General features: G+C 45.0%; 6 protein-coding genes across 6 annotated transcripts; 4 read left to right on the top strand and 2 right to left on the bottom strand.

Annotated features, from left to right (window-relative positions):
* The first annotated feature begins 40,604 nt into the window (after positions 1 to 40,604).
* LOC131282800 (ion transport peptide) lies at positions 40,605 to 43,570 on the top strand. The gene is made up of 2 exons (XM_058312342.1): positions 40,605 to 40,822; positions 43,462 to 43,570. Exons 1-2 carry the CDS (start codon positions 40,605 to 40,607, stop codon positions 43,568 to 43,570), a joined length of 327 nt encoding a protein of 108 aa, XP_058168325.1.
* Positions 43,571 to 47,526: 3,956 nt separating this feature from the next.
* On the bottom strand, positions 47,527 to 48,978 carry LOC131294870 (cyclin-Q). The gene is made up of 4 exons (XM_058322924.1): positions 48,750 to 48,978; positions 48,527 to 48,671; positions 47,753 to 48,205; positions 47,527 to 47,665 (listed from the first exon to the last, which is right to left on the bottom strand). The coding sequence occupies exons 1-4, from the start codon at positions 48,845 to 48,847 to the stop codon at positions 47,570 to 47,572; spliced, it is 792 nt and encodes a 263-aa protein (XP_058178907.1). The 5' UTR covers positions 48,848 to 48,978; the 3' UTR covers positions 47,527 to 47,569.
* A 3,683-nt stretch (positions 48,979 to 52,661) lies between these two features.
* On the top strand, positions 52,662 to 71,170 carry LOC131294528 (titin). Its single transcript, XM_058322575.1, has 10 exons — positions 52,662 to 52,839; positions 54,296 to 54,451; positions 54,751 to 54,893; positions 60,870 to 61,007; positions 61,192 to 61,318; positions 63,955 to 67,664; positions 70,124 to 70,459; positions 70,523 to 70,669; positions 70,897 to 70,981; positions 71,067 to 71,170. Exons 1-10 carry the CDS (start codon positions 52,662 to 52,664, stop codon positions 71,132 to 71,134), a joined length of 5,088 nt encoding a protein of 1,695 aa, XP_058178558.1. The 3' UTR covers positions 71,135 to 71,170.
* An 8,780-nt stretch (positions 71,171 to 79,950) lies between these two features.
* On the bottom strand, positions 79,951 to 163,621 carry LOC131281645 (protein rhomboid). Its single transcript, XM_058310992.1, has 9 exons — positions 163,397 to 163,621; positions 163,255 to 163,278; positions 162,939 to 163,112; positions 94,729 to 94,841; positions 94,035 to 94,152; positions 80,782 to 80,924; positions 80,587 to 80,708; positions 80,340 to 80,486; positions 79,951 to 80,261 (listed from the first exon to the last, which is right to left on the bottom strand). Exons 1-9 carry the CDS (start codon positions 163,619 to 163,621, stop codon positions 79,951 to 79,953), a joined length of 1,377 nt encoding a protein of 458 aa, XP_058166975.1.
* LOC131281647 (NADH-quinone oxidoreductase subunit B-like) lies at positions 136,499 to 137,119 on the top strand. The gene has a single exon (XM_058310994.1). The coding sequence runs from the start codon at positions 136,499 to 136,501 to the stop codon at positions 137,117 to 137,119; it is 621 nt and encodes a 206-aa protein (XP_058166977.1).
* On the top strand, positions 137,760 to 138,383 carry LOC131281646 (NADH-quinone oxidoreductase subunit B 2-like). Its single transcript, XM_058310993.1, has one exon. The coding sequence runs from the start codon at positions 137,760 to 137,762 to the stop codon at positions 138,381 to 138,383; it is 624 nt and encodes a 207-aa protein (XP_058166976.1).
* Positions 163,622 to 238,756: the final 75,135 nt, after the last annotated feature.

Genomic DNA, 238,756 nt, shown 5'->3' with positions numbered 1-238,756 from the left:
TTCGACTTACAGCAAAGGTTTTTCAACAAAGCTATGCTCTTCATGTAAAGCTTGCTTGGTTCCATCAACCTTGGAAAGAGAAATAGTTGTGTCTCGACTAAGCGATCTTTATTAATTTGAAAAAATAGAAAAAACGCTATTCTTCAATCATAAATCGCGTTTCACGCTTACTTTTATTTAATAGCCTTTCTTATCTTGTTTTTGCTGGAAATGTTATTTGAACCACGAGTATTGATGTTGCACCTTCGGTCGTTTTCACTTTCAGATGCAGTAATTTGTTATTATATTATTAGAGGCATATTCTCAGGCAAAGTTATGAAAATATGCTTTCACAAATTTTCCTATTTAAGATTCCTTATTTGCTAATCTAATTTTAGGTTTTAATGTCTTCATAAACACAAGCTTTAAAAGTTGAAAACCATGGAAGTACAGTTGGGCTTTCAATCGAACGTAGCACGTGGCTGCGACTTGTTTCCGTTTAAAAAATAATTGGAACTAGAGTTGTGTAATTCAGATTCAGATTCATGAATCTGAATGGTTCTTTGCGTTTTAGAGATTCATAAATCTTTTAATAAGAGATTCATAAATTCCAAAGATTCAGCAACTGGTGAAACGTGATGTACACAAAATGAGCGACTCCCCCTTTTTTGGTCGCATGATCCACGGCAATGAAAGAATCATGGGGATTCGTGAAAGATTCATGAAAGATTTATGAAGATTCATTCAGGTTTCGAAAGATTCATAAGAGGATTCAAATCTCAAAAGATTCATGAATCCATCTGAATGAATCTTTGGCGAAAGAATCGTATGAATCAATCCCGCCAAAAGATTCATAGGGCACAACACTAATTGGAACATTTCCCTTGAATGTATCCCTTTCTTAAAACCAATTGGTTACGGTGTTAATTTCAACCAAATATTGTTTCTAATCAATGTGTCCGGGGGCTCTGCGACAACCGAGCGGTAGCGCCGGTTAGAAAATCGGCCCATGAGCGCTGGGGCTCACCACCTTGACGGCGTGGGTTCGAATTCGAAATTTATTAATTAATAATATTGTAATAATCTATTATATACAAGCTGACCCAACGAACTTCGCCTCGTCCAATATTAATAATTCTAAAATTCCAGTGAAGTTTTTATTTTCATACGATTAATCAATTCATATTAGAGCAACGATCCAGTCGCTGCTGCAAGTTGGAATCATGTATCTTATGTTTTTTCTTGCTTGCTGTACTCCTGACTCAAGAGTTCTTGGAGAATTCCTTAACCATTTTTCAAATAAACTAAACATTTAAATAAAAAACAAAACCTGTGGAATGCACAACACCGTATCGGCTTATTTGATACTTATTTCATCTCCTTCAACACCATATTCCAACCGCCATATTCCTTCCGGCGATGTACTTGCAAACTTGTTTGATAGATTTCCCTGAACTTAAGTATTTAAATACTTAATATTCATATGTGTTTAGCATGCGTTACACAATAAAGGCCAATATGGTATGAAGTTGGTGTTTTCGAAACGAAGTGGGATTGTAAAGTCCGCAGGCTCAATGCACCGTTGGATCAAAAATGTTCGCTATTTGATCTGACGGAATCTTGTTCACCTTCCATAGAAAAATGTGTACGTGCAACAAAGCTATTTTCTGCCACTCAACAAAATACATTCAACACCTATCAAAACCAAATACACGTGATCTAGGCGATCGCTTGTTTGATTAACCGAGATGAAATATTTCGATTATCTGTGAATTTGGACTCGGTGAATTTTAATCGCTGGGTAAGGAAGAAAAAATCATCCCAAAACTTCGTTACGGTTGGCCAAGCGGTTTCTTAGTTTTAGTTATAAATCGTATATTTGATTTGATTGTATGAGAAATTTTCCGACTTTTCCTTAGGGAATTTAAAAGTTTTATTTTCGTTGAACCTTCCATGAATAAAAACGAACAAATACCGATTACATTATCAAGATTGGCACAGCCGATTTTGAGTTTCAGCGTTCACAAACACAAACACTCATTTTTTAAGTTTCCATTGTTGTATGGAAAAAATCTTTTATCGAGTTTTCTGGTTTTCTGGCTTTTCCTGGGGAATTTTCTAACTTTTCATTGTTTTTATTGGGAAAAAAAAGAAACAAATCATCAGAAAACTTTGTGGAGATGAGCTCAACCGTTTTTTAGTTTTCGTTAGAGAAGGTAAATTTTAGTTGTTAATATAAAAAAGCCATTTTTACCGAATTTTAGAATTTTACGGCTTTTCCTTGAGAATTTTGACGTTCTCTTTTTTCCTAAACCTTCCTTGGGTAAAAAGGAACAAACCATACGAAGACGTCATCAAGATTGGTCCAGCCGATTTTGAGTTTTAGCATCACGAACATACAAACATCCATTTTTATAGATATAGAGAAGAAGAGAAGAAGAGATTGTAGCTTTTTAGTGTACGGAGTTTTTTTGGAGTAAAAACCATAACACTTTTCTCAACCCCTTCTTCACCAAGCATCACCGGGCGTCAAGCTAGTCTTCTATAACACGTTGACTGCCATGGCTATCATTTTTGATAGCCAGTGATGTTTCCTGGGGGGCCATGGCTATCATTTTTGATAGCCACCTACCATGATTTTTGAAGTACTATATCTTCTAAATGACAACTCTTACCTACAAATCCTTTGGTAGTTACATAGTTTCATCTCCTGTCTAGCTTAATTTGTGGTTGGTTTTACAATAACTGTGGTATGAAAAAAGTTTCAAGCTGTTTTAGTGGAAGGTTTTTGTTTATTGAATCACATGTAAATCGCTTTGTCTCTTTCGCTTAATGTCGTTGCGTGTCTATTGGGTGAACGAGACGGATGCAGTCACGCTGCTAATACGTAAGCCGTTTATTGGAGAAATCTTGAGGCGCTATATATTTAATAATAACGCCAATAGAAATAAACAATAAGGTGTTAAAGGCAAAAAACCAGAAAAATATCAATTGCCGAGCTGTGTGTGTGCGCTTCGAGCACCTGTGCACTTCCCAGCAGGCCATGGCTATCAAAAATGATAGCCAGCGATATTGTATGAAGAAAAAGTTTGGCCTGCAGGGAAACATGACCAAAATAAGCGTGGCAGTCAACGTGATAAAGTGACTCGTCCAGAGCAACGTACCGGACTGTCCTAGCAACTGGTCTTGTGTGGTAGCTGACACGCGCGATTTATTCTCATTGATTGCAATCGCGGTCTGGTGGTAGCCGCATATTAATTGCTCCCGAACCGACGGTGGCACACTTGCCGCCATACTGATCAACCGGGGTACGATAAACTGCGTCGCACGATCAGACAGCATGGCGCACATTCTCGTACGGGCAAGAGGGGCCGGTTTGGAGCAGTGAAGATGGTTTCCTTCTCGGAGCGAAAAGGCTGTGAAAAATCATACACTTGAAAGACCTGCGTCTGGCATTCTGGACCAGTAAGTGAAACACTGCAAAGTTACGACTACATCGCAGCGAATGCATTCCGAAGAGCATTCGCAAGAGCAAGAGCGTGGTAAAAAATGATGCTGCAAGAGGCATCACGCACGGACAACGGTGGTCAACCATTTACGTGCGCGTGGGTTTTGATCGACCACCGGCCAACAACCAGTTTGGTGGCATCATTCATTGACAATGAATTTCACACGATGGGAGGTCCAGAGCGTACCGTAGGGATAAATATTTTTCAATATCGCGTATGCTACCTACAAATCGATAGCTGCTGATATGCAATTCGTTTGAACGCTTGTCACTCGGCGCTGCTGCTTTATTAAATTGTCAGGGCAGTGGGAAGTGCCAATTATAGCGGATGCGCTTTCAGCTCAAATTGATCATGAAACGTAAATTAATATCACTTGCCAATTCCGACCGTCGGCATGGTTTGATCATTGCCGGAGGTCCTGCAACCTTAATCTAGAAGGTCAATTGTGGGGATCGTAAACTCCCGATTTCGCGAACCTATCGATACAATGTCAAAAATTTAATTGGAACATCATCAGACCGCTATGTTGTTTGTGACTCTTTTTAGAGGGATGTTCTGTTGGTTTGCTTGCTTTGAAATAAAATCCCATGAGTACAACAGTATGTTTCATGAGCAGTTTTCAGAACGTTGAATGCAAAGTTACTAAAGTCCTTTAAATTTACTTTTATGTGTGGTATAACAGAGCAATGCATATTTTCGGTTTGATTTGAGAGCTCCATTAAAATAAACATGGTAGGAACAATTTATGACGCTAACAGACGTAATTCATGCTATTAAAATATTGAATGGTAAGAAAAAGATTATAACTTCGATTATAACTTGCATGAAGCTTACACAAAGTAAAGAAAGAGGTAAATAAAATGAAGATATTTATAATGGGCTCTGGCGTGTCATTAATATTCAGCGCTTTCATTAGCCGGACGAAAATCCACGCTCAATCTACGTCGGCGGCAGAATCCAAAAGGCGTCTTTGCACACAACTGTATTGATGCTATAATTTGGACATCAACGTGTCTCTCGGCACAGTAAAATCAATTCGAACATAATTTATGTGCAGCCTGCCGTCCGACTTCCCACCGTCCGGCAGATCGACCGGCTAGGATAGCAGGTGGGATCATCTAGAACGCTGTAGAATTCCGATTCTATCCAATTTCGCGCGGCCAGTTCCCTGGCGGACCACTTCCAAAGGATGCAAATGAGTCAATCTAAATGCCGGTGTGATCCTTCTTGTTCAACTCATCGTTCGGCTGGCCGAACTGGCCGAACCGGTTTCCGCTAACGGCGGCCACTCGGGGTAAATTGTTTTTTGATTAATGATTTCTTGTTTTACCTGTTTAAACGGGTCCGATTAACATATAAGTTACGGCGATGGTACGTGCGCACACATGAAATCAATGTATATTTGGCAGTGACTCATGTCATCTCTTTAGTGCAATCCTGATGCTTTTTCTTGCTTATGATGCTTTTTTCATTTTTTTAAACACATTGTTAAACATTTCCTTTACCCTGACAGTTTACTTAATCGACGCAAGCGGTCATTTCTTATATTGTTTTCATCTTTTTGTATCCTCTCGTTGGCTCGTTACCGCTGGTTTAGTTTTTGTTGTTTTACAAGCTCTGGTCCGCGCCGCTCAAGAGGCGTTTGAAGTGAAGTTGACTTTTGACAGTGGCCTCCGGCGAAACGGCGCAAGACCCCTCGAATCCCGATCGTCCGTGTCGAACGCGCTACGTCCATCGCTGCAAAAAAAAAAAAAACAGCCGACCCGCGGTCATTTGTGACCCCAATGGGCGCAGCTTTCGCGAAAATGTGTGTAGCGTGGAGGGAAGCTGAGAAGAAAACAGGGCCAGGGGTTCGAAGAAAAACACCAGAATCGCACCAAAAAGCTTTGTAAACTTTGTTCGGCAATCGGCCAGGTGTCATCCGCCCGGGATCAGGGTAGGTTGCAGGTGCGTGTGGAGACTGCGACGGGGCCGCCGGGACCGGTTTCGATGCGCGCCTGTGGCCCGCTGGCCCGGCAGACAACTTGGCACCGGTTTCCCGATCGCTCGCCCGATCGAATCCAATCGTGCCCATAAATAGCGAAACGTCAAATCTGTATGCTAATCGAATGTTAATGAATGGCGAGGGGTTTAGTTTTATCAATGATACCCCGTGTGAGGTTGCTCGTATGTTTTCGTTCCTGGTTCCACCAGAAAATCAGTCCAAGGAAGTTCGAGGTATCGGAGCCGAACACTAGAATGACCGGGCCAGGCTTATCGACCAGTGGAATAGTTTAAAGGGGATTGTAATATATCGTGGAGAAGAATGCTTCAAACGATGTAAAGATGTGACTTTTATGGTATAATTTCAATTGGTCCATTGAGGAGAAAGTAGATGTACACAATTGAAACCTTGCTGAAAACGGTATATTTTTTCTGCAGCGTTATAACAATTCTATAACAACATCTTCCCTCTGCAGTATACGATGAAACGAGAAAGGATTACCAAACTCGGAAATTATTACATTGCATAAGAAAACCCTTTTTGATATTTTCTATCAAAATGAAACAGAAAATTGTAAAATGAAACAATATAAATCCATGAGATTTCTTTCAATAGATCAAGGGCTTCACTACTTTCTAGTAAACGGTCCTTGTTACTAGCACAACGATTCTCGATGGCATTTAACATGGCAGAAACATGAAGTCATGGGTCATTGCAGTAAATAGTTCATAATTTTTTTAAATAATTTATTCAAGCAAATTTTGTTTTAATAAAGTTTTGCTATGTCTTGTGTGACTGATACAATCCAAATCATAAAAACTTAAATACTCAGTGTAAACGCGAGTGATATATTATATTCAGAAGTTTTCGAGATATTAAAATCGAAAATTGCGTCGCGGTCAAAACGACCCCTGTTTGGATTCTAGTGTTAAAAGGATGTTGTAGAAGCAAACATTCAGAAAGGACTCTTGAGAAACATAACGTGATACATTTTCTACGCCAAAATGAGCATGAAATTCATTATTTATGATTGTTTTGTAATTTATTGATACTCTTGAGAAAAATAACGTGATACATTTTCTACGCCAAAATGAGCGTGAAATTCATTATTGATGATGGTTTGGTATTTATTTTTTGTTTGTTTAGTAACTTCAGTTTAGTAACCTTCAACTTCAGTTTGACTCGTTGCGATAAATCTGCGAGCGGTAAAATGATGGCCTTTCTAGTGTTAAGTTGTGCCCAGTATCAGTAAAATCGGGTTTAACTAGATATCGCCGGCGGATATCGGCACCACCCCAATCCTTTCCCTCTGCAGGGCACTCACCGTCACTGACGCTCAGCCGATCGCGTCATCCCGTCTGCCCTTTTTCGGAACTAATTGGCAGATTCCGCAGTTGATTGCTTTTCATGAGTCATAAAATCCTGGTGTGTTCGTGTCTAAATGTTACGCTGGTTACCTTAAAACTATAGTAAAAAAAATCCCCCATCTCCCCAAAACAACGCATATCAATTAGCCCCGAGGAATTTGATTAAAATTCCTTTGAACCATTTCACAGACGTCGTGGCACCACAATGTCCACCACGATCTCTGGCAAGCAGCACCGCCCCGCACCCATACTTCAGGGTGACCCGGGATCGTTGGCTTCCCAAATGGCGACTGTTGGTGACTGCTTGACCTCTAGTGTGCAGAAACATAACGCATGCAGTAAACATTGATCGCCACCATCCAGCAAGGGGATGACTCCGAAGCGTCTTTCTAACGTCAGCGGGGCACGCGTTTGACAGCTAATTGAAAAGGCGAAACCAGCGGGTTGGCTGCCCATAAAAACTATATCCTTGAACAAGATGCGTGTAGTGCTAGAGGACGCTGAGACAAAAATATAGAAAAGAAAACATAGTCAAAGGATCCCTCGATGAGCTACCTCGGAAGCCAATCATCCTTGAAGGAGCGTAATTTAGTTCGTCGTTTGTTGGGATAAAATGAAAAGGTTATAAAACTGTAATTGAGTACACAACCATGCGATTACCGTTACACGTTACGATTCTGTTGAAAACATATATTTATATCTTCACTGTAGAAGACTAGGAACGCATGACCGTTGACATTCGTTGCGCCAGCGGCGAAGCAAAAGGGTTTGGCACTCGTGGCGTTTTTTTTCTAAATCTAACTGCTAAAGGATAGTTCACCAGAATGGAAATTGTATAAAATTAAACTTAAATTGCACGTGCAGATACAGTGTACGATAATGATGCGACTCCCCTTGAAGGACACGTCTGATCAACAAGTTGATGTGGAATTGAAACGTACGCTATTCCGTGTGACATTAGGGCATTTCACAGCGGTGGTCTCTATAGTGGTGAAAAATAGACAATCGTCCCTTCTGGGAGGAATAATCCCAAGGTACAAAACTGGGTTACAAGCACGAAGATGTCATGACGTGTTTCACATTACGTACTATTTCTATCCAGCACACATACAAAAGTCTAAATTATAGGTTGTTTTCTTTTTGGAAGGATATGCGTACTTCGGTTCTATTGCATACTAACTAAAGCAACATTAGCTATAATGTGTAAAAAATATTCTTATTTAATATAAGCCCTTAGTAAAATTAATAACTCTGTATGCCAAAACATATCTTTCGAATTTTTCACTTCATTGTCTAAGCTACTAACAGAAGGATACAGTGTTAACAGATCGTTAAATCTCCACTTTGTTGTTACTAATAACGAGCGGCTTAAAATAAACCTTATCTGTGCCATCTTTTTACCATTTAGCTGCTTTGCTAATATTATATTAACACAATCACATGGATGCAGTATCGGTGCCGTGTGTAACGTGTTTTCCAAGAATAATGCTATTAATGTTTAGTTACATTCTTTCAAATTATGATTTTAAGTAATAAGTTGTAGCAAATACATTTTTTTAAATTCTACAGTTTTGATTAACCTTTGGTCGGTAAATAAAAATCCCGTTATTATTTAAAAATTGTCAAATAAAAATTATGGTTAACTTCGAAAAGCTAGTAGCTGCAAGCCCGGGGCTTTCCGATTGATACCGCGAATGTGCCTGGCATTCATTTCGTTTTCAACTCCTTCTTTTGAAGTTTCTTGTTTACCGGTTTCTTGTGTGCAAAATCTTTATATTGCCTTTTTTTATAACTCATGTTTTAGTTCGTCTTCTGTCTTTCTCGGTACTTCTCCAGCTCGCTTCCACTGTATTGAATCTCTTTCTTTTTTGTCGTTTTCGTTCGTTTATATTAGTTTCTCCCTTCTTTAGTTCTTTTTTAGATCTTTTCTCCCTGCATTTTGCTGCTGGCTGCTCTCTTACAATATCTCCATTTCATATCTCTTTGTCGATATCTCTTCCTCTCGCGTTCAACTTCGGCACGCGGAAGCGCACTCCCTCCCGCGTATCTAGCTGCGACGGGATTCGAAGGCTCCTTTCGGCAGATTGATACGGATGCTGTGAGTGTTCAAGCTCGCTCCGTTATCCTCCTCTATATAAATGAGAAAACAATTTTGCCGCCACAAGTATTTCACTGGTGCTCCTAACCGCAGCAGCGTTGCGGGACCTCAGCCTGATCGTTCGTCCGTCGAACATCGCATGGTCGCAGTTTTGGGTGGGATTTTATTCAAATTTTCAAAAGTGTGTCTCGTTTGGCTATTTCCTTCGTGTGCGGAGGTACGTTGTAGAGAGGTGCATTTATAAGGAAAACATTGTTCGCTCCTGCTCACCAGTGACCAGTGAAAACTCGTGCTTTTTTAACCATCGGCGCAACGTCAACGGTCCAGGAGCCGATCTTACCGAGAATTAGCAACATCATCAAGGTAAACAATATCATTGCAATGGCCAATTTCCGATACGTCCCGCGCGGACTTGTGTAAACTCTGATTTAATAACTTTCATACCGTGCTATTAGTTGCAAGCCAGTTTCGCGCGTTCAACCCTGGTATCGTACGATCGGAACCTTCAAACGTACAATTATCAGTTAAACTACTACTGGAGAGAACATTAGAGGTGCCATTGTGACATGGTGGTTGAAACTATTATTTCTGTCGCAATTTGTTTGTGATTGTACAGATAATAATCGAACAAACTCTCCTACTACCTTTTGAGCAACTTGCTCACAGCCACAAGTTAAACCCAGATAAGTAGATGGCGTTACTATTTGTTTCACGTGTGTTATTGAAACTTCGTGCTTTGAGTTTGGGTTTTCAGGTTGTACCTAGTTTTCCACAAGTTATGGGCAGTTTTGCTACAGTAATTTTACATATGATAATTCCAGAATAATTTTCTGTTATCTATGATTATTGAAATTGAATCAATGTAAGTGATAGGAGAAAGCATTTCAACAAGTGTAACGATAATACAATACAGATGTATCTTTCAAAGATTCTGTTACTGTTTCAAATCGGAATTGATGAACCGGCAAAGTAGAACAGATTCTTTGAAAGCTTACTAGTTCTTGGTTTTTTAATGGTTTGAGTGAAAAGATTTTATTTATTTTTACAATTTTTAACTTGATACTTTCTTTTGCTCAGTTTTTCCTATTACATAAGGTTCTCTCGTCTCGTCAACCAAGACGTAGCTGGATCTTCGCCATTGATTTCAGTAAGCTACAAATAGGATGTTAATTATTGTAACGGAAAGTTTTCGATTTCGCATCGACTAGGTAAACGGGAAACAACAATCCAATGTGCGCCAAGTATTTATCGGCGATGAATGGATAATAGATGGATGGATGAATAGATCGATCGTTGTTTGCCGTTGACAGGGGTTGGATTTCTATTGTCATGCATTAGTCGCGCTTCGCTCGAAGAACCTGTTGCCGTACCGCCGGCACTCTAGAACACGGCGTTCGACGGCAAATGCAACGTTTTCCGAATGAGCGACAAATCGACGGACCTGTTATTTGTGCCCTTTGTGGTCCTTCTATTATCGCTCCTTTTCTCGTCGGATTGGCAGGAGATACATCTTACGACTTGTAAAGACATAATCGAAGAAATGAATATTAGGTTTATTTTCCGACTACTCAAGACGTTAGCAGAGGAGAAATGCGCAGACAACCAGGAGAGCTTACGTCACGTGAAAACTATTGTTGCGAAAATTTGAACTATCTGTTACCGAAGCGTCAATGGAAATGAATGGCAAATGGCATGGATGTATCAATAATGTATTTGTATTTATTACTAACAAAATGTCTATGGAGCATAGCCTATCTTACTTTCTTATAGAAGAGTTTCTCTTCAATTATTGTTTGAAGTAGTCATTACTTGGCTGGAAATTTATTCATTTACTTGTATTAAAAAATTGAAACTTAAAAATGTTTCCATTGTGTGTCTGGGGTATTACACTATTGAATTTTACCATTTTTGAAATCAGTAAAAATGCAAGTTTAGTAGGACAGTTGAGTCTCCGTACAATTCATAAGACTCTGTAATATAATGGGATCTCTAAATTAAGCACTTACTTTACTTGATCGCTTAGAATTTTGTTTTTACATTGTAGAATATGTAAAGAAGGGTGATGATATAAACAAAATTGAGTTGATGATATCTGATAACAAAAAAATTAGCCACCCATAATTCTCCTTTGATGCACAACAGAAGGAAAAGTGTGCGTGATACAGTTGTATCTACGGCTTTAGAATCAATGCTTTTTAAGCCATTCAACACCATTATTTTGTAATAAAAGAGGAGAAGGAACCACTTCATAAAATGTACGGTTTAAAGTAGCAAATATGAGTTTTTCGTTTTTTGTTTTTAATTTTCACAGAATCATAACGTATCATTGGTGATCGGAAGTTATAAGGAAAAAAGGGAGGCATAAGGATGTGGCACATTTCAATCTTGAAAATAAGCTTTCTAGCATAGCTATATTTGATGCAAGCTGGATAGCCGAGCGATTCGATGTCTTACATTTTTGTCATAGGTATTGCCATTGTTTTTGTACGGAGGAGAAAAAGAGGAAGTCTGAGAAAATATTGAGCACTAAAATTGTGACCATTCAATTGAGTGAAGCCAAATACTACTAAAATTATACCCATATTGCGTTTTAACGATTGTTGAGCTAAGGGTAGGATGGAATCCCCTCTTACCCCTGCCCCTAGATGTATGAAATTATATCAAATTATGGCTACATATTTAAGTAGCATGTGCTCCAAATTTTGCAAAAATCCTTTTCATAACTGTTCACTGATTTTTTTTCTTCATTTCAAAGAGTAGGATTAACCTATGCTAATAGTATTTCCGTGTACCAATTTTTGTGAAAATCCGTTCAATAACCGTATAGCTATAATTGTTTTTCTTTAATTACACAGGGTAGATGCTCGGGAGGGTTAGGAAGGTATGGGGGTATTAACAAACAAAGTTCAGATCATTCATTCTTATAAAATTAACTACCTTCCAGCCAAGTTTAATGCAGATCGGCCCGGAAGATTTTGTGTGATGCGATTACATACATATATAGATACATATTTATATACGGAGAACGTTGACTTTTATATATATAGATGACAATATTGTCCCTTGAATTTGTAATCAAAATTACTTCTATACCGTGTTTGCGACAGACTTTTTGCTCACTGTTCTAAAACTGTTGCAGCATTGCTTCTATGTTCATGTACTAAATTGTACTAAAAGTGAGTTGCTTAACACGTTGCGTACCAAGCGTTTTATCACAATTTTTAGTACAATATTTTTAAATAAAATTTGTTCATAACATTTATTAAACCGACGGTTCTTGAAGGCTAAGCAAAAACTTAGCTTCCCTAATAACTTATTTTTAATATAACTATAAATTTTATGTTGCATTTGCATTAATTTATGGGTCAAAAACTTTTTAGAACAAGAACTGCTGTCACCCATATTTGGGTGACGCGGTACGGAACGTGTTAAACCCAAAAATTGCGCACAACTTTTGCCGTTGGCGATAGACACAACATGTGGACTGCACTGTTTCGCTACAGAGCGCACTTAATTCAATTACCCAATGATCCTCTTACTCTGGTGTTAGTGAGCATATCCATTAGGGACCGTGCCGACAGACAGACGGCCCATCTATTCCAAAATAAGTCACTTGCTCGCCGTATCGTGAGACCATTTCTACCGCTAACCTACGTGAGCTGTGCTCCAGTCGATATAGCAGCGACACTGCTCGCCGGAACCAGTGGCCCCCCGGGAGTATCGAAGGATCGTTTTTAAAGCTTTCTTAGAAAGTCCTTGTGCAAGGTTTTTTATACCCAGCGGCTTTCATTTTCGCTCGCCCTAAGTGAACTCGATCGGTGTGCTGTTTAAACGTGCCAAAACTGGCGGAACAGGAACCCGTGACCGAATTTCGAAATCGAAAACGCGCAGCCAACCCTCAGTAGATCGCAGTAATTCCATCTTCCTGGGCCAACGATTACGGCACGATCCGGGTGATCGGTGGCGCAATTGCTCTTGTGGTCGCCGTTCGCAGCCGTTTTGGGCGGTACCGACCGAGGAAAAGTGATTTGTTTGTCGGGTAGTCGGAATTGCTTCGGCGCACCGGAGCAGTGGAAGTGTTAATCAAACGGTGGCAGGGCCCTTTTACGAGCCACTTCCACCATTTCGCTTGGGTGGAGCACGGTTCTGGTGCAGTTTCGTAATCTGGAATTAAACGTCGGCGGGGAACGAAAATGGAAGCTCACATCCGGTCGTCAAGGGAAATGAAACCAGTGGCCAGGGAGGCAGAGTTTTGCAAAACATGAGTCCACCTGTGATGGGATCCGCTTCTGATCGAGGCACGGATGCTGCGGCACGTTCGCTCGATGCTGGGTGTGATGGAATTGCGCGCGGGCGTACAGAAGTTGTTCAACCGTAGTCTAAACATCCAAAACCCCGAAAACATCCGTTGGCAAAAGCGTGCCAGCAAATTTCACGACTGTCTGCCAGTGAGGAAAAAGTGCACTTCCGGTGGAAATAGCGCTCGATCGCGTGTGCCTGTTACGGGTCCCAGTTGTCTGGAGCCATCGGTGATAAAGTGATCGCGATTACTAATTTGCGACTATTGAGTGTTTTTTTTTCTTCCTTCGGGGGGTCTATCACACCGACAAAGGCAATCCGTGTGCGTGAGAGTCTTTGTGTCTGACAGTGTGTCCGTTGCTATTGACCATCGACCTTCCCTACACTAATACCTGCCCGAAGCAAGCGTTAGTACAAGCGACGGGCCGGAAGATCGGACGCACTAAGGTGACCACTGGAAAATCGCTGCACGGCTGCCGTAGTAACTGCATGTACCGTAGAGAATCGAGACTGCTACTATCAATAGTAAAAGTGAGTATTAAATACAAGGTAACGTTAGGTTCTTAGTGCACCTGATGTTCTAAATCTTTCCTAGTTCGCCGTTGCATCAAAAATATCATGAATCATGAGGAATTTATATTCTAGATTTTTCTAGAGACGACTGTTTCATCAATAATCCGAACGAAGTATCAACATTCAAACTTTTTGATGTTCGTTTTGGTACTTTGGCGACTTTTAATGTAGTTTCATAGCAAATGAAGCTGTATGATTTTTTTATCACTTCGTTTTTGTTGTTGCATGCTATTTTTTATCATCCTTAGACGAGTTCCCTGCACAGTACTCTATAAAAAATAAGACGGCATGTGACAAAATATGTTATTGCTTATAATGAAAATAACTTTATATATTCGTTGATCAAAATAATTTGTTATAATTACGATGAACCACGTAATTTTGAAGATTTTATTATGTGAAAAAATTCAATAATTGCATAAAACGGTCTATTTTTCCGTGTAACGAAGCATCGAAAATAGATCATGGTTACAAACCCACAAACACTTATACTAACGGCGATTTAAAGAGAAACACGTGTGAGCTTTTATTCAGAATCGAATCCCACGATTGGCAATTTTCTCGCAAATTGGGTAATTTGCAACACGTGTTAGCCCAAAACCCGATAGGCAAATTATAAATAACCATTCTAGTATAACAACATTGAAAGCAAAGTCGCACGTGGTTGGAGGGAAAATAATAAAACTTTTAACTTTCGCTAAAACAAAGTGTGATTTCACGTGTCGCTATGAGCAGCTGTTTTAGCTCACCCAGTGTACAGTGAGGGTGATCTAAGCGGAAATAACCAGCTAGATCATTAACCAAATGGGACAATCTGGGGAAAATACCCTTACCCAGTTACCTGCGCATGATACTTATTTAATGGGCAATCAGTGAAAACTTGATAGTTGTTAGTGATCCCTGTCCAGTCGACTAGCTATACAATTATCTTTTAAGCCCCATCATCGCACGTAATCACGACCTCCACTAGAACGCCTACTTGTACCTCCAATCTCTTCACTACTATCGGAAATTTACAGTGAGTCACTTGTACAGAACGACTCACTGGAGGTCGTAGAAGGTCGTGGGAAAGTTGCTTCCAGAAGTCATCGTTTTGCGTTTCCTGCCGGAGTAGGTGGCGTTACAGGGGCTTTTTTATCGAATTCTAAAAATAACTACACGGTCGACGTCAGAATAGCTGACATCCAATGCTTTCAGGTCTTTTATGAAGACTTACTAGGTGCTTTTGAGCCGGTAAATTGATTCGTTCTCCTAACTCCGTTTTCGGTGTTTGTTGCTCACCGATGTCCGACTATTTTCACTTGAATGCACTTTTGCACATGCATGCAACTCGACTCCTGTCTGGCTGCGATCGAAACCCCCGGGGTGCCACCGAACTGCAGCTAGTCCGCCAACCCTTCGCCCGATCGACGCGATCGCCGATCGTGGACCGATCATGTTTCCCAACTCCGCAGCCTGTACGCTTCGGAACGGCGCACCAAATGGCGGGCCACCAGAAAAGAAAGGGCCCGCGGGTAGCGCTACGGGCAAGTAATTGCATCAGACTCGATAAAATGAGCAATTTGATCATTATCATCAATTAGCCTGGTGTGTAAACAGTGCGCTAGATTGTTCTACCGCACAGGGAAGGCCAACGCGTAAACGCTGCGAGGATGATGGAACTAGTGGCCACTGTGTCGTGTGCCGATCGGTGGCACCTTGCAGCAATTTGCTTCTCACAAACGCTGTCGGAAACGATTAGTAGCTAGAATTCCAATGCAGACAGTTTCCCCCGCCCGAGCTACGGCACTGGAAAGCTATTCGAGGTTTAACACTTATCGATACCCTGTTTTACTTCTCTTTATGGTTTACTATCGGAGCTCACACCGTGGTATACCTATGTCACGTCAAGATCTGTTCCTGATATCAAGTTTTCCACAAAATATTTGTAATGCAGCTCATTGATCTTTTCTTTGACGAGGGTGACCCTCCTTCAGGTAAAAACTTAACTTTCCTTTGAATACTTTATTTTCAGGACATAAGAAATATTGTGATAATTGGGACGAAATGTTTGCAGATCATTTTACATTGGAGGATTGTGTCTCTTATCACTAACTATTATCAAAGCTTATGAGTTATATTAATATGCTTTGGTATAGTAATTGATCGTACACGATTTAAACAAAATCTAAAATACACTCTGATAGTCTGTATTTGAGTTTGTTTAATTTATGGTAAAATTTTGGTAAATCATTTAGTTAATTATTTTATGCGAACTACTCCATCCTTTCCCGACACAAGTTCTTGTAATGACTTGTCGTAAATGAAATGATTTTATGGCAAACTTTACTAACCTTCGATGGTGGTATCGGTGCTTACTGGCTATCGTTGCATATAAAATAAAGGCCCAAAAAAATATACCATTCTTGGTATCTTACTCTGGCGGTTTTGCCATAAAGTAATAAATAAATAAAGTAATATTTTTTACCGTTGCTAGGTTCAAAATTGACCTAAAAAAATAGCAAGGTTTATGTTGAGGTGTGGATGATCTTCTTGTATTTTAAGTTTCTGCTGATTTTTACATCTTGCCTGTTGGCTTCGATGATCGAGCCGGGGACGTTCACGCGGTCAAATTCATTTCACCGCTCGTTCATCCGCGTGTCGTGAAGTCCGCGTCATCTTCAGATCGCTTCGATGTCCAGAGTGCATCGGGCTGCAACGAGATAGCGGTGCAAGTGCACTTGCCTCTCTGCTGCGCTGGTAGTGGTGTGACGGTGGCCCCGTCCACACTGTCCCAGTAAAGGCTACGGAAAGAAAGAAAGAAAGTGCAGGGTGAAATGCAGCATTTCCCCTTTCCTCACGCACACACACACTCCCGGGGCGGTATGTGTGCGGCCATGCAGGTGCATAATGCCGTCCGAGCGTGTGCGTGCCTGTCTTGCTCTTCTCCCTGCGAGTGATCGTTTGCGCTGCACTGGGCAAGACGCGGCCATTCCACCGACGGCACAGTGTTCCTTGCAAGCATCGGTGCAACAGGTTCAATTCAGTGTTACCTGAGCAACAGGGGTTGGCTTGCTTTGCCCTCACCCAAATCCCAACCGGAGTTCCGTGTGCATTGTCATCCAATGCAGATCCGCTCGAGTGCAGGTGTGTAAAAGATGGTGTGGTGTTGAATGGATTGGTTTTCATTTTCACTTGCCGCATTTATTATCTGGCCCTGCAATCTTGGCGTTCCCGAAAGAGAGAGAGAGAGAGAGATAGATAGATAGAGAGAGTGGGACTTTTGGGCAACTGCCGTCGACGGGCAGACCTCGTGTGTCGGATGCAATTTTGGGCCAGTGACAATTGGCTTCCGGTGAAGGTGCGATTCGTTTTGCAGAAGTGCATACCATGTGCGATGCATCGGGGCCATCGCCATCTGTTTCGTGCGACAAAAATGAATCCGAACCGACAGCCGAGACCCACCGAGATGGAAATCGAGTGAGAGTGTGTCCCGAGGGGGAAAGCGACACGAGAAAAGCGAAGCCGTCGGCGGAGGAAAAGCCCCGAGCGGGCCACAGTCGGTACCGAGCGATGCAAGTACGTTGGCTCTGGCACCATTTGCATCGTGCCTGGGAGGCTGCGCTGAAGACGTTCATCTCAGAGCGAATGGCCACTCGGCTGATTCATCTCGGCGAAAGGCAAGAAGCGAAACTCCGTCGGGCGGATAGCGAAAGCAAGCTGGAGAAAGGGAGACAGCACTCACAACAACACTCACGAGTGTCGGGCATGCGGGAAAACGCGATCGTGCGCGTGTTCGCGCGGTATAAGTGGAGAAAAGATAAACCCGCCTTCAGTTGTATCTGAGAAGTCTACCGCGGTAGGACCCGAATCCGACCGACTCTACACCGTGCCTGGAACGATATATAGCAAGCGCCCTACCTCGAAACCCTTTCGCAGCGACGGGCATCAACACAACAACGACGCTTCACGTGTGTGTCGCCAGTTGTCACTCTTTACGCATTGTGTGTTTTCCCTACGGAAAAGCGCGCGTCGCAAAGCCCTGCCGTCCGTCGGTGGCTCGACACCTTGTGGTGGGATCAGTCGCTGGTGACGGAAAATCGCACCGCCACCGTGATTGCAACGGCGCACTAATTCGCGCACGGGTCGCACGTACGATCTTTTAGTACCCGCAAGTACAGCGAAGCACACGCACCAAGCGTGCGCCGGTGTGGGTGTGACTGTTGTTTGGGTGTGTGTTAGCCGATCTTGCCTGCAGCAGCAGCAGCATTTACAACCTCTCTGTGAAGATCCGGTGCACCGGAAAAACCGTTTTTACTTTGCCTCCCAAATTGCCATTGTGCCGGTGGCGTGTGTGCCCTCGCAGTGTGTGAGTGTTTGTGTGTGTATGTGTGTGCGCTTGATTTTCCGGCAGTTTGTTTAATTTGCGAAAAATTATTCTCACGACGCGTCTGGAGTTTTCGTTTTCCATTACATTTTTGTTTTTCTTCATGTTGTTTTTGGTTTTCGTTCTTCGTGCCGTTCGTGGATAGGGACGGAATTGCGTCTCGATCTCTCGAGCCGTCTGATCGCGTGGTGCAATTTTCATTCGCCTCGACCTAAAGCAAACAGGGCAAGTACATAATTTGAAAAATACACACAACACCGAAGCCGGCAAAACGAATTGAAAAAAAACGTTGAATAAAAAAAACACATATTCCAATCCACATCCGCCCCGCAGGCGGCGGCTGCGGTTGTTCGGTTTGGCTAACCTTCTACAAAGTGCAAAAATCGTGCCCGAGCGAGCGCGCGTCCGCTCCCGAAAGCGTGTTGCAAACTGGTTCTGTTTACACTAAAGGCAGCCAGCCTTCTTAACCTACCAACCCCTGGAAGCCACCGCTCGGTTGCACGTTCCGGCGGGAACGGAGATTAAAGTGTGGCGCGCCGTGCGGTTAAATATCGCTCTCATAACAAACCGTTAACGACTTCGCGATAAAGTAGCCGAGTGTAGCGCCCTGGTGGAGCTCCGGGCCAGCCGACAGCGTGTTGGGGTGTGCTGCCCCTAGGAACGCTCTTCCTGCTCCGATTTTTTTTTCGTGCAAAATCGGCCGTCCATTGATTAATTCAGTTGGCAGAAGAAGAAAACAAAGATCCGCGAGCGAAAAGAGTGCCGCATGTGAACCGGTTGTGTTTGTGTGTGTCCAACTGAAGCCCCAAGGAAAAGGGTCTTTACTTAAAACTTTAACCATCAACCAGTGGACAAGGTGGCTGAGAGAAACGGTAGGGTCGATCCTGCCTGGAGAGCCCGAGGAGGAAAAGCATTTCGTTGGAGTTACCGTGACTATCGCGTATGAAACAGAAGCAAAGAGGGCTTGTAGAACCTAGACAAAACAAAAGGTAACTGGGGTGTTAATCCTTCAGCTTTCACTAACTTAGCAATCAAATCAAATGAGTCACACTTTTCCGAAACGATCTTATAGCACAAGGATCGTATATAAACATGGATAGTATGATTTTGGGGGTCCGCGACAGCCGAGCGGTAGCGCCGGTTAGAAAATCGGCCCATGAGCGCCGGGGCTCACCACCTCGACGGCGTGGGTTCGAATCCCAACCGAGATCGGACCCTCCCCTGTACGAGAGGACTGACTATCCTCTCAACAACAGGGTACAACAGGGAAACAAGTCTCGTAAGCCCTTAACGGGCAGGCATGACCAAGCGGCCGTTACGCCAAGAAGAAGTATGATTTTGGGAAGGGATCTAGCGCTTCATATGAAAGCTCATAAACATACAATTTATTTGTCAGAAAGAACGGACCAATACAATACTATTTTTATTAGACTTATTTATGCTACACATGCCTAATGCTTATTTTGTTATTTTGGATAAATGGCCATACTTTGCAACAATGTTAAACCACCTTACGTTTGTCCCCTTGGACTGGTGTCAGGGCTTTGTTGCACGATATTTTATCGAACGTCAGGTTCGCAATTTCTGGTATTTTTTAAATTTTAAGAAAATTAAAATAATTTTATTATTTTTTCTATAGGAAAGCCTCAATTCCGGGTCAATAAAATTCAATGTTTTTGACAGATAACAAACATCCGATAAAAACATGCGATTTTGATTTCATCGTACAATAAAATCGGACGGTCGACTTCATCTGTCAAATCCCATACATTTTCAGGCAAAAAGGCAGACAAAACTCAAAAACCAAAAAGGAAAAAATGGAAAAAAACAACAAGCAACATAAACGGAAGAAATGCGACATTTAAAACAACCTTATGATGGCACTAATACAAGTCACAAAACAAGAAATGAAAAATGTGTGTCGAAAAAACACCCCAACAAGCAGCAACTAAAATCCGAATGAAAAACCAAAATTCACTTGCATTTGGCAGACGCTTGGAAATGCATAACGATGCAAAGGGAACCATCTTCGCTGTTTCTTGGAAGTTTGCGGCGAAACGCACTGAGGAAGCGATCATGTGTGAGATCACATAGAGATATTAACGCACCAACGAGTCTCAAACCGAGCGCACCCGCGCTCGACCGAGTGTTTGTGTGTGTGTGTCTGTGTGATTTGGCGGGTGATCTTAATCGCGACCAAACCAACAGGACAGGAAATAAAATGCCGTACGATCGCCTCCCAACCCCACACCCCCTGCCGATGCGATTTAACCCGCCCTTCCGCCAGCGCTATCGCGAAAACCCGGTGGAGGGTAAAAGATACGACGCGGAACGGAAATGGGAAGCAACTGCGGCTGAGCGGGCTGAGCCGAGGCTGCGCCTCCCGGTTACTCGTACAGCAAATACCGACGGTGCCGTTTCGTAGTGGCTTTCCCTCGTATACCACGCCGTGCCATATTGCGGTATGCACGCATTCACATTCGATACGGGTCCGATACAGGGTGACTGCGCGATATCCGCGATCGTTTAATCGGCATCTTTGTCGTCGTAGGCGTCGTCGGTGGTGTATGAACGGCGGGGAAGACCACTAATGACAGTTGGTGGGCAAAGGTGAAATGGTTCCATATGTGAGGGATTGTGTGTGAATCCTTCCTAATGCCCTTCTATTCATGGAAGCGTATGACAACTTAATTACTTCCATGGAATTTTCAGTTCGATTGTTGCTAACTTTGTAATGATCTTGGGATGACTACTGAGTCTTAGCTTAGTCAACCGATTTCTTAAATAGTTTGCATTATGTATTCAAATGTGATCTTTATATCCTAAAGCCCCTTCTGAGGTATGTTACTTTGGGTTTTAAGGTCCATTGTCTGTACAACAGCCAAAGCTTTTCACTTTCACCGTTTTTGGGCTGCGACATTTCTGACGGATACGACAGCAAGTTATCACAAGATATTGCTCGGGGATATTCGGACCTAAGCATCGGACTGCACTAAATGCATGCTTTACTTTTACTTTCGCATCTTTGTCCACTGCCCCCTCCTCTGCATCGTGTGTCTATTGCTCGAAACAAACCAACTACTTTCGTTAGTAGTCGCACGGCGCACTAACACTATCCTAGTTGGTAGCAGTCTCCTGCCCCGTCGCTTACGCACCACCCAGAGCCAGATTGACTGGGCAGAGTTGCGGGGTGGACGTGGACGCCGGCGACGATCGTCGCTTAAATCGTGTCGATCTGACGTAACACCCTAAGCCCACTTTCATCAAACACACTACCACGCGAAGGGTGCACCCGAACGCGGCGACACCACACACGCTGTGCTCGTCATATGACGATGCACGGCCCGCTGATGATGGTGGATCGCGATGATGGCGATGATAATAGTCGACGGTCGGTGCGGGGACACATGCCGAGATCCAACAACACTCTGCACCACTCGCTGGCTCCCCGACCCGGTCGACACACTAACACACCGCCCTTACCGGTTTCGAGCGGCTCCAACTCCAAGCCACGACATCAAAAAACTTTGCGCGCAGCTTTCGGCTCTCGGCAGTGCGTTGCATACATTTTTGGAAGGTCAGAAGGGTTTTACGAGCTGCAGCCAACGGTGCAATCGTGCAAGGGGAAAAGATAAAAAATTTAACTCACACAAACATGTACATACACCCAGTGCAGCAAGAATTTTCGAGTAATCGGTGCTGGAGAAAAGGGGCACGTCTAATTGCAACAACGCGGACCAGTGGCGCAAGTTACCCTGCAGTAACCATAAACGTCCGCACCGCACACACGGAAAACCCTCCCCAAATTGATCTCCGCTGGAGATCACTTAGTTGCATCGATCTCGGACCTCGCGGAGGATGGTGAAGGAACGGGAAGCCGGTGGACGGTACCCGGCACTCGGCTGCCCCGTGGTGTCATCGCGAAAAGGACGCGCGCTAATGGCGTTGGAAAGGGTAAGGAGGAGAGGGGGTAAGAGTGTAGGGATTCGCGATGTGTTTACGTCATTCGCGCCTTTCCAGTGGATACCATGATTTTTTTTTTGCTTCTGGTTTTAATTTCTTTTTTCTCCTCCGCACCGCACCGCGATTTCGCCAAGTGGACCAGTTCTCGGAGCTGGTCTCCGTAAGTGTTGGAATGGTGGTCACATTCTTTTTCAATTAAGGAGGCAACAAAATGAAGCAAGAAAAAGACAAGAAAGACGGCTTGCAGTCAACTAAGAATGATTAACAGCAGTGGCAGCAGCTCCAGCGGCAATGGCAGCCGCCACGAACATTAATACTCTGCTCGGGGAGCGCACGAGTAAGACCAAAAAAAAATATGTATACAAAATAATTATCAAGAAACTGACAAGACGCAACGTTTGGACAGATGCGTTCCTGCTACCAGCCGCCTTACGACTAAGCATAGTGCCAGTATGTGTGCGCTCGATGCCCGTTTGACGAGTTTAGCCACGGCTAAGGCTAGAGGCAGATCAGGTTTGGCTTACCTTACAGACTACACAGGCTTACTGTTAGACATATTGGCGACTCCTGCGTTAGATGATCTTCTACCCCCATCCAAGCTGACGAGAGTTGACTACATACGTGAACAAAAACTTGCCTAATTCAGCATGGTAGACGCTACAGGTTGTTGGAATTATTACAACGCAGATAAGATAGAGTAGTTGATGCTTAGTCATATGATTCAACATAATTTGTTTTTGTAATCATCTGTCTTGAATACTAAGCATTTCCAGACTATTCTGCATTCCATCAGACGTTTTCTGGATGTAACATTTTCGATCCTTCGTGTTGTGTTCGTGTTCAGAATATCTTAGACTTTCTTAGTCCCCAAAAAACCATGAGGTAATGGGATAAATTTGCGACGCTTGAATCATATCGCCCGGACCGTAAGCGTACAGATGTCACCGGAGTTGGTTTGGTGAATGATCAAAGACCAGACACTCTTGGATGAGCCAAAGTGCCAAAGCAAAAGTTGTCCACAACGTCGTGACGGACGGATGGTGTGGACTACTATATGAGGGAAAGTTCCTGAAGCGTTTCATGGAATGCTGCACGCCGTGTTCGCATTGTTGCGGTACAACACCGTGGCCACGGTGTTGCGTGCTGACAGTGACTGACAGCATTTTGTCCGCCGACCACGGCCTACCGACAGCCACAAAAATATCGAATAATTGGCCATCCCCGACAACCGCGCGGCCAAAAATACGTACTGATCCGCACAGGATGTCCCTTCTGCATTTTTCTTCTGTCAATTTCCAAGAGACTCGCGAAGAACTCTGCTTTTCGCGAAGAGTAGACGGCACAGATGTCGGTCGCCGAATGCTCTGGAGAACCCTACTACCACGGGCATTCGCCATTCCGTTGTTCTGCCTAATAATATGTTTTGCTGACTTGCTTGTTAACGTCGATGGCGGATCCCGATCCCGGGTCGCATTCCTGAGGAATGGCGAAGCCGGCCTCTTGCGCTGGCTTCGGTGACTTTATGCTTGTCGACATAAAAGTGACAGTTTGTTTTTCCGCCGAATTGGGGACAGTCGCGCCGTCGGGCCATCGCTTTGATGCTCGCCTGAGCGACAATTCGGTCAACATTCCTCGATCCTGTTGGCGCCCCTCTTGGAAAAAGGGTATGAAGATTGGCATCGGCTGAACGTTCGGCATTGTTGGCTGAACGTTTGGGTTCGTTCTTCGGCGCCAATTCTAACCAACCAAACAATGCCTCCGCAAACCCTGCTCAAGGCCAGACGCACAAACACGTGTCGGTAACCCTTGCAGCTCGAGCAAAAAAGGCCCTTCGAAAGTGAAACGCGTTACGCAGGTTCGTTCGGCACAAAGGGTTACGAGTCGTGTCTGGGTCGTAACACTAGCCGCGCTTATCCCCCGAACCCTGTGAAGACGTGCTCAAGGGAAGATTCCCGTGCTATCGGAAGCCTCCCTCCCGCTTAGCAACGGGTCCATCCTCGTGCCCGACGGAACCGCGATCTTGCGCCAAATGCGTATGTGGAGCCTTTTGCGCAATCGGTCACGGAAAGTGTTTCCGATACGGACGCCGACACGTTTCCCACCGACCGGCACTGGGCATTGATGCCTAGCGCCTAGCCGTATTATTCAATGGCGGATCGTGTCGCGCGCAGGAACATGAGCCATAGTACGCTTTATTTGTCATGTGTCACCCACACGTGTCTAATTGTTCACTTTCTCTAGAAGTCTTCTTTACAACGAGTTCGCCTCTAAAGAAAAGTGAACCTTTCCAATAAAAATTGATCATTGGACTTTTGTCATCGGTTAACCATGGTAACGCTTCTTGATCGTGAACACGTCACTATTGTTAAGCCGAGGATGTAACGCTACTCTGTTTGTTGTATGCTGCGCTTGTTTCTGTACGGTCGACCGCAGCTGGATTACCACCTGAGATTCCGATCGATCTGCGAATTTTATATCATTGATGACGTTTTACAGAGTATTTATATATTAAATGTATTATTGTTGTTTAACTTTTTCTTCAACTTCCAAACCTATCTTGACTTTTATAAATCTTAGTTGCCATTATGATATTGTTAGAAATTGTGAGGAAATATCGCTAGTATCCAAAAAACGCACTAACTTCACTCAGAATATGTCTGTGCACCTTACGGAGCAAGAACAATTTGTGTTGCACGCGTCTTCCAATGCATAAGTCATCGACAATTATTTACATTTACTACTGTGTCCAAAAAGTAAGGTGCAATTGGTGCTCAAACTGTGCGCGTCAAAGGTATTGGCTGATTGTTATTTTTTTATTGTTAATATATGTGTTTTTGATTTTTACAGCAAGTTTCATGTAAAAATATTCATCCGGATAGGAGATACGATTTATTTTGTGCGCTACTACACGTATGGCCCTCGTTTTCCTAGTTTTTTGGTCATGGCTTATTCCTGGCACGGTATTTATTCGATTGATTGATTGTTTTACAGTCTTAAGCATAGTTACAGGTCTCGTCCACAGTAATAATGCACTTCGTCTTGTCAATTTAGTCGGATAGCGTTGTTTCACCCACTTCAACGCGACGCCTTTTTTCAAAAAAATTCAACGATTTTGGTACCAGTCGAGTTCCAGGCCCAAAACCTCGTCTAAAATGGTATTTACTGATACTTTCGATAATTTAATATTATCGGTGAAGTCTCTAATAATCAATCGACGATTATTTAACATTGATACCTTAATATTTTGAACGTGAGCTTCGTCAAATGAGGAACCGTTGAGGATGATGTGGTCCATGACGCCCTTTTGGCCATAGTGGCCATGGGGGCCATTTTGGAATTCACAAAACCCCTCGCAAACATTTTTTTTTCGACATTACTGCATCACCAAAAGCTATTTCAACGAATCCGCAGCTAAAAATTAGTTACGCATACTAAATTTTAAGCAAATTCTTTGCTCCCCAAATGAGGCTAGGGACGAAAATCGAGGGTCAAACGTGTAGTAGGCCACAAAAAAAACCATATCTCCTATCCGGATGAATATTTTTACATGAAATTTTCTGGAGAAGACAAAAACACATATATTGATAATAAAAAAATAACAATCCGCCAATACCTTTAACGCGCACAGTTTGAGCACCAATTGCACCTTACTTTTTGGACACAGTAGTATGTTTAAAGTCGCTTGGCGTTCTTGGAAAAGATGTAATGCGCCCCAACCTAGTCTGCGATGACGTTTGCCGACCAGCCACACAATTTCTTATCGCGGCGCCTGTGTTGCCAAATATTAGACCAGGGATATCTGCTTCTACTCGTACTGGCTCGCGTCACAATCGCATATGAATCCGAAATGACTCCATTTTATCAAATGTTGGCTTTTTAAGCGTGACATCATGGTTGCGGCCAATTTTTAAGTATGCTGCTCGCGTGGTAGACCCCCGAAGGATGAGTCGAATCAATTTGAACAAGTTTCTAAGAATGTACGCAATAATCGCTTGGGCAGGGTGAAATTTCGCTGTGTGACACATTCGCATGTTTATTCATTGATCAATTGTTACGCTTGTGTTTGACGCTTATCGGCTCTGTTACATTCGCTTCTTTCCTACTTCATTCTATCCTTTCTACCTTTGTCAGTGAAGAAAACTAGGCAACAAATGCCCCCCTCCGGGCTATTGCCTTTCCATTGTGGAATTGCAATCGTGAAACCACTTGTGGGTTGCGATTGGGAGTAACTGTGACCCTATCGCAGATCGCCTACACCTAGTCCTTTCTCCCGCTCGGCTTATGTTTTATGCTCCGCACGCGGGTCGTGGCCGCATCGCGTTCGTGCACCCCGCCGATGCAGCGCTGTAATCAACACTTTGACATTTAAATTGTCCGCATTCCTTTCGGCACACGAATTTAAATACAATGCTCCAGCCAGCTCGGTGCCTGCACCATTCACCGGTCGGTGGCCGGCCGGGTTGGAAAGTGGCAACGCCCTCTAGGCCGTAGAGTAACGCCGTCGCAAGACGAAAACCGGCACCGCGGTGCATGGCCCGGTTCCGTTGCGTGTGGTTTTTCCCCGCAGCAGCCAACCGGGAGCCGACGCACGACGACGGCGTACGGTTGCTGCCAGCGTACCGACATAACGCAGAACTGCTCAGTATTCCGCGCCAGGGCTCGCGGTGCGTGGTGCGCGCGAAACATATATTAAAACATTAAACGAAGAAAAGGCATAAGAAAAGCACCACGCCAGAAGGAGCAGCAACGGAGAGAAAAAGTGCAGTACCCTGCGTTTGTAGGACGCATTCCTTTGCAATCTGCACCCGTGGCCCGACAAACGACGACGACAACGACGAGGTCCACCACGGCAACACCCTCGGGAACACACAGCGCGAGCCGTGCGTCGTCGGCAAGGCGAAGGTGAGCAACCGACCGCGGTGATCGAGTCCTCCGACCCAAACCTCCGCGCCGGGGCGAGGGACCACCGTCATTATTGTTGCAACCGCCCAACCACCCTACCAGCACCAGCATCCTATCCGCTGCGCCATCGCACGTCGACGTCACGTTATGAAATGCGCCATCAGAAAAGGGGTGTGTCACGGCACATGCACGCACATCTTAAACTGTCGTTGACACCGCCACCGGTCGCCGGCCGCGGATCGAACGAGCAAGAAAAGGTTCTATGCACCTCCCCGGTGGGACGGTTCCCCCCCGAACTGCCGGTTGTCCAACCGCCAACCCCTGCGAGCAGGACGAACGATGATAAAAGTGTATAATTATAAATAATTGATTTATTTATCTGCCCAACCACCTTGCGATACCGCTTGCGAACATGGGCTACTCCGATCTAGTATGGGTGTGGTGGTTTTTGTTGTTGTTGTTGTTATCTGCTCTCCATCCTGGGAATGTACGCGCATTAGCAGGAATGACGGTGCGCCTGGATATCCCTCGGGCCTCGGGAAAATCACAACTCACTTTTTCCCCAGTTGCGCCCCTCTTGGCGACTGGCCGATGCGTACAAGTGACGAACTGGAAGTCACGGCGAGTCTCCACAGGAGTCCACCCTAATGAATGGACCAGTTTGCGGCCCGATCCGCTGCCCACATCCGGTGGAAATCTCCGGAGTAAGCCTAATTACTGGGGAGGTCTGCGACGGCCGAGCGGTAGCGCCGGTTAGAAAATCGACCCATGCTCGGCGCTCACCACCTTGACGGCATGGGTTCGAGTCCCAACCGAGACCGGACCCTCACCTGTAAGGAGAGGGGACTGACTATCCAAGTACTCAAAGGGAAAAAGCCTTGTAAGCCTAATTACTGCATCCATGCAAATTCGCTTCTATTTATACCTCAGATGTATCGCGTGGTATTCTGACGTTTCTGGAAAAGTTACAGTTTAGTCATCAGAGATTCTGGCAATTCTCCCTCCCACCCGAGAACTATTCGTGCAGTTGTGGGAAATTTCCCAACCACTACGGAAAGTAATACTAACAATCAGTAAGTGATCTCTTTAGTCGATCGGTGATACACTCCTAGTAGTCTAAGCGTGGGGTAAAAACGCTGTCATGAATGAAACAGAACCGGACCGATTATCACATCAGGTCACGTAAATGCACTGCTGCTGCATTCTTGATGCACTAGTAATATGGTTGAGTTGTTTATTTTACTCCCCCCAGTTAATTACGTCCTAAACTGATTTTCTATAAACGGTGCCGACAACTCTATGATTCATTTGGGTGGAATTTTCAGAACCAATTTTCAATGCGTTCGGGCGAAAATCCCCCCTTCCTCCCACGGCTATTGACGCTTGTATTTCGCTAACGTAAGTGAAGCTATTTTCGAAAAATATTACTTACTCAGTTATGGATAGTCCATGGTATCTAGGTCACTCTGTCTATAATTTTGCTACCCGTCTAAAGTTGAAGTTGAAGGAAAATATCCTTTCCTTTCTTTTTCCCCAAAACAAGAGAGAAGGATCGGATAGTTTAATGGAAACAAGACGCTCCATGGATGGATGATGGATGGACATGGTAGTCCGTTTGGTTGCAAATCGAACGATTTCCCTCGAGGATGGAAAACGCCTACACGCCCGGCTATATAGTCCTACGCGCGCCCGAATGTCTAGGCTGAGAGCTAGGAGCTGTTTGGAGTTTCCATCAAATCGGAACGTGCACACGCGCTCGGGACGGGTTGGTAGCTGCTGCGGCACCACCACCACCACCACCACCACGTGCACACGCACACACGCGGATCACGCGGGGCCACGATGACGAGGGGGAGCGGATGATGATTGGATTAAGATCACCGATCGATCGACGCGATCGACTAGTCTTGTCCGAGACGGCGATCAACGAACATATAACCACCGACCGAAACCCGAACCAATCGAAAGGCAATTCCCACCCGTGTCCGCGAACGTCGAACGAGTTGAGTGTGAACGCGCGAGATTGAAGCGTGAACATAGGCAGAATAAGCGAATTGTTGGCCACTAGAAGGGGCCAGTGAAAGCGAGCTTTTGGCTTTTTCCAGGAGCTCTAGGAGCGATTGTTCAATTTGGTGCAGCGTGTGCGTGCGAGGAAAATTCGGCAACAAAATCTATTGCGTAGTAGGGGTAACACACCCACCTTGTCACGTGATACAGTGAAAAGTCCTGCAGTTGCAGTTGTCCTGTCGGTTAAGCAGGCACCAGAGTGTATTTGAACACAAGTAGTGGTGCGATAGAGCGACTAAGTAGGCTTGTGCCTGTCGGAAGGAGTGAGAGTCTAGAAGTTTTGACGCCCCTTTTCCTCGTTTGTCAATCAAAGTAAGTGCTACTTGGTGTCCTGTGTGGCGAGCAGAGGAATTTAAGTAATTTCTTTACATCATGCGGGAATAAGCGTCCACCTTTCCCCCCGAAGAAAGCGAAGAAAGCAGCCACATCATCCGCATCATCATCGTCATCACCATCCACTCACTGAACGCTCGCTAGGGCTAGGACTAAAATGACTGCTCGAAAGACTGCTGCCAAACTCGAACAGGTGTTACCGTACGGTCGTTTCGGTGCCTGGCAAACCGTCTCTGCTCTCTGGGCCGCAGCCGCTCAGCCTGCTCTGGTCGCCTAGCGAGCGAGGAATCTCGGTGCGATCGTGTCGCGGCGACGATGTGGACGTGCACGGGATGACAGTTTGCGAAATCGCTCCCGTCGGTCGCGGATCAGTATGCGGCGCACAAGCACGCACGTCGGTCCGAAAGTCCTCGGTTCGTCAAGAAAAAAAAAAGCGCAATATTTACCCGTCGGCAGCACCGCCGCCACCGGAGGATTCACGCCACAGTGGATTGGATCGCGCGATAACGCGTCAACGAAATGCTGATGAAATGTCCGCGCGATCAACTGCGAACATAAATGTAAATCGGTGAGGTTTTACCTCCAGTCCGCTCCTCCTCCACGCTGGCGTTCGCTCGACGACCACTTCGACCGGATTCGAGGAGACAGTGCGGTGCCGAACCCCTTGGGACTGCACTCTCTCCGTTCTCTTTCTTTCTCCTTATCGCGTGCTCGTGCCCTGTCCCTTTCCGTTCGGTGGGCCTTCATGTGCCGACGTCGATCGCCGACGACGATCAAGCGTTGCCCCGGGTAACAGCGCGGCAATAGCTGCATACTTACGGTGTAAGTGGGTTGGAAGGACATGGCGCGCTGCTTTGCTGACCAAAACGTGCACTGAAAACACAAAACGGATTAACATTCGTATTTACATTTTTATTTAGTTATATATAAATACGCCGAGGCGGGTGGTAAAAAGGAAACGGAATCGGTGCGGAGGCAGCAGGCCAACATGCGGTCGACTCTCTACCTACCCCTTTCCGGTGTCTACCAAAGCCACCCCGCGGCGTGGCTGCTCTATTTAATGTTCAGCAAAAATAAACGATACAAAATGTACACCTCGTTCACGCTTTGCAGACCGTGTACAACCACCACCCGTTCATTACGGTGGCCAGACTTGGAGTAGTTTGTCACACTAGTGTTGGTTCACATTTGATTTGGTGGAGGGTTGTTTTTTTTCACTCTGTAGTATTTTTATTCATTTCTGGTTGCGGTTTACTCCAACCTGGTACCATACTGTCTGTCACGATTGGATCGGTGTCTGCTCGTACAGCTGCGTGCATCGCCGTTAAGCCCGCGGTCGAGTAGCATGAGCTCGTTGGATGGTTGGTTGGGACGATAGCATCGGTTAAATGTTAATTTCATCTTCCGAGCGGGCCGTTATCGATCAAAATTAAAGAGCAAACTTTATTTTATTCAAAAATACCCAATTTTATCCGTACGCAAAATTCATTCTAAAGTCGAATGCTAGAAATTTCCAAAGCTTTGTGTTACAAAGGAATAATCAAGAGATTGTTATTCAACAACCATGGAAACTGGCCAATGGAACGTGTTCAGGCCAGATGTAAATTATTTGCGCCTCAGTCATCGTGTGTACGTTGGGTGTACATAGGAATTAAGCTCTGACTAATGCTAATTGTTTTATTTATCATTCCATCGTTTAGTATAACGATCAAAACAACTAATAACGATTAGCACAACGGTTAATCAAAGCAGACCGGGGCGGCGAAGCTCGTAACGCTCCTAATGGGCTATGCCATTAGAAAAAGTTACGTAGCGATCACGCGTCTTGCCACCCCTCTCCCGCTATCTGCCACCCCGGCTGGATGTGCATACCTTGGAAGGTGGTGGTGGAAGACGGCAGTCGGGAGAAGGACGAAAAATGAAATTCCATTCGCCAAACGCTCCTCACACGGCCCACATGCGCGTGAATGCTATATATGCCCATCATCCCAGTGCCTCACACTATCATACCGGATCCATTTCTTCGATTCGGCAGATCCGTCCGTCTGTCCACCCAATCGCACGCCGCCCTCCCCAATGGGTTTATATAAACAATTCAGCGGAGTATTTACCAAAAACAGTAAACAAACACTCGCCTCACTTGATCCTCCACCGTCCAAGTACGCCGATAATGAATCACGAAGCTGTTTGTCGATCGTCAATTTGTTAGTATGAATGTACCGAACAAATATTTTGCAAACAGTCGCAGCCTTCAAGTCGATCATTCGTTAAGGAGGATCTCCGATTACGAAAAAAGAGCTGCAACCCATGGAGTACAGAATGCATGATTGAGCGGCCATAAGCACGTGCTGGGCAATGTGGAGAATTTGATATTTGCCGTCAAGCAAGGCGTAAAGAGTTTGGCGCAATCATGCGTTGTACACGGTCTGAATCGATCGATGAAGCCGATCCTACTGACTGACAATCTTTCCAGCAGCTATTATGCTCTGATGACCCACGTGGACTTAGACATGGATATGTTCAAGAACGAGATGGGTTGATACACTCTTCAATGAATTCCGAATTGGTTACTTCTGTTTCACGTGCGGCTATATCCTTGTATCCTTCACTGGTTCCATCTCCCACCCCATGCATGAGCTATTATTACGGACGTTAGCGGTGAGCGTCAGCTCGTTCGTTCCGTTTCGATACGTTCACCTGACGTCCATCTTTCGATCTGATCGGAAATAGTATCCACACACAAGCGTGGCTCGTACAGCGCTTTCTGGCGGCTCTCTGGTTCATCTATTTATGGCTTGCCGACAACCGATGATGGCAATGTGTAAACAATTGAGACTATTAATAGCTGGATGTGTACCGGTCTGTCTGGCTGGTGGCTGTGCAGGTATCACGGCTCCAATGGGGGCCCCCGCCGTTCGTCTTCCGATGTGCTGCTGATCTTTGCAGGATCTAGCGACACGGATGACACTGAAGCTATGAATGCTTTTATGAATGTTTTTGCGTGTGCCAGTGATTGATGGGTTCTAATGGGCGGGTGGCTAGGGAGCGTGTGAACGGCGAGACCTTCCCAGCGACGGTCGGTTGACAGGGTTAAGGTGGGCCGCCGGTTTCCCATCCCCCCGGGTATGCCTAGGCCAATGTTTGGTTGTTTGAAGTTGTTGAAATGTTTATTCTCGCGCATCGCCTGTCCGGTAGCTTCATCGAGCTTCAATTGGGTGCCGATGCAAACTTCACCGCGCAATTGGGCGGCAAATGAAAGCGACACACACAAACACCAACCGACTCCGACTCCGGTTCACTATCAAGTTAATTGATGACATCATAGGCCTCCGCGGTGATAGTGGACGGTCTCCGAAGTGGACGAGACATTCGTAATCGAAGTCAACTTAAATCGGTCACCACTCGGGTTCGCCTTGATTCGCTGCAGTGAAACTTTCCTACCGCACCCTTCGTGTGCAGGTCTCACAAGGTCCGCGTTGGTCCGAGACCCGTCAATTTCTGGCGGTGATGGCACACCCAGTTATCCGTCAATCTTCTCCGGGTGTCGACCCTTCAGACCGTTGGGCGTGTGATTGCGGACCTGGTGGACGTTGTACCCCCGCGTTGTAGCCTGGCTGGATGCTATAAATCACAATCGACACCGCCTGCCGATTGCTCTCCGGGACATTCTTTTGCGGCCCCGAGCAATGGCCTTAATGTGGCGTCCGCTCCATGGTGGACTCCGCTTTACAACGATGTGCACCGACACATTCTAATCGACTCCAATTGAACGGCAAAGTTTCAATCTACCGCCGAGGCGAGGGGAAACAAATCAATCGATATTGTTAAAGCAGATGCATCAATTTGCCGCTAGGTTAGCGACGAGGCAAAAGTATTAGATTTTCTGAAGACGAACGATTCGTTCCAGAAGATACTAAGGAAAACCTAATACAAGGGACCGAAAGCGATATGGCTGGAGTGTAGAATTGCACTGCGCATGGAACCGGGTACAACACTGCTTCTGCACTCTCCAGTGCCATCTGTCTGCCCGTGGATGGTAAGCTAAAAATAAATCCAACCACTAAGCGTTACCACTTGTCACCGCCGGCAACTACGATCGTTATGTCTCTCTCGTACATTACTCCACTCTCTCTTTCCGTATGATCCTGCGGTGTTTCCTTGCGCCGCGTGAGTTCGCTGGTCGGTTGATTTTATAGCAAAATAATTGGTTTCCAATTACAAGGAAAAGGAAGCGCCGATAATCCACCGGTTGGAGTTTCCAAAGGAAGAAGGCCCATGCTCCGGTCGCGATAGCGACTGGGAGACATTCGGTTTTTTTTACATTCTCTGCGACGTCTTTATGTCATCACTACCTTTGCGTAAGCATTAACGGTTTATGGTTATTGGCAATTGGTGCGCGCTACATTGGAGACCATCCTTCACATCTCACAGCTACGGGTGGTCCATCCAGAAGCTTGATGAGCAAAAGAAGTAAGTTGTGGCGATGTACAGCTAATGCCTCTCGAAATAATATTTGTTCACTCCGCGTTCGGTCCCATTATCTGAAGTTTGCACAGCGTTCCAATGCGCCTAGTACAGCATCTGTTAGCAAACGCTTCTTCCATGGGCCAGTTTCAGTTATATATCTCAGGCATGCAAAGCCCTAGACGAGATGCATTTTCTGGAACTTACGCCAGGTTCGTGGCACCCATGCCCAAGCACGGAACCAATGGACGGAGGCGTTTGCCTGGGGCTTCAAACTCGTTGTGCTAAAAATAGATGTACCCTTAATGGAGTGAGGCGTCAAATGAAAAAGAAAACAGGGCCTCGCAACCGCGTAGGCCTGGCCATCATAATCTTACGGAGGGGAGCAACAAGGTGTACGTGTGTGTGTTTGAGGACCATTCGCACAAAAGGGCCACGATTAACGGTGGGCTGTAAATTGTCTTGCAGTTCTCTGTCCACCTCTGACCATTCCCTGCCGCAGCGGCGAGGCAAACCCACCGCGTCCGTTTGTGGTCAGCTTCTGTAAATTGTAGCTGTACTCCTACCTTCCATCGTACGCGACAGCTGCTAATCACCGATCGTACGCTACTTGAAAGTGAGACTTTTGCTACTGGCTCTAGCTACTTCCAAGCGGCCAGCTATTTGACCATTTCCGATTCGATCCGGCTGCGATCCGATGTGATCGACCTTGAGATGTGTATCGACCGCACCACGGCCTGTCCGCGCAAGGTAATGATAATACACTGTAAGATCGACATGAGCAGACCCTTGGCGGTGCTGCTAATACGAGTGTGATGCTCGCACGCAACACCTCCTTCACCTGATGTGTGTGTGTGTGTGTGTGTGTGTGTGAGTGTCTGTACGTGTTCTGCAGTGATTTGTGTGCTTTTGTTACCCGCTCGTGCTTCTACTTCCCGCTGCGGCCTGCTGGAGAACCGGTACCAGATGGTTTCCTTTCGAGAAAGCATTGCCACCGACTGCATTGCAGAGGTGCATGCCTGCAAACCCTCCTCCATTGAAGGTTGCCTATTGAACGCCTTTTCCCTTCGTGTGCCCGATCGCCGGGCCGCCATTCTTGTCGTCGCACTTGGAGATTGCGGCAGATCGTGCAATCGGCAGCCACGATTCTTACCCCTGGTAGCTGTTTATTTATAGTAAAAACCAGTCCGCAAGGATCACAAGGGCCATGACATGGTTCGTGGAATGCTTGACCGGAGGCGAGTGCGGCGATCCGGCTGACCTAACCTCTTTCCATTCCGTTGCCATCAAACAGCAGTGCGGTGCAGAACTGCAGACTGTTGGAATGCAAACTTTAGATGTTTCCAAATCCTATCCAAACGCTAAATGCTGCGTTGATCGAGCAAAACAAACGCTCATGTCTCAAAATGGTAGATCCATTACGGGTACCCGTGGGAAAATCTAGCTCCATAAACTCCACAAAGTACTCAACGCGCTCGCACAAACGAGCAACTAATTTCGGCCAGTTGTCTGCAGTCTTGAAAGAAGCAAAGTAGAAGCCGGGGGAAAAGTAAGCGATTCAGATATCACACATCACCTGAGCATCCGGCAACATCATCCATCCCACCACCACCACCGCCACCTGATTGACGTCAATTCTCGGCTCACGTCAATTGAGGTACACCTGACTTACGCCATCTGGCCGGCGTAGTTTCGCTGGGAAAGGAGTGGGCCTTTGTAAATACCAATTTCCGACATTACACGGTATTAATCGCATCACATTACGCTCAGTTCATTAGAAAAGGGGGTTTTGGATTTTACGCCAAAAAGATCGTCCGACATTCGATGGAAGGAATCGCTTCGTTCCGTTCAGTCAAAAATGTTAGCCTAAGTATGTAGTATTTTAATATCTCGATTACAGTTGTGTCATTCAGATTCAGATTCATGAATCTGAACGGTTCTTTGCGTTTTAGAGAATCTTTTAATTAGTGATTCATGATTCTCAAAGATTCATCAATTGATGCAAAGTTATGAGTTAAAAATGTTAAATGGAACCCCTTTTATTTTTTGGTCGCATGTACATATTTACGCCAATGAAAGAAAGATCATGGAGATTAGTGAGTGATTCATATGAATGAATCTCGCCAAAAGATTCATAAGGCTCAGTCTCGATCGTACGAGACAGTTCAGTTGAGTGAGAACGAGTGTCTTTATTAATTCTATCTCAACGGTTAACACAATGCCATACATCCTTGATCTATTAATCGGTAAGATTTGTCCTTGCATTTATGCCTTTTTTTGTTAAGAAAGACATCTTCGCGGATGCATTTGAAATCATTGTTCCAATTATAATTTCTTCCCCGACATTGCTTCTTGTGTTGTAAAAAAAGAAAATGTTTTGTCAATTTCTACCCCCAATCATCTCATTAATTCTTTACGCTTCGTAGAAGATCTTGATGGGCATTTATTTCCATACGACGGCTAATGAGTCGGGTGCATTGATGTGGCGCATCCCCACATCACGCCGTGTGGCCTTCCCATGTGGCTGATTGATGGGGAGTGGATTTTTCTAGCGAAAAGAACCGACCGGCGCGGGTTAACCTTATCCATTTCCTATTCGCAAACCGTGTGGCGCGCATTTTATTTCCATCGCACGCATACAAAAAAGTGTTCCACCGGATCAGGGTAAAAAATTAAATAAGAAAAAAAAACTTCGGCAATCGAATCGATCACGTGCGATGGTGAAAGATCAAGGACTACCGGAATCGGCAAATTGCGTTGCGCAGCGAGTTAACGGTCTCCACCTTGTTTTAGTATCTTTTTTTTGTCGTTTAGGGGATATTTGTTGATTACGTTTTTGCTTTCGATTGGTTCACTAACCTACCGAAAAAAAAAGGAAAAAACGTTTGGCTGTCAAGGGCGGGCGAATGCGTGAGCCCCCGGAAGTAGTACTATGCGCGCGCGCTACCGGCATCCAAATCCACCAACACCACCAACACTGCCTCGAGTGGGTCCATTTGGTAGGAAAACTGAAAACTCCACCGGTACCGCGATCGGCGATCCTTTGAGACCGATGAATAACGGTGTCATGGGTGGGTGATTAATGTGAGATCGGTTTATTTATTGCCACCAATAGCAAGATGTGACACCGGCGTGCCCGCATGTATGTTTGTGTGTGTGTGTGTGTATGTTGTGTCTGTGGCCGCGTGCTCGGCAAGATCAAAGCGAGACTGTTTTTTTTTTTCATGATCCACGCACGCGATCTGTGTCGTGCGTCGTCTGAGTCGCAAGGTGATGCTATGAAGTCTTTTCTCTCTCTCTCTACCTCTCTCTGTCTATATCTTTTGCTCCTTTTTCCTGCACCCTTTTACGCAGCCGGTGAATATCAGGATGCGTGGGTTTGCGTGTGTCGTTTAGATTAAATAATTAAGTAAACATTAAATCCCTCCACCTTTCCCTAGTTCATTTCCTTTCTCTCTCTCTCCCTCTTTCATCCTGTAAACGTTCCAAGAAACGCGTGCTTCGTACCCTGCCGTTTTATGACCCATCCTTTGGATTCTCCCCGGGCAAGGGAGGGTTTTGGAAAGCGAGTAGGGTAGGTTTTTATGAATGAGTCTACAGCTCACCGGACACTATGTGGATGATTTATGTGTGGATGATTGTGTAGCGGTGGTGATGGCCTCTCGGGCAGACAGATTCGTACCGTACACACCACTATCGTCATCAACATCATCATCATCGGTGTTGCTGGCGACCCGTTACATTTCGATTCGTTTCGTGGCATAAGCTGTCGTTAATTTCCATAAATCCACCGTGGGAGCTACCCGGAGAAGGAGGAAATAAAAAAAAACAACCCATACCGCTTCGGGAACACCTGCAACGGCCGAACCTCACGTTCTAGTCCACGTTTTGCTAATACAGATGTCGGAAAAGTTGTTTACGACGGCTGGGTGACTTGCGAGGCGATAGGGTTTTTTAGCCGTAAGGCACGGAAAACGACGGGAAATAAATCGAAGAACAAGCGAACCGCGAGCCGGTTCATTTAGAATTCGGCGAACAAAACAAAACCAAACTGGTAGCGTCCGCAAAGCACCCACTTTGTAAGGATTAACTTTGCGTTGGAAAAAAAGGCAGGGGTGGGCAACTCAAACCAAGCTTCAGAAATCTTTCGATCAGGCGCACAAGAAATAATATTCAAAGCATAAAGCGTAGTTAAGTTTTTTGATACAAGTTTACATTATTACTAGATTAACTAGTAAGCATGTTTTCATTCACACTCAATCACAGTTATATTTACGCAATTTCGTCAATAAATTCGATTCATTTTTTACAAATTAACTTTCTTGTAACAGTCCTATAATATTTTTGATAGCTACAATTTAGGGTATTTTTGGGAATATCCATGGCGTATCGAGGAAACACCACGCCAGAGGTTTGAATTTCGAGTCAGGTCGCCCGCTGATTTTACCGTCTTCCGGTCACAGTAACTTTCTTCGGAGAGAGAACATCCCCACTTTGAGATGTTGTGCTCCAAAAAAAAACTTTACGTATACATTTTTCATCTTTTACGTGACCTTTGATCTTGACGAACGAACATTTTTAATTACTTGTTGAAAACGTTTGCCAACTCCTGAAAAAAAACGAACAAAATTAAATTCAAACAAAAACTCACCGCAATCCCAATCCAAACCATGCGGTTGTGTTGAGAATTAATGAGCCCAAGACAAATCCGATTTCGCACTACAGAAAAAAAGAACAAACAGAAATCAAAATCTCACGGTGTGTGAAGTCTCTTTGTGTGACTTTCGGTTTTTATCTCCATAATATAGTATTTTTTTGTTGTTCGTGGCCCCTCTAGCGGAGTATTGGTTTGCGTTGCGGTGGGTATCACCTTTATTGCTAACGGCGTCCCATATATCAGTGCGGCTCCCCCACATTGGTGGCATTTTAAGCCGATTTTATAATATCTTTCCACGAACCCCCGAGCACAGCTGGACTCAACAGGTGGGAAGGAAATCCCCGATCGGGGCAAAATAGAAAAAAAAACAACAACAATCCCAAAACCGGTTAACGGCTGGTCCCTGGGGTATCAGCGATCGGGCTCGCAGAGGAAAAAAAAAGCCACTGAAAGGCACGGGCAAGCGGATAAATCAATGTATACGGGTATGACCACACCAGGCCCGCAAAACCTGATACACTTCCGTCCACTTCGGTGGGACATTCTCCGGAGGCGGTTTCTGTTTTTGTGCGCTTACATGTGCGCGCGGGTTTTATTTGTATTTTTTTTATTATCGCTTAAGAGCGCATACATAAGCGCGTCCTGCGATTTACAGCTTCATCGGGACAGAATTGCAACAGCAAAGTTTTGAAAAGGAAAAAAAACTACAAAAAGGTTGCCAATATTCACTCTGGCTTCGGTGGTGGTCCCAGGGTCTCTGTGGGAGGCGGAAACATCTGTTTCACCCTTTCTCGAGCCGACCAAAGTCATCCAATGTTCGCGTATCTTCTCTTTCGACGTTTCCACGACGAACTTGGAGAAGAGAATTGTTTTCTCATGCCCAACCGCTCGTTTGCTGTTGTTTTTTATTCATTTTCATTTTATATGGATCTTTTTATACATTTTTTTCACATCCCCGTCTCAACTTGTATCATTGAAGATTGTCCCCATAAGTCTGCGGTTTCGCTTTTTTTTTTGCTTTGCTCCGACTGCACTGGGCGAAGGCGTCGAGTGTCGGTTTCCTTTTGAAAATTCGCGTTGTCCAAATCGCCGCCGTCCCCCGTCTTATGACATTATTTATGAGTCGACCACCGGACCACCCCGTTTGGAAACCAACAGGTCGTCAGTTCTGCGTGACACGCGGCGCTTCTTCCTGTTTTGTCCACGGCAATGTTTATTTTTCCTTGCGAAGCAACGCTTCTGCGAGTGGTTAAGTAACTTTTTCCTCCTAGTGAGTTGCTTTAATAAAGCGAAAATCCCGCAGTTTGATAGAGTGATTTATTATTTAATGTTTTTTTTACGTACATGTTACGAAGTTGTTTTTTTTATTTTTCCCGCCCGTGGGTGACGGCGGCACCGAACCATTACCCGCCGATGGAGGCGCATGGTACTGCGTAGAAATCGACGTGCTAACTGCTTTCGTACATTCCGCCCAAATGAACCATGAAGTCATGAGTGTAAAAAGAAACCGGTGTGATATTCAAAAATACCTCCGCTAAACGATGATCATCGCAAACCGTCAAATAGGTGATAACTTTGAGCGTTTGCTCAAATAGTTACCACCAAACAACATCAAATGTCTTTCTCAACGTCATGTTTTACCACGCGGAATTGTTTTGCGTAAATTTGGCATCATTCGCCCCGAAACGACCCTGTAGAAGATGAATACCAATCAAAAACTGTGTGGACCCCCTTCAATCCACTCTGCGTCAGCAACATCTGGGAAAGTCCCCGGTGACGGGGTTTACCTTAAAAACTCTGAAGATACCATTTAACCTATATGTGGGAAGTGAAGAAGTGGGTTGCTAAAAAAAACCCATCAAGCAGCAAACAGTTTTACGAGACAACTTTCCAGCAAACGACCTTCGAGCCATGGACACAGTGGGTGGTTTTGTTTGAGCTTTTCATTTCGTTTCGTCTTTACTCCGCGTTGCCATTGTTGGAACGATTTACTCATCCGGTTTTTTTTTCTCCCCCGCTTTTCTGCATCCTTCTACTTCGCAGATGTGTTCCCGCAATCTAGTGATTTCGTTGGCATTGATTATCGCACTGGTACCACTGTCGACCGTAGCCTTACCTCACCACAGCATCGCCAAGCGCAGCTCCTTCTTCGACATAGAATGTAAGGGACAGTTCAACAAACAGATCTTCTACCGGTTGGATCGGATATGCGAAGACTGCTACTCGCTGTTCCGGGAGCCCCAGATTCTGTCGTTCTGCAAGTAAGTTCCAAGCTCGGCTCGGTTTCGAGCGCTAGAGCAACAGCAACAGAGCGTGCTGCAATTATCTTCGCCCCTTCCTAATAACACCATCCTGCATAATAACCTATTCCACTAACTGCATCCGAACCGGTTGGTGATGTGAAAGGTCCCGGGCGGAACGTTGTAAGCCGGAGCAGAGAAAAACTGTTGTGAATGTTGAATAAAATAGTTACGACAGTTCGTGAGCTGTTCAAAAAATTAGTTCAAACACTCTGTTATACTTAAACCTTGCATGTTACAATCTCTACAAACTGTACTAAATCATGTACTTGTATGATAGTTGCGAATCGTTCCACATAATCAATGATCTATCTGGTCCTGTATGGAAATCTCTAGAATAAATATGAGTTGCGAACACTAATTTACACTTCGCAAACATCCAGTCCTTTGATTGGCAGTAATCTTAGTTCTAGTTTGACGTTCAGAAGAAACAAACAGCATCAGATTATAATCATGCAGTGATCATGCCTTATATTTAACGGCAATTAAACCTTCGATCGGAATAATAATCTAAATATAGTTTGATGATCAGGTTTCAAGTTGCCACGCGGGCCGAGCAGATCTTATCGGACGGTCAGAGTAACGATGTTTCAAAACTTAGTACGGCAGACAGTCAGGCTCCCCGTTAGCTGCTTCGGGGCAAGTTTGTCGAATTGGTCGAGCTCGGGAGGGTAACGAAAGGTAATTCATGCGCCTTTACGGTACTTGCCCGCGATCGTTAGTTCGCTACGGTGGAGCATCGCTCGGTACGATCATAAGAAACGGGGATAGTGGTAGCATGGGCTCGTGTACCGTTGACCTCGTACGCAACATATACTGGCTAGCTGGCTGCTGGTGCTGTTGCGGAACTTGGAAAATACATACACACACACACACTCATACGATTTCGAGAAGCTGGCAGACATGATGGCGTCGATCGGTGAGACGATCGACGCTTGCAGCTTAACGCGTAATCAGATGCAATTGGATGAATCTGGTTTCGATCTTAGAACTGCCTTCGTGTAAAAACTGTCACAGCAGTTTAAAAAATAAATTCTTCAGACGTTTCATTTTTTTGGTTCAACATTTAGTACAAATAAATAATGAAAATCTTAAAAATAATCATCACTTGCACTTGGGATTGTATGAATAATTAAATTAATCCCAGTTATTTTAGCTCAAAATTTACACTCAATAAGAAAAGGTAATAAAACTGTCTTAGAGGTGTTTTACATATAAATAGTAGCACTAATGTTTTGTCCTCATTTTCGGTTTGGACTTGATGAACACTAATGTGACATAGCTCCAGTTGTTTCTTTAAAACTAAAATTATAAATAATCAATCAATAACGAAACTAATTTGCAACGAACGAGTACGTCGGCATGAATCGGGTTACTATAAACAAAACTACCATTGACTGTACTAAAACTGTCAGATGTTGCTACTGTTGCATACATTCAGGTGCATATAACGATTATGGCAACATTGAAAATCGATATTGAATATCCGTCGCATACAAAATACGTTAACAATGTTCCCTATGTACAAAATGTTTTTTCAGTTTAACTTTGGTAAAATTGTTTGATTTGCTTAAACTTTCTCATAAAACAAATTATATAAAATGATATCTAGGAACAATACCTTGTGTAATTACTTTCTAGAACCTTCTATTTCTGACATAATGGCATGGAGCACTTACTACTTACAAAACTACTAACAGTGGATGGCTAACCAACGCATCACACCAGCAGTCCCGATATCTAAACCATAACGGTTGGCGCCGTGCGTTTCTCTCGTCTTCGCAGGAAGCAGTGTTTCACGACAGATTACTTCAAAGGGTGCATAGACGCGTTACAGCTGACGGATGAGATCGAAAAGTTCAAACCACTGATCAAGGTACTGAACGGTGCTGATCCGAACACGTTATAAAACCGCCGTACACTGCGAGGGTCCCGTGGCAGCCGACCTTCCTCCTAGACTTCCAGCGCTCGGCCATAAAGATTTCGGGATGCGAAACCGCGCCACGCCACGATGCCAATGCAGGAGAACTGTGTGGAGCGCTGGAACAGGTCGCTGGGCCCAGCTGCTATCGGACAGACGTAGAGCCGAATCATTGAGAATTTCCCAGTATCAGGATGTTGGAGTGAACCCCTTAATTTCCGCTCCGGCAGAAAGGACGAAGGAGGAGTACCAGTGGAACGATTGACGATCAGCACCAGTACCAAATATGTACCAACGACACCTACACCGTTTATTTATGTTTTATGCATTTGAGTTCTCTTGACTTAATGGTACGTTTTATTTGTATTTTACTTATTTTGTTTCACATTTTGAGCACTTCTACGTTTTTGGTTTTGTATTTTGGCATTTTTATACAAATTTTCTGTTCAGACTGAAAAATTTAAAACAAAAATCTACGTGTATTTTTAACTGAAAAAGGTTCATTTTTTACCGTCGCCGATCAAAGCCAGTGGGATACATGTTTTGCATCAGTCGGAAGAACAAGATATTTTTGAAACGAAACTCGTTGCAATTGCTTTTTGAGACATAAGTTATCATGTGTTTATTTCCACCTGCCTTACAAATGCACTTTCTTTTCTTCCCTTTCCTACCATCACAGGGAGGGCTGTTTCGGAACGGATTACTTCCTGGCGTGCGTCGAGGCGCTGTTTCTCGAGGAGGAGAAGGAAAAGTTCATGAAATGGCGCGAGATGCTGGGTAAGAAGTAAGCAGGAGCGCCGTTCACTACTGCAATGGTTGCACGCCGGTGAAGCGGCAGTGGATTGATGTGTGTGGAACTTTTTGCTTCTTGTTTGTGAAAAAACGAAACATATAAAAAACCTCACATAAAATATGGCCATCTCCTGACTCTTCGCTCTCTACGCGGGTTTTTGGTGTCGACGAAGGACGACGTCAACGAACGAATGCTAAACCTACAACCGAATATCATCCGAAAAGGAACTAAGTTGCATCCGATCAGTACCAGAGAGGCACTATCAATGCTTTAGGTATTGCTCTGTAAAGTAGACTCTGCAGGTTTACATACTTGTAGGCATATATACATATATTTTTAAATTTGCCATTATGTTTTAAGAGGGAAATTTGATTATTTTTTCATTTAATTTGAAAAAATGAAGGATGAAACAGAATTCAATGATTGATGGAAACAAAATGTGTACATAATTATGTTGCCTCAAAACCTACGAGTAAAGTGCTAGTTAAAAGATTACGGTAATGCGCGTGCAAATGAATGTATGTATGGTACAAGAATGGAAAAGGTATATAAAGAGAGAGAAAGTAAGAAAGAGAGAGAAATAGAGAGAGAGAGATAGAGAGAGAGACTAGGATGTGTCGAGTGTTGAAGGATAAGTAAGAAGAATGACTAAAAATGGTATTTATTTTAACTTTTAACGCAAGGAATAAGAAGAATCTATAATTTTATTTTACACCTACGACAAAGTACATCGAAAAACGACAAAATACATATAATAAAGTAAAACCGTTTAAAGTTCGAACATGGTTAAGTGAGCAGATTTAACTTATTTAGTTTTTCAGTGCCCCGCTTTTAAGGATGCGCAAGCGTAAAACAATGCTGTGACGAACTACTACTGAACGAAGGTCGAGATCCGGAAGGACGTGCGTGAAGCTTAAGGGACACAGTCAGCTCAGGCAATCGGAAGGAAGAAGGACAGCATAGGGAACGTAGGGGTGAGGTTGGTGCTAAGAGTGGTAATCTGGAGAAGGGAAGGTCATGTCATCCACCCCGATTGGTCTCCTTTCGAACACCCACGTCTGAAGCCCGTTGGAGGTAAACGAACGATCGGGAACTGAATGTTATATAGACGAGTTTAATGTAATGTTGGCCACATGTCCGGAAAGGCAGCTTACGCTTCCACGTTTCTTTCTTTGTTTAATGCTCGAGCGAACCCGTTTTCCTTTACTAGCAAAAGCCAAGCTTCTGTTAAAGCAAAACCAGTAACCTTTACCCGCTAGAAGTGATCGCATCCTATGTAAAATGTGTATTTATATTTTTTAATTTCAAACGAATGGAGGTAAAACTGAATAATGAATGAAAAAGAGAAATATATATTCTGTTTTGAAATCTAGTCCAGAAAGCAAGAACACATAAGCAAACATAAACACACACACACACACACATACACCCAACGGTTAGTTAATTTGTAATGATATGTAACGGAGCGGTAACGGTGGGTGAAGCGATCGTGCTGATTAGATCACCACCGGAAAAGGATGAGAGTGAAAGTATAAAAAGAAGAAGAAAAAAAAACGAAAACAATTAAAAAACTACGTATGTGACCATAGTTTCCAGGCTAAGCTCGATCCACAAGTACCATGTGCCAAGTAACGGAATTAATCAAAGATTATGTTATAACACATGTTTTCCGCTTCCGGAACCACCAATATTTGCAGACGGATTACGGAGGTCCCTTTACGAGCCCTCGTACTCGCCCTTCAAAACGACACATTAGTCTGATTTTCTGGCGAAGTTTATTTTTCACGTACGAGCATTGAGCGGAAAAGCACAAAAAGGAAATCATTTGCGACATTCCTTGTTAGACAGTATTTTTTCTACTCCCCCCCCCCCCCCCCCCCCCTACGCAAACACACAAACATCATGTTAAGGCAATAAATTTGGTTACGCTAAGCTTTATAGTTTATGTTTTAGTTTTTTACGTTCGTTTTTACCGCCTTAATAATCTATTGAGTTGCAAAATAAAACGCTACCGTCTGTTGCTGATACGCAAAATGGCTTAAGCAATTTAATCGTTTCATCACTTATTATTTCTTTAATTTTCAATTCTACCTTCCCACCCTGTGCCCCTTGTGTCCCATCCCATTTAAGTTATTTTGTAGTGAAGGCAGTGTATTACACAAAAATGAATAAAAATTGAAAACAACATGAAAACAACCGACTACAATGCCGGCAGTTTATGTGTGAAACCCGTATCTAAAAGATACCCCAAACCTAGCAAGCGGTAGGAAAAAAGCAAAGCCACGCCAGATGAACCAGTTGAATAGTAGTACACACTTCTAGAGGAGCACAATTCTTCGTATGATTGTACAAGTCCGGAGCAGCAGATCGCAGCTTGTGGTAAGGGAGTTTAAAGCGAGCGAGCAAACACAGAAAATAATGCAAAAATAAAGCAAAAAAAAATGGTTTAATGTTAACACATTGTATCGCTCGCGCGTGCAGCTAGCCGTAGCCGTTGTAAAAGATGGAAAGAAATTTAATGTAAATTTACCGCTAATAAGCTAAAGCATCGGGTTGGAGGAAAACTGTTTGAAACGCAAAAACCTAAAAAGTCTCTCATTTAAACATGCGCTAACCAGCAAGAAAAATGATTGTGTCTAGGGCAATCCCATACATATTAAATTACCGCACAAAGGACGAAATAATAAAAAAAATAGATCGTGACGATCACGAATATAATTGTTAAAAAAAACAATGTGTGTTGCAATGTTTTTGAATATGTGGTGGAACACTTGTTTATCACAGCGTTGGTTGAATGGTATCCGATAGGAATGGAGTTAATTGGAGTATGTTTTCTCTATTTTTGCTATATTAAGAATGTCAGATAACTCGTTTATTCGACTTCCCTTTAGGTTTTTAGGAGTTTAAAACGGAAATAAAAAAGAGCTTATTTCCATCGGCAATAGGAACAAAACTAAGCAAGATAGTTATGGAATATATTTTGGAGAAATGTGGTTATACAGTTTTACGACTGTAGCTCATTTAGTAGCTACTCATTTACTCTATCACCAAAATGCTAAGATAACAATTTTTTCTAAGGTTTTTATAAAATGTATTTTTTGGTAGAATTCAATTTCGACGATTTGTTCTAAATACAAAAGGAATGCCACTCTTTGCGTTTTTTATTGAGAATATTCTTGGTTTTACATGAAAATCTGTAATCAGTTACTTTTTTTTATTAGATTTATGTTTCTCTGATCTTGAAATTGAGTGTCATTAGAATTTCGATTCGTCACTATTTTCGATATTTTTATCTGCTACCAGTTACTAATTGCCGTTACCAAAATACAAAAGCGGAAAGTAAGATTAAGTATCGATCATTCTTCGATATACAGGTTTATCTTATCCATTTTTAAAGTTGCAGCAACAAATTAAATAACCAGACCATAATCTTTTCGGAAGAAATCATACTTCTTCACCGTGGAATACAGATTATCCTTTTATTAACGTTCATGTAAAAAAAAGACCGCTCACAGGCCATTTTCGGCAAGCAAAACCACTGCTCGGAGAGATTAGGTGCCTTCTCAGTTAAGTGTTTGTCATTCGAGGCTGCTGGGCGCTGTGTACTAGAACTCGCTGGCTATTCCTTTTTCCCATAGGCTTACAAAACTAACTCTTCCAACCGAATGCTTTTCGGTTTTCACCCTTACCCTCCTCCACGGAAAAATTTGGCTTCCGGAAGACGGGGTTTCAGGTTTAAGACGAGGAAGTTCGGTGTTCACAGAGGGGCATCACTTTCGGTTATTTTCCTATCACGCAGTAATTTGATGGAGATGATTTCCATGAGATGGCAATAACGATGAGGGTGGATGATGGGGGACTGGAAGAATAGTTCTTCCACAATACTTTCTGTTGACATTCGCACGAAACACTGACAACAACGTATCAGAAATCAGCGGTATGCATAGTCGGTTGGATGAGGATGGACGGAGCTGCTTCAAGACTACCCGTCCGTTTACTTTTCGTTGCCGGCAGATTCAATAGCATATGCTTCCATAATACTTTCCACAATTTCCCAATGCTTTTCGCGTGTCAAATCGTTGCAGAATACCTGGCGGAAAAGGAAGAAAGGATAATGTTTTAATGCTTTTTACGGGAGTAACGAGATGGAATGTTAACAAAGGAGGATTCTTCTTACAGTATACCACTGAACCGAATCTTCTGCTTCGTCGGACAGTGGCACCTCGATCCCGTACACCTGGAATGCCAGCGCTAGGCAGCAGACGGCAATGTGCGCAGGTTTGTAGTCCAACACCTTCGGGCTATGGTGGAAGTCTTGCAGAAACGAAGCCGCGGTACGGGCGACCGGCATCGAGTGCCATTCTTTCGCACCGAACAGATCCTGCAGCGACTTCATGTAGTGCAGCATGTACTTGTGTGGATGCACTATCGTCATGTCAAACTTAAGGACGCGCGCTATGAACAGTTCCGCCTGCACGATCGAGTCCCACATCGCCCAGTACTCGTCGCACGGATCAAGCGGTTGAGCACCGCGGTTGATGGTATTGTGGGCCACATTGATGATGTCTCGCTTGCGCACTTTGTCCTCTTTTATTTTACCGGCCAGATAGAGACACGAGCAGGCAATCATCTGGAGGGAGCGAAAAAAAAGTGATAAATATGAATTCGAGGGCATTAACATTGATTGTTTAGAGTGGAAAAGGGTAAACATAAAAGAACCAAAACCAGTTATAAGAAGATTTTTACGATGTAAACGGGCATCGGGATTTGCAAAAGTTCATGGCGATTATTGTTTGTTAAACAACTTTCCGTGAAGGGTTCCGTTCTGTATAGGGCGTTAAGCGTGAGAAGAAATAAACACACTTCAAAGATGATGCTGATAACACCTTCCCACGAGCCCACCCCATTTCTTAATCCGTCGGCGTCCGGTTAAGGACTTAAGGGCACTTACGTAGGGATCATATTCGGTGTCGCTTATTTCACGGAAAAATCGATGAAACAGAATTGCGGCCGTGGCCGACGTCAGTGGTTTCATTTCGAGCTTTTGAGCGCACTCAAACAGGAACCTAGTGGACAATCCTTTCTGCGACTGTGTCCTGAAGAGAAACAGGGAAATGAAAATTAGTCGAGTCTGGGGACGGAGGATAAACGATTCCAAATGGCCGTTGACTTACTTGTTCGCTTGCCGGTAGTCTACGGGAGCATGACGCTGTTGCGAGGCAAATGCTTCCCGCCGGGCGGCAACGATTAGACCGGCATTATCTCGCATCATTTTCGAAGGACGTGGGATCAACAAAACTGGATGAAACTATATTTCAGAACCGGTGTGTCCGCTATGCAACAAGCTTTACTATACCGCGTCCAAGGACAATCTCGCACACGTATGCACCTCAATTATGCTCGCTCTACCTGCGGGTCGAAGGAGACAACAAAATGCGGAGAACAAGAAAACAAAAGGTATTGGAAAATGTGGCATCTATCTTTTCCACTTCTGTACTTCTTTCGCAAAGAATCTCCATCATGGTTTTCCGACAGGAAAACTTACGATTTCTTCAATAGCATGAATGGTTGACACGGAAATAAAATTAATTTTTTCACGAAAACATAAAACTATAGCTATTTCCTACGATTTAATTTCGCCCCCTCCATCTAATCTAGTGGGATTTTAGAAAACTTGTATCCACGTAGTGAAAGTTATGTCGCACCGAAGAACCTCCTAGTAGCTTCGGTAGGCATGGACTTCCCAGTTTCCGTAATTAATCGCGTAAATAATAGAATTTACTTACAGTGGTCCAACGTGTTGTCGGTTGCCGGATAAACAATATTATACAAATACAAATTGGGATGAAGCAAACAATCAAATTAGTTGAGAACAGCTGTAAACTTCGGAAATCGTGGTCACTGATCCCACACCACTTCTCTCTGCTGCAGAACGAGAAATGCACAGTCTAGTATGCTAGACCTGTGGTCGTCTCATTTGGTACATTTTGACAAGTCGTCGGAAGAAATAGACAGTTTAGTTTCCTGGTCGAATCATGTGGTACACATTGACAGATCGTCGAAGACAAGCGAAGAAAATAAAAAAAAAAGATTAGTTCAATGCGCATGACGTTTGAATCACTTCAATTCGAAAATAAACTAAATTCTCGTTGTTGTTGTCCTTTTGCAGTAAAAAGATTATCTCAACAAACATGATTGTCAAAAATCCGATGGCTACCGCAACAACGCTATGAACCTACCTTTTCATCCATGTTCGTCTTTAGAAACATCGATCTTTTGACAGTTGGGTATTCTTTGTTTATTTTTGAACGAAAGCATGGATTGTATTGCATTGCTGTTTCGCGATACCGGATGTTTTAGCCGTAAACACTGAAAGAAAGCATAAACATGCATATTTCTTCCGTCGAACCACACTTTTGAAACGAATGAGCTCAATTGGTCTGCATTTGTTGAAAGCATTGTGATATTTGATGGCTTTTTCCAGAGGCTAAAAATACCCACACTTTAAAAAAAAATAGTGCGTTCACTAGCCAAGTTGATTTGTACAAATTCGAAAAATGACAAAAACCGGTAAATTGAGATCAATAGATGTCCTCGTCAGAGTGGTTGTTGTTTACATACAAAAACCATATGACCGCTTCGCCGTTCTTTACGGAAATGCGATGAAACAATGCTGGCACATGCGTCGAAACGTGTTTTGGTATTTCTCTTCTGATAAACTGGAACGCTGCAATGCGCATGTTTCATATGCACGTTTCTTCCTTTTGCTCGTCGAGTGACAGAATAATTCGGTCCGTCTCGCCGAACCAGTGAAAATCTGCAATATTTTGTGTATTGTAATTAAAGAAAAGGGCAATAAATATTATAAAAATAACATCGAAACATTCTATATTGCTCTATATTAGAGCATTCGACGTTCGATGGTGTTTTCGTCTTGGTTTGAGCAAGAAACGGTTTGTACTGAAAACTGTGCAGTGCGGGTGGGGTTCATAGAATTGTAGTTTCACAGTTCACCGGGAAGATTTGTTATCTTAAAACTCTAGAATCAAAAGTTATTATAAGTTTCCAGCATAATGCTTTTCCGCTTGTTCATCAAATGTGGGACGATTTACTGTGAATGTGACTTAGCATAAGGTAACGTGTAATGTGCGTCTTTTGATTTGTGTGTTTTTCACGTCTACGTGAAAGAAGTTAGTTGATTAAACTATTGGCAAACTAATGTTCGTTATAAGAAATAAACGAAAGTTACTTCAATCAACTAATTGGATTACAATAAAACATGCCATTCGATTAAAATTATCATACAGTACTGTTATCCTTGTAGATCCTTACAGAGTTATTCCGTCAGTGTCAAAATTTTGTCGATTTTGAATGAGAGAGAGAAACCTTTCGCGGAGAAAATTCCGCAAGTAGCACTTTCTGAGAAAAAGGGCACCTCGCGAGAATGTTAGAAAATTCAAACTCACCCTCTTTGCGTATACTTAGCCGTTATACTCCCCGTGCGACCCCTTTGCGCATCACGATCGCTAGAGAGGGGCCGAGGTGTTTGCAGCACGCATATTAGAGAATTTTAAATATGTACGTGGAAAATAAAATTAGTCTGTCGGTGTAGCTTGACCGGTCCGATCACTTGTTCGTCCGCTGCGAGGAGCGTTTTACTTTTCAGTTCTTCCATTTCGTTTCGTTTTTTCTTTTCCGTTCGTTTGGTCCTAGTTTAGGTTACGACATTTTGCAACAAATCGAAATTACAAGCACCTTTGCCGCTCGAAATCGAAATCTGTATTCAGATAAATTAAGTAAGTGAAAGTCGTCACAAAGAGACGGAGCTCGTTAGTTGTACCTCTTCAATCATCAGATCCGTGCGAGATCGTACCAGATTTAAATAATAATGGTGATAATTTGTGTCCACCGCTCAATTTCGCTCTTTCGCACATTGTTTTCGCGCAAAACTAGAGCATGCTCCCGGTACGGAAATAGAAATGTTTGGCAAAGTTTGCAAAATTAATAAATAAAAATGTTTGTGCGCTGGACGGTGGAAAAACGATTTTAACTACAACCGGTGGTATAAATTGTGCGTTATGATCCCTCGGGATGATAATTTGACTGCGGTTTGCCTCTGATCTGTGTGTGTGTGTCTGTGTTGTGTCAGCGACAGTGTACGTGTGGTGTTGCGAGAACACTAGTGTGCTACAGTGTGGCGGTCACAAGGCGAAGGATGGCTTAAGGAAGAATAGAAAGAAAGAAAACCACATGCATAAGATATTCCACCTATAAATAGGTGCTCACAGTCCAAAAATACGGAGATGTAACCTCACCGACATTTTTACTTGACTTTGAACGTCTGTAAACCACGCTTTTCGGGGATCCGGCTGTGTGCTGGGAATGTTCGATCCATCGAAACGCCATCTTTGACGGGGGTGGAGTTACGTACGACGCCGGACGGCAGATCGGGACGATAGCACGATCGGATGGGATTGATTCGGTGGGAAAACGTGGCGGAAGTTGAAGAGTAATTGAAATTGCGCCGAAAGGGGTTACGTTGTTGTCACACTGAATGAAAGTAAAAACCCGAAACCCCCTTCGGGCCACAGTACTGAGATCATAATCGCTTTTGTTTCTATTTTTATCAAGGTTTATTAAGATTAGTGAAAAGAAAAAAGATACCAGTGTGCCGGTTTGCTTGAGAGTGGTGTGCATTAGTGCGAAAAATCAGTCACCACCCGAAACGTTAAGGGTAGCGCCAACCGTGAAGTGATTTTTCCTCCAAGTTTTTCCAAGCAATCCAAGTGCTTTGGTGCAGCGGTGTGCATGGGCCTGAAAATAGCGACCACCGTCGCCGTAGAGTGAGTGAGTGAGTGTGTTGCGTAATATAAAGTGTCAACGCATCGAAAGCATCCTCGTCCCAGATTTGGTTGGCCCCGGAAAAGGGAAAAGTAATTCGCGCAGTGGTGTGGAAAACACACACGAAAGAGAGAAAAAAGTACATAATCTAACAGAAGGACGCTGCCACAGAAAAGCGAGTGGGGGTGTGAGTGGGACGTGACGTCAGTGTAGACACAGGAGGTGGGAATTGAAGTCCATTCAACATGGCCACCGCACCCGGGCACAGGATGGAGCCGAGCAGCGGGATGGGCCCGCGGAAAACCATGATCATCATGGTGACGGTCGTCGGGTGCGTCGCTATTTTGTGGCCCAAGGTTTTCTACCCCATGATGGTTGGCAATGGCCAGAACAAGAACGTCATCAAGGATCATCGAGGAGCCGGTAAGATCCCAGACGTTGTTTACAGTATCGATGGGAGTTTTAAATATTTCAGGGACTTGGATTTATACTACAGACTGCACGCCAGACTGGATATTCTGTTGTAATGAATATTTAATTCAAGCTTAAAACATATTTAAGGGACTTCATAATGTCATTATAAACTGAATATCTGCCATAAGACGAGCTAAATATATAGAAACTTAGGAACTGGTGGAGCATTTGTACCCTTTGAATAAACCCAAGCAATGGGAATTTAATATTCTTTACATGCCACCAAAGGAGCGATCGCTGAAAACCCTTGTTGCTGACTTAAAGACATTTAGAACGTGTTGACAATCTGTAACTTTTGTTGAGGAAGATCACGGGATTTGAAACACGCATAAATTTGTATTTCGCACTGGTATATTATATATTTAACTCATGATTTACACAGTTGCTCAACTTATACTAAGCTTATTAAAGCAGAAGATTAAAGAAGGTTATGTGTAAAGTATCATTTCCACAGGTGTTCAAATTATCTTCCCATATGAAATGCGTGATTATAGATACAATCTAAACCTATACAGGAATATTCGTAAGTTAAGATCAGCTATTTTATTTTTTATTTGTGGATTTAATTGGGCTTTAAAATGCATAACATAATCACAGATTGAAATTATTATAAGTCAAACAAGTTACGAAATCAAACAAAATACAAATTGTATTTTTGAGCTTGTGAATGCACTTCTCAGTGTTTTCGGCATTTTCTTTTTTCGTGTAAAACAAGTCTTGGTTCTGTGAAGTTATGTATTCTAATTAAAATAGATGTTTCTCAGTTATAGCCAAAGTATCTCAGAACTTTTGTAAACAAAGGTTTCACATTTTTACAATATTTAGAAGAAAAAACCATTTTATTTTCATTTCATGTTCTTGATTGGTAACAGTTCAGTTAATCGTTGTTTACATTTCCAAGATATTGGGAAAAACAGGGTTGAACCCTCTGAAAAAACCCTTTCCTGTAGAGAAACCCGATAATGATGTCGTTAAAAACGACATTTCGTAATCCCAGTACAAGTAAGTGAAAATCCTGACGCTTTCAACCGGTCCGTCCGGTAGGCCGTTAATAAATACCTTCAGGCAATAAAGCCTGCACCGGGTCCGGTGCATCCAAGTGCAAGAAGATCCACTCCGTTGCCTTAAAAGATCCATTACTCAACGAAAACGATCACGTACAGAGCACTTGTCTCGACAGTAGCCGGGTGCTCTTACACAAGAGCAAAGCAACAAAACATCTTTCTCGCATTATCAAATTTCCTACACAACCAGCGCTTTCCGGGGTGCTTGGCAAAACACGGCGCAATACCGTTTTGCTGTGCGTAATGGGCAGCTTTCGGGCGCCTGAACGAGGTCGGTTAGGCCGGCCATTACCGTACCGTGGAGATCAATATCATGTATCGCCACCCCGTATTGTACACAGGTTGTTGCGGTGTCGTCTTGGACCAGGAAACGTTCGCAAATGCATCGATCAGCTTTGGCAGCCCGCAATCGAGCCAGCAGCAGCAACAACAACAGCAGGACCTACAGCCGAATCTGTTCCGGCAGCGGAGCTTTGCGCCATACGTCGAGATTGAGAGTAGGTTCTACAGGCTTGGAAGTTGTCCAGCGCGAGAAATAACCTTTCTAACCGAGTGGGTGATGCACTACTAACTACGCCGTGGCAAACTAACCTATAAAACACTAACGCCCTCCGTTCAGCGTAACTCGAACTCGAGCTACCGATGACACAGTTCGCTTGCTGCAGCAAAAGATCAGATTTATTTGCTCGCGAAATTTAACCCATAAAGCGTGTTTTATCTGTGTTTGTTCGTTTACATGTACGCCATTGCGTTGGCGCCGGAAAATGATTTCTTACCGCGATTGCACTTGTTGCAGGTATACGACAGGAACGTCCGCCCCATCTGCGGCCAGAGGCGATGCATCCGGCGATGCGGGAACGTGGCCGGGCCATTCCCCACTCCGGCTCCATTCACGGTGGGGAGCGTCCCCAGACCCCGCCCAGGATCGTGGAAGGCAGAGTAAGTATGGTAGCTGCTTCTAGTAGATCACTTGCTTCCTAGACTAGAACGGAATTTATTTACGTAAGCCCGTGGCACGATGCTTGCCTTTCCACATTCCGCACGCATTTTGGCAAAGAGCATCGCAATATTTCATAGACTCTTTTATAAGTGTATATCCTAAAATAGTCGCAGGAAGGATAGTTGTAAGTGTTTAAACTTATAATTCCAATGAATTTGAAGAGTTTGTTACAATAATTCTACTTGTTAGGAGTTTCTTTCAACGAGTAAAGTCACCACGATTACGCAGTTTGATCGTTTGCCAATTTTCGCTGGCTGGATCAAGTCCAAGAACGAATTAAAAACAATTTTTACAGCCACGAATCGCAACAGTTTATGGTATATTATTGGTTTTATTTATCTCTAGTCGTTAGGTTTGAAGAAATGATACCATTTAAATTATTTATTAATTTTTACACCATATTATCAGCAACTAGTAATCGCTCAAACTTTCCAAAACGTGACTTGACCCGAGACATTTGCTAATGTGCTCGAACCACAGAACCTGTCGTCATTTTTATCACGTGTGAAGTGAAATGGTTTTGTTCGCGTCCACACAAACACGAATGATTATCCCCTAACATGTTTGAAAAAGGGGTTCTGCTTTCGGTGGCGTAGTTATTTTTAAAATATTCAAATGTCAACATTAATTACGCACGTTGCAGCTTCCCGGCGTGCAAAAGCCACCCTGACAAGCTGGGGAATAATTTGAATTGTATAAATTGGGCAGGTGGCAAACGCGTCGGCTTACGTCGTTGTGGGTTAATTATGCTGGGTAGGACTCATTTTTGCATTGGGTAGATTAGTTCCCAATTCTAAAGTAGCAAGAAGAGTAAATTTTAAATGTATAATTTATTAAGACGCAGAAAGAAATTCCGTTCGAAACCATTACAAACAGTTGTATAGTATGAGAATCAGCATCCATTTCCAACAGAAGCTTACCACCTGTCTCAATCGTTTCCAAATATATTTCAATCTTGTATTGAACACGGAGTTCCCCCTTGTAATTAGCGCCAGCAGAATAAACGAGTATACGTGTATTTTTGAGCCCAGCATATACATATATTGTACGCATTAGGTGGTAGTCGATAAATTTCTCTGTCCACCACAGAGAAATCTAGAGATACGAACGTTAAGTCGGCCGTATGCAGCCCCAAGCGAGCAAACGCTTGAACGAGCAGACAAAGTATAGCGTAGACGTTCTATTTATACAACCAGCGAACCACCCCACCGTGATAGGGATCATAGTTCGAACGACCACTCTTGACTGTGACCTTCAACATTGTGCTCTCAATCATCGTTCGGTCGGCGCTGCAATTATGCAACCAGAACCAAACAGATGCTGTTTTGGTGTAGGGATCATTGGTTTCTCCATTATGGAAGCCGAGCTACGCCGGTTCGGAAGAAAAATATAGAAAGCTTCTGTAAGAGTCAATCCGTTAGGTTTAGAAAATTACATAGAAACTGCTGTACAAACAAAATGGAAAGTAAAATAAACACAAACACACCATTTCGAAAAATGATGTACCATATAATTCAAAGACAATTGAAAAGTAACATATGACATGGATTGATAATGTATACTAACATGTTAATGATAGTATGTTTTGTTTCGGTTCTCTGTGCGTTGGTTTAATTTACAAAAAGATTAATACTAAAAATAATCTGGTAGTTTAAACCACTTGATTGTTAGAATTAATCTTTCCCAAAGTAAAAATACATTAAGGCACATGTTTTGAAGGTCTTTGAGATGTATTTTACATAACTAGTTACGTTGCTTCACAGAACAAGTATTCAATAAAACTCCATTGATAAATCGAACTGTTACCCATCAATCCCATCTAGCTTTGATGGAATTCAAAAAAAAAAAACAAATTACTACGCAAAACATATTTAAAGATGAAAGCTTTTCCTTTCTTGCCACATGTGAACTCCACCGACCGCCGTAAATTATGAAACCATTTATGATTTTCGGCATTGATAGACAGTTAAATAAAGGCACTTAGAAATAATAGGTATGATTACCATGCGTTTTTAGAAAAAAAAAAGCCGTTCATAAATTTATAATCGACTCAATACATCATATAAGTTAAATTTATTAACCGTTCCACGCTCGACTGCCACTTTCGCTATCATATCTGTCCCAATTAAAATGAAAATAACAGCCAATGACTATTTCTAACGACGCATGAGATTTACCGTTTCATATTCATTGCTCGAAGTGGTCGAAAGATCGTTTCACCGGGGGCCGATTCGGATGGAAATGCAATTGACACAGCCGCACCTCGGCACTGATAAGCCGGGCAGGAAATTACCGAAATTTCACCCAACCATGTGTGACCGCCTCTGCGGGGTGGTTTTCCATTTTCGCTTTCGGTGGAGGTGAATAAGGAAAATAAAACTGAAACCATGCTCCATTTTTCACCGTCCGTTCACCTTTCTCCTTGCAAGTGGTCAGCGTGGAAGCTGGCCGACAACAGGCAGAGAGGGAGCAAAATGGGTTTGAAATGGGACACAAACTTACGAGGAAAATCGCCACACTAATCGGTGGCATTCGATCCCGCCCTGTTGTGATTCCACGTCGCGTCGTAAAAACCACTCATCGATGTGCAACGACGAATGGCCGCCATCCTGCATGCGTAATGCATTTTCTGCAGTGACCTCCAGCTTTATGGAGTGTGTGTCAGCGGGTTCCTTTCAGTGAGGTTCCACCGAACCGGGTGGAAAATGCGTAGTTGTAGTTTTGTCTGAACTGTTACTTTGCAATACGTCAGCAAACCAATTGATACCAAATAACCGCCCACCAATCGGGTGGAAAATAACGCCCCGCTAAGCACGGTGTAGGTTTTTCGGTTTTTCAGTTTCCTTGTTTCTTTTCCTTCGATTTTTCCTTTTTTGAAAGTGGTGTCGAAACCGAAACTGAATTAAAACGAGAGTAAATTGGATTTTTCTTTTATTTCAATAAAAATTGGAAGAAAAGTTAACCGGCATGTGGTCTGTGGAAGAAACGACGGTTGCCGATGCCCTCTGATGCTGCAGAGAAGTGTGGAAATAGGCCTAGCGGAAAAATAAAGCACACGGAGAAACCCACCAAAATCCGATCCGACCGGGAGCAATATGGTATCGATCGAATACCGAACGCACCTAGTTTACTTAGTTTTCTACAGCTTCCTGCGAAGTTTTCCGGGCAGAAAGTTGCACCAAATGTGCTCGATGTATTCATTCATTGCTAATTTATTTCCGAGGCAAGTCTGAGACTGCCCGTCGACACTCTGAAATAATTAGTGCAATGAAGTTGTTAGTTTTACATTTGTCTTGAAACAGTTATTCATCCATTTGTGTAAAAGCTTTTTGATTGAAGTTCTTACATATAGTTTGATGTATGTTTTATTTAATTTTATTTTTTTCACTGCAGTAAAAACTGAACTACTTTCCTTTGCAAAGCCAACAGACACAATAAAGTTAAAGTGAATTTTCATTTTACAACTCTTTGTCAAATTACAAATAGAAGAGCAATGTTGGAGAACTACATTTAGTTTTATAAAACAATGTTGCACTATAGCTAACAACAATTCAATCGGTCGTAAACATTTTAATCAGCGCCTGTTTTCGTACTTTCCAAAACCCCATCCGGCCGATTTCGCGATGGACTTTGCATACACAAAGCTTCCAATTAAATTTGACCACGCAAAACATTCGCCAACGGCTTCGGCATAAACAGCCGGAATCGTGCGAAAGATTTCTGCCACTCGCCAGCAGCCGCATCAAAAATAACTCCGGCGGCAGGAAAAATAACTCCGCGATGGCGCCACGATGGACGACTGTTCATATTTTTACCTATCTTTCCGCACGAAAAATGGCAAACGCAGCTCAGGCACTATTGCGCCGGTGGCGAAGAAACCTACCCCGCGGAAGGACGGCCCGTTTCGATCGCCGGCCGATGGGAAATTCGGTTATTTTTCGTGGCCACCAATCCGTCCCCATGCTGGCCGAACGCATTGCCCTGCTCGCTCGCTCTCTCTATCTCTCTCTCCAGATGGCTTCTGTCGGATCTGGACCGCGCGATCTGGTGCGTTTGTGTGTGATGCCGGGTGAACGGTTTTCTTAGGCCGCCCGGTTCCATATTTTCCCACCTCCTCCCCCTCCACCGAATCTCGTTCCAAATGTTTCGTTCGGGCAGGCAAACACTCACGCAAACCACCATCGAACGAACGGAAAGCTGCACCGCGAGCGAATAAGCGCCTCACCCCGGAAAACCAGCGCTTCAATCGTGCGCGATCTTTTCCAAGCGACGGAACCACGGAACGTGCTCGTCGATCGTTGCAGACTTTGGAGTGAATGTGAACGAATCAGCAGCAGCATTTTGCGCCAGTAGTAGCGGGGAAAGTGCCTATCGAGAGAAGTTTAGTTTTGTGCCCCGAAGGAACTATCCTTGTTACCGTGCGGTGTGACCTGTGACGAAGTTTATTATTGTGTTGACTGAAGGGGAAAAATCTGTCGTACAGAGAGCAGACGAAGGCAGCCCACCGTTTCGATCGGAAACAGTAAGTGTCGACGATTTGGTTCCATTTTCACCTGCGCCGACGGCCTGAAGGCAACTTTGTGTGCTTGCCCGATGACAGAACATCCGGACACGGTTTTTGTACAGCTGAATGATCTGTACACAAGCTGAACGAGTGTTTTCCTTCACGCCCTAATGATTCACTTTCTTGGCGCGGCCGAGCAGAAGACGAGTCTGCAAACGGCGCTCGGATGAATGCTGTTCGAGGTCTGTTAATGATTGCTCGAACAAATCGGTCGAAATCGGATGGTTTGGAGGGAAGCTTAAGCTTCCGTTGCATTTTATCGACGTGTTCGGCTGGTTTTGGGTTGGGTTTGTGCAAGCAAAAGGAAACAGTTAAAGTGATGTCTGATAATGTTCGTATGGTTTTACACATTGTATGCGCTGTTAAGTGAACAACAAAGACAAATAGTTGATGAAAAAATAAGTCATTTTTACATGGTGCCACATTCTTATTTTTTCTTATGTTCTAAAACTAAAGATGCTATTACATTTTTGTCCTAACAATTTTCAATGCTAACAATGAGTTCGAAAAATATGGATAATTGGTTAAAACATACTGTGAAACATTTATTTCAGAACTAAAAAACGATAAAAAGAGAACTTATCTCTCCTGAATCTTATAAGATCCAGAATAACAATTCCTAATAACTTCGTTTTGGTCGTATAGATCCATGCACATCAAACAATCATGAAGACTAAAGAAACATTCATAAAAGATGGATTAAGATTCATAAAAGATTCAAAAGATTCATCAATATTTTGAGATTCTAATCTTCAAAGATTCATGATTCATATCGAATAAAAGGAATAAAGTGAAGGATTCATATATTTTTAAATAAATTTTTAAATAATTTCATACGCCTTCTATAAACATTGTCAATGATAATGTTTCTTTTCTGTTTCATTTATCGAAAATTATTTACTTGTTCAAGTCTTTTGAAGTTGAACTAACATTGAAATTCTATTTTAAAATGTTTTCCTTGTTTGGTATTTTAATCAAAATGTTACTGAATCAGTTTTAAAAGTAACGTTAGTCTCTTTGTTAGTAAGTAAGTTTATTTTTGGAATTTTTTGTTTTTTTTATAAAGTCACCTAAATAATATTATTTAATAAATCAATAAATTTCTACCAACAAGTTGAACAAAACAGAACAAACAGGATCGTTACTAAAAGTAACGCTTCTAACCACGCATAAATTATTCCATCGAATCACTTAGTTATACAGCTTGATGCATGCAAATAATTAAAATAATCTGCACAACCTGCCGCTACCCGGCGTTAGAATAAAGAAAAACCCGCTTGCCGATACCGGAAGTACGCACGCGCTCATAATTGCATACGGTTTCTCGTTTCTACTCTCTTTCCCTTTGCAGCCCGGTCCCATACCTGGTATGCGCCCACCTATGGGAGCTGGATCACATCAAGCGACAAAATCAGCCAACTCAATGGGTTTCATAATGCCACTCTATACCATCGGTATAGTTTCATTCTTCATCTACACCATCATGAAAGTAAGCACCCTCTCGGGATTGGAGCCGGAACTGGAAGAATGCATGAAGAAAACGGCGCACTGACTACCGAAGTTCACCGCCCGTTTCTGCCCGACTGAACGGTTTAAGTAATCGTCCTTACCTCTCTCTCTCTTCCTTTCCCTCCCATCACCCCCCCTGCAATGGCCAATGTGTTTGCCAACAGCTAATCTTCAAAAAGTCACCGGCCACACCGTACACGGAGGTGAAGCCCGATCCGGCCTTCCGCAGCGAAGTGTTCACCACGGATCAAGCGTACATCAAGCGACCGGAGGACGGCACGACGAAGCTTGGTAAGTTCCACGTTCTTAGCTTTCGATGGCACCTTCTGGCCACCAAACGCACACGTATTCGATCGTCACTAGCCCCACCGAGGGTTGACTTGATGTACCAGAGCTTCTTAAAGTGACCGGATTTACGATCACGTGCTCACGAACTCCGTTTATAACCGATCTTTTAATCGAAACATAAATAGAGCCATTTCAACATTGCTTGTTTTTATAAGTTAAAAACAAGGCTAATAGCTAATTTTGGTTTCTAATAGAACAATTTATTCTTCAAAAGAAACAAGACAAACGAAATAATTTAAATTAAATAAATATACATAAGTATTGTAAGAAAAGGGATTGAATTGATTAATGCCATATCTATCAGTTTAAGAAGTTCTAGGAGCCAACAACAGAAGTCTAAAATCGCTTATCAAAACAGTCCCATAAATCATGATCGCACAGTTATCACCATCCCCCCGTTTGCATCGTGCATTGATCTCCTCGATCATCTCTACCCCTCTGTTCCATCGAAAACAGTTTAATTTTATTTCACAACATAACATTTTCTCGTCAATTTATGGGTAGCACCATTTCCGTGCTACCTTTGGCCGGGGGAAAACTACTCCGTTTGGCAATTTGTTTTACCATTTCGATCGTGCAATTTTTCACCCTCTCATGCATTATCTTATCCAACACAATAACTCTCTCCTTTCTCTGCATTCATGCATCTTTCGTGGGTTTCCATTTTACATCTTCCTTCCGTCGTGCCTTACGAATCATTCTCATATCGTATCTCTACCGACCTCTTCTTCTTTTTCTTCTTCTTCCCGTAACATGCTACCAAGCCTGGAAAGATCATAGCGCAAGTAAGAGTCCTCCCATTGAACCCCAAGAAACACTCGCTTTTACCCTTCAGTACCTTCGCACCATTCAGTAGAAAAACGGTAGCATTAGTCACGCTGTCCTTTGCTGGGACAGCATTTTTAGGATCGATCCCTGTTTCGTTTTGTCAAAGGATGCGATTTTTTGTCGTAAATGATACAAGTACACTCTTTCGTTACCTGCAAACACACCAACACACACACGCGCCTCCACACGAGCTACTGTGCTTTCGAAAGTGCCTTAGATCGTTGAAATATCTAACAGACCCTGTATTTCGTAGGATGCAAATTATCTAGAAATATGTCCTTTTTGCTAAAGTGATCTACTCCAAATTTGTTCACGGTAGTGCCACGGTTGTAAAGTGTTGTTACAACCATTACCCTGCACATGCAGCATTTTCATGCACCTTATGGGCTTCGACTTCACTCTCCACTGTTCTCCATTCGCTTGAGCCCGAAGAAACGGAAAAGTAAGATTGTCGGTTTGGTTGTGGCGTTCGTTTGCAATCCCGCGTGTGTAATTCCCTGTTGTGTATCATCCATTTTGGAAGTCGGTGAAACAAAAGTGTTTTCAGCTCACTACTAATCGTAGCAAGAAGAGATCAAATGTTGCCCATTCCATCCTACGGTCAGTTGGCCCCCGCTCCGGAGTGTTCCAGTCGGTTAAATCCACGGAAACCGAACCGTTTAACTTTGGGGTTTTCGGTTGCTAACGATTCCCTCCGCGCCACGTGTTGTTGTCGGTAGTGAGTTTAACTTGTGTTGTTGTGTACCCTCCGAGTGAATGTGTGTGTGTGTGTTTTTTTTAGTGTGTTCCTAGTAGCCCTCCCACCACGTACACCTTTCAAATGTTCGCTAATTGGAAATTTAATTGCACCCACCGTAAAGTGGATCAATCTGGGCGGTTTTCCTTTTATTATTTGCACACAAACGGACCTAATGGGTACGTGGGAAGGCGCACAAATGTGAGTTCAAGGTCACTGCACAGGAATCCGGAAGTGCATGGACCCGATTTAAACGATAATAAAATTCATTCGTTCGTTGGGACGATTTCCGCAAATTGGTACATTTTAATGTGCATTTTCAAAACACACTTTGTTTGTTTAAGTATTGACTGAAAGTTAACGTCAACTGTCTGTCGGAATCAATTACAAACCGACCTGGACTAATAAATACGACCGATTCGGGTTTTTGATTCGGTTCGCAAAAGCGTCGTACCTTTCGAAAAATGGATATGGATTTACATTCACCATCTGCCCGGGACCGGCCGCTGGTCAATTAGAAGCAGCTTGTGTTTACCGGCAAATTCCCGGCTCGGATGATTAGTGAAAGGTAAGCTAGGTTTTTGGGCGAAATAAAAGCTAAAACCTCGAACCCGGCTTACCCGTGCGATTCCTTCCAATTAGCTTAGAAAGTGCCCGTTACGGCTCATTGGATCGGACGGTGCGTGTCCGATTTCCCATGCGCACATTAGTCGATTGAACTAACTCCGGCGCTCGAAACGGCTCGAACCTCCTCCCCTCGAACGTTGGTACAGGGACGCTGGTGGAAGATGCCAGCGCCGCTTGGTCCACATCTCTTCCTCTTTCTTGGATGCAGTTTAGTCTAGTTTTGGATTTCCGTTTGTCCACCGTTCTCTACCTGTGATGATCATTAGTTTTATACTACTTTCCGTACCGTTGTTTCTTTTTATTTTATGTTTATGTTCCCTTAGTTCCGTTGTTTGCGTTTGTTTGTTTGTTTTGTGTTTGCTATTTTTCTTTACGATTTTATTTCTAGGACAAACCGCTGCTAACGGTGAGCTAGTAGCACCGGCAGCAGCCGCCGACGTCGTTGCCGTTGAGCCGCAGCAGCAACATGCGTCTTCGGTGCAGGCCGAGCTCACCGTTGACTATGAGCAGCTGTCGAAGCAGAAAGAAGCAACCTCACAGCACGCCGATGTCACCGAGCACACGGTGGCGTCAGAGGCGAAAGCACTTGAAGAAACGATCGTCCAGGAGGAGCAGGAGATTACGGCACGCACCGGGGAAGACTCCGGCGAGGAACAACCGGCTCACGATCCTACTACCGAGAAGGTAGTCGATGGAATCGTTGTGAAAAAGGTTGTGTCCTCCGAGGAGACCTCGGTCGTGTCCACGGGCCCTGCGGTTGAGACGAAGCTGGAGGCTGAACTTACCGAAGTTGTCGAGCAGACGGTTGACGCCGACGTTCAGCAGGAGATTCCAGTGGTCGATATTGTGGTCGAAGAAATTGTTCTGAAGCAACACGCAACACTGAAGAGTGCGCCCGTTTCGAACGAGCAGGAAAGTAATATTGACGAACCGATTGAAAAGGTCCCAGAGGAAATCGTGGTCGAGGAAATCGTTCAGGAGGTACACATCACGCAACAGAGTGTCCCGAGCGTCGCATTGGAAAAGGTTGAAGAATCGATTGAGGAGGTGCCAGAAAAAGTGGAAAATAATATTGACGAACCGATTGAAAAGGTCCCAGAGGAAATCGTGGTCGAGGAAATCGTTCAGGAGGTACACATCACGCAACAGAGTGTCCCGAGCGTCGCATTGGGAAAGGTTGAAGAATCGATTGAGGAGGTTCCAGCGAAAGTTGTCCTTGAAGAAATTATTGAACAGCAACAATTTGCAACTCCGAGTGCACCCTTGGCGAACGAATTGGTAGAAAAAGTTGAACAAGCGAGTCCAGTGGAAGCTGTCATCGAGGAAGTCTCCCAAGAACAATTTACAACGGAAAATAAAGTTGAAGAAGTTATTGCGGAGGTTACCACAGAGGAAACTGCTCTCGTCTCAGAAGAGAATGTAACGAAAGCCGAAGAAACAATTGAAGAGGTTCCAGTGCAAAGTGTAATCGAGGAAGTTGTGCAAGAACAACAATTATCGGCTCCGTCAACTGCTCCCGTTACCGTAGAATTGAACACGCAGGAAACTACCACTGAAGAACCCACACAGGAGTCTCTGCAGGTTGAAGAAAAAACTCTGATCGCTAAGGCAGAGGAAGAGGTTGTTGTAGAACCTGTTGTACTAGTCGAGGATAATGTACCTGAAGAGCAGGTTACCGAGCCAGAGCAATTGACCAACGTTGAGAAAACTCTTGTCAAAACTGAGCCGGACACTAAGGCACCTCAAGAAGTAGTTGAAGTTGTTGAGGTTGTTGAGGTTGTAACCGTGGTCACCAGAGAAGTCGTCCACGAACCGGTAGTAGAAGTTCAACACATTGAAAGTGTTTTGAGTGAACCTTCAGCAGTTGTTGAAATTGAGGAGCAAACTCTAGAAACGAAGTCCACTGTGGAGCAGGCAAGCGTTCCTGCAACGAGCGAAGAAACCGAGTCAAAAACTGTTGCTTCTGAAGAGGTAGATCAACTTGAAGTTACCAACGATGCACCAATCGTTGCTGAAAACGATGAAATCCAACCTGAGGCTACCGAAGTCGTGTCGAAGGAAAATTTCGTCAACGAAAAACAAACGCTATCAGAAGCAAACCAAGAACCTCTTGAAACCAATGAGGAACCGAAAGACAGTGCCGACGCCGCCACCGAAGTGGACAGCACTAAACATGTAAAAATGATGACGGTGCTAGATGCCAGGACATCCTCTCTGGCGGCCCAGTTAGCCGAGAAAATTGCGTCCACAGCGGAACAGCTCGTCCAGGAGGTGCTCGAGGAAGCGGAAGAGTTTGTGGCCCAAGAGCGAGAACTGCCCGCATTCGATCCCGCTACGCAGAAGCTTGTCGACGGTGTCGTCATCGAGCGGTTCGCTCCTGAGGAAGTCGTCCCAGTAGAGGCTCAGCAAGTTGAAGTCACCCCTGAAGCACTGGTGGTTGATGAGGCAGAAAAAGGAAAGTCAGAAGTGGTCGAAGTGGAGCCTGCTCAGGCTGTACAAGTAGGTGCGGTTGAGGAAGACGGAGCCGAGATCGACGAAGTAAGTGAGGACACATCGCTAAGTGTGGCGTCGGTGATCGAAAACGAACAGCCGGCCGCGATCGAAGAAACCTTCCCGGAGGCACTGATCACGACGGAGGTGATGACCACCAGTACCTCCAGCGAGCCCGTGTTTGTCGAGGGAAGCGAAGAAAATCAACGCTCGACGGTGGAAGCCGAAACGGTGGTAGAAGAAAGTGAACCGGTGGCGGGAAACCAATCTGGTGCAGCTGCAGCTGAGGACACCGATCAAGCAGAGAAAGGTGTCCTGATCGAGGAGGTGCACGATGACGGGATCATTGTGGACCAGGCTGAAGGCAAGGTAATTGAGGAGCACATCGTGCCGATGACGATCGAGACTGCGGACACGACGACAATCACTGAGGTTATTGCTGACGACGAGGGGACTATCGAGTCGCCAAAAATTTCTAAAACCGCCAGCAATCTGCCCAGTCCGCTCGTGACGGTAGTGCCGGTTATGAGTGCGATCGATGAGCAGGCCGAGCTTGCTGAGCAGCCTGATGAGGGTAGTCGACCCGTTGCAATGCCGTCGCAGGAAACGCTTGCGCACGTTTCGAAGGAAGCTTTAGTGGAGCGTACGCTGAGTGAAGCTGCTGCCGTTGTGAACGAAATCGAGTCGATCGTCGATCATATCATTACCGAAAAGCTCATCCAAAGCGGAGCATCGGAGGGAAGCGACTCGAAGGCGGCGGCACTTGAGGGCAACAACGGTAGTGCTCCGCCACGATTGGCCGCTTCTGCCGCGCTCGTAGTGGAAGCCATCGAGTCTAAGGCATCCGGTGTGCACAGCATGGTGGATCCCAGTAGCGCTAGCGCCACACAGGGTACTAACGGGCTTTCCACTGCCTCTACCACTACTAACCGGGTGGAGTCGATACCGATTGGCGATACTAACATCCCCGCTAGCGATCCCCTGCCGGTCGCCGAATCATCCGCAACGATCCTCTCATCATCTGCTGCATTTTCCACCCCGGTCCCGACCGCGGCAAGCATACCATCCGCATCCCCCGCACCACAACACGATGCACCACCTGCACCTCATCATGCCGGACGCGAGACCAGTGAGACACAAACTCTCAATCTTCACACCGTAGATGCAGCCGTGGCCGTGGCCAGCGTCAACGGAGCAGGCGGTGTCGCCACCAGCAGCGAGGAGTCACCGGAGGACGGTTCTACCAAGTCCGTGCGAACCACAACAGTGACGACGACCACCACCATCATCAACCGACACATTGGCCAAGTACCGACCGGCGGCGTCAGCAGCACTGTTACTAATCCCAAGTTTCTCACCTTGAATCTAGCTAACTATAGCACTAGCGACAGTAGTGGTAACAATAGCAAAAGCTCTGCGTCCTCCTACGCGATTGCTAACCGCGCGCAGGCGCAACCGGGCTCGAACTCGATCCTCCTGGCGGGCACCGGCGGTGACGGCACCGGTGACCAGCTGATGGAGCTCGAGCTGTTGCGTAAGAAATTGGACGAAACGGAACGCGCCATGACTAAAATTATCGCCAATATGGGCAGCATCCCCAAGGGCCAGGTTAGCTAAACTATTTTTTTTTTGTTTCGTTGATTTCATTCTTTAGTTCCCTGATTTAGTTTTCTTCAAACACAGTTTTGTTTGTTCCGTTGTTGTTCGGTTTGATTTCGTGTTCGCGTTAGTATCGTGCCGCTTCGTGATTTGTTTTATGCCACTTTCGGGGGTTTTCTCCTAGTTTCACTTCATTTTTCACCACTAGGTAGATGATGATGAAGGTCCAGCTGGTTCATCTTTCACCCGGATCTTTTCTGTGTTGGTTGGGCGAGTTGGTTGCGTTTCAAGCGTTATCAACTTTTTAAAGCGCATTGCGTATATAGCATTGACATTACGTATAGTATTTTTAAATTTTTTAACTTTTCTTAAATTAGTTTATTTTAACAACCAACTTGTATTTTCAAGTTTACCATTAATCGATATTTTCTCGTTTTATTCTTTGTGTCTAAGAATTTTTACTATCGAAGAAAAACTACATTTTTAAGTTTTAGCACAATTTTACAAAATTTCTAACAGGTTCGAGCTACAATTGATGTATATATTTAACGAAAGCAAAACAAATGGGTGTTAGTGTCCCTGTATGGTTGCAAAAATTGTATACATTTTATAATAAATAGAGCCAATTGAAACTGTAACTCTTATTGAAAGCGCTTTACCTTACACCGAGTAGTAAAAAAAAACTGGGCAGTTTTGCTTCCACTCGTCCAATCAACCGGATTTGAAATCGGCATTTTCAAATAATCGCGACATAATGCGCCTCACTGTTTCGCTCCTAATCCGAGACAGTTTCATACAGCACACGAGCAATGAATTGGATGTTGAGCATAAAGCACAATCATAAAAGGGCATATTCGAGATAGTTTGCTTTCATTTTTGTAGCCAAAAGCAATTCAGTCCAGATCGTGTTTGTATTCGGTTATCACAATTATGCTATTTGCTGCAGGGCACGTAGTGATATTAGGTAGCTGCCTATTTGAGTTTTTTCAAGCAGGTGCTTAAGGTCAGCAAATTTCCCGTTTTTATACCCTCTCCCGCCATCCCCCTCAATGATCGAGTGTAACCGCAGAGCGCTAAACTAATCGATATTAAACTATCTCTCATTTCACGTTTTCTACCGACCTTCTGGAAAACAAATAAAAAATCAATCTTCATCACAAAACAACAAAAAACAAAAAACCTCTCAACCTCCGACACACGATCCTTTTCTACTTTCGTTACTGATGTAATGCCTCTCCTCGAACCAACATCTTGGTATTAATGTTAATGTTTACTTATCCCACACCAAATGACCATTCATCATCGAAAATGAACTGAAACGCGTTTTACATGCAAACAACAACACATCAACCCCACCAAAAAAAAAAAAAAACACCCGGCATACGTGTACGTTTTACTCTTCGAAAAATCTCTTCGCACAAAATATCCCTTATTAACAGTCGTCACGGCTATTCAAGGTCTAATTACCGCAGCAGACGAACAGTTACTGAAGATAGATAACATTAAGAAACAAACGGTGAACAACTTAAGCAAGGTTAGAGTGCAACTTCTTTGTGTCTGTGTATTTTGGCTATCCTTTTTTTTAATTTACACCCCAAATAGCAATGATATGTATCTCCCCCCGTGTGTCCTAGCTGCCCCAACCCGAACCGTTCCGTTTGCTCTTGCGTTGAAGTGATCCCTTCTGACACACTTGGTTTTTCTTTTCCTTTAACGTTTGTTTTACGTAGTCGCGCAACTCCCAAACAATTACCCGAAAGCCTCCTGTTTAGTACCACGTGGTCTTATATTTTACAGTTTTTAAAAATTGTACTTAAAATCAACTAAGAATGAAGTACAACATATTTTGTTTTCTAAGAGTAAAAATGAAAAGAAACCTTTGATTGGAATTTATGTACTTCTTTACTGCGTCGTAGTTTAATATCTTTTCTATTCCAGTTTCGAATCAGTTCATGGCTGGTTATCCAGGAGGCTTTTTTAATGGGTATTTTACAGACTTTGTCGCTAACACGACACACTATAATTTTCGTCAAAGCAACATAAAAAACAACCCAAAACCAATTACTTTTCATTACCACAGCAAAGAGTGATTTGCCTTTTTGTTACCACTACTCCAAGTTTTTCATGTAACACCGTTGCTACCTTGTTTCCTGTGTTTTGCTATACCTACTTACGTGTTTTGTTTCTGGATTTTACGGTTTTGTTTCTCTATCGCCTGTGTAAGTTTGTTTAAAAAAAAAGACAAAATTTCTTTTCAGAAGTCGTTTGCTAACGATAAAAACATGTCCTGGCATATTATTTCGGCCAATCCTTCCGATTATTAACAACACTGTGTTTTGCTTCCGATTCCTATCTGCCGTTTCCTGTTCTTCGTTCTTTTGTGAATGCCCGTTTTCTCAGTACGTTTACTAACTTTTTGTACATTGTCCGCCGAATTTCGCCCGGATTCCGACGGATCGCGGCGGCAGGAATCGAACGTAACCGCGGATGAAGCCGAATCCGTCACGGAGGTGACAACAACGGAAATCACGACCATCAGCAGCGAGGAATCGGCAAAGGCCACCAACGGGCATGCGGTCCAGCCGGTCGATACCACCGGAAGCGAGCAGGCGGAAAAACGTACCTCGGACGAATCGTCATCCTCCGCCAGCGGCACTCCCGAGAAGCGATCGAAGAAACGTGACACCAGCACGGAACGGGGCACGGTTAAGGTGATGGCCATGGAGGTGACGACCCAGCGTGAAAATGGAAAACGGCTCAGCCGACCGACGACTCCGTTGCTGCCGATGGGACACCAGGAAGGGGTAAGAAGTTGGCAGTCGTGGCCAGTTTGCCGGTTGGTTATACATACATTTTCCAATTCGCAGTCAAGCGCTACGGCCGAGGAAAAGGAAACACGATCAATCGTCCTGGATGGTCGGTTACCGCACGACTCGAAGATCCTGGTGGCCGATTCCGAAACGGCCATCGAGAAACTGGAGCCGGAAAACTCAGAGGAAGAGGATGATGCTCCGGTAAGCAGAAATATAGTGTTGTTAGATGATTTAGTAAAATTTGAATAATTTTGAGTATTTTCTTTCGTTGTATTATGAACTTGCATTTGTGGTTAGCTTTTTCAAATGAATTTCTAAATGAACTCTTCTGTGTTTGTAAATTACTATTTTTAACATTCTAAAACCCCCAAATTAATTGCCTTTTTATCATTACATCATTACATAATTGATATAATTATATATTTTAGGTAATACTCAGCGGAAAAATGACATTGTCCCTGATCAATATGGATTTCATTGAGAAGGATGCTACCGGAACCGTCGCAGTCGGAGGTGTGTGTTTAGAAACCCAAAAACTCATTTTCCGCCTAGAAGAACATTCTACTAAAACGTCTTCGCCTTGACTTTGTTTTCCCAGAAATTGTTACGGAACTGCACAAGCCTCAGGAAGAAATAACGACAGCACCGGAAAAGAACGGTGAATAGACAACTCGCAGACTGAGGGAACCAATTTACGACCGAAGTTGTGCCGTTTGAACGTTTCGTTCGAGAAACTGCGCAAACGTACATGCATAGTTATATTTTTCTATCGCAGAATTACATTAGCTCTCAACACTCTCCGCCGCATCGGAAATGGCACAGCACGCGAAACTGTCCCACGGGTGGCAGGAAAGAGTCAGTCCAAGTCAATCCAACTTTTGCTCCAAAACTCTGATAGAAATGATGAAAGCTAACGCATTATTGCTCATCGCCGAAGCACATTCATTTGATGTTTGATCGGAAAAGACTACACAAATGCCAAATTTTATGGAACACCCTTACCAAAGGATGATCACTCCTCTTTTACCACTGCTATTTTGTGCAACGGTAACATACTTTTAACGGCACGTAAGGTATTGTACGGTAGCGAATTGTGTGTTCTTGTGTTTCGATGAGGATAATGTTTATAATGACTATGTTGCTCGAAAGCTTTCAGTTGTTGGTGTTCCGTGCAGAAAAACGGAAAACTCTTATCGCGCATTACGTTCGTTATCTTGCTTAGGTTTTTACCGTTTAAAGTTATGAAGTAACACAACAAGTTTAATCCAAGGTAATCGCATACATATTTATTGCTCCTATAATTTAGTCTCCGTATTCTGGCTCCCGTAGAACATGCAAACCGGTAATAGTTAAGTAGAAAAGTAGTGTATACCGATATAACCGGAGCATATATTTGACGTTTTATTTCGCCCGTTTCTACGTCATGGTCTAGAAACGTGTAAGGAACTCTGCTGTACGTACGCACATATGACAGTGAATGTATGAACTTATCATGAAGAAGATTAAAATAACATAGTTTATTAAATACAACATTCATATTGTTAATGTTTTGTGTTTTACTTCAAACGCATTTCCTCTTTGATGATTCAACTTTAATGTACAAAGTAAGTATAGTAAGTTGAGTTAACATAAAACAAACGTTTGAATTATACCTTTTTAACATATTTTGATATTATTCTAATGGTTTTCGTGTTCCATTGGTTTATTTAACACGTTAAACACGTCCCATGGGGCCGACAGTGTTCTTTCCCGTAAGCCGGCGTCAGTCTGCTCGGACCGACAAAGCCCGTTAGGTAGGTCGGCGTTTCTACGAATTGCTGGCAGAATGGAAAGCGGTGCAATTTTCGCATAGCGCTTAACGTGTTAAGAATAATTTTCGGGTCATGTTGCTTATAATAGCTGAGACTTTCTCGCAATTTAATTTTGTTTTGCTTATGAATACATTCAAAAAATAGTTTAAATTATCTACCATCATTTTTAATTTGATTTAATATTTTTAATTTAGTAAAATGCAACAATATGTTTTGGTTATTTTTACGGTTTTGTTAATTTTGGTAAATATGGTATTCTTTTTTCTTTGAGAGAAGAAGGTTCAGCTGAATAAAGTGTAATAAAAATTTAAAAACTCTTATTTTCCCTAGATCTGCAAAAAATTAACTCTCTTGAGGTAAAATTGTAAACCCTTTTGATCAGTCTCTGTAAGGAAAGGCTATCCCTGGAAGGATGGAAAAAATCGGAAGGTATCTCTAGATCTACTATAATTTGCAATCCATCACTAACTCTGGATTCTTATTTTAAAATATTTACAAACACTTTGCAAAAACGAACCACTTCTGAATTCAATTTAAACGATGTTTTCAATTGGGATAACACATTTTAAACCAACACTAATTGTCTGCATCAGTCGGGGCTGTCCCGTTTTTTTTAAATTCTATTTGCTGGCTAATGCAAAAGGAAAGGTGCCAAGGTGGTTCACTTTAATTCCATTGAACAAACGGTTTCGTTAGTGTACATCAATTCTTGCCTTCAAGTACATGTACCCAATAGCTGGAGAAGGAAGGCACTTTTTTATTCTCTCTGCACCCATATTCGGTGTGAAATTTGTTCTCTCAAATGCGCTAGACAAAGCGGTCTTGGGCATAAAAAATGAACAATCAATGCCGCAACAATCCGTGGAACAAATTTGACTCCTACACCAGCAAACTGACCAGATAGAACCGTTTTTAAAGTGGCCCTTACCTTGCTGTCGATAAGAGAACCTGTTCAGTTATCAGCTATCCGTGGAGTGTACAGAAGGTTGGATCGTTAGTGGAGCTTCCATTTCGTTGTGAAATTAAATTGTGCTTAAAGTTTTTCGATAGTGAAATGATACTTTTTCTTACCAAATTGTACTTCAAAGTGACGCGTTGCGTAGTGTATATTTTACTGAAAGTACACGGGGATTAGAACGCGGACGGTTTGAAATTCGCTTCTACCCGTTTCTGATTGTTCTTTCAAAATGGCGCACAATGAAAGTGCCCCAATGATGGTGGCTGAAAAGTTAAACCAGAATGTGTTGGCTTCGCCCGCACCTAAAACGGCCAGTAAAAGGAGCGTCGCTACGAGTGAGGGTCAGTGGCCAGCAAGTTCTTCCACACCGACGAGCAGCAGGAAGAAACCGTTCCTGGAACCGGGTGGCGGGACGCCGTTGTCCGTTGCGAGTTTGAATGTCTCCAACCTGGACCATTCGGGTAGCTCCTCTTCCCGCTATCGCAACGAACGAAGTTTGACGATGCGAATCACCCGTGGTATACAAACGATCGCACCACAAACGGCTAACCGCTACTGTACCGCACGTATTCCTACGCGGACAGCTACCGTTCCGGTACAAACGGACAGTGTGTTTGTACTTTCGTCACCACCTAAGAAAATCCACCTTGCCGATGCCACGTGCCAAACGGCTGAACCTGCGCTTCAGGAAGCCTGCGTTGGCACAAGCCAGCAGGTGGTGCAATCGTCCAAGCACAGCGTAGACGGCTGGTGCCAGACGATGCCGCCCCCGGAAGACCAATCGATAACCGTGCCCACCACCAGCACACCGAATCATTCGACAACGGAACAATCGAACGCAAATTCGGAATCCGCATCGTCGTTCAAGACTGGACTAAGCAATCTCATCCAAACGTATGACTCCGACGACGATAAGCAGACAGAGGATAACAGGAAGAAAAAGAAAAGCAAAAGAAAACAAACGGCTAGTGACCAGCAGCATCTCCTTCAGGAGAGTTTTGTGAAGGAAACGAGTAAAACGGTCGCGACGAAGCTCGATAAAAAAATGTCCACCATACTGGAGCGGCATCTAGCTACCTATAACCGTAGTATGGCGAACAATAGAATTAAATTTATGAAGTGGATGAAAAGCTATCACACCCGCCAGCGCCAGCTCGAAGCGAAGGCGGCACGCTCGCAGATGGCACGGCGTGTTATTGTGGTACGCAAACGGGCACCGCCGGTTGTGGTGCCGCGTCCGGCGGTAACGGAACAGTCGATCCAGTGCGAACTTCCCATCGTTCTCCCTCCGAAACCACCGAAGGCAGCGGTGACCGTCGGCACACAGTGGACGCGTCAAAAGCAAACGGTAACGAACGCAAAGCGGAAACCCGCGAAAACGCGATCCACTGGTACGCAATTTTCATCTAAAATTTCCACAGATCCTCTGCCTGCGACTGGTAAGACCTCCTCCACCAGCACCACACGCAAAGGACCCATGCGGCAAACCAAACTTCACAGCTACGCTGAAGGAGGAAAAGATCGTACCCAGCAGCAACCGAGGCGACAGCAGCAACAAAGAAAATGTTCCCCCAAATTGCCAATAAAAGAAGCATCTCCACCTGTGGCACCGGCATCCAAAAATCCTCCCGCTAAAAAGAAACCACCACCACCACCACCACCTAAGCGGCAAGCTGATTCCAAAAACACCAAGCAGAGGAAAGAACCAAGCCCGGAAATACACATCGAAGAAACGCCATCGGAACCATCGGATACTGAAGCGGTGGAAAAGAAACACTATCCCTACCGAACGCAGAAACTCTATCCATCGCAGTGTTCCAAATCGACCGAAACATCCTTTCTTACCCCAACGAAAGTACGCGATATTCTTCCGGAACCGTTGGATGGAATGGGGGGACAGCAACCGAGACACATGCACTGCGAAACGATGCCACCGCAACCGAATCAATCGCAGCTCCTCAGTCCAATGGATAGGATGTACGTTGGACGACCGGAACCACCGCATTCTCGAACAGTTGAACGGTCAAATTATGGCCCCTTTCTGGTGCCATTGAGAGCGACCGGGCAAGAAGAAGCGATATCTCCAACACCACCTAACATGATATACGTAAATCGCCCGGAGTGTCGAATGTTGGTACGATCGAATGTACCTTCAACGAGCAACAACACTACCGTCCGGGGGACAGGATTGGTGAGAGAAAAATATCCTGAAGTAAGCATCATCAGCAGCCAACAGTTGTGCTCGCAAATAGGACTAGCCGTCGAGAAAGCCTTGAAGAACAAAACGATCCCCCCACTGGAGAGTATGTACGGAAAACCGTTTATCGAAGTGTTTAATGGGGTCGATTTCGCGGTGGAGGATAACGATACCGAGGAGGATAAACGCGTTACCGATGATAGTGAACGAAGAGCTGGCATAGTTTGTAGCAGTGCGAATGATGATTTTGGACAGCAGCAAGCGAACCGACCCGTGCCACCACCGTTCCGCAACGATCGATCACCGAGTCTCTCCCCGATCGTCTACCGGGACGACGATAGTGAGGACGACTTTTTCTAGTGCCAGAAAAACTCTCACCTGGAAGAGTGAACAGCTCATCTTGTGCACGTTTTTACCTCATGAAAATATGCAACAACGAAGAGGATGCGACGTGGCCCGCTGGTTGAGGTTAGTTCGTTTATTTACGCTACTTTTGCTATTTTCATTCGTTTATTCATTAATTGTAAATCACATTCGTAATGATGAATTTTATTGGGGTTGGTTAACTTTTTTAAATTCCTTTGTTGCACCAATATTGAAATAAACTAATTATATACATGATCCAAATCCGTTTCCTTTTTCACTCTTTCGTCGGGGAAATGCATTTTTTTGTGAAAAGTTTTGTTTTAGTTTTGAACGTAAATGTAGGACGCCGTGAAGTATGCAATCCACATACCACCTATGTTACTCAGCTTCGTTGTAGTTATCTTGAGTAGCATGGGGTGGTTAGATAGCAAATACATAATCCTTTTCGTTAAGTAAAAGTAATTTCGTTAAAATTTGATTTTTATACGCGAGTATTAAGTAAATTTTTTGTTGGGATTCATAATTGTGTATTTTCAAAGCATTTATGAATTGCTCAACATTTCCCCACAGCGTTAATTTTTCTATTAACTTTTTCCGACATTATTTGGGTACGTATCATATGGCTTGAAAGTATTTTCTTCGCCGTGACATCATGTAGTCTGTAATGTTCATACGAATTTAACTCAAATTCTTTTCGGATTTCTCAAAAAATGAATACAGAATCATTATGTTTTTTGACATATCGGTTTGTTTTTTGTTTATTATAATTTTCTTGAAAAAAGAAAACATCTCCTACCGGGGGTTCCCATTGGTATAGTTCAATTTATGCTGTTTGCTGAATTCCCACGTGTGACTAATTTCAATATTCCACTATCCTAGGTTTCGCCGTTATTTGTACAAACAAGAAAACAAACAATATACAGTTCCGATTTTGTGTGATTAGTTTGTGGGGTCTGTTTGGGAGTAAGTAGTTACAAATTTGGTTTACTTCTTTGTTCACCTTTTCCTTTATCATATCTGCGCGCGCGCGGCTAGTTGTATTGTGTGTTGCTAGAAACATTTGTAATTTTTCTTGTTTACTGTACGAGAAGGCCATTCTGGTATGGAGGGAAATTGTGGTTTCGTTTCAATATCCTAGCGGTCGAATTTAGGACCCTGCTTGTTACAATATACGGACGGGCGGAATGATTATCGGAGTGACTTTTTTGTGTGAGCGTGTATGAAGTTGAAAACGATGATGAGAGAAAATACTATCTGCTGCTAAACGTTGGTTTGGTTGAACTACCTCCAGTGGATCCAAAAAAGAAAAAAATAAATATCGTTCAAGTCGTTTCTTCAGCTTCTTTACATTCACCCATTTTTCCTTCATTGCCATAACTACTTCCACTGCCCATTGCTAGCTCTTCCTACTGCTCTCTTTCTCGCGTTCACGTTCATCTTTGGTGTTTTCGTTGAAGGCAAAAAACCCTAGGTAGCGTTATAGGAGAAAATGAATATTACTGTGAACACGACTTAAGCCCTGGTGGTTTCACAACGGTTGAGAATTGTTACACTATCTGTGACGTGAGCGTATCATTCCTTTACCATTTTCTACCTAAATCGCATACCGGAAAAATCTTGCACCTTTTAAAAGTTGACGCTGGGAAAAACGAGGCGTTAGAGTTTTGTGAGATCGTTCGATGGTTGCTGCCAAAAAGTTGCTGTTCTTAAACCTTACAGTCATGCTCGGTTGGATCCGATTAAAAAGCTTTCAGTTGATGAGAACGAAATCCAAACAAAAAAATTATTGATCGACTGATGTGGGTATAAACAATATTTCTGTTATTGATTTGGAGTTTTGTTCCATTTTTTGAGACTATGACTGACTATGAGTTTTTCTTTGCCCTTGTTTGTTTTGTCTGATGTTTCGTGTCGTTTTATTCGTTTGGTTACTAAATTTCCGTTGCTTTTCTAGCGGAGAGTCGTTATTGTTTCTTCTCGATTTATTACTGTTATTCTATACACATTTTTTCTTTTGCTTCGCTTCTTTTACTAGAGACAAATGAATCAGTTTAAGTTAATTGGATGCTTTTAATAATAATAATAATATATAATAATAATAATAATAATTAGAATAATATAATAATTAGAATATTTCCGTAGAGATTTGACTAGACTTGGTGATTTCCGTATTATTGAATATTATCTTTACTGCTTTTTTTTTCTTTCGTGCTTTTTTTCCTAACGCCGATATCGGTCTCCGTTCATCTCGCCTCCTTCGCTTCGCGGCGTATTCCCGTTTAGTCTTTAGTCCTTTTACCTAACGCACTAGGTAGAGTTCCGGGAGACAGGATGCGTTCTTCTATTGAAAAATAGTTCCTGCTTTGCTTCTCATGTCGTCCTCCACTCTTCACTTTCATTTTCACCTGAATAACATTTACAGCTTCATCGCAAAACCTGCCGCAGCCGCTGCTGCTGCATGCTATCCTTGTGTGCACTTAACGCACTGTCTATGCTTGGGAGGGGATGTGTTTCTTCGTTCGTGTCCTTTCGTTTGCAACTTCGTATGTTCGCTTCTAGCAGGTTCGTAGTTTCAGTACCCGTAGTAGCAGAAGGGGTTTAGAAGGAGAAAAAAACAGATGGTGCAAGATTGGTCCAACACAATAATCCTCTTCGTAAGTCATTTTTTAGCGGCATCATCCTTTGGAGTACATTTCTTTGCTTTCTTAGTTTCAGTTTTTCATCATTTCCCTTGTGTTTGGATGCAGAGAACCACTTCTTCAATGCAAATCCCTTCTTAGTCTTTCGCTGTCCACGCCGGAACACACGCGTTTCCTAGCTACAGTTTATTCAAAAAAAAAAAAAATTACAAACAAATTACTTTGTTTTACTCCTACGTGCTAGCGAAAAAAAAGTTATCGCATTTTTATGTTTTACCCTCCCATTTGGCTTTATTTTATCTACCTTCGCATCTCTCTCCCTGAGGTGTTAAGATTACTTTTTCCATCTACTATTTTGGGAGATTGATTAAAAACGTTATGATCGGCAGTTTCGTGTTCTACTTGTAGTGTGTATTTTCCTCGTCAATGCTTTTTTCCCGGGGCATCGCTTCACTTATTTTAGGCAGGACATTACTCACTCCGCTGGGTGAGTCACTGCTGCTGGATGGATGAATGGTGCCGTTTGTGGACTTGTTCTCGTCAATGCTGGCTCAGTTGATTTGTTACTATTTTTCTCCTCCTCCTCCTCCTCCTCCGCGATGCAGCAGTCTTTGGTATTCTGATTGTGTTGGACATCCTCGAACTCGAACCACATTTTCTCTTCGCTAGCCTCCAAGCCCACCACAACGAGTGCGCGTTTTTAAGGCTTTCGACTCGGTTTCGGTTCTCACGAAGTACTCTGGGACGAACTTCCTGCGTTTCACACCCCGCGTGTCGTGTCGTCAGCGGTCCCCCGCAGCCGGCCCCGCAGCAGGTTGTATAGATTTAATAATAAAATATAAAGTCTATGTACAATCACATTTCAATTTGCTTCATCTCCTTTCTTCCTTCTTCTGTCGAGGTTAATTGCCGGGGGTCCCACTGGTGGGCCCGGGTGTCCTGTCTGTGTTTCTTCCGGGAAAGAAGATGAGATGTTTGTCCTCGCACGCACGATTCGAGTGTGCGTGTGTGTGTGTGTGTGTGTTTGTGTACAATTGGTTTTCGATCAACGAACTTTGGACTGGGCGTAAACGACGACACCGCAAAACTACTACTAACCGGACGATGGTGGTAGTGTTTTCTTCTTTGATCCGAGGACGAGGAAGCTGTTTCGCACACGCACTTTGGTCAGGTCCACTCTCTCCCCCTTTCCTTGGCTAGGAACATGTTTCGTCCTATAGACCGCTGGATAATTCTTCTGTACGATGATTCTATCCCCTCGCCGAAGATCGAAGAGAATAAGCACCCTTGGGCAGAAGAGTTGATGGAGACGAGGAACTGTTTGCGTTTAGAACGCATCCTTCGGCCACCACCTTCTCCTCGTAGATCCACCCCTCGTGGCAGTCGTCTAAGGGACAAGGAAGACGGACGGTGTGTGGCTCTCAACCACAACAGCGCGCTCGTTTCTCCCCCTTCCCTGATCCGGTTCGATTCCGGAAGGAGAAGGGGATGTTCTGATTTGGTTCGCGCGCTTAGAAGCCAAAGCTGGTTAACAGGTGCTGCTTGAGGACCTCCTCGCTTTCCTCCTCGAGCCGCTGCACGGTGACGGTGTTGAGCAGGTTGAAGACGATCGCAAAGATCGTGCAGGCCGCGTACACACCGAGCGCCACCCACCAGAGCAGCTGCTCGTGCAGCTTCTGCTCGAAGTTTTTCAGCACCAGCAGCCCGATGGTGAGGCCGGCCAGCGCACCGGTAAGATGCGCCACGTACGACACCGAGGGCGCCCCGCTGGCCGGTTCCACCGCGTACCGGGAGTAGATGGCGAACCCAACGTCACACGATGCTGTAATGTGAAACACGGAAAGGGTGTGTTAATAAAGTGTTTACTCAGCGCATGGGGAATGTATTCTGTGGAACTTACCGAAAAGAAATATCGCAAGTAACCGGAGGATGCCGTACTGCATATTGCGGTAGTTTAGCATCACATTCGCTAGGTGGGCGGCGAGCAGGGCGTACACACCGCCACTCGCCCCTACAAGGTACACTTCTGGGTCGAACACACTCGTCCCTGTTTTTGGAGGAGAAAGAGAAACAATTCATATTTAATATCCCATTGCAAACACACACCAAATCGTTCGTTTTAGCTTCCTACTCGCAGTAAAACCTACCTAACGATCCGGCCAGGACCCCCGCCAGGTACACGCAGCCTATCCTCGCCGATCCGTGTACCATCTCCAATGGTAGCCCGACGAGCAGCTGAATGATCAGATTGAACCCTAAGTGGAACCACCTAAAGCGAAACGAAAACGTTGGAGGTTTAGTAAAAGGAAGGACATTGAAGAGTTGCTGCTGCCCGTACTTACCCGGCGTGTAGGACCATGTAGAATAGAAACCGCCACACTTCCTGCCGTTTGTCTGGTCGGTAGATGAACATCGAGTCGATCGGAACCGGACCGGCCGGATCCGCCGGCCCGAGCGTCAGTGAGTGATAGACGAAAAATCCGAGCTGGAAACGGAGCAGAGCGGGGGGAAAAAGATTATTAAACAAATTCGCTTGGAATGTTTGTTCCGTTGGAAGAAGGGATTATTGCTGGAGTGACATTAGGGAAAGAGAAGTTTGCGCGCGGCGGTTTTTAGTACCGATCGGCACAGGAAATCTCGCAATCGATTTGACGTGGCACATCCGCCCAAGGCGCCTCTTCCTCCTCCTCCCCGTGCTCCTTGCTCCTCTTTGTGGATGAATGAAAATCGAAAGTTGAAAGGGAATCGAAACGGAAATCGACTCCGGGGGTGCTAAAATTAGGATTGCATAAATTCTCCTCCTCTTCGGTTGTTGCATGATACATAAACACGCGCACACACACACACACACGCGTGTATCGAGACGGGGCTGGAGAAAATCGTGAAAATAGATTCGCATCCGCGTTAGTCAGCACGGCAGAGTGTGTTGATCTTCTGCAACCCCTCTTTCGCTGGTCATTTACGATCACACAACGTCAGAAAACCAGGCGCGCACCTAAATGGGTGGAATTCGATTCGAAAACCAGACGCCCTCTCCGGGGTTCGATATAAAAGTTGCACACAACCGGCCGCCGGTGGTGGGCGGTTATTTAACCCGTGGTTCGTGTGGTGCGTGGGTCTTATAAGCCAACGAATTTGCGCAAATGGTCATGCTCATCGTCGGGGTAACGGGGGGGGTTTTATCAATGAACATTCCACAGGACTCGTGAATGAACGCAAAGGAGGTCGGGGGATTTGCTGATGGAGAAATATGCTATCCCCGGGTGCAATTCGAGGGAAAAAGTGCTGCTTCGACCCCGGGGGAACCGGGTGTGTCGTCCTTGACATGGTTCTGGTTCTGGTGGTGTGTTATGGTTTTGGAAAACCGAGCACTTTGGAAAACAAGCATAGAAAAAAAAAGGCTACTATGATGATAACGGCAAGCGTTCTGGCAAGGAGGAAACATTCCTACTTCGAAACGCTTGACGGCGGTTCGACGGCTGGCGCTAGCTAAGTGACATCCTACCCCTTTCCCAACTTCCCCCTGTCCTCCCTTATGCCATCAGGGGAAAAAAGGAAGGCGAGCGAACCGACGAAGTAAATTGATTTTTAACTTTTCCTCAAATTAGAACCGTCGTAAATCATTTAACCTTCACTTCATATCTCTTCTTCGACACTTCCCCCCTCTGCGTGCACACTATTTCCGACCGTCCCTGGTTCTTCCGACGTCCCCTTTGCCACTTCTTCTTCCTCGCCAAATGGCAGCGTGAAATGTCACGGGCACTACCCTGTCACATTCCTTTCCCCGTCCCTCTGCGCTTCGTAGCTTTTCCTGTTTTTCCACTCACAAAACAAGGATCTTTTCCGGTTTCGCGTCCCTCGCAAGGTGATTTTATTTTTTTCTTTTTCCATCTTTTTCCAGTCTGCGGGCTGTTGTCGCACAGATTTAAAGTGGCGGAAGACGAGGGAAAAACAAAACCGTGTTGTCATTTCACTTAGCGAGAGGCGCGCGCGCAGATGAATTGTTAAGAGGCAAATTACAAGAAAAATAAAGCATGGACACCTTCTTTCGGTGAACCGGGAAGTATTTAAAACCAGCAGAAGACAGCCATACCGTTTTCCGCATCCGGCGAACGGAAAAAATTGAGAGCACACCCGCAATTCATCTATCTTTTTTTTATCACGGATGAGGATCGTGAAAATATGGTTCCGGATAGTGTTGTTTTGTTTGGGTGTTTCTTTTTTCTCTTAATCACAATATAGCTAACTTGTTCCGACATGGCATTTTTTCAATAAATTCGGCGTATTTTGTTTTTTTGTTGTTGTTCTGTTTCGTGGTTTGTGGTGACATAAAGGATCGCAGCTTTTGCTCTTTCGACCTTTTGCATTACCTGTTTTTCTTCTTGTTTTTTTTTCGGGAAAACTCGTTTTTTTCCTTCGCCTGTCTCGTATTGTTGATAGGAAAATTCCTTCGCTCCAACCTATTGAACCTTGAAAGCGTAGCGAAGGGCAAATTGTTTATGGCCTTCACGGTTCACAGAGGGTAACAGGCGTATTGTCAACTATTTCACATCGGGTCAGAATGTGATAAACGACTTAAAAAAGCTACGTGTAAAGCATATGGAAATATTTTCTCTTACAATGTAATATTTTGTGACTCGCAACGATGACTCATCGCTGTACATGAGCTGTACAAGAGTTTGGCAAGGCGTTGGGAGGTCTACTGCTCTAACGGGACACACAAATAGGAAACGTTGATTGCTGTTTCGATAAATGGGGTTCCCCTTCTTCGCCACGATCGTGTAAGGGACCGATTGATTGAATGGTATATGGATGATTTGAATATTTCTTTATAGTTTATGCGAATTTGCAATTCGCACACGCGCCGCTTCTTCTTCCCGTTGTTGCAAATAGTTCCCGGGTTGCGTTCTATCTAGAAAGACCGGAATTATGGGCGGCTTCTCACCCACCGGGAGTGGGGAACGAGTTCCGGAGGCATTAGAACCTCCCCGCCGTCGCCGGCATCCGGTGTCCGTCGGTGGAATGTCAAACAGAGGGACATAAACACACGTCGTAATTATTTGTTCCACCGATCACCGGGGTTCAACAATATGTTTTGCCTTGAATCATCATCATCCGGTCTATTCCTATGCTCCAAACATACTCCTCCCCTCTTCCCTCTTGCGATTGATCATGATCATGACAAACAGAAGCGCGTGCCGATCGAGCATTGAATTTTAATTGACATTGGGCTGCAAGGAAAGCGCGATTCCAATAGCATGACCTCTCCTCCAGCTTATTTGCATTGCTGCTAATTGCCGCCATCCGCCAATTTATCAACGCCGTAAGCGAGGAGAAGGCCATCGTAGGGACCGGCGTGCGGTTTGACGGTGAATCTCTTACCCAAAACACCTTTTACACCTTTTTCCCAACTCGCAACCACCAAAGTTGCCATTTTCCCACACACCGTACGGGAATGGAAGGAAAAATAGCAGGCAACCGGGAATTTGTTTTCTATAACGGCTGACCCACCCTCTTCGCTGTCTTTTCTCACCCCAGTTTTTTTTCCGGGCTGGGGGGGAATCGCGCGATGTGTCATAAACTTTACAGATAAAACTATCTTTCGAGAATTACAAGATTGGAGCGATGTTGTTTTTCCGTTTTTCATTCAGCTCTACTTTATGCGCCTTCCCCGCGTGACGTGCTAGAACATTAGTACCAGGGAGCAGGCAACATAATGCCGAGCACCTTCCATTTGACAGGTTCCACCCTCGCGCGGCACCAGAGGCAGGCGATCTTACGGGGTTGGTTTCGTGTTTCCGAATTATGGTTTTCTTTTCCCTCCTCCAAACAACCCGTGGAAATCTTCTCACCAGCCCAAAAAGCCCTGTGTGTTGTATGTTTTGTGCGCATGAGAGAATTTTTTCTGTTCCCGTCGATCTGTGCGAACTAACTTTTCGGAAGCTTAGCTTGGTAAAAAAAAAAACAGGGAGGGATGTTTTGCTTTCGTGGGAGAAAATCCGTCCCCATGTTTTGTCGTCGTTAATAATAATTCGTTCGAGTGGCAATGGGACCAACCGATTTTTTTTTTTATTTATCCCCGCGCAAACTTCAAAACTGTTCTTCGAAGTGTGTTGCTCACTTCTAATTTTAATCGAATTATAAAGCGTACCGAATGAAGCCCCATTAAGGTGGCGGGAGACTTTGTCGAACATATTACTGACGCGTTTGGTCTCACACTTACCCGAAACCCGGGCGGTTGAGGTAAAAAGATGGTTTACCACGGTGCTGATGGCACGGTGATTTATGGTCTTTTGGGGAAGAATCCACCAATGGGGATTACAACCAGTGGGTACAAAAAGGCTTATTTTGTTTTGTAAGGGTGTGGTAGAAAACCGCGACTCTCTAGCAGATGAAGGCGGGTGGTAACTATTATTTTTTCCCCCCGAAAGAGGAAGGGATTATTAATAAAATCAATAAACTCGCCACACCGGCCGACTCTTTTCTTATTATCCTCATTATCCTTGCATTAGCCACCAAACCCCCCCACAGAGCCAGGCGGCAACAAAGGTTGGCGATCTCTGATTTGCTCCACTTAAACATAACCCTTCCGCGGGCTTTATGAGCCCGTTTTTGAAGACGTGCGCGGTTGGTTCCGCAATATTCTACTATGTACGAGAGGAATTTTCTTTAGATTTCTGTTTTAATCCTCCTCTATCAACACCAAATGGCCATTCTCTTCCCACAAGAAGACGCGCGAACGAAGAATAGATTAGAGAAACTATACTCTAGAGGTCCCAGACACACACACAAGCTGCACACATGCGCTAAAAATCAACCCCCACAAAGAGGATGATGCGGAGGGGGGTGGGGGGGGGGGGGGGGGAACTATCCCGGGTAATGGAAAGAGAATCGGTGGTTTTGGTCTAATTACTCCAGAAGTGTCTGATCCCGATTTCTGAACCGTTTCTTTTCCAGCGAAGGTGTGTGCGCGGCGGTGGTGTTGGATGTTCCGTTCGTATGTGGCGCCATGTGTAATGGATAAATAGAGTAAACCGTGGAACAGGAGGGGGGGAAGCAATAGAGGAAAAAAGGGGAGAGGGGGGAGGCACTCTGCACGTAACACTAGTATAGTAGCCAGGGTTTAGAAGGCAGTGAAAAGGGGGTAGTAATGAGTTCCTTTTCGGTTCCTTCTGGGTGCCGCCTTCTTATACTGCTTGCTTGATATATTTCCGAAATCAAAACAATCGCAATCATCGATAATACGTATATATTACAAACAATAATTGCAATCAATTATTTGCCCGCCACACGGAAAGTGTTGTGATGCTCCGGGCGTATCTCGCGGGGAGGGGGAAAGAAAATTGGGCTAAGAACTTGGGTGGGGGAGGGGGTGTGCAGAAGTGTGGTGAATTATTAAATTCGAGCAACAGTACCTACACGGGATTGATGATGCCTGCGCGGGTCGAACACCGTACGGTACCACACACCAAATGTCCGAAAATGTACTTACGTCGACCGGCGCGCCCGCTTTTCTTTCCGTTCGGTCGGGCGGGGAGGGGGGGGGAGAAGAAAACAGAAGAGTTGTTGTTCTTCACGTTCCGTTCCCACCAGAGGCGCTCTTCCCGAAAAAAAAGGTGGACAAACAAGGCAGCGAAGAAAAAGGGAACGTGGGTGGATGAATTCAATCTCTCCCAACACCTACTGTGTGTTGTGTTGTTTCTGTGGCCAGCAACCACTTCCCACCCCCGTGTTTAGGAGGGTGGAAGGGGGAGGGTGTGTTCCGTCGATGCAACGGTTGATGATGATTTCAATCCGAACGGAACTAATTGCCTGGCTCGCGCGCGCGCGCGCGCCTCGCGATCGCGAATGTACGCGTAATCTGTGGTGCGCAGCTCATAAGAGAGGTGATGTACTCTGGAGTCTATTGTGCCTCTCTCTCTCGCTTTGTCGTTGTTCTTCTACCTCCCGGTTTCGCTCCGGAACACCGTGGTAAAATAATTGTTTTTAATCCATCCATCCATCCATCCATCCATCCAGCGCTATCCACCTTCCAAAAGCCAAGCAGGCACTCACACCACGCGGGTTCACCAGAACCTCCGACGGTAACGGTTTACTCTTCCTCCCCGCGTCAAGTGATAGAGAACACAATTGAAGGAACAGCTGTGGGTGGGTGGGTGGTGGTTGTGCTGATCCATTTGTCACGGTCCACCTAGCGTCGTCGTCTTGTGGGTCCCGCCGAGGGTAAGGGTCCATAAGCGGAACCAACTCCCAAGGTAGCAGCACCCGCACGAAACACCAGGGAGCGAGGTGGGTGAAATGTCTCTCACAATGTTAGGCAAGGTGGTTTCCCCGGTGGCCAAATTTGCCAAGAATTGCCAGCCGTAAAGACATCGGAAGAAGCGGGACCTATAGATCAACTCCGAGGAGCTGATTTGTGGTGTTGTGAGTGTGTGGGAACGCAAGGTGTCCGCTGGATGTCAGAAGTCCCCACTTCAAATCAGCACAGGTTACTAATCCGAGATGGAGCTTGAGCTAGGTGGACTTAAGAGAAAGTACAAGTGTTGAAGTCATGAACTTTGCAGACGTTGAGCCGCTTCCAAAATATCCCAGAAGAACTCCATACGCTGGGACTTTGGGCGAATTCTAGCTGACTGAACAGATTCTCGATAAGATACTTTGGAGTCCATGATTGCCAAAGCGTTTCCGGATGTCTACAGTCTACACCTCTTGGAAGTGTGCCTATCTGTCCTTCCAAGAACGAAGAAGAAAGATGTCTGCCATCCTTAGCTCTATATCGGCTCGGTATATTTCCACGGAAGTATAGAACTCCACGCTCCAAGTTTACTGCCCGTCTGGCCGATCGTCGATGTTCCGTAAGATCGAACACACTAATAACGTCTGATGGTGCGCCCAGCAAGACGCCCGGGGAATTGGCATCATTAAATTCCGTCTGCTGCAGCAGAAGCGACGTAGAAAACAGGCGTACGTCGGTGAGCGCGCGCGCGAGCTCTCACTAAATTCCGGATCATATAATAAGTAATTAAAAATAATTAATATTCCATGCCTTCCCCATATCGCAGCGTGATTCTTCGTCGAGGGCGGGAGCCTCGCGCGATCGCGCTGAAACGATGATAAACCGCTCAACCATCCCTTCCTTCCCTCGCGAGATCCTCACATGGGATGGGATTTTTCTTTCAAAAATTGAACACACAAGGAGGGTTAGAAATAGAAAGCTTCTCACTATTCGGTTGCCTTTTAATTACCCCCTCCCTTGCTCACACGTTTTTCCAACCTGCCCAAATCGAGCTTGAAACTAAAACCACCACCACCCAACATTACTATCTATTGTTGTCTCTCGCCCTTCTTCCCCGGTGCCCTTAGGGGTTTGGGTGTTCATGAGAGATCTGCTCATGAGCTGTAAAAAATCATTAATAACAATTCATAACGTGCTCGGGCACAGCACCCACTATCACCAAACACGTTTGGGGGCGGTCGCGTGGAACCGTCGAACGTTTGGGGTCCACCCAGTACACCCTCCCCTCCTCTCCTAACCGAGTTCTTGTGCTGCATTATTCCTTTTTCTTGTGCTACCGATATCTTCAATATTTCAACCTAAAAACTCGACCCCCTTCCTGCGTTCTTCGGGGGGAAGAAAAAGTGAGAAAATTTTCTAAACACATTGTGTTCCGGGGTGCCAGTGTTCTTTCCCAGACAAACCTTTCCGGGTGGAACGCAACCCATTAGACGTCTCTGTTTCGGCTTTGCGTTTCTGTTTATTTTTGTTTAATATTTTCATCAGGTGAGAAAATTCTGGCGGGTTTGAATTGAACTGACAGTGGTGTATTTTTTTTTGTGGAGGAAAAGAACCTTTTGATTTAGTTATTTGATGAAGGAATTTTTGGAAACTTACTTTATTATCACGTAATAATTCGTTCCTACCTATTTAATGCACTTGTTTCCACTCGGAACGCATCAGATGCGACCGTGCAATAAAAAAAGGAGAGCTAAAGAACCGGAGAAAGGAGAGAGAACAACCCTTGTCTCCGTAGGTGGCATTCCTTCGCTGTTCGTGATCGCATTTTCAATGAATTTCCGTAGCACCGCCGTTGTGTGCCGCAACCATAATTTTTTCTTTTTTATACACACATAAGCGACCGATTTCCGTCGCTTCCGAATCCTAGGATCCGGCCATCCGGCATCCGGCCTAGGCGTATAACACAACAAGCAACACGATGGTGGTGTATCCTGTGACCATCCTCCTCCTCCTGGATGGTGTGTTTTTATGGTGCTTTCCCGATCGTCGGAACGGAAACGAAGGTGAACCGGCGCGTCCGCTTTCCACGCTTCCGAGAAAAGCGGCCAGCAGAGTGTGTAACCACCGGGGTTGTTGATTATAAAATTTATTTACCTGCACACTTGCATCGCCAATGTCTTTTTTCCGGTGTGGATTTTATTTGATAATCTCTTCCCCTCCCTTCCCCGTACTCTCTCTCGGGAAAGGTGTTTTTTTTTGGTTTAAATCCCATTGACATAAAAAAAGGGATCAAAGGGAAGAGTTGCATCGCCTTTCCATTTCTTTTCGGTACTTTTTGGTTGACATTTTTTAAACTTCACAAGTGTAACATGGTTCACCCGATTATGAAGCAAAAGAAACTCCTTTCCTCTCTCGAACCACCACGGGTTTGGCCACGTACAAGCCTGTTCGAACATGTTCCGGATTGTTTGCAGGGCGACCGAAACGGGAAAAGGACATAACGACGAACCGCTCGCGAATGAAAAAGGATCATCGCCGAAACAAAACAAAAAAAAAGAAAAGAAAAATGCACACAACTTCGCAGAGAGAGTTTGTCGCCTTTCCACCCCGAGAGGGACAGGAAATGAAACGAACGGCGAGAACGTGAAACGAACCTTCCGACGAAAAAAAAAGGTTCACCAAACGGTTCGACAAGGAAGTGGAACGGAAATAGACCGCAATGGCGAAACAACAAGCGAGCAAACTTCCGAAGCGAGGGGAAATTTGAGCCGCCGGTGAAGGAAAGCAGAAGCAACAGAAGATCACATAAAGTGACATATGGTACACCGTCGTCCCTTTGCGATCGGAGGGAGAGAAGGTCCACACTAATTATAGATGAGATCGTATTAAAAATAAAAATGATCAATTTTGTCTTCCTACGGGCCGAAGAGGGGAAAGTTTGCTTGCAGTGAATTTGCAGTTGCTTTTCCACACGTTTGTCCTTTGAGTTCACCGTCAATCAACACATACACACACACAGGCAGTCAGTCAGACAGAAAACACGTGCATTCTGTGTAATGTCAAATAATTGTCCACGAATTGCTTCTGCTCGGGACCGTAGCTATTTGTCGTCCTCGGAAGGTTTTGTCCCTCCGCTGACCACCGTCGTCCAAAACCCCCTCCTCTAGGAAAGACGTCGCGCAAAGCATTCCGGAATGAAACCTGAATGGGCAACAACAGAAGCAACAGATGTTTCCCTTTCCTATTTCAGTGGCACACGTGTTTGTCCCCCGGGGGTCGAGGGGGTTGCCACGGTAATAAGGGCACACAATTCCCTTTTCCGGTAAACAGGACGAGAGGACACATGGACACACACGTGTGTGCGGAAACCTACTTAGCGAGTTCATTTATTCATGACCGAGAAGTAGTGTCTTTTATTCGTTCGGGAAATTGATATATTTTCCGCTTGCCAAATTATCCTTCGCTCGTGTGCTCATTTTTGGGAATCCACAAAGTGATTTTTCCCGACCGCTGCACCTGTTTATTTCACCGATAATTCACGGCTCTTGTGCCCTGAAAATTGAGGGTTTAATTTGGTTAACCTTCGGCCCCGTCGTAAACCACGACGGAGCGTGCTACCTCCTCCGTTTCGATGGCACGTGGCGCGTCCATTAGCCGCAGAATCGTGCAGAATTAACGCAATTTGCAACCCCCCGAAGCGGCTCCAGCTTGAGCATGATGATGCTGTGAAAAAGCAACAACACAGCCTGCAGCGGGGAACCAGCAAAGAAAAGAAACACATCTTCAACGATCGAACGTGCCGGCGCCTTCCCGAACGTGATCGAAATGTGCGCACCAGCGCCGAACCAGTTAATCCGTGGGGCAATATTTGCTCATGGAAAAGGCAGGAAACAATCCGTACCATGCAGGGAGGTTAAACGGGCTTGAGAATCGATGAACCGCAACCAAAGACGCTCTTGTTGCGGTCGCGTGCGCATCATAATTTGAACGCAAGTGCATCTGCACAGCACACGTCCGCTTCGTTTGGTCGCGAGAAACTCCACACGAAGGGAAGATCCATACCGATCGGACCACGACGAGACCCCACACCGCCTCACCCTCCCCCTTTCCGATCCTTGGGGTTTTATGATTGGTAAATCACGATTCTTCACTTATCCGGCCTTATGTGTTTATATCCTTTCTTGTGCCACGCTCTTTACGGTCTTTGGTTTTCAACAAAAAAAAAAAAACAAAAAAAGCAGATCGCTTAAAGACACTGAGAGGGAAGGGATTAACGGAGTTCCCTTTCCGGAGACTTCGAACCGAAACGTGTGGTGAGGTGAGTGTTTTTTGGCAACGAAAGGCTGTACCTTGCATCCGCAGCAGCTGTCTTTTAATACGTCGTCGTGCCTTTTTTTCCTTTCAATAAAGTGCGAATGAAGGGCCTCCACGGTGGGAAGGATAAGGGGGTACTGGATCAGGTGTGTGTGTGTGTGTGCCAATGGGCTGATGAATCAATCAAAGCATATATGCTTTCGGCCGAAACCGGAAAGGAAGTGTGGCCCCTTTTTCATCGGACAAAAATCCAACACAGCACGCACGGTGGTGCGGTATTAAAAATTCCTTGCCAGTTGTGCATGTGCATGTATGTGCGAGGCAGGTGTGTATTTATGCTGGGATCATAACGTTTCGGGAGGGCGAGCGCGCGCCATCGACGACGACGATCAGCTGCTGCCTTCTGTCTTCTATTTGGTTGTTGTTCGTCTTCGTTGAAGGTGTGTATCTCCCCCGTTGTGCCGGTGGTATTCCGATGAGTCAGCAAGTACCACCAGCCACCAGCGGGGCTCCACATCATCCCTTACACTCCTCTCTCCCGCGTGTGGTGTGTGCATTATTGTTCCGGAGCCACCGGGAAAAGAGTCGAGCAGACAGAACAAAAAAGGAAAGAGAGGTGGAATTTGTCGGAACGTGCACAGGAAGTGCAGCCAGCCACACACCAACACACGAAATAACGATGCCCGTGTGTCGATCATCAATGCTGCAAACGAAGAAGCAACACGGACGCAAACCAATTCCACGCGCAATCGTTCGCTCCTACGCGACGAGGAAGATGATGAATGGGACTCGCGAAGGAAGGCGAACGATGGGGTGGACGGGGGTGGGGGGAACGAGTGACAACATCCGCTTCCGCGTAACCGAATGCGCTGAATCTCTCTCTCTCTCTCTATCTCTCTGCCTCCCTATCCTAAGGAAAGAATAAGGGAAGCACAGATTGAAGAACGAACGCTGAATGACGATTGATGCATCGCGATGAGCGCAATATGAAATCGAGCCGGCGGTTCCCCTCTTCGTGAGGTGACCTCCCCCTACCCTCGCGAGAGCATAAATTAAAATAAACAAATTTTTAAACGCCATCATAGTCGACCGAACGGGTCGACATTCCACCGGACAGACGGACGAGACGGGTCGTAGTAAAACGAAAGGAGTGGAGAAGCGAAGGTTTCGGGAGACGGTCTATTGCATTTCCGCAGGGCGGTGTGGGGAGGGAACTGTGCAAAGTCTATACGACGTTTGCATGTTAAGAAGAGGCCACGGAATCAGGAATCTGGGAGTTTCCTTTAGGGATTTTTTCATCTCTTTATTCCGAATTCAAACAGGCGACTTTTAGGTAGATTAGATTATCAAAATCTTCCACTTCGCACTAAATAAAATTAGACACCATTTGGTTTCGATCAATTAATCATCTTAACGCAAAGACGAACAAAAGCCGACCGCGACTTGTTTATATACTTTTCGTAGTTTCCCACAGGTGGCTAAAAGAGGATAATGATTTTGACCGTTGACTTGACACAAGAAACAACATGTGCATGAAGAGGGGGGTGTGGGGTTTGTGGTTTGAAGGGACAACCAACCCTATATCTTCCGAAAAGGAAGAAGATACGTTTTCCCTCTGTAATCGCGTCCTGTTCCAGAGAGAGCACATGAATGGAAGCGATTGTCGATTGTGATGTTAAAATTTCCGCGGAAGGTATTTTTTAAACCCATCGCATCATTTGCTTTTGCCCCTCGCACCCCGTTTCCCCCTCGTGTTTTGAGAGCAACCATTACTATTACTACCACTACTATGTTGCACTCGGTGCAGCCTCGGCAGGGCGTGAAAGACGTGAGAAAAGCAAACAGGACTGCTGTCACCTCCCTTTTGCTTGCTTGGTTGAAGCGAGAAGTCGGAAAGAAGTTCCCAGCGTCCGGATGTCGCAGGAAGGTAATCTGTCAACCCGGCGATCGTCGGAGGAGGTGCGGTGAGGTGTGTGGCAAACGTATTTTGCGTTTGTTTGTTCGTTCGGGCGTTTAAAGAAGGGCCACATTTCATTGCCCCGATCATATCGTTGGCTCCATTAGATGGGAAGCTACTATCCCGTAAACTTTAGCAACATTTTAGTTACGATCAGTTAAATTGACCTCTTGTCCGTGGGGTGTAATTACTCATAGGTGGAATAACTCTTTCCCTGGCAACTTACTTATTAATACGAGCTGAGTAATCTTTCGGCCGCCGACGGAGAAGGCGACGGAAAGTCCATTCCAACCCTGTCGTCACCAGTTGACATTGAATCGGCGAAGTTGCATTTCCTGTCCTCACGGACTTCCACAACCACCGAGAGACTCGCGTCTGCCCACACACAGAAGAAGAAAACGCGCGCGGCGTGTGGCACTCGAACGAAAGACTCCAACGCCGGCAACAAGCGACGAACGGGGCGACATTCAGCAGCGCGCGTTACATGGAACCCTACCTCGAGGTGGTGGGTTTTCCACGCTTCGCATACCAGGAGACAGTTCGATTATCAGTTCTTCAAAACCACGCACCCCCGTTTTGCCACCCCTCTGCTTCACCTTTCGGAACCAAATAGACCACACGTCGAGGAGGCTTCGGGAGGCCAAGAAACGAACCAGGAAACAACGACAACCGATCTTGCTCGGGTTCTACACCATGGGAGAATGGCCCTAGAAGAACGGGAACAATAGACCATACGATGCACGCGTACGCACTGTAACTCCAGCGTCGTGATCTACCCATCGGTTGTTGCGAGCGTTTCGGGGACACAACACTCCATCTATATAAAACCAACATGCGGGGTGGGCACAGGCAGACAAACTCGTTTAGCACAATCGTTCCCCCGGTTGCGACGTAATTTCACCGCCCCGTGTCCCCTTCAAGGGAAAGCCGTTCTAGGTCTACGAAAGGGTGGTGTTTAAAAACTGACAAACTTCGACGATCATCCCCACACCAGAGAACGCCGATCGAGACACACACGCCGCACGCGAAACGCGTATTTGAGGGAAAGAATAAAAAAAAAAGAAGCGTGCTAAGAAAATGATACATACCTCGACAAATGTAACTAATATCACAAATAACGGAGGCGGACAGCATGAATAATTGTCTGCATAATATTTTCGATCCCGCTCTTCGGGGAGCACTTCCATTGCAATTACGTGCACCATCCTGGAATGAGAACAGAGAAGGAAAAGAAGTAAAAGGGTCAATAAAAACAAGCACACATATATAGATTTGAGTCTGTGAGCCTCGACTTTAGGAAGGATGCGTGTGTAGAAGAATAGACAATTTCGCTCACTATAATGGGGAAGAGGGCAAAAAGGGGAGGTGGAAGTGATGACGATCTAAGGTGAAAGGGTGCCTTCCGCCTCGAGACCAGATACAAAATCGAAAACAACAACTAAATACATCGCTGTGGTGTACGTTCTGAGGGAGGGCTGAGCTTCACAAGGGGTGAGATGGAATTAAGAAGTTTTTTTAAAGGAGATCTCCAATAAAGACACGGAGTATGGCAAGGAGAAAGGATGCTTGGGAGAAGGGAGAGGGGAGTCTGAATCAGTGTGGGGAATTGTTCGAATTAGCATAGGTCGCGGAAAGGAACACGATCAAGGGAGTTGCTGTTTTCTATCGGAAAAATAAATAAATAAATAAATCTGCAGTGAATAAGAGGCAAATCCCACTCACACACACACGCGTGCACGCGCTCAAACGCAAGGGTGGCCTCCACGGACCGCTTTCGCTTACCTGCGGAACAGTGGTGGATCTTCAAATATCAGATGAAAATCGTTCTCGGAACAAACCTCACGATCGCGATGATGTACCGCACACTTGAAGCTACGCGAACGCTTGCCGCTCATCTGGAAGTAGAAAAAAACAGAAACAAAACTAAAATGAGCAAAAGCGACATATGCAAGAGCGGAGTATGTGTGTAGGTATTTAAATTTTCCACCCCATCAACAAAACAAACCCCCACCCAGGGAGGAGGAATGGCATGTCGAACGGGGGAGGCGTAAAAAGGAACCGATGGAATCAAGCAACGACAGAGCTCAGCGAAGGAACAGCATTTAGCGCATTTCGCCGCCAATCGGATGGTTGTGATTTCTCGCCCCAACCGAACGCAAATATGCTGCAAACAAAATGGAAAGAATGGCACCCTCCGCCCGTGTCCTTCTCCTGCGGCGTGATTGAGCGGGAGATGGCACACAATTAGGGAGAAAGTATTAATTAAAGCAATTAAAATATTAACCATTGTTGCACCGAGCGGTGCTGGTTGGGGTGTGGTGCATTGTCGCACGGAACGGGGGATGATTGTGCAAAGTAATCCCCCGACAGGGGGAAAACGAAAATAAGTGCAGTGCAGGGCGGAAAAATGCACTCCAGTAGAAAGGAAGGAGAAAATATATATGGCACAACAACAGACGGGGGTTGCATTTTCCCCATTGTGTGCCCCCCCCCCCCCCCCCCCCCCCCACCAGTTTGCCGCTGTGGGAAGCATAACATTTTATTTATGCTATAAAATAGTAAATATATATAAATCCCCCACGCGGAGGCACAAACAAAATTCGTAATGAGCTCGATTGTCGAGAGTTGATCGAGAATAAATTATAAAACTTACGAAACCAAAAGAATCGTCTCACTCGTTAACCGGCCCGGTTAAGAGAGGTTGTTTCCTTCTGTTTTTTCTTTTCTATTCGGGGTTTGAAACACTTCCAAAAACACTTGTGAGATGATTCCCACGGGGGTTCACTTGTTACGTCGTGTCTGCGCGGTGGATACAACAATTGGTTCATTAGTTTCGAAATGAAAACAACTATAATAAAAGACAAGGCTGTGCTGCGCATTCCACGGTTGCACTCGGTGGAGCTTCCGGAAAGCTTCCGGCCCTGTTTTTCTACCTCTTCACCCCCCCTTAGATGGTGCAATAGTGTGTTTGCTTGCTGACCAAGGAACGCACAACACCAACACACCTTCGGTGCATCTGTATCCGACAACAGCTTTGCTCCCAATTCACTTGCTTAAAAAAAAACGGCGATATATCTTGGGTCGCGCAAAGTGTCTCATTTTCATAACCGTTTCCTAGGGCTCGTGCTCGCGTTTGACACCACTATCGTCGGTTTGGGTGGAGGAGAAGGCAAAGGGGTGGGGCGGGAGGAGGAGGGAGGATAATCCCATTCGGGAGCGCCGAGGGTATTCACCCCCAAGGGGAAATGTTGTTCGACCCCTACGCGCTCGCGCAAACGCCAACCCCCCCTCCCTCCCCCCCCACCCCTTCACACCCTTCCGTCACCGCTTGCTTTCACACTAGATTCGCGAATGTCAGGATCGCAACAACGATCGCAGTAGCGCCCAAAATTGTTGTTCGGCCCGAAAATATTGGCTCCATTTATTCACATTCTTGTTTTTGCACCACCGGACGCGGATTGTACTTCTCGCACACCCTCCTGACGCCTTCCCTCCGCTAGACAACAATCATCAGGCGGGGGTGGGGGACGAGACGCCAAACCACAACAACACTGGAGCGGGGGCCGCCCCGTGTGACATCATCATTCAAATGTCAATCACCAAACGAGTTCCACGGGTTGTCGCCGTTCTTCTACTCTCTCGCTGCGGGAGGGTTTAAAAAATCCCGACCCCCAAAAAACAAAAAGGAATCTACCAAACGAGAGTACGACGTAAGTGACTAAATGACACACCGTACAGCAGAACAAAAATGGGAGGAAAAATAACTCAGCACAAAACACACACACACACACACACAATTTCCAAATATCGTGGTACTGCTCGTGGTTGGACTATGCCGCCTTTACCCCCCACAATATCACACGCCTTGCGAGTTCAAGAAACACTCCAAATGGCGTCAGCTCCAACACCTTTTCCCGAACAGTTGGCTATTCTCGCTCCTTTGGTAAACTACCTTCGAGAGCTAGTTTTGACGGGGGTTTTGGGTACAAAACAAGCTAAACACAAAAAAAAGGTCAAACCGTAGGATCGCAAAGATCAGCGAAGGCGCGCGAGTACGCGCAAAAAGCTACCCCCCAACAAAAGAACCAAGTAGTTGTGGGTGTCAAATTATTATTACAAATATATCAAGCGAATAATAACCGGGCAAGAGAATAGAAAAACAAACACACACGCACAAGGTGGTCTTGTGGTGATTTGATTTGGAATGAAAAAAGAAACATTAGAAAGACAGAGGGTGGGTCTCCAGGAGGAGGAGGAGAAGGTGGGGGAGGAGGCGTGTGCCCAAATCGGGAGAGATCATCAACGCCAGTGGGACATTTTTCAACGGTTCATTTAAAATTCGTTAAAACCGAAGTTAAGGAGGGAGGCGAAAATAAACCAGCAGAAAAGGTACGTTTTGAATTGACTCGCATTCGTTTTTTTTGTGAGAGTTTCAACTTGTTGCACATTGGTAAGATTAGTAACAATTGTATGGGAGGGAGGATAGGAATAAAACCGAATTTCATTACCGTGAAAATTAAAAGGTTTTTCCCATTTTTTCCACCGTCGCACTGTGCGACAAGCGGGGCAAACCCAATAATGACAAGGCGGCGTCATCTTGGGGAGGAATGTAGCTTAAAATATATGGGCCGCAAAAAGCGAGAAATGGATGGAAAAGCGAGCAGAAAATGAGGAGTATTTATTTTCACTTAAAATTTACATTCATCTTACAAGCCGTTGAAAATTGACCTGAACCTCCTCCCCGTTTGGGTGAACGCACACATTTTCCTTTCGGCTGTCGCCCAAGGCCTGCTTACAATCAATGCCCCTTTCTCTGGGGGAGGAAGGTGGTGGGGGTGCTGCATTTCGGGGGTCACTCAATTATGTGGAGCGGAGGAGCTCATCCTTGCTGCATAACTTACGGAAAGGCCACCGGTGGTCGCCTCGGGACAAATTCGTTTCAAACGAAACGAGCTCGCCGGAGAAAAGCGCAACCGACGGATGATGGTCGCAAGGTGGAGGACACCACCACCGACATGTCATAACGAGCTGCCACCACCTTTTCCCTGCCTTCTCGTTTCTTCCAAATCTTGAAATCATCTCATCTTGTCCTTCATCGATCTCATTTATAACCGAAATGGCTCTCAAGTCTGTTCGGCACTGAATCGATATCCATAAATCCGCGATCCGAATTTCGATCACTTGGAGTCACCGTTTTACGCCATTTTGTGTGTCGCAAAGGGTCGGAAAATGGGGTAAATAATAAAGTCAATCAAACCGGTGGCGGTCAACCGTGGCAAGAAAACGAATATCGTTTCGATGGATTTTAATTAAGAACGAAATCACCTTCTCTTCGCGGGCATCGTCCATTTTCTCCCGGTTTTCCAACCCATCGGAGAGCCCGACTTTTCCCATTCGCGACGTCCAGAAAATCGGTCACTTTGCTACGATCAAGATCGCTTTGCATTATCTTGTGTTTTCCTTTTTATCTTATGCTGTCTCGCAGCAAGGAGATCATCATGTGATCAGCCATCGCATATTGTTTGCAACTCGACTGCCTTCTACCACCGCTGGAAATGCATCATCATCAGGAGTCGTTATCATAATCGTCGACGTTCTTGCCCTACATCGAGAAGACCCAGGGGGGAAGGGAAGGGAAATGCGGAAGATTCCGCCGACGCCAACGTTGACGCCAGGTAGCAACAAAAAAAAAGGAGGCAGCGCCAACGCTCAGATCAAAGGCAAGAGGTACCACACTTTCCTTGCGACCACCTCCCCCCGGCTTTGCGGGAGGGAGAATGAAAAATGTAACCAAACATACGGAGGTTTATAAGGGCAGAGAAAGAGAGAGGGAGAGAGTTCACCCATCGAAGGGCCGCCGATGCAGGCCGCTTTGCGAAATGCAAAACGTTTAACGTCAACGGCTGTACACAGCCACCCTTCGCAGGGTGGAGGGGGAGGGGAGTGGGGGGACGTCTCATCTCCTCGCCAGGGCAAAGTCGCGGCACGAGTCTGAAGTGGTCTTCCTCCTGAAGTCTTCAAGCACCCATCTCTCCTCCCGCGGCCCGCAGGGTATAAAGTTTTATTACATTGCGCGCGCATCTCACATGCATATTTGGAGTGCGCCGACCGCAAACCCACCGATGCTCCCAAAAGGAAACGGTGGAACACCGGAGTCTTCTGGAGGGATCTCACCTGCGCAAATAGCTTCCAACATAACCCGCACGAACCAAAACGTTAAGCAGGCGGAAAAACGGCTGTTCTCGACTCGAGAAAGAGATGAGGGAAGGGGGGGCACGGGGAAGCGAACGGGAACCAGGGACGAAGAAAATGGGGAAACGAAGATCGAGGCTATAATAACCACATATCACGGAACAGAGGACCCGACCCGACTCCTGGACGCTCCTCGGAGATGCGTCACGATAATCGAGATAATGATTGATGAAGCGCGAGTGGACCGCGATCCCTTTAATTTTCCATTCGCTAACTGATGCCTACCCGATGACGAGAGTTCCCCCCCGCCAGGTTCTTGCCACGGTGAGGAGGAAAAAAGGGCGTACGATCCTCGAACGAGACACTGCTCATTTGCGACTCACTGGAAACACCACGAGAGATATCGCGCGGCGAGTGCTAAGCCATCGTCGTCATCGATTTTCCCTGTCGGCGGATAAATTGTAACGACCAGTAATGCTACGGCACTGACGAGGAGCACACGGCTCATACTAGACGGGTGTACTTCTCACCATCGCCGCCAAGCAGAACGGGACCTCATTTCACTCTCTAATAGGATTTAAGGGCGCGACATGCTACTTGTTCGCCGACCGAACCGGCTACTGCCCGGGTGTCGACCATTTTGCACAATCGATCTCAAAAAAAAAAACGGGAACCCTTCTCTAGTGAAAACCAAAAGCTGGGCAGGTGTCTGAAGCCCTAAACGCCACCCGGTAAACACGGTAGACGCCCCCTCTCTGTCGAGCCTTGACTCATCGATAGATATGGGAGCGATGGGGGAGCGAAGACACGAAGACATATCGAGACCTGGGGGACTATAGTCTATAGTCTCGTGTCTAGGAGCTTCCGAAGGGAGGAGAGAGGATTAAATACCTGATGGTCGTTAGTCGTTTTTCAGTCGCCGGAAGCAAACCTTCCACCAGCTCTTAAAGGGCAAGGAATTAGAGACCACCGAGTTCCCGAGCTGTAAGTATGAAGTTCCAGCGACGGTAGACATCTTACTTCCACGAGCGAACTAAGGCGCACATACAAGGGTTGTGCAGGGAAAGCAAAAAAAAAAAGCAGCAAGGTGCTCCTACCATAATTAAATAATCACGTGACGCGGTTGTGCAATTCACCTTTTCCGTTCCATTCCCGAGGAATGCCGCCGAGTCCTTGGCGTTTGGCGAATGAGGAGACTCCACAAACCACGGGAGAGAGTGCCAGGAATGTCGTCCACTTCCACGGTGTGGCGCTTCCATTTCGGCCAGGTAAGCCGCCGTACAGAGTGCGAGCGCTAAGCATGCAAAACGGTCATTAGCGAGACGGACACCACCACATACCTCCCCCTCCTTCCTGCTCCCCACGTGGTGTGCCAAAGGGAGCAGCCGTACAACAACACACCAACCAACCAAGTGACCCCTGTGGGTGTGTGTTGACGCCTGCAGACACGTGTGGGACCGGGAGAGATCCCAAAGCCAAAGCACATGCAGTCGGGCGCCCTCCTCCTCCCGTGTCCGCAAGGTCGAGTCTTATTTTATTACTGAATGTTATTAAGGGGTTATCGACACCGACCCGACGACGACGACGACGTGTGACGAGGACTCGCGAACTCGCGCGATCTCTTCTTCTGCTATCAAACTGCAATAACTCAAAATTTCGCGAATCGAAAGAATTCGAAGACAAGATAGACCGCCACACGTGTGGGATGAGAGGGTTCGACAGATTCCAGACGTTGGGTGTATACATCGGGTCCGGGGAACACTTCACGGTCAAGCGGAGGAGGAGCAGATCCTGCGAAATCCAAGGAACAGTTCTTGCTTGCCCCCTCCCCGAAACACATCTGACAGTTGAGAGGCTGCCGATTTTTATTTTCCGTTGCCTTCTCTCACCTCAACCATGTCGTCTCTCCTCCGGGTTGCCGCGCGGCTATATCATATGTCCATTGTCTCCTCGCTCCTTGCTTTCTTTGCTTCCCGAAGCGATTCACTTTGCACATTCGTAACAAGCGAATCGTGGTGGCGGCGGCGCCTTCAAAAACACGCAAGACAGCCGCAGAAGAGATGGTCCCCGGGTGTCGTGGGCTTTGCTTTAGGTACCTTCTCCTCCTGCTCGGTCCCTACTCTTCCTTTGCTTTTACATTGCGCGCCAACCCCGCGGGCAGCACACACGTAATATGCATGCAGCATGTCAGTGAGGAGTTCAGACCTTCACATCCCCTGCGCCACAACAAGTCCTGTTTGCGGTGGCTGCTGCTGCTGTTTCCTTTCTCGCGCGAATCCTCGCGCGATTGTTCACATTTGCATTCTTCCAATCCCTTAGAGGTCTCCTCTCCCTAGGCATGGGAAGCCCGAATGGAGGAATTAGGGTGATGGGGGCACCGGCGGACACACGACGCTCTCGTTGTCATCGTCTCGCATTGCTGTGGGGCGCCAGCATCCCTTCAGGTACCCCCTCTCTCCCTCCTCTATTCCTCCCCACCCACAGCAAGGAAGGACAAGAGATCTTCTCCCTCTCGTGGTTTGTGCGCATTCATAAATTTTATAATATTAAATTTAAATATTGTCCTGTTAATCTTTTCCGTGTGTCGATCTGCGGCTGCGTTTTCTTCTGCTGGGTGCGATTTCGCACCTATAGCCACACTTCTCTTCCCGCTCCACTCGCCTCCTTAATCTTAACATCGTGCGAATAATTCGACAAATGTTGCCCACGAGAAAACGGGGAAATGGGCGCGCCCTTGGCATTCCCAACTTTGGGGGACACCCTCCCCGCACGGCTCTGTTCCTTTCGGGAAGAAGGCGTGTGACTCTCACGCGCGTCAACATACAAACACACACACACACACACACACACACACACACACTCACGCGCACATTCCATTGGCGCAAGGGAAAGCTGGAAGGGCATTTTGCTCGTTCGCCGCACCGCAAGAACACATTTGCATGTTCTGTTCTGCCGGAATACCAGGCCCAAAGGAGAGAAGGGAAAGGGGGATTTGTACCGTCACTCCTCAACGAGTGAGGAACGAAAGAAGAGAAGAGAAAAAAAACATACAACCACACACCATTTTCGGTGCCGCCGACGCCAAGGCACGGGGAGATCCTCGCGCGCCGAGAAGGACCTCCGAAAATGGAATTCGTAAAATTAATTGCAAATTGGGTTATCTGCACCGGGTTATACACGCACCAGCAGTAAGGCGGCGGCACCAGACGCGCGTACAGGAATTGCACGTACCTTGCACACACACACACAAACATGCATGCGAAAAGCAGGCGAGACATGCGAGACCAGGAGAGGAGTTTAATGGAAAATAAAACAAGTTTGGTAGTCCAGACAAGTTTGGAGGTACGCAAAAAAAACACACACACGAAGTCAATAGAGGATCCCCACACGCCCATCAGGGATGGTTAGCCACCATCCAGTCCGTTCCAAGATCACCTTTTTGGGGGCCACGAAACGACCGGTAAGAACAACCAGAGCACACCCGAACGATGACACGATACGGGGTTTGCAGTTTTCTATGCAACCGAGCCGAATGTAATCCGATTTGTAAACTTTGGTTTACTGTTGACCTAAACAAATTTGAGTTTGAGACCAAAATTGCATGGAAAATTTCTTGGAAGTTGTTCCACGAATGTCCTCTTCACTGTTGACACACAATTGTTTCACTTTGTATTTCAAGTTTTGGAGATTGAGTCAAACTGCCAATCATCCAAAATGAGGTCTAAGGATCAGCGATAGAAACCCGCGGGATTTAGACAGAAGTTGCGCCATTGCAATGTCCAATGCATTGGTGAAGGTTGAGGACAGCTTGCCAGCTATGGTAAGAAGCCACCACAAACAATTGCACAAGAGTAGCTTGGGGTGTAGGTTAAGAGGAACCTGAACTCCTAAAGGGTGTGGGTTAAAGACGCTCGCTCCTCGAGGTGAGATGGCGCACATCCAAATAATAATAACAAACATAAAGAATTCCTGCAAAATACATCCCAAAACCCGGGCTAAGTTCCTCCCGATGTCGGTACGTTTGAGGTAAAAGAAGGTGAATGAAAAATGCGAATGCCACTTGCAACGTAAGAGAAAGGATGGCGATCGCGATCTTGCGCATTCCTAGACGATCTGGGAGGGAGGATGATACCGACAGACATAAATAAGAAACAACTGATGCGACCTAGTCCACAAGGGACCAGAAGACCAGCAAGAAGGGCATCGGAAGAGGAATCGGTGAATCTCGGCTATATGGGGGAGTCGTCGGTCGCACCTCCCCCCCCTTGGTGGAAAAAAAGAGTTCAGAAAGAAAACAAGGTAATCTAAATCGAGCCTGCACGCCTGGGCCTCCTGCTCCCAGACATTGCGCCCCTCTGGATCAAACAGAGACAATTGCAGTTAGAGGCAACGACTTCATCTATGTGAGATCCACATTCGCGTCCCCGGGTTTTGTTGTTGTTGTTGTTGTTGTACCCACAAAATAAACCCTCCCGCGTGCGAAAAGAAGGAAGATTGCGGCTTGTCGCGATTATAATTGTAAATATTGTGAGAGCCATACACAAAGACACACACCCAATAGATAGGGGGGGAAAGCAGGCTACCTTAGTTCCACGTGGGGCCTACAACTGACTGGGCCGGACATACGACTAGGGAGGGCCTAGGGAGATCGCGAAAACTCATGGAACTAGGCCTAACACACACACACACACCCGGAGACGACGACCTGTCGCATTGTTCTTGGCAAGTCGTCGACGGCAAGCTAAACGTTGACATATGAAGGGGTCGCGTGAAGCTCGAGAAAAAGAGACCTCGTTTAATTAAAACAATGTTGGGACCATTCCTGGACATTCCACGTGTCAAGTACCCAGACGCAACCGTTTAAGATCGACATTCAATGAACTTCTGGATGTACCAGGAACCGAACAAAGTGTATCCGAGGACTATCCCCTCCAAATTCTCCGTTGGTTCCCCCGCGTGCGAATGAACCGTACAAATGTCCAGATGAAAGATCCATTCCACAGAGGCCAAAAATATTTACATGGTTCCTATCATCTCGCACCTCATCGTCCTTCGCCCACTCCACCGACGGACGGTCCTCCACGCCTCGAACCTTGATTGATGATAGCTTTACACACTATTGAGAACCTGCTCCGTACGCTAGGCCAATCTCCCACCAGATACCCCCAGACTAACCGCGGTAGCAGCGCATCGATACTTACTGCCCTTTTTTGTTTCATCTGCTACCAACCAGCTGATCATCTCTGCTGGAAGTGAGCGGCCTCCTCCTCAACCACAAATGGAGATGTACGATCTTCTTGGCGCACCACCTCTCGCGCGTGTTTGGAAGAGCGCGATCGTGCGTGTTTTTATTTTCTTCTATTCCCGATACCCTTTTCCGCCCTTTTCTCGGAGGAGGCGGCCACAGATTCACCCGTGTGGCTCCACTTTCTCTCTCACACACGGTGGGGATAGTTTATTTTCATTACTGGCTATTATTAACTACCGCAATCGACGGAGATGTAAACATCGGGGCTATAATTGAGCCCTGTAGCAAGTAATCGGGAGGCATTTTCACACTTAATAATTCTCCCATGCACCGGCCCGCTTCCTCCCCCGTTCGGAGGATGGGGAGTGGGCAAGCACACACCACTTGCAGCGTCCTATTCCACCACTTCACCGAACCTGTGTGTCGTCATGACACTCCTAACAAGACGGTCTCTGTTGAGTCTGGATTCTCCACAACGGAACGGAGGATCATCGATTTTTGGAGAATGAAGGAAGTGTGGGTTGGTTTTCCAACACAAAGCGGGCGAATAACGACCTGTATCGACAAGACATCTAAACTCAGACCGATCACCAGTGATTAGTCCTTTTCGGTAGAACACACACACACACCATTAGGAGCTAGTTATGCAAGAAGATTCCATTCGCATTGCACTACGCTCCGGAGTGAACGGGTGGCGTTGGGCGGGGAGGAACACACTTCACACGATGCAACCCCCTCAGAGATGTTCCCGAACGCCACACCAGCAACTGTAAACAATCAATCGCATCCATCAATCGGTGCTGTGTGCATCTGAGCTTGGGGAGTTGTACTATTAAATCGGCACAATGTAGAGCGCGCTAAACGAGGTTAACACCGGCCCGCACCGGAAGGAAAGGGTCACTACTGGACGAGGCGCGGGGTGGTGGTGAAGTTAATCAGGTGGGAGATTCCCGAACTCGGTCGACGTTTGCAAGACTCCCTCCTCTTTTATTTTAATGGCGACCTGTGAGTGAGTGTTTTATTTTTCCAATCTTGAGTGTCTGAGCGAGCACGTGCTTCAACTCAATCGCACTCCTTTTTTTGTTGCAGCAATTTTCCTTCGGTTCGTTTGCATAAAATGTAGGCTACGGATATAATAGACACACCCCTTTTGCACCCCGCGCGAGCGTACTCCCCCGGACATAAGGCACACACAGCAGACCGGAGCGAAAAGATGTAAAAGGTACATTATTGCTGCACTGCGCGCCTGGTTTATGGTTGGGCAGCGGTGCCTAAACGATTCAACCCAGTAAAAGATGCCGGAGGATCTTCTTGTACGCGATGAATCACCCCCACACACCCGGTGGTAGGTGGTTACTCTGTTTGGGCCTCTCGGACCTGAGGATCGCCAAGCGCATTTTTGGGGAACTCTTCTTGACGCTTCGTTCGCTTCGCGCGTTTGATGAGTGGAAAAAATTATGCACTTCGCAGGGGAGTGTCTGCACACACACACATGTCGGTGGGTGTTTTGTGCTCCAACTGTGATTCCCTTTTATTTTCTAGGTTTATTTCCTTCCGAAACATCCCGTTTTCCCCAAAACATTTTCGGGGCACGATAGAATTTCCCTATCTGTTTCACTAGGCTAAAGTCATTTCCGATGCGGAAAGTACCGCTTCGGGAGCTGTAACCGGGGGAGGGGTGGGGGGTTAGTGTGTGAAAGGGTGATGGGCACCTAAATGCAACCCCTACGCCCTCCACCCCTCACCTCCCATGGGCAGGAAGAAGCGCAGTTGCTTGATGATGATGATGAGTCCCGCCGCCGCGCGTATGAGTGGGGAAAGAAATTTTTGTTTCCTTCGCTTTTCCGCCATTTTTTGGTTGTTGTTGTGGAAACCCTCTCAATTCATACCCCCTCCCCCCCCTCCCCCCCCTCTCCTAAAACTACTCCAAAAAATCTGCCGTTTTTCAACCGGTTAACCTCCACACACCCAGAGCGCGCGGGTGGTTGTGGTGTCTTTAAGCGATCGGTGTGTGTGTTGGCCCATCATCATCATCATTCCCCACAAAGCACACTCCTTTTCTCCCACCGCCCGCCGCGAATGAATGTAGAACAGGAAATCGGCATTTTAACCCGGCACCAGTTATCTAGATCAAACAGTGTGTGTGTGTGCTCTCGAGTCCCATTTCTTCAAGGGGGCCACTGGGCGGATGGTGGAATAAAAACTGTCAAAAGCCAAAGAACGTTCAAGTTGCTCGTGGCCAAATTAGAGCACAACAACCAACGAACCCGAAAGGATCCGAAAAAAGAGAATGAAATGGAAGAGGTTTGTGTCGTTCGCCATCATCATTACCCCCAACTGATGAGCTGTGCGCTGTAATGACAAATTCCTCCTCAGGAGGGCTTTTCCGAACTACCGAAAATTGTCCATTTGCTAATGAAAACCATTTGCTTCCATTCGTTCTCGGGCAGCTCACAGGTTAACTAATTCTTATGTCAAACCAAAGGTTATGTCGACGAGAAACGTTCTAAAAACTTGTGCATTGCAAGTCCCGTTTTTTCATCAAAGTTTAAGTGTTTTATAAAATGTATATTTTCCTTCCTAAACAACAAGAAACAAACCAAAAAAAAACGCGACCTACGAGGGCAGGTGCCATTCCACGCCGTCGGCACGCATCATCGAACACCACACCACCAAAACATTACTCTATCGATCAGCGAATGAACAGATCGAACGGGAAGCACGAAACCGAACCCACGACCCTCGATGATGACACCACCGGAGGTGGAGAAAACGGTGGCAATAAATTCAACATAATTTGGTAATATTATCATCACACCACGTGCCGGGGTCTGTCAGCCCTCTCCACGGAGGGTCATTGATCATACCCTTCTTCTGCGTGTGTGCCGGTGCAGGAGAAGATGATGATGATTGGAATTTACCAAATTTCAAGGATAGGACAGGTGCTACTTGAAGTCTAGAGGTTCCAGGAGAGATGAGAACGTTAGTGATATATACCACACACACACACATCTTTTCTCTTATGCTGGATGGACGCTTCTTCCCTACCACTCTTCCCCTCCCTGTTTTCTCCGTCACGGTTGGTCAGATATCAGCTGGTTTGTTCTTCCCGCGTTCGTTGTTCTCGTTAGGGGCCGCCTTTGATAACGCCCTTTGAAGTGAGTGAACACCCGCTCCCCGAAGGCGCTTTCAGGGGGTGTTGTTTTTGGGTGTATCCTAGAAACCTTCACACCCGAAGCATCGGAAAGCAAATGAATTATGTAGCAGGATTTAGACCTCAACAACCGGTTGGTCGAGAGGGGAGAGAAGATACGGGAGGCAGCAACATCGAGCATAAGTGTTTCCACTCGTTTGACTATCTATTCAATTAGGCTCACACCATTGCGCACACAGCGAACGGACAGCGGGAAAAGTGTGTGTTAAAAAAAGGAAGAGCTCTCAAAACGAAGCAAGATAGACTTGCATTTTACGAAAAGTAGAATTTCTTCGCGGGAGGACAACTGTGGCACTTTCCCGAATTCAAGGGCACAACGCACAACGGAAGCCCAAGCGGTCGTCCTCCTTCAGTCGTTGCAACCGTTGCAGCCGGCGTATGGTAACATTCCGAAGGGAGCACTAATTTATGCCATCCTTAAAGAACCCTGGCGCGCAAAAACGACCTTCGTGTGGGGTTCAAGATTTTCCCCAAAGGAGGATTGTGAACGTGCAAGGGCACACACTTGGACGACTTTACCAACCCGGGAAGCAGCTCCTCCAAGCTCCGGTTGCGAAGGGTTCGAGAATAGGAAAAATGCAGCACAAAACTAAACCATTGTTGTGACCATCGAAGTGTAACAATTCAGTCGTTCGGTACTAATATTTTTTCCTCCGTTTTCTTGTACTCTTCTACGACTGAACTGTAGACAGAATAAGAGAAAATCATGCCTATTACTTTCTGTTCTGCAAGTTCACCGGAAGGCGGATTAGCTTTAGTCTATTTTTTGTCGTCGACTTTTTCCACACACAATTCCTTTTCATCCCAACGTAGCATAATATTTTATGCACTTGCATACCATGGGTGTGTTTGTATGTCGAAAGGGGGGCTAGAGCGCGGGTTTTTATTAAGCGATCATCTGGTCCCTTTAAGAACTTTCCTTCGGGGGAGATGGACCCCTCCGCTTGTAACTCCAAACACAGCACCACATGCGCCTCCGCCCCGTATATTATTTGCACGTGGTTGTTGCAGGAGGTTAGGAAAACAAAAAAAAAAATAAACACCAAAGAACCTCGAACCCTTTTCTTTTGCCACGCGGGGAAATTTGCAATACAAACGGAAAGGAAAAAAAAACGAACACTTCGAAACGAGGGAGGAAAAAAGCGGAGCAAAATGCAAATTCAACTTGTTGCATAAAAGGGCGGCTGGAGTAGAATAAAAAAAAAAACCCGAGGGGAGAAGGCGAAGCTCGGCTCGAGACAGGTTCAAGGAACTCGTGGAGTTAAACACACACACATGCAAACGAAGGGAGGAGTGTGCCCTGCTGGTGCACACACGTTGGTGAAAGAAAAAAAGGATGGCCGAGGGTCATTTCTCCACCGCTTGGTCTTTTCCACCCATCGTAAAGAAGTTTGTCCCGAGGGGATGGGGGGAGTTCAGAGGCGGAGAGGGGGAGGTGACGAGACGTCGGCCATCCGTAGACACACGTTTTTTTCCCTTCTCCTCACGTTAGAATCGATTCGATTAAATGACAGGAACCTCTCCTTTTCCAAACCGTGGAAGATCCTTTCCCATATGCTTCTAAAACCTGGCGATCGTATTAGATTACAAACTGCTCCGGTTTGGGGTCCGTGGAGGGGGGGGCCTTCGCCACATTTTGTTTCTCTCCAGTTCCAGACACGGTGAAAACCCGGCACACACCTGTTGCCTAACGTCGGTGTGCGGCGGCTCGCGGCTCATCGTCGTCGGTGAACGTTTTACAACACGAAAATAGGACATTAAAAGCGATCCACGAAACGCGCCACGAACGACGGTGGACGATGGAAGGAACCACCAACACATGCTGGAAATCTCTTGTACCCTTTTCCCCGTCCGACACTTCCGACGACCATTGCTCGACCGTTTAAAACCGTGCTTCTTTTTCCGTGCCCAATCCTTTTCCGGCTCTCGAAGAGAGTCGTCCTTTTTCTTCCGTTCGATTCAACACTATCTCGCGTCCTTTCGCGGAGGCGCGCGCCCATGCAGGTCGTTGGACTTCCTTTCCGGAAAAGTTAATTACTTTCGTAATCGTCACGCCATCAAGCAGACGCGTACGTGGCATTCGATGGCTGGCTTACTGACCGGCTGATAGTGACCTACAAGTCCTGAACACATTCGATGAACTTTTCTCGTTTCGTCCTTTACTTTATATCCTCGCCGCTTTGCCAACAGTGAAGGAGGAAAATGTCAATTTTACCAACAGTTCAAAAGAGTGTTTTAGAGGCAATTCTTCTTGATGCATATTGTAGAACTTTACACTGCTTTAACATATTTAGCTACGAGGAGTTGGCATGAGAGTTTTCAACTAAAATAGAAAAAAGTTAACCAACGCTCGGTCGCCGTTTTAAATTTTTTCTCGTGCGTTCCTCACCCTTCTTCTGCTGGGATAATATGCCAATTTGGAGAGAAATTGGAAGTATTATTCCGGTTAGTTAGGCCCGGGCTTGTAGCCGTTGCATTTTATTTGGGACTTCTATCCTTACGTCGTCCACACTTCCGAGGATGAGATGGCAAAGATTCGACGCCGGCAAAATAATTTCACGCCTTGCTGAGCCACCACCACTAGGAAAAGGAAGGCAGGAAAAGTTTCAACCAAATGGTGAGTGAGGGAGGGGGGAAACAACAACACCAACAACAGCCAGCCTCAGTCGTTTATATTTAAAGGAAAAACATAACTAACTATCTAACTATCAGAAAAACGAGCCTTGTTTTTGTTATTTTTTCCGTTGTATTTTTTTTTCCACCGAAAGAGACGAACCGGCCACGTCATCTATCTATTGTTTGCCATCAAACTGCCGCCTCCACCCCCACCATATCCGCACGGCGGTGGAAAACTTGGTTTGTCATCATCCGCCGGGGCCAGAAAGGGGGCCGTGTGTGTTGTGGAAGTGCAGGTTGTGGTTCGACGTTTTTTTCCGAACGGCAAACGGGAACCATATCACATTGTTTGACACTTTAATCGGGCCTTCTCTCTGTCGTTCGAAACCGAATAATAAGCTCCGGGTCAAAGGCGAAAGGAAAAGAAAAGCGGAAACCAACGACGACGATGATGATGATGATGAGTCGTGGTATTTATTTCCCCCTTTAAGATTTCCCTTTTGGATGTCTAATTTTGTTTCGTCGCTTCTAACGAATTCGGGATCGGGTGGGAGAAGTGAGGAGATTGTTTTTATCCATCGGTATCTGCTTTTTTTTCCTTTTCCTCTTCAGCACCTGCATCTCCAAAGGGGTGGTGTTTTTACCTTCGCTTGTGTTTTGGGGGGAAAATTGGCGCAACACACGCGCCACAAAAGTAGTGACAACTGTCAAAATTGTGTCCCGTCTAGCTCTTTTGTTCCCGCGGTGTGTTCCAAAGATGATGGGAATTTCTCAAAAAATTGAAAAGGCCGAGAGGATAGGTTAAATTATTCTGGCGCTTTGGTTTTGAGCCCTTATTTTTTTTTGGTTCCGCTAAACGCAATGGGGCAAAGGGGGCGGGCGGTGTGATATTTGAGCGAAAATTGTTTACATCATAATTGCTAGTCATTACGTCGGAGGGTCGGGATAAAAAAAAACAGAATCTCCCACACAGGGAACGAAACCAACAAATGAAAAAAACAAAGTCGTACACAAACAAACTCCACCGTAAGAACTATTTCTCCCCTTAACGACGATGGAGTGGAAAGCGGTGGGGTTGGAGAGGGGGAAATAAAAACCAAGGGAACTCAGCACAAAAAACCGCGATGTCGCGCGTTTAGGGACCCTCCACGACCACCACACCTAACCTCTACTCCTCCTCCTAGCATCTCCATGGAACGACGGAAGGCAGATGGATCTTATCGCGATTCTGGAACGCGTTCGAATTACTCGACCGAGGAGGAGGTAGAAAAAAAACAGTGGGACGTGTGACGTTCGGGTGCCGTTTTTCCAGTGGTTTTCTTGTCTTGCTTTAATTTTTCTCCCCAACCAAAGGGGTCGCCCGCGGTCGACGACGGATGAAAAACAATGTAACGCCGCCGCGCTTGTGCCTGATCTGTCAAAAGGTTTCGCTTTAAAGTACGGGGGGTGAAATTATGAACCGAAGCCACTCCGGAACATGACACGACATGATTCCCTGACAGCGTTTTTGGACGGGCCGGCAACCCCGAAAGGGGTTGTGTCTCCCTGTGTTGGCTTCTGCTTCTGGGGTGATTAAGGTTGTCCAACGATTTAAGGATAAAAAAGAGTAGCAAGATCAAGAGATCGTGCGGGAAAAGAAGGGTTTGCGTGGTTCAAAGCAATACGCCACACAACACTGACCACCGTAATAATTTTTGTTGGCTCCTTTTCCTGGAGAAAAAAAGATCTTACACACAAACCGCAAAACCGAAAACGAAAACAAACAAACCGAATTTTTCCAACTTTCCTCCAACGAACCCCGGCGTTGTGCTGGACAGAAAGTGTTCCCGTTTTCCGTTCCGTGGTGGAAGTTGGTCAGCATAAATCATCCTACAATTAATTATCCATTTACGGCCTCCCTCCTTCCCCTCGTTATCCTGGGTGATATGCAAAACCCCCCGGCCGTCGTTTACCACCCGTTACACCGCGCGTGAAAAATGAACGAAAAGAATCTCACCGCGTGTGAAAAATGCTAGACGACGAACCTGCTCACATTTCACAGTTCCACAACAACAAGTTCGAAGGGCTTTAAAGACAAGAAAAAGATCACCCGAAATCGAGCTTAAAGGAAACGAAACATACACACATCAAAAGAGCGACCAGCCTGCAAGCAAACGCATTACCTTCAGCTCTAAGATATGCGCGTGATCTTGAGTCGAACAGGCGGAGAGAGTGAAAAAACAGAACTTTTACCCTTTTTTCTCTCGTTTCTATTCTTCACGTGTGCTTAAGGGTTGTTGGTTTTTAGTGATTTGTTTCCGTTAATTTTTAACCTCCTTTAAAAGTCCACCTCCCTCCCTCCACGTTGTGTGTGACACTATTGGCTTATTTAAGGTCAAACGAGACGAAAATAAAAATAAAAAACGAACTAACACACCGCACGTTAAGAGGCAAGTAATTAATGTCTATAAATTAATCAATGCCGGGACAAATGCGACACGCGGTTTAGGCTGGTGGTGGCTGGCTTTCTGCTTTCGTTTTGGGGTGGAAAGTTCCCGCGCGCCGTTTGTTGGGTGGGGTTTTTAATTATTGGTAATTTTTTACCCTTCCATGAGAAACCGGAGGCCTGGGCCTAGGAGGAGCTCACACCACCGGGCGGGAAAGTTCAGGTGACGCTCGGAAACAGAGTTGAAAGAAAGTTGAACGTTTTTCAAAAGTGTGTCTTTTGAATTTAATACTGGATGAAAATAGAACAATACGTTTGCAGCAAATGACACAACAACAAGAACACGAATGTGATTTAAAATTCCCCATAAAAAGAGCGTTTAAATGCAGATCAAACTTTGAGTTGTTTCCACTCTTTAAGCAAAAAGGATTCTTTCGTGACAAAGAACAGTATTATGACAACACACAACTTCATTTGGCACAAAAACCCAGGCTGGGGAAAAGTCCTCCGAGCCACACGCGGGGAACGGCAATGAACAATCATCATCACCCTCTCTCACACACACACATTCACACCAAGAGCGTCTGTATTTCTTAATTAGCACCTTCTGCCTTTTTTTTGTTTGATTCCTCGGAAACACAAGTGTGTCCTTTTCCTCTCTTTTTTTCGATTATTTTTTGACGATCTCCAAAACTCGCGGGAGTTACTTTTTTCCTTCCGTGTTTTTTTTTTTTTAATTTTGTTGTGCTCCTGTGTGTGATGATGATCGTGGAGTAGTTTTCATTTGTCTTTTGTGTCTTTTTTTCCTTTAATTTTTTTTGTTAGTCTGGAGCGACCACCTACCTGTCGGCTCCGAGGCAGCAACAACACACACACATGCTGCAGAAAGCACGTGGAATGAGGTTCCGCTTGGGAGAAAAAGCAAACGACAAGTGGCGCAGGACATTTATGCTTGGGCCGCAGGAGGGAAAAGGCTAAAGCATCCGTGTGTGTTTGTGTTCGAAAGGGAGGCCAGACCCTTACAGGGAGAACACGAGACGAGGAGAAGGAGGAGACGTGTATATGGTGGTCTCCTCCTGGCGCGGCAGCTGTTCGGGTTGAAAATCAGGTTTTTCCTTCCTAAACCCCTCCTCATTCACCCACCCCTCTCTTTCTCTCTCTCTCGTTTGGAATTGTGCTCCGCTTCCGATGTTGCGTGCGGCAGACATCAACATTCCAGCCTCCACTTCCCTCCCACAACAACCGCGCGCGCACACACACCCTCCCCCCTCTCACTAACTCCTTTCCACCCGGGCAAACCCTCCCATTGTCTTACATCATCATCAGCATCATCATCAACAACCCAGGGCCGGTGATCTTCAAAAACTTGTTCTTCCTCCTCTCGAGCTCTTCCATGTTTTTTTCTTCCCCCCCCCCCCCCCCGCCCCCACGCTTCATTCCTTCGGGGAGAGTTCGGGAAAGAGTAATGAGTTTCACCTGGTGGTCTCGCGAATTCGCGAACCGATCTCTCTCGTCCCCGCGCGCGCGTTCCTTTCTTCGGCACGTGAACTTACACACAAATGAGGGGAAGAAAATTAAAAAAAAAGTTGCAAAAAACCGAGGCAAACACGACGATGCAACAACAAGATGCAGATGCCAGTATGCATCTCCAGCACAAGCACACATGCATCTCCAGCATGCAAGTAAAAGTGCATACCGTACGATCACAACACCGGCACAAATGACTCCCCGTTTTTTTTCCTATCTCTCTGTCTCTCGCACCCCGATGGGAGGTTTTCGCACATATTTTTAATCGCGTGGTAGGTCGCGGACATTCCGAGGGGTCCAATTACCACCCCTCGGCGGGGCGAGGGAGGGGGTGGGAGGGTGAAAGTGCGTGCCACAGAACTGGTCAAACCAAAGGAAACCTTAAAGGACGAACACATCTACGGAGCCTAATGCTATGAGTGATTGAAAGGGGTGATCTTGGTATGGAAATAAATGTCGAAGGAACAGATCCTTCCAAAAAATTGTTGATCAAATTTATGAGAAATTTGATTTTTTTGTTTTGTCCTTTCGAAAACGATGTTATCGAGTATGAAATGAACATTTTTACTAATTACAGAAGAAAATGATCAAATAACATATTTCCGTTTCTCTTTAGTGCGTCTTCTCAACATCATGTTCCGGTATGATCCACCCTTCGCTAGGGACAAGAACCATCACACCGGGTTCTCGTCGGGGTACACTATTTGTTGACTTGTGCACACACACACACACGCACTGGCGCGGGGTTACGATTGTTACCGAAAGACAATAGCCAGACGCGCGCGCTCACTTTCACTTCATCCCCGAACCCTTAAAAGGGGGACGTGATAATCCCATCCCATCCTCCCGACCTTCTGCTGCAGCATATCTCCCCCCACCACATTATCCCCAAATCATCGGCGGCATATGAGATGTTGTGTTGCATTTATGTACTGGCACATACCGCGTCCCAACCGAACGAGAAGACTCCAGACGCAAGTTGCAGCTCTCGTCGTTCTTTTATTTTGGTTTTCCGATATGTGATGCGCCCCCGCGCCGCTTCCCTGTGGACGATTTGTTTGTGTTTATAAAAGTTCACACTCCCCCCGCACTTGCCACCCCCAATAATCAGCGTTTCCTTTTTTCGCTCGTCCATCGCAGCACGGCCGGGATAAAGAGATCGGTAGTTGTTTTAAATAAACAAAATTATGAAGGCCTCATCTCGGGGCGGTTGTGTTTTGGAGAAGATAACCTCTTTGCCTTTTCTAACCGAACAACAACACGAAGTTGCGAACCCACAAAAGAACGACGTAAGGAAGCCTTTCCAGCTTCACGACAAATTATCACACAACCCTCGAACACCCCAAAAAACTATAACATTACACCTATTCGAAAAAGCGTGTTTTTTGTAATGATGGTGACGAAGGAGGTTTTCTAGGACGGTAATAGATCAATCGCGCGTGGTTGTTGGATAAGAGAAGCACGATACAATACCGGTAGCGAAGAGGAAAGGCGATCGCGAGAACAACCAAATCCTGAAGGCGCGATTTGAAGGCGAAGACGCCTCCGAAACACACGGTTTCGTTACGCTTATCAGAACAGAACGGAGGGACGGTTGGAAAGCAGCCACTTGGAAGCGCTGCCTTTTGTACTTCCATTTCTTCTCAAGAGACGCCCGCCGCCGACGCCAAGAAACGGTCGTGTTCTTTCTTCTCCAGGTTGCCTTTTCACGCGTTCTTCGCGGAGCGCTGCTGAATAATTTAAGGGAGCGGGAGAAAGCGATTCACCGTTTTGTTGTGGTTTTTTAGTTCTGCTTCCGTGTTCTTTTTTCGTGCCATTTTCCACCCACAATGCTTTGCTGAAAAAGTGCCTGCGTTTATTGTGATGCGCGCGTTCTGGGGATTGTTCTTTTGTAAAACTGTTTGTTATCCATTTCACAAGCGCGACTTACAATGTGTTGTCTTTTGACACAGTGGAACGCGAAAAATGGTCTAATATGGTTTACTAATTGCCTCGAAGCGGTACAACCCAGCTTCTCGAAACGATGGGTCAAGGAACTGGAGGCAACCTCGCGGAAAATACATACTCGCCTAAAATATCTCTCATCCTACCCTCCTCCCTCCCGCTCCGCCCACAGCCAAGGAAAAAAGCTAATACACACAAAAGCTCGACCCGAAGCTAATCAGCGGAGGATTTGATTAAGGCAAGGAAATTGCAATTGATGATGATTGGACACTGATTGATCCGAAGAAAAAAAAAAACCGCCGATACACCGAGGCAGGAGGAGAGTTAAAACAAAAGCGTGCGATCGCTGGATGGATGAAGATGATTCCAAACGATACACGGATGAGTGTACGGATCCCGTCTTAGGTGGGCTTGTGTTTCGTGTGTTTAATGTATCGAAAGGCTTCGTGTGTTTGATTTTGGCTACAGATTTTACCGGCTAAAAATAGCCACATACAAACGCCATAATTGCCATCGCGAATGGTCTCTCCCGCGCGATGTGGTGTAATTATAAATAGAAAAGAAGAAGGAGGCCCATGTGTTTTGCACTTCTTTGGTGTTTTTTTTGCTTCATTCTGCTCTTATTCTTAAAGAAAACTTCTTGAGCAGCGGAGGGGGGATGGTTGTTTTATCACCATCAAGCTTCCGCAAATGTTCATCGCTGCCTTTGCGATTGTTTGATCAGGTGCGACCGCAGGAGAGTCCATCGCTCGTTTTTTAAAAGAAATCTATCATTATCGATAGTTCCACATTCTACCTCTGAGGAGTTCTTAAGTCTTCCTTCTCCTAATGCAGCTTTTCCAAACTGCGGAAGATGTTTAGCTTTTGCAGACTTCTGTGAGTGTGTTATCGACGCTCCATTAATCACGGCCAAGACGAACCCACCGGCGGAGGATGATCTCGTCATTTCCGTTAGAAGAAGGTAGTACACGGGTCTTGCACCGCAAGAAGAAGCCGCTACTTTTCCCACTTTTGGGCCGCCCTTCGTCAACGACGATCACCGAAAGCTAGTTCTCACGCGGCACACCACACACAAACACACACACCCCGCCAATAGCGGGTGGAAAAAAAACCCAAAGGAAACCGATGATGATCACGCTTGATCTTTTTTACACGCGGTTTTATTACAGATCGCCCTTGTTTTTCGCTTTGTGGCCCACCACCTTGTTTGTGGGAGAGACGAAGCTCGGCTCGTCCCTAACTCGCATCATTTTCATCATCATTGCCCACTGATTTACCTTCCCTTCTGTTTTCTTTCTATCCTAACTCTCCTCTCCTCTCCCTTACCCTTCGCGGTGCGGCGGTTCGGTATTTTATTTTCGTCAGCTTTCCCCGTGTTCCCCGCGGAACCAAAACGCCGAGATGATCTTTACGAAAATTGATTTAATTAATCGATTGGCCATGGGGAGAATCTAATTCCGACACGCGGGTCGCGCGGTTCGCGGTTCGGGTTCTCGTTCGGGAGGGAAGAGTAGAAAGGCTTGTGGGGAGGGGTGTGCACCCGTTAGTGGAAAACAGGCTAAGCCCTTAAACCACCCGCGTGCACAGTGTAAAAAGCAACCCTGGATGGAATTCCCGTTTTTTCCTTGGAGGCCTCTCTCTGTGTCTTTTCGGTTCGTCACACGCCGCCAGAGGAAAAGCCTCGGGGGAGGAGGTGGTTGCGTTTTGAAGAGGACATTTTCTCATAGGTTTCCCTCCGCCGAAACCGTGTGCGCACTTTACTTTATTTGGTTTGGTTCCGATTTGCTAACGGGAATGAACGGAGATTGTTCTAATTTTCCGTTTTGAATTTCTTCCCACTTCAACTTCGGTTGTTTCATTAGTGTAAGCGGAAAATTGACTCAATTATGACTAAGTCCCCCCGTCCACCTATCCCCCACCCTCTCCCGGGCTCTTTTCCCTTTTGGCCCGTGGGAGATGAGAGTGTCTGTGACAGATCTTGTGACCTCGTTTCTTTTCGATCTGAGAAAAGAGGCGAGGAATAAAACAAACTTATGGCTGTGGGATTATAAAATAAATAAAGTATCTGCAGTACGTATGGGGTGGTGTTTATTTGTTTAGGGGACCTCCCACCGGGGAGGGAATTGAGTATGGGGGATTTTATCATTTTGCATACGGAAAAAACAGCAGATATAAAATGAGTCGATTTCTGCATCGGTTTACAACACAACCTCAAAAAACGTTCGCGATGCGAGTGACGTATTTTTAAATATTATTAAGAACATTTTACTTGTTTTCTACACCCCTTTCATTGCCTTTTTTTATGGCTCAACAGAAGAAAAAAAGCTCCACCTTTATGCTCATTCAATTGCAAGAGGCTTCTTTCGCTCAGACGGCGATGATGATTCATCCATTCATGCCACAATTGTCGGCCGCACACACAACATGTAGGCCACCAATTCGCCAGACCAGACGCAGGAATGGGTGGTAGAATCTTGCCCTCCCATCATGTCTGTCTCCCACCTCTCGCGGACACCGCCCTCGAACCCACTCACTTCGTCACGCGGTGTGGCGTATGTTTCTGGTGTGCGCGCTTTACTTGTGGCACAGTCATTTATTTACTTATGTCTCTCGCACGGCCCGGAAGGAAGGTGTGGGCCGGACGACAGGACGACCCAACAACACCCCAGAACTTTGCGCAGACGCCTTCGGATGCGTGACTCCCCCTCCCCACGGGGGGGTGTGGGTGTTGGGGGAACTTGCAGACAGGAAGTTGGTGCCAGTTTTGCAACCACCTACACACGCCGGAGACATATCTTTGCTTCCATCTTGTCCTCGTGTGTGTGTGTGTGTGGTTTTGGACGATCTCCTCTTCGGGTGAGTGTGCGGCGCCACTCAATAATTAATACCGCGAGGTCGCCTTTGCTTGAACCTTCCCTTCCGGTTGGGAATATTTTTCAACAATTGCATTTTCTAGCCCTTAAAAAAAACACTTCTCCTCTGGTCGGTGTAACGTTTTCAATTGAGTGGAGTGACCGTTCGGGAGCAAAAAAAGAACAAACAGCAAAACAACAAATAACGAGGGAGAGAGAGAGAGAAAATAAGAAACAAATGAAACATCATTAACTAGCTGGTAGCATAAATTATAACAAACAAAACAAAAAAACACAACCGAGCGAGAGTGTTTATCATAACGAACGCGATTAACGATGATCGTTTTCCACCCGCTCTCCACACCTTTTCCCCCCATTGGCCGTCGCCTGGAATGCACAATGGAAAACCAGCGGAACGCAAATGCATCACACCACCGCAAAACAATGCACAGTCCGTGTTTTCGGTGTGCGTGTATGTGTGTGTGTGGTAAATGGAGTGCATCCTACTGTTTGTGAGATACAAAAAAAAACAGCCCCGTGAAGTGGTTTCAAAAGCGTGCACAAAGTTGCACCGCGGATTTATTCATTTATTGTATAGTTTGTTGCTGGCTTTTGTTTTTCATTATTTTTCCCCCTTTTGCGTGTTTTTTCGGGGACGGCAAATTAAAGTTTATGCAAGTGGCGCACAAACGGCGAAAAGTGCATCGAGGAGATGCACCGAAAAATGGAGAGAAAAAAAAACACACACTTTGGCATTGTCATCTGACTCCCGGCCGTGTGAAAAATCACACAATCGGTGTCATTCCATTTTCAGCTTTTCACACAACAAATGCAAATTCACTGGGCATGTTCATAAACGCATACACACAAAACAATAACAGCATAAAACACAATACAAAAAGGCCTCCTTTCGGAAATACGGAGGAGGTCAACCGTGCGCTTTTGCGGGGCAGAAAAATATAGTTCAGATTGTTTCAAACCCCTTCCGTGGCCTTCCCTTCGATCGTTCCCGCGAGTGTTTTTCCTCTTCGATCTGACACATTTTTTTGTGTTTGTGTAGGACGGGGTGGATTTATTCCGGCGCTTCCGATGCGTGCGCGAAATTTTACCCTGGGACAGCGCAGTTCCATCCCTCGGACATTTGCATTTTCGGTTAGTGAAACACACAAACAAAACAGAGAGATGCACTTAAGGGAAGCGAGCGCAACACGGAGTAGCTGGGGGAGTGTGGTGATCGCGGAGTTGTTAAGCTTCTGGGGCGGCAGCACAACACAATCTTCACACCACCACCACCACCCCCTCTTGCAGCTCGGGTTTTGTTGTTGATGTTGCGGCGGATGCCAAACGCAAACCGCGCAACTATGCGCATCAATCAACGCAAGCGCGAGTGCGCGCGCGCGCGAAAGCTGTTGCTTTATGTGTGTGTGTGTGTGTGTGTGTGTGTTGTTTTTTATTTCAATCTTCAACGAAAAAAGGTTTTTATTTTCCCGTTTTTCCCTTCCTTCGACCTTCCCGCCCGCTTCTTTCCTCACTGCACACACGGAATGCATTTTAATGAACGATCGAAACGAAATCCTGTGCTTGCCAAAAAGATAGCGCGAGAGAGAGAAAATATAGCAGCGTGAATCAGAGCGCAAAATAGTACAAACTACCCCCAAACCACCCTATTTCTAAAAAAAAACACACACACACACACAGCGCAGAGGAAACTAAACGAGCGGGACGAGCGCGAAAGTTATGCTCACGCGCGAACTGCGAGGCCCCAGAGGGGGAGGAGGGGTTGGGGGGAGGAATTCAGGTGGAGGTTCTGGTCCAAATAAAACAAGATAGAAAATTAAAAACAAAAACAGCACGGTGAACCGACGGAGGAAAGCGACACACCACACCGGTGGAAAGCTGGAGGAAATCGAAGCTACTAAAAGCTTGTGAGAGTTGGCTCTTTTACGGAATTCAACTGCCAACACACTTTCGGTGCGTTAGCCATTTCTCCCCTAGATCAATTAATAAAAGCTTCCGATGGTGGTTAAGGTTCGTAGCTTAACCGCTTCACGAAGTCTTTCGATAGAGTTCGACACCAAAAAAAAACGCCATTTCTTGAAGGAGCTAACTACTGATGAGAGCTGCTGAATAGGTCATAAAAGTGGAGTTATAGACCACCAGAAGATGCAGTCCTCCCTCCTCGGGGGCATGGAAGGTGTGAAGTAATGCCCGTAAATCGGTGTGACTAACGACGGAAGCTGTGTGGACGAAAAGTTCCGCCGAGCTAACGGTAAACAGCGCCACCCTACCCAGAGGGACCCCCACACAATACAGATACCGCAGGCGCCGCCGCGCACTGTTGACACCTTCGCGCGTGGGGACCTCCTAAACAGGTTCTAGGAGAGTTGTACCACCACCACGTACGGTCATCAAAACGACCCACCAGACTAGACGTGACGGCGTGTGGCGTCAGTCGTCGTCTCTGTAGGGTCAAACAACTGCCCCATGAGTCCCAGAAACCTGCCCACGATGGAGACCGAAGGGGTCGTCGTCGTCGTCGTCGTCGTGGGGTCTCGAGTCCAGCAGGGGAGTTGTTCAGTTTTCATTCATAAAACCAAACCGCATGCCCATATACACCATGGGACGTGGAATAACCACAGACATTGGGGAGTTCGAGGAGTTGGCCACCAAACGGTCAGACTCTAATTCATTGAGTGGAGAGAGAGACACCCCTATAGCGTGGCGTAGAAAGAGGCATAGAAAACGTGAAGAACCAGAGTCGATGCGTCAGCAAACACCTCCACACACACACACCGCCGCCTGTTACCTGGCGGGCGGGCGGGCGGGAGGCCACACATGATCATGGGGGATCATGTGATTGAGTGATTTGATTGAGTAGGCTGGCTGCTGCCGCTAGCGTCCAACACCTTCCTCCAAAACTCCTTCGTTGGATAAAAATGGGCGTACAATGGGGCATGGTCGAACTCGCTGGAGTTGCCCTCGGACACTTTGGAGGGAAGGTCCGCTCACTTAGGATCGGACGATAGCACAGGGCTCGAACTCCTCCTCCTCTCCTCCAGCTTAACCGAGGGGTGGGTGAGCCTTTGGTAGACACACGATCCGTTTAGAGCCGCGGCTTTTGGAGGTCTTAATTTTAAATCCAACCTCTCTTTTTATTACCTGACCTGACCTGCCCCCTCAAGGAATGGATGGAGGGAAAGGGGGGGGGTTTGTGTTTTCTCACTTCCCACTTGTTCGGCACCCTCCCTTCCATCTTTACAACCCCGAGAGCGCCACGCGATGATCCGCGGGTGAGAAAACGATCAGCGATCGCCGATCGAATATCAGAAGGCTCGAAACGCCGAGATGATAGACGATGATCATGAGGCAGCACACCCCGTTGGACCCTTTCTCTATCTCTCTCCACCTTCCGTTCCTATCTCCCCGTAGCTATTAGAGACTCCAACCAGAGGCTGAAACCCTATCCTTTCCCCCAAAGGGAAAGTGTGTGTAAGTGGGTAGCGAAAGGTAGAAATTAAAAGTTGGCGCTAGACGCATCTCTCTGCCTTGAAACGAATGTTGGGAGGGGGCGAGGAAGTGTTTTGGTTTGCTATTTCATTCCGCATCGTTTGCTTAACGCCGGCGCGCGCCGAGTTTGTTGTAGTAGGTCAAGAACGGAAGGGATTCCCCTTTTTTTTTTGCTTGGCTCTGAGTCATCTCTCTTTCGTAATTGCTATTACTGGCGGCGTCAACTTGACACCCCGCTTGGGTGACACCTTCCAATTGATTGAACGATCAGCCGACACGTCATCGATTGGTGTTGAGAAACCCCTCTCCCGGGTTGGTTTGTCATCAACATCCTCCTCGTGGTTCGCTTTTGACGTCGAGTCCGTGACGAACATGCACACACGCGTGTCGTTGAGGCGAGATTCCCCAAGGTTGCCACACATTCGCAACCGTGTGTGTCTTATTACCCGGCGCACCGGAATTTAACCCACCCCCCCCTACCTAACCTCCCCACCCCACGCTAGACCGAAGGGGGAGGAAAAGAATAACATGATGTAATGGAACTCCCGCGTGTGTTGCGCGCGATGAATCGTGCGCCGTCGTCGCGTGTTCCGTTCATGAATCGACAAGATTTCTTTTGACCAGACGACCACCTCCCCCCCCCCCCCCCAACCAACCCCCAATCCCCCTCGTTCTTGAGGGTGCGCGCTCGCGTTTAGATGTTGTGCTATGGGGGTTTTTGAGGTGGTGTCCGATTGCGCAAAAGGTGCGAAATTGATAAGCATTAGGGCGCACTCCCACGTACCACACATTCGTAACTGAACCTGTTTGTTTGTAGCTCGCTTCACCCTTTCCCTTCGTGCCCCCTGAGGCGTGCGGGCAGAAGAAGATAATGCGTGGCTTGAAGAAGAGAAGCGGGCGGATGTGCACGGTTCACACGATCGTGTTTCTTCTTGTTTTCCGGACGGTGCTGCTGCTGCTGTCGGGTAATAGTCCCCGACCCCCCGACACGGGGTTGGTTTGGGGCGCCGCGCTTTTTTTTTGATAACGGTCGCCGCCAGTTGAATTGCATTCCAATCGGTCGTGTCGCGCATTTTTGGAGCCGAAATGATTCAATCACTGCGCGGCCCGTAACAAAAGATTGAGATGGTGTGCGTAATTTCCAGCACTTTCCTTCGAGTCATTCATGAGAGTTGGCGAAGATACCACACTTTTCTTCGCCAATAGTAAAAGGGGGTTAGTTATTCGGTTTGGTGACGCGGGGTTATTAAGTGATTCACGCGTAACCGATGTTTTCCTTTGAAAGTGACAGCGGTTAATAAAAAAAACCCGAATCCGGCCTCTCTGCACGGACGTGACAACACCTGCTGGAATGCAGCCGAAAGGTATTTCATCCGGGTGACGTGTTCTTTGGTGGGTGAACATGATTCCGCAACAACGCTTATTCATGGTTGTTTTAGCGTGCATTGTTTTCTTTTACCGTTCGAAAAATTATAGATTTAACGTATTAAATAAAAACACCGACAGGGGTATCTGCAAGTTAAACCAAAATTTTAAACACAATTTAACTGCTGAATTTCTCATAAATTTTTTAATTAATACAGAGGTCCAAAAACATGCAATTAGTTGCCCAAAATTATACACGAAGCAATTTGTGCAAATAAGATGTTATTGGCACGTTATCGCTGCTCAACTCACACCTCGGAGGTCATGGGGGAACAATTTCGCGCACCTTCTAAAGGCACGAAACGTCGTCGAATGTACCTTTAGGAAAAAAGGCAGGGAAATAAAAATTAAACTGAAAAAGGGCGCCCTTCACCAGAGCAGATGAAAAATAGACACGGCTCGCCAAATCGGAAAATTTCTCATGGGAATTAGCACCGGCAATGGCACCATCTGCACACAGAGAGAGAGCGAGCCCCAAACACGCACGCACGCACGCCTATTTACCTTCACCTTGCCCGAGACACAAACGCCCATCATGGCCGCGGATCGCGTTTTTCCCATTTCCCACCTTGCGCGCTCGAGGGACGGAAGGTTCAGACAGAGTTAATAATGCTGCCACCGGGCGGAAATAGGAAAGGTTTTCGGATATGTTGGGGGACTTACCCCTCCACCACCTCCACCATTGGCCCACTCCTTCACCCGAGTTTTTGTTGTGTGCTGTTGTGAGAAGGCCCTTTGCATTTTAAAAACGCATGTGTGTTTCACACGAACACACACACACACGTGTGATGTGTTGTGCAGTTGTGCAACGGACCGGAACCGGGAATGCGTGTGAGAGAGCAATGGCTTGTCCCTTGGGTTTTCCTCCCTTCACCGTTCGCGTTCATTTCCTCGTTTCGGTGCGATCAGAGTTTTTCCTTCCTCAACCCACAGCGACGCTCAACGCGCGGGGGGGTGGAAGGGAAAATGGTTGTGCTGCCCGGTCGTGCATTGTGATTTGTTCTCGTTTATTCCGTTTAATTTACCGGAGTTCTCCACGCAACGAAAGAGGGGGCTGCAATTCCGGAAAACTCTACCCATAAACGAGTGGGCCAAAATTGCAATCGGAAAAGTGGCGACGACGGTGATAATAAACAAACCCGGAGCGGGTGGGTGGGCAGAAAATGAGCGATAAAAACAAATGCGCCCAACTTATGCAACCGCTCCCCCTTCTCTTCGTCCAAAGGCTTTGTTTTATGGGTGAGAAAACGCAACACGATATATTTAAAAAACAGGAGGAGGAATTGGGAGGGTTTTCACTGGAGGTGGGGGGAGGGTTACAAAAATAAAAACAATTAAAGAGGAAAAAACACAGGTGTGGTGTTTGTAAGCCGTTATATATTGCCACAGAACGCGTGCATCTTCGTCGTGGTCTTTTGCTTCAAAAAAAAAAAACAACACATTTCCTGGCAAAAGGAACATTTTGAGAAAAGTGTGTCCTTGTGCCCGGTAAAGTAAAGGGAAAAAATCCTAGATTAAACGAAGATTAAAACAGAAACAAAAATCGTTCGCTATAGTTTTCACAAAGCAATAACGCACACAGTTGTCATCCGTGAGGCTTTGGGAAAACACAGGCCTCGGACCAAACCCTCGTCGTTCGTCGTTCCAGCGAAATGGACAAACAGTAGTTTTCTTTTTTTTTTATCAAACACGCAACCGTGATGATGGCGCTCACATGTGTAATAAAAGCACCAGCGATCTCTGTCCATCTACCACCTAGCTTTGGCGACCGGCGTTTCCCACCGGAGAAAAGTGCCACACCAACGTTTTCCCGCTTAACACTTTGGGCCTGTTATGACTTCGGGGCGTATTTTGAAAGCAAAATTGTTTTATTTTTGCAACGGTTTTTTTTTTTTGGTTTTGGCGGTAGTATAATGCATTGTGAAGTGTGGGACAGTTCAGTCTGTGACGGGTTTCGCCGTGAGTTAATTTTTCCACGTCCTTAAGCCATTCATGAGTTTTTACCAGTTTAAATTCAATAAATGTTTCTATCAAACAGTATAAAAATGAGCTCCAAAATGGTTATGCAATCGGACTACCGACACCACATGGAAAATGGTCGAACACGATCGATATATGTGCAACACTTGCCTCCTCTTCCGTTGACGAATTGTGTTGTGTGTGTCCACATCCACGGCGCAGCGAGATTGCACAACAAATTCCAACGCCTCGACGGCTATGCCCGGGGAGGAGGGAGGGGGTGGCAGATGAAGTAGAGCATAACGCATAAAATCTCTTCGTCCGCGAAATAACAGCAGCACCATCAGCACCATCATCGTCATTTGTGGATCGTCATCATCCGCCACCGAAAAATCACACGACGAATGGGAAACGCGAACCACCCTGCCGGGGGTTTGCTTTCCACACCACCGTTCGAAAACTTTCACCAATGGTCACCGGGTTTATCTTACCCGTACTTTAGTTTAGTTTTTTTTATTTCCAACACCCCATATTTCCCAGCGGTGGCCGAAAGTTTTTCACACATTTTCATGCGCAACACAAGAGACTGCCAAAAGCTCTAGACCGAAGGGAAGTTTCCGCACTAACAGCAGATAGCAAGTGGTGGAAAGGATTACCTGTACACGTCTGCTTGGTTGGGTGTGAATTTTCCACCCCCTCCGGGAACAACATTTCCGGGAAAAATTGCAGTCAGGCAAATGGAAAAGTGAACCACACGGAAACTATAATCAAGCAAGAAAAAAAAGAGCCCAGAAACAATACGCAGCATCTCTTACGTATTTTATTTTTGTTCCCTGGGAGGAAATGTACCGGGCGACACCTACATTTCTTTTCCCAACATTTTTTCAGTATCCCGAAAATCCCACGACGATTACGCAGCGACATCTCGAAGCGAAGACACCATCTTCCTTTCTTTCGTCTTTTGTATTTTTGTTCCGCTAGTTTTTATTGCTGTGAAAACCGCCCCGGAAAACGGGGCGAAAGAAATTGTCGTCTCGCGGTGGCGAAAAGTGTGCGTGCGACCGGGAGGAGGAAGCCCCGGAGAACTCGGGTTGCAGCACACATCTTGATCATTGCTTTTCTGGGGGTTTACGAAATTGACAGGTTCGCGGCAGCGTGGGAAATCGGCGTTGGCGATTGAATTGAAAACGATCTTAATGATGGCGCGGCGGCGTGTGTGGGAGGAGAAAGATTGTCAAATTTTTCGATCTCGAAGCAATTAAAAAAAATTGAGAAGTGTAAAATAATGAAACATAAAATAGTCGTCTCGAATAAGAAACAAGATGCAGTGCAGAATCTTTCTAGAGATTATTCTCCCCAAGAGAAGATAAACCGGTCAAGAGGAAAAACATTACGCAACGATTGCGAAAGGGAAGTCCTGCGAAGGGGAAACATGCTTTCCAATCAGAGGCAGAACCTGATAAATAGACGAGGATTACGCCACAGGATGGCCATTAATTCTACCCGCAAACATTATCCAATCCTCCCCAGTACGTCGCGCGGGCACTTCACATAAATTGACTTCCGGAAGTGCGCCCCCCCTAGAACAGTATCCTCTCTCCTGGACATATGGAGTTGTGTGCGTACATGCAGGAAATTCCAAGGAGGGTGGCCCAACGATCCCCAGAGCTAGGGATGCAATAAATTCCACCCCTTCTTCCCCGAACACCCGAGCTCCGTGCCAAATAAAATAAAAACCAGGAAAATACCCCCACCCGCAACATGGGAAAACACCCACGAAAAACAGAACTCCTCACAAACTCATGCATGCGCGAATATCCTTCCTTCCGGAATAATGTCATCTCCCCTAGTCAAGACGAATACTGCCTGTGTTTTTGCTATCTTCCATTTGGTTGGGCCATACTTCGCGACGTCGTGTCTGGTTTCCTTCCCCCTGAAAAATTGTGGCCGAAACTTTCCAGACAGAACCGGAAGAAAGTACGAATATAAAAGACCGTTCTGCGATATATCTCCCGACAACAATCGGTCGGATTGATCTCGCGCCCGACCAAACAACAATCCCAACTTCCTCCACTCGAAGGATGATGCAACTTACCTATCATTGTCACCAGAGGAAAAGGAGGGCTTTCTGGAGCGGCTAAGAGAGGCTCGTATGACACGACCACTACTGGAAGGGAGGCTCAACAATTATGCTGACCGGAACCACGGTGAACGAAAAACTTCCTTCCTGTAGCCCTTGTGTGTTTGCTTGATGATGGTGCCTCCGGTTTAACGACTTTGCTCTGCTGCTGTGTTGCTTCTTCTTCCGTACCACCGAATGGCCACTGAATCCTCCTGCCTTGCCCGGTACAATTTATGCTCTCTACTGTGGCGGGATATGCTCTTCTACCGGCTTTTTTCCTGCCGCTGCTTCCACTCCACTGCCTTTCTTCTTTCACCTTCTTCTTTTCGCTTTATTGCTCCGGACAGCCTTTTTGTGATGTTTACTGCCGAAGGATTGGCTATTTGCCTTGGCCAATAATGCTCTATCCCGCTCGATCGACTATTTTCCCTGCTCCACAACAACCTTCCACGTGTGCGTACAAATTTGAAAACAGAAACAACGACCCCACAGAAGAAATAGGACCACAAACCCCACAGCCGTGTGGTTGTGGCACGAGGAAAGGAAAATTATGCACACCTAGATTCGTTAATTTTTGCTTCCTTCCTCCTTTGCTTGGTGGGGGGGCGGAAAAACCACTGCACACAAGGATCACCCACCGCACGTAGAAGAAAAAATACACACACACAACACACACGACACTTTAAAGGCACACTTAAGGCAGCTCACTTTCAGAAACTCACTTTTCCACCGAATGGGGGGCCCCGAGGCACACTAGCACTTGCTTTTGTTTTACTTTCCTTGAGAAAAAAAAGTTAAAAAGAAATAAGAATCGTTGTTTGGTTGGAGCTCACAAATTCCTACAACGAGGCAACAAACAGCAAAACACAAGAACAAGAGTGAAATTGCAGGATATTACTCTTTCCCAGCCGACTCAACATCACGGCTCGAGCAAACCGACAAGGAAGGAACCGAGCTAGGAAAACAATCAAACTTTTCCGTATCCTCTTCCCCGGGGAAGTCCGAAACCGATATGTCAGGACACGCGACAAACCGACCGGGTTGGAAGTTGTGGCCCAAAAACAACACTCAAAAAATACGAACAAATTAAAGCGAGGAAAAAAAAATAATGCACAGTCCATCAGCAACATAAGCTGTTTTCTTCCTTCGGACTTCCTTGCGGTTTGTACGTTCTGTTTGTGCTTCTTGGCTCGTAGCTTTTTTGTTTTTTTGATGTTTTTTTTCTCACAGTGTTATCCAACTCTACTGCATTTACTTCGACCACTAATGATTGTAGGTTTTCGTTTTTCCCTTTCGCTCTGTTGGGCGCTATTTGTCGCCCGAGTTCACTTTATTATACACTCCTTTTGTGTACCGCCTCCCGGCTCTTCTCCGACTATGGTATCCTTTAGCCTAGAACACCACACCACACCGTACACAAACGCAACTCACTTATTACAACCCGCGAAATGCAGCGTTTTTTTTATATGATGGTTTTGTGGATTTATTTATGATACCAAAAGAACTATTTGTGCTTCGTGGGGTACCGTGCGGTTTGTTTCTACGGCCGTTCCTAGTAGGCCATGCTTTGCAATATGAGGGTTTATAAATTTGTAACCACACAACTGTTCCGGCGAAAAGAGTATGACACACAATTGCGGAGGACGTGTGGGTGTGCTCCAGGTTGAACACATCGAAAATCGCGTGCACTTTCTCTGACGGAAAGGATCTATTCTTCTCTCCAGCTCCACGTGCTTTCGAAACATTTAGTACACGAAGGAAGGGTACACTACGAACATCCACGTGTTCCTGCTGAAGGACTCATCAGCCGGCTAATCAGTACGATCGTTCCACGGTACGGTGATGAGCTAAATCGACAAGAATTATTCTTCAACACTGCCGACCCACGCCGGATCGGTAAATATTTTCGAAGGATATTTACGTTCCGGCACTTGCATATTATTGCACCACACACCAACACTTTACCGTACCAGTCGTGTCTGCGGCGCAGCAGCGAACAACGACGAAGCGAAACTGTTATTCCACCTGGAGAGAAACGGAATTGAACGTCGGACACGATGCCCGCAAAAAAGGTAAACGCGCGTCAAGGCACCCGTCCCGTCTGATGTCTGGCGTAAGACTGATCGTTCGCAACGCGCAAGCTTTCCGTCCTCGCGTGCCGCGCCGGTGGCGGGTGCGAGCGAGATGCAAACAGCAACCGGCAAACGTCAAAAACATTCCATTCCATTTTACGAAGTGTTGTTGTGCGGAAAAATGACTGAAACAGCCAAATTGATAGTAACTTCCAATTCCTTTTACCGATTTTTACGGCAGACCCCTCAAACGAAAGGTCTTTTCCAGACCAACAACTTTGCCGAAGTGAAGATTTATCAATCGTTTGTAGTTTTTGAGTAAATAGATTACCGATTCACTGAATTCCGGAGTCATCATCATCATCATCATCGCCACCGTTTACCGATCCCGCGACCTTCGTAGAACTAGGCCCGGCGTATTCAATGTCAAATTTCCCGATTAGAAATGATGAGATACCGGTTAAGTGACCTTCACGCGCATAAACATCGGTGCTAGTTCCCGGTTCCGAATCGGCAATTACCGGTAAGGCTAGCCAATCACAGCGTTCCGTTGTAAGTGTTGGTCCCTAATACACTCGCAATTTAAACGCACACAAATACGTAGCGTTTCTACATCGAGCGACAAAGCTCGCCTGCAACATGGATGTCGCGTGACATATCATATTTATGCAAACTCCCCCAAACATAAACATAAAAAATATAAATCCTGATTACCAAATAATCTGTACGAACGGGTTCTATTTATTAAACATAGGAAAGAATGGAAATTACCCATCAAGTTTACTAATCAACGATAAAAATGTTACTAACGGAAAGAAGAAAATTCAAAAATTTCCTTTTTTTAAGCTTCCTACCAGGTGAAGGGTTTTAAGTTTAAAAAAATATTTGCCGTATAATATTAAAAGGTATTTATTAACAACAGAATTATCTATTCTTATATAAATGATGTGTAAACATAAATTTAAAAATGTTATAATTTTTTTCTCTTTACGCACCAATGTTGTTCTACAATTCCTTTCCGATTTTTGTATGTGTCTCCCAAATCCGTAATAAAGCTTAAGGAAAGACTTTTATTTGGAATCGAATAGTGAAAAACATAAATTAAATTTGAACGTTTCAAAATTAAAGAATGTTTCCTATCAAAAGTCTACATCAATAAAACTCTTTCAAACACTCTGCTGGTCAGCTGAAATGTTTCTAACTCAACCACGATGATATTTTGTCTGATCACAAATCAAATCTCTTTTTATTAAACTTCACAAGGGGGTTTTCTTTGCAAGCTATTGAATACTTTAAAACATTTTATGTCATGTTTTCTATTCCTATTTGTTATATTATAGCTTCAAAATCAAGACAAATTGAGACAGATAAGTTGTACATTCAAGAAGGATAATCGAGTCGATGTTGTATCAACTGAGTTCAAAATAAATCGATAAAGTTTTATCTAAACAAAAGAGAACAGGAATTGGTATATTGAAAAATGAAACCATACTAAAAATAGAAAGAAAGCGTAAGCCTATTAAACTTGCTTAACGCTGCATCGTTCTGATCAGCTGGGCCCGATCCTGGGCTTCTGAACGGCTTCCAATCGTAGTTGGGCAAATTTTGAGCCACCGTGTAAGCAAATAAGCGTTGATCGTATTTGCACACAGTTTGCTGAATCCCGAAAGCACATTAAAAGATCGTGCCCCGCTTGCCTTTCACCCTGCGGGAGCTCATCCCCGGCTGATCCTGGTCAATCAAAAGCTGCACATGCATGACCGTTGCTAATAGGGACATTAGCATTCATGCCGCAATCGCACTCTGACCGCTATCTTTCCTCGAAGAACCCTGGCGAAACCAAAACAACGACAAATGCACATACACACACAATTAGCAGTGCTTCCAGCGAATGGAAAGCGGAACTGGTTTGGGTTAGGAAATGAGGAAGAAAATCGAGCCCAGTGGGCCGCACCATGGGATGGCAGGATCCATCGCGGCGCAGGATCGACGAAAGGACCGAAGAGCACCGAAGACGCACAAGAGCGCCGTGGAAAAGAAAGAAAAACCCCCGAACCACGGTGGAAAAACGTGACCGGGACGAAAGATAGGGATCAGTACATGTCAACACAATGAGAATGGGAATAAGTCGTAACCTTAAACAAACACGTCCTGGGAGACTAATTGATTTACCTGGCCCCGGTGTGTGGGTGATCCGGTGCTACCTTCGGACCCGCAAAAAAAAAGGATCGATCCCGATGGCCGAGGACTCCTAGAGCTACGCACACATTGGCCGCATTGTCTACGGTTCCACTCGGTTGCCAATGTTGGGAAGCCATGTTTTGAGGATCCTTTTTTTCCTCGCTTTCTTCCTTTCCCCCCCTTCCGAAAGGAATTGTGGATTTTTGTCAATTTCAAGCTTTGTTTTTGTTTTATTACTTCCATCATCGTCGGCTTCTATTTCTTGCTTCACTTCCCGGTGTTTTGATGCGTTTAGCAAAACCCGGAGGCTTTTGGCGGTGCCCCGATTGTGCGCTGATCTCTATACCTCTCGCCGTCACTCGGCCCAACGTCTCAAAGGAGGCCGATTTTTCCCGAAATTGTTTGGTTCCTAGGCACGTCCATAATTTCCTCTTGGGAAGAAACCCAACGATCACCATTATTATCGGCTACAAAGGATAAAGGGCACCGAAATTAACAAAACAATTACACCGCAATGGACAGACACGCACGTTTGAGCAGCGAAACATAAATACACCGAGCGAGAGTCGTCGTTTATTGAGTTACGGCTGTGATTTGCCAGCAGTTTTCCTCTGTCTCTTTAGCAGCAGTTCTCTTCAATCAAACAATCGTTTTGGGTTTTGCTCTTAAGGGTGCAAGGGTTCATTTGGGCATTTTGAAATTGTTCTGTATCGAAGGAGAAATCGTTCAGTACGAGACATTTTTCAAATGACAGTTAAATTTTCATCCTACAAAAAAATTATAATTTTTAAGTGATCTAGAATTTTGATAGAAACAAGGACAAGACATGTAATAAATGCTATGGAAAAGACAATTTTTAGTTTTTTGTTTTCCACTCTCGCCAAGTGAATAAAAATATTACCCTAACTAAGTGGAATGTTATTGGATTTACAAACTTAACAAAATTAATGAATGTATAAATAAACGTATCAGAATGTATAGATAAATGTTTATAGACATTAAACAATAAATCAGTGCTGCTCTCAATATTATTTCAATAAATCAAACATATCGAACAGATCGACATGGAAAATGGACAGGTCCATAAAATGCCAACGTGGCTGCGACCCGTCACCAAAGTTCCCAGGTAGCCAGCCAATTGCGGCCCGTACACCTTCTTTCAATATTTTTACCAATTATTAAGTAGCATTTGTCAGTAGGACGGAAAGGAACACCATAAAAAAACACCATTCTGCTTAGAAAGGATAGCTGAGAAAAAAGGAGTAGCTTGAAAGGACGAGAGAAGAACAAACTGCCACCGCAATCGAGGAGAGGAAAAAGCAAGTGTGGCCGAACAGGAATGTTTCACCGTTGCCCTGTTAGGATGGTTTAGGTGAAGGTTGGCTTCATTAGCTGCCAGGATTGCCGGCGGGAGTGTTTTGCTTCTTCTTTTGGTCGTTTTTTGATCACCCGAATGTGTGTTCGGACGTGATGACAACAAAAAGGATTAGGCTACCCTTTGCGTCGCACCGGTGTTTGTTTGTAACTCGAGCCTTCCGCAGGCAGCTACGTGCCTTTGAAGGGATTTTGGAACGGGAAAGGACGTCGGTCGTTTTTCCGCAAGATCGCTCCGATCAGCGGGCCGCTTGTGGAAGGAAGGGGGGGAAGGTGCGGGCTACGAAGGAAGGTTGTACGATTTATGATAAAAGTACGAGCTCAAACTCAAAACATTACACAGCCTTTGGGCGAAAAGCCGAAAGCCTCGAGCCTAGGAAAACTCGCCCGCTCATCCTCTAATGCGATGAATTATCATAAATATTTGTTCGAGTGGAACCGGAGGCGAAGGATTCTCGCCGGCGGGCGGATGGTGAGGAAGGGCCGGGGGAGTGGTAACAAATGGCCCATGGATGGAGGTGATGTTGTCTATGCTGCCGAAAAACAAAACGAGGAAACAAGTAACAATATCTCACGCTTTTGTTTCCCACAGGATTTGTTTCGGGCCAGGATTTTCCACAAAAACGAAAAACCCCATACCGCGTCGCCCGCCTCACCTCGAACCCCTGGCCTTGTGTATCGGTTGTTGGTGTGGCGAACGGAGCGCAATCGGGTCGTAATTGTCGAGGCTCATTAGACCAGCTTACGAGCGGTTGGTTATCCACTTTGGCGCTTCACTGCGCTGAACCATCGATTCGATTGCGCTTAAGACTACTTTTAAGCCCGAAAGGCACAATTGCGTTGCCCCATCGGCCGGGTTTCGGCATCGGCCGATCCGGTGCCGGGTCGGGCCGGAGTCAAAGATGTGCGTAATCGCGGGGCCGGAGTTAATTTGCTCTCCTAATAGCACTCCAAGTGCCAGCCAGCCGTGGCCGACAACCTCCGACAAATTGGGCCTCCGATAAACGAGTGCCTTTGTGTGGCTTTTCCAAGCTCGCGTTTTGAGGTTCGCTGAAGTAGAAAGCAATTAAACTTCGCTATTTTTGTATGTTTTTTTTAGCACACCAGGACACTATTGTAGTGTTTTGAAACGATTTGAAGTTGCAAAGGCAGGTATCCTTCCTTTTATTCATGGAGGAAATGGATCATCAGCAAAAAAGTATCCCATTACCAATAGACAGCACAAAAAACGTTGTAGATACTGTTATGTTTTATTTGCTTAAGCAGGAATATTTTGACATGATTGTATGGACAACTATATGGAAACAAAGAATGAAATTATTTAAAAATGGAAATTTTTAACTTTTATTTTATTTCACAAACATCACAACATGTTAAAGTTGTATGGACAAGATGAGAAAAATTCGTGATACCGGTTTATTGGTATTTAAAATACTCAATAAACAAAAATCACAATAGTGTTGAGATGTTGACTGGGTGAATCTTTTCTATTTGAAGAATATTTAGCCGGTCAATGAAGAATGTCAATGTTTTCATAAATGAAAGCTCGTAAATTGATAGGGTTTAAAAAATTGTTCACTAAGTAAACTTTTCAACTGAAATTATGGTACCTTAAAATTATGCAGAAAAATGCTTGCACACCAATCTTCACATCTAAGCAAATTAAAACTATTTCATAGTCTAGCAATTCGCTTTATGACACCATGTACACTTATCAAACTAAACTACCTTCCCGAACAGTAACACGGTTCTAACCTTCAAATGTTGCGCATGCAAATAAATTACCGTTCGCTTCTAGCGTTCTACACACTCCGTTCAGACGAAGCGCCGGCCGGAAAGCGCATAGCAAAAAGGCCACACTTCCGAGCCGGGATGAAAAGCGTGCAGGAGGGCCGAGCATTCCATTATTTTCCGCCACGCTGCGCAGAGTGCAGCAATTATGCGCAATATCATTAGAGCGGCGATCGCGTGGCACCCGCGGTGGCGACGAAGATGGATCTGTTTTCTCCTGCCAATTACGGCCTAATCACAGTCTGCCACTCGCCGGCTAAATGGTACTCGCGTTTAATGGTACGATTTTCGTTTGATGAATAGCAAACAATGACCAACCGGAACGGTTGCTTACCGGCGGATAACCTTCCGTGGTGGACGACGGAAGGGCCTGGTAGGGTTTTATCATTCCTGAGGCAAATGATAATCACTGATAGTGCTGCCTGATAAGGTTCATATCTTGCCCATCAGTTCAACGGGGTGCCCTGAATCGCAAGTGCTCTGAATTTATGAATGGAAGAGCATGAGTTAGAAATGTTATCAAGATAAGGAAATGCAGTCGATAGAGAAGCCAACAACAAGTGGAGTCTAAAGGTATGGTATGTGTACGAATCTTTCACTGCATACGGCTAAACACAAATAGTGATTCGATTCTCAAGAATTTCAATGCTGCGAGCTCGAAAACTGGTGAAGACCAAACTGGTTATTTAAAAAGAGGAGAAACGAAATCAAAACAAGTGTTCCTGTACGCATTTTTTTGACATATGGATTCTAGAATTGGCAAACAAAGGAAAGTTTCCTGAACTGATTCTTCCCCACTATAATTAAAAATATAACTTATGTTATGTACCAGGTTAGCAAGTTCAAACTGTAATTTTGAACTACTACTAAGCGCACCTTATGTGTTAGATATCTTGGTACATGTGTCAAAACTGATTTCGTTACCCCAACCCCTCAGCTTATCAAAAATGGGGTTTTCGTCGGCTTATCTTAAGATATTCCTTGTCCCCTACCTTAGTTTCGTTCAAACGTTCGGAGTAAACACAAATATTGTGAGTTGTTTTCGCTTCCTCAGTTTGGTTTTGATTTTAATTTGAGTTGTTCGGTTTAAAGGGATACTCAAAATGTTGACTATTCGTCCACTGATGAAGCCATTGCTGCTTCCAGCAGCGAACCGCGGTGCTGAAATACTTCGTTCGAAAACATCTCTTCCCGTGGTGGACGTAGACAAACCAGCGCAACTTCCCTACTCACCCTTCGGCAGTAAGCAATCGAGCCTGGGAGAGTGGACTGTGGCGCGGCTGGACGATTTGATGAACTGGGGTCGCAAAGGCTCCATGTGGCCACTGTCGTTCGGTTTGGCGTGCTGCGCCGTCGAGATGTTTCAATTCGCCGCCCCGCGTTATGATGCAGATCGGTTTGGGATGCTTTACCGGGCCTCGCCCCGGCAAGCGGATGTGATCATCGTCGCCGGAACACTGACGAACAAAATGGCACCGGCCTTGCGGAAGTTGTACGATCAAATGCCCGAACCAAGGTGGGTGGTATCGATGGGCAGCTGTGCGAATGGCGGTGGCTACTACCATTACTCTTACTCGGTTGTGCGAGGCTGCAACCGTATCATTCCGGTTGATATTTACGTGCCAGGATGTCCTCCAACTGCGGAGGCTCTGTTGTATGGGCTTTTACAACTTCAGAAGAAAGTCAAACGTATGCGGACCGTGCAGATGTGGTATCGGAAATAGAATTGATGTGAGCTTTTGTTGACTTGTGCAATAAAGTGTTAAAAATTCATTTGATTATAATATGCTGTGTATAATTTTTATCTCGTGGTATCATAAATGTAAATGAGCTCTCTATTATAATATTTAAAATGAAACTCAATCCAGAAAACTTTTCTTTTGCGAAACTCTTGTAGTATTTCTAAGAATTGCGTATTTAAATAAGTTAATTGCCTTTAGTTATGCCAGCAAAAAGTCATTCCTTATCAAGTGCTTTAATATGATGCATATAGTTTTTATCTAGACCTTTTTTAACTCTAAAGTCACGTAAATAATTTCTATTTCCAAAAAGTTTCTAAAAACCCTATGTTATAGGTAAAAATGTACAAATTGGCCCATTTAAAAACCAATGTTCCTAATTAGTGTTAAGTTGAACAATTCTATTTGTAAAACCTGGCCTGGCATATCACAAACCTTGGTATATTTATCGAAGCAGAGTATATTTTCCATTTAGTAGGCCTTATTTGTCTGTTTGTCTTAAAAGAACAAAGGTATCCTCAGCCTTTTTGGAGGAATCAAATCAAGGTAAAACCATTTATCGCTCTTAAAACACAATCAATATTTACTTTTACATTCAATGTTTCAAGACCCAACTGTTACCAAAATGGTGAACAATCGAGCCCTATTAAGGAAGGTGTTCTTGCTGCCGTCTTGTAACGTAGCTGTTCAAAGTGTTCGATTAAAGAAAACTCTTCCGGTGGTGGAAAAGGATAAGCCCGAGAAACTTCCTTACTCACCCTTCGGCGTGAAGCAATCGAACTGGGCCGATTGGACCGTCGCCCGGCTGGATGACGTGTTGAACTGGGGTCGCAAAGGCTCTATCTGGCCGCTGACGTTCGGTTTGGCGTGCTGCGCCGTCGAGATGATGCACATCGCTGCACCACGGTACGATATGGATCGGTTTGGAGTGGTTTTTCGGGCCTCGCCCCGGCAAGCGGATGTGATCATCGTTGCCGGAACACTGACGAACAAAATGGCGCCGGCCTTGCGGAAGATTTACGATCAAATGCCCGAACCACGGTGGGTGATCTCGATGGGTAGCTGTGCGAATGGCGGGGGCTACTACCATTACTCGTACTCGGTCGTGCGAGGCTGCGATCGTATCATACCGGTTGATATCTACGTGCCGGGATGTCCTCCGAACGCCGAGGCCCTGCTGTACGGGGTTTTACAGCTTCAGAAGAAAATCAAGCGCATGAGGACTTTGCAGATGTGGTATCGGAAGTAAGAACATTCATATACTCGCTTGCTCTGATGTAATCGCATATCGATGTCAATGAATAAAATGCTGGAAACAGTTGATTTGTTTGCCGGCGAATGTTTTCTAACTTTCGATTTTAGGACTTTTTTATGTTTCGTATCTGATAAAGAAATTAAATTTCAATTTTATTTTACGAAGTTGCCGTAACTTAAAAATTGTGTTCTTCTAAGCTAGAGTCTATAACTGTGTATCATAGAAGATTTTTGCAGTATAGTACAGTCCCGTTGGAAAAGACTTTCCAGCAGTCCAGTAAACCGGTACGAAATAAATTCGTCTTAATTTCGTTAGATTTTCCCAGGAAAAGTAGCATTACCCCGTAGATCTCACGACGGTAAATGGTGAAAAATCTCTTTTTGACTGACATCATCATCCAGGACATTTACGCGGCAATGCCTCACTTACGCAACCGTCGGCCATTAGTTTCAATTACGCAGCACCCGACGAACGGCTCTCGACGGCTCAATCATTTCGGCCTCCCCGCAAAGGAGCATACCCCGTCCGAGGTGTCCGTCAATTTTCCCAATCACCCGCAACCTCGGTGCGAGTGCGGAGGAAAAACAAAACCACCGGTAATTGGCACTGCTGGTGGTTGGCAGCAACGACGGTCATTTGGGCCTGACCTTCGCTCTCACGTAATGTATGCGCGCCCTCGGAACGTGTGCACTTCCGTGGTTAGGCTTTGATTTTCGCGCCCACTTACACGGAGGGAAACATTTGAACCGAACCGGGCAGCGGGCCGTTCGAACTGAAAAAGCCTCCCCGAACGAGTCTCCGCACGGCACAGTTTGTGTTACGGAGGTTCAGTAAGTTCCCCCATTGTTGGCCAATTAATCAAGTAGGACATGTTGGTCGATGGTCTTTCGGCACATCACCTAACCGCGATGCACTCTCTCGAGGGGTCGTCATAAATCTCGCGTAACCGATGGTCATTCCGCTTTTCGCAAGCGAAACCCCCGAAAGCTTTTTCCCGCCGCAGTAGCCCGCTGCTGCTGGTGACTCACTTAATTGGAGGTCATTTATAATGATTAATTTTTGACATTTCTCAGATTTCTTTTCAAGCAGCTCCCGCCGAAATGCGCATAAACGGCGAACGCTTCTCGGACGCAGCCTAATGATATCTCATTTTCCAGATTCCCAGGCTTTCATCGGTTGTGACCGGTGATGACCGGTTGGTATTGTGCACCCCTCTCCCCATCACAGCCCGAACAGGGGTTGATTTGTGCGGGTGCGAATTCGTCTGTCATTGGGAGAGCCCGAGAGAAGATGGGAACGCCACGAAACAGTCACACCGGATAGTAATCGATGAAGCCGATCATAAATATTTCGACCGGTTTTATTGCCGAATGATTCAACACTGCTTTGATGTGGCCATTTATGTGATAAGAAACATGTGTTTCGTTAGTTTCCTATAATGAAATTGGCAGTTCTTTTTTATTAGAGACGTTTGGTTGGAATTCTGTTTTAAACAGTTTGTTTTTATGCATTAACGACTCTACTGGAAGTTTATTATTAGTGCTTTAGTTTTCAAATGTTTTCCTTTTAATTCCTTCTTTTTCATTCATTTATGTTTTCATGTTTGTTTGGTTTTCGTACATTGATTTTAAAGTTTTCTTACGAACGTTTTATACACGGTCTAAAATCTTTTAAATTTTGTCAATATTTTCAGAAAATCCTAATCAGTGCAAGTTCATTTTTCATGTGTGTGCTTCAATTTTTAATTTTTTTCTTTTTCCATCATTTTTTTTAACCCATTCATTTTCTTCATTCTTTTATTATTTTGTTTTCGTACACTGATTTTTAAAAAGTCTCTTATGATTTTGCACGTTTTTGAATCTTTAGCATTGATATATTTCCAATATTTTTGTAGTAATGACCTCTTCGGTATTGTAAATGAAACAACAGGTAAAACCATATTGGTATGCAACGACAAGCAATGCTAATCTATTCAAATAACTTCACGATCGAGCGAATCTTCACCGAAACCATTAGTTGGGTACAGAACCACAGGGGCCAGCACTCGTGCAAACCAAGACGTTTGGCTCGAATCAAGTGCATTTCGCCATTAGACCATAGCCAATTAGAGGGCTTGAAGGTTCTTGCGTTCATAATCCATCGATGATCCACAGATTATTGTTGAAGCCTGAGCTCGCCAGCTTACGGCCGGTGGCCATAAAATGCCCGCTAGGCTTCGTGTGGGACACAGCACAGCACTGACTGGCGCGTTATTATTTCCCCATAACGAGGCGCTCCGGTTTTTTCGGTGCAGCATAAGTTCATAAATTACCCGCACCGTTTTCGTTACTGTAACGTTGCCGCGTGGTGAGGTGAGCTTTTGGCCGATCTTTCGTCACACTTCGATGCGTGTCATAAACTGTACGGAATGCAGCGGGTTTTTTTTCCTAACTTTTCCCTATTTTTTTGTTGGTCAGTTGTTCTCCTGTTTTCCTACCGGCCCTTTGGGGTGCTGGACCATTGTTACGACACATTGCGCGTTCCGAGAGGGGGAATGTTGGTCTGGGAACGGTCAGGTCAGTGGAGCTCATGGGCTAGTACATCAAACAATGATGCCGCGCGCTGAGAACAGGACCATTAGAACTAGAATGGCTTATTAAGTCAATAATGCTTATTAATCTAGGGGTAAATAAACATCGCTTCGACGGGTTTATCATTCTGTGGGGCACACGTTTTTCTTCTTTGTTTTCCTGTTCGGCCTCATTATCATTTACTCCTTCCTCGTTAGCCGCACAACTGAACTCTGTGTGGCCGATCGAGGAAGGCAAATGCTCCTATCTTGCTCATTTATTTTCGGCCTCTTGGGAGCTGTTTGTGGTGGGTATTTTAGCACAATGTGGTTAGATGATAAATGTTATGCTTTCGATGGGAATCTTAAAGGACAATTAAAAGAAGAAGGGTGAAGAAGAAATCGAGCTTTCGTTGCATGAGATCGTTTAATTACTATGCTCTTATGCAACTCAATGGAAAAAATGTATTATGTTGGATAAAACAGTTAGAAGCCAAGACCGGTCAGAAATGTTAGAAAAGGAATGTTTCGTTGTGTTATGTATGCCATTATCATGTTGTTAAATTTTCTGTGGCACTTTTCTGGATAAGAATGTAACGAAAGCACTACGATCATCGATGAGTGCAAATAAAAGCCCTTGATAAATGCAATTCTCATCTCTGGCAGTTTCAAAATATCTTATGGGTGACACACACACACACACACTCACCCTCGTTTGATCATAACAACCGCATCAAGATCTGAGTCAACGGGTGGCAGCAAATTACTATATTGTCCATTTTTTGTTAACAACCTCAAACCGATAGTTATGAATCCGTGAATGCGAAAATAAAATTAAAGCAAATCACAAAGGGGGCGCGCGAAGAAATGTGGAATTCCTGGTCACTGAGAACCTGCATGCTGTGGGTACTCCATGTTTTTTTTTTATCGTCCGTCTGATGCTTTTCGTCCGCAAACTGAATGTCGACGAGAATGTAATTTACATTCCATGATGACACCGAAAAATGAAATCAACGCCACCGAAGGAGGTACGCCGATGGACGGGTGGGAAATTGTAATGCCCCAAAACCGTACAGACAGGACGCACCGAAGTCGGAAGTTGCCAGTGGAAGTGAAACGAAACGGGGTGGAAACTCATAAGGAGCATTAATAAGGTGAGAACGGTTTCCAGCTCTCGTCGGCTAGCATATTTTTGGATAAAAAGGGCCCTACACCGACAGCATTGGGTGAACGAATGAAATGGAACGAAGGCAAACGGGCTTCGAGTGAATGTGATAGGCAGAAAAAAGCCCATGAGTGCTGAAATTCAATCAATCAATCTCGATCGCTCGCTCGAGAATTCATTGAATTCATTCGAATTAATTGATGAAATCCAATATTAGCCACCGTTGATGGTCCTGGTATTTTCCTTCCCTCCTCTATTCCTTCTCGCCAGCCACATCCTTCGTAGTTTGGTCTTCACCCACGAAAGCACAGTGGGCAAAGTGGGATGGACATAATTTGCAATATTTTGATCTTAATTACCCCTTTGGCTCGGAATATTCAATCTAAGATTTTATTTATTTTAATTTAAATAAATATCTTATGTGTCAAGAACTACATTTTTGAAATAATTACTCATCAACTCTTGAACTTTTGGAAGAATTTTTCAACCACTTTTTTGTGAAATTCTTTTGGGAATAAGTACAAAAATTTCAATTATTCTTTATACGTTACAAAATTTGCATAAATCATAGCGATTTACAACCTTTGAAATATCCAATTAACATCAACTTAATATTCCACGATATTATAATAATCCAATGGGTTGAAGAACTATAAATCATAAAATATATTTGAAACTCTTCAATTTTGGGTTTATCAACGAGAAGATAGAGGTCTTCTGTTTGCTAAAACAGACATAATTTGTCGAATTCTGCTTGTTAAAACAGACATAATTTGGGCCATTTTCAACATAATAACAAACGAACATGAGAAAATATATTCAAAGTGAATGGAGCAAAGCCTTTAAAACATACATGAAAAATGTACAATTATCTATAAATTCCCAGTTGTTCATTTCCAATCACATAATATGTTTTCAAAAAAAAAAAAAATGAGAAGCGAAATGTCCAACCGTTCATCCACACGGCGTTCCACTGTGCAGGGAGGACACGCATACAAAATCACACGCGCCCGCGGCCATACTTTGTGTTATGAAAACAATCGAAGATATCGCAAAGGGGTTTCCTTTTCGGACGCACTCACAACACCCGCACCCTCTACCTTCCATTCACCCACACCCAATCGCTCCGCATCCAACGGAGCCGGTACGAACTTTGATCATCGGCTCTTGAGAATCGGAACCCTCCACCGGCCACTCCGCCTCATGCCCACGGCTATTTGCAGATTCGATCACCCAAAATTCATCACCACCTCAAGGTGCGCATCTCAGCCCAGCCCCCCCTTTTACATCTTCATCCGGCCGGACACGGCCGGCGCATTTCTGCATCGAAACAGTCCGATTCGTTCCGTTCCGTTTCGATCCGATCGCCGCGCCGCCCGCAAACGCCCATGTCCTGGCCACCGGTTCGGAGGGGGGGCCCGGACGTGTCTCGGACGAGGCTGCTGCTGCTGCTCTCGAAAAAAGGTGTACGAAATGTATAATGGTGGGCATAAGTATGTAATAACAGTTAATTGAACCGGCATCATTTGATTTCATTCAACAAATACTTTAAAGTACGCTTCTTTCAAGCTGCGTTATGAGCCTTCCCGATGAGCACCACATTTCTTACCCCCATTCTGGCGTTATTATCGTGCCCTCTGCCTCGGCGTCGCCTGGTCGGTGCGGTTTGCGGAAGCTGCCGGGGATTCCTTCTTCCGCTTTTCTCGGACGCGCGCGGCAACCGAAACGCACAGAGGGACTGACATTTTCCCACACTCCGGTGAAGCGTTGGAGTGCGCCGGTTTACCCGTTCCGAAGGGTTGGGGGTGGGAGTTTTCATCTGCCTACCCCCTCGACTCCCTCCTACCGACTTTGTTTTAGTTCTTTTCTCTTGCTTTCCCCCGCTGCCTGCTTCATCCTACCAGTGTTATCCGTTGCCCGCGCGTGATCGTTCTCGTCCGATGATGGTTCCGAAGGCACATTCACCATCCACACACACACATCCACTGATTGATTTTGGCCTCCCAATCAATCAGTGATTTTTCTGATCTCGCCACGGGGTCGCCATCCTGGCTCATCTTCAGGAATTATCGCTCCCGAGCGAAAAAGAAAAGGAAAAGAAAGAGATCGACGATCGTTATCTTCCCAGTAGTTCCCCTCCGCTCGTTTTGGCGGAGGGACACCTTTCCCCTTTGACGGGCTGTTGGTTTTGTTTTTCATCGCCTACTTTATTTTTCTTTCTGTTCCTTTCGACTTCTTTTTCCTCGCGCCAGGAGCCTTTCTCCGTGGCGTCGGCAGCGGCCAGAGAGGTGGCGGCTACCGTTCTGCTTTGCATTTGTTGTTTGCCGACAGGCGCGATCCGGTGTGATTTTCCCTCTGCCATATCTCGGATGTTTTTCCACCCCTACCAACCGGCTGGAATGTGTGTTTCCTGGGAGCGCAAGCATAAGACACCCACACGATCATTAACGGCTTCGGGGAAGCGAGAAGAAACAATAATGATTAAAAAACAACTGCAACTCAGGAACTAAATAACAGACCAAAAACAAAAAAACACGAATAAAAGAAAACACCTCCCGCTACGGTTGGGGTGTGGGAAATTTTTAGCCCTTTTCCGCGGCTCGATTCCGGCGGCCGGCTGTCCGGCACAGTGACACCCGATGATGACGCCGATGTCCCGGAACGGCGCGGCAACATCGATTGAAGCCCGCCACGTTGCGTGTCGAATGGGACTCGGGTGGAAGGCAATTTTCGTGCACGCGGAGACGCGCGCCGTTGTGTGTGTATGCCGAATTAGGTTTGGCCCAGCAGCCAGGAGTCTTTGTCCTTTGCCGCCCCGGCCAGGCTGATGACTTCAGTTTCTCACCCAATTAAAGCGTCGGGTCGCGGGATTTTTACCTCCGAATCGAAAATTACACGAAGCATTAGAAACTAATTTGTTCAATTGCAATACCAATGTCACGGTGAGCTATTGCCGGGATGGTTTGAAGCTGGTGCGTCAATTTTTTCCCATATTTTAGAACGTGGATAAGGTTAAAAAAAAGGTGGTTCCATGTGGGTAATTTGTAATTAATCTACACTTTATGATTTTTGTTCTACATTATATTGTATAAAAATCCATAACATCGATCGGGGATCGTTAAACGTCATAAGAAAATTGACAGATCAATGGTCGGTTTGTTATCTGCATCCAAAAAAAGCATAACAAACCGATCTTTAATCTGATAATTGCAACGCTGATGAGGTTCAAAAACCCTTATCGGTGTTTATGGACTCGGTATCTCAGTTTCACAACGCTTTGATGGGCTAAACAGTTTCCCAGTCGGGTTGAACGATTATTTACGAAGTTTAAAGCGACACTCGACAGGTCACAGTTAGATCTCTCCATATAAATACCCTATGTAATGATCATTCCGACACTTTCACTGGCTAAACGAACTTTTTTGCACTTGCTGCGGCGTGAAAGAATATTACGATGGCCGACTTTCTACTTTCTAGTAACACTATACACTTTCCAGGGCTACCAGATTTATCTAAATAATGCTACCCAAACGAGAGAAATAACATTTTCTAAATTCATTTAATAAAATCGACACGCACCCTGTATTTTAAACTGTCTACGATATGATTTGTTTTTATTTAATCAATTTTTGTAGTCAATAAATAAACTAAGGATATTTTCGTCACACAAAATTTCATCATAAATCTTACTTTATAGCTACTTTATTACTGTAAATATAATGTACAAGCAAATAAGTAATAACGATGTAACTATCGTTAGCAGTCACATTTGAAACTATAATTTAAATGAAGGATCAGCAAAACTTCACTTAGAATTGTCTCTCCCGCCATACGCAACATGAGTTATTGCCAAATGTTCAAGTAGCAACGAAAATAAGCACCCCTTTCAGCACATAAATAATTTCGCCTCAACCAACCAAGCAGCGCCCGAAATACAGTTGCGTCCATTTTGCGCGAACGCATTTTCGGCTCCGTCGCGTACCAAGTGTGCCCGCTTGTGCTTGAAATACGTAATTTTTTCCAGGGCAGCCTGGCGAAAGAATGTAAAGTCTTGGCAAGCGGGACCGCGTGCCGAAAATTTGGTGCCAGCACACGCGACCCGCCCACCTTCTTCTTCCTCCGGGCCAAGATCGCCCAGCGAGGATCGCACCCGCAAGACTCCCGCGACTGCCTAATATTTTACTGTTTTTCACCCTCTCGAGAAAGGAGTGAAACGTAAGAATTGAACTAAGCAACCCGAAAATGAAGAGAAAAACCGTTAAATGTTTTAATGCGCCCCCTGCCAACGCACAACAAGTAATGACCTTTTTGTCGTTCGCCTTCCGCCGAGTCTCGTGGGGAAGCGGGAAGGACGAGTTTCGTAGAAAATGCAGCGCCAAAGTAAAACCTCGTCAATTTGTTAAACGATGGAAATATAAGCGATGCAACCGAAATGCATTTGCACATGCGTATGCATTGAAGCGTCCGAAAGTACGAACCGCATCACGTACCAACTTTACTTTCTTCGGATTCGTTTTGTTTTGTTGCAATTGCAGATGGTGATTAGGATTACAACAAAAAGACGTTGTTCCAAAATTTGATCTCACCGATATGCGTAGGCAGGAAAATGTTGTGCCGAATACTTATCGACCCCCATTATTTACATATACACCGACGTGTTGTTTTCTTTTCCGTTCGCCAGTAGTAATATAAATATGGTGCCAAATTTTGGCAAACCCACCAGCGAAAGCCAAACATTTCCCCTTTGATGTCAGTCGGTCGAATGAATTTTCTGAATACCAAATTCTGCCGGCAAAATAGTTTGCCGAGCGAAACGGTGAACACCTGTTCCGCTGCCCGAACGATGTGACGAATATGTTGGGGCAACGTCGTCGGGTGAGTTAGGAAAATGAGGTTGACGCGGAACGGGTGAAGGATGACCCGCCGCCGAGGCCAATCACCGATAATCGGTTCGGTTGGACGGCGTTGCAGGAAGTTGTTTAACAAAATACAGAGGGTGAAGAGTTTTGAGACAGTCGGTATGAAAATTTCAAAAATTACATTAACGGCCGTAACGGTGCTTCGGCGAATGTTCTACAGCTCAGGGAACCCTCGAGGCATGATACCCTTTGCTGATCCATTGGCGGACAATTTCTAGTTATTTGTTTACATCATTCGTTATTTTATTTTTTTTTGGTAAATGATGAGACAATTTTTCTTAAACATATCGTATACAGAAAACAACCCGAAAACCACCACCTAGGTATGAAGAAAAATTTAAGAAAATATATTTTACAATCAAAATTGTCAAATTAAACGATAAAGGAATTAAAAAGTTATAAATTATGAAACATAAAAATAACTTAATGAATTGAATGTAAACTTCATCCACCAACAGATTTTTTATGAATAAATTGGGGGAATCCCTAGAACAATTCTTTAGCACGTTGTGATATCAAAGAAGACCTTTGAAAAACGCATAGAACATGCGCAACGTCCCATCGTTGCCGCAGCGGACGGGGAAGCCAAATTCCAATGTTTTATTCAACGTGAGTTGAATTCGATAAAACATTAAACGCATGCTCATCGGCATGTACGGCAAAGGAATAGCACACAAAAACAAGATGTGTTTCTTTTTTTCATAGAGTATTTTTTTAATATGATTTCCCATCCGTCATTGATTACGGTTGGCAACTTTGTTGTGAACACACACACAATTTTTGATAGGTATCCATCACGTAACGGGCATTGTGGTAACGAGATTATTCAAAACAATCGTTCACGGAACATTGTAATTATATGTTGTGTACTGTTTTGCAAAGCAAAGGGTGTTTGTTGATGAAGGAGGAAAATTGATAATAGAAGTTGTAAACGTTGGGTGTTATCTTAACGACACGCGCTATGAGTTTCTTAGAAAAGAAAAAAAAAGTAGTTTATAAATAATGCAGAAAAAATCGAACTTAAACTCATAATTGCAAAGAAACGAGTGTATAATACATATTAAGTCTAACGAAACATAGCAACCAGAACAAATTTGAATAAATACTTAACTTCTTAAAAGTCTATTTCCCATGTGGTGGAGTTTCAATACCACAACGAGCTTTCGTTAGCATAGAGCCGGCTCTCCCAGTAAAATTCTCTTGCTTTGATCGACGACATTTGTGAGGAATTTTTTCTCGAACACGAGATCCTCGCGACCTGTCGATCTCAATGTTTATCGGTCTTATCGCACCAGACACTTGCACATCATTAAACTCGCACACGTCGCGGGCACATTTTTATCGCGATGCGGTCACATTTTCGTACTCAATCTTGCCATCTCGATGACATCTCCGGTTGTGCCGAATGCTTGGGGTGGATTTTTATTATTTTATTTTGCGTGCTTCACAGGAACCATTAGGACGTTCTGGGAGCGAGAGGCGGCGGATGCGAAAGGACCCAGTGCAGTGCCAGGCACCAGGTGGTCGTGGCCAGCACGAGCAGCAAATGGCCGTTACGAAGAACGTGAGCGTGGTGGGGAGGCGAGGAAAACATGTTCTTCCATCCGTCCGATCGGAGGGCCCTCCGACAACCGTTCATTGATTTGAACGCGTGCGCGAGTGATCATTCCTTCGCGGCTGGCCGACACCAGCGTTTCCACCTGCCAGAAAATCGCCGATCGAGCGGAGGGTATATTAGGGAGAGGAAAGGGAGGAGTGCGAGGGTGCGCATAAATGCATGCAAGTCCGAACGAAGCACACATTGGCGTATCGGCATACGCACATGAATTATGGAACGAGTGTTTTGTCCCGTGCGCTGCATTTTCAATCGACCGCCTTGGCCCAACCGAAGTGTTTGCCTCCAGGACTCGGCGGCTCCTTCCAGCGATCGCAATCGGCCGAGGTAACTGGTTTTTAATTATCTCACCCCGGGAAAGTTCTCCACCTCGTTGCTGCGAGAGGGATTTTTAATTCCACTCGGGTAAGTATCCTTGCACGTGCGTGGTCTTCCTCTGCACGAAGCGTTTGGCCGTTTGGCTCGTGCCCGGTGCCACATGTGGTGGCCCCCCAGTCCCCCGGTTTGTGCAGTGAATGTTTCTTCATATTTTGATTTTATGTATTCAACACCCCCCCCCCCCTCCCTCCCCTCTCCATCACTTGCCCATCCGACAGCGCAGAAAAGCGAGCTCTTTTCTTGTGCAATCAAAAGTCCTGCGTCGAATTGTCTGCATTGCCGAATAAATTAGCAAAAACCCCTCGCACGGTTGCCAGTGCAGGTGGATGCATTTACCGTTATGATGCATCCTTGATTTCGACAAGCCGTGTTTCTGCGTTTTTGCTTGTATCGTCAAACAATGGCTGCCCAATTGAATTATTTTTTTCTTTCTTGTGCGCAGAATTGGCAAGAATTTCGCATTGGTTTTAAGCATGTGTTGTTCAGTAAATATTATTTTGCGTAATTGTTGAATGTAATGAAAGTTCTTGGAAACTGCGTGGAAGCAATACCGGTTGTGCTCGGAATATGAATAGAATGATAATCAATGTTTCGCGCGACATGTGACCAGAAAGTGTGCATTCGCATAAAAACGAAGCCTGAAAAAAGTGTAGCAGATTTCCTAAAACAATGTATTGCAATTTAAACTCTTTTCAATCAAATTGAATGTAAAACATTCACTAACTTACAGACTAAAAAGGAATAAACAAATCTTCGAGTTGATTCAATGCATGTCATACCGAAAATCAAATCATAACAAAAACGTAAAACAAGACATTCGAAATAATAAGAAGCAAAAGTGATTGGAGTTGAAGTTACTTAACTAAACACAAGAATGAAATATTCGATGATTAGTAAACGGTTTCAACGATCATATAATTGAATGATCTGGACGAACATTAAGTTTTGCGAGCAGAGATAACATGGGTTATTTAATTGAAAATACAATTTGAATGATTTTTTAATGACATTACCGAATCGCATTGTTAAAAATTGCAGTACTATAGGGGAAAGTGTGTATTGAAGAGAAAAAAGCAATATGTTAATATGTGATGTACGTTTTGATCGCTATACCTTAAACCCCGGTTACAATTAATTCATGATTCCCCACCATACAAACCAATCAAAATCTCCCCTGAACACCAACCCGTCTTGCTATTCCACCCCTTGCTGCCACTTTTAACTTTGACAGACAAATTACATGCAATTATTCGATCGATTAACCCCTTCAAGGCAGGCGCTTCACAGAACGGTTGGTACGAGCCCGACTTATCCGACGGTCCGTGAAATGGGACATGCATATGCATAACGAATGAAAGTTCGATCGTCTTGGGTCGTCGGAGAACGACGTGACTCGTCGCTGGTGCCATATGCTGCCAGGACGGCTCCGAACCGGAAGGATCGCACGCCGGGCCGTGTGCAGCCTTTCGATTTCCCACGCAACGGATCAGGATCAACGGCGGTGCCGGCTCGTCAACCGACCAATCAGTCAATCAATCGGCCGGGAAATTGAACCCTTTCACGCACGAACGCGAAAGGGGAAAAGGAGAGCGGAGCACCGTTTCCGAGGTGTTGACAGTTGGCGGTGGGTCGGAAAAAAAGACGGAGAACGAAGAAAATGAAACAACAACCTCCAATTGCTCCTCAAAGACATCCAATTTTCGGGGGAACTAATCGTTTACAAACAGTGGTTGTTTCGTTCCGTTTGTGGCTGTTTGGTTGGATAATTATTTTCGGGTGTATTGGGTGTATCATCCCGAACCCAAAACGACACGAACGCACGCGCTGCCGAAAACCCAATTGAAGTCCGCCGGTGCGGTTAGTATTTTACTGGCTTTTCTCGATAGTCATAACTCGCGCGTTTTTATGGCCGGAAAAACTGCATTCGAAGCCGATTGATGTTGCGTGTGTCGCGCTATACTAGTCGAGGTCGCCCTCCCCGCGCGCCAGCAATGTGTCAACAAATAAGGACGGTCTGCTGCGACCGCGCTCCAAGGAGCATCCGATGAAAGGGAAAAGAAGAAAAAACGTGAGAATGAAAAACACAGTTGATGGCACGGGCATCCGACGCGCGGACTGCTTGGCACTAGTTGACGGATCAGTACTTCCGTCCTGCTTCGTCAATGATCCGTATCCGCCGGTTTGGAAACCGAACATCGCAACACATGCCGACGCGGCGCAGAGTGCACGGGAAATGCAGTGCTCATAAAATAGTGATATTTACGATTTTTTTCGCTCCTCTATTGGTACGTTTTCTTTGGAAGGCCGAGTTCAGCTTATAGTGGTTTGTTAGCTACAAAACGAACTGATTGTGAAAAGTTCATGTGGTGGTTATGCAACAGATCAATGGAAGTTGTTTCAAGGGTTCTTTATTTACGTATTAATTTTGACTCAAAGTATACATATAACTTTTCATGCTCTTTATTTCAATTCTAAGTGTCAATAATTTTAACATGTTGACTGCCACCTTGTTTTGGTATATTTTTTCTATAATTATTTCTGATAAAAGTTTTCTTTCTATTTCTCTTTTTGATAAAAGAAAACACTAAGATTCCCAATTATCAGAGTAAAGCAGATTTGGATTGCTGTTGTTACTTACAAAACGGGTGACGTGACAGTCAATCCAAGGACAAGACTTGGCGATGCTTTTAAATGTTTTCATATCTTTGACCATTTTTGTTGTGTAATATCCTTCTACTACCGTATTTCTAAAATGTTCTCGAACAAATTTGTGTGGTAGGAATTCTTGTTTCACATTTGGTAAAAGTATAGGTAACAACATTGTTATTTTCGGTAATTTTGAATTAGAAATGCTTTATCTCTTAGATGAATAAATCGTGACCAAAACCTATAAAAATGTAGTTGTTGTCAACATCATTAACCACTGATTTTGGTATCAAACACTAGGTATGAAAATATCAACAGGATTTAAGAACTTCTGATCTTACAAATCGACACCTACACCTAGAAGAATTTCATCAGAATAATATATACTTTCAGAAACCACTGTTCGGGTCGAAAAACACTCCTCCACAAACTCAAGCTGCACGGGGAAAAGTTCTAAAATAGATTGTAAATTTATAGCGCAAACAACTGCTAGACAATACAATCCTCACCATCTTCAAGCGATGGCACTTAACGCACCGCGCGCAGAGGAGGAAAAACAGTTGCCCGAAGGAAAGCTGCCACACATTACCGCCAAAGCATTCGGGCCGTCAAAAACTCGGGATGGACGTATCCTTGTCTTCCTACGTTCCACGGATTTGTCCTGGACCTTTCTCCGACGCCACTCGGGCTTGCCGACGGCAGTCTGTCGATCGAGCGGCGGCCGCGTCCGTGTGGCGCGTGCAGGTTGCACCGAAACGGGAAAAGCATATCCTTCCCGGACGATCGGTGCCGCCAGCATTCCCATAAACTACGTCACGTTCGTGTGCGGCAAACGTGTTTTACGGGCAGAAATAATTTGCTCCGGCCAAACCGGGAATAGAGTTGAACAAATTTCTCCGAAACCCAATGGCAGGATGTGTTAAGTCGGTGCGTTTTATTTTTCTCATTCGCCCGTTCTGTCGTCTGCTGGCGAAACGTCAAGAACCGGCACGGTATCGGAAACTAAGAAACCAATAAAGTTAAATAATTAATTTTTATTGCCATCCGCCAGTTTGGTGAGGCGCGCGCGCCAGCCGTATCCTTTTCCTTTCTTTCTTCGCTTTTTTTTTTCTTTCGTCCCTTCTCAAGAGGATCCTCGCGTGAACGATGACGCCTGCAATCGCCTGCAGAAGCAGACAGCGTCGGGTTTGATGGACAGATGATAACTTCTGGAAAACTTTCACGTCCGAAAGTGCGAGTGTCGGAACGCAACACATGTGGTGTTCAATTTGGCTCGCCTCGCGACTGTTGGTAGTCGTTAGAGCATTTAAAAAGGTTGGCAATCGGTATATCCTTCGCCGGTTCGGTCCGATCGATCGAGGGTGGCTCTCGGAACGATCCGAACATCGTCTACCGGCGCCTTCGCACTTCTCGCTCCTCGTGACGGTCGCGTTTTGTAAGCCGTCCGATAACAATCGTTTACGAGCTGAAGGTTAGGGCAATAATTTTATGGCGCGGAATCACGCACATCCTGGCACGACCGAGAAGGGCATAAACCATGCCCCAGAAACATTTTTTTCAATGGTTCTAATAAGCAGAGCAATGTGAGGTAGATGAGTGGTAGGATTGAAGAAAGAAATTCCTACCAATGTTGAATATTATATAAAAAAAAGGAAATTTTTCTACTTCGAATTTAAAAATTTCATTCATTGTTGAATATCCGAGGATTCTGGAACTTTTATTGTTTATGAAATTTTAATGTATGTTTCTGTCTATCAATAAAAATACTCTTCTGCTATCTTATTAAGTTTCATGATTAATCCAGGAACCATATTTATTGCTAAGATTGATGATCGGTTGTTTAAATACAATTAAAAAGGCTCCCACAACTAAATTTCATTGACTATGATGATTTATAGGATTGTTATAAGGTTAAATCAGTGGGATCGTAAATAACATTCACTTATTTTTTTCAAAATGGAAGGCATAGTTGTAAAAATCGCTATTGACATTCATGGGAGTAAATTTATCAATTTTTAACTCATTCATCGCAAGCTATTAAAATCACCCAACAGAGGATATGTTTCAATAAAGAACCGGTAGCAAAGGCAAACAAACAGGGCCGATTTCCGGCCTGATTACCTATCGGCATTGACATAAATCTCGGTGGATGAAATTGATTACATTATTCATGCCAAACAAATCCTCCCGTTCGCTCGATTCGGAACCACTGAGCCGGAACTTAACCTTCAGACGGTAGCGTCAGTGGGTCAGAGTGCCGGCAGTGCGTTCGCCTGCCAACATATCGCACGTAATACACCTTTCCTCCTCTCCGCTCGGCCGCGGGTTGGAATTCTGCTCACGTCTCCGAGGAGCCGAGTCTGATCGATGGTTTGGTACCTGCCCCTCACGAGGGAAAATCAATAGCCCGGGTTCGCATCCTTTCAACGCGACGCCGGTTTCGGTTCGCCGGAGCCCACACCAGAACGCCATGTGGCCAGTGGCTGGGGTCACCGGTTGAGCGGTAATAAAAACGTTGTTTTACTACAACATTAAATTGGCGACGAGGACAACCCGTCGGTGACGGCGTCTCGTACGGAAGGACCGCAGAAGGTGCTCGAAAAGGGCACGGGAAAAAATACATTGGAACTGGGACAACTACGCCCACCGCAACCCCGTCCGTGGCCGGGTTTTGGGTCCTCTGCAAAGGTCCCACACAGCGAGGTTGACAGGTTCAAGGACCAGCGCCATCTGCCGTGCATGTCGCGTATTTCGCTTCTCTACCGAAGGTGAAACCTAAAAGGATCCAACAATGCCGGCGCGTGCACGTGCGGCAGTGCGATCTTGAAGGTGGTACCAGGTATTTCGAACAACTGCCACCACCAAATGGCCACATCAATCCATCTACAGTGGGACAGTTTGTCGATTCGATGGATTTTCCACGGTTAGTTTATAAACTGTTAGTTCCCTTATGCTGGCGAACCTCTTCTCTGGAGTAGGCGAATTTCTGACCTCAAGTATCGGTTGAGGTGCGGCGGAGAAAAACAAACAGAAGATCAACTCGAAGAGATTGTCCGAGTGGCATGGTGCGGCTGCCGAAGTCGAACAGATCACCGACATCTGGACGCACCCGATGGACGCCGGCAAATGGCAGGCAGAGGCAGCACCTTTGCGAGGTGGCGTGATAGGGTAGGATATGACCTAGATTAAAATCTGGATCCTTCCCGAGGCACGGTGTCGGGTTACGGTGGGCTCGAAAAATCTTGGCCTAAAGATAACTCCCGATTCAGCCTTCCGACAGCCGTTGCGAGACCGTAGATGCAATCCGAAACGCTACGCTACCACGCGCGCACCTTTCCGACTCGACGCTCTATCATGTTTGTCATCGGGCTAATTTGTTTCTAATGAAGCAAGACCCGGCGTGATACATTGTGTCGGGCGGTAAGTGGAGACTTGAGCGCGTTGTAGTGCTAATTTTTTTCTTATCGCCCATCATCAGCTGTTGCCGGTGGCTCGTGGTAGCTGTCCGTCTGCCTGATGGTCCGATCTGATCGGTGACCGACCTGATGCAACGGATCTCGGTCCCATTCCTCGGAACTCTCCCGTTGCCAACATCCAAATAGGGCGACGAACGAAAGGTGAAACACAAACAGAACGTCTCAAAACCGTCCGTAACTTGATCTTCCGCTCGCCATGGAGGAGCCCACTTTGAGGATTTCGGCAAATTTTGGCCATCTGTAGAATTTTTGCAGTACCATTCGAAAACTCGAAGGACTTTTCTGGTTACTATTTAAGCAAGAATCTGTAGAGGTTCGATTTTGTATGGTCTTTTGACAACTTTTCTACTGGTCTTATCTTTTGTAAGGAAGCTTTATTAAGAATTAACAACAGATTCTCATTAAATAAAATAAAATTTTAGTATCCCTAGTTTTCTCGTATCTATGGTACCTAGTGTTTCATGGTTTAGTAGAAGATCGATTCCGTAACAACTGTTTTAACGTAGTTGTTTATGAAATAAATTGGCAATGTTTGTTTTTTTTTGTAACTTCACTTGTTTATGCTGTCTTGTTTATGCTTTCTTGGTTGTAATGTAGTTGATTTTATGCATTGATTTCTTCATTAACTCAATATGTCTTATATTTCACTTTGGAATTCATCTTAATTTAAGATTACTTGTCACTTCCAATTTATTGTTATGAAAAATATATATTTTACATACTCGATCAAACTAGAAGTATTCCAATCACAAAACCAGGAGAGAAATTAAACCCTATTAGTAGAGAACAATCACTTCCAGTGGAAAAATAACTCATTATAGACAAAGTGTTTAAAAGCGAGCACAATGCACATACGTGATCGTTAGACAATACATACTTCGCTGAACTTCACTTCAATGCACTTAAAGTTGAAATAAACTGCCCTTAAACAACCTTCCCTTTCCCACTTTACCCCACCGCCACCGTCGGGACGCGTAATGGTGACAATTTGTCGAAGATTGCGAACACATCCTTGAAGAACAAAACACAGAATATGATCCTTCCCCGGACGGGAACGACGCACTTAAACGTACTTCAGTGGCGCGCCTCGAACGTGGGTACGTGCTAAGCAACAAGCCGCCAGCCAGCTCGATGCAGCTTGTGTTTTTCCGCGGCTTTTCCCTTTTGCCCAGGACGTGTCGGGTGTGTGTGTGCGTCAGAAAGGCCGATGTTGCTGGCAAAAACCCGGAAGCATTAACTGCTCCTTTGGGATGCTGCCGACTCCGTCGAGTGCATGGTCGTGTCTTGTGGCTCGATGAGGAGATGCAATCTGACTCCAACGGACAAACAAACGGGAGGAGAAAATGGGCAAGAGGAAGCTGCACTCGGGAGTCCATAAAAGAGTGGCTCCGGTGGACCAACTGTTCCTCGGACGTGCAGACACGTGCTACCGATGGGTTTGGCGATCAGGTTACATTGGGCCTGAGCCCAAGGATCATCGCATGGCGCATTACATCGTCTTACGGCCGGCTGCACCGTCTGCAACCATACGCCGAACGTCCACACACATTGCAATGGGCGCGTTTTAACGGTTCAATTAGTTTCGTTCGTATTCTGCGACCGTTTTCACTTTCCGGTTGGAAGAACCAAGGCAGGGCGGAAAAAAGATGCAAAGGAAGTTGAACACCAATCATAACATTCTGCACTTCCCAGAGCAAACAACACATACAACATTAGCACCGGTGGCATCAGTCTTTGGAAGGATTTTTCCACCATCATCCCCGGCAGTATTATTTCGAAGAAATCCTGCCATCCTCACCGAGTCATACGTTGGCACGACAGATGCTCGGCACATGGTTTTTATGTGCCCATAAAGACCCACCGTGGTACATAAAAACTGTCCACGATCCAGGGACGCGTGCCAACATCGGATTGCCGGTGATGATGGGTTTAACGATCGTCGCTCGGAGTTGAAAATGACTCCCGCCCTAAGCATCTCGTAAGCGATTGATTGCAATCCATCGAGCGTCTGCAAGGAGTATCGTGCTTCGCCGGAATGTCCAGCCGTTTGGCTCACAGCACTTTCCCGAATGTACCAACCGGCGTACGGTGGTGATTTATGTCCCGGCACATTCGTCAAACCGACGAGCTGACGCTAATGTGTTTGCGTACGCACCGGAATTGCCTCCGTCGGTGGTTTTTGATGGCTTTTAAGATGCTTTTAAACGCTGGCACGATTGCTTTGATTTACGGAAGGCACAAACGCTAGTCAACAAATGGTTTATTTCAGAAAGAAATCCTTTTTTCGAGTTTCCACACCCTTCATTCATGGGCCATTGTTTTTCGGTGAGTTTGAAATTGAATGTTTGAATAGAATAAGGTTGACCCAAACCAGATTATATTGCATTTCTTTTTATAATACAAGATATGCATTTGTTCAGTCAAATATTTACTAGAAACAATATATCAATTTATTTGTAATGGTTTTGCATTGTTTTTGCCTTTAATTGTGGGTTGAATGTTAACCAACGATTTGTTTTTGCTGCAAACTGCATTGCTTTGTTTGAAAAAAACTTTTATTATTCATAGAAAGAGAGTTGAAAAATAGATGATTTATAACGGGTTTTCGTTTTCTTTCGTTCTGTCATTCACTACTTTCAAGAGATTTATCTATTTGGTAGTTCGATGCTAATTCTTTTCATGTTACATATTTGGATTCATGCATTATGCGAAAAGTCTGTGGGATTCAATTGCGGAGTAATTTTAAACTCTTCCTAGATCATGAAAATATTTCACCTGGCCAAATTCATCATGTGATTGTTACCGATGACGTTAGATTAATATTTCATATGTTGCTCGTTAGGCTGATAAACACGTGTTCTGTTTAGGATTTGGAAGACGAATTAAGGATATCTTTTCGTTAGCTCTATTCGCTTAACCTTAACATTTATCACGTGCTATTCTAAGGCAGCCGCAAGCAAAGGAATAGAAAAGTAGAGCATGTCTGATGAAACCCAAAAGAGGAATACATTGTTCCACAAAAGAAGATCCTCCGTTGTCGGGCCTGGCGATGCGGCTACCACATGTTTCCGATTTGGTTCAAATTTTTGGCACACGTCAGTCACGTCCTGCTGCTGCCGTCTGGCGCACGCTGCGGATTTTTTTTTTACTTTCGAAAACAACCCAATAAAACCGATCTGGACCCAGACCCGCTGAACGTTCCGGCAGCGGCACCTACGGAACAAAGCGGTCCGCAGCGGGGACCATCGGAAGCGACCGCCTAAACGGACTCCTTCGGTTTAGTGCAGAAGAGCGTCCACCGCAGGTCGCCTTTGCCGTGGCGCGCGCGCGCTAAACACATGATTCGGTAGCGACAGCAGGAGCAGATCGAAGGTCGCTAAAGGAACGGGCCAAGAAAAGGTAGCAATGTGTGCATGATTTTCGGGAAAAATGCGTCTTTTTCGCCGCGACACAATGGGATGCGAGCTTAAGGATCAGTGGCAGAAGGTAAGCCTGTCGTCAGATGCCGTCTCGGGATGTCAGGAGATCTGAAATTTGCTTGGTGTGCGTTTCGCTGGCTACCTTTTTTCTTCTGCGGCAGCAACTGTGATCAACGAGCAGAAGGTTTGGTTTTACTTCACAATCATTTACCTTTTAACCTCATGAAAGTTGATCATCGGAAATCAACGTTCAGTTTAGTAAACTCTCTAAATCTAAATCTAATAAAAATCTAAATAAATAAATAAATAAATAAATAAATTTAAACCCTAAGACCTTTCCAAATAATAATTCTCATAACGGTGACGAGACAAAGCGCACACAAAACGGTCTGTTCTACTTTGCAACCTTTTAAGTGAAAAATATTTTTCAAAATGGTTTAACTATGTGTGTTTCAGAGATGTTTTAATGTATTTTTGGTTATGTGGTATGTTGGGTATGTTTTTTTATTATAAACGGTTTGTAAAAACTTTTTCTCAACAAGCTTTTCTAAATTACACGAAACCAGTATTTCTTCTATCTTCGTCTATATTCTATCGTGAATATTAAATCGATTCAACTACCTATCAACTCATTTAAACCATTTCAAACGCTTCTTTAATGATCCTTGGAAGGGGATAATGTTTGAAGGAAAAAGGTTGCATATCGCTGAAACGGTTTCTTTTGGTATATATTAATCGTTTCATTGGTAGCGTGTTGTTTTATTTTAACGGAAGCTCCCACCGAACATGGTACTCGGAGTGCAACATATGGTTTCCAGTTAAACGTTCCTTTGCGGAGAAATTTTCTACTGAAATCCCGACCACGGTTGCTTCAAATTAATTCCTACACATTTCCCGTTAGACCCGGCGTCCAACAATGTACCCGAAAATGATACTTCATTAATACTTGTCAAATTCACTTTTAACACTAACAACCAACCGTTCCCTCCCTGGACAGACCCCGAGGCGATCAAAGGTCGGGGCGATTAAGAAAACCTTCGCCTTCCGGAAAGACCGCGCCTTCGCCTTCCAGTGCGCGCTCTCGCAAATGCTTAAAAATAGGCCGCACGGGAGGCATTTTCCAGCGCCGAAAGAAAGCGCAGCCTGAAGAATTCGACTCCTCACCAGCTGCTGCTGCGCACGTTCCAATACAAGCGGCCTCCGAGCGGTCCAAAATTCGTTCAGGATCGGCAATCCGCTCGAGGCAGTCCGGAAAACGAACACCGAAACACCGGCATCCCGTTAATCACTTCATTATCAGTTTGTTTTCCCGACATTCCGGACACCTCCGCCGCCGGTGTCCGCCCGAGCGGAACGGTATGGAAAATGTACACGACTGTTTCCCGCTGCCTCACTTTCTCTACGGAATGTTTCTCCTCTTTATCTGCTTTTGGACCTTTGGATGGCCGTTTGCTTTCTCGCGTGGGACTGCAGCAGATGACGCCCGACGAGGATCGGTTCGGTCGGAGAAAAATCTCTCCAAGGATCGTATTTCATTTCCCATTTCAAGCGTGTTGCGCAATCGTCGTTACGTTTGCCATCACCAAAACATAACGACTTGTGTCACCAAGAAGTGCAAGCAGCCGATTGAAAGGTCGACCGGTGTGCTTTCCCCCTGTACCGCGCCGTGAAAAGCGGAAAAGAAGCCCAATTAAAAATTGCCTACAATCTGTCAAGTTATTCTGTAAACTGTCCGATAGTGTGTGACTGCCAGGCGTCCCTTTGAAGCCTGCCGATAGCTCAATGCGTCTGTGATAGGATTTTCGACCCCATGTCCAAGTTGATCGCTCCTTATCCGCTGTCCCGTTTCGGAATCTGGACACCTCGATTGCCGATCGCTACCTGAGACCGTCCCGATGGGACCGATTTGACCAACCCGGAACGCAATCGCATCGAAAGGTTATTATCTTAATATTTTCCTTCCCTCGCTTCATTCGAATCCATTTGTCCGAGACGCATTCTTTGACACAACAGCAGTTACGTTGATTTGGTTGGGGTGCAATTTCATTATTACCTGTGTGAAGTTACTTCAGTCCACATTCTGGATGTGTGGTTATCGTTCTTTTTCTCTCCTTTTACCGTGTTGTGTCACAATTCTTCAACGAAATCCTGATCGGTCCAGCAAGCCTTAAGAAGTCCGATGGTCCTACGTCTTTTGCCGCCAGATTTCATTATTCATTGCGTTTCGGTGCGCCTCATGTTTACTCTACAAATGAGCAAAACTGACCAAACAAACCCTCCCCTAAGGAGGTGGCTGAGGATATCTTTGGAAAATCAAGGGGTTTTGATGACAGATTTTTGATGGAAAACTTAGACTTTGGGTAGCGTGAGAGTTCACTTTTAATGTAAACCAGGGTGTCCAGAGAATCATAACTGTAAGAAAGTGAGATTTCTTGTTATTCTCCAACAGGATAGATTATTCTAGGGAAGGTTCTTTAAGATGTAACAATCATATTATGGAAAAACTAACCGATGGCTACTTTCCGAAGAGAACGAAATAAAAAAAGTGGCGTTAAAGAATCACAGTCCTCGGGGATAACTTAAGGGATTTTTTGTCTCCAAATACCACACACCACCCATGTCGCAAGCTTCAGAAATAAAAAAAACTAACATGATCACGACAAGGACGATGAGCCGACGAAAGACGAATGAAAAACGCCCAAAGAGTCGAATGTCATTCGACGGTCGCAAACTGATTAATTCTAATTTATTTCCCGCTTCTCCCGGGACGGCCGTTGGTCGTCGAGGCCAGCGTAAGGCACTGGCCTCGTGGTCACTACCGGGCAGCCTCGCAGCTCACCCTCCCCCGAAGGAAGCTAATGATATTGTTTCTTCCACGGCGAGCGGGACGCGCGTTTTTGATCTTCACCTTTTTGGTTTTTCCGAACCTTTGGCGGCGCGCGCCGAAACGAAGACGACACCGAAATGTCGAACCTCCGTAGGGCCAATGGGATGATAATGATGATGATGACGGGCCGGTTGTAATTTCCCGGCTCCCTTCCCCCTAGCTATAAACTATCTAATGATAGAGGACGTGACCGGGTCGCCCGCCGCGACCGCCCCAAAAACGAGAGGGTGACATATTGGGCGCGAGCCCACTAATGACCACACTCTTGGCTCTTGGCTGATTGTTTTGTCCCGCGCTCGAGGGCACGATCTTTTGTTTCTTCTGCTTTCGGTCCCTCCCCCGGGCAAGCGATTCCCGGACGCTTGTCGCGCGAGCTATTTTGGGGAATTGGTTTTTATGTGTCTATATCGCGTCGATCGAGAGTCGGGTTTTGGTTGAGCATTACATCTTCATGCGTCGGATGGAAGGGGAACGGGACGGAGGCAGGACGCACCATTAATGGGTTATTGATGGCGCCTCCGGCGTTGGATGCTCACGGTGGGACCCAAGAACAGTATTGTTCTTTTATCAGTGAAAAACAGACAAACACGAAAGAGAGGAAATCGATGGGACTTTAATTGTTTCGAATAGTTCAACCAAATTACGGTGAACTTAAAATTTCAGTCAGATTGACTAGTTGTTGAAGTGAACGATTAACAGGTGACAGATGTTACTCCCAAAGACATTTCCAATCCTTCAACATGTTGGTCTTACTTTCTAAACCCTATTATAGAACTTCTTAAGTTCAATCCAAATAACTTTCTAATGCCGATACATTTCGTCAAAGCGATGGATTTAATATTTAACGAATTAAAAAAGTTCTTAAAAGGCAGTTATGATTAAAATGAAACCATAAGAAAAGCAGCAAATTAATCTGCTTGAGGAAGTGTTTCATAATATTTAGCTATATTTGATGAGTGGCAAAGCATTCACGTTAAAAGATCTGATCAGTAGAAATTAACTCGCTTGATGTGTTTTGATAAGGGATGGAACTTTTTAACTTTTTCAAATATTTGTTATTTCCATCGAGAAAGTATCAAAATAAGATAAATGGCATTAACAACGCCCAACAGCCACGAATAAAAGTATTGGATTGTGAAATGAGACCCTCAGAATAGGCTTGTTCTATGTTTAACTTGAGTTTCACGCTAAAGTAATCAGAAGATATTTCCGCGAGTAACTGTAAATTATCTGTGTATTACTTTGCCTGACCCGAAAAGCGAAGAATTGCATTATTTGGTACCGTTGCAAAGCCTCCAAAGTTTAAAAAATGCATTGCCGAATTACATTGTATAAAATTCAAGCTCGATTGCTGCAAAAAGACATGACAAGAAGCTGCTGTGCACTTTCCGCAAATTTATAATCTCCAAGGCATTGTCACACCGATCGGCGTAATTGAACCGATTGAAGAGGCTGGGTGCACTGCCTAATGAAGTCCAATCGCAATCGCCACTTACCACATTGACGAAGTCCTGGAACGAGATCGACTCCACCTTGGAGGTCTTGGCCTTCAGCGCCCGGTCGTACAGTATGTCACGCTTGTTGGGCGGTACGTTGGCGAGGAACTCCGGCGATTTGAGCGCCGCAACGAAGTCGTCCACCGGAATTTCGCCGAATCCTTCGGGATCGAACTGCGAAAACGGGACACAGAAACAAGATGCATTCGGATATGAGTGTGTGTGTGTGTGTGTGTTCGAAGGAACACACGCAGAGTGAGAGACAGAGAGACTCGGTCGATGTTTGTTGTGTGATTGCGCCTTTCGTGATTCTTACCGCATCGAATAATTGACGCCATTTCTGAGGGGGAGGGGAGAGAGAAAAAAAAGGCGAAAGTTCCAGGGATCAGTAGAAGGACACACGCAAAGGGACTCATCCCCACGCCGCACACCACACGTCGATATCGCGATGTACTCACGTCCTTCATCAGCTCCCGGCGCAGCTCGACCTCGTCGTACTCGGAGTTGAGATCGGTGTGGTCCGTCTCGTAAACCGGTTCGCCGTCGCCGGACTGCGAGATCGTCCCGATGCTGCCGAGCGAGCCGGCGATCGTCGAAATGTGCTCGATGTCGGCCAGCGTCTCCTGCTGGCTGTTGCTGGCCGCGTCTAGCTTGCCGCTGCCCTTATCGAACCCGGACCACATGACGCGCGACCGCCACGATGTTGGGCCGTGAATCACCAGCGCGCACACACCCGGGTGAACCGCTGTCTGTCCGCTCCGAGGTGGAGATTCGTGTACGTGCTGGAAGTTGTCTTTAGGGATCGCTCGGGGAGTGCCTGGGTTGTGTAGTCTTGCTGGGATTTCCGATTGCGTCGGGAAGGTCTCGAGGATCCGATCGTCACCGGCAAAGACCACCGAAGCTCTCGAGGCGTTTCCAGCGTCTTCTAACTAACCGGAGGTGCGTCCAAGAACTCCCCATCCGCGACGTGTACCCTGCGGTCCTCTTTTTCCTCTGATTCGATTCTCGATATGTGGCGTGTGTATTCCTACAGCTTTTTACAGATTCTTACGCAAGAAATGTATGAGATGTGTAAGGACCACACTTTAAGGACCTGCGTTTGGAAAAACACAACGAAAAAACCGTTTATTACCGAAATGATTTATCTTACTGAAGCACATTTATGTCGAACAAAAGAAAGTACGCAGATCCCATCGGCCAAGTGCCACGCAAGGGATCGATCAACGACCACCCTGACCACCACGTTACCGTTACGCAAAGGCACTGTCAATGTTGATTGCACACCATTGTCCATTGCGGCAATCAAACAATCAAAGGATCAGCGTCGCAAACAAACCAACCCTACAATTTCTCCTGATCCTATCGGCCCGATCATCCGAAACCGATAGACTCCTTCCGTAATGCTTTCCCAATGGCGAAAGGCGTCACACGGGGGTTCATAAAGGTTCGTGGCGCTTGGCGAATGGCGCTTCGGGCCGGGTGCATCCCTCGAAGAAAGTTCCGTTACGTTTTACGACCCACCGAGGTCGGGGAAAACTGAACAACCACGGTGGTGCACACGTAAACAAACTTCTAAATCACGGTCCTTTTCGAAGGACCTGCATCGGTTGATATCTTCATCGGTAGGACGAACCATACTGGTTCCTAGGCCCGGCGGGAGACTGCAGAGCGGTCTAACTGGAATCCGTTTTGCCGATAGCCGAGATAGCATACGCGCTCGGAAGGATGGGACCGAATTTCTCCTGTTTACCTTTACGACCTTTCTAATGCCTGAGCCATGGGAAAAGTATACCGGTTTTCATCGCACCATCATGGTTTTTCGATGGTGATTTAATAGCTTCTGCTTAATTTCATACAGGCTGAATCTATTAGACGGGGATTTGTGAGCGACAGAAATGCTCATCATGCCCGAAAAACCATTACTCATTTCTAAACCGCATAGAATCAATTGTTTCCATAGTTGAGCCTTCTATTGATCATGAAAGATAAAGCTGTTAAAATTTTAGAAACACATAAGTTTTAGTCGAGGAAAAAATTGAAAAATGATTATAAACGAAAGAAAACTTTGTCACAGGAATGTAGATATTGTAGATGAATCTGTCGCTGCATCTTTCTAAAGATTTAATTTAATATTTAAAGAAATATATTGATTGGTATGAACAACCAAACAACGATTGCGAAATATTAGTACTATTGTCTTGACCGTGCTTATTTCTCCCAATTTTAAGTAGCAAACGGTTTCAAGTTTAAATACATTGCACATGCCACTTCAGGATACTACTTGAGTATGCATGCCTAAACAGACACCCTGTGATAAGAACCTGATTGGAAAATGTATCCCATTTAGACTGCTGTATTATTAAACTGCAATTTACTATGATCAGGAATTCATTTCATTCCCTCTATTTTTTAACCACTCTCGGTAACTATCTGTTTGTTCACCGCGTTGTCCTTATTTCCAGCCAACACTGCGCTGAAGTATACGGTTATAACACTTTTGCTCAGCATAATGAACAACCGTACCCATCAATCAAGGCATTACATATTGAACACCGGCGCATACGTAAATCACCAATGACCGCCGCGTCCAGAACGGGGTGGAGTTTCTACTACGGACTTGCGATAGGCCAGAGAAGGTCGTTAATTTTGCAGCGATGGCCTCTGCGGCTGGCTTGCATACGGGTGCAGCCTGGCACTGCAATGAATAAATTACCCGAATGTCGGCCGAACTCCCTCACTCAAAGGGGCAAGGGCTGAAGAGTCTTTCCACGGAGCTCACCTCTTCGGGAGGATTTTGGATGATGGCGATAAAAAGAAAGTTTACTGTAGAACGTTGAGAGCAACGGGGGAGGCTTACACGGTGCAGCGTAATAAATGTGCCGTTCATTTAGCATATTTTATGCCCGGTTATCATGAGACGCATACTGCTGCAGTGGCCTAGGACGCGATCTATTTTTGGTAGTTCTTTCCATTATCGTAACGTGACACGGAATGGCTGTTCCGGTGGTCTATCTGATAATTCTGGGTGTTAAACGTTGAACTTTCAAGACATGTTGATGTTTGATTATCATACAATAAATTAGCTGTTTAAAAATTATGTACTTGTTCTATATTTTGTTTGATCTGAGAATTTTTCATAAAATATACTAGACATAATTTGAATTTCGTTTGTTGATGTATGTGATGCAAATTACAATAAAATTGTAATAATTTTTGAAAAATATATTTAAATTTGATATTGTTGTATAGATTCTTGTTTGAACCACTAATATTAAACTGATTTGATTAATTTATACTCCAGTAAAAATAACTATTTATCGCCAGTTGAAAACCTACCTTCATGATATTCCAATTATTTGTCACCAACAAACCCATAGCCATAAACCATCGAAAGGTGAACTCAATTTTGAATTATATGATATATCCTTTCGTCACTATCCTACACTAGAAAAAAAAAAAACCACAGTCCACCAACTGGCTGCAAACGTCACCCTCTGAGGGAGTTTTGCTCTTTTGCACTTTCACTGATTAAATTGCATTACATATTCATTCCCCCGGTGGCCAGAATAACATCCTGTACACGCTCCTTGGTGTGGCGGCATTATGACTCACTGCACCAACACACCGGCACAACACAGCATACACCTTCCCTCACACACCACACGGTAGTAGTCGGTGCGGTTTCCTTTCGGTGTTTGCCATTTTACCACCCCACGAGTTTCGAGTCGGAAAAACACGCGCGCGGTCACCTATACCATTGCAGAATGAACACCCCTGTGGAAGCACTCGACAGGATACGGACGGAGGAGGTGGGAGGGCTCGGGGGTTTGGAAAAATAATAGTACACAATTTCACGGTACTGCGGCAAAATATTTGGGGTTGGTTTGAGGTGGGTTTTCAGATGTTATATTGTTGTAAACCGATAAATCGATTCCTTTCCTAGAATATCCACTAAGATTTGGCACTTGAGTACAGTATTCGAACACAATTCGGGCACACGTTGAACCATTTTTGGTTTGTTTTGTAAACCATGTGGCACAAGCACCTACAACTCCACTTGCTTTGGCGTTATAACTGGACGGGTTGATTGAACTCCGGCATAAGCACGTTGCGTGTTTCGATGGTCCGAACGCAAAAATCCACTACCTTACAACTAAAACCGGCCAACAAGGTAAACCGATTTTGCACTAAATACACCCAAGCACCTGCCAGCGCACACCAGAAAGACAATGGCCAGCCGCAAACACTCCGATTCCCGATGCAACTAATTTCTTAATCGTACGCCTCACGCACGGCACGCCACACTGACGTTGTTTACGCCATTTGTTGTCGTTTTCCGGGCTAGTACGACTACCACTACAACGACGACGACGCCAACGTTGTTGAGGCGACGCATGCGAGTAAGACGCGGAGGAAGCCGCAGTGGATCCTGGTGCAGGACTAGAGGCCCGGCGGATTGCAAGGAACACATTTTGATGGACGGAGTTTGGGCACGGAGTTTGGCATGGAATTTCCCTCGCGGAGGTGGAGGGAAATCGAGTGCGCATGTCCGGCGCCGGCTAGGGGTTTGTTGGCACGAGATAGAGAGGGTATGAGATTGCGAGCCGAAACCTTTCTCCGACAGGTTTTGACGTTTTTATCGTGAATGTGACAGCTGTCAGAATGGGGAGTTTTAGCGCAATTTTTCGAAAATTAATTGAAAAGGAATAAAAACTTCCTTTTAATGTACAGTGTTTCCAGATTTCAGGGTAGTACAGATTAAATAACTTGGAGTTCTTTTCGAATTATATCAATCTAACCAGAAGCGTAGATCGGCAAACGTAAAGTGAACCAAATGAATGTACTTAAATTACCATTCAAACTATTGATTGATGTTAAACAAACAAAACCGACTTCAGAATTGCTCGTTCCAGGACATCTGTTTATTCCACGACCTACCTGAAAGTCTTTGCGACCTTTGCCAGGATGTTTGGCACAACAAAACAAAATTGCTGCCCTTCCGTTGGCTTTCCTGGAAAAACATCTCGGAAGTACAACAATATTTTGCTTTCATCTGTGCAAGGTAGATTAGTTTTCCCTTACCAATGGATGCGTTGTCCTTATGCAACGGATGTTGTTTGAGAACCATCGTTCCAAAGGCGAATGTCACCTTCCGGCTCTCGTTCTAGGCGGCATTTTGGCCTTGATGCCTTACACCGAATGGTGCGAATGTTTTTCTTTTAAACCGTGGTGTTAAAACGAGCCTCAGAAGAGAACACATTATTCCCAGTCATGCACACCCAACATCGATGGTGGGACCGACCACGACCTAAGGTAATCGATAACACCGCATTCCTTGTCCACTGTCCTTGATCCCAGAACGACAGAAGCAAATCCCTAAACGGAGGTTCGAACCGGGTAAGGGAATAGGGCGAGATCGTTAAACAAAAAAGTTGGCAGTGTCATGTGAAGACGTGCTTATCGCCTGTTCGTACATCGGCCTAAGGAGACCATACTTCGTTCCCAAAACTCCCCCTTAGCCGCGGGATCACCGGAATGTTATCTCAATTTTCCGACGAGCTCTATACCCTACTCACCCCTAAACATTTCTCAAACACACACTCACACACACAAACACAGAATCAAACGAGCACATCCCGCTTGGTCCGACGATTTTGTCGCCTTTCGATAGCCCTTTGCCTCAGGGCAGTGGATGGACGAACCAGAATTTCATATTTCGACCCCGAGCAGGACAAAAATTAATCTTCACTGTCAACGGCTCAGAAGTCAATTTAGAGCATCGGTCGGGCCTTCGGCATCGGCATCGACATCTTTCTCTGAACCATCGGGCGACTATCTTAACGTCCTGTTTGCTCTGTCCTCCTAGCCTATCCTTGTTTCATATCTTGGCCAGCCCTCTATCTCCCGTCGTGCTGCCGGGGCCCTGTGATCTTGCTAGCTGCCAGAAGTCCCGGTGTTCCCGAGTGGTCCGGGGAACCGAGCGACATCTTTGTGATTCACCGGTGAGGATAAAAAATGATGCTAGTGTAAATAGAGCCACCCGCGTGGGCAAACGAGGCGTTCGACCTACAGCGCAGGTCTAGTCAGAAGTCTCCGTCGAATTGGAAGTTCTGGAAAGAAGGAGACTCCCGTTGATGCAGGTTGCGTATGGAGGGTGTGGAATGGGACAATCGGTCTGTTACGAACCCTCCCGTTTGAAACGTGATAAAATATATTTCCAGAGGATTTTAACAAAATCACACAGGGATAGGCATATGGAAGCGGCGATTCAAGAGACTTTCATTCGGTTACTTCTTCGAACATGCAAGTTACACTTTGCACTTGAGCTGATGTTGAAGGAAAGCTGTTAACAACATCTCAGAAGTGAGCATAAATGTATGTTTATAATTTAAAAATCCCAAACCCTGCTGCAAGCACGTAGGAACATTCCACTTCCTCAGGATGTTCGGTTGTGCTCTTATTTCCCTACAAACGCATAAACAATGTTTGAGACCAATTTGAGGTTCACTCCATTCGAGGACCTCCAAACACGCAATCGAAGACGATCGTTATGAAGTGGTTGAGATTTTTATTTTGTATCTCAGGAACGACACGACACGCTATCAACGTGGGAAACTCGTTGCTTGGGCATACGATCGCCTGTTTGTGTGTTGCTCGTGGCTGTTCACGTCCTTCAAAGGCAAAGTTAAAGAACGAGAGACCCCTCTAGTGTACCATTAAATTATGACATTCTGCAAAGTAAAAGACTTTTAAACGTGCGGCACCAAACCGTCTCGTCTCGGATGGGACTCCAACCGTCATGTCCAACCCCTCAATACTTCTAATTGACCGTCACTTTCGCAACGTTCTCCGTGAAATGTGTTTCCTAACGGCAAACCCGGGATTTCCGACCCAATTATGATCGCACGCAAATGGTACGTGATCTGCAGAGAGGTTAACTGCAGAGAGGGGGTTGGGGGGGGGGGGACCATTTCCGCAAACTTGCGTGCGACAAAGTATAGTATATGGAAGCGGCTGCAGCAGGATCTGACAGGGACCAAGTGGACAAATTCGTTGGACACCGAAAGGCTCCGTCCCTCCGTATGATGTCGGCACCTTCTCGGCCAGTCAGAGCTGGCAGATGCAGATGCGCCTTTCATAGTGCGCCGGACTTCAGACGGACGCCCATTCATACGAGCAGTCCGGCCCGCCTGGATGCCGGATGATTTATCTGCCGAACGCCGACGTTCCGAGATTCCGTCCCGTCCCGTGACCGGGGACCTCGGGTGAATTAGCCTCGGTTTCCCGGTGTCCTTTTGTGGGCAGAAAATTGCCGATAATTTTTCTTTCACCCCGATTGCTTTGTTACTTTTTCGCTACGTCGCCGGTATTATTGCGCCTGGCCCCTCATTACCGGCCGTCCTTTGACCCGCCTTTGGACTCCGGGGCATGCTTGCGTTGTGCGTGTTGAAAGCGACACAAGCTACACACACATACACGCTCGTCCTGTGGCAGCATCGCCCGGTCTGGATCGCCGATCGTCCTTTTTAGCCTACTTTGTTCAACATTCGAACGCTCTTTTCTTCCATCCTTTTGATCGTGTCCTCGCTCGCCGTGAGCCGTTAGCAATGGTGTCTCAATTTATTTTTATTTATTTATCCTCTATTTACCAACATTAAGGGCCCGTTTAGCAGCCGCCTTGCCGGTGGCTCCGGGCGGTGTGCAGCGGGGCATCTCGTCCGGGGGCCTGCGCGCCTTGTGGCATTGTTTTGTTCGCCCGCCAATTTTCCGCACAATTCCTTTCTGGTTTTGCGTGACGTCGCCGCCGTTGTGGCCGCTGGGTCGAATTTGTACGCCACGGGGGATCAGCAGCTCCAGATCCTTGCAACCTTAGAGGAGGCTTTTAGTTTTTCTCGAATCTAATTTCATAGCACGGAGTTTTTGAATGGTGAATTGAATAGTTTTAATCATTCCGAGTCAACCTGGAAGGCCTTTGCTCAATCTTTTTATGTAGCCTGATTGGAATTGAACATTTATTTGGTTTTAAACAACAATATAAAGAGTTGTCACGTTGGAACATACCTGATTTTTTTTAACTTTTATCATGAAGATTGTAGATCAGTGTTTTGGAAATAGATTGTACGTTCAGGTAAGTATAAGAAAGAATAAAGGATTAAAAATACATAATTAATCAATTTATTTACTTTATTATAAACGAACCGAAATAGCGAATGAACTCGTTAGATTTTAAGAAAGCTTTAAATAGAAGGAAACTGGAAGGTAAACCGTGTTTATATTTACACAAAAATTCAGTTTTTAGTGAAAAATGATTCGCGTTTTTACACACTGAAATATTGCTTGAAGTAGATCGTAAAAAAAATCTCTGCAAGAGACATGTCTCCCGCACGCTATTTTCCCAACAAACCCTGTAAACCAGTGGAAGCTGCATGATCGGTCGTTCTTCGACCGCAAACGAAATGCACGAAAAACCTAAAGCCGACCGGGTTCGCTCCGGGTGTCAACTCGGGATGGTGACAGTTTAGCAGCCGGAACACACGTTTGCAAATAATCACCGGGGTTGGGAACGAGGAAGCGAATTCGTAGCGAATGTTGTACCCTCAGAGGGCCGTCGTTTACCCGTGACCGATCCCCGGTGGATAAGACAATTAATTTATGCCCTTATGCCGAAATTGATCGCCACCGGAGCGGTTCATTCGGGTTTCCAGTGCGTTCCGGAAGCATGCGGCAGTGCAAAGTAAAGCAGAGACGACTGTACGTGGCCACAACATAATGTCTTGGCACGTCCACGAAAACCACGAGAAAACCGTGGGAACCGAGATCCGGGGAAGAATGTCGTAAAAGCCTGGCGAGAAAGGGCTCGTAAAAATCAGTCATATCAGTCCGAGGGCGTACGGATGAAGAACGGAAAAAACAACACCGAGCCAACCGTTTACGATCGGGAAAGTCCTGAAAAACTCCTACAGCGGTCCTGTACTCGCACAGGTAGGTCCGTTTGTGTTTCGATACGAACGGCCAAGCGTTGGTGGGAAATCTCTGGATGGCGATTCGTCCCGTAGCGTGGATCCTTCCATCGTGCGTGGGATCGGGAAGGTAACGCGATTTGCATATTTTTTACTCTAACCGTCTTTGGACACGTAGCGCTCCGTTGTGCGAAGGGAATTTCTCACGATTACTGCCAAAATTTCCCATCAGAGCAAATGTCCGATGAAAGGTGTGACTTTCAAAGAGAAAAAGGACTTTTGGCACGGCGGGACAAAATAAATGCAAACAGATGTGTTGTTGGTGGATATATTGTATTTGCTCTGCTATATTGTTTTACGAGAACGAATTGGGTACTTTACCGCATGGGAATGTACGTTCCGTTTACGATACTGATTCAAAAGGATCATCTCAAGATATTATGGATCATAAACAGGAACATATGGTACAAATGTTTCACAAACATTAACGAATACATGTTAACACATTTTTATGTTATGAGAGAGATTTTATCCATCTAGCCACGAACACTTAATATTTCAGCAACTATAAATTTACTTTATTTTTTTTAATTTGTTTTAGTTAGGTAAAGTTAGGTAATTTAAGATGGATTAAAATTATTTTTTTTCCTGATTTTTTCTTGTTTTTGCATTTCTTTATCTAGGGTTTTAACGGTTTCATTTAAATTCTCCTTTTCTCTAAATTCTCCAAAATTTTTCTCCTCAAAAATACTGTTCAAAAATAACAAAAGTTTCATTCAAACCAATAATAATGTGACTAGTTAGCTAGTCAAACAAAACATGCTATAAGGAAAAATCGAATGAATTAATTAACCCATTAATATTCAAATCAACAAACACAGTTGGAAATGAATAATATGATTCGGATGTAAATATACTTGCATTTCCAGATCAGCAACTATAAGTAAAAATTACCAGTTAAACAAGTTCATAAATCATGCTCGTAAATCAAATCGATTGTAAATAGTAAATACCGCCGGGGTTGTTAAGATTTTGGAGAATCTTTTTCTTCTAGAGAATACTGTTTAAACATGGTCGACTTTAGGAACTCTTTCTGTGTTATCCTTCCCTAAGGAGATACCATGGATGGATTTTATTGTCTCATTTATTTTACGATCTGCAAGCTAAGAGCCAGCTGAAAAATTATGCACTAGACGTGTGCTCCTGACACATCTTCAAAGAAATAATTTATTTATTCAACAAAACATCAGATGGCTTAGAAACATTCATGAGTTTTTGCCTTTGGAAAGGGGGAAGAATTTGTTTCAGGAAACAAAGCTATGTAGATCGAACATTGAATGCTTACTTTCCAATTGTAAGAAAATCCTTATAATGGAAGAATTTGGTGTTGAAAAGCTTACCGCTCAAAGGTGATTATTTGCGTGCCCGGAACCCTTCGTTGGCTTTCTTTTGAACTACACATAAACACTAATTCCTTTACAAATCAATTTAACCTTTGGCGGATCCCTTCCGGGGTTGGTTCCACCGCTAGCAGGCAGTATGCGTCCATTCAATTTCGATCTAGCACATGTGCCAAAAAATGTGTTCCCTACGCGTACGTATGATTGACGGGGACGCGCTTCAAGAGAAAAACACAGAAACCCACCAGCCGGAGAATACTGTCAGTATCGGAGAAATGGAAAAACAGAAAAGACCCTGACAACACCTTTCCATTTTTGGACCGCACAGTTTAACCCCTTTTACTTCGACGCAAAGCGTTTTCCCCGGGTTTGAAAAGCGTTTTAAACTGGGATGATTTTTCCCCAAATAACCGATCCCTAATTGGTGGATAATTGACGGCGAAAGACTTGTTGAGATACGTTGCTCGAGTCCCGAAATTTGGGCCCGCTTGAGAGGGCATTGATTTTCCTGTGCGTGTGTGCGTGTGTGAGTCTCTGACGGGCTGACAATGAAGGGAACATAATGGAGGCACTTTTGTCGATGACGAATTTTTAACCACTCTTTGAAGAGGGAATTTTCGTTGCGTTCGATAAGAAGCCCTGCTTTTGTCGGCTCCGTCAAACCGATCTGCCGGCGTGGAAAGCCGCATGCTCGCTGGGGAAAGTGGAAAGCGCGGCCACCAGTCGTCTAACCAACAAGCGCCAAGATTGATAGCGGACCGGGAAAGGGTTCCCGGTTCTCCCGGGAGGTCTGTCCCGGGAGGGCACTCCCGTTCTGAACCCGAAGCCATGTGTGCGCCAACCTGACATCCATCCATCCAACCATCAAACCATCTATCCAGGCGACATAACACACACTTAGTTGGCGTCTTCATCGCTTTCGTTGTCGTCGGCGTTGCCGTGGAAACCCACTGGAGTTGCATTTCCATCAAAGGGTGTTTCAAAACATTAACATTGTTACAATACCTCAATAGCTTTGTTGATAAGAATGAAAATGAAAAAACTAAGTCTAAAATTAGAATTTGTGTCGCAGAACGTTTTAAAAACATTTGTGAATATGAAGTTTTCTTATTATTACCCAAAAAAAGAAATACATGAAATACTAAGTAATATTAAATTTACGTAGTTGTTTTTCAAATCAGATACATTTCAATATTCAGCAAACGGATTAAATAAAATTTCCACAATCTTCAATCAAGCCGTGGACATGAAATGAACATTGTCGAATACTTTAACAATTGTTTATTTACTTCATAAGTTTTCAAATCAAATGCATTGTAATATTAACCAAATTCAACATAAATTTTTTAGTCTTTTCAATGGCTCGATATTGAAATTGTCCAATTCCTAACCAATTGGGTGGAACACCCTGTACGCTGTCTGGCGTTTCGATCTCGGGCAATTAGACTCCGTAAGGTAAGTTACGACAGCGCCACCCGAAATGGATCGGGTTGGAGGTTAAGTGCAAGGGTGCCGTTAAGCGTTGTAAGTGAGTTGTGAAATTTGTTTGTTTGTTTGGACGACCTTTTACGGCGGTCCCGCGGGACGCCGCGCTGGTGTATGGGATCGTGTTCTTTCTCCGGTCGGGCAATTACAGGCGAGCGTCAAATTCCAGTTCACTTTCGAGACTTTATTTTTAAGCACACTCGCTTCCATTACCAAACCCGAAATCGAATCTGCGCCGGGATGAACCAGCACGTGCTGGTTCGGAAGGATACCTTCCCCAAGTAGCAGGATTATTAATTGATCAACGTGGTGGGAAAAGTGCTTCCTCATGGCGAGACATCTGGAACCGGGTGGAAAATGAGCCAGCAGACTAAGACGAAGGTCTCCACCATTTGTCTCATTTAATTTTGATCGAATCGAATCATTTTGGTAGCATGGAAGCCGCATTTTGCGGTGAGCTTCCGTGCCTCTAAATGGAGGTATCTCATCGAGGGTTGGTAGCGCCTCTCCACGAAAGGAAACTTCGGTGGAATCATTTATCAATCTTCACTGCAATATGGTTCGCAACTGTGCCGTCTTGCTGGGATTCCGGCGAAACCCCGGAGTGTAACAGAGGGCGTACACCTTCGACAGGATGCGCGGAAGAAAGGAGCGATCCTTGCAGAAGCACGTCAACACACTTCCTTGGTTCCTACAGCCACCATATGGTGCTGGTGTTCGGGAATAAGCTATTTTCTGCTTATCTTACCGGTACCGATCTTCTCGCGCGAAGACCTTCACAATAAGAGGATCGAAATGGTACGATTTGCCCGATCGACGAGATTAGCCACCGCCGATCCAAGATCCACGATCGCTACATGTTTGTCTTTTCTGAAACTGATAGTTTTGTTCAGGCCCAAAATATGACTATCCCTTCTACACCCCAAAGTCAGCCGCCCGTCTTCCGTGCCTCGACGTTTGATTTATTTGTTCCCTTCGTGATGTTTCCAAATATCCTTTTTTATGGATCTCTTCCTGGTTGGTTGCAGTACACCTTTCCGATGCGCGGCACTGTCGTGAGTCGTTCGAGTAATTGGAAGCACAAAATATTCAAATACATCCTTGAAACGTTTCCCTTTCAAACAATATCCCGCATGAATATTGCATGAATAAGCGCAAGACTTTACGATGGGTATGTTAACAACACCTCGCTTCTCACAGTATAGAATTATTCCTTTTTCGGTTTTCTTTATTTGTTTTTTGGCTTTTTTATATGATCCAGCCTACCCTGGTACTCTTACGTTCCCTGCCTTTTCCCAAATCGTCGGCGTTCCCCAATCTTTGGCAGCATTTTATTTTCGACGCTTCCCCTCAATCTTTCGCTGTGGTCTCATGTCACGGCGGCTGAAAGAAGTAAGTTAGTCATCGGGTTGAGAATAATACACAACACAATGGTCGTTAAGGACACGGCCTGGAAAACCACACTTCCAACCGGGCCGCGTTTGAGAGGAAAGGGAATGTAAGAAAAAAAAACACAATAAATGAAACCGGTATCGGGATAATCACGACAATGGCGTAAGCAGTCCTTAAGGTTCACGAAGCAGTAGATCCTGATCCCCTTTTTTCTTCTAGCTTGAAAAGAATTTTCGCTTGACAGGCATGACTTTGATAGCGCTAGGGCCTAACAGGTTGGCTGATAAGTCCCCGGTCTAACAAAGAAAAACACATTTTTTTGTCAAAATTCGTTTTTATTATTCAACATAGTTCCCTTCAAGAGCGATACAACGATTATAACGACCTTCCAATTTTTTAATACCATTTTGGTAGTACTCCTTCGGTTTTGCCTCAAAATAGGCCTCAGTTTCGGCGACCACCTCTTTATTGCAGCCAAATTTTTTCCCTGCGAGCATCCTTTTGAGGTCTGAGACCAAGAAAAAGTCGCTGGGGGCCAGATCTGGAGAATACGGTGGGTGGGGAAGCAATTCGAAGCCCAATTCATGAATTTTTGCCATCATTCTCAATGACTTGTGGCACGGTGCGTTGTCTTGGTGGAATGTCAAATGTGAGCTCGCGCGGCACCCATTTTGCACAGAGCTTCCGCATATCCAAATATTGATGAATGATATGACCAACACGTTCCTTTGATATCTTTAAGGCCTCTGCTATCTCGATCAACTTTATTTTACGGTCATTCAAAATCATTTTGTGGATTTTTTTGATGTTTTCGTCGGTAACCACCTCTTTCGGGCGTCCACTGCGTTCACCGTCCTCCGTGCTCATTTCACCACGCTTGAATTTTGCATAACAATCAATTATTGTTGATTTCCCTGGGGCAGAGTCCGGAAACTCATTATCAAGCCAAGTTTTTGCTTCCACTGTATTTTTTCCCTTCAGAAAACAGTATTTTATCAAAACACGAAATTCCTTTTTTTCCTATTTTTTCACAATAACAAAAGTTGCTTGACAAAAGACGCTCTATCTCACAAACTAATTGACATACAGACGTCAAATTTTGACACGAATCATTTGAAGGTTGGTACTATATAAAAATAATATGCATTTAATACTAGCGGCGCCATCAATGTGTCAGACCGGGGACTTATCAGCCAACCTGTTATCATTGTTCTAATGGGATTCTAACAAGTTCATTCCAGGCAAATAAAATTCAGAACTATACTAGTCCATTGCGCGACGGGACAATTACGAAAGGACTCAAGTAGAACAACTTCACTTTATCTTGACTTTCTGTGCATTTGCAATTCGGCGAAGCCAAAACTTTGAACAACAGTGGGGGTGGGAGGTGGGTATTCGAATTATTTCTTTCGGTTACGACCCTCGCCACTATTTAATGGTCAAATATGTAATGTGTTTCAGATATGGCCTGGTATATGTCGCTATGGTTTCTGATTGTTTGGCTCCAGTGTGATTGGTTTTTGTTTGGAGTTATAGTTTTTTCCTAGTTTCATAGGGGAGAAACTCATATATCCGGCTTGGAATTATTGTGGAAAACGTTAGTCTATGGAAACACCGAAATGGAGAATTTTAGACATCAAATTTATGTACAACTGAACATAAATTGAGCTTTAATTACAACATTTTTATATGGTTTAAATGTTTTTATTTATATGTCATAGCTTGTATGGTTTTGTTTTGCAATAATTATAATACCTCTGTCACTCCTTTTTTTATTTTCAAGAATATCTGTGTTTGTTTTATTACTTGTTTCACTTTATTCATTTCAGATTAAAGGTTATTGTTGTTTCAACATTGATTGTGCTGATCTGATGGTTTAAAACCTCTGCTGACAGTACCAATATGTCACAAACGAAATATGAATGAACTATTTGATCTTCTGTTGTAGGAAAACTTCCAACGAACATTTTTCTTCGCGCTATTAAATGCTTGATGAGGTTGCCATTTTTGTCCCAATCATCACACACATGTTCTTCTCCCGAAAACGATCTCGCAAGGAAGTGTTCTCCCCCGCAGCAACATATCGTCCCAAAAACGGTAGTTCGTAGCCGTTTGCTGCAGAAGCGCTACAGTGAAATATGATCGACATCGGGTGCTTCCTCTTGTGCACGCCTTGGCGCACCATCTCGCCTTACATCATGTGCCAGCTGGTGGTTTTTTCCGCTTCTTTCGCTTCTGCCTTCCTTCCATTCGGGCCTTTCCAGTCAGCCTCCTTCAGCTACTTCCTTTCCACTTCCTGGGGCCCACACATGTGCCGGTCGGGCCGAGATCCTTCAGAGGCTTCCTGTATCCTCCCGAAATCCGAAAACCTTGTACCGACCGGTTGAAGGCAAACAAAAAACTGCATATGCTCCTCCGGAACGGCTATTCGGGGGTGTTTTTCGCCGAACGCTTTCGGTCGACCACTCGGCCCGCGTCTCCCCTCTACCTTGGCAATAAAATCAATACGCAGCGGCGTGATCGGACCGCATCCGGTCGGCAAATGGAAGCGCAGAGGCGAAATCCAAAATTCAACAATTCATTGCATTCGGCGATGAGTCAACATGCGCCAAGACGTGCGCCGGTGTCCAGTTCCGGTGCGTTTCGGCGATTTGTCCAACCAAACCAAAGTCCCCAACCGTCACACAAAAGACTCCGAATCGTGACTTATGGAATATGCAAATGGCGGGTGGCGGGACCTATTACCATCATCTTCGAAGCGGGTCTACGTGTGCCGCCAAGAAACACGATTCGGTTTTTTGCGGTCGGCATGCCAAGACCATTGTTCGAAATTTTCACGGTAGTTCGGTAGTTTTTGACACGCATTAAGATCCACGCTACTGGCGCTGATTACCATCTCAACCCTTCGGTGAGCTTTTGGGGTAAGCAAAGCACTTAAAAAAAGTTATTGCGATGCTTGTTTTAATAATTGTATTGTTTAAGCATTCCAACATTTTCATAAAAGCAAAATAAAGTAGGACGATCACTCTGTTTCTCTTTTTTTAACCTTTTTTTTTTTTAAAAAAGAAATCGTTATTTTTTGGGGATGTTTAAATTGAAAAATCGCTCACATAAAACAACTATTTTGTGATCCACACTTTACCAGCCAATATGCCAAAGCCCATACCCAATATGTAGAATTTATGTTTATGCTAAGTATAAACTTCTTTATACACCTTGAGGGGTTAATATTGGAGGTAGAAAATTCTAATCATTTAATTTATGTTTTTTCCCTTTTATTGCTCGCACACGCTACACAAACAACACGACCAGGACCACAATCGGGACCACATTCCCGCCATTCTTCTGGCATTTCGTGACAGTACCTGTCGTGTTTCCGTCCACTCTCGCACACACACACACATACCTCACCCGTCTTTCGCATAATTTCGAATATGATTGATGTTGTTGACCCGGTCGCGTTAATGAAATTATGCAATCAATAAATGGCCGAGGTCCGCCTTCACGAGCCAAGCCCCCATGGCCCGGTACTCCAGAAAAGGGTTACATGTCTGGGTTCAATTTACACACACACGCACACACACTTACCCAGAGCCTTCCCCACAACCATGAGGTCTTAAATATCAGGGGAGAAAATGGGAGAAACAGAGGGGGTCGCGTAATGGAAACACGAACGAACGGTAGCATTTGATCGTATTTGAACCTTGCCCTCAAATAATGAACACGTGTGCCTCAGGTCTCCCTGGGCCACTCGTCCTTTCCGTTTCCCTCCCCTAAAACCGGTACCCGTCTGGACATTTCGTTCGATGACTCCGGATAAGGGCCGGATTTGCATTACTGTTTGGATTAGTCGCCCTCGGGTCAGATCCGGAGCGGGAAAAGTAGTGTCCGGTGCTTGAGTTTTCACGAGGAAAAACCCACGCCAACGCCCGAAATGTGCCAACCGGCGTGAGCTTGCGTGACTAGCTTCCAGGACCCGCAGGGGGTTTGGGGGGCATTTTATCGAGTGGAGGAAAATGCTTTCACCAGGTGCTAGGTCTGGGTCTGGGAAAAGGGCTTGGCACGCGATCAACTGCCATGTACGGGTAGTTCATGGCAGTCGGACATATTTCATCCATGGAAAGCCATTCGACGTGAAAAGCGATAACTCGCGGGATTAGATTTTCAAACAAATCCTTCGGCACTTGGCATGCATGTCGGAAAAGTTCTGCCCGCTAATGGTGCTGAATAACATAAGCAGTTTGTTTGCCGGAGGAAATTTTCAAACCGTGTGTATTTTGTACTTGTTAAAGCTAACGTTTTAATTAAATAATAAAACTCTCAACCTAAAATAGTTACAGTATGTTGACGTATGTGTTTAGGTAAACTGTTGAAGACGTACAAATGAAAAAGGACAATGGTTCAATATGCAAAACAATGTTAAAACACATCTAAAATCAAAAGAAAGGATTAGTACGTTAGGACCAAGCATAAATTATAAATACCCGATGGTGAAATAAGAGCTTAAAAATGTTTCATATACACTTTGAAATGTATTACGAAGCCATTGGATGTTGCAGGCAAATCCCTTGAATCCTCTGCAAAACAGTTCACTTGATAGTGGATTAAAACTTTGCGGTTGAAACTGCGGTCGAACTCACTCCATACTCATAGATAATCGTACAAATTTCGTCGGGTCATTTTTCCAGCGGGGAAAATCAATTCAAAAAACTATTTCAAGGTATCTGCTACCCCAGAACGGTCTGAGGTGGAAAATGCAAACAATGTAAACGATGCGATCGAATCCGATACACCGAACCGGTGCAGACTTATCTGTGTTATTGTCACCAGGAAGCCGGAGGGAATGCATGCGCTGGAAGAAATGTGCAAACTTCCACTTCTGTCACGCTCCTTCGCTGCTTGGCAAAATCAACAATTCGTGTGGCTGCACGGTTGTAGGGGTTTGCGATTCATATTCGTTTCATTGTCACCAAAACGTTCCGGAGGAACTAGCAGAAAGGAAACATCGAACCTTTAAAAAAGAAACCAAACTTCGCACATGTCACGTTCACCGGGTTTGCCGCCCGATCTCATCATCCTGTCCATTAATGCACGTCGAGGCCACCGGTTCGGTTGTTCGAATTCACCCTACAGCGAAGCGAACTAATACGGAACTGACGACACCATCCGACGCGGGGAAATTCCATATCCTTTGCGGAACGGAACGGGAACACCTTCCCCGGTGGGCAGGAACTCGGGCAGATCAGGTTTCAGCACGCCTGCGACCCGGGCACCCATTGCCTTGTTAGAGAAGCTCCTGGGAGGCCTACGCCTTTTCCGATCGGGATACGAGATCCGGATCACGTACCGGGGGAAACAAGAGGAAAAGTGCATACGCACCCGTAAGAACCGATCGATTGTAAAGGTTGTTGGTTTAGCGCTTCGCTGTATCCGAGCGACATACGGTTTCGACAGACACGACCCGAGGTTGCAATAGCGGAACAGGAAAGGTACATTAGCAAGGTTGCTAAAGGTAATGGCAAGCCTGTTCTGTCGGAAGCAAAAAAGGATGGCGAACAAGGAAGAGCGTACAGGTTGAGCAGGAGAGAGAGAGCGGGACCAAGACAGGCGAAAGGTGAAAGGTGTACAAATAAAACAGCTCATCGGCTCGTAGCACGTTCCATATGCCATCCGAAACCGCCCGAAATTGTGCTCCTGATTCCATCAGCCTGCACCGGGCTGCCCTCCAGCGCCTCTCCCTTCGTCCCCAGCCCATCCCTTCGGTGCGTCAGTTGCGTGAAGCCTCTGTGTGTGCCTCCGACGCGATGCCACCAAAAAGCAAAAAGGGCCCTCCGATTCAACTGCTGCCAGGAAAGCCCCTAAAATGCCGAGCAGGTGCAGCCGGTCGACGTCCAACGAACACGGCAGCCTGATGTTGAGATGGCGCGAGCCGTACTGTGTGTATGTGTGTGTGTGTGTGTACAGCTCCGAAACCGCCGCCAGTTGGTTGGTAATTTGAGCGCAGTGCCGAGAGCGCGCGTGGTATTGTTTTGATACACATGTAAGTGAAAGGAAAAAGATAGAAAAAAACGTCCCTGGGATGCTAGAAGACGAACAGGCAGAGGATCAACCGCGCGACCCGGAGTTACACGGGGAAGGGGAAAAGAGTAGGAGTGATCAATCTGTCCGGAACCCCGGAAATCGGAGCGTCCCACCGGAGCAACCGCGCAAACCGGTCGATGAGTGCGTAATTCGTGCGATGGTAATTCGAGCACCTCGATTGGGCCATAATCCGGTTTTAATGAATTTTCCAGTGCTCATTGGGGAACACGAAGGGCATTAATCGAAGCGTAATTTGACGTTTTGAGCCCTCGCCGAAAGGTTCCTATTTCCCAATTGACTCCGAGCCCCAGTTTCGGTCCAGGGTGGTTAGAGAGGTTTAGGATCTTTGTCAAAGGTTTGAACAGATGGCTAAAGCAGATTTGGATGGTCTTCTTTTTGTTTCCTAACTTTGCGTTTAGTTACACACGGTGTCCAATATATTATCAAAGACTTTTCTTACCATGCCATAGTGCTCACGTCATGTTTCGTACGTTTCCTACATATTTTTTTAAATATTTCAATGTATCTACACAAGACATAAAAACTAGTTTTTGGTTATTGTAGTTCATTGTTCTTGTTTAATAAAAGGTGAAATAATCTCAGGATGGGGTACACCAGCAGAACGTTACTCGTTTCCAATGAAAGCTATTTGCCCTGTATTGTGGTCTCATAAATCCAAGGATCTTCCGTATAGCTAGACAAATTATACATTTCCAAAACTATATTCAAAAATGACCAAACACCTTTTAACACTACTAATTTGATTCATATCTGTTAACGAAAAAAACTGACTAACTAAATATGCTATCAAAGCAAACAAGCTATAGATGTCCATTCTTTGAATTTGAAAAAAATTTAAGTCAAAATGGTTTTGAAAATCGTTTGATCCTGGTAAAAACATTGATTGCATAGACTTTCGATTAAAAATAAGACCGTGAACATTCAATTAAATGTTGTGAAATAAGTTATGTATGAATTTGTATGAGAAGATATTGGATACCACGTAGATCAGATAATAAACTTAAAAAAACCCGCTTTTCACTTTAAACTTAGTATCAGTCAATAAATCTTTCAATTGTCGATGTTCTTGTTTGGTGAAAAAATATCACAATGAAAAGTGAAATTCCTTCTCTTATTTCCAAATAAAAAACCAACTCGGCAACGTAAACAGCTTAAAATCTGTTCGTACATCATCCATTTTTTATTTATTATTTTGTAAACAGTGGTGCACATGGCATGCGGCCCAGAAATTCTTACCCGCGGACCACACCCGAAACAAGATGACTTAATGGACCATAAAAATAAGATGACAGCATTACCAGGGGAGGGAAAAACCTGTAGAAGTGTGGAAAAAAGTGTAATAACCTACAAAAAAACATCCAACATAATACAGAGCAGTCGGACCAGCAGAAGAACTCCCAACGAGACGCAACAATCAAAACAGTATGCTCTTTAGTAAATAAACAGTGTTTTTTTTCGTCTGTCCACGCAGCTTCCCTCTTAAGCTGTTTTTTCTCCGCTGAGACGGTTTTTTTATTCTGCTCGTTATGTCACGAGACAACCGGCTAAAGAACCGGAAGGATGAGTAGAAATAAAGGAGCTTAAAACGGTACGGGTGACAGCTTGCACGTTGAGTACAAGTGGTTTAGTTCCGAGTTAGACAAAAAACACCGACCCTGAAAAGGGGGAAGCTCACGTCTGGTTATCGTGTTTTGGTTACGCTTGTCAGAATTTTTAAACGAGAGTGTTAAAAGAGAATTTATGACTTGAGGGAAAAAAAGAAACGGAAAAAATATGTATTGCCCAAACACAGCGAGATCGTTTTCAAGGTGCGTTAGTGATGCTGGAAAAAAAGAGAGTTTAGACAAAAAAAAAATGTTTTGAAGAAAAGTACACCAATAAACACGTGCGAGGAAAAAAATAAAGTGAGTGGCTTTGAATAAAAAATCTTTAAAACAAACAAAAGGAAACTGCCTCCAGCGTGCCTTAGAACATGTTTATCGGTGCCTTTTACTTTCATTAAACACTTTCGATCGCCGATCTGACATCTGAAGAATTTGATTACCTAAGCATGAAAAATTTCTTTTCTGGAAAAGAACATATTTTAAAAGGTGCACCTTACCATATCTAAAACCACTTTTTTTATTCTACGTGTTGATTTCTGTATCCATAGGTGTGTTTTATTCACTTATACTTTTCAATGTTTGTTTCCCTCTGATTAAATGTAGGTTCAGTTCAATGTTTATTCTATTATCTTTAATACATAGATTGCCAATGTTTTGTTTCCTACATTTTTCACAAGGCAGTTTAATTTTATTATAGGCTTACCACGTAACCTGTCAAATCATGTGTAGTAACTCTTAAGGAACAGGACTTAATCGTAGAATAAAGGTTAGAATCGTGTACATATTCTTAAAACCTCCTCTTGACTTGTTTTCATTCGTTTCGGAACTATCGTCCACCGCTCGGTCTCGGTCCTTGCGAAGTGCCGGGCATGACAAAAATGATAGCGCAGATGAGCCTGCTGACTTCGGGTGGCTCTGATTTGCAACCAGAGGCAGCTTTTGCAGATTAAGGTGGAATTGGAAGTGGCAAAGGTTGCCTCACTTTTTGTTTTGTTTTGCCCGGATTGATGCGAAGGCACCGGACAAGCAAAAACAAGCTCCCCCGGTGGGATTCACCACCAACGACCGTGGATGACTCCCAAGACGACCCCGAGAATTGTGTGTTGGTGTGTGCCGTCGGGAATGGAGTTGTCTCTGGAGCCTTTAGGATTCCTGTTTTTTCGTGTTGCTTCATTTTTCCTTTTATTCCGGACAGGAGACACGTCTTCTGCGCCAGTGATGAAATGTCCCAAGAGGTCGATGGAGACATTCTGACCCCCCCTCGAGCGGTTTCGTACCTCTGCGGGTGAGTGGTGGTGCAGGGGTGATGCCGTTGGGAGGACAACCGAAGCGTAATATCATCCAGTCGTATGTGGCGAGTGAAATGCAACAAAATGAAGTAAAATGACAAGCGAGAAAAAAAGGGCGACATCACAGAAGAAAAACACAACCGACCCCCAAGCCGCCCCAGTGCCCCACCGCACAGGGACACCGTGGTGCTGGACTTTGTCAGTTAAGTTCCCACAATTAAATTAAATTGGGAATTTATTTCGCTTGTTTTTCGCCGTCCGCGCGCGTCGTTCTGGGGCGGATCGAGGACGTTCGGATGCGGACGAGCGGCGGACGCTTAAATAAATCCGAAAACCAGCCCGCCAAGGTTCCTGGTGGTCTGGCTCGGTACGGCCAGTCCGGTCCGTTAATGCGCCGGACTGTGCCCGGAGGACGCTCCGCGGGGGCGGGGGTTCTTCGCCGTTCAAGGCAAAAGGATCTCCTCACATCTTCCCTGTATTTGTTTGCAGTTCCTTCGCCGTGGCTAAAGCGAGTTAATATAAATCTGATTATAATAAACTAATGATGCCGCAGGAGTCACCGGGACTCCGTTGTCGGTTGCCTCCCAAAAAAAAAAAAAACACCCGTAGCGATCGAAGGAACCTGCGGGTGTGGACGCGACGGGTCCTTTCCCGAGACCCCACAGAACGATTGAGCGATGAGCGATTATTTACTGGCGCTTTGGAGGCAACTCAATTTCAGCGGGTCTTTCCTTTTTCATGCGGGTTTTCGGGAGGACCTTGGGCCTTCCGCTGGTAGTCTCCGTCGCCGCAGGAGCCTCTGTGTCTTTGCCTTGGTGGCCGTTGTCGTCGTTTCTTGCCGTTTCGAATGCTGATTTTGTTTGCCCACCTCAGATTTGGTCACTTTGGCGTGTGTGTGTGTGTGTGTGCTTTGACCCCTTTTTCGTGCGCTGCCTTTTGCATGGTCGAAATGTTTGTCGGTGTTTTTTTTCCCTTTGCTCTCTGCGCCTCACGTTTATGCTGCGCAGCTCACGCTGAGTCAGACGTGAAATTAAAATTTAGACATGTCTTTATTATCGCTGAAACGTGTAGCGGACTCACCGGCCGGTAACATAGTGCCAGTGTCTTTTTTTGTGTCGGGTTTGTTTTTCCTTCTGTTTTTTTTACTTCACCCCGGCACCACAGGACCGCGAAAAGCGTCGGTCGCGGCGTCGCACATTAACACCTCTTTACCGGTGTGTGTCCCTCTGGCACAATGGCCGACGACACCGGTGAGCAGATCGTGATTCCTGAGCCCCTCGCGACTGTGACTTCCTTTTGAAGCACGCGATGGGTGGTAGTGGCGGTGTGCGGTGGTCGACCACGTCAAACGGCGGAAATGACGGTCCAGGAAGGTGCTGTGTCAGCGCTGCTACAAATTACACGAGCCTCTCCCCGATGTGGCCACCGGGCTGTCCAGCAAGACTGCCTGCCGAGGGTTTCGCGTGGCCGACCATTAAGCCCGCGGTGGGAATCGACGATTGTGGGAAATCCATTCTGGCATTTTCTCCCGTCAGTAGCGGCCGTGGTTCGATAGACAATATTGAAGCGAATCGGATGATGGTGATGATGATGATGATGACGATGGGCAATGGATGAAGACGACGTCGGCCGTGGCTTTGAGAAGCCGCTCGCGAACGAGGCGAAATAGAAGGCAATGGTCGGGCCTTTTGGGGGCGTCTTTCGATGGAGGAGGAGCTAATGGTGTGCCGAAAGAACGTTCCAAAGGCGCTAGAGCCTCCCAATACAGTGGAGGGGAAAGAATAGGCCGCCCGGGTGGTAAAGAGATTGTTACTGTTCACTTTATGCCCTAGCAATCGTGGGTATTTTGAGGGAAGCGGGATTTTTGATCATGCGCCAATCTGTGGTTTAGAATGAATAAACATGAGCCTTCAATTTCTCTCATACAAATTGGAATCAACCTGGCCTTTGCCCGTAATTCGCCCAAAATGAGGCCAGAAATCAATGATCACTAGTTAATCGCTTCACTATTCCACCAGCAATGCCCCACGGAAAGCTTTGAAGTAACTGCCATTTGTTTATCATGGTGGGAAAAAAACTATCCTAAGGCGAATCTTTTTGTCGTTCCATGAAATTTAACAGTTCTATACAATTCAGGTAATTTACCTCTGAATAATCGCAACCGAATATGATCAAGATCGATAGGTACAAATATAGAAGAACAAGCAATTTTATCAGAAATAACTAATTGGTATGTCAAGCCTATGATACTCAAAAGTCGTGAGTTTTACTAAATAGTGTCGATAAAAAGATCAAATTTGAACTACAACTGGATTCATTGAAATTGATTTTAATGCACATGAATTGACCTTTAAACTTTAAAAACGTTTAACTAATTGATAATTTGTTAGCTTCCACTAAATTTTTCGACATCGATTTTAATCCATACATACAATACTTACTTTAACTGCGTCCATTGTGGACGGCTTATTAAATAAGATGCATCATGTTGGATAAGTTCAACTGGTTTAATAAAATAATTAAATAATATTAAATTTCATAAAATAAAGTAATTAAAGTTAAAAGACAGTGAAAAAAATGATGAAGTCTCAGATGAAGAGTTTAGATATTGATGAATCTTTTCATACTTTTTTTATTTAACATTAGATGATAAGAAAACATCTATTCAGTGCATTTAGCGAAAAACCAATAACTTAATGAAACATAACAAAACCTTGAAAATTGCTAAAAGAGTACAGAGTAAAAATTAAACAGCACCGCGATTGAACAACATCGTGTTTCGTGCAACTTGAACAAGATTGCTCAGCCTGTACATACATAACAACATACTAATCATTACCAGAAATGAGCTAACCAACTAGCATGACAGAGTATTTAATTTAGGCTCTCCTAAAAATCTACCTTTGTGAGGTTAATGAAGCAAATGAACTTCGCAACTCCAACCATGAAGGCCCAAGGATTTGTGTTGTTTCGCTTTGGTCGGGAGTTTGTTTGATCAACTACTTCAGCTCCTTCGGGTTCGGGGCTCCCTGCATCTTCACTCCATTTTGTTGGATGCAGTCCGTCCTCTAAGCGTGCGATGCTCTCAATTGCGTGAATATGCGAGCGAACGAGGTCGACAAGGATACCCTGCCGATCTTCGCGAGATCGGCACGGCAATTATCAAGGAATGTTCGTAATAATGCACAAAAACGCACACCCAGGGTCGCCAAACGCTTCGGCCCCTCCAGTGGACTTGGAAACCGGGTGGAAACCAGGGGGGGGGGGGCAGACGGGTCGAACCATTCGCCAGCAGGATCCGTGCCAGACTCGTGCTATTCGTTGTTATGATTGGCTTTCTCGGGCCCTATAATTATCTCCATCAGGAGCAGCAGCAACAGCAGCAGCAACGGGAGTAACTGCAGCCTTCTGTTGCATTAGGTTGCAATCGCGAAGCAAAGCAGAGGAGGAGGAAAAAAACACGCCAACAGTGGGTGCACCACTCTGACAGATGAGGGCTCCAGCTGGATGAGGCATGAGTTTTGCTCAAACGCAACCGACCGATTCCCTTCGAGGAGAAGAATGCCTACTTTTTGTTCTGGTGTCTCTAGATGATCCTTGAAATCGACGAGGACGTAGAAAGGAGGGTCAGACTCCCATAACCGAACCCATGCTCCACCGGCAAACACTCGACTCCGATGGCAAATTATGGGCCCGAAAAATGCACAGCTTCTTCTCGTCCGGAAAGTCCCTTTCGCGCAACCGGCGAAGGAGGAATTTCAAATCGAATCGCTGATTTAACTACACCACCAATCTGAGGCACTGATTCGCTAACCGAAAACCTTTCCGAACTAACCGCCCCGGTCAAGCTCCTCCAGCACCATCTCACCCTTCGACTCAAGCAAACTGTGATTTTGTAAAGTCAAGCCATCCTTCCCGTTCTGGCCGATTTGATGATGTCCGCCGCGACCGAACCTTCGCCTCGCCGGGCTCCATTCGAACCCGGGGAACTTAGGACCTAATTGGGTATCTAAATGGCCAGACAATCTCCATTTTTATGAACCAGCGCCACAGACGGGATGCTTCGCTCGTTTTCGTCCGGCCAGATGCACTTTTGCATGTTTCGTTCAGGGCGTCGCCGGTCGACCGGTGTGTCCTTCCGTGCGGTCGTGAGCCCTTTAATAAGAGGCCCCCACAGGACCTTGATGTGAATGTTCGGATCTCTGCAGCCGTTCGGCAGCTCACAGCTATGTTAGGCTGTTGTTTTTTGGGTCTCCCGGTTCCGTCTCGCGTTTGCCAGCCGGGGGATTTTGAAACGGTGGTTTTCGGATTGAGCTGGCTTGAAATGATATTATTTTGATTCCCGTTAGGTTTGAAGATAGATGATTGCATACGATGAAACTGAAAGTGTTTTCTCTTAAGTTGGGTTGGTGCTGCGCCAGTTTGTGTTTCTTCCGTTGTTCTTAAAAATAATCTTTTTTGGTGGAATTTTATTTCTCAATAGGTACAACTTGTAATTCTTATAAAATAATCATAATATTAACTTTTAAAGAATTTTTATTTTGTTTTTCTGTTTTTATTTCAGTACTCCTCACCATCATGCCATTTACTCGAGATCCTACTTTTTTACCTCATTACTATTAGGCTGTTTTACTTCACACTTTTGAACTATTTTGAACTGTTTACTTCACACTTTTGAACACAACTGTTGAAAACAATGTTCTTTCAGTTGGTATTTATGTCTTTACTTAATTTCGATTGTGATTACAGAGTTGATCTAATTAAACCATTTAAAGTTTTCTGATGCAATGTATCGTTTTAGAAAACAAATAAGTGCGAAAAGTATGGAATTTTAATTTCTTTTTTTTTGCATTCCATTTTGCATTGCAAGCAATTTATGTTCAAATCAGTAAATCCCAAAGCTTCTCGGCTATAGAATGCTTATTATCGAAATTTGGTCTTTACTACTTTACAATAAAACACTCACATATTATACGTAGTCATTCAAAGACAAGAACAGACAAAAATTGTCATTGGAGATTGTCCTAAGGCAAAGGCTGTAGCCGTTTCACGGTAAAATAAATTTCAAATTCCCCACTTATTGAATATCCTAATGCAAAAGTGTAAAGTACGTAGCAATTATTCCCGGACGATCAAATGAAACTAAATTTAAAACCGGACCTCAGCAGATACTATTTTTAACATTGTTTGCTTACATTGTTTTATAAAAATCCGTTTTATAAAGTTATGAAGTACCAACATTGTTTGAATAATTGTTTTATTCATGTATTACAGGGCTTTTTTACTGCTCAACGAAAACAGTTTGTTTTTACTTTTACAACATTTATGCTTTTTCACAGCTACATATATAAATTCTACATGCGGGAAATTATTCTGTTCAGATTATAGCTTTGATAAACTATTATCAAAATTCTTAAAGAATTTCATGCATTATTAACCGGTAAACAAATCTTATTCCTCATTGACAGAACTTGCCTTTGATATCACTAACGTATGTTTGCCAAATGATTTACTATGGAACTGAAGAACTCAATCTATCACGTTTGAGTCATAGAAATGGTGTTTATTTTAGCAACGATTTCCAACGGCGGCATTTCATGAAACGAAATCCCCGAAATGTGTGCATTGTGTTGCGTCGCCTTATCTCGTTTAGCAATCTCCAACATCATAATGATCCGTGTATGTGGCTGCCTGTGTGTGTGTGTGCATCCCGGTGGTCTAATTTGCCCATTTCGAACACCATTTAACCTTCGTCAGCGATCGGGACGGCGCGATCCCTCCGGGGCAGGGAGTCATTTATCATTTTTCGGTTTCTTCGGCCGCTCCGAAGCTGCGCAAAATAGCAAACAGGTAAAATACCACTTCACGATCGCCGGTGTCATTTGAAATGACGGTTTTGGCGCAGGGAGTGTTTGGTGTTTCGGCCGGCTTTGCTGCCTCCTGCCCCGGGCCGCCCGGCTGGCAGGAGTCGGAATCGAAGGCCAGCCCGAAATTAGGACCGCAACCCTCGCCGCGCCTTCGGACCATTAGCCTTTGGATAGCTTTCGACGAGATAATTACGGCATCCTTCGAACTGCGGCGGTGGCGGCTTTCGTCATCGATCGTTTGTTTTTCCTCCCCGCCACGCGGTGCCGGTAACGTACCACCGTTGCCTTCTAATTATCGACTAAACAAACGGTACGCCAAGCGGCCGACACGCATTTTGGGTGATAATGCCCCGGGCCGCGGCTCGCTGAAGGAAACGAGAGAGAAAAGGTGCCGGTACGGGGAAAAGAATCAAAATGGGCCGTCTTGCCGAGGGGGAAGCTTGAGTTTAATCACCCAACCTTGGTTCCTTCAGAACGCCGGAGGTTCCTTTTTGCTTCCCCTTGTTTGTAATGGCTGGTGGTGTAGACCCGGAGCCGGTGTTGTCGCAGCTTCCAGCTACATCAACGCCACCCGCAACGCACCTGTTGCTTCCCACTTTCTGCCAATGTCATGATGTGGCCGTTCGTCCTTCCCTGCGGTGGAACCACTTCCTTTGGCGGCACCGATTGGTGTCCCTCCGCCCGTTTCGTCCGCCGGGGAACCTTTGAGTGTTTGTTGAGCGATTGTTACGGCCGTTGCCGCTCTTGTTAAATCGCCGTAATCACACAAATTTGTGTTAATATTTGAACAGCTTCCCGAACCTGTTGGGTGGCGGAAGCTCGGAGACGCGGCGGGCTGGCACTGAATGATCGCTGAGGCATCCTCTCGGGACCTCGGCTGGAGTCATTTATAGACCCTAAGGAAAACAGCCGGACCACAAGTCCGCAAATGGGCATGAGTGTACTGAAACCCGCCAAAAGGACCTCCTTCGCTGCCGAAACCCTCCGTCCAATTAGGGCTAATGTCCGCGCCCGCTCTTTTGTTTGTCGGCATGTCCTGCGGCTTTAAGTTAAACAGACAAAAAATCTAAAACAATCGAAAAGGGCAAATCATCCAACGTGTGTTTACTTTGAAATAAAGTGATGATTTTTCGTATCTCATTATTTTGCGGTTCATGATCATTAAGCACAATTTAAACGCTGTGTTGTTGTGCGAAACATAACGGAAGGAGACCTTAAACAAACATATTAAACTCCCATTTCATCGATTAGTTTAGATTCCGGTGTACCATACGGGCCCTATCATAGTGTATGCTGCTTTCGGATTTGGTTAAAATTATATTACAGATTGAACTTGCTGCATTGTGTACTCCAGTAAACCGATGTGTCCAGTAAACACATCAATTTAAAGTTCAACCCAGCTAATATAATAAAAGAAAACGGTGTTTTAGCAGAAGTGAACTTCAGTTTCAACTTCTTCTAGTTTATTCTTAATTTATGTCAATAAAATAGGTTTTACACTTAAAGACATCCAGATTAATGCATCGGACTGATTTTTTGCTTCGATTTTAACAATCGTGAATTTGTTCGCAAAAAAACAATGTTGAAGAGATAAAATTTAAAGGGAAACCCCCTTTTTCTCCTCAGGATAGTCGATTTTGAGTGTTTTGAGATTCGAATGCTCGAAGATTCATTAATCAATCTGAATGAATCTATGCTACAAGATTGATATGAATGAATCTTTCCAAAAGATTCATAATTCATAAGATTGCTGATTTTATCGTTTTTTGTAAAAGAATTATCCAACCTGTTTATTATTGTGACCTGTTTATTTTTTTTTTCATTTTTCTTACTACTTTTTCTCTATTTACTTACTATTTCCCTATTAAATATTTGAAACAAATGACCCGATGCCATAAAAAACGATCCTTTGCACCTTACTTATTTGATCATTTACTTCCATAGCCTTCTTTTTGATCTTAAAAGCTATAAAACTTAACCTCCCTTTGACCCTTTCTTCAGTTTTAATGAAGATGCACAATAGAAAGTAAAACATCTTCGATCAATCATCCGGTGGATTACCGGGAGCCGTTACGGTGGCCATTGGCTGCAGCACACATCGTTGCATCCACCCTTTCCGTTTACCTCTTCATTGTTTTTTTTTCTTTTTTTCAATACAGAAAGTATCCCAAAAACTGGAGCCACCAAAATTTCTGCGATTCGTCATGGGAGTCGATCGATCGCGATGGAAAGCCCTCGGGCGAAGGTGGGTGGTTCGGACATAATCGGCGATCTGTGATGTGCGTGTGTGTGTGTGTGCCCGGGTTCCTTTAGGCAATCATTAATAACGCGGGCGGTGCGGTCCGGTTAGAATTAAATCGGAACCTGCCCTCCTTCCGCGATGATGATCAAAGATTGTAAACGAGCGAGCGCGTTACGGAACGAACCCCAAACTGGTACAAGTACAAGGAAAACCCTGGATGGGAAGGTGAAGAAAAATAATATAAAATACATCAAACAAAAAACAATGTCCGTACGCAGTAACCGACCCCGGTGAGCATTTATTGAGAGATAATCAGCTGCTGAAACCACTCGAAAAGTTGCTCGGTTGGCTTTTTCCTTCCCTCCCAACTTCCATCCGCAGTCCGTTGATTTGATTATAAGTCCGTTCTGTTCTTCGACCTCGATACGGCGATGTGGACCACCCAAAAGAGATCCAGCCGCCGACGAACCGACCATTTTTCGCGCCAATTACTGATTAGCTGTGTGTCCGATCCCGCGTTTCCGATTAAGTTTTCGGGGTTTCCTTTTCGCTGGGGTGTTTGTGACTCCTGGACCGCGCCACGCGGTGACTTCGTGTTTTTTTTTTGTTTTCCGTTGCTTGAATCCACTCAATGTGAGAACGGATCGTGTTAAGATTGAGGAATGGATTGTTTCTCCTTCCCTTCGACAAAATCCCAGTGTGACATTCCTCAACTTCATCTATCTTCATCCCGAAGGGGAACCTTCTCGTTCGGCTTCGGGACGGGTTAGTCGATCCGTGGCATTTCCGAGTCGGCATTAGTCATGCCGGCCAGTGGCAACTAACCTCCGATCGTTTTCCCAAGATAGTGTAGAAGTATTCAACTCTCTTCTTTTCATGTTTTGTGAAACAACAAAACGTAAAGAACGCAACCAACAACACGCCGGTTCGCGGGTTCCGCTGGTGCGTCCTAGGCAGAGGGCGGATCCAATAGAACAGGGCAGCCCATTCCGCGGACCAATCTCGGCTTCGGTGGGCTTTGATCTACTGCTTTCGATGCGGCCAAACGTTGCCCCGGGTGTTCGATAGAGCCACACAAGACGCCGCCCGTTTCCCGCGGGAATCGCCCATTCGCGGGTGGATTTTGTTCCGAAATACCCATCGCATTTCGGTACACCAACCCGAAACCGGCGAATCGTGGCGGTAGTGCTCTCCCGAGATCGATAATTGATTTATGAAAGCTTTTCCAGCTGCGCCACGCCAGATGCTCCCGGTAGCTGAGAAGTCCGGGTGGGCCAAGACGCCGGGCTTCGATGATTGCTGGTGGTGGAAGCCATGGGAACTTTTTTCAAGAGTGCCAAATAACGTCAGATGTACAGCCGAGGACCCACCGCAGACTATGTGATCGACTTTGGATCAAAAGATATGTTTTCAATGGCCAATCGGCGTTTATATTTTCCATTAAAGCTCAACACTATCAAATTATGTTTCGATGAGAATTGTTAATCATCTAAACAACCTTTAAGGTGATCTGATGAAGTCTCCACAACTGGTAGAACTTTCGTTAGAACTGTAACACACAGTTTTGGTTAATATAAAAAAGTTATTCATAAACATATCTTTCAGATTGTTCTGAATTTAGATTAAATTTAAATTTTCAAATATCGATGATACAGTTTTTCTTGAAAAAGTAAAGAATATCAAACAAATGACAAAATAATAATCAACTGTTAATAAAATGAACTCTACTCAACTCAGCATAATAAAATAAAATAAAATCTGCAATATCTTTTGTACTTCTACAACATTCTATCGCTGGTCTTTACTTATTCTAGATAAGTTATTTTATTATTTTTTCGAAACTTAAAAAATTAACAATCTAAACAAGTAACAAACATCCCAAACTATCTGAATATTGGTTAAGTCGTAGCCAAATCATAAGCCAAGCCGACATAATCATTTTCTATTCGAATCTACATTGATTCTTTATTTTTATCTCTAATAACTTCATTCTTTTCGTCCTCTTTTAACAGATTCAAATCTATTCATTTGTTAATAGAGGATATCTTGTGTGAAGTGAATGTAATTACGATTAATCTTATGATTTTTCGTGGTCTAATCCATTGGAAATAGCTTTCCAATTATAACATCTTTTGCATTGCTTTCAGGAACATAACATGCATGATTAACAATACACACTGAAAATTAAACTGAAAGTTTACAGTGATAAAAAAATGGTAAAGTAAACCGAAAACCCAACTAGCAAAAACAAATTGTTCAATCTCGTGCCCTGTGCATATCCTACTCCGCAATCCAGCCCAAAGCCCCCTTAAGACCGGAGCTTCCCGCGACCGATCAATCTGCCTCTACGCACTGTAACGAAATGTTTGTACCAAAACTTAAATAAAGTCACCAAAATGAACAAAACTAAACAAACAATTCAAATTTTCTTACAATGGCTACCAATGCACCGTGAAGAACCTTTTGTGCGCATTGTGATGGATGTAAAATTAAAATAATCTTTCCACTTTCAAGTGTCTTTATTTGAATTAAAACCACAGCTTCAAGAAACTCTTGAGTTTCCTAACGAACATTCAAACAAACAATAAACGATACCACCGCAACTTTCTTGCACGTGCAAGCAAGAGGGAAGGGAGAAAAATTCAGCCGCCCGAAATTTTTGATCGACAAACAAACGCCAGCCAACCAGCCTACATTGCGGCCGGTTGTCTTCGTGTACCGGGCGCGATTAAAACCGGAACTGCGCAAGCTGCACATTAATTGCAGGGTACGCGCCGAAGGACAATTTCTTTCCGCCCGTTTTCGGCTCTCGGAGCGCCCCAGCAAACGTCGCGTTTGCGCCGAAGGTTCGGCGCTTCCGTTCCGCTCCGTCATTCAAATCTTTTGTTTGCAATCAAACACATGCTGCTGTTGCCTCTGCGTGTGCTGTATGTAAAGTAAGTCTACGACCCTTGAAATAAAACAGGATCCCCTCCTCGATGCGCGTTGCGAGAAGTTCAATGTTAGGCTTTGGCGTATTGTTGCAAGCCGCCCGAAGAAAACTCCAAGATACGGCCACATGCGTGTGCACATTGCGTCCGGAGCTTGTGCGTTGATATTGTACACCTCAATTACCAGACAGCCGGTGTTCGCGGGCCCTACCGCCCAGAGTATGTGGTATGCTCAGGCGCGAGTGTGTTGGTCTCCGCAAGACGTCTGCGCGTCCTAGACAATGGCCATGCCCGTCTGTCCTGCCCACCGGGCCTCGAGGGGATGAAAGGAAAAGCCCCGAAACGCGTGCCGCATCTTATTTGCGCACTCGGGGTACGTTTTGAATAATATTTGCCCTCGTGCCATCCACTTCCGGAAAACTCCAGATTGCCTGCCCCTCTGCCTAATCTAAACCCTCTATCCTTCCACCGGGTGCAAGCTGGCTAGTTTATTTTCTACCCTCCTTGACGGTTAATGTTTTCTGTGTTTTCTTGTTTTTGTTCTACAGCAAATGTTTGTTCTAGTCGTTAACTTCCGAGATGGTGGGTTTTGTGCTCTTTGATGTTTGAAACTGCCCGAGCTTGATTGTGCGGTTTGTTTGGTGTACGAATTAATCGCGTCCAGCTGGTAGCGAACGACCAATGCAAGCCGCAATTTTTCAACGTCAACACTCACTTCAAAAGTACAGCATTTTCTTTCATTAATTACATTTGTTATTACAACCTGCGCAAACAAAGGCTAAAAAAAAGAAAAAAATCTCTTCTCATCTCACGTTTCCCGCTTGGAAAATATTAAAATGTCTAAGCTTGACACAAGCAACGAATCTATAGTAAAATCTATGATAAAATGAAGAGTTGAAGAAATTGTATCCAATGAGTGAACAAAAATGTTTGTTTTTGATTTTTAGATATCAAATACAGCTTTTTAGAATCTTTAAATACAATAATACTGTATTAAATAGTGATGAGCAATAAAAACAAACTTGAATGAGCAATTATAGGTCCTTTTTTAGTCTGACAATTTAATTTAATTATTAGTCGAATATCAATTTATATCTTTGCCAAAGTAGTTATAAAGTGTATTCGTCACTGAAAACATAAATCACACGAACATTTTTTGACAAGCGACCAAATTTCACGGTCAGCCAAAGAAAGAACCAAAGATCGCAGCCTTACCTGCACTCTTTTCGTTGTGTGTGAGTTTCTTTCTTCAGTTTCACTCATTTGCTTCCTTTTTTGTTTCTCGGTGAGGAGCAAACCAAATGAAACGGACGCGACCTTCGGCTTCGATGGAGAGAGAGTCCGAAAAATTGGACCAAACCAATTTTCGATTGACCGCTCGGTTTCGACGAGCCAGACTGACCAATTCGGCCAAGTTTGGATGGGAGAAACAAATGAAAAACAAAAACCTTGCACCAAACGAAAACCTACGCTCGAGGACTCGGTCCTGAAAAGGCCTTTGCTGCATGCTGCTTCGGCAAACAAATGCGGCGGAGATTTACGGCTTGTTTGTTTGATTTGTGGTGGCACCGGAACAAATGGACCCTCTCGAAAGCGAACCGGGACGGGAACCGGGCGAAGATCGTCTTCGCAATTAGCTTTCCAGCTCGCCGCGAGTGGTCCTGGCCGGTGCCGAAAGGTCCTTTTGCCGGCCTTGTGGTCGTCTGTCCGCGCCGGGATAATCCGCTTTCGAGTGGCGCTCGCGCAGGAAACCCTGGGGGCTTGAGAAGCTGGACGGTGATGGCCCAAGACCGGTTGTTTGCGCCGAACCGTCGTCGCTTGCTGGCCATTAATTACCTAATTAGCCACAGCCGAGGTGCTCGGACGAGTGTGGGCGGTGGCACCGGCCTGGTCGAAAGTCATAAGTCATGCACCGTTTTGGACCTCCACCGTCTTCGGAGCGTCGAGTATCCGAGATCATCACAGGGACGCCGCAAAGCGATCAGAAACAATCTTCGGCCAAATCACACCGCTGTCTTCTGAGCGATAACGATCTCTCACTGGAGATGCAAAATTTGCTGGGAAAAATATGTTTCGATTTACTCGAATGCCGTTCGTTCCTTTTTAGGCTACGTATATCATCGTTAATTTTTCAGCGTTTGGGTTTAATTCTGGTTTTTGCATGTGTCATGTGTCATTAATAGCGCAACTTTGTACAATAAAACATTAATAAAGATACCAAAATACATGCCTTTGCGATGTTGAAGCAGAACTTTTGGAAAAACTTGAGATTCTGAACACAATCGATACTAGACATCTATTGTAACATCAAGTAAAGCAACACGAAGCAAAAGTCTTGAAAAGAAAAAAACCATAATAACTTTAAGTAACATAATTTACTGAATGAATTAAGTAAAAGGTTAAATTCATTAGTTTTCATTGGCTTGAAAAACTGATTTCTTGAAAAAATCTCACAATAATTGAAGGTTGGAGGATTTTGCTGTTTCAGTTCCACGCAAACGGAAAACCCAGGAACAACGAATATAAAAACAATGAAAGACAAAATGCCAACTAGAATTGCCCCTGAAATTGTGTCTTGAAAATAATAAAATTGAAGAATTAATTGCATAATTTCAATTCTTTCATTTGAAATTTTACTATGTTCTACATTAATCTAAAAACCACAACCAATATAAATAAGAAAAAATATAAATAAGAAGAAAATAAAAATTATGAGCGTTTTATAAGATCAAAAAAGGATTCTTTATGGCAACAGTTGTGATTATGTTTATAATGGAATCGGTTTTTCTGCATACAAATGTTAATGTTGTAACATTAAAGAGTCGATGAACTGTATTGAATATGATTCCAAGTGACATCTTCTCCGAGCAAGCGGACGACCCGAAATCGAAACATCTTATCGATTGGTCGCTCAAATTCAATTATCGAATCGTCGAATACCTTTTATCGATCATCACTTGCTCCATTATTCAACACACGTCGTCGAACTACTCTCGTTCGAAATGAATTGCATCGGTCAATAAAAAAAAACCACCAATCTTCCAGCACGTTCTCGTTGCTTCCAGCGGAAAGGATATTCAAGCGTTAAACGGGAACTAGCGGGGCGGGCCTCGGAAGAGTAAATAAGCGCCTCAGAAACCCTCGCGAACACTTGCTTGCCCGCTTTCCTTGTTGCTTCGCGTGCTGGTTTAAAGAGCAAGTGCGGAGAAAAGCTTACATTAAACATAAGTTACATAGCTTCCCCGAGTGCGATCGGTTGCGCACGTGTCGCGCAAGTGTGCGCCGGATCGCGTAATGATTGCGAAAAATTACAGCCCTCCGGACGGGGTGCTGGGTAGGGGGAAGCAACCGTGGCGTCCCCTGCCGGCCCGCTAGAACGCAGCTTCGCCAGGGATCGGGTTGCAGCACGTCCAGCGCAGAACACGTCTTCAGTTTCAGCTGCTGCTGCTGCTGCTGGCGAAGAAGCAATTGATGTGGTCCGTTTAAGCGCGTCGCTAATATTTATGAGCATATGCCAACTTCTCGCCGGTCGGGCGTTTCGGCTCGGGAACAGCTGGCCAGGACCAGGGAAGCCAACGCGGACGATCATCGGAACCAAGCATAATTGGCGTGTGCGAGTGCAGTAGAGGCCCGACTGCTCTCTCCGACCGGTGCTGGAAGGTGTACAGCATCAATTACACTTAGAACCCAGGATTGCGCAACCCGCAACCCTCCATACACCGCCCCCGCCAACACGATCCAACAAACTTCGGTGACAAAATCGAACCATCCAATGTTTTTGCCTTCGTTCAGCCGATTGGGTTTTTCCTTGCGATTTTCTTCTGAAGAAGAGGCTGCATCGGATAACACATTCTGCTCACGTCAGGTGGGATCTGTTGGTATGTGGAAAGAAAATGTAGTTTCACTCTGCGATTTGTTTTTCTTACGTCAGTTGGTCTGGTGTCTTGGCCTGGAGAAGCATATTATTTTCTGTTCTGAATTCATAAAGCATTTTAAGGTGATGAAATATTTTTATGATCAGTAAACTATTCCACTTTTTATGAAATGTTACATCAAGCATGTTTTTGTTTTTTTTTTCATTCAAAACCGTTTGTGTTTTTCTTTGTGTATACTACAGGAATTAAATGCGTGTTTCTGTGAGCAAAGAAAAGCAGAGAAAAGATTGAAGCTTTCATCGTCTGAACATTTGTTCTACATTTCAATAAGATTCGAAATTAGTCCAATATTCTTTATAAGATCTTTATCTCTCTGCCATTTACAAAGCTTGATCCTGTATCACTAGATCAACGTTTTTTTAAGTAACTTGAACACTTTAAACAATATTATCGCACGTTGTGCGCCAAATCAAAACATTTTTGGATTTAATCAATAATTCCTTATTATGCATTGTATTGTGCTCAACGTATAACAATTTAAAAAAATAGCATTATTTAGATCATGAACATTCAATACAACTAATAAAAAACCCATTTCCCCCTATCCCGATATCTAACTCATTTGGCACAACCTCAAAAATTATTGGCTTTTGCAGTATTAAAACTAGTGTCTCATCTCACTAGTCTAACATTAAAATATTAGCGGAATTGACAACATGCAGATTTACTTAGTTTAGTAGTAGTAGTTTTAGTTTTTTGAAAACAAATATTAGAGTAATGTTTTGTTTCTCAATATCAAATGTATAGAAAGATGGGAAACAAATGTAATGACAGACATAACAAGTACACTGAGTTACATCAATGGGAAGAAGGTTATTTCATGTTTAAAAATGATGGCAAATGCCAAAACATTCAATTGAATGTACTTAATAGATATTTTTAAATCGTGTTCAAATCTAAACCGTATTTTATTACAACATTTAATTTACAAATTTCAAAATGAAAAACTTGCTTAATTGAACTCTTCTCATTCAAACGCAAATTCCTTGGTGTAGATTCATATTCAGCCGACAGATGATTCCGGGAAAACATTCTCAATCCAGACTTGTTAAACCGTTCAAAGCACGTTTCCTTGCGAAGGCGAACGTTTCGCCCGCCAGGTCCTGAGGGCACAAAGTAATTTTTGTGTTTTAAATAAAACATGCACTTTGTGTGCAGAAATCTGTGAAAATGATATTGAATTTCATTTGCGTTTGCTCTTCTCGCGCTACAATTCGCCTGCCAAACTTTCCCCACCATCCAACCGGGGCCTCAAATGCAGGGCGCAACAGAACGCATCCGACAATTATGGTTCTAATTACAATGCTTTGGCTAAAACGCAGAAATGAAAACAAAACCAACGTTCCTAACGAAGGCCGCATCCCCGGCCCATAAGGATTCGGAAATATTGCAAAAGCCCAGGCCACTTACGGTCGGCTAGGTGGAGGATGGCAAACACCGAAGGACGCCAACCGGGAAGACCGGGAAGTGTTTGAAACGGGAAGGAAAAAATGTTTGCCCCGGTAAGGCAGAGAGTAGCGTACAACACCTGTGGTGCCGTGCCGGACCATGCCTGTCCGTGCAACGGGTTTCGAAGCTTCGCGGACTTCGAGAACAGAACTGCTGGCTGCCCCGAAGCTGCCCTGCAGCCATCATCAACATCTGGAGAGTGCCGCGCCGAGCCATAACCGATGGCGGACAGCAAAAACAGCACCGGCAGCCAATCATCACAATTTACGGACGATTGCGAAGCGATATTTGATGAAGTTTTGTGCGAGTTTTCTCTCCGTTTCGTACGGCCCGCTCTGTCAGGTGCACAGTGGATTAATCGCAAACTACTCTGCGGACGTTGGAAATGTTTCAAATTTATACTTCGGTTGCTAGAAGTCTTATACAAATTTGATCAATTCTCATAGTTTGTAGACGCACAAAAACTTGATGACATGACTTTTCCATTGACATTAGAAAATAATAAACAAGTAGATGCACTTGTTTGTCCCGTACATTTGATTTTGGTAATCCCGTTATAAAATAAGAGTTAATTACTTGAATTCCAATTGAAAACAATTTGCGGCAACTTTTTATCAACTAGCTTATCAACTTTTAATCATCTTAGCTGCACTAAATTAAAAGTTTGTCAACACTGGTTCTGGATTCGTGGCCCGCAAACTTCTGAAGCAAGGAAATGGAACCTTCTTATTCCGTTCCATTTCAATTCAAACACCAATGTGGGGATGTCACAAGAAAACAATCAATGTGAATCAAATATGTCTGGAAATTATCAAGCAAAACTGATTTTGACAACGATAACAAATGTATTGCATCGCAAGAATTGCTTTGTGGATCTGTCAAAAGCAAAACTAGCAAAGCAACGCCATATATAACCGAGATGTCAAACATCAAGCAGAGTTCCGTTAGCATAAAAATTGCGTATACAAGTTCTGATTTGTGATTCAGAAAATGTGACAATTACCGGTAGCTGAAAGTAGCAAAAAGTAATTTTTTGATCATAAGTCTCTCATTTCCATTTCAATAATTCTCCCCGCCATGTCCCACCGTGCATTGGTTCAGTTTTCGGTCGGTCTGGCGTGTTTCTTGTTTGTGCGGCGCACGAATTATAAATGTGCAGCCAACGGGCAGCCGAAACGGTGCTGAGCCGGGCAACTGCATCCCGTAGTCCCGCTTCAGGCTCCTGCCATCCAGCGTAACGCCACCAGGCGGTTCGCATGTTCACCAGGCTTCGTTCCGCCGGCGCGTTCTCTCGTCCGCCAGGATCGGACACCAGTCCAAGGATGACGCTCCAGTCTGCATACCACACGGAGACTCCGAACTTGACGCATCTTGAGGCTGCCCGCTCTTTCGGTCAATATCCATAAAAACATACTGGTGAAAAACGAGCGCCGCCTCATCAGAGAGAAGACTGGATCGCATGTCGCTTCGGGTTGGCTTGCGGGGAAGGCTCGCCCGGACCCAAGCACTGGTGTTGCGTTAAAGCTAATGAATAGTAACATTTTATGGAAGGATAATTTTAGGCTTCCAAATTATGCCCATGGATCATCTCCATCGTCGTCGTCGTCGTCGTCGGCTCTGCATCTCATTGGCATGCCCCTAAGGAAGCTGGATGCCATGGGCGCATGATTAGAAGGGGCGAGTCGCGAGTCGTCGTCCTTCTGGGCGAGTCGGGTCCCTGATTGGTGCAATTTGCGTCAGCCCGTTGTCCGGCAGGGACTGCATTTTTCGCTCGACCAACCAACGCATTCCCCAACTCGCAGATCCTTCCAAATGTTTCCAACATCTTGCGGTAAGCCCCGATTAATTGCGAACTGGTGCAGGAATTCGGGCAATTCGGACGGTTTCACCTTCTCCCCTTGGTTGGGGAATCGAACACGGAGGTTGATCGTGATCGTGCCGATAGGTTTTGTGCCATAAATCGCTGTTAGGCCGCCGAAGGGTCTTCTGCCCCGGGGCGATTCCGTTGAAATTTTGCGAAAGGGCCATAAGCCCGACAGCCTTGCAGCTCTCGGAAGCTTGATCGATGTCGAAGGTGATTTGATTTCTGCTTCCTACTGCTACCAGGAACTCGTGCACGCTATCTTGTGGAAAAGCGAAACGTCTCCTGTACACGCTAACGACTTCAAAACGAAATTGTAGATCAATTTCCTTACAGGTTGCAACTTCCAACTTTACGCTTCGCTAGTCGGCGATCAGAGTGCTGGATTGATCGTACGCCGATCGTGACAGTTTGCCAGGTTCATGGCACAACACCTGGTTGCCGTCGTTCCGACTCACTTGCTGGCCACGGCGACACGCTTCAAAACCGCAGGACCACCGTCAACAACCGTCCTTCGCTTCCAAACGAAGCTCGCCAGTCAGCCGTATAGCGTGAGGGTACCACCGAGCCGTGACCTGAGCGTCTTCCCCGACACCAACTCCGACTCCCCGCACGACCCGGTGCAGTACCGTACGCACCGCACACCGACTATTGTTAATTGTGGGCTTCTTCAAACCATGAAATGAGCTTAAAATTGGAAAGGAAGTTGTGAAATTATCGATTACCTTTCGATCGATCGCAGGTGCCGCAGCCGGCACCGAGCCGGGTTCTCAGATCGCCCGCGGCCCCCATTCCCGGCCCTTCGGTGACCCTTAGCCTTCGCTTAGCGGAGCCGGTCGCGTGGAACGCATTGTTTTCCGTGCCGCATTTCGCCGAAAGCAGCGTTCCGCAGGTTAGCGTCTCGCACTCTCACGCGTATTTATTTTTGACCGTTCTCCATTTCCCGGCCCGCAGGGACGCGGCGGCAGCGTTTAATGTTCCGGAGAGGAGGAGTGTGAGCGGTAACGGTGGTAATTACCGTGCGGTGTGTCAGCGGTCAATTGATGAATTAACGCTAGGAATGGTGAAGACATTTTTGGCCGCCCATTTGTAAGGTTACTTCGTGTCATTTGTGGGGGATTGCTTCTTATGTAGTTTAGGAAGGACGAATGTCTGGCAACAATCTGACTACAAGAGTTAGTAAACTGAAGAACACATACAAGAAAGTTCAGCCGAATACATATCTTCTGATCCATTCCATACAATGAACAAAACATTTTGCTAAACAAAAGTAACATACTACGTAAAGAAAACTATACAGAAAAATAACGTTAATACAGATTCTCGTGGATAACATAGGACCTTCTCTTTCGAGGAATAATCATAAATGAAAAAGAAGGTACAAGTGAAAACATAGTATTTCGAAAGAATGTTAATTCGAGTTACTAAAAAGACAACAATGTAAAACAACGCATAATAAACACGAATTATTTAAATCAGGTAGAGAACAAAGCAAATAGGCGCATGAAATACTCAAACGAAAAATGGAAACATTAAAATCGAAATCCTTTGATGATCATCTAGACAGATTATCATTTGTTTGGATTTGCATTTAGACCCTCACTGCATTTCATTGCTGACGCGTTTGGATGATAAACGATGTTGAATTTGAGTAACACTTGTTTCAGTTTCATTCCATAAACAACCCGAAAAGTAATCCGAAACAAGTAGATACTGATCGCATCGATCCAACTTCAGCAGGTATTTTTAAACCCGTACATCATCGGGCCTGTGTTTTGCAATATACACAACACACCTACATTGTTGCAACCATCAAAACTATCATAACTGCCGGCTATTAAACGGATTTAACGAGGACAAACATTAAACAAAGTAGCAAGGCGAACGGTAAGATTCTGGCTTCCTTGGGGCAAAATTACCTCGTTAACACCACCAGCAACGTCATTATGCAACAGCATCATTTGAACACTGAACTACAAATACATATGAGAGAGGGAAAAACACCCGGAATCTGTTTACCATTCCAATCCAAATCGTTGGGAGAAAATCGAATGAATGAACTCATCCCGGTCTCCGGAATGATTCGGATCCTTCCACGAATCCACTCCCACAAACAAGGCGGGTGGGACAGACTACCCCCGCAGGGTGGTGTAGGGAGTCGTAAATGAACTCATCGACTTATTCCGGGTGTTTCGGTAGGTGAAGAGATAACGTAATTGGACGGAGAGGTAAGGGAATTCCTATAAACATCGCCCACGAAACGTGGGTAGATATTTTGCAAACTCCTGCAAACGCCAAAGGGAGTAAAGAAGCAGCAAGAGCGGGCCAAAGTCTTTAAGTGTTTCCGTACCCGTCGGGAACGAGAACTGGGAATCGTAAACATAGTACGCGTACACTGGAGTGCGGAAATGTAAACCAGCTCCACCAGCTTTCGGATAAACACCACCACGGGGTCAATTATGGGAGCCGGGGTTTGTGTGAACGCCGGTGCCATGGAGCAGCCTGGTGGTTTATGTTTTCGCAATCTGACTTTCTTCCGCGCGGCCGGCGTGGATCGTGGGAGTGCACGAAAGTGAGAGTGCCGCAACTGCACGAAACTCACGGGAAAGCCAAATGCACCGGAATTAGGCCGCAATAAACCATTGCATCATCACGTAGAAAAAAACGGGAAGAATCACGGCTTGGCCATAAACGGTTGCTCCATCGGGTTCGCTTCCGCCGAAAACATCAAACCAATCGAATGCCAATCGAGCAAACCGTGGGCACGTTTTACGACCGAGCGGTGATTTGTAGGCCCAAGCCTTCGATTGCTCAAACCCGGGGTGGAGTGTCCTCCTTTGACCGCATTGCCTGCCAACTAGCCATTAACCCTGAAAGGTTCGTAAAGAGGTGTTTTCCTTTCGACCGCCTTACGTTTTCTTCGCCAGCCGCTTTATCCCGACGTAAACGATATCGAATAAACGCGACTTCCAACTCCCTCCAAACACCTGAACACTACCGATGGGGGAAAACAAAACAAACAAAATCTGCAATTCTTTTCATTCTTATTCTATTTTCCCAACGAAATGTTATCGTGTTCTTGAGTGCCTCGTTTGCCGACTGAATCGATACAAAACCCGGTATCGGTGTTCTTTTGCCCTTAATACAGAAACTAGTGGACAAAACAAATACAGACATTACACAAACGCACAAACACACACCGGACGATGAAGGCAACGGATGTGGACTAGTTTTTCCTTACCGAACCCAATATCTTTCCTACCCCATCGTCCTTGTGGTGTTGTTAGTTCGTTGTACCCACGTTTGTTGTTTGTTTTGGTTGTCCTTTCCATTCTATTATCTTGGAATCATTTTTTAAACACCTTGACAGCATGTTCCACGGGTTGGGCCATTTCGTGCTAAAACGACACGGCACGCCACAGGACCGTGTGTGTCTTCAATCATTTTTATTTACTACCGACAGGCACACACACACGCGACCCACGTACAGTTTTGTGTGGTTTTGTTTTAACCCTCTAACGCACGCACGCTTTGGGGAAAGAAAAATCGGAGAAGCTGTCTGGAAATCTACCAACCCCCAATATTTATTGGAAAGGAACTGGGAATGCCACCAACATGTGACCAAAACATGTTTGCGAACGGAAGTTTCGGTTCACGATAAACAGCCGGGTTCGGATTTGAGGGAAAAATTTATTTGTTCTTGATGGTACCCGTGATGATATCTTTACAACCGCTAGCTGAAGGATTCGCTCGGTATGTTCTAATAACTCAAAGAAAAACAAGCCATACGATGGCTGAAAGTATCTGTTGTTGGTTCGTTTCTACAGTTAACAGTTAGTTTATGTTTCGTGTTTAGATGTCTTTCATCAATGTTCGTGATAATGTGTATGAATGTGAAAATTTGCACATTTGTGGGTGCCTCCAAAAATAGAAGTGAGTTCCTAACGACCAAAGATGTACCAAGAGTGTCGGGCTATAATTTTCTTAAATATAACCGTTTCGTTTAGGATGCACTAAATGTATTAACATTTCATTTCATTGGAAATCAGGGAATTACTCGCTAATTAATAAATAATATTATCATAATTTTCGGAAATTAGCAGATATTTAGCAACAGCACATGCATACAACGGTGCGATTTTTTTTTGCAAAAAATTGATGTTCAAAGATCATATGTTTACTCAAAAATCTAAGATACTTGCAAAATGTACAAAAAATATAGCTTCAATCACATCATTAGTATATTAAGCCAATGGCCAATGGCATCAAAATTAAGACAGTTTCTATTCTTTGATAAGCAAAATAAACCTGATAGATATAATTGAGTTATAGAAAATAGATGCATCGGGAATAGATATTATCCTCATATAGGAGTTTCTAGTAGATTTGCGATGAAAATATAATAACTTTACAAAACTCATACGTGGAGCACACCAAGTGTTTTAACTCTACTCTACTAACAATATTTCCTTAGTCAATAAAAATGTGTAATGAGTAAACTATTTTTACATTAATTGCAAATTAATAATGAGTGCTTTACAATCTTCGCCAATAGGAAAATCGCAATGGCAGGCTAGGGAGTTATTGTTGCGAAAAATTCTACGAATCTTGTTTACAAAATCACATACCATTGCTGTTTTCTACAATTTGTATAAAGTGGAATTTTTACTTGTGAGATAACAATCAGAGGCGTTCGGGAAGGAATCATAATCCGAAATGGAGATGAAAACCATAAACATCCGTGAAGTAAGAAGTGTATAACGCATCATTCATTTCGACACATTTATCATTTTACCCATGTCCTGACAAAAATATGGTAGAGCAATTGGAGCCCAAAAGACCAACCTCAAACGACGGATTTCTTTCTGGTTTTTTCGGATCAAGAAACGCCCGCACGGTGTCTGAAAGTCCTTTGGTCAGATAAAATCTTCCCCCACACGAGTCGGCGCAGGTTTATTGAAAATTAAAGTTTAATTCGATTTAATTTTAACGATCCGATCAATTCCCAACACCGATAAGCCAACCGGTGGCGCGGGCGAAGTTGGACGATGGCCGAAGTTTCAAGCTACTTCGTTGCTTTTTCTTGTTGTATTACGAAGAAACAGATCGGCCCAATCTTCTGCAAGGAGCTTCTCGGCCTGTTGGGAGTTTTATCAGCGATCGTGGATCGCGCGATCCAGCCAAAGACGAATTACTATGCGCAACTTTGACGCACAACGGGTTTGCTCCCGAGGAGGCTTTGTCCCGAAAAAGTACATCGCGATGCGCATTGCGTGCTTTCATAATAGGAGCGCGGGTTTTGCGACTTTTATTCGGAAGCAACAGCCACCAGAAGAGGGCGGCGGCGGCCGGGAAGCGTGGTGGGGTACGTCCGAGTGATCACGAATTCCAACCGAAACAACCGAAAGTGCAACAAACAAAGGGCGATCGCCACAATTGCCCGCCCGAAATGTGCCGCCTGTCGGGAATGGCGAAATAATGCAACCCGAATGCAACCCTCGCAATGCAGTCGTCGTACGTCGCTGGCTCGTCTGCGGAGTCGTCTGGGACGTTCGCTCCCGGAACAATGCCCGCGACCCGTCTGGGGCGCGTTGCATTCTCCTGCTGTTGCGCCGTCGGCTAACGGTACTTTCCCGTCTTATAAGACTTAGAAGCCTGCCGCGAAGGTCGCCCTCGGGCATTCGGAACAGACGGTACGAAGACTTCAGGACTTCTGTCGCAATTCGCCGTCCGGTTCAGGTTGGGCATTCTAAACGTCGTCCGATCGGCACAACTGGCGGCGTTGGGTAGACTTTGTCTCTTCCCTTTTCCCTCCCTTCCATCCCCTCAGCACATTCCCTGCAACGTAAACATGGGGAGTCCTTTTACGGCGAACAAATGGTGCAAAAGGAGCCAAATTCCAGTTGACTCTATAGACACCACTCTGGACCACTTGGAGGTTCCGCGGGACATAAGCCACCGGGTGGAAACCGGGAACCCAGACCCCCACGGGCCCCCGAACCAGCCCTTTTGCGTGAGTGCGTGAGAGTGGCGATCCGGGAGCGCGCAGATGATTGCCGATCGCTACGAGGCAGACACTCTTCTGCGGGAAAAATGTGATCGGCCCGAAAGGATCGGGAGATAGGCGGGATGTTGCAAATAAAACACACCACCAGTATTCCAGCTCAAACCCTATGGTGGTGGATGCAGAGGAGAGGAACATAAAATCCATCCCCAGAAGGAAGGTGGACATCGGCCACATCTTCAGCCGCGGCGGCGGTCGATTTTTCGATGGAAGTGAAACGAAAAATGTTATTATTATGAACCGTAGGTTCGTGTCGTTTGATTTTTGTTTTATGCACCTCTTTGAAGGCGTTTGCTGTGTTTGGTGGACACATTTCAAACGACACAAACGAAAGAGAATCGGAATGCAGAAACAAAGACTCGATACAGATCGGAGGGGAAAGCAGAGGTTAGAGACTGGCCGAAGAAACTGGTCATTCGGATTGATCCCGTGCCTCTCGTGGGGAACATTTTCCTGCACCTCCAATCGATTCCCCTCTACTCAACTTTCAATGATGAAGAATTTAAAATATACAACTCGTCTGGTAGAAAGGAAGGCGAGGCCAACACACACAAATCGAAGAAAAAACAACCGCAACAAACCGCAGCAGATGACAGTCGGCGAAGTTTGACGCTTACAGACGACGACGACGAAACTGTGTAGGAACATGTGACGGGAGCGCTCTCTTAAATAAATGAGCGATTGGTTTTGCTTTTCTTTTACCAAAATATGTATAAGCTTTAAAATATTGCTAACGATCTTAGATAAAATGGTTCACAACGGCGAATTGAATAACAATCATAATTATTATCATTATGGCCCGAAATGTACCAAAATCAATTTAAATAACATATTCTTCAGTAGAACCTCAGAGAGAAAAACAAATTGAGACGATATAAGAAAACCTCAACTTTTAATACAAACAGAATCGAGTAGTTGTTGCAGATTTCTTGTTGAAGTTATTGTGTGTAACAAATATTTTAAATTTAAGTCTAGTTTTTACCAGAACGAAACATTTAAATGACTCGCGAAGACAATTGAAAAAATAATTTTTGGCAACAAAATTAAGTATACTTTAGATAATTGAAACATTATTTTTCCATGCACAAATGGTGGATCACCGTAACAACCAACAAGAGAACAAAACGAGTTAAACATGTGTCGCACCATGCATCAAAACCTATTTTGGCAGCAAATTCCTTTTTTCCTTGTCTACACCAAAACACCTGTTTTCAGTCCTTGCCCGTCTGTTTGGAAGCAAAATGGATCGCTAAAGAAATGCATTTCTTTCCCGCAACATTGTTGCTAAATGCACGGCTGACGCGCGTTGAAATTACCTTCAGAGATTAAACATGAGAAAAAACAAACCGTAGAAACCGAACACCAAACGCATGTGCTGTTCCGTAAGCAGTCATGTCGGTTTGGACAATATTTTTAAGGGCAAAATCCATAACGCGAGTAAAAGTTGGTGGGGGACCACCAGTATGGTTCTTGTATCCGTCAAATTTGCATTGAGTATACAACATTGTATTAAGAGAAGAAATCGGGTTGAAAAAAGTTGTTGCACCCAAAGTACGCAATGGGTCGAACCAGATGGAATATTCCTTACCACAATACGGAATCTACTAAATACTCGTGGATGTGATTTTTGACACCACCAAATGGATGGATCTTGGATGACGACGGAAAACAGATGGTGGAGATGGCAAAAAATCGATGTCGTCTAGACGACGTTTTCTTCGAGAAAACTGGTACCAGTTTTCCCCTCGCGGAAAACTCATTTTATCCACACGCAAGTAAGTAGTAATAATAGCCCAAGCTTGGAAAAAATGCAACTCCTCTCGGGTAGAACTTGCTATTAATCTTCCCCATCAGCGAGAAGCATTTTTCATGGACGCGCTATGCAGAACGAGCTCGAGATAAGATGAGGCAGACTCTTGCCATCCGAATGCGACGTGGTACTTATGCGAAGAAATAATCGGTTTTGCTTAAGGACACGCTATTCCATCGTTCGGGACTCTCTTCCGGACCTTGGTTCTTCCTTTTGGTGGCCAAGACAAACAATTCAAGGACCACTTGACTCAAATGGATGCCAAAAAAGAAAACGTCCTCAAGCATCCACCCGGCGATTGCGAAAACTGACCGACGGACGGTAATTGACCGCTCCTCGGCTAATGCCGAAGGAACGCAAAAGGGCACGCAAAGTGTGATCGAGTTCAAAGCGTTCTTCCGCTAGCACATTTTTGGGTTGCTTCCCCGCTCCCGTGCGCTGTTTGACAGATGGTTCCCGACGCGTCCATTGAACCTGGGCCATCTCACCAGGTCCGGCCGTCTCGACAACTGTCAACTGTCACCGGCTCGTAACTCGCGCGTCCGTCCGCTGCTTCCACAAAACACAATAGGACATTCTCTAACGAGATCGCAACGCCCGGACCACGGACGGATAATTAGTCCCAGTTTTCGGGAACTTTGGATCACTTGAAAGTGTGGCAAAAGTGGCCAGAAAAATACGCCATATCCGGAGCATATGGACCAGGTGACCGATGCACCGGTGTTTAGCTCCCGAGTGCGCCGCTAGGAATGTAGCAATTTACGCACTTATTAGGCCTGCTGCCCGCCTCACCGATGGCACTTCGGTTCTAGTGTGTCAACAGCAGATCCGGCTGCGTCCGATGTTCTACTTGCACGTTGGCACCTGTTAACATGACGCGGCTCTTGCAACACCCCTGTACACGTTCCTCCTATACATGGCGATGGTTGCGTTGCAATAATTCGCTCAACCCGTGTGCGTCGGAATGCCTCTTTGGGAGTCTCTTTCCACCACGCAGGCCAACGCAGAAAGAGTAGGTATCAATAATTATCGTCCGCGTCCAGAAGGAGCCATTTCAAGGAACGCGTCTCGAAGCGCGTGTGTGCGATTTAAGGGTTCTGGCAGGCTGTTTTTGTGCGCACCAAATGAGATGATTACAAATCATCTCGTGCTCCTTGCTGCCCCTGGCTCGATGCAGCTTCTCGCGCCCCGGACCCAGTGATCTCCCAACGTGTGCGATGTGTTTCGAAAACGCCAGACTTTTACTGTCGACGAGAAGCAAGGAACAAAATATCACACAAAACCCTCAAACCCAGACACGTTCACTAAGCTTCGCGATAGGAATTTGCACCGAAATTACTGTTTGACTGCAGAGAGACCCTCAGAGACCTGGTTTCGGTGGCATGTGCGCGGGTTTATTCTCGCGTGAACAATTTATCCGAAAAGTTTAACCCAAATGATTGAAAAACGGCATGAAAGGATAATGTAGCCCGTAATAGTAAGGAGGCTTCAATAATCTAAAAATGCTATTTTAATCGTTACATTTAACTGATGCCAACATGTGGGATATAGAGAAAAGTAGATATATGAAATCAATTATAACACAAGAAAGGGTTTATTGATCACAAACCAATGCAATTAAACATTGGATAAACAAATTGGTAAAAATATGGGAAGAAACCAATATAGAGGGAAATCGTTTAAAACAAATAAAAAAAGTGATTTCAAAATCGAAACGATATTCAAAGAATACAACTAATTAAGACAAAAACTACGTTTTTAAATGTATCAAACATGAGAACAATCATGCCAGTTAGTACATATTGGCTCTAACAATATGACAAATAAGATTGCACTCATGAAAATATGCACATAGTCTAGATCTTTATTTTTTATTTCGTTGTGCATTGTTAGAGAGATATGAACATTTTGTTTTTGTAGCTTGACTGTAAATTAAATCAGATTTAAAAAAGAATTAAGGTTAATCTTTATGTTAATGTTACTTAGTTATTCTTGTTAGCTAATGCTAAACAACCCTGTGTGAAAAGGTGATGAAAAGCAATGACCATCATCGCCATCCAACTCCATCAGACCTGACGGAATGGAACGAATCGAAACAAAATGCCTTTGCTCTTTGAGAACCACGGGAAAGGTGCTGCGAAAGACGCCGCCAAGTTCGTCTAACGCGGCGTTAGAAGTTGCAGCAACGCTTGGGGGTTTTGGGTTTTTGTTTTCGATTTCTTCGAGTGCAGCGGATTTATGCGATTTGGGATTTGTTTTGTCTCGTCGGCGTCGTTGACTCGCCCCGCGCACCCTGCAGCTCCTTGCCTTCCCACCGAAGATTCTATGGACCTTTCGGTTTAAGATGCGTCCTAATTGGATTCTTAAATTTGGCTCTCGGGCAAGAAGACCACGCAAGTTTACGGCTCGTCCCGCGCCCTTACCGACCGATTCGCGACCGATTGTTTGGGTTGAGCTGCGATTGGCTTTGGGTTCTTCATTAGTAACACCAAAAAGGATGGTGCATGCTGTTGGGTGCTCAAACGCATCCATTTAAAAACCTGCAAATGAATTTGGATTTAAATTTTTCTGGCTCCACGCGGGGTGGTCATTACAATGGCATAAAATAAATTACATAAATTATGCTTACAATCGGAACATGAGTGTGGATTTTAATGAATAATTACTTTAAATTATTTTTGAACATTTTTTAATTTAATTAACATATTTTTTAATCAGCTATTCGCTGCAAGAAATCCCTAGATATTCTATATTATAAATTTGAACAAACTCAAAAATGCCAAACAATTTGTAACTGTTAGGGAATTAGCCGGCAGAGTATATAAAATTTAATACAGTTGTTGCCTCCTAACTTTGATTCTAACCCACCCATGATTGAAATTGCTCATTAGATTTTGTCTTTGTCTCTAACTCATTAGCTTTTGTCTCTAGTTCATCTGGTTGTATCTCCTGATTTCAATTTAGTCTCTATCTATAAATTTCCAACAAAAAGTAATTCAGTAAAATTATTAATAATTTAAATGTTTGATAATTACTAAAATTTACAAAATATACAGCAGTGGTTGTAAACAAACAATATCAAAATAACCCTGTTTAGTTTGATGTTTTTGACAAGAGACAAACATTGATGAGCTAGAGACCAAGCCAGACAACATGGCCTGCTTTCGAGCTAAACTTTAGTGGCAACGGCTTTAATGCTCCGATCATTCTTGGTAGGGAACAAACTTTCTCCCGCCCAAACACACTGCCCTCCAAACTAACATACACACACATACACACAAACATACATACGCCTCAAGCCATTATTACCCTTTGGTCGATCACCGGACGTTTATTTGTACTTCCTCTGCGGACCGCAACGAACTGACCCGAGGGCCGAAGCCCATTAAACGCGCTATTTTCATCGACGCATCGGGGTTTTCCCGGGTGCAAGGGAAACATTTAATTCGTCCAGTATCTGTTTCACTGGGCTAAAGTGATTTTGGAATTTTCTATACCGTTCAGTGCGAAGCAAGTTTTTGAAGGAGGCCAGGGGGTTAAGCGGGTGCAAAATGGGTGATCCGGTGTGGGTGAAAAGTGTACGCGATCGCGCCCGGAATGATTGTGTTGCAATCGCGGTTTTTTCTTAAGCTCCGCAAGCGTGCCAATGGCCTCGAGAAAATGTGTTAGGTTTCGCTTGCTTCCTCCCGCTTCAATCCCGCAGTGGTTGTGCTCTCCCTGCCAGCCGATGGAAAGTAGAACAGGAAATTGGTGTTTATCTTGTAGTTACATGCTAATGAGTGTAAATAATCTTATCGTTTGACCTTTTTTCACCTCCGCATTTCAACGCATCGAACGTGCGAGGTCGACGCATTGGATCGGGTGGAGATTGATGGTACGAAAAGGAAGAAGAGTACCTGGTCAGGGCAAGATAAAATGGTTCTCACACCCACCAGTAATTAGATCACCGCCTCATTGGAACATGATGAAGGAGAAGTCGAAGACTCGAGAAGACTAAACCGTCCAAATATATGGCCTCAGAACATAAAAGATTATCAAACTATAGTCAAATAAACATAAATTGTAAATATAAATATGCTAATACTAAGGCATAAATATTTTTGACAATTATCGCATTTGTCGCGTCTATTACCACCTTTTTAATCCTCAATTATTGCTTCAAAACGTAGAGATGATACTCTGAAAGGAAAAAAGTGTCACTGTAAATTTTATTTGTCAATTTCAGCATGCCCTTTATTCGAATCCTATCTTTTTAAAGATCATTTGATTAGGTAATTGTTTTAACTGAACTTTGTGCAGTTCTAACAAACTTCTAATCTAAAGCACTTTCTTCAGGACAAACAAGCATCAGAATAGGACTTTGTACCGATGACAGAGATGATCTAAGGGAAGCATGAATTGAGCTATATGAACCAACAAAGGTAAACATATCTTTTAGGTTCATTCAAATGATTTGTTTTCAATGGTTCAATGTACTCCCATTAAAATTGCTTTGCAAAGAAGAATTTTGTATAACACACGCAAAAACAAGGTATTTTGCAAGTGTACCTTAAATTAGGTGATCTTTTATTATCTTTTTTACGCTTTCCAGACTTTTTGCTTCTGTAAATTTATTCTTCTATATTTGCAGTACACTCTCTTCAATTTAGAGCTGATACAAACTAACATAATCTGCAAACAAAGTACTCTGCATATAACAATATAACGATCCTAACACCAAATTCATTCCATCCAATCTCTTTTAAATTGACTACTGACATAACAGGATCCGTACTTCCGGATGGAACCACCGTGAAGGCCAGCTACTCGCTTTCGGAAGTACCTTCACCATCGAAACATTCCCACTTCCTGCTCAGCCAAGCGATCATCTTTTGATCTTGAAATTCCGTTCCTCCTCGACCTGACCCTGGTCGTGGCCATGGACGTGGTCGCCCGGTTGCACCTTGGCTGGAGAGAATATTACCTTATTTTCCCAGCAGGCCGGGGTTGTCGAGAGCCCTTTCTCGTCCACCCCAACCCACGAGGCTCCGTTTCGCCCCGCTGATCCGACGCTCGCTGGCTGCACCGGAAACGTATGTAAACTTTATTGAAATTACAACGAGTAACATGAATTCGAATTTTATGCTTTCCCGCTCCGCACACACTCTCTGCCGCCACCAAAGCCGGTGAACGGGTTCTGCCACTGGACGCGCCACGAACCGGCCCACAACAAAACACATACACGCGTAACAGCCATAAAAGTATGCTTTCGACATATTTTCTTCTAGCAACGCAACTTCCGATAGGAATGGGGGAGATCTAAGAATGAAAGTAAAAGAAACAACGGAGACGGTCAGTTCGCGGTCAGTGGAAGGGAAGCGAGTGAGTGAGGGGCACACCGTCTCCGTCTGGTAGCCACCGCCAAGAACGAGCCCCCGGTCCCTGTTCCGTTGTGGCCGGAATGATTTATGGTGAGAAGAAAAGCCTTTCAATGATAATCTTGCGATCGCTCCTAACCGTCGTTCTCCAAAAGCGGTCGACCTGGCTCTAGCCACTTGCCTGCCACGTTCCCAAGCTACACAGTTTTCATTTATTTATTCCTGCGCTGTGCTTTAAAAACTGGCGAAAAAGAAAATCCGTTCCGGGCGTCCCATTTCTTTAGGGTCAGTTTTGCAATCCACTACTTTTTTCCTTCATTTCCCATTTAATCCACCAGTGCTTGCAAACTACAACGGTGGCCAAAGGTAACAGGGCTGGGACGGATGAAGACGCTTTCCTGGGATTAATTTGCTCCCCGGAACGCTTTTCCTAGGAGTCTCCTCTTGCGGGTGACGCGTGCAACATACGTCAACGGTGGGCCATGAGTCTGCCAGAATACAAACATCCCCACCGGCATGGGATGTGTGCTGCCCATCGTACCGTGGAACCGCTTTCTGGCGCTCTTTATTAAAACATTTTCCACCAGTTTTCCCAGCTCCCTTTTCCAGGCTGGTGAATCGGGTGCCCCCCCGGCCGTCCATTCTGAAAAACCATTAACTGCTCTTCGTGGCTAACGGGCAGCGAGTGAAAAACGCTTGATCGCGACAACGATGACGATGATTCGTCGGAAAACAAACGTTCGCTTTTGGAGGGGAGCCGGGCGGGAATAAGCCCGATGCGATCTGGGATAAATGGTTCAGGTAAACGTTTTCATTGTCAGTGGGTTCGTGGATCACGTGGGCGAAAAATGCAGATGCAATCGCACCAAGCGAACGCTTACCGACCGAGGGAAAATATAAAACGGCACAAATATAGCAAAAAACCATTTCATTCTAAAAAAGGAATATAAGACAGAGCGGTTGTTACTTTCCATGTGATATTTCCTTGTGCAAAACCTATAAAATTCATCTATACATGTGTGATGTGGTTGGTTGTTGCACATAAGCGGTTATGCAAGCAAAAAATAACATAAAATCACAACCCGAACACCATGTTTATCACCACCATTGACTTCACTTCACGCTTGGAAGGTGCAAAAACGGTGCGGTTGGCCCGAATCTACCGGGCCCGACGACGTCGGATGACGATTAAAATATTTTAGACTTCCAATTACAGATGTCTAACGCAAAGTATCGCCTACCGGCCACGCCGTAGCGATGAATGGCTTATGAATAATTAATTTCGCAATCGTTAGCAGATCATTTCTTGGCGCTCCGATGGTCCCCGGGATTCCGATTATCGTTCGTTAACGGGTGTGTAATGAGAATAATTAACTCATCATAATAACGATATCAATTAAGGAACCCGCATCGTTCCACGGCGTTGGATTGGCCCTTTTTCCGGTGGTTTTAAATTATGTTTAGATTTTTTTTCTAATTGGATAGTGGAATAAAATGGTAATTGAAAAAGAAAAACGAGCCCGAAGACAATGTGCTTCCACCAAATTAAAAGCAAAAACATGATCGGCGGAAAACAACAATAAAATAGCTGATTTTCGTAACAACATTCCTTCCGAACTGTTTCCTATGTAGGTTACAATGACTTGCTGTCCAATATGCAAGCAAATCTACCATTTTCAACGCTCTAACTATCTATCTCGCTCTAATTATCTAACAGACACTTTGTGCCTTGCTATTTGAAATGGATATTATTATGCGAACAACTTTGAAATAGGTTATTAATTTAAGACTTATAAGAAATACTAACATCAAAGCTACTTTATATATTTATTATAAACATGTACGCTGTATCTGGTAGAACAGGAAGCCTAACAGCCTCCATCGTTCATTATCAACCAAATTACCCCGAGAAGGTGAATTACCAACTAAATTGACTCCTAGAAGGTGTCAATCAAATAAACAAACTGGAGCGTTTTTCCTTATACAGCCAACCTATCGGTCCTCAAATCAAACTGCATCAGATAGCTCAAAATTAAAGCATGTCAGTAGCAAAAATATATGATTTCAACCACACGTATAACCGATGCGCACTAAATGTAACCACACTGCAAGCGTCGAAGAATCCAAACCCTCGTTTATCGGCAACACCGAGCCCCCGGAAGGTTGATCACGCGGCGAGCACGCGGTTTCGGCAACATTCTTGCTAACCGCAGGAATTCCTTTCGCCACCGAGCCGAGTTCCGATTGGCGTGGGAAAACACTCCAGGGCAGGCCGCCCGAGCGTCCCCGAGCGAGCCATCTCCGCTCCGGCCAGGGAAGCTGGTTCCAGATTTAATGCACTTCGCACCAATTGTGCCACGGGAGTGGAGATTCTTTTCTTTCATTTCGACATTCACTCCACCGTCCCTACGTCGGTTCCTTTCGGCGCTCTCGACGTCCAACGCACAGCATCAAATTGAAACACATGAACGACTCGCGCAGAAACCAATGCCAGAATAAAAAATAATTTAATCCAGATTCCCTACAAGGCGCGCTGCCAAAGTTTCGTACTCGATCCTGTCCAGGATCCCAGGGAATGTGCGGGACTTTCGGGAGGGGCGAGGGAAGCGGGTGGGGTGGAGGCGGGTGGCACGAGCGACACGGATTGTGGCGTAATCTCGTGTGCGTCCTTTTACGGGCAGACCGTTCCATACTTCCATAGCCGAGTTCGGGCGGCGTTTTGGGTGAATTTTTGGTCGTTTCGTGGTCGAATAATTTATTTTCCCCCAAAACCGACCCAACAAACGACCACCACCAACACAAACCTCCACCCAGTGCAGCAGCATCAAGAACCTTCGTCAACCACAGCGGCAGCAACAGCAAGCAACAGCATCAACAGCTTGCAGTTCCAAAGCACAACGATGCGCAGTCCGATCTGTTTTTCGGAAAGCTGATGAATATACACCCGTTTCCACTTAGGGTGGAAGCGCGCCCGCCTTCTGTGCAATGGCGCGCTATAACGGTGGAAACGCGAGTATCTACGGTGGTACGCGGCGCATGATGACTGAATCTCGCTTGCCTACTGTTGAAACGCGGACGCGGTCTGTTGGAGTGACGCAAATTTTGACGGCCGCACAAGATCTGTGAAGTGAGAGGTCTGCTCATACCATGGTATAGCAAAACCTGTCAAACTACCGCATAATCAACATACTGACCTGCTTTAAATGATGATACTGTACTGTGATAATTGCTCTCAATAAAGTTAGCGGGTGGAAAATTAGATATTTTTAAATATTGTAACAAATACTGCTTTGCATCCGTACAGTATCATCATTTAAAGCAGGTCAGTTTGTTGATTATGCGGTAGTTTGACAGGTTTTGCTATACCATGGTATGAGCAGACCTCTCACTTCACAGATCTTGTGCGGCCGTCAAAATTTGCGTCACTCCAACAGACCGCGTCCGCGTTTCAACAGTAGGCAAGCGAGATTCAGTCATCATGCGCCGTGTACCACCGTAGATACTCGCGTTTCCACCGTTATAGCGCGCCATTGCACAGAAGGCGGGCGCGCTTCCACCCTAAGTGGAAACGGGTGTAAATTAAGTCATATATAAATTGGTTCTCGCGCTCGCGAAGAAAACCGAACAAAAAAGCCCCCCCTACCCACACTTTACCACCTGTTCTCCTGCCGACCCGCTGGCCACCGGCAAGGAGTATTTTACCATCGATTCCATTCGCCCTCCCGTGCGTCAGGATCGGTGGTGCAAATAATTATTCACAAAACTTATCCACCTTGGGTGAGCTCTTTCCCCGTTTCCTGCCACTTCCGCCACAACCGCACACGCTTTTGTACAATTGCCTGCTCGAGTGAGCGAAACGACCGTCGACGCGGCGTTGAACAGCATCGCTGTGAGGAGAGAACGAGTTAAACAGCAAACCAAAATTACCGAGAATACTGCAATCTTTCAAACGCAACAAGAAGCTGCAACAAAATGCACCGAAGATTTCAATAGCAGTGATAAAGTGGGTGTTGCCGGAGCGATATTGCTTCCCCGCGAATCGCGACAGAACACCCTTCATCCCAAAAAAAAAAAACAAAACGGTGCGCGCGGATGGAGAATTCAAATTAAAATGCTCCCGAAGCAAAGGTGCAAGTGAACCACATGGGAAACAAATAGAACACAAGAAACAGGTAAAATAACAACACCACTAGTCGTCCAATTTGAAAATAAAACAAACGGGAAAGAAGAATAGACTATGCAAAAAAGGGATACGTCGACGATCCTCGAGCGCTTTGGACAACATCACGGGTTGCGTCCTAAGCGTTGCACGGGGAAAACGGTCGATCCAATATTCAAAAGTTGAGGCAGCAAATGTCAAAACGTTGGCATGGAGGAATAGTTTATATCCAAGAAATGAATCATCATCCGCGCGCCGGTCGGGCCAATATTGCTGCGGACCATACGGTTGCTGGCCACGAAATTGGGAACTGCATCGAGCCAAGATTCCATTTTCAACCACCATTCCCGTAAGGCTCCCTCTCGCTGGGGCGATCGGTTCGTGAAAAATTTCGGGGCGGATCGGAATGTTGATGGGCTCCGTCCGGGAGTCTCGCCGTGTCCCCGTCCGGGCAGATGTCGTCCGCCGCCGCTCCCAGCCTTCCAACGGCCTGCCAATGACCGAGACCTTGGAGGGGGTTTTTGTTGTTTTAGTTTCTCCCGGAGTTCTGGAGTTGGCACTGACTCCGGAGTGTGGCTTTATCTTTCTCCACCAGCTCCAAAATACACTTACAGCACTTCAGAGTGGTACTTGATCCCCCTTGCGGCAATTCTCTACCGTCTGCCTCAACGCAAAACGCAATCCCCCCGCTTCCATACCTCTTCAAGCCTCTTCCACGCCCCGGCAAAGTGGGAAGGAAAGATGAAAAAACAACGAATCCATTTAGTTCCACGCGCCGGCTGGTTCCGCAAAACGCGACGCGACCAAAATAAATTTCACACATCCGGATGTGTCGTCTGATTTGTCGGCAGCCTTCCAGAGACCCTGGCCCGCGCCCCTCCTACCCCTCCTTTGTACCTATTCCTGATGACCGTGGCGGCGGCTTGCTGACGATGCGTTTTTATTTTTTAATTTTCCTTCGACGTACCGCATTTGGCAATCGTTCAAAAACATTCGAGCCGCCAGCCGGAGGGTGGGGAAATCTTCCTATCCCGCGCGTGACGTCATCGGCACGACCGAGACCGTGACGCGTCTGGCCCGGGGCCGGAGTGTGGATTGTGGGATTTTCGACCTCCCCGCCACAAGGAAAAACTGTTTCCCGCCGTTGTATTCCTGGAACGCAGCGCTGCACGTTTTTCCATCATTTACTCCAGACGGCGCTGGAAAATTTGGGGAGCACGTGCCGAGGACCAACAAGTGAAAGTGTGCGGCAGACGCCCGACGACGAAGGAAATGCCTTGTCAGTTGACTTTGAATTTCTATCCATTATTAGCAGTTACCGTTGCAGCGGGGTTGCGCGTGGAAAAAGAGTTGGGCTCAGTCGCATACATTTTGGTCGGAAAATCATCCGCATTTATTTTCATTTGTTTTACTTTTAAATTTGGCTGCACAGCCTTTGGTGTTTATCTTTGCCTCAAACATCTTCAAGTTTTGTATCTCAAACAAATATGTTTGCCTCTAAAGAATCAATTATTGCCATATAGGCTTACATATTTATTTCTAATGCACAAAATTTTGCTTCTAACATTTCAGTTTGATCACAAACTACTTGGGCAAGGAATTAGTTTCAGAGCAGAAATTAATTATTGTTTATTTTTAATAGGATTTATTTATCTTAAGTAATCACCACTACCTTGCTTAGTCTCTTGTATTCATCTAGAGTAAAAAAATGCGGATAGTCTTAATGAGACAAAAAACTAATGCGTGATGTTAAAAATAATTGCTTTAGATACAAAAACTCCTTCTATACAGGCAATCTTATCCTTTTTCATTTATAGCTTTGACTGTAACTTCTTATGAAAAATAAAAATAATCTTGTGGAACACGAATTACTTCAAGAACATCACATCTACACCTAACAAGCTGAAATTATTAAAAAACAAATATATTTAAAATTATTTTTACTTCTGAAGTCACAGTTTTATTTGATTTACATTATTCTAGATTAATTTGCAAACCTTAATGTTTTGTTATTGGAACGAACCACTTCTCTCTCATTTTAGTATTGCATTCGAATGTAAAACACTTGGCCAACCTCTGGTGCATCCGGCGTGCGGCACGTTTTGGCAATGACTCCATTCACCACTTCATTGGGGTTGACGTTCATGCGCGTCACGTGGTTTCGGATGGTCGCTGTACATCCAGTTGGTCTGACGCTCCTAGCTCGCGTACACCCGAGGGAATTCGGTTTGCATTTTCACGACCGGCAGACAGGCGAGAAAAGCCAGCGGACACTTCGGTCTCCCGCTCGAGCAGGGTGGTGGGTGGTCAGTGGAGGACGAGGAATAAGATTAATTTCCAAACGTCTGCCAGCATGAAAGTGCGATGAAGAGGATTGGCGCAACCAACTGGTGTGCCGGGGTATTTTTTTTTTTCGGTGGGGGAGCAAAAGTCAACCTTCACTTTCATGAAAGGAAAATTGCCGCAGCCGCCACCATCAGTACCGCAATCCATTCCGCAATACCCAAGTCGTGCGTGAACGGATGGCAAGAACGGATGTGTTCGGTTCACTGAGCCGACCCGTGAAGTTGGCCCCCGGGGAGCTACCAGATCTTCGGTCTCATCCCAAAAAAGGGGTTATAAAACCTCCAACATTGTTGCATTCCAACACGACGCCATCGAATCCCGGCTCAGCTGGCAGTCTGCGGACGAATAATGCACCGAAGTGCAGCTCGGATTAACCCGTGGACGGAAGTCACCGAAGGAGCAGTAACGCGCCGCACGGCGGCGGAAAATTGTTGAGATTCCCGCACTAAGCCGCCATTTCCGCTCCGGCCACGGACGCGTGTCGTTGTCTGCATGCGCCGGTACGATGTTGTGGTTTGCGAACGAACCCAACCTTCACCGCGGAGTTGAAGCACGAACGAAATGCGAGAAGGCAAGCGCGCGGTGGTGCAGCATTTAAAACGCAGAGCTGACAATTTAGCGCCAGTCGACGTGAATTAACATCAATTGTACGTCATCGTCCAAACGTCCGCTCTCGCAAGGGAACTTCCATCGGCTTGTTGCTGGTCGGCCTCTGGCCGGGGTTTGTTCACCGAGAAGAGGTAGCAGGCTGGCCTTATGCTTGGCCACGGGACGTGATTGCACTACTTCATTGTTCCCGAACTCACCGTGGCGAAACCTTGGCCATCTTTCGCTCCGAGATCTGGGACAGCACGCATAAACCGTTGCGAGAACGTCAGCAGTTGCAAGAAACAGATGAGGCCTTTTCGGCGCGTCTTCGCTGCACTGACGCCAGTACAATTAAATTTATGAGCTGCAGGCGACAATGAAAACGGAAATTGCGTAATCCACTTCCGCCAGGGAATTGGATCAGGTCTGGCGGTTAAACCACGTCGCTAAATGAAGACAGATTGGCCTTTCTTCGCACGTGAGAAACGTATCTTTCCCGTCACTTACGTTCACAACGTTCACAATTATTTTAAATATTCGATACCGGTTTAGAGTTTTATGATGTTTTCTCTGCTGTGATTACTAATTATTATTTAATTTTTCAAAAGTGTTTAGTTGTTCTTTGCAAGACTCAAAATTTTGCTAGGTCTTTTTATTTATTTGCAAAGTTTAGTTAAAACCCTTGAAGAACTCCAATGATTATGGTTAGTTCATATACACATGTTTGAAACAATGTTTACTCATAAACAGTTATGTTATTTGTTCATTTGAAAACATCCTTTGTAGCTTAAACTAACGAACCTTGAGCTCAAAACACATAGATGTTTGTTAGATAGAGAATAGATCAAAGTTGTATTGTTCTTTTATGTTTTTATACACCTTATATCAATTTGTGCCAAGTCCTCGTACTTCGCCGCGCAATCATATTTTTAGGCCAATCGATGATTCAAAATAAAAAATTTCAATAAAATTCGTCGAATACGTCGATACCTTATAAATGTATTTAAGCTTTTACAGCACATTTTTTTATTAATAGACATCATTTACAATTTGATATATTGAAATTTAAAGTTACTTTGCTCTATGTTGAAGGCATGATCAAATAATCAAAACGATTGCTGTCAAAGACATAATGAAGTTAAAAAGAATAGAACAACACCGCAAATTAAAACCACCGATAAGCCGGTACAGGAAATTCACGACACGGACGATGTATCAAACAGTTGACCACACTGTAAGCTAGCTTGAAGAAAAGGTATCATAGCTTCGGCCACGAAGAAAACCATGTTGAAGAGTCAACTCCGAAACACGGGACACATTCCGGCACGGCCTTTCGGCGTGATGATAAATTGTGCCCGGGATCGCTTTTGGTGGTACCGGAGTGAAATTTCCCACCCGACACCGTTGGAGACAAAATGTCGGGATGAAAAATAAAATAAAATAAAACAATAAAAAAGCCTACAAAAGAACACGTTTCCTCCAAGGAGGTGGTGATTAGAAATACAGGGATCCCGAGGAAACAACCAACCAATGGTTATTCTCGGATGTTTTTTGTTTGTGTCATTTGATTGCTCGAAAAATATCTAGATTAATAACAGTCACACGCTGGCGTTTCGGGTGCCTGCGTAAGGGTTTGATGAGGAATCAACAAACTGGCCCTCAATGATGTCCAATCTAGCAACACTGCACTCGCACACGGCGGGGTGCCGGTAAGAAATACATCACCGAGGGCCGAAGTAAAGCCATGATAAATGATACGTAACCTCAATCGCGTGGTAAAGGGCATTTTTCGTAATGTTTCGTAAGGATGGCGATCGATTCGAAACACGAAGAAGAAGAGGAAAAACCCGAATCGACGTAATGTTGGAGCCGAGTGGGACTGATACGGAGTTGGCCCATGCCCAACGGTGTTTTGGTGTCACATCAGCAAAGAGTACCGACGAACTTTTACAGAAGTATGTCTACGCGGCCACATGAATAATGGCCGGGCAAGGTTTTCTCGAGCGAACCAAACCGTATCGTTGCGCTAAGGTATCCGAACACAACCTGTCAAGCTTCTTGGGGACGGTCAGGGACGGCCAGGGAACACAGTGTCAACATGCGAAAGTGTCATTTTTCGTGCAAACGAAGCGGCACACCTGTGCCGCAAATCAGATGGCTGCAAAGTGTTTGATGGTTTGTGGAGCAAAACAAAAAAAGGGATTTCCATTTTCCTTCTTTACTTCGTCCCGCGGCGAAACGGTTGGTGCGGTGATTGTGTGCACCTTGCCGTAACGGATGCACTCGATGCACCTGTCTGCACACGCCACGAGACACACCAACCACCACCTCCACCACCTCTTCATGCACACCTCCAAGGCACACGAAGCACTCTCGGGCGCCCGATAATGACAATGCGATAAGACGCCAACCATCGCCACCTTGCGCTCCATTTCCATTATTCCATCCGTTTTCCACGTGCGCCTCCCCATCACACTCTATACACCTTGGGCGGCGTGCACTCCCTCAGTTCATTGACTGTTCCGCGTGCGCCAATGTTGTGGGTGATGATTTATGGGGAGCCTCCCTTCATGCGCCCCCAGCCTCGACAGGAAATGGGCTCCTCAAGGCGCTTCCACCGCGATCCCGACCAGCCCAAAGGGTTGAGGAGGCCAGGTGTGTGGGTGTGTATGTGCGATCGCTGCTCCCTAAACGAAGGTGTGAATCGTGAAAATTTGTGTTGAACCTCGCGGCTGTCAAATGGGCGCCACCTCGCCCGGCCGTTGGTGTTTGTATGCCGTGCACATCCCGTGCGGGAAGCATTGATTTATGGTTGCACCATGATCAGAGGTCAGTTGGAATTCGCTTAACCTTGCACCCGCGGTAGCTTACCGCGTTCGCGACCGGGTTTTGGGCTGCCGAGTGGAACGGAATGGGCCACAATTAGAGGGTAGCCATTGCCGATGGTTTATTGCCGATGGCTGGGAAAATTCGAGTGGACACGGGTTTTTAAAAACCACTCCATCCTAGCTAATGCTTTTTGGCCGCAGCACAATGGTGGAACGATAGGAAGCAGCATGTTGGGATGGTCAGCATTTACATTATTGTTTTCACGCAACGCATGTTGTTGTGAAATTGAATATTTTGAAATTAGTTTTATTGATTTTCGATGAAGTACTACAAATGTGTAGGTGTAAGTAAATGGACAAGATCAATTTCATAAACAGTTGTGGTTTAGTGGATAAATATCATGATACACATGATAAAAATACATTTGTCTACAAATTTGGGAATATTGTATTAATCATTGAAAATTGCTGCAAACTTCAAGGAAAAGCAAATTTGTTAACTACAAAAACTGATCAAGAATAATTGATTTTCAAACCGGTTGGGCAATAAAATAAAATAAATTCAGCTTCTTCAACTTCTTTTTCCTTCACTTTTAAGAAGTTTGGTTGTCTTGGTATGGATTTAAATAAAGTAGTGTCATCTTAATAAAAAAATCAAAACATTTGCAGGCTTGAAAATTGAAAATTTTCAATTGAATCAATTTGCATCACACAAATAAGTTACAATCATAAGGAAAACTCTAAGAAAAAGAGTTCTAATCATAAAAAAAAACTTTCTAACATTAAAACATAATTACACATAAGTCTATAAAACTGATCCACTATTTTTTTACAGAAATCTAAACAACAAAATTGCACACCAACTTTGTTTTTATACGAATATAAAAGATATTTTTCGTTAAATTTTCGATGTTCGTAATTATTGGAATATTTTCTTCGATTGAATGAGAATTGAATTGAGTAAATTCATTTTTAAATATTTAAATACCCCACTTTACATCCTACGCAATGTACGCCGATTGAACTGTTTGAGGAAATAGTTATGGTGCCTTACCGTATATTAAAGTGTTCAGTTTATTTTTGATCTTTTTTAACGCACGCTACATTTCACGCCTAATGGACAATCGGTGCCCAATTCCATCATCCCCGATGCGGTCCCGATGACGACAGAAGCTCTGTTTACCTTCTAAACAGTTACCTTGTAAGGCCCTGCAGACACACGGACCCAAACACCCCCGCGGTCCATGTTGCGCCCATCGTGGACGTCTGTATGTTCAAATATGCACAGCGAGTAATGGGCATGAATCACCTACGGTTCGGCCTCACCTGCACCGGGCAATGGCCTGTACCGGGCTGTGCGTCTGTGTGTGTGCTTGTTAGTGCGATTGTTTCGGTCGTTTAAAAATAGTCCATGCGCTCAAATCGGCATCGATAGATTGCGAACCTGTTGCGCACACGGGCGGGTTTTGGAGGAGGGTGCGAGGGGCAAGGGGCGCGCGCTGACGCGAATCGCGGCCGTTGTCGCGTCATCCCAACCAAATCGTGCCGACCGAAGGCGTCCGTTCCCACGCTCACTTTCAAATTTGCTGTTAATTTGGAGGTTACCTTCCCTTGCCTCCCCTACCGCTATGGCTCTCGCCTTATTTCACTTCCATTATTTGAGTCGCGTTTGGCGAACGATGGCGCGCCACAAAAGGTTGGGTAGATACGAAACATTTTATCAGTATAATTAGACGGTTGCTGTCGGGATCGGTTTTGCGAACAAGTATTACGGTGTAACCTGTTTTTGCTTATGAACTGCATGTCTTTGTGTGTGAGTGAGTTTTTGTAGGATGATCGATGCATCCTCCAGAAGCCACAGATTGCATCAGTTCAATGCCAAAGATTCCCTCCATATTGGCCCAAAAGAAGTCGCAAAAGTCAAAGACCGCCGTCATGGTCATCGTGAGAAAAATTCAAACACGTACTAAACACACATGACAAATGTTTTGAATAACTTTTGCATTAAGTCCCATTATTTATTTTTTTACATAAAAAGGAAATACAAGATTAAATGAAACATTAACATTAATTAAGTTAAATTGTCTGTTTAAAGGGTTTAACAAAGCTTTAAAAAGATAAAATTCTCTAACTTATTAAAACTTTAAAGATTTTTTCGTTATCTCTGGAATTCAAGTAATATGAATAAAAATCATCAATCAAATGAAAAATCAATAAAAAAAGATCAAGAATGACATCTCAACAGTACATGACATTAATACGATCCAGAATTTTATTCAGTATTTTCCTCTTCAGTTAGTTCTCTTCTCGCGGCTCTTTAATTTTTGTAAAAGTTAAGCAAAGCATGCAAATAGAATACTTATAAAATTCTTACTTCTACCACCAATTTATTGCAACAAATGTTTCTCAACTTTCTGTACATGTTGCATTTCCTACTTCTTAATTTAATTTGAAAAATAGGGACGTTTTAAAAAATGAAGCAAATCATGTTAATTTTAGTTAATTTAACGTCTCATCGAATCTACCTTTCCACAAAACGGACTGACAATACCATACCTGAGTAAACCACAGTGGCAATATTACCCTCTCTAAATCGAACCACTTTCTCTTTTAATGGTAGGTAGAATACTTTTTGATGTAATGTTTTAGTCTACGGCTATGCATATATGCCACAACGTCCACAGAAGCTCAAAAGGACACCAGGGACCCCCAGTGCCAACGTAAATCATTCGCTAAAATACTTTACCCTCGGTTGTTCTTTATTGTCCTGATCATTCGTCCAACAAGGGCGGACGTACGGCATCGGGAAATTATAGGTCCAGATCAGAAGTGACCCAAAAGAAAGAAAAGACACAGGAATGTGCAAGCCCTTCTATATTCGATGCCCTCCGGCCGAATTCCCGATCGGTGCATCACAATGTCTGCGGTCCGCAGGGATCGTCCGATTGAAGATATTTGTGCATCTTCACCCGACACATGTGTGGGGAAGTATGTTTTGCATCGCTCGGTACGCCTTTTCTTTTCGTGTTAAAAAATCAGCATCCATCCCGCGAAGCTGGGGTGTTTATGTTTGGTGTCCGATCTCGACGATAGCGTATTCTACTGCCCGACAAACTGCACCAACCGTGGAATGCGTTCCACTTTGTTCGACACTCTGGGACTCCTCGTAAGAATCTACCTCGATCCCCGTCTATTATCCATAGGAGTTCCCTTAGCCTGGGAACGGCCAGCTCAGACTTATGCGCTACCACTCGCGAGAATGCTGTCAACATATCAACAAACTCTCACTTCTTCGCGGCTCAACACACGCCCACCCGGTTGGCGGTGGGTGGTGGGCGTCTGGTCAGAACCTGGACGTGCATACCACCGGCAACAGCAACAAAACAAAACACACGGGAGCAGCACCAGCACCAGTAAGGTGTGAATATACACATTTTTCCTCTAATTAACACCTTTGAATTATTCGACGCCCGGTTTACACCCTCCACGCTCTCCTGGGTAAATATCCCCTCCCGGGCCGACCAGGCTCGGTCCCTCCCATCTAGGGGCAAGAGTCAGCAAACATTGCCGGCCCGAAATAAAGGGCACTGGGCAGGGAAAAGCCAACCACTTCCCAGACAGACCAGGGTGGGGGAGAGAAAATCCCGAAGAAAAACACTCGATCCCGGTGTCCGTTTCGATATCGGTGTGCGGTAAATGATTCCTCTCCACCCAAGGCCGGAGCGAGGATGCTGCAGGCGGTAAAGGGGAAGGTGGAGAGAGTGGTGTGGTCAGCATGTCAGGGTGGCACAGAATGCAGTGTCGGGTTTGTTGTTGTTGCTGTTGAGGGTGCTTTCGTCGCTATCAACCTGGCGTTTGTGTTTATTTTCCCAACCGCATAGGAAGGCCCTCGGTTGGTTGCTGCCGATGCTGCGATGATGATCGTGATGATGATGATGAGAAGAACAGTGACGCTGATCTGACCGCCGGGAGTGTCCCGAAATTTCTTTCGGTTGCGCGTTCTCCTCGTTCCTCCACCCCGACGACGAACGATGTTTACATTGCGTCACGGTGCGTTACTGATCTTTCTTGCGGGATGAGACTTTACCGAGTTGGAAACCATGTGTATGTGTGTAATTATGAAGCATAAGTATAATTTTGCTTTCAGTGTTTGGCAATTGTGTGTGATTTTTTTTTAATTTTGCACATCGATGATCTTTTTATAAACATTACAAAAAAAATGTAACTCATTCAAAAATATTACATTCATTATTTCATACGTTTAAATGAGTCAACAAAGAGTAAAACCATTATTAAATACACCATTTTTTAGCGCAGAAAGTTGTTTTGACTATTTACGCAAAGAATCATATGTTTTTTTTAGTTTTGTTGTAGGTTTTGAATCAGCTCGTAAATCATAAAACAACTTTTAAAAATATACAAACTTCATCTGGCATTAGTTTTATCTATGTTACACTCCACAAAACTTTCATAATTTTGTATATTTTATAATAAATTTGGTTGCTTTTTTTAACTTATTTTATTTATTTTATTTCTAAACAGTATTGTTTTAGAAAGTTTGTGTTTGAATCAAATTCTAAAATCTTAAAACTGAGAGTCATAGTATTTTATTATGTGTATGTATTATGTGCAGGTATTATAGAACATTTATTTCTTAATTTTTTGTAGGTGCGCGTATTGTAATTTTAACTTTATTTTGTTGCAAATAGATACACACTAAGTAATTAACTTCAACTTAGCAATAAGCAACAAGTAATTGTTAACATGATTAGGTATTGCACAACACCATTCCAGTTAATCCACCACATTGGTAATCCCCTTCTAAACACCTCCAAATGTGGTGAAAAGAAAACACATTCCCGCCAGTGCTACATATCAGCAGTGCGAAGCAGACACTCGAACAAGAGAACCACAATCAGCAGACACGTTTCGTCGAATGTAGCTCGCAGGCAGCAAAAAGAAAGATCGTCTTAGCGCCAGGATCTCCCTCCCAGCTGTGGCGAACATAGAAGAGGTGGAACCTCCGCCAGCTGGCCGAAGGGAGGGAGACGGGCTACACGTGTTTATCGATGGCCACCGCGACGTTTAGCACAAAGCAAAGTGTCTAGCGATTAATTTACGAGATGTTGCGCCGTGTCGCTTTTTGCTTGCTGCTTGAAAGTGTGCTCGGTTTTCAATTTCCCTGCTCTCAACAAGCAGGGTATTTCTGTTTGTTTTATTTATCCCAGGAAGAGCCGACGAGCAGAAGTGGAACGGAGTAGTGTGATGGTCCTATTTAGAAACGTTGGATTCCGCATTGGTGATTGACAATGGCGTTTGCGTTATTTATTGGATCGCGCGTGCATGCTCGCGGTCGCAAGCGTTCTGGTATGCCCAGGGAATGCTGGTTTTACCTTCGTGACGCACTTTTCCATCGCGAGGAGGTGGCCATCGTGCTTCATTCTTGCTCGTAGCACTTTCGCCCCCAACAGGCACGAGCTAAACTTTCTTCCACAACCCGTTTTCGAGTGGTATCGGGGTTTGTTTTCTTTCTGTCGAAATACTGGCCACTACATCGAGCGTGTGCATCCAGCGTGTTTGGGGTATGGTGGTTGTAGAACGACTATAAAAATTCTTGCAAGACATTTTGTGGACATTTTTACGGCGCACCGAATGCGACCTGAGAGCCACAACCATAGCCATACAACAAACGATGCCGATCGAAGCGGATCGTTGGAGCGGCGAAGAAAACAACACTAAAGAAACCGATAAACTTGCTGACCAGGGCCGGAGTTGGACGAGGACGAAGAAATGAGAGAAACAAAACATAGTGGAAGGAACAAATCCAATCTCCCAATCTCTCGTTCGTCCGCAGCCTCCGGCAAAGGGCCCGATGCGTGAACCCGATGTCCGGACCAAATCAAACATCTTCGTTAATAAACAGACCAACCGCACTTTTATAATATTATAAAATATAGTAATAACAATAAAAATGCTGATATTTATTTATTTAAGACCCCGCCGGAGGCACAAACCTTCCGACCGAGGATGCGGTCCTCACCTCATTTGAGACCTCCGGAACCTTCGGCGTTGCGAACGCGACAACATCCCGCGACAGTGGCGGCAACATTCAATTCCCTGCCATATCCTCGGACCCACCGGGAGTGAGAACCGACACTCTCAAAACACCGCGGACACCACCGAGGGCGAGTGAGAAAGAAAAATGGCCTCAATCAATTACGTTACAAATACGGCAAACTCTAGAACAGCTTGCCATAAAAATAACTCCACGATCCAGAGACCCAGCGACCCACCGTGTCTGCCTGGTCCAGGAGTTCCTTACCCAGCCGGGCGCATCGGTCGGACACGGCGTAGTTTGTCATCTTCCCTGAGTGCCCACGGCTCGATCCCGATGCAGGGATGATGGGGGTTTCTTGACCGAATTTTTCTACACACAGAAAAAAAGGTGAGAAGCGGCATCCCTGTTCGGGACCCCAGACTGGGACACGGGGGCGACCTTTCTAGGAGGTCCATAAAACGAATTCTTAATCAAACATAAAACACTTTTTAGGGGCTTTTAAGTCCGGCGGGATTACCCGGTGTACGGGCCGCGGTCCAATTCGTATTACTATTTAATACACCTACTATCAACAAACGCGGATCGATGTCGTTGGGCGAATGGCCCGGAATGGAGCGAACCGGGCAGAAAGGGCAAAAGGGATGCTGCGGTGTGTTTGAATGTGCGACCAAAGGAGCAGATCCAAATACGAAATAAAACATTAACCCACTATGAATCACTTCGATGAGAAACAAACATTCCGGCTCCATCGTGGATTTACGAAACATTGAATCATTGGGGTGATAGCGTATCGCTATGGTAGAAATTCAGGCATCTGTTGCACGCCACCCTCTAAACGTCCGTATTTTTTAACACGTTTATGAACTGCAGTAACATCTCCATGAGGTCTTAAAAAGGCTTATCGTTTTTATTTACTGGATGATTATCATCCGCATTGCTTAGCTATTTAGACATTTTTTAGACAGCCGCTTTTTTTTTAGACTCCTTTATGAACTGCAGTAACATCTCCATGAGGTCTTAAAGAGGCTTACTGTTTTTATTTGCTGGATGATTATCATCCGCATTGCTCAGCTATGAGCTCATAACTATATTATCAATGCTAATTGAAAGTATTTATCCTTATTACAAATTCCTTGTGTCTATTAGTATTTTCTTAAAAACAGGTTAGTGTTTTACATACCAGTTTTACATTATCTTATTGTGCATTCCACATTCTTACCCTTTCGGTGTACGCAAATATTTTCCTTGTTCGGCATTTGCAAATCAGACCATCACAATCGCTGACATCCTGCACACCTCTTCTCATCCTGGGACCACATTCCTTCCCTATCAGCGCGATGCTGGCAATGCTACACATTTGTGTTAACGAATTAAATAAGTACCAACTTGGTGGTCTAACTTTCGATCGCTCGTTCTTCGGCTTCCATGGGGGCCCTTCTTGAAGGGAGTCCAGACCCCCCGACTTCGGCCATATGTAGATCGGATCGAACACTGTCGAGATGGCTGCTCGAGCACGAAGTGATCGCGGTCCGCTGCTTTGACCGCCGAGCCAAGAATTAATGCTCTCACTCGCACACACCCAACCTTCGGGCGTCACACCTTGCCCTTTCGTCTGTCAGCAGGAGAAGATACCGAGCGCGTGACGCTCAACACGCGATCGGCATTCTCACACAGCGCTCCTTCACCGTCCCGGGGGCCGACGGAGGGCAGCACAAATCGGTGATAGTGTTCTTTATTATTCCACAATCTCATTATAGCGATGGGTATCATCGCTCCTCCCGAAGGAGAAGTTTGTGTTTATTTATTTATTTGTTTATTAGTGGTCCGATATTTATCTTTCACTCTACGCGCGGACGGTGCGACCACACGTACGGCTAAATCATCGGCGATCGCTTCCAGGGTGAAATCCAGGGTGAGCAAAACTTGAGAAGAAAAAAAAAACACATACATACAGAAATCTTCCCCATACGACCTCCAAGAAGAAGTTGTCGCCGTTGATCGGGACAAGCTGCAGGCATCGTACAAAGTGACGATAACATTCTCGCCCGCGTGTGTTCGATGACTCCGATGACTCACGGTGACTGTCAGTGGTCCCCGGCGTGTTTGCGTGGTCGTAGTGTCTGGCGAAATGCCGAAAATTTGCTTCCACCATCAGGCTCCGTCGTCTCCTTTATCATCCGGGACTTGGCCGGGCTTTAATTGGTAACCGCCGTGTCCTTGACTTCCATCCGAGACAGGCAAAAGATCGAGCAAGAAGGAATGACGAAGCAACGGCGAATCACAGGCGACAGTCGTCGTCGTCGTTGCGATCGGAATTAATTAAGTCATTCGGCGGGAAAAATCTCGCGAACGTAGCCCTCGCGACCTCGCGGGATAAAGGCAAGGCCAGCAACGGGAAATGGCAACGGCACGGAGGGGATGTACCACCTCCCTAATATGGCTTTGGGTTTGCATTCTCGGTGCAAATGCAATCTTCGGGCCACCGAGACCACCGAGAACGAGAGACCCACTACCTCAGACGCGGTCCGTCTTGCTTCTCATCTCATTTCCCAGACTCACTTAATCTGCATGGATTAATGGCGTTCGGCGTTGGCCGCGCGCATACCTGCGGGCGCATGTTGTTCGTCCACGGGGGTTTAAAGATTACCCAAGAACATCTTAATCGTGCATTAATCAGCCTTTTTAAAGCATCACTTCATGCGGACTCTCAGTCCCAAGCGTTCTCGCTCCCTGTCGCTCCGCCACAGCATTCCAGGGGTGGATGCTGTTAATGTGGATCTCGCTTTTTCGTGCTACGATCGAACGCCTCTTCGCTTTTCTTCGATTTACCCCAATTCGTTCGAGAGCAGAATGAAGCAATGGATTTGGGGAAGCAAACCAGGGAAGTAAGAGGAAAAAGTTCGAACATTTTACGGCGTTTGTGGACCACCATCATCAAATGCCCCCGTGGTCTACTCGTGCCTCACCCGTTTCCAAACCGGAGGAATGACGACAGTAACGTACCCGATGGACCTCGGCTGGTTCCTACTGCTGCTTCCGAAAGGCACAACCGGAGACCTCCAAGACCCCGAGAGCTTAAACCAACACCGCACACGCGGCCGGTTGGTGGAGGGCGCCCTCCGGGACGATGTTGACGATGGTGTGAAAGACGAACAGGAACCGAGCGCGGAGGAGAAAGCGCAGCAGCCCCTCCCGGTCTATCTCGATCTTGGGACTGGTTCGGCAATCGTCCCCTTACCGAGACGAGACGTGTTACGCCAGCGCCCGTACGGACAGACAAACCTTTCGGCCACCGGGAATGAAGTGGCATCGGTCCGGTTCGATCATCAAAATCGCTGTTCATTGGCTCGCCTATATTCTCGCCGTGCGATCGCGAGCTGTTCCCGCGGGATCGGGATCGCCACCGAGGAGTTCGCTCTCTTTACGACTCCAACGCCGCAGGCTTATCGCCGCGTGCGCACAAACGTTGCCTGAGGCGTAAATTTATAGCAAGACACCTCGCAGCCACCTACACACACGCTGCAGTAATCATCATCACGTAGAGTCAGGCCCGACGCCCGGGTGATCGTATAGCGGATTGCTGGGAATCGTTTGATCTTGAACCCTTGAGCACTCCCTTCTTCTTCCCCGGCCGTCATCGATGATATCACACATTTTGAAACTCGAGGCATGGCGCGGGGGAGCGGTTTTAGTAGGAGCTCTATTATGAGAGGATATTTGTTTTCTCCTGTATTTTACTTTTTTTAATACCTCCCATCGTCCCGATGCTTATGATCGTAAAGAATCTTTCACGAGGACTAACGATCGCTGCAGGATTTTTTCCTTATTTCGTTTGTTTTATTATCCGTAGGAAAATGATTTTTCTTTCGATTTCTCACGGCCAGTCTTAAACGATCAGTTTTATTTATAATTTGGTTCATTTTAAGGGCTTTTCTTACGAAACCGCCTTGCAGTAAACACAAAAGATTTAATTTTATTGTAAGATACGAACTGTTAATTTTAAATCAGAATGAGATTGAGATTTTTAAGTTTATTATCGCAAACTCCAAGTGTCTAGAACTCATGTGTGCAGCTTTCACTGTTTTTTTCCGTAAATATCCCGTCATCAACAAATAAAAGTTCATTAGTAAGTACCGATTTCCGAAAGTTGAATTTAGTCATTGAAACGCAGAATAAACATACACAACTGCCGTAAAAAATTCAAACAAGATAAATAACAGAATGTTTTCCATCATATCTATGCGTAGAGCTTTTATAATTGAAATGAAATCTATTTCTTTAACAGAAGCTTCCGGTTGTCAAGCCCTACAACCAGACTTTTAATTTGTTCCCCTGGAATGTGTTCCCATTCCCTCGCGCCTAAAGCGAGTAATTTTGAAACTACAAAAAAAAGTATGAAATGCTTCCAAAAGGTTGTAAATTGCCAAAGCAAATAACAACGAAATTCCACGCCGAAATGGAATTTATCTCATCGGACGAAAACCACTGTTTAACATTGCTTTACTGTCAAACTGTCCGCCTGTGCGGTAGCTGGTTAACAGAACAGGTTCATAGAAATGATAATGAGAGTCATAAATTTATCAACCGAACTAACCATGTTTGCCCGTCCTGCTCGACCACCTTGCCCTGTCCTTCGCACCTCCCGCACCGAATTCGCTTAATGATTTATCTTCCGCTTCGGCGAATAATGGTATAATTTGCACACCGGCTCATTACGACTAATTTGAGATGTTTGCATTTGTTTTGCTGTCCCCGCACCGATGGCCACCGTAAGGTTCGCGGCTGTGGGAACATCTACTACGATTTGTGGTTGAATAAATCACTGCCTTAAACTAGACCTTCGAGTCCGAATCGGGTCCCTAAACGGTAGAGCAAACAAACTAAGCCACCCCGACACCGGACCACTTAGTCGACGGGGCTTAGACGACGTCTTTATACCGGTCGGGTTTCTTCCGAGCAGGCGAGGGGCAGCTGCCTCCCGAGCGTGAAGCTGTCAGTTGCGGTTTCTCATCTGCAAACGAGCGTGCAAAACTACAAACAAAAAGCAATGGCATTGCCTTTCGCCCGCGTGAGGTCAATTGGGCGAGCGTCTAAAGTCAAATGACCGCAAATTGCATTAATTCATTAACCGGACGATGGGCAGCCGCGCATACACATGCGCAAAAACGTGTCAATAATGGCTAGAAAACTGGCGAATGTCACTTTGACAGATGACAGCAGCGGGGCCCATTTTTATTCCCCTTTCCGACGTTCGACTACTTTGGGGAAACCGTCTCAACGCAACAGGTTGCTGCGATCAAGTGTGGGAAAATGTGCCCTCTGGGAGAGAGGGAGAAATGGTGCACCAGCACATGGTACGCCTAAAAAGATCGTTGGGAGGTGAGAAAGGGGAATGAAAAACCGCCACGCTAATTGTCAAAAAATTAGCTCAAGACAGCCGGGAGTGAAAGCCGACCGGCGCGCACTGCATTAACATAATTTGAGGCCCATTTTTATTTGGTTAATTGAAATTTACGACCGTATCGTTTCTAGGCAGACGGAGGAGCCCTTCCCCGAGCATGGTCACCACCGTTTACTTCTTCCACCACCCAAAAAACCCAAGACCTTGACGTTTCTACACGGTAATGTCCGAAAGCCGGTTTTTAAGGCGAGCGACCGCTTCTATCTATACATGCATGCCCTCCATCCGAAGCTCACTGTGCCATGATAGCTAAGCGGTATCGACACCTTTCCCGACTCATGGACCCACGACGATCTTGGTGTTGGACGTCGAGGCAGCAACAGAACGAAACTCCAGAAGGTGTTGATGGTGGCGGTCGTGAGCCGTGGATGGCCGAAGGAGAAATGCCGCCGTTGATTAATAAGTCAGCATTAGTCACCTTCCACCTCGTGGGACTACGGCGAAGCGGTGGCCCATTATGCCACCCAGTCGTCATCACACACGCGTCTCCGGTGGAGCCGGTCTAGATTGGGGAGGGGCTGGATTTGGGACGGCTGGGTCCAGCTCGAAAGCACTAAATGGGCAATTAATTGAACCGATGATTTATACAAACTCACGCACTCCGCACGCCCGGAATGCACCATGTCGTGTA

The sequence above is a fragment of the Anopheles ziemanni genome, chromosome 2 (genome assembly GCF_943734765.1).
Source record: "Anopheles ziemanni chromosome 2, idAnoZiCoDA_A2_x.2, whole genome shotgun sequence".
NCBI lineage: Eukaryota > Metazoa > Arthropoda > Insecta > Diptera > Culicidae > Anopheles > Anopheles ziemanni.
The sequence above is the reverse complement of the archived record's forward strand: the minus strand, read 5'-3'. Positions and strand labels throughout refer to the sequence as shown.

Coding starts and splice junctions, on each gene's coding strand:
- LOC131282800 (XM_058312342.1), top strand. CDS start 40,605: ATGTGTTCCCGCAATCTAGTGATTTCGTTGGCATTGATTATCGCACTG. Junction 40,823..43,461: donor CAGATTCTGTCGTTCTGCAA/GTAAGTTCCAAG, acceptor CTACCATCACAG/GGAGGGCTGTTTCGGAACGG.
- LOC131294528 (XM_058322575.1), top strand. CDS start 52,662: ATGGCCACCGCACCCGGGCACAGGATGGAGCCGAGCAGCGGGATGGGC. Junction 52,840..54,295: donor CAAGGATCATCGAGGAGCCG/GTAAGATCCCAG, acceptor TATTGTACACAG/GTTGTTGCGGTGTCGTCTTG. Junction 70,982..71,066: donor CGGAACCGTCGCAGTCGGAG/GTGTGTGTTTAG, acceptor TTGTTTTCCCAG/AAATTGTTACGGAACTGCAC.
- LOC131281647 (XM_058310994.1), top strand. CDS start 136,499: ATGTTGACTATTCGTCCACTGATGAAGCCATTGCTGCTTCCAGCAGCG.
- LOC131281646 (XM_058310993.1), top strand. CDS start 137,760: ATGGTGAACAATCGAGCCCTATTAAGGAAGGTGTTCTTGCTGCCGTCT.
- LOC131294870 (XM_058322924.1), bottom strand. CDS start 48,847: ATGATGCGAGATAATGCCGGTCTAATCGTTGCCGCCCGGCGGGAAGCA. Junction 48,672..48,749: donor GACTACCGGCAAGCGAACAA/GTAAGTCAACGG, acceptor GTTTCTCTTCAG/GACACAGTCGCAGAAAGGAT. Junction 47,666..47,752: donor ATTCGGTTCAGTGGTATACT/GTAAGAAGAATC, acceptor CTTTTCCGCCAG/GTATTCTGCAACGATTTGAC.
- LOC131281645 (XM_058310992.1), bottom strand. CDS start 163,621: ATGTGGTCCGGGTTCGATAAGGGCAGCGGCAAGCTAGACGCGGCCAGC. Junction 163,279..163,396: donor GCCGGGAGCTGATGAAGGAC/GTGAGTACATCG, acceptor CCTCCCCCTCAG/AAATGGCGTCAATTATTCGA. Junction 80,262..80,339: donor ACTTGCGATATTTCTTTTCG/GTAAGTTCCACA, acceptor TTCACATTACAG/CATCGTGTGACGTTGGGTTC.